At 34.8% G+C, this 288,358-nt stretch overlaps 3 long non-coding RNA genes across 11 annotated transcripts; 1 reads left to right on the top strand and 2 right to left on the bottom strand.

Moving 5' to 3' along the window:
* Positions 1-97,350: 97,350 nt before the first annotated feature.
* Positions 97,351-208,044, bottom strand: LOC111768599 (uncharacterized). 9 transcript variants are annotated; one of them, XR_011427992.1, is made up of 7 exons: positions 207,919-208,032; positions 203,905-204,005; positions 194,528-194,565; positions 116,935-117,001; positions 116,477-116,559; positions 111,835-111,959; positions 97,351-101,541 (listed from the first exon to the last, which is right to left on the bottom strand). It is a non-coding gene; the product is annotated as an uncharacterized lncRNA (long non-coding RNA). The 9 variants fall into 9 exon arrangements; XR_011427991.1 differs by lacking the exons at positions 111,835-111,959; positions 194,528-194,565; positions 203,905-204,005 and adding exons at positions 104,103-104,198; positions 112,006-112,096 and having other exon boundaries at positions 207,919-208,044; XR_011427988.1 differs by lacking the exons at positions 194,528-194,565; positions 203,905-204,005 and adding an exon at positions 104,103-104,198 and having other exon boundaries at positions 207,919-208,044.
* Positions 147,896-155,404, bottom strand: LOC138918528 (uncharacterized). The gene is made up of 2 exons (XR_011427995.1): positions 155,043-155,404; positions 147,896-150,178 (listed from the first exon to the last, which is right to left on the bottom strand). It is a non-coding gene; the product is annotated as an uncharacterized lncRNA (long non-coding RNA).
* Positions 208,045-235,315: 27,271 nt separating the features above from the next.
* On the top strand, positions 235,316-246,194 carry LOC138918527 (uncharacterized). Its single transcript, XR_011427986.1, has 3 exons — positions 235,316-235,448; positions 237,847-237,925; positions 238,777-246,194. It is a non-coding gene; the product is annotated as an uncharacterized lncRNA (long non-coding RNA).
* Positions 246,195-288,358: the final 42,164 nt, after the last annotated feature.

The raw sequence follows: 288,358 nt of genomic DNA, 5'->3' as shown, positions 1-288,358 counted from the left end.
CCCAGTGGCAGTGCCTACGTTCAGGTAACCCTTATTTTACTTAATAATGGCCATAAGCGCAAGAGTAGTGGTGCTGGCTAACTGGAAATGCCAAAGAGAAGCTGTAAAGTGCCTCCTTTAAGTGAAAAAGTGAAAGTTCTTGACTAAATGCAGAAAGAGAATAGGTCATATGCTGAGGTTGCTAAGATCTACAGTAACTCGTATGACAGTGTGTTATAATTGTTCTATTTTATTACTAATTATTATTGTTAATCTCTTACTGTGCGTAATTTATAAATTTAACTTTATCATAGGTACGTATGTATAGGAAAAACATAGCATATATGGGGTTTGGTACTGTCCTTTCAGGCTTTCAGGCATCCATTGGGAGTCATGGAACGTATCCCCCACAGATAAGGGGGGATGACTGTAGTAAATATTGAAGCCAGGCTACAAACTCAAGGATGTCTGATTCCAGAGTTCTGGTTTTTAGCTATCAGGCGATGCTATTTTAGTCTCTGAAATACAGAAATTAACTTGCTATCCAAACTTACACTGTTACATTGTGACTGTAACCTTAGGAAATGACTTTCTACTACAATTCTGAACTCCTAGTTTTACTAGATTTTAATGACAGATTTTTTCATTCTCTTTTTTTCAATTATTCTATTGATTATCTTTATGTGTAATCAGAGATGCCATCTGTCTAAATCAGCGGCCATTACTGATTTATTGGTTCAGACATCAGTGCACACTTTGAGCATCAGAAATTCACCTTTAATGAGTCATACCTTCTGAAAATAATCTATAGAGCAATAGGAACACCATAATTATATTTTTGTCTTCAAAGATTGATTTTGAGAGTATCTCCTATTTCACTTGTTCTTTGAAAAATGGCTTAAAATGCAGGGGGTACAGCAGTTTCTGTTATTTTAATTTTAATCATTTAAAAAAATCATACTTTCATTGTTAGATCAAGGTATATTAATCTACACACTAAAGGGTGCTTATCCCACCTGGGACTGAAGAAATTAAACCACAAAAAGTCTCTTAAAAATGCTATGATGATTTATAGATCCTATTTCTTTCATACCTAGTCAGTGTTGTGCATTATTCACTAAAGAGACCCCTGGAGATTTAAATATATTGCAAAAGAAGAGAATAGTTGAAAATAAATGGATGAGGATTGTATTATGTACAGCCAAAAAAAAAAGAAAAACAGGTTTGATATATTTAACTTATCTTAGAAGAACTCTGTTAAAGTCACATTTTTCCCTAATAACTCAATATCTCTATCACACATTTAAGAGAAAATATTTTCATGTGTTTCCATCAAACATTTTAAAAACTATTAGATACATTAATAAATCATCAAAAATCTACCTTTTATATAAAATATTAAAAAATTCTCACTCATTCATAAATAGGTTTCCTAGTCATAATCATTTAAAAGTATTTAAAAGGGAAATACCATGAGTAATCTCAAATGGAGCTAAAATGATGTACAGATTTTGAAACTAGGAATGTAAATCATATACATGTAATCGTATTGTCTCTCTAGGTATTGCTTTTATGTAAACAGAAACTGAAATCCATAATTTTTACCACTAGAGAATTCATGATACACATTTTGAGTAGATATTGTAGAGTAATCAGAATGATTTGAACTGGTGTCCACTTAAAAGAAATAACCTCTTCTTGTGACTCTAGTTTGTCCAAGTTTGCATATGAATGGGTCATTTCTACATAACTTTTTATTTTGTTTATTTTTCTGTCAATTTTTTCTTGTTGTTAGTAAATCTATTTAACAAGACACTTCTCAAAACTTTCTTTGTGGTGGTGGTGTTATTGTTTGTTGGTTTGTTCACTCGCGCGTTGTGTAAACGTATGGTATTGTGGTTGGAGGAACACAGCATGGAAAATTTTTTTATGCTGCCCTGGTTATTTTACTGTTGCTCAAGGGCTATATTATTTTATCAGCCATCGCTCATTAATCAAAGTTAAGGGAATGTTAAAACTTTTAATTGACACTTAATTAAAACTAAAGTTAAAAGAAATAAATGATGTTTTTCTTATTTTCATAGAGATAACACTCATTATAAAACATAAGAGGGTATTAGGAGAAATTCTCTTCAACCTAGTCTTGGCAAAAACTCATTCAAAAGATGAAGATAAGTATATCCATTAAAAATAGTGATTTCCATTGTAAAAAGGATTTTGTAAAAAAGGATTTTTACTCATTAAATAAACAGAAAAATTGATGTGTTTTGAGACATTTTCAGACCCTATAATATGCTAATTTGTCATATATCTACCCAAGAGGAAATAATTACTGTCCAGCTAATCCTAAGAATCTAACTGATAGGAGCTGGATACTATGTTGTGCACTGAAGAGACAGCCGTGAAGAACTCAACTTGGTCTGGATTCATTGAACATGTTTTGTATATGAAAAGAAATTGGGAACAACAGAAAAAGGTACAAATATCAATTAGAAAGCCACTCCTATGACAATATACACTTGTAATCTTTCGGGCAACAAATCAACACCACAAACACACACATTTTTTAAAGTCTTGCAGTATACGCAGGATATCATAACATTTTCACTTGGCCATTTTCCAAGTTAATAAATAGAGGTTTATACCAGAATTGGCAAACTACAACCTGTGAGCTAAAATGGCTTTTGCATTTTTAAAGGATTTTAAAGCCAACCAAACCAAACCAAATCAAACAAACCCCAGAGAATTGCAAAGTGTAAAATTTTATTGTTTGCCTTTAAAGGAAAAGTCTGCGTGTCCCATATCATCATTATTAACAACTAGTAAATATAAATATATATGTATATAATTTTATGTATATTTGTGTACATATACATTATATATAATGCTATATATAGTGTGTATATACATTAAACATATATGTATATTTGTGTGCATACTTTATATATTTATTTATATATGTTTATCTACTTTCCTCTCTTTGAACATTTAATACTTAACTTTACTTACAACATTAGGAAGATTCTTTTATTTTCCAGATTTATTGAGATATGATTGACAAAAATTTTATATGTTTAGGTTGTACATGATGCCTTTTTTGTTTTTTTTTAAAGGTGTACAATGTAATGATTTAATATGCATATACATTATGAAATGATACCACAATGACATTAATTAACACATCCGTCGCCTCACATGGTTATCTTTTCTGTATGTAGGGAGAGAACACTTAAGATCTGTTCTCTTAGCAAATTTTAAGCATCCAATACAATATTACTAGCTATCATCACCATGCTGTACATTAGATCCCCAGAACTTGTTCATCTTATAATTGAAAGTTATTAGTTACACCCACATTCTCAGCTAATCCAAACATAATCAATTCTTTAGCCCTTAAAATTTGTCCATCTTATAAAATCTTCTGTTGACTGTTTTCCTAAAGGTCAGCAATGAATTCCATGCAACAGATCCAATGGTCTCAGGTCTCACTCTCTTAGATCCCAACAACACTTGACACTGTTGACCTTCCTCTGTCTTCTTAAATCTTTTCCACTTTCAGCATCTAGGATTACACATTCTTGTTCTCCTTTTATATCTCTGGTTAAAATTTTTATGATTACTTTCCTCTCTTTACCATCAAAAGACATTAGCTGTTATTCTGTCCATTTTAGAAAAAAAAATCATTTTTCCACGTATTGACTAGAAAGTCTTAGTAAATATTGTGGTTTCAATGTTCTTAGCTGAAAAAATCTCCATCTTCATATAGGAACGTATTCCTGATATCCTAACTATACATTTCCAATTACCTTCTAGGCATTTAATTTGGAGTTTTCAACGCTATAGCAAGCTTAGTATGTCTAAAAGTAAACTCATAATATTTCTCCCCAAACTAATTCTTGTGTCTCTTTCGATCTATTAGAAACACTATCACTCAGGCTCAAAACCTTTAAGTCGACCTTGTGTTTCCCTTATCACCTTCCCCTCATGCCCAATCAATTCTTAAGCTTCCTCTCTTCTGCATTTGCAGTACTTCTCATTAACTTTTATGCATATTCTTCTCTACAGTCACTTTCTTAGTTCAGATGTTCACTTTCTTAAAAATTTAGACCAGAACTTTACATTTCTCCTATACACATCAAAATTTAGATTCAATGGTTTTCGCATATGAAAGACTTCCATGATCACCTTCATCTGTGACAAAAATGAAAATCCAAAACAGATCTGGAAAAGACAAATACTACAATAATTGATTATTGCCAAAAATGTTAATGGTAAGTGATAATCTGTTGCATCAATAAAATAGATTATTTAGATGCAATGAATAGCCTGCTACTATTATATTCAGCCCAATGTCACTGAGAAATCTATGTTATAATTTCAGAAATAGTGACAGTATAAAGACTAAAACAAATTTATTCAGGTTTGCAAAATGAAAGCAGATTATTTAAAAGTATTATTTTTTATTGCAGTAACATTTGTTTATAACATTATATAAATTTCAGGTATACATCGTTATAGATTTCGACTTCTGTGTAGATTACATCATGTTCACCACCCAAAGACTAGCTACAATCCATCAACAAACACATGTGCCTAATCACCCCTTTCACCCTCTGGTAACCACCAATCCAATCTCTGTTTCTATGTGTTTGTTTTTCATTGTTTTTATCTTCTACTTATGAGTGAGATCATACAGTATTTGACTTTCTCCCTCTGATAAAAGTATTATTAATTTATATTTTATTAATAAATATTTCAAATTCACTTTACAAGTGATAAACATACACACATGCCCACAATCACTCAATTTGGAACTGCAGGCTTAAAGTTACGATTACATTGCCTTTGACTTTTCTCTAATTTTCTCTCCTTAGTTCACTTTGCACCTTTGTGACTGTTGTTCCTACAACTCCATATTCCTATAGGGCAGAATGCAAGCTCTACATCTGAATATTCTGCATCCTTCATTGTGGTGTCCCAGTGAAACTTTCTAGGTCTTCCTTCTTTTACTAATACGTATTTCATGTAAATTAAATGGAATTAGTTTCCCCCCAAATACCCACAATTGTATATAGGTCTATTGGATCATGTTTCTTATTATAATATTATCAAGGCACCACTCACAGGTTATACCTCCCATACGAAATTATAAATTCCTTGAAAAGCTGGAGCTTCAGTTCAGAGCCCTGAGCAATAATGGTTTACAATTGTTCATAAGTAAACTAAGTTGACTTTTCAAATAATTTGTGACATAATTACACATCAATGACTCATATTTACAGATTATTTCAGTTCCACAGTCATTTATTGGGAGTGCTTTATATGCCAAACATTGTGTTACACACTGGGAATAATTACAACTAAATCCTAAGCCTGTCCTTAATGAGTTTAGAATCCTGCGAAAGGTGCCAAAAAGTATAATTTTAATTTGGCATGCTAAGTACAATAATAGAAGTATGCATAGGAAGCTATGGAAACGGAGTGGAATGGATGAGGAAATATTCTCAGCCTATGAAGATCAAAAGTTGATTTCCCAGAGCAGGCCTGGTGGTGCAGCAGTTAAGTTTGTGTGCTCTGCTTCTGTGGCCTGGGGTTGGCAGTTTTGGATCTGGGGCACAGACCTACACACTGCTTATCAAGCCACGCTGTGGTAGGCATCCCACACATAAAAAATAGAGGGAGATGGGCACAGATGTTAGCCTTGGGCCAATCTTCCTCAGCAAACAGAGGAGGCTTGGCAGTGGATGTTAGCTCAAGGATAATATTCCTCAAAACAAAAAAAAACAAACTTGATTTCCAGTCTGCGCTGACATCTGAATTGAGTTCTACAGAAGATAAAACCACATCTTAGAGCGATTAAGACATCTTTCTTAAGTATCACCACTGTTATACAGTAACGCTCATCAAAAAAAAAAGATATTTCGACCTAAGTCTCTATTTATCATGCCATTGTAATTGGTCTAACATAGCTTTCCACCTGTTGAATAATAAAAAATAACAATCCAAGGTAATGTTTTAATTGATAGAATAAAGGCTTTCAGATCTTCTCAGTTTCATGTATTATGACTGAATTTTATTTGTGGATTTGAAGAAAGTAATTTGATCTTAAAAGGGGATTCTAATGATAAGAATTTTATAATTGGAGAAGAAACATAATTTGGGATAGGCACTGAAACCACCATTTCTGGCTTCTCAATAATCAAGAAGCATTTTTCTTTTCTGGATTATATTTCCAGACATATTGGCTGTACTGGAAATGTTGAGTCTGCTCATCCTAATAATGCCCTCTTGGTCCTCTTTCCTACTTTTTAAGCCATGGCTTCCTAAATTTCTTAAGTGACAGCCTTTATCATTATTTTCAGGAGAAAAGTTTAAATATGGAAAAAATGAGAAAATAACGTAGAGCCAGATACTACCATCTTCCTTCTTCTCTATAAATTGAAAACACAGCTCAAACTTTTTCTGCATATGTAACCTTAGAAACCTATGCTACCAGGCTCAGTTAAATATGAGGATTTTATTAAATAAGATGGTATGTAAAACACTCATTAGTGTACTGTGTTTATTACACAATAGTTTATTAATAACCAGACAGTTGCTTTTTGTTGTTATAATTATATTTTTTGCCTCTGTCTATGTTTAAGTATTTGCATTCCAGAATTCTGAGCTAGCCTTGCTCTGTTCTCACTTTTCATGCTTTCTTTGGGCAAACTTGTTTATTTTCTGTTTTTTGTGAGCTCACAACTCTTTATTTCATTTTCCTAGCCCAGAATACACCCAATGTTTTGAAATTGTCTGTACAATTTATGTTGGAGATTTCCTTATGTATGCTACCCAAATCTTCAAATGCATCATCATCTGCCTATAAAACTAATTCTCTGTTCATATTTGCATTTTATTTAAGACATCAGTGACTACTTGTTGACACAAACCAAAGATTCTGGGTATCTACCTACTGTCCTCCATTTCTCCCATTTTTACTTTTATGAACTGCCAAGTTTAGCTAATCTTATGCCATAGTTTTTTTTTCTTGTATTCATTGTTGTTGCCCAAATAGCTAGCTGACCACCACAGATTCTTGCATCAATAGGGTGAAGTTCTTACTTAAAAGTGGCTGTTCAGCCAGGATCTACGTTTCACTGTCCCACTTTAAACCACTGTGAATTCCGAGTGTATATGATGCAATGGTTAGCAATACCTCAACCACAGCAATCTTTTAAAATTCATTTAGACTTTATACCACTACCTTGGTTCACGTCTCATCATTTCTTATCTGATTTTTGCACCAGTCTAGTAATCAATAACCCCTTTATGGCTTAGCTCTCATCAATTCCATCTTTCTCCAGCCACCAGAAATATATAAAACACAAAAACTAACTGTAGTCTGACCCCTGTCTAAACACATAGATGACTCTTAGATTTCATTTTTTCTGCTTTTTCTCCCTAAATCACCCCAGTACATAGTTATATATTTTACTTGTGGTTCCTTCTAGTTGTGAGATTTTTAAAGAATAATTATGTGCTCTTTGGCTTTATCTGTGAGGTATATCATAATAAATTTTTCTTTACTTCTCTAGAGTCAGTAATCATAATTTCATGGAGATATATAATTTTGTGACCTTGTCACTAAACTTCTCACAATTCTGTAATGACATCCCTAGAATATTGTTCAACGTTCTTCCTGCGTTTCCCACTATGTATCGGTCCTTGGTTACACTATGTTGAAGTTAAATGTAGTCTTCAAAAGGCTCTGCTATTTCATGGCTTCTGCCTTCATTTTTCAATTTTTATTAATCTGATCGTTCCTAAAAATTCTTGAAAGACACTGTTCAGACATTTCTTTTTGGGAAGACTCTGACTCCCTTTACCTCATGACCCCAAATGTCTCTTCTGTGAATGCATAGTTCCACGAAAAAGTGTCTGCTTAAATATTTACCATTCTGTATTTAAACGGACTGCTTGCTTGTCTCTCTCTTCTACATTAGGTAATAAACTGTTGAGATTAAGAGTTTTGTGTTAGTAATTATAAATTACCTGTGCCTAGTATTGGAATTCCTGCAAGTTCCATTTATTTATTTTTTCAGATGTACATCATAATACATTTTGAATATTGTATGGATTATCTTCACCACCCAAAGACTAGTTACAATCCGTCACCACATCATGTGAGCCTAATCACCCCTTTTGCCCTCCTCCTTCCCGCCTTCCCCTGTGGCAACCACCAGTCCAATCTCTGTTTCTGTGTTTGTTTCTCACTGTTTTTATCTTCTATTTATGAGTGAGATCATACAGTATTTGACTTTTTCCCGCTGACTTATTTCACTTAGCATAATACCCACAAGTTTCATCCATTTTGTTACAAATGGCCAGATTTCACCATTTCTTATAGCTGAGTAATGTTCCATTGTGAATACATACCACTCTTTCGGTATCCGTTCATCCCTTGGTGGGCACCTAGGTTGCTTCCAAATTTTGGCTATTGTGAATAATGCTGTGGTGAACATAGGGACTCAGGTATCTGCATGCATTTGTGTTTTCAAGTTCTTTTGATAAATACCCAACAGTGGAATAGCTGGATCATATGGTAGATCTATTCTTAATTTTCTGAGGAATCTCCATACTGTTTTGCCTAGTGGCTGTACCAGCTTGCACTCCCAGCAGCAGTATACGAGGGTCCCTTTTCTCCACATCCTCTCTAACACTTATTGTTTCCTCCCTTGTTATTTATAGCAATTCTGACAAGAGTGAGGTGATATCTCATTGTAGTTTTGATTTGCATTTCCATGATAGTTAATGATGTTGAACATCTTTCACAAGCCTGTTGGCCATCTGTTTATCTTCTTTGGAGAAATCTCTGTTCAGATCGTTTGCACATTTTTTAATTGAGTTGTTAGTTTTTTTGTTCTTGACATGAGCTCTTTGTATATTTTGGATATTAACCCCTTATCTGATAGTTTGCAAATATCTTCTTTCAAGTGTTAGGTTGTCCTTTCATTTTGTTGATGGGTTCCTTTATTGTGCAGAAGCTTTTTAGTTTGATGTAGTCCCACTTGTTTATTTTTTCTATGGTTTCCCTTGCCCAGTCAGACACGCTATTTGAAAAAATGTTGCTAAGATGGATGTCAAATAGCATACCTGCCTATGTTTTATTCTAGAGGCTTAGTGTTTTGAGGTCTTACATTCAAGTCTTTAATAATCCATTTTGAGTTGATTTTTGTGTATGGTGTAAGATAATGGTCTACTTTCATTCTTTTGCATGTGGCTGTGTTTTCTCAACACCATGTATTGAAGAGACTTTCCTTTCTCCATTGAGTGTTCTTGGATTCCTTGTCGAACATTAGTTGTCCATATATGTGTGGGTTTATTTCTGGGCTCTCGATTCTGTTCCATTGATTTGTGTGTCTCTTTTTGTGCCAGTACCATGCTGTTTTGGTTACTATAACTTGTAGTATATTTTGAAATCGGAAAGTGTGATACCTCCAGCTTTGTTCTTTTTTCTCTGGGTTCCTTGAGCTTTTCAGAGACTTTTGTTGTCCCATATAAATTTTAGGATTCTTTGTACTATTTCTGTGAAAAATGTTGTTGGAAACTTGATAGGGATTGTATTGAATCTATAGGTTGCTTTAGGCAGTATGGACATTTTGACGATGTTAATTCTTCCAATCCAAGAACATGGACTATGTTTCCATTTTTGTGTCTTCCTCAATTTCTTTCAATAATGTTTTATAACTTTCAGTGTACAGATCTTTCACCTCTTTGAGTAAGTTTATTCCTGGGTGTTTTACTCTTTTTGCTGCAATTTTAAATGGGATTGTATTCTTAATTTCTCTTTCTACTACTTCGTTGTTAGTGGATAGAAAAGCAACTGATTTTTGTATGTTGAGTTTGTATCCTGCAATTGACTATATTCATTTATTTAGTTCTAAAAGTTCTGTAGTGGATTCTTTAGAGTTTTCTATATATAAAATCATGTCATCTGCAAATAGTGACAGTTTCACTTCTTCCTTTCCAATTTGGAGTCCTTTTACTTATTTTTCTTGACCAATTTTCCTGGTTAGGACTTCCAATACTATGCTAAATAAGAATGGTGAAAGTGGGCATTCTTATCTGGTTTCTATTCTTAGAGGGACAGCTTTCAGTTTTTCCCCATTGAGAATATTAGCTGTGGGTTTGTCATATATGACCTTTATTATGTTGAGGTACTTTCCTTCTATACCCATTTTATTCATCATTTTTATCATAAATGGATGCTGCATCTTGTCAAATGCTTTCCCTGCATCTATTGAGATGATGATGTGATTTTTGTTCTTCATTATTTTAATGTGGTGTATCATGTTGATTGATTGGTGGATGTTGAACCATCCCTGCAACCCTGGAATAAATCCCACTTGATCATGGTGTATGATCTATTTTTATTGTATTGTTGCATGTGATTACCTAGTATTTTATTGAGGATTTTTGCATTGATGTTCATCAGTGATATTGGCTAAATGCTCCAATGAAAAGGTATAGGGTGGCCAATTGGATTAAAAGAACAAGATGCATATATATGCTGCACACAAGAGACACACTTCATACCTAAAGACACTCACCAACTGAAAGTGAAGTGATGGACAAAGATACTCCGTGCAAATGGCAAATAAGAGAAAGCTGGGTAGCATTACCTAGACAAAATAGACTTTAAAACAAAAACTGTAACAAGAGACAAAGAAGGGCACTACATAATGACATAGGGAACAATCCAACAGGAGGATATAACACTTGTAAATACCTATGCACCCAACATGGGAGCACCTAAATATATAAAGCAAATATTAACAGACATAAAAGGAGAAATAGATAGCAACATAATAATACAAGGGACTTTAACACTCCAATTATACCAAAGGATAGATGATCCAAACTGAAGATCAATAAGGAAATATTGGCCTTAAATGATACATTAGACCAGATGGATTTATTAGATATATATAGAAAATTCCATCCCCAAATCACAGAATATACATTCTTTTCAAATGTGCATGGAATATTCTCCAGCATTGATCACATATTAGACCACAAAACAGGCCTAAATAAATATAGGAAGACTGAAATAATACCAAGTATCTTTTCTGACCACAGAGTTATGAAACTAGACATCTACTACAGGAAGAAAATCAGAAAAGCCACAAAAATGTGGAGATTAAACAAAATGCTACTGAACAACCATTGGGTCAATTAAGAAATCAAAGGAGAAATAAAATATACCTGGATACAAATGAAAATGAAAATATGACATGTTATGGGATACAGCAAAAGCAGTTCTAAGAGGGAAGTTTATAGCAATTCAGGCCTACCACACAATAAGAAAAATCCCAAATAAACAATCTTAACATTGCACCTAAAGCAACTGTAAAAGAAGAACAAACAAAACCCCAAATCAACAGATTAAAGGAAATAATAAAAATCAGAGCAGAAACGAATTGGAGACCAAAAAAAAATAGAAAAAACTTAATGAAACCAAGAGCTCATTTTTAGAAAAGATAAACAAAATTGACAAACCCTTAGCTAGATTCACCAAGAAAAAAGGGAGATGGCTCAAATATGTAAAATCAGAAAGGAAAGAGTAGAAATTATAACAGACACTTCAGAAATACAAAAGATTATAAGAGAATACTAAGAAAAGTTATACACCAACAGATTTGATAATCTAAAAGAAATGGATAAATTCTTAGAATCTTACAACCTTCCAAAACTGAATCAATAAGAAATAGAGAATTTGAATAGACCAATCATCAGTAAGGAGATCGAAACTAATAAAAAACCTCTCAAAAAATAAAAGTCCAGGACCAGACAGCTTCCCTGGTAAATTCTACCAAACATTAAAAGAAGACTTAATACCTATCCTTCTCAAACTCTTCCAAATAATTGAAGAGCAGGGAAGCTTCCTAACTCATTCTATGAAGCCAACATTACCCTCATACCAAAAACAGACAAGGACAACACAAAGAAAATTCCATTCATTTATTGAGAGCTACAGTGTGTAAGGCACAGTTGTTTTCAAGTTGAGTGAGACAAAAATAAATAATACAAATAAAATAAGTACAATTAAAAGGTGTATGTGCTTTGAAATTAATGAAAAAGCAGAATAAGTTCAGGGGAACAGGAGTGTGGGTATCAATTTTAAATAGGATGGAAAGGGCAAGTGAGTGACATTTGAACAAGAACCTTATGAAGCTGAGGGAGGTAGCTACATGGTTGTGGAAGGAGAGCATTCTAGAGCAAGGAAATAAAGTGCAAAGGCCACAAGGATTGAGCAGGCCTAGGGTATTGAAGAACAACAAAATGTCTAATGTAGCAAAGCAGAGGTGTAAAAGAGTGACAAGAAAGAAGATAAGACATGCAGCTGAGAGTCATACTATATCGATTTTGCAGACTTTGTATGAACTTTGGCTTTACACTGGATGAACTGGGAACCAACGAAGGATTTTGAGAAGAAAAGTAATATGGTCTATATTTTAAAGGAATTCCTCCATTATCTATGTTGGAAAAAGATTATCAAATGGCAAATGTGCTGGCAGAGATGAATTAAGAATCTATTGCTCTAATCCAGGCAAGAGAAGATGGCAGCTTAAACTAAGATTCTGATGATAGAGGTGGACGGTGAGGGAGCACTCTGATTATGAATATTTTTTGCATATAATGTCAGCTGAATGTCTTGATGGACTGAACATGGGATGTGATAAAAAGAAAAAAGAATGGCTTCAATTTTTGGCTTGAGTCTTCTAAAAGATGGAGATGCTATAATCTGAGATGGGAAGGGTTGTGGTTAGAACACGTTGTGGGGTAGCGGGAGGCCAGTAATTCATTTTGTACAATTTGAGTTGAGAATTCTATCATTGATTCAAGCAGATGTCAAGAAGTAAGTTGTATATAACCCAAAGGCTACCTTTAGGAGGGGATTTGAATCTGGGTGTATAATGATGGCCGCATCTGGCATATAGATGGTATTCAAAGACCAGAGACTGGGTAATAGTGCAAGGAAACAAAAGTAAAGTGAAGAGGTCCACAACCTGAGTTGGGGCAATCTAAACTAAAGAGGAAGATCAAGCAAAAGGAAAACAGAGAGAGTTCTTAGAAATCATGTATCCTGCAAACCAAGTGGAAACAATACATAAAGTAAATATTCTTTGAAATAAACTGGCTTTTTGACATTCCCCAATATCACTCAGCAGTTGTTACATTTACTACATCTTGTAGGATGCAAGATCTTACAAAGCTAAGTCCTTTGTAATTCAATTTTATATACCATTCATTTGTTCTATGTTTTACGGGGAAAATCTATGTTTTCCACCCACTGAGATCCTATCAGTAATATTTCTATCTATAAATTTTTAAATGATTAAACTTCACAAGTAGGAGCTGATACTGAAACAGCATTATCCTCTGGATTATTTCTCCAAGCATGTTGACTTATTTTTGAAATAATAAACTTTTCTTAAATGCACACACACAGCAAAATGAGGACAACACTTGCAAGTGTGCTACCTTGATACTATAATGTCATAGACTAGAATAATCAAACCAGTACAAATAGGGTAGACTCTGATACCTATAAACATTAATTTTTATATATTGAAGATCAATCACATCATAAGTTTTTCTTCCTTTCTAAAATCAGAGAACGGTTGTTATTGATAGATTATATAGAACAGCTTTGAGTGAATTAAGAAACTACCGAAATTCCTGAAGTACACCACAGATGAAGAAAAAAGGTCTTATTTTTGCATTCATGTTTTTAAAAGCAGATTCTAAAATTTTTTGACATATATTTTTTTTCTCCTATGCTAAAGTAAGAGGAGTTTTATTGACTGAATCTACAGAGTTCTTTTTTAAGAAAAGGCAAATTGAGGGCATTGTGTGGAAAGAATCAGTAAGTTCATCTTTCATATATTAGAAATTCCCCACTTAGTGAAGTGAGAAGTAGCGGGTCTATTAACAATATTGATGGTAAGTTCAGATAGGGAATTGAGCATGCCTTATTATAATTAGATATAAACTAGTTCTGAGAAGATGAAGTTTAAGTTGTTATTAACTTGAAATTCCCCAAGGCATGATAATTCAAAGCAGGATGTCTAGAAGGGAGCTAGAACACCCTGCAATTTGTCTAATTTGCAGCAAGCTTATAAGGCTGATAGTGGCATCTTTATGAATAAATGGACAATTTATGAAATCAAAAAGACATCTATTCATATGTCTTGTGTTCATTCTTAAACCAATATGTTCTCTTCTGATTCTTCAAATAGTTAACTTATTAAGGAGAATTTTAAAAAGTAAAATCTGTCTTTTGTTAATTTGAATTCAACTGAATAAAAAGTCACCTTCATCTAAATGGTGTTAGGATTAAGCCAAGCTTGGAGAGAGCAAATATAAGTTAATATACTAAAAGGAATATTAAAGTGAGAGCCAAATATGAAACTACCATTATCCTCCAAAAGCTAACTTACATGAGACTTATATAATAAGATATTCTGATGTCTTATAACATTTAAAATAGAAATGGCTTCTAAGACATAGAGTATAAAAGATCTGAACATCAAATGGCAATTAGCCAAAAATGGTGAAAGCTGAAGCATAATCCATTTTACTTACAAGAAAAATGGGTCAGATTAAATTGAAGGCTATTTCATCAGAGAGTTTACTGAGAATAGTTCACCTTCTCTCAGGAAAAATGTTTAGGACTGTTGTGGAATGGAAATTCTTAATTTCAAATACTTCCTAATTAGTATTTTAACATCCTAGACTGGGATAAAGTGTAGTCAATGATCTGAATACTTATATCTTAAGCTAAGTGTCTTTGATTCTAATATTTCATGATTGCTCTAATGTAATGACCTATAGCTCAGGAAATACTTTATAGAAATTTAAATAAAAACCTTATTTGGTTTTTCTTATTTATTTAAGCAGGAGTTAGTAATCTATGGCACATAGCCAAATTAGACCCAATGCTTGATTCTGTATGTCCCATGAGCAGATTGCTTTTTTTACATTTTTTTAAAAAATCCAAGGAATAATATTTCATGGCACATGAAATTTCTATGAAATTCAAAATTCATAGTCCATAAATAAGGTTTTATGGGAACACAGCCTTGCTCAATCATTTATGTATTCTCTATCTGCTTTCACATTACAATGGCAGGGGTAGTCAGACTAGAGACCGTGGAGGCCACAAAGCCTACATTATTTCCTAACTAGACTTTTACAGAAAAAGGTTGATGACTCCTCATCTAAGGAATGCAGTGATTCTTTTAATGGCTATTCTATTTCAAATTTGATGGTTATTATTTGACACTGGTGAGAGAATCAAAATGGGGATAAAACTGGTGATTAGATAAAAACTGTACTTTGATAGATGATTTGGCTCTGGAACCATGTCTAGATGCTAGTTATGAACAAAAATCCAAAACTACAAAAAAAGCACAACTATTTAATTATATACTATTTTAAATATAATGGCCAGCACTTGAATCATAAACTAGATTATTTTAAACCTTTAAGCAGCACTAATTTTCTCCATGAGACATTTTAGGTACTTGAAGTCAGAGTATTTTAATTACATTACCAAAGTTTGTTGTTCTAATGAAAAAATGCATATGATTACAAACTGTTAAAGTTATATATTTTATGTTTCTTTTAATGTAAGCAATTTTTCTACTTTATATTCATTTAAATTGTTAGGCACTACTAAGCAAATTTAGCAAAAATGAAACTCACCTATGTTTCATTCATAAATTGTTATGCACTACTAAGCAAATTTAACGAGAATGAAACTCACCGCTGAGAAATGTATTTGTTAACAAAAAAATGCTTAATATAAGCAATTGAGTTGCTGCTTTGTTTTTCTTTTAAATGGGAAAAGTTGATCATTGGTTGTGTCTAATGAATGCATCATGTCACTATTCATGTCTAATGAAAGCCCCGTGGAAAACATTTGTGGGAAACTCTAAATTACAGCATTATAAATCTACTTTCAAATATTTTTAGACAATAGTTCTAATGCAATAAATAAAGAAATAAATGATCACAAAAAGTCAGATGAGTCTCAGAATAAAAAAGAAAAGACAAAAGAAAGAAAAGTAAAAATATCCAAAATCAAAAACAAAACAGAACCAATTAATAGTACAAGAATGAGAACACAGGGCAATTAGAAAAGAAAAAGAAGGAAAACAGATTGATATTTCCACGAAAAGAAATCCACTTATTCACATTATAAAACTATGCATTTTATTAATTATCAGACAGCACCCAAATGGAAGATGATAAGAAGAAAGCACCAGCCTGGGGGTTATGCTATATTTTTGTGTCTAGCTGCCCTTAAGAGTGATATAAGTAGGCAATTTGCCAAAATGATTAAGGGCATGAGTTTTGGACCCAAATACTTTGTTTTCATGATGTTGCTGATATTCACTATTTACAACACCTTGGGAAAGTTGGTTAATCTCTCTCTTCCTCAATTTGTTCATCTACAAAGTGGAATTAATAATATATTACTCAAGCTATTATTGTGATGGTTATGTAGGAAAATATATTAACAAGTACTCAGCATATTGCTCAGTGCAGAATGTTTATTAAGTGGTAGCTATTTAATAAACCCTGGCAAAAAAGGCTCATATGTTTAGATAACATCTGAGGTCATCAAGCATTTTTGGTGCTCCTTTAAACTCTTTGTACACATAAAAGCCAATGGACTGAAAATATGTCCAGGGATCTGAGAACTTAACCCAAATGAGGAATTTCTTATTGTATTTGATTTTAAACCCGTATGAATTTTACATTCTGTTACTGTTAAGTAATCTTATATCTCCCCCATGTTTCTCATGTCACTCTGAGATAATGCACTATATCTTTTAAAATAGCTTACTAAGTTATTTGACAGACTGATATTCTACCGAGATATTCATAAAATAGTTTGAGACTGTAATGGTTACACGGAATTTACTTAAAAGTATTTATTGAGTTTGTACTATGTGCCAGGCACCACTATGCATGCTGGAGAAATAATGAGGCAAATTCAAGGCAATGTTCCCAAACACTTTATATAAGTAAACTTTTGGCTTTGGAGATATAAGTAATCTTTTTGCTCTTTAGATATTCTTAGGGATTATTTTTGTCTAAAGTAAATGTTGAGGATAAATTTTGTCATTTTTTATTTATCAAATGTAACTATGAGTGGGAAGTTAAATCCTGTCAAGAGAGGCACCTTCTTCAACTTTTATAATATTAAAGGAATTCCTTTAATTCCTTTAATATTGACCAAAGGATGTGGCCAAAGGAATATTAAATGTCTTAATAATATTTGTCACCACATGACAGAAAAGGTTATAATTTTAGAAGCATACTTTAATGACAGTGACAAGCAGAAAAAAATCAATAATCATAAATAAAATAAAAAGATCAACACATTAAAAAAAGGCTATTAATGAAAATGTTTATAAAAGTGCTACATTTTCCAGCTAAGCGAGGTTTAAGAGGAACATGTTTCTTTTTTAATACTTGAATTTAAAAATATTTCAAGAACATATTAATTCTAGTGATCAATATGGTAAATGAAAAGTAATAAGCAGTTTATATTTGAGCATAAAATTAGATTGGTTCTTTCTTTAATGACTCTAAATCTAACAAATGAAAGAATAAGAATGAAAGATATATAACACGATAAATTTAGAGGATAAAAAGTTTGGCCTACGTTTGCTGCAATTAGAACATAAATAAAAGTTGATAGTTTTAGTTAATCTTGTAAAACACCATTTTTTTAATTTTCTTCATTTCCATATTATCAAACACAGGAAAACAAACAAGAAAACTTGCTTTTGGAGTTTTCTGTGTAAATGTGTTTAGATATTTTACCCTATGGAGATCCAAATTATCATGGTGTTGGTCAAATTTAGTGGAGAAAACTACTTCAAGTTTCCAAGGATTTTGAAATTAGTCTACTTAAGTTGTTTCGAGTGCCTGCTATTATTTTAAGGAGCAAACAAAGAAAAAGAATTTTAAGACATCTTGATAACTTTTTACCTCCTAACACTATTTCATCATACATACACATATAATGATGATCTACCTAACATTTACCATGCTCATTTTTAAAGTCATTCTGTACTTACATTTTCACTTTTTACTTGTTCTGTAAACAACTATTTATTTATACCCTATAAAATTTAGGTTGCTAAAGTCATTAAATATTTTAGTTATCTTTTGGTTTAGTTTAAAACATACGACATACCTTAATTTAAACATAACAAGTTGAATCATTTGCTGTGTGTGACTTTTATGAACATTTTAGATGTATACACATATCAAAGTTAGCTTGAACTTTGAAGGCAAAAGTTTGATATTCCTTCTAAATAATTCCTTTCAAACATTTTATCAGACTTTTAAATGGTCAGAAAGAAGAGATAGGAGGCATCTAGGTTGTTGTCGTCTTTTTTTAAAATTATGCTTGACTTTTTATAGAAATAAAATATAAATGTAAAATGTACAAATCAAACATGCGAAGGAAAAAGAAAAGGCAAATGAAAACATAGTATGCTTAATTTACCTTTCCTTACCTGAACTGAAGCAGAACGTTTTCTTATGGGATATTATTGTAAGAATGGTTTAATATGAAGAATTTTACCAATTCAAATGCTGGCACAACAGTGTCAGGATTAATATAGATAGCTAAAATACATTTTCACTGCAATTTAGTCAATACACATATGGTCATGCTTTCTAGAATTTAAATTTAATGGTCAATTCATTGTTACTTTTACTTCTTATTACGCTTATCTATTTATTTAATGAATTTCTATGAGTTCTTGGTCAAATGGAAGGTGTGTGTTTGAATGTGTGTTTTTAAGAGTGTGGTGGACAAGAATAGAAAGAGTACAGGTGGGGCTGAGGCTCAAGTTCAGATCTTTATATTAAGCTCATTAAAGATTATGCTAGACTAAATGAATTTCGTTTCCTCTCCTTCCACTTCACTTCCCCTTCAGTCGTCAATCCACTGTCTCATAACTTTCCCTCTAAGCTCGACCTTGTGATGGTTATGGTATGAAAGGAGGAAAAGTTTAAAAGAAAAAAAAGTTATTAAGAGGAGAATCAGATAAAAGAGATTCCCATATCCAAATGCTCAGATTTGAAATTTTAATATTGTAAAATTGTCATTAAATAAACCACTATCAATTTTAAGCATGGTTCTAAACTAAAAGTAAATTTCTTTTAAAAAAGTATTAGGTACATGATACATTTTCAACCACAATATTTGAAAGAGAAACAACAGTTACATATAAAGTAATTGAATAAAATTACACTGACCTATCATAACCAAAAAGGGGCAAATTTTGAATCTTCTCTGGATATTTTTCCCTACGCAAATAAATTTTCTTTTAATATATGAACATATTTTGAAGTTGTCTTCTTCATCTCTACCTTCTCCAATTTCTTGCTTTCCCTTCACACACCTACTCTCCCCTCCTTTGTATACCATTTGCTTGCTATATGGTACCACTAAGAGGGTAAAAAATGACAGATACTTAGAGAAAGAGTGAGAAGCAATGTATAGGATCACTATAAAGTTTACCATGAAAGAATGGTACTTCTGGGAATGTAAGAAGGTGCTAAACAGAAGGGATGCCAGACAGTAGTTTATAAAATGTAACTGGGATAGAGAACCAGCAGCTGGGACATAACGCCACTCGCCTGGACAATTTTGATGGTAAGAGCTAAATCAATCAACAAGCCTAGAGAAGAAGGACTGAGACAAGGAGGGTAGCCTCCCAGTTCTTTGGGAGCATGGGGATGCACAATAAACAACTCTCAGTGAGTAATAGGCGTTCATGTTATTAAAAAATGTTTCATGGCACTCGACTGCTAGGGATGTGGTGTACAAACGTGTGGCTCTCCTGCAGAGATTTACCAAATATTCTGTTTAAAAAAAGTAAATTTGAACTAAGATTTTTCTAACCAATTCAATAAGATACTTTATCAAATGCTTTTACATTAAAAAGATTGCTATACCTTATGTAGGTCTCAGTAACTGCAGCCTCCGAAATTTTATCTTACATATAGCTTATCAGAGAAAGTTGATAGGAAACATTTTTTCAGATTAAATATTTCCACAATTCTGTTCTAACTGCTTTTTGTCAATTTTAAAATAAAATATTATTTTATCACTAGCTAATAGAAACAAGAATGTATTCTGAACATTAATCTCAATTATGCAAGTACGTAATTTATTATGCAACATCAAAAAATGAACTAGTCATATTTGTTTAGAGGAGAAGCACTGATTTCTGAAACGAGGTACGACTATTTTAAGAAAAAATATGATGATTTTTAAAGATTTTTTAGAGCAACAAAGAATTTTTTAAGTAATTTTTTTAAAGTAAAGTATAAAAGGAAAAGAAAGACAAATGGATACCTTTCCTCCTGCCTCCGGGAAGTCTAAGAATTTGACCCTTGGCCAAATCCCCTTTTGAACCATTAATGTTCTAATTGTTGAGAGATTATTATCAACTCCAAATTGAGGCACGGAGCCAAGCACCTGTACTGACAGCTGAGATGGTTTAGATAGTAGTAACTGGGATTGATTGAATGCAGCTGAACCAAAGAATAGCCGCTAATCACATAGCCCTGAGGGGGTTATAAAAGTAGCCGGTAACACACACATCGGAAGGATGGCACAGACTAAGTAGAGATGTGAAGGAATCCCAGTGAGCTCATCTGACCATGCTCAGCCTTGTTTCTTGTTATCATGCATGTCTCAAACAAGTGGCTGGTACCTGGCTGTGGTGTTCTTCTTGGGGTGGTTTTTCCTCTCCTGTATCCCATCACACTGGTAGGCAAACTTTTTACTCCCATGTAAATATTACCACTAGGAAGTGGAATGTTATCAGAGCCGCAAAGTATCTTTGAGCTAAGAAATCCTCTCTAGGCTGTAACTGCCTCTTTTACCTAAAGGGAAACACGACAATTCTATCAAAATTGACTTGTCTGATTTTGTTCATTATATAAATGGATTTTAAGTAATTATTCTTTTCTGTTTGGCTTGTTTTGCTCAATGTGATGTTTGTGAGATTCATCCATGTTGTGGTAGGAGGAGTATTTTGTTAATTTATACTGCACACTATCCCTTCTACTGTTGAAGAAATAGTAGGTAGCATTTATCCATTCTACTCTTAATGGATAATTGGGGCTGTTGCAAATAGTCCTGCTTTGAACTTCCTTGTCAATGTTTCTTTGTTATTATTGTTGTTTTACATATAGAGAGATTGATGTTTGATATATACTCATGAATAGAAATGCTTCCTCATAAAGTCTGCATATGTTCAGCTTTTAGTAGACACTGCAAACAGTTTTTCCCTAGTAGAGTATTAGTTTTAGTTTTAGTAGAGTATTAGTATTAGTTTTCTGGCTACTTTACATCCTTGTCAACATTTGGCTTTTTCTGTCTTTTTAAGTTTAGTGGTTGTGGTAGGCACGTATTATCTTATTGTAGTATTTATTTTCGTAATCCTGGTGACTAATGATATATGTATTCTGAAACTTTCCCTTTCTGATTTGTCTTTAGAATCTCCTGATAACACTTCTGAAGAAGGGATTTACAAAGCCAGTCAATTTTGACAAACTCCGGGAAATAACTCAGGGAACAGATGAAAACCCTGCCCTTTTTCAGGGTAGATTAGCCGAAGCTGTTCGAAAATACACTAATCTAGACCCTACTTCTCCAGAGGGGATTACTATTCTAAACATGCACTTCATTAGTCAATCTGCCCCAGACATACGCCGAAAACTGACTAAACGGGCCTTAGGTCCTCAAACACCTGTACAGAGACTTTTGGAGGTTGCTACTCAGGTGTTTAATGATCGGGACTTGACTCTTAAACAGGATAAGGACAGAAGGGCAAAGTTACAGGGTAAGGTACGGGCTCACATTTTAGCAGCCGCCATTGCAGATATGCCACAGAAACAGGCTAACCAGGGGCCCAAGTCTCAGACTACCATTGCTGGAGGCTCAGGTAAGTCCCCTTGTTACCATTGTGGTCAATTTGGACACTGGAGCAGACAGTGCCCAAGAAAGGATCTTCCTCCTGGGCCTTGTCCTCTCTGCAAGCGAGAGGGACATTGGAAGCGTGATTGTCCTCGCCTCCAGAGTGAGGAGGGGCCAAGAACACACTTCCCTGCCCGGAGATGTGATCCTGAGGACTCCGCCTGAAGGGGCACAGAGGCCAGTCCGGCTCCCATCACCATCGAACAGACTAAGCCCCGGTTACTCTGGATGTGGAAGGTAAGCAGATCAATTTTCTTATTGATACGGGAGCCACTTACTCTGTACTTGTTTGCCACTCTGGCCCAATTCGTAAGTCCCATCAAAAAATTGTCGGAATAGAGGGTGACTCTGTTTTGTTACCAAACTTTTCCTTTAAGTTGCCAATATTGGACTCAGGTGTTTTCCCATACTTTCCTAGTCCTACCTACTTGTCCTACTCCACTGTTAGGGCGAGACTTAATGAAAAAATTAGGAAGCCAATTTATTCTAACACGTGAGGAGGATGGCTTGTTTGTTGCTCTGTCTCCAAGCTCTGTTGTTTCCCAGATACCCTCTAATATTCCACCCCATATATGGGAAGCAGTTGATCCCCAGGTTTGGGACTGCTCTCTTCCAGGAAGAGCTATAACAGCACAGCCAGTCTCTATTACTCTGCAAGACTCTTCTCTTGTGCCCCATAAGAGGCAATACCCTTTAAAGCCAGAGGCAATTGAAGGATTACAACCCCTTATATTACAATTCCTCAGTCATGGCCTCCTTAAACGATGTCAATCTCCATATAACACTCCTATCTTGCCTGTAAAGAGGCCAAATGGAGATTATCATTTGGTCCAGGACCTCCGCATAATTAATCAGGCCACTGTTCCCATCCACCCCATCGTGCCTAACCCATATACTATACTTTCCCAGATCCCAGAAAACTCAAATTGGTTTACAGTCCTGGACTTAAAGGATGCTTTCTTTTGTATTCCTCCGGATGAAACTTCCCAACCTTTATTCACCTTCGAATGGAAGTTTCCTAATGAAGCTCTTCCTATCCAGCTGACGTGGACAGTCCTCCCTCAAGGTTTTCGGGCTAGCCCCCATTTGTTTGGAAGTGCCCTAGGCAAGGATCTGCGGGATGTCCAACTCCCTGTTGGTGGTTTAATACAATATGTTGATGATATTCTTATTTGTAGTCCCACAAAGGAGAATTCTGACCACAATACTGTCCTTGTCCTTAATTTCTTAGCCCAACGGGGATATCGAGTGTCCCCACAAAAGGCACAAATTTCACAACAGCAAGTGACCTATCTGGGCTATGATTTAACCCCAGGACACCGGGCACTTTCTATAAATAGGAAAAAGGCTATCCTCGAACTTGGACCACCAAAGACAAAAAGACAACTTCGCACTTTCCTGGGTATGGCAGGATTCTGTCGTTTATGGCTTCCTCAGTTCGGGGTAATAGCAAAGCCTTTATATAAAGCAACCAGAGGACCTGATACAGAATCTCTGGAGTGGACACCAAAGGAAGACAAGGCCTTTCGGTTGATTCAACAGCAGCTGTCTTCCGCCCCAGCCCTGGCTCTGCCTAATGTCAACAAGCCTTATACTCTTTATGTTACTGAAAAGCAGGGCCAGGCCCTCGGTACCCTCACCCAAAGACTAGGCCCAGAGACCCAAATTGTCGGATATTTCTCAAAGACTCTAGACTCAGTGGCTTTGGGATGGCCAGCATGCTTAAGGGCTGTAGCAGCTACAGCTCTGTTAGTTGAGGAGGCATCTAAATTAACTATGGGACAGCCTTTAACAGTCATGACTCCTCATCAGGTACAAGCCGTGTTACAAACTAAGGGACATCAATGGATGACTGGAGGACGTCTAACTAAATATCAGGCCATCCTCCTAGACACACCTGATATCATCCTTCAGGTTTGTCAGACAATTAATCCAGCAGAATTTATGCCCGGTCCTGACTACCCGGTCCAGGATTTGGAGCATACATGCTCTGAAGTCATAGAACAAGCGTACTCTATAGGCCTGACCTGCTGGATTCCCCCATAGATAATGCAGAGGACACCTGGTTTATAGATGGCAGTAGCTTCATAGAGCAGGGCATACTCAAGGCAGGCTATGCCATAGTAAACGCCTTGCACGTCATTGAGGCACAAGCCCTTCCAGCCAATACGTCTGCCCAAAAGGCTGAACTCATCGCTCTTACCCGAGCCCTTCACCTGGCGAAGGATATGGTTATCAATATTTACACTGACTCAAAATATGCCTTCTTGGTCCTACATGCACATGGGATCATATGGAAGGAAAGGGGTTTACTCAATACAAAGAACTCCCCTATCAAATATGGAGCAGAGATTTTGGCTCTTTTAAACTCTGTGCTTCTTCCTAAGCAAGTGGCTGTGATCCACTGCCGGGGACATCAGAAGGATTTATCCCTTGAGAGCAAGGGTAATAACTTTGCTGACCGGGAAGCTAAACGGGCAGCTAAACAAAGTACCGTTTTAAGCTTACTTCCCACTCCCCCTGCTTTGGGCCTTATTAGTCCTACTTATACAACTCAAGAAATAACCCTGGCTCAAGAAAAGGGATATACCCAGGAAACAAAACAGTCTTGGCTAATTAATGACCAGGGAAAAATTTTCATACCTAAAAGCCTTCAATGGAAATTAGTTAATGGAATTCATCAGGCTACCCATTTTGGCAAACAATCATTGACTCAGCTACTTTTTAAATCCTTTGATGGCCTTACTTTCCATGCCACCATTAGACAGGTCTGCCGCTCTTGTGCCACTTGTGCTCGAATCAATCCAGAGGGGGCAGCTAGACCACCTCCTCTGTTACAGCCTATACAACGACGGGGCACCTATCCCAGGGAAGATTGGCAACTAGATTTTACCCAAATGCCTCCATGTCATGGCTATAAATATCTTTTGGTATTTGTCGATACCTTTACAGGCTGGATTGAGGCCTTCCCTTGTCGAAGTGAACCGCCAGTCGAAGTAACAAAGGCCCTTTTAAGGGAGATTATCCCACGCTTTGGTTTGCCCAAGACCTTACAGAGCGATAACGGTCCTTCTTTCATAGCTCAAATAACACGACAGATCTCTTCAGCTTTGCAAATCAAATATTACTTGCATTCGGCTTGGCATCCACAATCCTCAGGGAAAGTGGAGAAGGCAAACCATACTCTAAAACGACATCTCTCCAAGTTAAGTCTCGAGACTCAGGAAACTTGGATTACACTCTTACCTATTGGCCTCCTACGGATGAGAACGGCCCCTAAGAACAGTTTAGGGTTAAGCCCTTATGAAATCCAGTATGGAAGGCCCTTTTTATCCACTGATATAGTATTGGACTCTGATTACCACCAACTATGTCGATATTCCATTGAGGCTGGTCTGATGCGAAAGGAACTAAATGACTATGTTAATAATCATTTGCCTAAGCCGGAACCATTGTCTGCCGATATACCTTGCCGGGTAAATCCTGGAGATATGGTATATTTAAAAGATTGGAAAACACATTCCGACGGGTTAAGCCCAAAATGGAAAGGACCTTATCAAGTCATTCTAAGTACCCCCACAGCTGTAAAATTAAAAGATCATACTTCTTGGACTCATATTTCCCGAGTAAAACTTATGACTTCTTTTCAGGACAAAGCTGATCCAGATACTGCTGTTCAACCGGACTACTCTTGTGAACAAACCGGTTATTTAAAACTGCTTTTTAGAACAAAATGAACCCTATCTTGATTATTTTCTTCTTATCACCTTTTGTAATGACAGACTTTTTTTTAAAAAATGGGCTCAACATTATGCTGAGCTCCGTAACCAAACCATGTGTTGGGTTTGTGGACTCTTGCCTCTGTCTGGTACTTCTGGCCTCCCCTGGTAGGTCTCACCCCTCCAGGGTACTGATTGGCATGCAATGCTTCTCTTCACTACACAATACATTTCTAGCTCTTCTCTTCTACAAGATTCATCTATTACTAATCATAATGTCTCCTTGTGGCCATCTGTCTCTGATACCTGGGAGCTCCCAGGCCACAATCAAACCTTTTCCTTCAATACTACTGCCCAAACACTAACTAGATTTGCCTTGTCACAAGTGGATCATGAACAAGTTCCAAAGGTAAAGTCCCCAGCTTATCGATACACACAGGATGGACTATATCAAATTTGGGACGAATATATTTGGCTCACTCCTACTAGTGGTCAACTCAGTCAAAGGCCACTATATGTTGGGAACAAACCAATCACACCTGTGATACATGGCCTAATTTCACCCGACCTATGGGACAAATTCCCCGTCATATGTGTTCTCATATCATAAGCTTAAAAAATACTGATTGATTTGGGACTGACTGGGATAGACGGCCCAGCACACGTTGGTTAGCCCCTAATGGCACTCAGTGGCTATGTGGCTCCAACTTATGGCCTTGGCTGCCACCTGGATGGATTGGACGATGCACCCTAGATTTCGTCTGGATGCAGGGTAGAACTACATTTAGTATATCTCCCCCTGCTAACCTACCCAACCTGCAACAGCGCTGGACCTGCTCTGTCTTCCACTGGTATGACCATCTTTCCTCAATTTTCCTTCCCCAATTAGGAATTGGAAGTGTCATCTTGCACATGGAAGTCCTAAACAAATTTACTATGAAGGCATTAAATGATACACAACATAGCCTTTCGCTGCTCAATTTAGAAGTGTCCCAAATGCGTAAGGCAGTCCTCCAAAACCGAATGGCACTGGATGTCTTGACAGCAGCACAGGGGGGCACCTGTGCCATTATAAAAACTGAATGTTGTGTCTATATTCCTGACTACCATCAAAATATCTCCGGCTTCCTGTCTGATATGAGCCACCAAATTAAGTCCATATCTGACCCTCCCCTATCTCTAAATGACTGGTTGAACTCCTGGTCAGGACCAGGTTTCTGGACTGCTATCAAAACCTTATTCACTGGGTTAATCATACTGCTTGTATTTCTTATTATAATTTGTTGTCTGTTTCGTTGTTTGTCTTCCGCATGTCAACAAAGTTTCACCTCCTGGACCACCTCTCGTCAATTGATTCTCTCGTCCCCAGAGGCTCTGGATGCCTTGTCAGCCTTGGACTCCATGGGTGCAGTCTTCCGGTCTGCTGAACCTCCTACCTATACCTATGGCCCCATTTAGGGACAGCTCTACGACCTTGTACAGCCGGAAGCAGTTACAGAAGACTGACCGTCGTCCATATCCCCAAAAGATTTCGGGACCAAATGGGTTCAGGGGGGGTTTATGATGTGGATTAAGGCTGCCCCAGCCAGAGAAGCCCAAGGTGACCTGGCCTACATGCCAAACTATATGACCCAGTGGACTTTTTTTATGGTATGAATTAGGACTGCCCCAGGGAGAGAAGCCCGGGGCATCCTCACCTGCATGCCGATCTATATGGCCAGATTCGTAACTAAAGTTATATGACCGCACAATAACCAGACCCCATCTGTACTGAAATCATTTAATGACTTTTTGCATCATCTTTTCTTTTTTTTCCAGTAAAAATAAGTCACGTACCCATGCCTTATAAAATTAGCCCTAACCCTCAACTCAGGGCAGCAGAAGCTCTGACTGCCCATGGTATTCCACACTATTCTCTAAATAAAAGAGCACTACTGCCAGATCTTGAGAGTCTAAGAAATCTTTCTTTTGACTCCTCGTCTCACCGACCCCGCATCACTTCTTAAAAAAGGAATTCTTAAGATAAATATGGACCAACTTACTAATCATTCCTTTTAGAGTTCTTTTTTCCCTCTACTCTGTTTAAAAAAAAATTTGCCAATCCCAATCTATGAAGATATTCACTGTGTTATCCTTTAGAAAATTTATTAGTTCACATTAATATCTTTAATCACCTGGAATTAATTTTTATGTATTGTATAAATTTGGATAAAGATACTTTTCTGATTTTGTTTTATGGGTTTAACTGTTATTCTTGTTCAATACTATACCCTCTTAATTCTAGCTTTATAATAAGTCTTGATACATGGTCCTGTAAGTCCTAAAAATGTATTATTCTTCCAGATTATCTTGGCTTTTTGTTCTCTTGTACTTTAAGCTACAAAAATAGAAATTGCCTATTACTTAAACTCTACTGAGATAATGATTGAGATTGCATTGGGTCCATCCTCTTTTTCACGTTTTCTTTAGTTTCAATCAGTAATATGTGATATATTTTCTCTTAAATTTTGCATCTCTTGTTAGATTAAGTCAGGATTACTGCTATTTTTCAGAGCTCTTTCACTGTTGCTTAGTGTTTTGTTTTGTTTTTTCTTCTCAGACGCTTTAAATATTCATCTGTGCTAGTGAACAAAATTACTTCTTCCACAAATGCATTGAAAATACCAAAAGTTTGAGATAACATGGTAAAAAAAATCATCATCCATGAAGTCTATTTTTTTCAATATATCAGGTAATCACATTTCTTTACTCTTGTATACTTATTTTTTTTCTAGTATGCACTGAACAAAGTCTTCTGACTTATGATCTTTGTGAATTGTGTAAAACTTCTTAATTTTCTTGATGAACCCAAGAAGAATCCGGATATTCTCCTGATATTTTTGTTTTGCTTTATTGATCAAATTTTTATATTATTTGATTATATAATCAGTTTTGCTTTGTTGCTAGTGTTGGGAGTAATTCAATAATGACAAGATATATACAGATTAAACTATGGTCATTTTTTCATAACTAGGTTTTGTAATGATTTAGATCCAGATTATTACAGTAATACCAACAATTCTATATAACACAATTTATTCTGTTTCCCCACTTGGTGTCCCAAGCAAAATCAGGCAACTAAAAACTTTTGAATTAAGTGATAAAGATGTAAGCATAGGTTCTTGCTCTAAAGAAATGGTCTGATAGCCATATTTTCTCCTTAGTAGTTAATTTATTAGAATGTCCTTGCCTCTCTTTTAGTAGCTTGAAGTATGGTTCATTGTTCAATGTTTTGTGTCAGAGTGAGAGATTTCCTTGCTACCAGGTTCCCTCCGCAGACTAAGCTAATTAAATACAAAGCAAGAGAGATTTCCACCCTAATAAATCTGCCTGTGGGTTAAGACACTATGTCACTTTGGTAGTTCTTTCAATAAAGCCAGAAGGGATTAAACCTAGAGCTTTTTTTAATCATTGCCCATGACATTAGTAATAGTCTCCCAACCCTCCCCTATCACAATGAACGCTTTGACAGGAAAATTTCCCCATGCTGCTCTCAGCAATGTAAGTGAGATGGTCAGCACTTAGGACAACTGACAGATTCTATTATAAAAATTCATACACATTTTTCTTAGTAGCAGAAATAAAAGAAACTGATTTCCATCTCTATAAATCCTAATTGATCAAACATAGCCATACTTTGAACATAAAATAGCTTCCCGTTTTATGTCTTCTCATTTTGACAATAGCTATAAAGCTTTGTGACTGCTAAAATGAATGTTTATTTTGAATGTCCTGCTTTCTTTGAACATGTCCCTTTGTAAATAAAATGAGTGAAAATCCATGTGGTATTTTCTATTTAATTTCTCAAATATAGTAGATCACATAAAATTGATTTGAATTTGAATTTACTTTTCCTTAAAGAAAAGATGGAATTTGATATAAAGTTCACTTTCTTTTTTTGCATATTTGGCAGTCGCCAGCCATCATTTTAAAAATTCTACTTTCAGAGAGTATTGCTACAACTTATTTTGAGTACATAGCTCCAGGCCTAGGAAGCCCCTCTCCTTAATCTGGTAATAAAAACTCAGTGTCGTATAAGCTTCCTTTGGTTAAGATAGAAAGCTGAACCTTGTTGTCAGTGAGTTGATGACTTCATTATAAGGTCTACTTTACTGGTGGTTAAGTTTAATCGGATAATTCCTAGAGTTTCCTTCTTAGGTAGACCAAGACTTTTCTCCCTGGCTTCCGTGGTGATTTATCTTTCTCCTCTAACTCTCCTTTATAACATTGTTCAGATTATGTAGCACACATTAACTATTAATGGGCAATTCTTCCCCTTGTGCCACCGCTAGATTCTCATAACCACTCCCTTTCTTCCCACAACGTGGTCCATATTAAAACACTGGTGTGAAATAAAAAGTAGAGAAGATAACCATGTTGGTCCAAGAAAATTTCCTCAGTCAATGATTCAATGTTAAGCAATGAGTAGTATTGTCCTCAGTTGCCTCACAAATTGTGATTTGAGTTATTGAAAGAAAAACTCGTTATCCATTGAACTTGTATGAATGGATCTAGGAACTAGGGATATATCAGTGAAATAAAAATCTCCATCCTCAAGGAGCTTTCCTTCTAGTGATATTCCCTTTAAAAACACCCCCATCTTCTACCAATGCTCTATCCTGCCTGGATTGCCTACCTTATTGTTTTATAGAATTAAAGTTGTAATGATCTTAATCAAATGGAAATGTTTCTTAGAAAAATAGGCATTGACACGCAATACTATTTTGGTCTGAACATATTGTTACAATCTACAAGGCAGCCACTAAGTTGGTTCTCTATAGAAAGAGGACTTTTTCATTGGGAGGAGTGATGTTTTGGGCAAAAAGCACTTTGCTAGGTGGCTACCAGCTAATGAATAAATAGAATGAGTCGTGGGATTCTTGAGCAGGAAAAATGCAGAAATAGAAATAGAGATGTTTCTGAAGATATTCTTAGCAGATTTCATATTTTTTCATATCGCTAGCGAATAATCACTAGAATACGCTTAACTCAAAAACTTCAAATCTTCACAAGAGCCCTTGTAATGAAGATCATTAATTCTGTATTTTACTAGAAGTTCATCTTCATCTGTTAGGTTTCTCATTAATTTCAAAGATGCTAGAAGGATTGGCAGACATAGAGTTGTTAAAGATATACAAATCATTTTGCCAAACATGATTAAATGTGTTAGGTTGGGCGTGATCAACATTTATGATTACGTATTTGAATGGTGGCACACCAAGGGGGAGGGGAGTGTGTGTGTAATTGCTCAAGGCTGTTCCCAGGAGGCGTAGATAAAACTAGTGGGAAATTAAGCAGAGCACAAGTATGCTTATTATCATTATAGTAATTCCCAGCAGCAAGGTCTTTTAGACTGTGGTAAAGTCTTCCAAGTTTTCCATTTGAGTTATGTAAAACTAGATTAGACAAAGCGCTGGAGAATTTACTCAAAGATAAAAGCCTGCCCAGACAGAAAAATGGGGGAGATGACCAAACAGTCTTTTTCCACCTCTAATTGCTATGACTCCAGGAAACCAATGATGGATTTAAACACACAGCAGATGCCCTTAGAATTTTCTAAGATAAAACTATGTTATTAATCTTTATAACCAGGATAGTCATTAAAGGAAGCAGATCCATGTCATGGTGAATGACTAGATTTTTCAATAGATAATCTGAAGAAGTTTTTCACAGTATATTAGCTCTAATCCACTTGGCATGTAATAATCATGTATGTTCTGTAGAACCACAAGGGATTTTGTCAATCTCTTACCATAAATGTCATCCTATTTTTAACACCTTGAAATTGCTTTTATTTATTTAAATACCATGAAAATTACAAAAATTGGGGACCAAAGGAAAAAAACGCATAATTATACTGATACACATGGTTGTTAGCTTTAAAATATGGGAAATATTCCAAATATTCATCTCAAATGGATGCATTTGGCTGCTTTGAGGAGAGCTTTGAGTGAAACAGAATTTATTAACAGTTAAGCAGGATGGATATTTAATACTTATCAGTGGATAGAGTTAGAGTAATCACAAACTTTAAAAGAAAAACAGTTGAATCCACTGCCCAAAGGAATTAAGACCAAGAATAGAATTAGCTTCGATTACCAGAAACTCTATAATAAAACTAGTTTAGAATCTTAAACATTTTTATATTCCATTCAGATCTGTTTCTTTAAATATTCTTCAGTTTATAACATGAGGAATCTCTGAACATGAGTAGGGTATTTAACTCTCAAGATTTAGCAAATAAAGAATCTGAAGAAGAAGAGACATTTTATTTCACTTCTAGACAGAGGATAGAGGAGAGAACATAAATGAAGGAACTAAAGCGCAGTCTTGGGTGTGGGGAACTGAGTTGAGTTTGGAAAATTCCAAAGTGAAGAACTGCGTTCCCCTCCCCCAAAGAGTCACATGACGTTTTATATCCCAACTTGATATAGTTTTAAATGAAAATGGTGAGAATGGTGGTTTTATAGCTTTTTTACTCCTTTTCTACATGTTTATTTTTTAGGGAAAATTATACAATTATAGCAGGAGAGTTCTACGCCCTTTTTGTCACAGTTCAGGTACCGTAAATGTTTGGTTCAACCCCCAAAACACATGAATGGACTGTTCTTTGAATTTATTTCACAACAGAATTTATTTTGATCTTGCCTTGTCCTCTGGGCACCTTGGGAAAATGTCCTTTCAAGTGAATACTACCAGATTTTGCAAGTAAAAATATAGTATGTTCATTTAAATTTACATTTAAAATACAGTGGATTTTTCTAAGTATAAATATGTCCCATGCAATATTTGGGACATATATATATTGAAAAATCGTAGTTTATCTGAAATGCAAATTTAACTCGACTGCCTACATTTTATCTAATAGCCCTATTTCTAGCACGTTCTTCCCAGGTGGTATTAGAGGGGGAACTTACGGCGTGACTCCCGTGGGCTGCAGCTGCACTAGCACATATGCCATGAAGTCCTCACCCGAAACTGATTGCCCGTGAGCCTTCGATTCTCTGGCGCTATAAGCTGCAGTGAGCGGACCTTCCCTGGTCCCACTCAGCTAGTCTGTTTATCAGCAGCACCGCTCTTTGCTTGGGCCTCGGAAACATCTTGGGCCAAGCTTCACCAGCTCTTGGTAAAAGTAAATGCAGCCTTGCATCCCTCAACGCACACACAGACCCGCCTACTCTTCTCCAGCTAGTTGCCTCAGGCTTTTTGCTTCTAATCTTTCTACCAAAAGAACATATTGATCTCTTCTTTTCCTCATAATCTTATTCAATCCATCAGAATAACGTTGATTATTATATTTAGGGTAATATCATAAGCAGAATAACTGATGACTCTCATTGAGTTATTGAGGGTCAAGGCAGGGGAAATGATTACATTTCATTCTGAGGAAGTAGCCAACTTTATCTTCTCTAACTCACTTCCTTTCTTTCTCCAGTCCATCCACCCTTTAAAATGATTCCTTCTAAAGGAAGAAACAAAAGTGTAGTTTGATATGAAGAGTGGTTTAATGTTTAAATGATGGAGAATTGAAAAACTCTTTCTTTCCTCTTAGATTACCAAAAATTCCAAATAAGAGTTTTCAGCAGATAACTAAATGTTATAGAAATGTAAAAAGTAATGTTAAATTAATTAAATATACACATTTCTTTATTCATTTGTTCAATACTGGATACTTCTGGTTATCTCTAAGTTGCTAATTATTAGTTACCACTAGATATTTGTGGTAATAATGCATTATTCCAATAAGAACAAGGAACTTAAAAGTGAGAAGGATTTTTTTTCCTGCTTCCTGGCATCAAATAGTTATTCTAATATTTGTAGTTATCTCTTGTTAACTATTTACCTAGGTAACACTAACCACCAATAGCACTAAGTTCTCATTCCAGAGCCAAGTTCTTATTCCAAAGCCAAGTATTGCATTTCTGCTATGTTTAAGTAACAGCTGCTAAAAAGGAAAATCACTGAATCTCCATTTCTACATGTGAAAAATTAGAATACAACTTATCTTTCCTACTGCAAAATGTGATCAAAAATGTTCTGAAAGAATATGATCATATATAATATGGATTTTTTTAGTGGATAAATAGGTACATTTCATTAAAGTGGCTTACGGATTATTTTAGTTGGGGCAATGACTTGAAAAATATTGCATGTATGTGTACCCCCAGGTTCTATATCTTGAAATTATGATTGAGGGTGACTTGTTAGTGCTCACTATCCATGTCTTTTGTCTCCTACTTTAAAACTTCCCCTGCTTAGTATAAATGGCAGATATTTACATAACAGGAGAAAACTCTGTTAGAAGGTAATTTTCAAGACTTTGCACCAAAAAAAGATGTTTGAGGTATATAAACCTATGAAAAATATATTCCTTAGGGGCCGAATTCAGAACTGACTTTGAGATGTTGTATTGCCTGTTCTAGTATTACTCCCTTGCATAAATTGCTTCAATGACTCTCTGCATCCTTCCAGGAAAAAAAGAAATCTAAAGTCCTTTCATGGCCTATTTACCTATCCAGGCTCATCTCACACCATCAACCACCTGTCTTACCTCTTAGCATCAATATTATTAAATGGCATATGACTTTTCAAAGGAAGCATTCTCTTTCTAAACTTCTGGCTTTTGTCTGCACAACTCTTTCCTGGATCCTTCTTTTCTCCCCTGCTGTCCTTGTTAAACTTGGTCATCATTCAGTATTTGGCTTCTGTATCTCCCTTCTGGGAAAGCCTGAACACTGAACTTCCCCACCCATTCTATAAACTTCCATAGCACACTGTCACTCATCCGTTTTGTCATATTTGCTGCAATTCTGGCTTAAGGTCCTCTTTAATGGCAGAGACTGCTGTTTTCATCTGTGTCAAACCAGTTCCTTTCTCAGAGAATGGTTGGTTGGTTGAATGAATGATTCTGTCCTTAATGACCTGTATGGCCTTGAGTGAGATAATCTTTGGGTCATAGATTCCTCATTTACAGATAAAAATGATCAGGCTAGATAATCTTTGTGGTGTCTAAAACCTCTTAAATGCCATGATTTTATGGTTAAGTATACAATATGCCAAATAAATAAGTGAATAAGGCTGTATGAATACTGATTTTGGAATATTATTTTGAAATTCTAAAAGAACATAAATGAATTAATATATTATTCAGAAATTTAAATAGTATGTAAAGCAATTTTTTTGTCATTCCCAATGTTGCCTCATCCTAAAATATGTCTTTTACTTAAGAGAGATTCACAGCTGTACATCAAAAAAAGTTTGTTTGAGATAATGTAAAACTGTTCTGAAAATTTTTCAAGTCATCCACATATTGCTATATAGCTTAACATGACAAATCAAAAAGAAGCTGAAGAAGCTTTCAGAATAATGTCCTTGTCCTTTTTTAGCACTGAATTCTCTTTTTCCTTTAATTGGCTTAATTTTGACATTTGAATAAGTGATAGTTACATCCCAATTTATCTTGAACTTTCAGAAGGCTGATATAATGGCATAACAAATCATCATTGTGGTTGGAGAGAAACCGAACTTTCAAAAAGAATTGAACATTTGCAGTGAAGAAATATATATAAAAAAGTAAAATACTAGGAGTTAAGATGAAAATATTTCAATACTGCTAAAAAATGTGCTAAGCAGATACATAATTATACTTCAATTTATTAAGCATTTCAAGATAGTAGGAGAATTAAACTGTATTACTTTAGTCTAATTAATTTTCTGGATAAAGTAGATAATATTTTAATTTTGAGCTCATATTGGACCTCGTTGATGTTTTTTTTTTTGATGCCATTAATAAACAGAACAAAGAATGTCTACTCCACTCAATAAGGAAAAACAGGACCAGATTTTATTCCCAACTGAAACAGGAAAAAGGCAGAGAAGGAATAACTAATCTAAACATTGGAGTTCAAGATACTGGATATCAAGCAATGGAAGTCAGTGATCCTTGAGAGACAGTGAAAAAATGACGTGACTCAGCTGATTGCTCAAGCTGTTTGCCTTGACAGACTTTTCAGGCTCTGGATGTGAGAGGGGAAACCCAAATGGAGCTCAGCAGACTCTATGCTGAGAAGACAGAGCTGAGGGTCTAGGGAGACCAAAGCAGCAAAAGTTACAGGACAGACTATGGATAGGAAAGAGATACACACAGAGAGAACCCAGAGATCTGCAGATTGTCCTTCTCAAACATTCAATCAAGGTCTGATAAACACGTGTGTGTAAGGAAACTAACCCTAGCCAGGACAAGAACAGCCTGAAAGAACTAGAGAAAACAGTGTGTTCACAGAGGGTATGGAATTGTACCTCTTCCAAACAGCTAGACTGGAAAACCTTGTAATTTGTAGTGCACTGGAGAGAGTACTATTATCTCTACACTAAAATCTGCTCTGGTTTTAATTAACAAATATTGAAAGCAAAACCAAAAGGAATGCAAGTGTTTCTAAGTAACTAAACTGTGTCTGAGAAACTCAAGAATTTTTAAGCAATAGCAAATATCTAATCCCCCAAAAGATAAAATTAACGATGCCTTAATTGAATAAAAAATTACCAGATATAAAAATAGACAGGAAAGTGGGGCCAGCCTGGTGGTATAGTGGTTGAGTTCATGTGCTCTGATTCAGTGGCCCAGGGTTTGCAGATCCCAGACATGGAGCTATGCACTGCTCATCAAACCATGCTGTCACAGCATCCCACATAAAGTAGAGGAAGATTGGCACAGATGTTAGCCATGGCCAATCTTCCTCACACATACAAAAAAGGCAGGAAAGTAAGACCTATAATAAATGAGAAAAAAAAAACAATCAAGTGAAACTGACCCAAATGTTAAAATTAGCAGACAAGAGCATTTAAACTGCCATTATGTTTATATTCCATATGTTCAAAAAGTTGAGAGAAATGGAAAAATGCAAGAAAGCTCCAAATCGTATGTCTAGAGATGAAAACTACAATGTGTGAAATGAAATATACACTGAATGGGATTAATAGCATGAAATACATTGCTGAATAAAAGATCAGTGAACTTGAAGAAATACAGAATGTATACAAAATGAAACAAAGATAAAATGCACAGCATATCAGTCAGCTGTGGAACAACTTTAAGCAGCCTAATATGTGGGTAAGTGGAGAGCTGAAGGAGGGCCACGGAAATATGTGAGGAAATCATGGCCAGGTTTTCCCTAACTTAGCCAAATGAATTAACATACAGATGCAGCAAGCTCAATTGAGCCCTAAGCACAAGAAATATGAAGAAAACTATGCCAAGGCGTATCATAAAGAGAAAAAACCTTCAAAGCAGCCCAGATAGGGGTAGAGAATAACTATGACCAAGGGACAATAGTAAGAATGCCAGTCGATTTGTCTCTCTAAGCAAGCAGAGCAGTGTCTTTCAGTATTGGAAAAAATCTGACAACCTAGAAACCCGGTGAAAATATCTTTCAAAAGTAAGACTGGTTTTAGACCTATCTAAAAGATTCATCACCTGCAGACCTGCTCTATAATGTTAAAGGAGGACTTTCAGGCACAGGGAAAATGAATCAAGATGGAAATACGGATCTAAAGAAAAGGGATAAGAACAGGAAACGGTAACCACATGGATCAGTATCCAAAACTTTTCCTATGATTTAAAATCTTTAAGAAATAGACTATTTAAACAAAACTAACAATCTATCATGGCATTTGCAACATATGTATAAACAAATGTATGTGACAAACAGAAATGGCAAGCAATAGGATAAATTGGAGTATATGTGGAAGCCATTTGGTGTAAAGCTAATTCGGCCTGATTTGGCTTTTTCTAAAAGGGCCTGATGTGGCCGTTGAGCATGCATTGTACATCTGCTTTAAACATTTCCTATGGCAAGAACAAATGGCCTTAAGATAAAGGTGCAACTTCCCCCCACATTCACATTTCCTTAAGGACAAGAATCTTTCCTTAGGCTAGGAACTGATTGCTGCACTCACCTGTGACCACCCAGCTCGAGACAACAGACCTGCCACCCTGCTGTGTTCACCCAGACAGCAGATCTACCTGCTGTGTCCATCAATCGCTGTACCGACAGAGCAGTGTCATGACTATTGTAAAAGGGACATTTCAATCATATGTGAAACATCCTGTTTGGGGGTATATAACTGCTCTGTGCAACTCACTTCTTCAGTGCCCTTTCTTCCTTTGGGAAGAAAGGCCCTGGGCCATGGTCCTCACATTTTAGCTCAAGATAAACTCTCCGAAATTTTCATTTATAGATTGGTTATGGATTACTTTCATCGAAATATGACAACACTAGCATAAAGGTCAAGAGGAGAGAATTTGATACATGCTATTGTAAGGTTCTTAATGTGAAATATTATAGTATCACATAAGGTGGAAATTAATAAGTAAAAGATACTGGAAACTCTAGAGCAACTATGAAAATGTGAAAACAATGAGTTACATCTAATAAGTCAGCAAAGGTTCTAAAATTGAATTATAAACATGATCATACAATCAAAAAAAGGCAGAAAATGAGAAATAGAGAATGAAGAAGAGGTTGGACTAAGGGAAAACAAATTATATGGTGAGACTTAAACCTAACCATATAATTATCACATTAAATATAAACAGTCCAAATAACTCAGATTGGGTAAAGTCACTAGATCCTATATGTTGCTCATGAGAGACTCAGTTTAAATATAAAAAATCAATTAAAAATAAATGGTTAAAAAATAAATACCATGCTAACATTAATCAAAAGAAAGCTAGAAACATTATTTTAATATCAATGTAGATTTTGGAGCAGATAATACTAACAGGGATCAAGAAAGTCGTTTTACAGTTAAAGAGGCAATTTGTCAAAAAAGCCAATGATTCAAAATGTTTATACACCTAATATCAGAAGAGAGTGCAGAAATAGATCCACATATAAATGGGAAATGACTCTTTTTGGAAAATTTGCAAGGTAACTCAGTGGAAAAAGGATAGTCCTGGGGCTGGCCCCATGGCCAAGTGGTTAAGTTCGCGCTCTCCACTTTGTCAGCCCAGGGTTTCATCAGTTCAGATCCTAGGTGCAGATCTAGCACCATGCTGAGGCAGCATGCCATGTGGCAAAACTAGAAGGACCTACAACCAGAATATGTGACCATATAGTGGGGACTTTGGGGAGAAGAAGAAAAAAGATGGGCCCTGAGCTAACATCTGTTGCCAATCTTTAAAAAAAGAAAAAGAAAAAGGATAACCCTTTCAGTAAATGATCCTGGAATCATAACATATCATATGCACAAAATGAACTTGGGTACACATCACACAACTTAAACTAAAATTAATTCAAAATGAATCATAGACCAAAATGTGAAAATTGATACCATAAAACCTCTATGAGAAAACATAGGAGAAAACTTAATAACTTTAAGTTACATTAAGAGTTCTTAAGTATGGCACGAAAAGCTTGGTCCATCAAAAAATTGATAAATTGATAACTTGGACTTCACCAAAATTAAAACTACTACTCTTTGAAAGACAGTAATAGAATTAAAATACAAGCCACTGAATGGGAAAATTATTTGCAAAACAAATATTTGATGAGGTACTTATTTGCAAAATATTTTTTAAAAACTCAAAACTCAAAAATGTGAAAACAACTGAATTTAAAAAATATACAACATATTTAAGCAGGTAACATGTTTACCAAAGGAAGTATAGGGATAACAAATAAACACATGACAAGATGTTCAATATCATTAGCTATTATGAAAGTACAAATGAAAAGCACAATGAGATACTGTAATGCGTATATTAGAATGGTTAAAATTTAAAAGCCTGATCATACCAAATTTTGGTGAGGCTTTGGAAGAAAAGGAATTTGCAATATTGGTGGACATAGAAAGATTATAACTACTTTGGGAAAGTTTAGCAGTCTCTTAAAAGTTAAGTGCACATACCATGGATCCATCTTATGTGGTCACCGAAGACAAATAAAAGCATAAGCCCATACAAAGACTTGTACGCCAGTGAACATGTGGCATCTTTCTTCTTGTAATTGCTCTAAACTGGTAATAACTCAAATATCCAACAACTGAAGAATAGATAAATGATTGCAGAGTATCCATACAAGAAAACACAACTCAACAATAATTTTTAAAAATGATCTATTGATATACCCAACAAGAAAGATAAATCTCAAAATAATTATGCTGAGTAAAAGAAGTCAAACATAAAAAAGAGCACATACTGTATTATTCTATTTATATAAAACTCTAGAAAATGCACACTAATCTGTAGTGACAGTGTTTGCCTGGGAGAGGGGGCTAGGAAAGTTGGGTGGAAGACATTACAAAGGGACAAAAGGATACATCTGGGGTGATAAATCACTATCTTGATTGTGGTAGCAGTTTCATGGGTCAAAATGTCCCAAATTGTACATTTTATGTATGTGCACCTTGTTGTATGCCATGCACTCCTTAATAAAGCAACTAAAAAGACAAACTTCTGAAAATGGTAAAACAAAATTACTCCATCTTAGCCACGAATGCATTCAGTATTCAGCTCAATAACTGAGCAGAAAGCATGAGTGGAAAGCCAGGCAGTTTCTAACAATTTTCTTAGCAAAAAGCACGTTACTCAATACACACCATGATAGAATACGAGAACTGGAGGTCATCGTGGACAAGACCTTCATTGTACATATGACAAATTGAGGCCAAAATAGTTGTGTCTTGTCACTTCCATCTTTTTCTACTATGCTCAACTAACTAAACTATTGCATTTGACAAGGCTGTTCAGCATTTAGTGTCAGAGCAAAATCACAAACTCACAGTTTTAAATATTCAGTGTAATTTTTCTTTCCATGCCAGTTCTCTGAGTCCCATCTGTACCTTTTATGGTGGAACTTTCAAAAAATGTTGCAAAGTCCGGTTTGAAATTCATACTCATTTATTCTGTCTTTTGTCTTTTTCTTACTGTCTTCATTCAAAGATCAACATGGAACCAGAGAGTAGAATGGAAGTTGTGAAGAGCTAGGGGTGAGGGAATTGGGGAGATGCTCATGAAAGGGCGCAAACTTTGGTTACAAGATGAGTATGTTCTGGGATCTAATGTACAGCATCGTGACTATAGTTAATACTGTATTGTGTGCTTGAAATCTGCTAAAAGAGTAGATCTTAAGCGTTCTCCCCACGAAAACCCAAAGTATTAATTTAATTAATTATGTTAAGTCTATCTCCAGTTTAAATACCAGCACTAGAAGTTCACCTAATGTGATATTTCAACTTTACTTAAGACACCAGTTGTTGTACCTGTACACAAAGGGAATTGTTTCCAGCAGGATGTTTGTATACTTCAGGAAGCTATGGAGTACTGCGGCAGTTCTGCAGGTGTCACCACTCTGTTGCTGAGCCCAGAGTTCATTCCCCTCACTTTTATGTATTGACCTGGATTTACTGTGTCTTCGAGGAGAAAGGCTCTTGCCCATGGTACGCATATCCTCTGTGCTGTTTCTCTCTATTCTCCTTTCTCCATCAATTCAACCACTTTTAATGACCATTTCTCGGGAATCTTTCAAAATTGCTGAACTCCTAATGGCAGAAATTTATGATTTCTATTGCCATTAAAATTTTTTCTAATATTTTTATGCCGCTTAAAAAGATTTTTGTAAGAAAACTGGGTAAATACTGATATTAGTCATCTGGAAGGTCTGTATGCAAAACTTTAATATGTATTTAAAGAATTTTTAAATGTTTGCTTAACTATTTAAACACTAAGTAAACTTGTTCTTTGAAATATGTTATTTGAAAATAAAGCATGGTGCCGGCCCCATGGCTGAGTGGTTAAGTTCTCACAGTCTGCTTGGGTGGCCCAAGGTTCACCAGTTCTGATCCTGGGTGTGGAGCTATGCACGGCTCTTCAAGCCATACTGTGGTGGCATCCCACACAGAAGAAATAGAATGACTTATGACTAGTACATACAACTGTGTACTGGAACTTTGGGAGAGACAAAAAAAGAGGAAGTTTGGCAATAGGTATTAGCTCAGGACCACTCTTCCTCACCAAAAAAGAAAAAAAAAGCATAGAAAGAAAATAAAGCATTTACTCACTTTTCCTGGGTGATATGGGAGGACACTCAGAAAAGGGACTTCTTTCTGTGATAGGAATATTTTTTATCTGTCTTTTTCAAACTCTTAAGTGTTTCGTTTATGGAAAAATGCTGATGACATACTCCTAAAATAGAAAAGTAGTCACAGAGACCCGTCATAAACACCCTACTCAATTTTTGATCACTCATATCGAATATATAACTCCACCACTTAAGTATATCCTCATATTAGGACATAGTTTTTCCTTTTAATCAATATATAGTGTTCTTAAAAAAAATATGCTCACACTAAATGACTAAATGCTCTAGGAACTTGTGGAACCTGGTATATGAAGGCTACAGTATGTCCACATGCTCCATAGTACATTCTTCTGGTACCCGTACATACACATGCATCCCCCCCACCAATACATCCACTTACACAAACACGAAGCAAAGTGATTTTGAGTGTTGTTTTATCAACGCCCAACAGTACTGTAGATGCAGTCAAAAGACAATTCCAAAATTGTTTGACCAAGCTACTTTGTTGTTTATATTGTATTAGCGATATTTCCGTATACCTACTTCATCACATGAAAAAAATCAGTTTGGATTATTTCGTCGTTTTATTTCCCTATTCTCTTTTATATGCCTCTACTGGGCATTTTTAAACTAGTTTTTTCCTTTAAAAATGTTCTCCTTTTGTAGTGATTTATTTAGTAGTCTCATAAAATAAACTGCAAAGTGGAGCGACGCTTGTATATCAGTTTATAAGAAACAGTTTATATAAAGTGCTGCACCTCATAGAAATATAATTTGATAGCAGATCAATATGTGCCAACTATCAAAATACATCAATTTAATTTAGATGAAAAATTGGAAGCATAACTTACAGTAACTTCTTTTTTTGATACAAAGCCACCTGTCCTTACTAGAAATCATCATGGAGAATTATAGTTAGAATCTCATAGTTAAGGAACATGGAAGGCTCTGCGCTTGAATAGTTATGAAACAATTTGAATTTTGATTGTTCAGACAGTGTAGTCAGACTGATTAAAAGTGAGGAGGTAGAAACATGGCAGCGAGTAAGGAAAGATAAGGCTGTACAAAGCATGAAAACATCAATCTTGCTGGAATCTGGAAACCAATGAGACTCTGACAGACTTGGTCACAATGGGATTTTTCCATGCATTAGAACATTAATATGTTGAACAACTTTATGTAGTTTTTTATTCTTTTCTTTTTTTCCCTGCCTCAAGACACAAGAGCAAGTTTACAATGTCCTATTTCGAAAGATAAATCTTTGGACTTGGTTCAAATAGAACCAATACTTTGAATTGGTTAAAAGAAAATATTTTTATGTAATAAGCAAATTTATAAATTCATATTGCTATGATAGAAGGCATTAAAGAAGTACTGAGTTATAAATGTAGACAATATACTTATATGACTACATAGTACATATTAGACTGATTTCAAAGTCTGTCACTATAAGGAAAACATTTTTATACTCCATGGGTCATTGTTGGTTTATGTAGTTGGAACGAGCTTCATTCTGTGAATCACTAAAGAGGAATTATGTCATTGAAGCTAACATCTGCAGATCATACATTTTTGGAGGTTTAGACATTTTTCACTGGGTATTTATAACTGGACCTGTGGTAACTACTACTTTAATATTTAAACCCATAGTATGTTTTTTATATATCAAATAGAGAATTTCTCACAACTACAAGATAATTATTCGTCTTTAGGAATGTCTGGTTACCAGAATGTGAACTTCTCAATTTAGGATGAAAAATCTGATGTCTATTCATACCCAATACCCTAGCACAGTGTAGGCTCCTAATAAATGTCCTCTTGGTGAGTCCATCTTGCTTTTTTGGCAAGAACATGAGCATATTCATATATTGAAAAATATAGTTCAATTTAATCACAAATTTAACATTTTTATTCGGTAAATATGTTGTGGGTCTCTTAGATCTTTAGTTTTTCCTCTTCCTGCTATCTATTTTGGGTACATTTTACTCAATTTAAAACTTTAATTTTCAGGATTAAAAAACATTTAAGGAACGAAAGAAACAAACAATAAGAAATGTATAAATATACCTGTGATTACTCAAAAATACTGAATTTGAAATAATTTATAAAAATGAAAGGGATAAGTATGCTTTAGACAGCTTCGTCCTTTCTGAAAGGCCTGTTTCCTTCAGCTCCACACCATGCCTCACAGTCCCCAATATAAAAGCACGTGCCTATGTCAAGACCAGGATGATTGCAAAGCTTTCTTATTCAGGCCTAGTCCACTCTGGTAAAATGAATCTATCCTATCTTTTTGAAAATAAAACCTAGTGCCAGGTAAAATCAGCTTTTAATAGGAATAACACAAAAAAGATCACTAAGGAAGATTTAGGTTAATAGAAGCATTAAATTTTGGGTGACAATTATCCAAAAAGAAAAGACAATAGAGGTTTAGGTTTAAAAAAAATTCTCAAAGTATTGTAAAATTTATCAAGGAGAATTAATGCATTCTTATTTTTTTTCTCATTCATATTAGCTTAGGCAGGCAATATGAGTTGAATTGTGTCCTCTCGAAAAGATACACTGCAGTCTTAACCCCTAGTACCTCAGAAGGCGACTTTATTTGGAAATAGGGTCTTTACAGGGGTAATCAAGTTAAAATTAGGTCATTAGGGTGGGCTCTGACTCAATATGACTAGTGCCCTTAAAAAAGGGGGAAATTTGGACAGAGAGACAGACATGCCCAGAGGGAAGGCTAGATGAACATGCATATGGAGAAGATGGCCATGTGACTGGTTTGATGCATCTACAAGCTAAGGAATGCCACAGATTGCCAGCAAACCCTAGAAGCTAGAAAGGTAGAGAATGATTCTCCCTTAGACCTGTTAGAGAGAACATGGCCCTACTGATACCTTGATTTTAGACTTCTAGCCTCTAGAATTGTGAAACAATAAATTTATGTTAAGCGACCAGATTTTGGTACCTTGTTAGGGCAGCCCTAGGAAACAGCAGTGCAGCATTTCTTACTAAATTTTTATAATTTTTTAAAAAATATGGCATATAAAACTGTGAAATATCTGCATGTAATTAGATCAACTTGGAAAAAATTCAATGCTAACTGCCAAACTGCTATAAGAAGATAACCTTTGAAATGTTGGAAGTTAATTAAAATGTGGGTTTCACTAAAATAACATACACTGATTTTGAAATATTTATTACTTAATAAAGCTGGAACTTGACTGAAATCATGTTTTAAAATATAAGTATATGATTTAAATTCAGATTCAGCCAACAATCTGGCTTATCGATGTTTTAATGCATGCACACTTCATACCGGATAACTTAAGGAAACTTTAAGACGTGCACATAGTCCCATGAATCATAGGTAATGTTACTCATATATAAAAAAATTTTGAACATTAGTGTATATCATTGCTAAAAATCAGCAGTTTGAAAATGTAATGATTAATATCCAAGGAAGATTTCATATGGTATGTTTTCCTTACAGTATAATACAGAAATTTTCTTTTTCTTTGGTACTATCCCTGTTCCCCACAATGTCTGGCCAATGGCAGTGTGGAGTGAGCATTCTCCTCATTGGTCTTTGAATACATAATATCAAATTCTGCTTAAGAAATAATATTGTTTTGCTTGTTTTTTACATTTACAGTGTGAGAAGAAAACTTTATTAAAAATACAATGACTGAAAAATCAAGATTTTTTTTAAATTTGTGTCTTCCTCTTCCATGTGAAGCGAACAAGTCACAAAACTAAGTATTATTTTCTAAACCTCAGGCTCCAGAAGATTTGTCATGAGTGAAATATTGCATTAATTGGGGTCTATTCTGCACTCCTTCCCTAGGCAGAAGTCCCACTGAAATCAGGATTGGATATTAAATGATAGATATGAGAGCTACCGTAAGTTATTTACTAAATGATATTTGAGTTACACTAGGGGTAAAATTTCTGGAGAGAAAATGGGAAATCTATCTGTCTCATATTACTGTGAACAGGAATATAGAATTAAATTTTAACATTTCATGTTGAAAATGTACTCTAAGGCATATATAGTTATATTCACTTTTGAAAGCTGTTATGTACTGTGAATCGTAGAATCAAGAAGTATGACAACAGTGAAATATGTGCCTCTAAATTCAATCCTCTCATCCAAAAACTTTACAAGTTTTTTCAGAAGTCGAAGTCAAATGTTGTTCTTTACAAACCATTTTCTAGTTGCCGTTCATAACCTGTAATGACAAGATTTGCACTTCAGAAAACAGTTCCCAAATCCTTGATTAGTTAACTTGCTAGATGTATGTCCCTTAAGGCCAATGTGGCATTTAGCAAGAGACTGATGCTACAGGTTATTTACAAAAAAAAAAAAATGCCCCTTTACTCTCTGGTATAATGTACTGTAGGATTGAGAATTGAATTTTCACATAAGTATAGAATGTGTACCATTCTTGTACTTCTAAGTGATTTTCTCCAAACTTTCTTCTCCAAGTGCTTTAGGCTATTAATTCAATGTCTCTATACATGTCAAATCTTCAACAAGGGATGTCTGAAGTAAAATTTAGAAAATTAATCAAAATAATGTCCCAGGATATAAATGTAATGAAAATTAATTTAGAGCAAGAGAACAGTACAAAAAGCCTAACAACAACAAAGCAAAACAAAATGAAATAAATAACAACCCCAAACCCTCAAGCATAAAAGAATAGGAGAAAGATTTGTAAAGAAAACTTCCTATTGAAAGAAAATTGCCATTGCAAATCCAGAGGGACTTTGATCATCTTTTGTTTAAGTACACTGTTTTATCAAGAGATGATTTTATGGAAAAAAAGTTAAGATACAGACATTCTTTTTCTCAATAAGCATGATTTCTAAACAATGCCACAGAAATACAATTGCTGTTTTCGGTGTTACTGATAGTATTTACTAACCATCCTAAACCAGACGACTTTCTCTGTTTCAACGTTAGGACTTCAGTAAACCCGGAAAAGCTTGCACATCAGATGTGGTTGACCTACACATCCCAAACTTACTTTGAATAAACTACAGACTTAGTAGAACTATTCTACTTTGCCAAAAACAATCAGTAAGGATTTTCTTAGATGCTGAAAGTTAATTGATGCAAGCACATTCAGGAAAGAATGAAACCACCCAATTAAAGAATAGGAGGAGATAAACATTAAGATTTGCATTTTTAATATGCCTCAAAGCAAAAGCACTTATGCTGTTCTAGACTAAGTTGATTGTAAAAAGATGTAGGGGAGTATAAACAATGCATTCTGGATAAAGAAAGGAAATGTTTTATTAGCTAGTAATGGGATAGTAGGGAATTTGTGGCCTTGGCAGAATGGATTACCTGTCTTATATTTTTCTTGAAAAAACCACAGTCCGGGCAAATGAGTACTTAAGGCTCTTATTAACACTCCAAGTACAGTGTCCCAACACAGCTCTGTGTTCTGTGGTTGATTGATTAGACTGCTATTGGGTGTTCTCCCCTAAGATTTCAAGACTCTTTACAGAGCATTTTAAACATGGACAAGCTGATGCTATAAAATTGAAAGCAAGGAATTCATTTGAAAAATTGCAAAGAAAAATGAAGAGAGTAATGGAAATACAAAGTAGAGTAGAAAGAGCAGGTGTGGAAAAATCAGAACCCCCAAGTAATGATGACAAAAATTAATCATTCAAGGAGAATGTTTCAGTTTGTGAAAGAACAATTGTTTTCTTTACCAAGTACAACCACTACTCTAGTAAAAATATCTGTCTCCTACTGACACACATATTGCTGCTCCTCAGGGCAAACACACTTTGGATCTTGTCTCCCACTTGCGACAGAGTCCTTCACTATGCGCTATGCTTGAATATGTCAGTGTGGGTAAGAGAAGTGTTTCACATATTAGTGCTCCTTTCCCCACCCCCGCTGGCATTCATTCAGCCAGATTTATTAAAAATCTATTTGTAAGTACGTTGCTTTTCAAAACTGACTGTTACATTAGCATTAGAAAGGTGTCTAATTGCTGTTTGTTTTTCTCTATCAATGCCTCAGCTCTTCATGCAGATTCTATTTCAGCTAATCCCTGAGTGGGGCAGACAAGAGTCTTTTTTTAAAGCTCTTCAAATGATTCTAATTGTTGCCAAGGTTGAGAACTACTAACACTGTAGAGAGATTCAAAGTGGTGTCAAAGAGAATTACCTTCAGGCTCTGCAATTGCCAGGCTTATGGCCACTGACAAATCAAAACCATTTTGACCGTGGACTTGTTTTTATGTAAAATGGGAATTACAATACTAATTTCTATTCTGTAGCTTTGGTGTCAGGACAAATAAGATTAAATATAACTGTGGGATGTAAATTTTAAGATGTATATTAGTTATCTTACTACGGCAAACTCTAGCTCTTCTGTGTACGTAGAGGAGTATATTGGTGTGCAATCATTTTGTGTTCAGCATGTTTCAGTATACCTTAATAAATTACATTGCTATTTGTTTTCAATAGAAATTTCACAAGGATAGGTAGAGATTGACTGGGATGCTATCATTTTGCTAATCCTACTTAATTTATAAAAGGCAATTCAAATCGTGACTAAAAGCATTTTCAGCTATTGCAAATTGATGTTAAGGGCATAGAGTATGTGGTTTGCATTCCTGTTCTATATAGAACAATGAATCGTTGATAGATAAATGAGCTCTTGTGCTTCTTTTGGGAGAATGGCTTATGAACCAAACATTATTACCGAGGCATGCCACAGGGATATTACGTGACCTTAAAGCAATGCAGTGGACTGAGTTAAGAAAACAAAGATGAGGTTATTTAATTGTGATATATGATATTTAACAATACTCTTTTTAAACTGTAAACTCTTCTTGAAGAAAAGAATACTAAGTCATAAAGAGCAGTTCATAGTGCTTAAAATATAAAGAAATATAATATTAGGAAGTAATTTAAAGATAGCTGTTTGAGGCACTGAGCCCTTGAGTTTGGAATACAATTTAGGCATAAACGAGCTTACTAATGTATGTAAATTTAACTTAACACTTTTGTAATACTAAATGTATACATCCCTCAATAAATGGTAAATAAGTCCAAGAGAGAAGGATCATGTATAATAATAATGTTAATAATGCTTATAAAATCTTACTATGTGACAGAACTGCTCCAAATACTTTATATGTGTTTTAATTCATTTAATGCTCACAGCAACTCTCTGATCTAGGTATTAGTACTATTTCTACTTTAATGCTGGGGAAACATAGTTACCTGAGGTCACTCAGCTAATCAGGGCAGAGCTGATCTGAACACAACCTGCCTCTTAATCTGGGTTCTTAACCACTACATTAGCCTGCCTGTCACTGTAATACATATGCATAATTTGCATATTCCAAATACCTACTGTAATGCAAGGCTCTGCAAGAGTATTAAATAAAATTTGCTAAATTAAATTAGATTGAACTGAACTAAATATTACATTAAATGTTGCAGTGTTATAAAAGTTTAATAGCTCTTATAAACGCAATCATTTCTCATCTCATTGGGATTTTAAAAAATTGCCTCAGGAATTCAAGGATCACCTAGAACAGCTTCAATATTATTCCTCAATCTCCCTGAATCTTCCTAGTAACCTTTTGCCTTAGGACTGACTTATCTGAGCTAATGAGATCTGAGATGGGCACATCATTTGTAGTATGCCCTGTACTTACTACTTACTATTGTTAATAATCCTCAAACATTAACTCCCATGGTGGAAGTTTATAATTCAGCTTGCAGTAAACTATGTACTAAAGGTAAAACTTTAAAATTTCACAGCATTTTTGTTGCTAAAGTAAGACTATCATTTTGTTTCTAGGAAATCTGAACATTGTTAACTAATCACTGAAGTCATAAATGTCTTAACATAGGATTTAGTAGGATTAAGAAAATAACTCATCATCTATTAAAAATAAGAGCTACTTAGACATTACCTAGTCTCACCTTTGCGTTTTGCTAATAAGACTACAGCAAACCAACTTCGTTACAAGACTTTCCCAAAAGTTGGCAGTTAAATCTCTCTAGAGTCAGGATTAGGATTTAGAACTCTTATCTCCTATATTCCAAACTACAGCTCTTCCACTCATGATATAACCTGATAGGTAGTATTAACCTGAATCATTTCACTTTTTAAAGACCTAATCCATGATTTATTAGTCTTAAAGAGGGACAAAACATGTATCCTCCAATGTATTCTCCAAACTCTGTCAGTATTTTAAATAATAGTTAATATAGGAGAAATTCCCACCCCCTCCCCCAACACACACACCTGGAACCAAATAATCATTTTCCTATAAGTGGAATAATCGAGATAGATAAAAAGTCTACAAAAGTATCAATTCTATTGCTAATGTTTCCCTGTTTCCCGGTTCTCTCATAGAATTGTTCAGTTCTCACTGTACTCATGTCTGCTCCCTATGATTCTTATATTCATAACTTAAGAGTCTGTAGTTGTCACATTATTATACAAAGCTTCTCCAAAGTCTCATCAGACACTATAGCGTTCTTCCCAGTAATGTCGGAGGTAAAGTTTTAATGGAATTATACTAGAGGCAGTTGGGTCAAGTGTTATGCTCAACCAAAGGGTCCACAGACTGGAAAAGATTATGAATCACTTCTTTAGGGACCTAAATTATAGCAGACCCCAAGAAAAAATTAAAATTCCATTGGTCCAAATGCTAGGTAGAATAATAGGAAAACAGTGTTGATTGAATCTTAATTTGGGAATAAATTGACAAGCAAACAAGTGAAATATTTTTGTTTTGCCATGCTTTCTCAAATCTAGAGTTACTTAACCATGAGTCCACAACTTCAATCAAAATTTCTTCCTCTTTTCCTTTTTTTTTTGAAGAAGATTAGCCTTGAGCTAACATCTGCCACCAATCCTCCTCTTTTTGCTGAGGAAGATTGGCTCTGAGCTAACATCTGTGCGCATCTTCCTCAATTTTTTTTATATGTGGGATACCTGTCACAGCATGGCTGGATAAGTGGTGCTAGGTCTGTGCTTGAAATTCGAATTAGGGACCCCTAGTCTCCTGAAGCAGAGCACAGGAACTTAATCACTATGCAGCCAGGCTGGCCCCAATCAAAAATATTTTTTGAAAATTGAATGAAAAATTTTAAAAGACATCCTTTAGTCAGGCCATGTTTTTGAGTCATATTAAATGATTTTAACTTAATTGCTCAAATATCCAAATTGAAGAACAACCTTTATTTTCTTAAGGATTTCTTCTTGGAAGACGTAAGTAAAACACATTTTTTTCTTAGTTTTTTTGTCCTGAAAAGTATACAAGTACTAAGAGTATAAAAAGCATCATTTCATAACTATGTGGACTGTCTAACACTCTCATAAAAAGGACTCTTCACCTACCATCAAAATTTTGACCACTTTTTTTTTCTGGCAGAATTAGGTTTGTTCAGATCCATTTCGTGCTTTCTCTTGTGAACACTAATGGACCTTTGAAAAATAGGTTGATGTTTTGAGAGTGTGCTATATGATCAAGAAAAGGGAAAAGCTGGCTGACAACATAGGGACTAGATCCATGATCTTATTGTCATTAGCACTGTATTCCAACAAAGTGAGACAACCAGACACAGACGCTGATAACACAAATCATTCATAGGTATCTTCCTGAAATTGGGTAAAGCATACCACCTCCATTTTTAACAATTCTTAGAAAGAAAACATTTTTTTAAATTTAGAATTAAGTTTTGGAGTTAAATGTTTATCTCCTGAAAAAATTGGGATATACATAAATGATATTTCTTTAAAACAATTTTCCCATTAGTGAAAATGGAAAACTGGGAGTCCTTGCTATAATTCTGGATTGATTTAACACTGTGAGCTTTATAAATAGCTTGAATCTAATGTTACAAGTACTAAAAATATTTTATGGCTCAATATTGACTGAAATTATCTGATCTCATGGTAACTATGCAATTGCAGAAATGTTATCACTAACTTGTAATACTTAATTTCTTCCATTATATCTTACTACTAATCTGCTTGTGGTTCATTTTCATCATGCTCTTGGTTGGCTTTTCACCTTATACTTCTACAAAAGGGACTCATTAAAAGATCTTTTAGTAAGAGCTGTCGGGAAATGAGGCTCAGAACTGCAGGCAGGACCAGAAAGATTTTTTGTTGCCTGTTGTTTCCTTGGCAGGCTATTTGTTTCCCATTTTTACATTTAGAAGCTCCAGTTTATTTATGCCAGAACTCAGTGAAAATAAGTTGTTTTTTCAGTTGCTTCTTATTTGGTAAAAAATATAGTAATTTAATATTACTTTTCTCAAATATTGGATAAAGAATAGAGATCATTAAATATACTTTAAAAACTAATCAACTAATTAAAAAGTCTTTATTCCACAAAAACTTTTGAGTCATGTACTGTGTTAGGGGCTGAGAAGAGGAAACTTAAAAAGTATAAAGCAAATTCTCTGTCTTCAAGTATCATATAGCCAATTTGATAGAATTTCATAGTTTACATTTATTTAAAAAATAGTTTCTCTACCTGTTCAGTATATTTAAGGAAATTTGATAAATTATATAAATACCAAAATAAATCTCATGAGTCAGCTTACCATTGTAACACAAAAGGGAAACAAGGACAGTTTTTTCATAGGATTACACGTGTTTGTTAGATTTTCATCAAATGTAATAAATGTTATATGGAGAAAATCAAACATGTATATAAATGTGCATTCTTCCAAACATACTGTAATAAATTAAATCCAGCATTGAATCAATTAAACAGCACATTTTACACAAATAGAGTTTATCCAAGGAATGCAAGGTAGTTCAAGGTGAATGTGTAATCCACTACAATAATAGACAAAAGTAGTGGGGGAAATCACATTATCATCTAGATAAATGCTGGGAGTTTTTCATAATACTTAAATATCTGATTTTCATGAAATTTTAAATATAAATGCAAATAAAATATTTCCCAAATTACATAACAGATGTCTAAAAAAACTCTAATAAAAATCATTCTTAACTAAGAAATATTTGTCATTTCCATTGAAGTCATTGACACACTAGAAATGTCACCATTATGACATCTATTGTTATAATCAACATTTATGATATTAGTTCATGAAAAAGGACAAAAATAAAACGTGATTTGACAGTAAACGGAAGACCAGGAGAGACATAACATATTCCTGTATGAATAAATCCATATAAAATTGATAACTACCTATATATTAAGCTATAACTAAACTGAAGTCAAATAAAAATTACCACAGAGGTGAAAAAAATACTGAGATGTTGATTTTAAATTTCATATGAAGAATAAATTTAAAATCAAAACAAAGAAACATGCATTATACAGACTTATCTAATCGTAAATATTATTTTAGCTATCTGACACTTTCCCACATTTATGGAATTTATATTCCAGCCTACTTTGATTACATCATATGATTAATGGACTATCACATATATATCTAGGAGATTTAATTTTATCTGTAGGTCATTTTCTTTGTTTCTAAATTATATATCCTGTACATTTTGGGCTTGAAATTTTGTACAACCTCATCAATATCAATGAGCAAAACATTGTAAAAATACATCTATCTTTTTTTTTACTTATTTCAGAAAAGCAACTGTTACAATAATTTTATTTATCTGATCTCAGGACATTTCCTTGCATTTCATTTTGCATAGTTAAATATTATAGATTTATTTCCTAATTATTTTGTTATCAATAGCCATTAATTTCATGAGAAAAACATACCAGAGCTTTTAAAATTATTCTATTGTTACTATTTTATGATTATAATTCAGCAATACATTCTTTTAAAAATATCATGCCTTTATTTTTCTCAACTTCTAAATTTGCTGTTAAATAATTTAAAGTAAACATTAATCTCATTGTATAAGAAAATATGCATTCCTCATTTGCCAACGTATATTTAAATCATCTGTTTCCCCCCATTCTTTTCATCATTCTGTTTTGACTATGTATATTTTAAATTAATTAATGTTTTTCTCTTCTATATTTCTTTTTTCAATGTCAAATAATTAATAATATCCAATTTTCACAATGACTAAGATTACTCTTTCTTCTTGTTATGTTTATCACTATTCCTAAATTTGTCAACATCAAATCTCTATATCTGTTTTCTTCCTAAATTACACAATTCTCCCTACATTATACAATTCTGATTTTCTGCTGTAGTTTTCACTTCCCTACAGACTTAACTATTGAATTATACTTTCATTCAATTCTTACATTTCCTTTTGGAGAAGAAAATTATTTTATTTCCACTTTTGAAATCAAAGTCTGTGGAACTATATGATAACACATCTGATTATTTTTTTAATGTCTTCATTTATGGAGAAAGGAGTGTGCTTTAATTATAATATCCCTTGGGATATTTCAATCCTCTTACACCAGAGTGAATTCTAAGGCACTTGCTAGTACACCGATGTACTCACTAGAGTGGTCCAATGCACAGAATAGACTTCCTTGAAGTTTAGGACAAAGGTAGGATTGTGTGCCATTATTGCTCTAATTTAATTGAGTATACAGCTTGCCAGCTGTCTTCACAGTCTTCTTAGGTTAGGCTCACACAATATCAAAACAGTTTTCCCTCATAAGAAATAATTTTCTGTAGCAAATGAACTTTTGTGACTTAAATCAACATGTAATTTAAAATACCCTCCTCTTAGGTATTAGCTCTTTTTAAATCAGATTCTCCTACTTTTGTATAGATCTAAAAGTACTTTTAGCATTACATAATCCCTAAAGAAAATATTTCAGTTGAATCTAGAGTTTGGCACAGAATAACTCTTATTATGAATTTCTAAATACTTCTGTATTGACGGATCTAATAACCTTTTTTTCCATTTCCTAATCTTTATGGGCCCACTCTTGATTTTTTTTATTTATATATTTTAAAACTATTTATTAAGTAACTCCTGCATGCTTAAACACTGTGCTAGGATAATGAGAAAAAGATAATTTGTACATGATATCATGGCTTCCTCTGGGAAGTATGCGTTAATCCAGTAACCATACAACCGTTAATAAACAGGGAAGGAATGTATATTTTTCTATGAAATATAAAACAAAGGAATATGATTTAGTTTGGGACAGTTATTGAAGATAAAATATGGCTTGAGATCATTCTGAAGAAGTGAAACATGAGCCCTTCCACTGGCAACAGGATAAATACGTGTATATTCTATGTTATGGTTCATATCAATCCCATAGAAAAAGCCATCTTAAATAAGATTCCACTCAAGTGGGCTTCCAACTGAAGTGACCACAGGAGGAAGAGGTGCAGAAGTTATAGACTGGTCAGCTAGAGATTGTGACTGCACCAGTGAACTCTAGTTGGCGGTGCCCAGTAAGGAGATCTCCAAGGAATCCACGAGATATTTCCATGAATAGGGCAAAGAATTCACTCAGTTTTCATCAGACAAACCCAGTTTATGCTTTCTGTGTCAATAAATTAATGACTTTTAGAGCCCATTTTAACTCTAAAATTGTCCCAGTTGAGATGATAAATTAATGGTGACTCCATATATGAGACAAAAAGAAAAGCAGCATTTGGACACTTGCCACACAAGAGAGGGCATTAGTTTTAGATGATTTCTTGTTATGATATCCAAGAAGATCTTTTCTGGAACTTACTTCTTTCAAACCACCTCTGGAGGAACAAGGCAGGTAGTTAATGGAGGAGGAAAATAAATTCATTAGGAGGAACTTGCAAAAAAATTCCAACCACAATCTGCCAAAATGAGGTTAAATTGCTCAAGGCAGACTCAATGTAGAAAACAGAGACAAATGTTGAACTGGCTGAGAGACTGAAGTTTTATATAAGACAAAATATATTTAAGTCCATAAAATAAGACTAAATATCCAACAGAAAGCAGAAAATTCTATGTGATCTACTCAAGGTAATGATGGAGAAGGGAAATAGGAGTAAAAGGAGATTTGATAAATCTTTTATCAAAGATTTAATTATAAAAATAACTAGTTTTTGCTTGTAGCCTATGGAATCCAACTCAACTCCAAATTGATTACATAATAATAATAATTGCTGTTATTTTGGAGTTTATATTATGTGCTAAACACTCTGCTATTCACAGAGCATTCCATTTAATCACTCTATCAGTGTGTGAAAGTGGTATTGTTATGGCCATTTTAAGCATAAATTATCTGAGAATTATTAAATTGCCCAACTTCACAGAGCTAGTGAAGATAATTGTGAGAGTTTAAACACAATTCTGTCTTCAAAATAAACTCTTGTCACCACTCTGATGTGACTGTTTGTACCTCTCTTTTTGATACGTAATTATCATTTCTGGAAAATTTTCACAGTTTTATGCTTATTTATGTGGTGGATTGAGAAACATGGGCACTACATTTTGTAGCTTGTCCTTCATGATATAGAGTCTACTTCTCCAAGCTCGTGACTTTCTTTGAATAACAGAATGTGGTGGCATCAAGAGGATTTCTAGCTTCTACTCTTGTTCTCCTGGAATACCACTGCCGTCATGGAAATGGTTCCAATGAAAGACCACATGTAAAGAGAAGCCTACCCATTCCATGAAGGTTGAAGACATATTCGTGAAGCCCTCTGAAACTCCTAGTGCTAGTCAGGTTGCTAGATGAGTGCAGCTGCATGAGTCAGCCTAAACAGGACCGATAGAACAGAAGAGTCAACCCACAGAATTGTACAATGTTCCAAGTGGTGAGTATTTTTAATGCAGATGTAGATAACTGATGGACAACATAACTGCAATTATTCAGATAAAAATAATTTCTGAAAATGTATGCCATTTCTTAACCTTAGAAGTGTGTGTGTGTGTGTCTGTGTGTGATGAATGCACTTTGATACTTCTGACAATTTGGTTCCTATGCCTGTAAAAATCAGGCTCCACTGGAATAATACAAAATAATAACATAATAGGTCTGAAGTCAATTATGGCAGATTTAGATTCTGCTAGATTTAATCCTTCAACCACTCATCTATCTTAATCTTTTCTTCTCCTCACATATATATCATTTATATCGTGTCTATTTCATGTAAAGAAACTTCCAATAATCCAGCTTCTCATTTTTAGAATACTAAATGAAACCCCCTTGCTATTTCTTAAGTAATAATCATATCAATTCTTATTTTTATACTCAGACTTTCTTTAAAATAGATATCTGATATTTTCAGAATAGTGGCTCTATCTGGCATTCATGTTTCCTTGTTATCACTCTTTTCTGGTCTGTCAAAAGATACATGATTTGATTTCTGCAAGTTTCTAATTTTTCTGCTATTAGCATATGGTTTGACAACACAAAACTACAAAAACAAATTTATGACAGCTTTCAGCTTGTTTTCTCCTAGAACTAATTTATTTTCCATAGTTTTCTGATAGAGGCTCATAACTTACATTGGTCATCTTGAAGCTGCTAATTCATAATACAGTCAAACAGGTACTAAATCATGGTGTTGTGTTACACATTTCCACTTATGTGCTAAATTTTAGACTCAAGAGTTTTTGGAAATTTTTCAGATTTTCAAGTTTATAAAATATCTTAAATTGAAAATTATTCAAGAAAAACTGGATATTTACCAATTGCTTTACTAATATATCTTATGTTTGGTTATGACTATATGCAATAGATGACAAGCCCATCATTTAACTCAAAAAATGATTTTTAAATGCTATTATAATCATATAAAAGATACAAACAATTAAATAACACCTAGTAAAAATCATTGCTTATTAGAAGCACTTTCTTTTGGGTATCAGCATAAAGTATGCACAGATTAAAGCCATATGAAATAGATCACAGATCGTAATAAACACCTTTAAATACAGACATTGAGTGCTTTTCTTACTTAAGCTTTTAAGTTTTGGTTACATCAGTATAAACCATTTACTGAGCACATTACAACAATGTAGATCTAGCATAGATTTTCCTCTGAACTCTCTTCTTTTTTTCAGACATTGCAAAGAAAAGCTTATTAATTAAATCATGCCATGTGTTTTTTAAAACACAGTTGCTATGCCTTTTCAATTAAAGTTGTTTCAAAATATCCTTAGGTCTTACACATTCCCCCATAAACTTTGAGCTTTAAACCAAAAAATAAACTGTTTAACATTAAAATTAAGTGTATTATTAGGAATATTTTTCATTGTCATATGCCTTGAACTTTAAAAATTTATCTTACAGTAACAAAATCTAAAATGAATAAGTATTGGATAAAGGGTGATATTTTATAATTTTTTTGAAATCTAGGGCAATTAAAATAATTGCAAAGCTAATTCTGGAAAGTTGTCATTTATAATCAAAGCCAACTCAATTTTAATGGTGGCCCACTGGCAAGATCCCTATAATAGCAACAGCAATTGCGCAAATGTCTCCATGCTTCTATCACCAGTTGGAATGATTACTTGCCTTTCTGATTTGTATTTAAAACTCATAGAAACATGCTTTTCAAAGGCTTTCTAGTAAATGGCTTTCATTTTAAAATGTAAAGAGCTTTCTATTATTTGGAGAGACAGAGCAGTCTTCTCTTTTCATGTCAATAGCCAACTCCCTGACAGATATCAAGATAATGGTGTCAGTTCATATCCTTTTTCCAACCCTCCTGCTATAGAAATGGTGAATTTCAAAGGCACACTTTAAATAAAATTTTGCCAACTTTTCTACAATTTAGTACTGAGCAGTGCATTCAAGAAATCATTCTGCGATTACATACATAGTATATAAGTCACCTCTTTAACGACTCTAAATGAGAAGTCGGTATGAAAGAACCTTATCTTTTAAAATATTCAAACTTTGTATTCTGTCAGAAAAGTGTAAAGTGCTCAGATCATGTTTTATTTGGGAAAGATAGCTCATACCACTGGGAGAAAAAAAAAGGCAGGACTCAATATTAGAAAGATAGGACTTTGCTCTGAGAAGCAGTTTTGACCCAAGTGATAATGATTATTTTTTAATGAGTGTTTTTTAGTGACTAGAGTTTAGGGTAAAATTGGTAGGCAGTATGCACTATGTGGATAATAGTTAGCATCATTTAATCTTTAAGCTACCCAATGCATGGCTCTACATAGCTTTTTCACATTTCAGTTCCAACTAGCTATTTTTAAAAATAAAGTATTTCCAGATGCCTATAGGAAAATGGTATATAAACTTATATATATATATATATATATATATATATATATATATATGTGTGTGTGTGTAAAACCTATGGTGAGGGAATGAAGATCATTTCATGAAGGAGAAGATAATGAAATATTGTGAAAGATTAAGCCATAATAAATTACAGACCTCTCAGATGTTCCAAGTGATATGCATAAAGTTGAGACAGTTGAGGATTAAATTTAGATGATCAGAAGAAAAAATGTCACCAGCTGCATGGCCAGTCTCAACTCTTGAGACAAGAAAATACTATCACTGAGATTGAAGGACATTTAAAAATAATGCATTTTTGGAAAGATAAAGGAATATTTAAAGCTCTTAATATACAAATAAAATGGGTTGATATTAGTTTTATAATATAACCTATTAAATGTTCAAATGAAACAGTGCCTAGGAGGGTCTTTGGTTGCTTGGAAACTATGATTTGAATTACATCATAGTACTGAAATACACAAAAATGACACAGTTCAGAAAAGGAAGAAGGCCCCTTTAAATTCAAGGTTATTTAATGAAAGAACATTCATTAATGTTCTTTTCATATGTAATGCTAGTGTTTGGAAAATTTTACAGAAGAATATTAAATAATAACAGCAGTTGTCTTGAACAAACACAAAAGAGTATGATATCGCTTTCAAAAGACTTGTGAATACAAAGCGTATGAAAACATAGCTCATATATCTCACATGGATTAGAATTGCATATAACTAGTTATCAATAGGAGCTATGTAATTCCTGTTCAGCTAAATGATATATACACATAGGTGCATTAATACGATGTTTCACAATACATACAGTATGTGCTCCTTTGCCAACATGTTCGTTATCTGAATTATTTGGCTAAACAAACTCAGCTAATATAGCACTATACTTCTTGGTTGTGCAAAAGGAAAAAAAATCTGTGGCTATCTCCTAGTTTGCAAAAAGACTCCGTTGTGCACATATTTTCCTAAGTTCAGAATCACTACAGTTTTTGATCCCTGCATAAGAAAGGTTTTTACCAACCAATAAGCATAGAGTTGTGACCTAAGTGTCATGGTTTCAAGGATTGTGTAGTTTCTCTTATATTTCAGGAAACTTGAAGTTGTAAAACTTGAAAAAAAAGGACTCAAGTATTTATCCAACCTTTCCTTTATGAAGTTTTATGAATTTTATCTCAGTGTAACCAAATATTAATGTTTGATGCTCTTTTTATGGAACTATTCTAGCTAATAAATGAAGAAGGAGTGATAGAATTAGCATATCACTGTTTTGTAACCCCAATGGAATAACGCTTCCAATCAATAATCACCAATGGCTCCAAAAATAACATAAGAAGAGTCAATCAACTATTGTATGCCTCTTGATAGAAATACACAAGAATGTGAAGAAGTCTTGATAAAAAACTCAAACCTAAATCTGATGGGAACTTCTTTGTTCTCTTGAACAATTTACAGAAATATAAGAATCAATAGAGTATGTGAAATGATATCATAGTGTGGCATCAGCAATATCTATACCGGGAGAAAGTATAAATCAAGCAATATAGTCCCTCCGATGTAAACGAGAAGGAAGGGAAAGAGAGTGAGAGGGCACTATAGATTAGTGATGTATCAGTACTTATAAGACGTGGAATATTTTAAATCTGATTCAACAAATTAAACTGTAAAAATCCATTCATGTAATAATTTGGAAAATTCTAACACTGAACGGATACTTTGATATCTTTTAAAAGTTACTAATTTTTCAACTTGAAGCTATTAATATTATGATTGTTTTTTAAAATCAATCATCTTTTAGAGATAAATTCTGAAAGATCTATAAGTGAAATAACCTGATGTGGAAGATTTTTGTGGAGAAGTTCAGACTTGAGTAGGGGCTATAAATTGATAATATTTTGATCTGGGAAATAAAGGTTTGTTGTACTATACTGTCTATTTTTATATATGTTTAGAATTTTGTAAAAGAAATAATTAAAGATAAATCTCAGTGGAACAATAGCTTTAAAATTTGTGAATGTCATAACCTCACAAAGATCTAATTTTTTGGTCTTCATATTGGGGTAACTGTACTTACAGTATTGATGAGAGAATTAAATATAACTTATGTGACGTACTTAAGAGTTTCAAGAAAATAAAAATGAATAAATGTTATTATTTTAACCAAGTATTTATTAATTTGGCTTTATGTAATGCCTGAAAGATTGTAGATATGAACCTAGGCTTTTGGAAATGATATATAGGAGATGAGGAGCATGCCTATACTTTATTATATGATTATAATTGCTAGTCTTTCCCTCTTTCATCCACTTTGTTCTTTAAAAAATCCCATGGCTCCTGGGCCAGCCCTGTGGCCTACTGCTTCAGTTTGGGGCACTCTGCTTCAAGGTCCCTGGTTTGGTTCCCAGGCATGTACCTACACCGCTCATAAGTGGCCATGCTGTGGTGGCAGTTCACATACAGAAAAAGGAGGATTGGCAACAGGTGTTAGCTCAGGGCGAATCTTCCTAAGCAGAAAAAATCCCATGGATCCAGACTTAAGTTTCTTCTTTTTAAAAATAATTTGTAAATTTGTGTTTAATGATATATCTTTAAACAAGTTTGAGAGAATAGATAAAAAAGCAGGTGATTCTAATGAAAATATTTCAGTAGGAAAGGAGAGTTCATATTTTTTACAGTATTTTTGTATTCACTATCTCCACCACCCTAGTCCAGACTTGCTCTGCCTGCCTTGCCACTTTCCCATTCATTCTGCTCATGGACTTGTCAAAGAACTTTTAGAAACACAGATCTGATCATAAGACATCCCTATCTAAAATCCTTTCCTGTCTTCCCAGGATAAGTAGGAGACCATTCTTCCTTTCATACACTGCCTGATAGGGTCTTCCTGTGTCTCCAGCCTCAGGTCGTTGCACTCTCCCTTTCCTCATCACACTGGACATCAGGTATCATGCCAGGCTCTCATCACCCTCAAGGATTCTGTCTTCCTTCTCCATCTCTCATTTCATCCCCTCATATGGCACAGATAATCTCTGTTCATTCTTCAGCTTTCAATTTAAGTGCCTCAAGACCCCAAGAATGGGCTTATTCTTTTTGCTATAAACATCCAGAGTCATCTGTGACCTCTCCTTCATAATATTCATCACACTTATAGGAAGTTGTTTAATTTTTTAACTTCTTTTTGACTGCATGCTCCATGAATATAGGTTCCTCATTGTCTCTCTCCTCACTTTATCTGCATTGTACCAATAGGTGCTCCTTGACCAAATGTGGTGTTCTTTGTTTCGATAAAGTTTGTGAGCATTTTGGACAAATGCTTAATTTAGACACTGTATCAGTGAGAAAAGGAAAAAAGCAACCTTTTTTTTTTTCAAGTGTTGCCACTGTAGGGGAGGAAGGCATTTCCTCTTCCCAACTGTGGGTTCATCTGGCCGGAGAACAAATTAAATTCACATGAGACAGAATAGCAAGAGAAAATTAAACAAAGCTTTATGAGGAACCATGGCCCGGGGGCTTTCTTCCCGAAGGAAGAAAGGGCACCCAAGAAGAGGGGTGCATATAGTGGTTATATACCCCCAAACAGGGTGTTTGACATGTGATTGAAATGTCCCTCCCACAATAGTCACAAGATTGCCCTGTCGGCACAATGCTTGATGGACACAGCAGGTAGTGGTCTGCTATCTTGGAGAGCGTAGCCGGAGGCAAGTCTATTGTCTGGAGCTGGGCGGTCACAGGTGAGCGCAGCAGCAATCAGTTCCTAGCCTAAGGAAAGATGCTTAATCCTTAAAGAAATGCCAAAGTTGGGAGGGGGAGGGAAGTCAGTTATAGGAGGTTACCAGACAAGCACAATAAAATGCAGATTTAAGTCTTTGCCTTTGGCATTGATTAAGAGCTTCCAGAGAGAAGGCCATCTCCTTTCTTCTTCCTGGTACAGAGAGGGAGGCACCCCCTACAGATAGAGATTTACCCTACAAACGCAAAGGTGTCCCAACAAAGGGCAAATTCCATTCCTCAGAGCCTCCTTCCCTGTTCCAGTTTATCAAAAGCAATCAGCCTCAAATAATCCTGATGCCAAAGAGACATATCTTGGGGTGGCCAATTTCAGGTCCCCACACCAGAAAAAAGAAATTTGGCAATAAGACTTCCTTTAGGTCCTGAAGTAACATAAATTTATGTTGCTGGAGAGGAATCAGAATAAAATACAGTATCAACTTCCAAAAGAGTCCTTGACAAAAACTTCCATATAACTTTTAGATTGATACTTATCAACAATAATTTCATTTTCATTTAAAGGGGACAATTCTGAATAAATCAATGGAGAAGGCCAATTTATTTCCAAACTCAGTATAGATAGATGGATAGATATTTTAGGAAAATTATGTCCAATGGCACAATATCTTAAGTAATTTTAAATAATCAAGTCATTAGATTTTGTCTTTTTGGGGTATTCAACTAAATATTTAATTAGAGGATATGGATATGCAGTGGAATTTACAGAGCAGTGGTAATATCAATACATAATAAAGAGGAACGAAAATATAGCATTAATCAATACAGAAATATAGACTAAAAATGAGGAAATGTGATTAGGCCTATAAGGCAATTCGGAAGTTTGGATGGAAAGTAACATAGTGTAGTGTCAGTCACGCGGATGATTTACAGTTTAGGACTATTCAAGATGTGTTCTGTGGGTACCTGGAATTGGCCACCCCAAGATATGTCTCTTTGGCATCAGGATTATTTGAGGCTGATTGCTTTTGATAAACTGGGACAGGGAAGGAGGCTCTGAGGAGTGGAACTTGCCCTTTGTTAGGACACGTTTACATTTGTAAGGTAAATCTCTATCTGTAAAAGGTGCCTCCCTCTCTGTACCAGGAAGAAGAAAGGAGATGACCTTCTCTCTAAAACCTCTTAATCAATACCAAAGGCAAGGACTTAAAATCTGCATTTTATTGTGCTAGTCTGGTAACCTCCTGTAACTGACTTCCCTCCCCCTCCCAACGTTGGCATTCCTTAAGGATTAAGCATCTTTCCTTAGGCTAGGAACTGATTGCTGCGCTCACCTGTGACCGCCCAGCTCTGGACATAGACTTGCCTCCTGCTACGCCCACCGAGATAGCCGACCACTACCTGCTGTGTCCATCAAGCACTGTGCCGACAGGGCAATCTTGTGACTATTGTGGGAGGGACGTTTCAATCACATGTGAAACACCCCGTTTGGGGGCTATATAACCACTCTGTGCATCCCACTTCTTCGGTGCCCTTTCTTCCTTCGGGAAGAAAGGCCCCGGGCCATGGTTCCTCATAAAACTTTGTTTAATTTTCTCTTGCTATTCTGTCTCATGTGAATTTAATTTGTTCTCCAGCCAGACGAACCCCCATTTGGGGAGAGGAAATGTCCTCCTCCCCTACAGTTTCCAGCTCACAGCAAATGCTGTGACTGTAGTGTTATTTGGAATTCAGTTGTGCAGCACTGTAGGTAAAACACACACAGAGACAAATTAGCATTTTAACTCTTTGGTATATTACTTTGATTTGTTGCACGTTTGGTAGCATGAATTGTTCTTGAATTAAGTGACATGTATCTGATGCATATAAATGACCAAATTCCATTCTGTTTTTTCTAAGTAGGGTTCACTTAATTTTGACTCTCACTTTAAGTCCTAATATTTGTCTTTCAAAAATTTTCTAGGGGATTAAGTTTATGTAAATTAGGCAAATGTTGCCAACTGTATAACGTGCTACTGTTAATAGTCATTCTATGTAAATAACATCATTCTACAATTAGCAAATGAATAAGATGTTGATTTATGTTGGGGCAAAATAAAAGAGACTTACATTAATGTGAGAGGTCTCTGAAAAGTTATGTTAATTTGGATCTGATAGAATTGATAAAGAATAAGATTTTAAACTATTTCTTACCTTATTAATTTACAGATCTATATTGTCTTCCAGATAGAGAATTAATGCTTTATGAATACAAAATTAATATTTTTTATTGATGATAGCAGAATATAAACTACCTCCAAGTCATAATTTAAGAATATTTACCGTAGTGCACCAATAAAGAATAGTGAACTAAGCTTTTATGGATACCAGAAACTTTTATAGTGTTCAACAAACTGTATTCCGTGTGCAGTGACACACTTTCTTCTTGGAATCCCATTTGGCACTGATGCTTCCCATCAAGTGGTTCAAAACATCCTACTTAGCCAAACTGTAAAAGATCGATGCAACCAGATAGAAGACAACTACCAGATAGCATATAGGTACAGATTGGGTGTACATACAGGTACATAGAATATCAAAATTTTCAAAATGGCAAAATCCTCACTCTGGCAAATATAAAATAAACATGTGCTAAAGGTTTTAACACATAATTTAATGAGGAAACCTCAGAAGCAAGAAATATTTATTGAAAAACTAAATTGCTGATTAAGATTGCAAGCTGGATAATGTCCCACATGCCATTAAGAATTGGTATTGTTTGTTCAACTGCACAGAAATTATTTGCATTTCTATCAGACTAAAACCAACAGTTAACAAGTGATATAAACTGGGCAGTGGGGAAAATAGAGAAAGGTTCTAAAAGGGTACAAACTTTCAGCTATGAGATGAATAAGATCTGAGGATCTAATGTAAATCATGGTGACTATAGTTGATAACATTGCATCACATTATTGAAATTTGCTGTATCGTGTGTGTGTGTGTGTGTGTGTGTGTGTGTATGTGTGTGGTGATGGATGTGCTAATTAACTAGACAGGAAAAATCCTTTCAGAATATATACATAATCAAATCACCACAGTACACACTTAAATATCATACAATATTATATGTCAATTTTACCTCAATAAAGCTGAAATTACAAAAGGATTCCTAAACACCAAAAAACAAAGAGATGTCACTAAGTCATAGACCTTTATCAATAGTAAACAAAGAGATAAACTAAATACATTTCCCTGAACAATACATATGGGGGCTTTGCCTGCATATGATAATGAAAGGATGCATCTCCCATGTTTTTGTCTTATTTCCAAGCATCAAACAATTTTTTTCTGATAAGAGAACTGAAAATAGTGGAATTATGTTGTCTTTCCTGGAGGAAAAAATATATATAAAATATTCCCCCAAACAAAGCAATACACTATATTGTAGCTGGTGCGAGAGAAGACATAGACACTGCCAGCCATGATGAGTTAACTGAGGAGCTGAGCATGAAGCGATGTACATAAATCTCAGGAAATCATTTTGCCATTTGAAATTAAAGCCAACCTGCTTAGGATTTGAGCCGTCCTGTGAAGGGACAAGCTGTTCCTATCCAAGCAGTGAAGTCACTATTAATGGAGGCCGAAAAGATAGGCATTGTGGGAGTTTGACCAAAAGATTTCCTAATTTCTGGGTAAAATCTCATATTCTGTGATTCTCTTTATCTTCATTTTGTCTAATTCCAAAGAAAAAAAAAGAATGATTTTTTTCATTTCTTTGTTATATAATTTGCACTGTCTTAAATTCTTCTTTCTGTATTTGAATTAATGATTATAATTTTTTGGTTACTTTTCTTTCCTTGTTAAGATTCCATCCGTTTGCTCTGCACAGTGGTCCTTGTGTAAAGTTTTATGTTAAGTGAGTATGTGTGGTAATCATGATAATTTGGTGCCTGGATAATTGTCCCAAGACACATAGGGTTATGCTGTAAATGATATTACAGAAATGGTATGCAATCTAATTTGAATAAAAACTTCTATGGAAAATAAATCTTATGTAGAAAAATGTCCTTAGAAGAATACAATAGATATACGTATTCTGGGGCTTATAATTTTTAAAAAGCCGTATATCCTGGTGTTCATGGCTGTTTAGGTGAAAGGTAGGTGAGGATGATGTGGGAAGGCCTGAGATTTGTAGGATGGTCAACATTAAGCTGAAGAAATTACATTTGATTCAAAATGCAATAAAATACTAAATGACTAACACAGACTACAGAATATCCTGGTGGCTCAGGCTGCAGATAAGATTACAATTGCCTGATAAAGTCAACAATTATGCTAGTATAATACATTATATATAATGTATAATCCATTAACTGAGCATATAGTCCCTAAAAACAGGGTTTTTTGTATAAACCTCTTAACAATATGCTTTACCTGCTTTAATTTTTTATATATGTGACCCATAATGAGACTGTAAGGTCATTGTCATTTTTATCCCTTGAGTGTTTAAGACTTTGACTTGCATGTTGAAAATGTTTATAGGTTCTATTGAATAGCTCAGAAACTCTGAGGAGATGACCATTGCCGCATTATATTTCGAATTAATCAGACTGTAAAGACTTGTAAGGCTTTTGACCAAACATGGGTCGGCCACAGTGAATGTTAATGAAACTTGTGTGAAAAGGACTCCCCAGAGGCTGATAATCAGGAATCTTTACCCTTTCGCACGATTATACATCCTGTTTTTAATATCGTAATTTGGCTTCTGCTTGATTAGACATTTTCTCTATAAGCTGGTATTTTCGCTACATGGAATATTTTCCTGGAGGATTTTCTTTGTTTGTTTCTAATTTCATTTATTGATTCTTCCTTCTTCACTGAAACGAAATAATTTGGGAGACTTGTCACTCTGTGTAATCCCCTCGGTGATACAAAACCTTTTCTCCTTGTTGCTTTTAATTAACTAACATGTCAATCAGATTTGCACTGTTTGTGTTTTTAACCATTATCACTGTTTGTATAGACTTTTAGTTTAATCTGTATGTATATTACCTTTACCAAATTCTTTGATAAGCGTGGGTTTTTGTGTCTGTGTGGGGATAAAAGAGTGTTGAGAAAGCCTATGCTTTCCTCATGAAGGCTTTTTTAAAACTTTTTAAAATCTTAAGAAGAACAATACTGCCATCTTAAGGCAAATTAAATTGATTTTTAAGAAATACCACAAACTTTTGTTATACATTTTAGGTTTTTATTCTGTGTTTTCACATTCTGTTTATAATTTGAAAGAACCTACTTTGAAAGAAATAACCTGTCACGGGCTGGATGAAGTGTGGATAATACTCTCACAACATTTGCAAAAAATATAAAATCTTTCACAGTGTACATTAAGGAATCACGTATTTATTTTCTCTACAATACATACTTTGATTTCATAATTTCAGCTCTTCTCTCAAAATTGCAAATGATGCTTTGAAGGTAATGTAGGTAACGTTCAAGGGAATTTTAAGTCCTAGAGTTTCATTAATGATATTTGAAATGGTATATAGACATTCAAATGACATACAGTATTGAGCCTGATATTCTGAAGTCTAGAGTAGCAAATGGTAGAGATACCCAGAGAAGGACAACAAGGATAGCTTAGAGTAAGACATGATGGCTTAGAAAAATCGTTGGTGTTGTGGGGATCTGGAATTGGCCACCCCAAGATATGTCTCTTTGGCATCAGGATTATTTGAGGCTGATTGCTTTTGATAAACTGGGACAGGGAAGGAGGCTCTGAGGAGTGGAACTTGCCCTTTGTTAGGACACATTTACATTTATAAGGTAAATCTTTATCTGTAAATGTGCCTCCCTCTCTGTACCAGGAAGAAGAAAGGAGATGACCTTCTCTCTAAAAACTCTTAATCAATACCAAAGGCAAGGACTTAAATCTGCATTTTATTGTGCTTCTCTGGTAACCTCCTGTAACTGACTTCCCTCCACCTCCCAACATTGGCATTTCTTAAGGATTAAGCATCTTTCCTTAGGCTAGGAACTGATTGCCGAGCTCACCTGTGACCGCCCAGCTCCAGACCATAGACTTGCCTCCTGCTACGCCCACCGAGATAGCCGACCACTACCTGCTGTGTCCATCAAGCACTGTGCCGACAGGGCAATCTTGTGACTATTGTGGGAGGGACATTTCAACCACATGTGAAACACCCCGTTTGGGGTTATATAACCACTCTGTGCACACCACTTCTTTGGTGCCCTTTCTTCCTTCGGGAAGAAAGGCCCCGGGCCATGGTTCCTCATAAAGCTTTGTTTAATTTTCTCTTGCTATTCTGTCTCATGTGAATTTAATTCGTTCTCCAGCCAGACGAACCCCCATTTGGGGAGAGGAAATGTCCTCCTCCCCTACAGTGTAATAGGAGTTAGAATGTTAGAAGGAGGAGATATGGGGGTAGCATGCTATCTGCTTAAGAGAATAATGTAAGAAACATTTGATGTGTGATGCCTGAAAGATGAGTGTACATTGTGGTGCTCCAAAAGGCAGAATTAGGAGCATCCAGTGGCTATCATTGTCAGATAAGTTCAGTTGAAGTAGGAATATTTCTTTACAGTGCTTCCTGCTGACTACTATTTGCAGGGAACTTTTTACTCTTTATTTGAAAGTTGGCAGTTTGAGGATATCTGATGGGAATCACCCCAACTTCTGTCATTTCCTCAATATCTGTCTATATTTTCACTTCCTGTCTTCTAATTTCCAACAAGCTCAGCAGACAATATATACATGTATTCTCTTTTCTAAGTCTAACCTCTATATTCTGTGTTCTTAGGTTTACTCTTGTTTCCTATGATTTGTAGGAAATAAATACCTTCAAGTCCTAAACCTTTCACACTCAAACATATCCACAAACGTACGCTCACTTCTCTCACAATCAGTCTGTATTGCCCACACAATAACAATTAGCATACTGATTCACATGTCAAGTACTGACAGAAAAAGGTTGAAAGGCTTCATTACTAGATACCGCAATCTGAGCTCTCTATCATGTCACTAAGTAGCCTGATGAGTAAGCATGACTTAGTTTTACTGTGTGTATCTTATTAGTTTATAAATATTCTCTGCTTTCTTCTTAAGATACACTCACTTTCCCCTGAACATATCTTCATCTGTTTCCCTTTTCTCTCCTTCATTTGTAATAATGTTTCCTATATCCTGAATAACCTCTTCTCTCTTTGCTAGTCGGGATCCTGGTAATCATAATTCATCATAGGTACCATTTCCTCTATATAGTCTTCATCTATGCAGTCAAGCCAGTCAAAGTCAACCCCACTTGTTTTTTTCTATTTGCTCATTATACTTTGTCTCTGTTACATCATTTCATAATTGATACCACTTTGTTAGGAAAGGCAATGAGTCATACTCATCATTGTAATTTACATTTTTTAATATGAAGCTCTGCATACATTTTCATGGCCATAAGACTGAATTTGTAAAGAAAATATATGAATAGAAACTTGAAAAGTTGAATTTTACTTTTTTGTTATCCGTGTGACCCTGGAGAAAATGACTTAATTTCTCCAATTTTCTGTTTTCTCAAGTAAGGGACAAGGGCAATATTTTTCCCAATGACACCACAGGGTGGTTATGAGAAACACAATTGATAAATATTCTCTTTATAAATGTAATATGCTCTTATTATTAATGAACATTGACTACTTTTCTGTCTCACTCCTTAAGTATACATGCTCAGTATTCTTCATCTTCACAAACATCTTCAGAAAGCTGTTCACAGCATATATTCCCATTAAAATGAAATAAACTGCATTGCAATAGAATGCATTTAAACTTCATATTTTCAAGTAAAAGATGGAAAACTTAGAATACTAATAAATGTGAGTCCTGTGTTGGATGTGAATTTACTCTATTTATCTAAAATTAGGGACAAATAATACAAGTTGTTGTTTGCAAAAGAGTTTGAGCATTTTCCTTCACTCCCCACCTCCTCCATCTTCTCTCCTCTTTTTCCTCCTCCTCCTCTTGCCTCTTCTTCCTTTCTTACAGCTCCTTCTTACCTTTGCTTGTACTTATTTCTCTTCTTTTCCTGTGTGGTTAGCTGTTATACACCTAGTCCCGGGAAGTGTGCTGGGCATGTAGTAGATACTAATAAATATTTGTTGAATGAACTCTTCCCTGAGAGCTATGGGTTCTTGAATGTTCCCCAAAATACGAAACTCTGAGAGTGACATGATAAAATACATATTCTTAGAAAACTCTTTGGCAGTAAATTAGATATGGGCAAACCCAAAAGCAGAAAGACATGTTAGGTGTTATTTCATAATCGTGGTGAAAAGTAATGAGGACCTGAATAAAAAATGACTGGGCATGGGGATGACAATTATTATAGATAACAAGGAAGTAGAAATATGATTATCTGACTGATTACATGAGATTGGATGAGGGAAAAGATGAAGCTCAGGATATACCTGTCAGGTCTTTGGCTTAAGCAACCAAGTAGATGACAATGCTGATTCTTAAGATAAGCAAAGGAAGAGGAACCTGCTGGGTCAATAGGTGTAGAATTTAGTTTGGGATATATCTGGGTGTAAAACTTTCATGAAGACTCAGTGACACTTTCAAAGTAGACTTACATCGGTATGTGGAGTAGGTTCATAGGCCTACCAGGAAATTTTAGAATCTCTCCTCTGTTAAATAATGATGATAATTTACTAATTTGTAACTTAACAATCTTCTCACAGTGCAATTCTCTTCCAGAAACAGAGTAAATGAAATGAGCTTCATAATTTTTTTGATTTCGGAGTTGTCATGCTTATCTCTCAGTGAAGCTGAACGTTTTATTGTATGTAAAATGCTTTCTAAATGTTTGGATATAGTAGGTTGTATTTGTAGGGTTTTTGTGTGTGCACATTTTATACTCTCCCTTTGTGGTAGAATTCATGCCTTTGATTTCTTAGTACCCACAAAGTTGTCTTCTATGGAAAATATGTATTTTTTTTTAAGTCTAATACCAAAGCTAAGGAAAACATCATCTACAGAAAGACTGAAGCAGTGAAACTTCAAAAAGTTGTTTTTGCTTACCATATATTAAACAAAGGACAATTCTTTTTCTAATATCCTAGGAAATGAACTAAAGTAACTCATCAACAGATTCAGATGTATAAGCTTCAAAGATATTCACAGTTAGTAACTATGGCTCAAAAACAGGAAAAAAAATGTCTGATAGATCAGGGTCTACAACTTTCTAAAACCATCCTGGGAGAGAGAAAATATTTTTTAAGCACCTGTCTGAAGGTAATATTCAGTCTCAGTGAACCATGTGACCGCATTTTAAATAGGAATTTAAAAAAATCTCAATCATTGATAAATTTGTCAGAAAGGCAATTTTCAAGAATAAAAAAAGTCTTTGGGTCTGTAGATAGTATTTGTTAAATGTTGTAACCTAGAAAGTTCCCAGAGTGTTAATTTTATTTTGACCAAAATATTAAATTTTTAGTTATTTTAATTTTAGATGATAGAACTTCTATTTTTATGAAATCTCACTCTGAGACTTAAGAAATAGGATATAATTCTTCATTGTGGCCACTGGATAATATTCTCCCTTTACCAAGATTACTCCCAAATTTTAAAGATTGCAATTTGGCAGAATTAATTTTCTAATTGACTAAAACTTGGTGTTAAGTGGTATATTAGAGATAAGAAAGTCTTTAAATTCTCTAAGTGCTTAAGAGAATAATTCATCAAATTCTAATCAGTGAGAATTTATGATGTATAATTCAAAGTAAGTCAGCTTCGCTGTGATTCTCTAATGCGTTATGCTCAAGTATTGGAAACGAAAATTTTTACATCACTCGAATTCTCAATAGGACCAAAGCTGGGGATTATCTCAACTCTCTAATATTCTCTCAGTACCATTTCATTTCTTCTTCAGTGGAAAACACCTCAGTTCCCTTATGGCTTCAGATAAGGCATTTAGAGCAGAACTTTCCATAAAATATAGGTCTTATTTTCTCTGAATTCTTCAATCTAAAGTATATAAATAATCAAGCTCATATTGTATTTGTTTACTCTCCAAGTTATTATCTCCAGTTGGTGGATAAAAACATGCCAACACAAGTTTTTTGGGGACTGGGTTTCTGTTGATCACTGTGCCTCACTGCTGCTGCTGGTTGGTCGATGCTGTCCTAGTGCCTGGCTATTGTGAGAAGAGATCCCTTAGTTGTATTAAAGCCCCTGCTTTAAGGGGGGACTTGAAAGATAGTAAAAGGTCTCACAGTGATCTGCAGAGTCCACAAAATGAATGACTTTTAATATATTCCTAGGGATAAATACATACTTGAGGTTTAATATTGATAGTCAGGCTTGAGAAATAGCAGAAAGAATAAATTAAGCTCAGAATACAATTAATGGTACATCAGCAAAGACCTACGAGTAGATAATGATTTCTCTTTTCCTTTATTTTAAATGGATTTTGTGCCAGTTAAAGAAGTCCACTGTTACACCACAGCTATAAAAACATTGACCTTTGAACCACATATTTTAAATATGATAAGAAAAAATCACCCATGGGAACTTTTATTTAAAAAAAAAAGATTTTATTCTGGTAGAGGCTTCAGGAGATAAATTAGAGGCTAGTTTGGTCACTAAATTAAAGATAACATTCTCTGGACATTAAATTCTATCCACGGCCATAATCCATAAAACTCCTCTAGCAGTTTGAATATTACAAATGGAATTTATAATCACTCCAGCAGGCTCACCTGCAGGACAAAGATCCGTTCCAAATCGTTCAAAATGGTATTCTCATGTGTGAAGTGGGGAATGGAAGCATAGAAGCAACATTTTGCTCTCTATTTGGTTTCTCTGAAGTCAGAACTAACTACTGGAAAACATTCTTTAAAACTATCATATAGGACACAGCAGTGGAATGTTGGTAACTGTGTCAATTAATGAGAATTTATAGTCGAAATAACATTCCCATAATTCTCATTATCGTTTCCGCTCGAATCCATTGCTTGCCAATCTGTCTGAGTGCCATATCTAGATCTAGACAGGAGTATTTTTAGCGTATTCAGAGTTTCTGAATTCAGAAATGAATTCGGGCTGTCTAAAGATATTTCTACTACACATCCTATGCTGCTGCTCCTTCCTCTTTTTGTATGCGTTTGCCTACATTGAGTGCACCACTGTCGGAAACAATCGAGGGCAACTTTAGCTCATAGCTGACACTCAAATAAGCATTTAAAGTCTAAGGTAGAGAATGGTCATTAGCTCCAGAAATGCCAGCTGGTCTGAATCGCAGGCAGGATTATTAGCAAACATTTGAAAACCACGTCTTCTAGGCAGCTATTGAGATTCACTGTATCCAACGGATCTTTTGCAGGGCAGTCTAGGATCCTTCAGCTTTATTTTTAGAGTCACTGGGTCCACCTTTTGATCTGAAGTATCTTCCAGGTCACAACATAAATTTCCACATGTGAAATAGATATAATATTTCTGTTGAGAAGAGTCACTATCTACTGAATTATTTTTATTTGGGAGGGAAAACAATAAAGATTAGTCTATTTGTGTAAAGAACATTAAGAAATAATAGTGAAAATTAGTAGCCCATTTATCTCCTTTTGGGCAGACTTCCACCTCAGAGCAACCAGGTAGCTCTGCTTTGCCAGGATGAAATCTAAGTGGTTTTATTTCACAGTAAGAGTATGGACTAGAAGTTCTCAGGATACAATTAAGTGATTAAGTTTCCACTGTTTAATTTCAAAGAGGAACTGTTTTCATGTTTGTACTGCTAGAGAAGACATCCTAGGTCATCTGTTAGGTTACAATAAAAGAAGTCCAAGTTAACACTCTGCTGACAAAATTATGAAATGACTTTAATCTTAATTTTATTGTTTCCCTTAAAGTTGTAAAATAGATTATTCTTTTATGGCAAAGATATTTTTTAAAGTTTTTCTGTAATTATAATTTATTCTCAATAACATGGATAGAATTCTTTCATATGAACTAAATTTTTAATTCAATATTTTCATGATTATATTAAAATCCTTAGCTTGGCCAGCTAACATCAATTTCCAAATCCCGGATATTAGCAAACCATTAAAAATAGCTGGGGATTTGGACGAATTTTTTGCGAATCTGTATTCCTCCGTTCAATTGTTAGTTCTACCTCTGTAGTCCTTGTAACCAGACAAATAGCTTCTTAGGGGAAAATATATTAACTATATAAAAGCAGAAGTTTTCTCTTTTTGTCCTTCTCATCATCTTATTTTTAAAACATATTCCTTTCTTTTTAAATTTAATTTCCTCTTAAATTAAACATAAAAGACCTGTGGTTTGGAATTGGTCTCTTGCTCCTGTCATGAGATTAGACCAAATTTGTCACATGACCTTGCTGCAGCGTTGAAGAGCTATATATTATGGTCGTTTTAAAAATGACGTTTTGCTTTTCCTAAAAGTATTACTTTTACCAAATATAATTACTTGTTAACGACACAACTCAGCTACAAAATTCTATTCATTGATATTTCTGTACACCAGTAAGGACAACCTTGTTTTCTTTCTCTAATATCAATCAATAGTTCTCATGCTACTTGGGATTATTCTCTGTCTCGTACTACTGCTCAGAGGGATTGCATAGTTTTAGAATCATGTTCAGGGACTTTAAGCTGACATAACATAATGATACCGAATCCTGATGGATTGGTATCATGTAAAACCTTGCATTGCAAAAAGTCTGGGCAAAATTGCAATATAAATATCATGACATTGTGATGTATGAATTTATCCTCAGGGAAAACAGTTACCTGGCAAGAATTTTATTTCCATTCCATTCTAAACGATAGAGGATTGAATTTCATTATTATAATTTTATTATTCTATGTATTTACATTTAATCCACCACATTGATATCAAATATCTTACATGGGAAACTGGCTATTCTAAATTTATCATGGGCTAATGTATTGGTGTGACTTTATTTTGGTAGTATTGTTCTGTTCAAAATGTTAAAAAGTCCATTGATCATGAGTGAGTAGAGTTTTGAAAAATAGAAAACATTACTGGAAGTATAAACTCAAGTCTAACTTCAGTTTTAACCCTCAAATCAAAACCTTTCCCCTTAAAATTTGAATGACTGAGAGGAATGATCTTCTCTCTCTCTCCACATTTAGCTACTAATTTTCAGGTAGAAGTTACTCTTTTCTATTGCTATTTATTGAAATATGTACATTATATAGTTAATACATTATGAATGAAATGTGTTATTCATTTTAAAACATTTACAAAATTTAAAATTAGGGGGACAGTTATAAACTGGTTAATGAGAGTATGGAAAATAATGACAGTAAAATTCCCATTGTAATCTCTTCCTCAAGTAAGGAGTGCTAAATTCTGAATTGTCATAAATGTATATTATTCTTTAGTCAGCCTCTTGAAGGTTCTTTTCAGAGAATAAATGAATATCGTTCACTGTGTTGTACTTAGGCAGATATTTCTCTCAAATTAAATGTCAGGATATCACCATTGTGTGGTCCCAGAATTAGTTTCTGTAATTTATCAATATCATGTAAGGCAGCATTTTTTAAGCAAGCTCAGGTCTCTTTAAAAATCTGTGCTTTCTTAAAGAAGAGGTAGTTAACATCAATAACGAAATAGTCATTTGAACCTCTTTGTATTAATGAATTTTTGGTTTCTTATTAAGGCAAGCTGCCACTATAAAAAATTGAATAAGAAGGATGACAAAAAGAAGCATTGAAAATATATTTTTTTAAGTAGAGAGGATTTCTCATGCCTAAATATTTTTAAATATGGAGAGAACACAATTACAGTAATAGTTTACAGGTAAATCTAGGGACATACACACAGCTCAGAAGCATTTTTATATTTGTTTTTGTTTTTTTCTCTTTCTTTTGTTGACTATTTAAAAAATTGTGATGAAAAGTGAATTTTCAGCAGAGCTGGTTCATATATGCTGCCTAAATAAAAAGGTTTTTCCAAATTTATTTGTATTAAAAAATGTCATATCACCAAAGAGAGAGATGTTAATCAAAGAATACTCTCGATATATTCCAGGATATTTATGTCATCAGAATAATCTCAGTTTAGAAAATAAGGAGAAAGTGGTTAAGTAGTAATTTAGAAAATGTGTTTCAGGACTGGAATGAAAATTTCTGATCATATGAAAGTATGAAAGCCTACACAGTAATAAAGCAACTAGAATGACAGAAGTCCTACATGCCAGCAGTTCTCATTCTCTGTTTATTGATAGAATGTGCAATAATTTGAGAGGTTTGGCAGAAATTACAACTACCGGGTAAAATCATTATATTACTAAATGATTAGCTTTGCTTTCAAATTGATTAAAATAGTCTGGAGTTATTCTGAAAATAAATCCGTTACACACACTTGCTATCTAGTGACATAACCTAGTGGGAGAAGGATGGGATAAATTACATGTTTTCTGTAACATCCGTGACATGGCCTACAATCTGTAGAAGTTCATCAGGTTGTCACCCCAATGAACGTCATTCATCTTTTGTATCTCACTGGAAAGGGGTCTCTAATAGAGTCACCTATCATTGAACACTTTATAAGCACTGTGGTTTTGAGAGGCTATGTTAAATAAAAATATATACATTTCATCAACTGTCTCCTGGATACAGTGACCCTAATGATTTCATTATTATGTGTTCCTTAATGTTGCAAGTTGCATAATTTAAATTTTCCCTATTTTTCTACAGTGTCTATTTTAACTCCTTTTATAAATAACGTTTATAATCTATTGGGGAGCTTAATAAAATGTGAATAAATTAGAAAAATATAGTGAGTAAAAGTACTTAACTACAGAGGCATTAAAAAGAAATCAAGGCTGTTTTACAAGATTACTAAGTGAATTATGGTGCTAATTTTTAAATAAAACATGAAGAAAAACACTACTGAGTCTGCTTTTGTCTCCCAGCTTTATTGAGATATAATTGACATGTAATATTGTAAGGTTAAGGTGTACAACATGTTGATTTGATACAAGCATATATTGCAAAATCATGATCACAATGTGGTTAGTTAACACATTGTCGATGAAAATAATCCATAACCAATCTATAAATGAAAATTTGGGTGAGTTTATTCTGAGCTTAAATCTGAGGATTATAACCCAGGAGAGTCTTTCCACAAAGGAACAGAGCACTCCAAAGATGTGGGGGTATACAGGGTGGTTATATACCCTCAAAGAATATGTTTCACATATGATTGAAATGTCCCTTTTACAATAGTCACGAGGCTGCTCGGTCAGCACAGCGATTGATGGAAATGGCAGATAGGTCTGCTGTCTCAGTGAACGCCACGGGGTGCCAGGTGTGTTGCCTCGGGCTGGGGGATCACAGATGAGTGCTGCAGTCGGTTTCCAGCCTAAAGAAAGATGCTTAATCTTTAAGGAGATGCCACCGTTGGGAGGGGGAGAGAAGTTGCACCTTTATCTCAAGTGCCTTTGCTCTTGCCATAGGGAATCTCTAAAGCAGATATACAATGCATGCTCAACGGCCTCTGTCAGGCCCTTTTGGAAAGACAAGGTCAGGCCGAATTAGGTTTACACAAAATGGCTTCCTCGTATACTCCAATATATCCTATTACTTGACATTTTTATTTGTCAGTATCCATCACCTCATATAATTACAATTATTTGTATGTGGTGAGAACCTTTAAGATCAATTCTCTTAGCAGCTTTCAAGTGTATAATACACTATTGTTGACTATAGTCATCATGCTGTATATTAGATCCCTAGAACTTGTTCATCTTGTAACTGGAAGTTTGTCCCATTTGACCAACATCTTCCCATTTCCCCTACCCGCCCCCCCCCATCCCCTAGCAACCACCATTCTACTCTCTGTTTCTATGAGTTCGAGAGGCTTTTAAGAATGAATATTTGTGGTAAGGGGAAAGAGTTTTCAGAAAAAAACATTAAAGCACCCACAATACACGATAAAAGTGTACCTGAATATTATGCTGTTTGTATGTCAAAGTAAATGCTTGGATTGAAGGAATGATTAGAAGACATTATTAAACATTTCACTTATAACAAAATAGCACAGGTTGAAAACATTACAGTCTGAAGACAGAGTGTGTGTCCTTTAACTTATTTCTCAGCTTAGTGACTGCAGCAATTCTGTCATCGCTAAGCACATACCAATCGTATACACTAATTAGTAAGTAATAGCTGTTATAAACTGTGTTTGTGACACTACTTCACTTGAGGATCAGCTCCAAGATATTTTTCTCCTTAATAGCAACCAAACAGACAAAAGTCATTCTTCTTAAATAATTATTTCTTTACTGTCTGTCTTTATGAATTCATAGAGTGTTATCAGTCAGGGTAGTCTAGATTATGTGGCAGTAATGAAATGCTCCAGAATCTCATAGGTTTAGCAAAATAAATTCATTTCTTGCTCATATTACAAGTTGAGTAAGTGACAGCAGGGCAGTCGCCTTACTCACAGGCCCAGGCTGAAGAGAGCTTTATGTTAAAATGTGATCCCTAAATAACGAAGGTAGGCAAAGATAAAATATGGCAAACTGTGCTCTGCTTCTTAACACTTCTGCTCAGGAGTTGTGTGTTTTGCACCCACTCACATTGTGTTGGCCAAGGCAAATCACGAGAACAAAAATAACTTCCACAGGGGCCATGAAGTACAATTCCACCACACACCTCTAAGGAAGAGAGCTGGCAATATTTGATGAACAGCACTGGTGGATTTCATAATTGTAACAGAAAAATATGGGGAGTAAAACACTGAAAATGAATTGAGAATGTCTCCAACTACAGGATTAATGTGTTGAGTTTTGACGCTTCATGCCCTTCCAATGTCACTGCCACATGGCAAAGCATTTAAACCTGAAACTCTGGGGATAGGGCTTGGATGTTGCTAATTTTGTAATATTATCACAAGGTTCTAATGCACAACTCAGGATAGAAAACCACAGTTGTAAAAATATTTCTTTGTAACGCACCTTTGTCTTAGTCTAATGCATTCGTTTAAACAATTATTGTTGTATGCCTACTATGTGGCAGCATAATCCTACCATTAAATTGTTCATAAATTAAGGTTTTACAGGAGATGAATCCCTGATTTAGGTACAATGTTAAGTCTCAAATAGAGGTTATTTACTAAGCTGTATAATTATACTATAGCAACCATTTTATTAATTTTCAAAAGATGTAACATTATTAGGAAGAAGTAAGATCTTGTTTTGTATTGCTTAACACAATTATATGATTGTATGCTTATATGAGGTGTTGTTCAATAAGGTGAGATTTAAACAACATTAAGAATCAACATACTTTGGCAGCCAGTTCCTCACAGTAAGTGCAAATTTAACTGAAAGTCCTTTTCAACACAGCAATGCCACTCCAAATTATAGCATTTTTAATACAATGTTTATTTCCCCTTGTTTATCAATACAAAATAATCATAACAATTTTTTTTGGAAAATTTCTTATGATCTATGACTTACATGTTCGGACATTTCATGAGTTTGCAGGTCAATCTTCACATGATTAGACTTAAAAAACAAACAGAAAAACGCTGTCTACATTTTAGATCTGGCCTTAGAGGTTTTCAAGATAAATTTATCTTAATTAAATGAAAAAGTGCCTAATTACAAATTCTTGTTAAATGAGCCAATTTCAAGACACTGCTTCAGCCCCAAATTGTCATTATTTCATGTTGAAATGGTGCTATTTTTCACTACCAGAATCTGAGACACCTATAAAAAAATAATTGAATAAATAATGGTATAATACTTTCCAAGATCATATTTATAATTAATAATTTATAGATTCAAAAGAATATTAACCTAATTATTCTCTTAACTTTTCCAACTCTATCCCTACACTAATTTAAATAATCACTAATCACTTACTTGATACTCTTTCTCTTACAAAAATGCTTTCCTCAAAATATTAAAGTTTATTTTGCATCGTTTTATAAAAAGAAAAACTCATTTGAACACTTTAATTTTCTTATTTTTACTATCAATTATATTATTATTAATGTATGTTTCTTTAAAAAGTCACCTAAAAAAACAAGTTTTGGAATTAAAAGTTAGTAGATTAATTTCTCTATCAAGATTAAGTAGAAAGTTAAAATATTTAGACAAGAAAAATCACTGATGTAGATTCCAGCTGGCAAAAGAATTACAGAGATTCATTACTGATTTCAAATTATTTAAAATTTATATAAAATATTGTTTCCACTTGGAAAATAAATTGTGCATAAATTATATGTAATAACTCAAGAAATATAAAAAGTATTTCAAATGTTTTCAAAGCTTCAAGCAGTTATTCAAAACTAAATTTACTAGAACTAGGCTATTTATGTTGCAAGAATATTGTTTAAAAGAAATGAAAATTCATATAAAAATTAAAAAATGATTTTTAGGAACCAATTTCCTAACAAGAAACAAACGAATATTGGTCTCTCAAAATGTGTTCCTAAATTTATTATTTAGATGGATGTTTAGCACCTAACTTATATCCATGAATAGAGGGAACAATAATATGTTCCCATGTATAAAGTGTTCTTACTCAAAACCCCTTCCTTAGGAAATTAACAAAGAGTGATTAAGAACAAGCCATTTCCCTAAAAAGCACCAGGGCTGCAGAATTAGTTTGTCTGCTTACTTGGGAATGAAGTTTTTGGTAAAATATTAAGCCATTCCATCTCTCAACACTCTTAGCAGTGAACATTAGGTGAAAATCCAAACATTTGAGGGTTAGAAAATTAAATTAGACAATGTGTGAAAATCTGTTAGCACAGTGCCTATGAATGAGTAAATGATATATAGAAACTATTAGCATTATTATTATTTTTACCTTTTATCACATTCACCATTTTGTCATAGAAAATTCTCTCACCAAGTTTATTTTGTGATTATTAACTAAGGAAATAGGGATGTTTTATTTTTAAATAACATATATATATATAGTAAAGGAAATCAATTTTCAATAACGTTAAAAACTCATTTCCAGTTTTGACACACAAAAATAAAAACTAAAGAAATAATCTAATTAATATTTCTGGTTTTAATGACATTTGAAAAAACTGCTCTGGGCCAGCCTGGTGGCATAGTGGTTAAGTTCACGTGCTCCACTTCAGCAGCCCGGAGTTCGCCTGTTTGGATACCGGGTATGGAGCTGTCCACCACTTATCAAGCCACGCTGTCGCAGGTGTCCCACATATAAAGTAGAGGAAGATCGGCACAGATGTTAGCTCAGGGCCAATTTTCCTCGGTAAAAAGAGGAGGATTGGTGGCAGATATTAGCTCAGGGCTAATCTTGCTCAAAAAGAAAAAAAAGAAAGCTCTATTTTGGATAGTGAGAGATTTTTTTAAAAAACATTGAAAAAGTCAAAAAGTAGTTTAAGCTTGTTTTACGTTTATTAATTTTTATAGAACACAAATTACTTCTTCAAAACCATGATGATCCACGATGCATATGTTTTAAGCAGTGGCAAGAGTTTGGGCACCTTATATAGCCTTCTTAGACTTGTTTTCTTGTCTGCAAGTAGGGATAGTATTAGTTACCATGCCACAGGATTATTTTGACAATAAGATAAGCCATGTATAAACCAGTGGCACATTGTCTGGCTCACAAAGAAAAGTTAATAAATTACTATCCTTATAATTAAAGCTGTTCAATGAAAATACTTCTAACTTTTTAATTTCACACTTTTTCCTTCATAAAAGGAATGGTTTAAAATGCTTAACAGAATATTTCAACCTTTACTCATAACAATCAATCTCATGAATTCAGGAGGCTAAGTTCCATTTGCGCAAGCTTACTTCTATTGAGATTTGAAAAGTATATGTGACCTGTAAGTGTTATCAGAAGCGGTAACACCATTTGACAAATGACCTAATCACTCCACTCTAGATCAACACATTTTTCTTCTTATAATAAAATGTCTCTTCCAAGAGTGCATATGGATTTTAACTTCCCTGAATTTCTAGAAATTTTTAGCTACTTTATAATATGGCTTTGTCCTAAAAAACAGAAATGTTCCGCAAGGTAAATGCTTACCCTATTTTGCTGCATGCCACACAAAAGTGACTTTCAAGGTTCAGAGAATAACTATTCTTTGGCTCCTTTGTGACAATTGTCAGTTTTGAAAATACACAAACCTTCCTTCTCGTTGAAAGGAAACACTGAACATTCAATACCAGAGGTCACTCAACATTAGGAGTCTATTTAAAAACTCGGCCATATTTCCCCTGGAATCTGTCACTGTGCCAACTTAGGAGGAAAGCTATGCTGTACTATACCTTAAAATGCTCAAAACTTTTATTTCAGTAATCATATCATAGATTTTTACAAAGGTGTGACTAATTTTTTAACACAAGTTCATAAAAAATAAACTACAATTTTATTCTATTGTGATCACTCCTAATAAGGACATACCCTTGTATTCGCTCATGATTTTCTTTCATTAGTCTATTCCTCACTCTCTTTAAGCTTAAATTTTACCTCCTTTGGTAAGCCATTCTGGAGTGGTTAGCTTGAATTCCATTTCTTTCTTTATTTGTTATAAATCCAGGATTACCCTGAGTGAGCTAATAGCTGGTAGCATACAATTACATCACATGTAATTTTTAATTGTGCTTTTTTGAAACGCTCTAATGTAAAATATTAAGAAAATTTAGCCTTGTGCACAAAATTTGAAATAATGCATGTCTTCAAAATGTTTTAAAATATTATGCATATGTTCAAGCTGTGGACCAAATGCCTTATAAACTGCATTTAAACTATTGGCAAATGGCAGTCCCAGTTTAGCTAGTAAAGAAAACCAACAGCAATGTGTGAACCAAGCTGTTACTTAACATGCTGTTAATAGTTTAATGTGCATTACAATTATAATTTAAACTAATTTTATATGGAGTCACATTGACTTCCAATTTTTCAATAAGTGGGTGTGTTAGTGTAAGTACTTTAAAATCTAAACTTCAAGATAGAATGACATGTAATTAAATGCTATAAAAAAGCCTAAAAAATTCCATGCTGTGCTGCCAAGTTAGGAGCAAGGACTCTGAGATATTTTCGTGGAAAACTGGGAAATAAAAAGTCACATGAATGTGCTTACAAAATTAAGCTTTTAAATATCACGTGGATGGGCAAATAAAGAAAATGGCATTTGCCACATAGTTCTATGATTGAGGCTGCTATCAGGTGTCAGTAAGCCGAAGTGTTGTGTGTACTAAGGCGCATGTATACTTGATTTAAACAGAGGTGACGGTAAAATGAAATGTGCCTCATCAGATGTTTATTGTGCTTTAAAACTGTTTGGAAAGGCAAAATCATGCTATAACCACAATGAATGCATCCTCCCTACTTTACATTTATCCTTATGGGAATATTAGTCTTGAATTGTAATGCAAGATTTCCAGGACATCTCCTACACACTTGCTTATGGACTTGCCTACTCTTGCTAGAGAGAACTCTATGAATTCAGAGTTCATGTATTTCTCAGCTTTATTTCACCAGCACCAAGCAAAGCACCATCAAATAGTAAGCACTTAACAATGAATGAGTAACTGAATAAATCAAATATGTAAATTTCTGCCTTTTAAGTAGCAAGAGCTTAACAACAAACAAATTTGTTTACTTAATTTTACTTCTTGTACTGTAACAGAATAACTGAAAAATAAAACTTATACTAAATCATCAAAATATTATTAAATTGAACTACCTGTTTAAGGACAGAATATGGTTAAATCAATTATTGTTCCATATGATGAAATCTCATATTGATACTAAAAGTGGTAACTATGAGAAAATTGCAAATAATATGAAACTATGTGTATGCTTTGATATTAAATGAAAACAGCAAGAAATAAAATCTGTTTTGGAGCCTAATTAGGCAATATTATACTTTTTAAAAGTATACTATTACTAAAATATTTTTAGATACTGAATTTTTCCCGCTGGAAATTAAATGCTGAAACAGTATTTTACTTTATGTTGCAAATTTTCTTTGTATGTTAAATTTGGTTTGAAGAAACCAGTTAAATTATGATCTAAAGCTTCTAAGTTTTTGTGTTGGATTCACTGGAACGAAGAGATCAAAGTACAGTTACAGTGACCAAAATTAGTACATATTGCCTGGACATTAAACTGGCAATGATGATTTCAATAACAGATACTTTTTGAAATATTACAGGATAAAAAAATTGGTCTTAATGAACTCTACTTATTCTATATGAGACTAATAATAATTACAGTAGTGATTACAAAATCCTACCCTAATAGTTTATAATCAGTTTCTACTTAGGGGTTTTTATGTCTACAGTCACTGCTCTTAAAAATTTTTTAAATAATTAGCTAATTCTTTGAAGTCTTAAAGAACAGTGTACCACAATAAACTATTGAGTGCAGAAGTTTAACAAAATTTTTTTTTAAAATTCTAAAACCCAGACCCTATATCCATAGAAACAATAAACAGAGCACATCAATAAATTTTAATAATTTTCACCTCACAGATCAAGTTGCTGAGCTGTTATGAATCTAATGCCCTGGACTTGATCTGCTACATATATTATTCTCCACCGAATTGACATAGACTGAATGAACTATTCATATGGCCTTTTATTTATATAAAATCGTTATTTTTATTTCTACTGTGTGTAAAGCATTACCCTGGGTGCTGACGCAGATAAAGGGAGAGTCGGAGTTTTACACTGTTTAGGCTCCTCTCAGTACAGTAAAATAGGCAATTTGCTTTGACATGGGGAGGACATGAGTTTGAGTCCTAGTGCTGATACTCGCTTGCAATGCATCCTGAGGCAGTTAACCGTTTAACCTCCCCGAGCTCTAGTATCCTCCCCTAGGAACTGGGATAGTAACTCATCCCACAGAGGTGATTGTGAAAATTGTAATTGGAAAATGCTTCAATATTTAGCATAGTGTGTGGCATATAGCACCTTACCAAATACTAACTGCTATTATGGTTGCATTTTGTAATGGAAAAAAGAGACAAGTTTATATAAATATATGAAACTTGCCAAAACAGGAATATATTGGATGATAATGAAAGAGCCAGCTTCTTGGGTCAGGTTATACAATCTGTTGGCTTTACAATGTCTATGTAGCAGGGTTCCTAAACATAGAGGGGTGCCTTTGACAGGTAATATACTGAAAGTGTGAAATCGTACATTTTGGGCAACTCAATGAGATGAGGCCAAGGTCTGGATAGACAACTCTGACTAGACCAGTCAGGCTTACACTAACATTGTCATTTGCTGAGTGCATCATGATGTAAATGTTAGCAGGTCTGGCAGAAGTGACTTAGCAGCAGAAATTTGGTGTGAAGTGTTAAAAGATTTGTCTTGAAGCTGTACAATAACGGGGATGTTTTATGGAGAAGTGTTCATGAGGCTATGAAGAAACATCTTCAGTGATGACATCATAACTGGAATTTTTTGTATGATTTTATAGCTTATGGGAGAGCAGAAGATGATGATATGGAGATATTTATAAAGAATGGGACACTTTACATTCCATCCAAGCGACAGAATAGGCAGTAGAATATTCTTCTGGCCCCCAAGACTAAAGGGATTTGATTTTCCTGTTTGTTAGATTCTCTACTGATGTAATTTCTAAAAAAATTGTATATAAATACAGGGAGACTTTATAAATTTTTATATATGACAACATTTTTACCACAATTTGAAAATATTGAATTATTATTTAACACTATATGAATAACTTAGTAGTTATGAATGGAGATATAAACCCATAAACATTGCTTAGCTCCATTTCTTTATAAATTGAAATCTTTCTCAAGGTTATTCATTTCCTTAAAGTTTAAATTGATTCTCATAACTACTGCATTACCATTTGAATAAATGTAGCTGTAAAAAAAGACTATATAATGTGACTAACAGTGATATGCAGTACTTCATGGTATATTTTCTGAATCTTCTGTATATTAGATGTTTTTAAAGAATAATACAGAATCAATTAGCCTTAACTTGTGTTTTAGCCTCATCTTACAATTTACTACAGAATAATGAGGGGGAAGGTGACCCTAGAAAGCAAGTACCCAGTGCACATTTTCTCATCGTCCATTCCCACAGCATAAAGCAATGCTGGATATTCACTGTATAAACGTATTTTTTCTAGGTTAGAGTTTAAATTGATCTCCTTATAAAATCGTCATATTCGTCTTTGCACTGGGTCAGAGAGTCAGCTTCCCTCTTTTTCTTTCTTGCCTAGTTATCCCCATTACATTTATTTTTGTCCTTTTTCAACAATTTCTTAACTTGATCTTTCCAGCAATTTCTAGATCTTATTCTGAATTGGACTGTAAGACTCTTAGTACATTAATAATAAATTCTTCAAGGGATTCTGTTTTCATTCATTGACTGTATGTTTCTAAATCATTTGAGATGTAGCTTCTTAACAAATCTCAACACTCCCACAAAGTAGGCACTCTATTCTATTTCTGATTTGACCTTGTCTTGGCTGCTCCTTGTGTTAATACCCTTCCCTCGTATTAACATTTTCTTTCTTCCACTCTCAATCAATGTTTAAAATCAGATAGCATTAATATGTTTTTATAAGCCATTAATTATTTTTCACTTTAAAATAAATATTTTTAAAATGTCCAAATTTTCTTGGTAAATCCTGGGAAGTATGTATCTGGATGCCCACAAAGACCACACACTGTATATACTCGGAGATTATTATCAAGACGGAAATTTGAGTGCTGTGAATGCACTGTCTTTCCTGGTAAGTCCCTCAGCAAAAAATTTTTGGCAAGCAGTATCTCCCCATACTTCTTGATATAGACTGCTGTGGAGTTATTGTTAACAGATTTCTACCAAATCTTTTCAGATGCATATTTTGTTACAAACTATATGTGATTTGGGGACCCTGCCAAAGCCGAAATCCCTATACCAAAAGACATTTAAGGATCAACATTTTAAATTAATTTTCAAAAACTCTAATATCCAAATATATCTTGAGATGTTTGTACAAATTTAACTTAGTTTTTTCTTCATACTTTACTCCACATAAACAAATTATTTTACATGTTCTGAGGTTAACACATTAGGCTGCTGCACTCATGCTGTAACTAAAAATGAACGAAATCTTTTAACATACATTTTACTCTAGACCAGATGAGGAATTAAGTTCTCCTCATCCTTTATTTGGTCTTAAATTTTAGGGTGTAAAAATGGAGGAGTGCCCACTAAATTCTCAACCATGTTCAGTTTGACTAAATTTGAGCACCAGATGGACAATTGTGTACTAATAGTCTACTGTTGCAGAATACTGAACTTATGTCATATTTTACTTGTTAGGCATAGGGCATTTAAAGAAAAAAATATAAAATTAAGGTATTAAATATGGGTTTTATAAGATTTTCTCTTTATTCCTCACTAATAGCTCAGATTAACTGATACCCAATTGACATTGTTGAGAATTGGCACAAACCAATGAATCCAGTAACTGTTGTTAATTTCTATTGCCTAAGCTGGGAGCAACAAGTGTTTGTGTGCATGTGTGCACATGAACACCTGAGACAGAGAGAGACAGAATTTCAAGTACATATTACATCTGTCATTTTTGTTAATATCTTGACAGCAAACGTCTAAGTATGGAGTGATTCTAAAAAAGCACTTACCTCTTTAGGTTATTCTGGTGATTCAAAGAGATCTTCCACATAGTGTACTTAGAACAATATCTGACCTATAGTAAGTAGTCTGTAAGTTAGCTCTTTTTAAATTGTTCATATATGATTTATGGCATAAGACTGAATTGTTCATATGCTGCTTTCTTCTTTTTTTTTTTTTTTTTGATAAACCGTCTGTACAATACCTACCTAAACTCTTTCTGCACTTGGCCTAAAGTGAGCATTGCCATTTCCTACCAAGCCTTCCTCTCAGGGGGATGATTTCAATTTTCTTTCGGATATCTACACAGTTCTCACATGCTCAGGGGAAAGAACACTCCAATCCTCACTCTAGAGGAGGCTAACAGGTTGAAAATCACTCTCCTTGCCTTAGATTCAGGGAGATGGTATGTAAGAAAATAAGATTTTTACTTTCAACTCAGATTTGATGTGGCTTCACACCTTGTTCTGTCTTATATAAAACATGGACTAAAATTCTTTGTCTACTTACCAAAAGTAAATAAAGAAACCATCAGGAATAATAATGGAAATAGAAAAGTAGGTGAAAAACAGAACAAAACCAACAAAAAACAATGTTCTTATCCAGGTTCATCTTCTATTCTGGCTACAATTGTATATAGATTCATGTTAATCATTTTGGATTTTATAATACATAGAAATCTAGTTTAGAATTAGAAAAGAATGTTGCCCCAGATACTTATGTTTCACATAATGCAATGATCAAGCAAACGTATCAAAATTAATAATTTAAGTTAAATGCAGGAGATAAATATTTCATGACATCATAGAAGTATAAAATTTCTTAGAAGTGATCTTTCTTTTGCATTCTCAATGAAATAGAGTATGGAAAAGGGCTAATGTAATGAATTATTCTTACAGATGCCACGTTCAACCAAAACATTTGTTAGTATACATGGGAATCAAATCAAACCAAGGCATTGTAGACATTAGCAAATAATTACATGAATTTACTCTCCCACTTTAAAAGGGAAAGTAAATTCCTCTAATTTAGACATAAATTCAACAAATTATGAAATTAAATGAGAAAAAAGACCCAATTGAGCAAATCTTGGCTTTTTCTATTTTGAGAAAGATTATTTTAGATTATTGTCAATGAGAAGAAATAGCATACTTTAATAGCACGTGTGCATGAATGTGCCTAGTTGAATTGAGTTTTGCTATTTCTTGCATATTAATAGATTTATTATATATTCAAATGTAAATTAAAACTTTATAAAGATTCACATGCTAGAATCCTTGAAATTGAATTAATGATTAAAACATATACTTTTATGAATAGAAAAATAATTTATAGTCAGTGATACATTAACCATACATATTATTCTTTATATGTTCTGAAATCAGTTTAGATGTCCATACTTATACAAATAAAATGACATATAGCTCTATTGAAAGGTGGTAAACAATAATTTGCAATTTTATGTGACAAGATTCCTATGTTGAATTCAATTTCAATATTGTTTCCTTCTCTGCCTTTTTCAGTGATGTTCAATGATTTTATACGTATATACGTATTCTATTATATCCATGAATCATTTTCAGAAATATTAACATCATTGTCAACAAACAACTACAAAAATAAAATAATCATTTTTCTTCACTAACTGTTTAGTATGTAAGGCATTCTGTATTTTCTTTACATTTATTACGTTTTTTTATATTTCTGAAATCTATGAAATAGTTACTATTTTTTAATCTCCTTAATATACATAAGGGAAATGAGGTTTAGAAAGGTTGGTAGCTTGACTGAAGTCACTTAACTAATGAGTAACATAAAAAGGGATAAAGCCCTTTTCTTCAGCCCAAACTCTAGAGAACATTCTGGTATCTAAAATTGTACATTTATTTTTTTCCTTAAGTTTGTGTCTTATAAAAATAGGAAATCAAAGACAGAAATCTTCCTTGAGGTAAATATTTAAAAACACTTATTTCTTAAAAATCGAGCAGTTCTAAATTACGTTATATCCATGTTTAATTTTAGAGAGAATGCCTACTATTGCTATCTTCTGTAAGTATTCACTGACTATGAATCTGATGAACGAAAGGGGAAGATAAGTTAGAAATGCAAAACAAAGTTAATTACTTCAACAGTTCCAATTGCACATCAAATTTTAATAGTTTACTGGGCAGTTAAGACCTGACTGTCTTTCCATCTTAAGCCATTATTTTCAAGAGAATGTAAATAGACATTATAAATATTTACCTCATGATGAAATTTAACATGTTACAACTGTAAAATTAACTTATTTTGTCTTTCTGAATAAATTGACCTTTAGAGGATAGTCACGGGGAAAGTATAGGTATGTTACACTTACTAGGTCTTCTTTAATTCTATTTTTTTAAAAATAGAAACAGATGCACATTTCACAAGAAGAGGAGTAAATTTCAAGAAGTTTGTAACTTTGCATTAATAAATATTCCCATAGGTACCCAAACGAAAGGGAAAGAGGAGTACAGAACTAAAGGTACCAAATATTCACAGGTAAATCTAAAAACTGTGGTGACGTACTAAAAATGCATGAATCTACCTTCATCCTCTTATGCGTTCACTTATTTCACAAATATGCAGTGAATGCATACTAATTGCTCATTACTAACAGTTGAAGTGAAAGACTAGTTTAACATGTTTCTTGGCCTCAAATAACTTAGAGTTAAGTAGGAAATGCAAATAACAACAACAATACAAACAATTATTTGAAATTCACTGTGTTTAGCTAAGCTATAGGAACAGGACCAAAATAAACACATAAGAAAAAAGAAGGAACCATTAACTCCAAATGAGTGTGTTTGTGGATGTAGATTGTGTGTGAATTTTGGGGAAAGAAGAGAAACGTTGTCATAGACCTTTTTCCCAGAAGAGAGGCTCATCCTGGGTTTTGTAGTGATGATGGAAGGCTTTCCAACATGGCTTTCCAACACTGAATAAATAAGCTGAGTAATATGGTAGGCTTGAAACAAATATCATAAAGCAACTATAAATAACTACAACAGAGAAGAAGGGTTGATAACAATATAAAGAAAAAGGGGAGTACAACTAACGTTCATAAAGCTAGGGAGGGGGCAATGTGTATAAGACAGTTGATACACAGGAGGAATTTACAAGATTTATTCCTTATTCACTTACTATTTGCAAACTAAACCCCAATTTAACCACCTGCAAATGATGATTTCTTCCAGCAAATCTTTAGACCGGGCATGCAGCCACTTTGTATTACTTTTGCAATTTTCAGGAGTCTCTCCTTAGATCCATTATATAATATACAAAAGATAAAGCTGCAAAAGATTCTAGTCATAGAAAATATGATAGTATGATTTTTATTTAAGTAAAGTCTTTTGCTGGTGATGAACTCAGTTATCATATTGAAAAATGTCTCTGTAAAGTCTTTTCTAAAAATACAATTTAAAATAATATTTAAATAGAAACTGAAGTGATTACTTTTCTATTTGCTCAAAAAAATCATTAAAATTGTTTAAAAAAATAGCAAGTTAAAATGGAGTCTAACCTCTGTTAATTTTTTTTTTAAGGAAAAGAGGAGAACACATATTTTCTAACCCACTCTCCCACGCACATTTATTTTTATACTGACAGTTAAACTGAATATTTCATAAACTTCATCCAAACAAGTTTCCCTTTTCCCCCTCTTTCACACCTCCCACTGATAAATAAATAAAGCCTTCTACAATGGTTTAATAAGATAATTAGGCTCTGTTTCACTGGGCACCACAGCCATTTGAACACTTGTGTCACCAGAATGCACTATTAAAGATTCTGTCAGAATGGATTAAGCGCTGCATTGCTTTTCCAAAAGTACATTCCTACTTGCTTGGAGGAGTAAATGGAGGCTGAGTCATGAAATTAGAAAAAGGGTCTCTGCACACAGGCTGCTCTTTATGATATTTCAGATTTTTTGGTATTGATAATTCAAATGAAATGTGTTTCTATCTTCCCCTTTCCAAAGCATCTTATTGCTATCATTATAGAATCTTTCCAGTTGCTCTACATTGTTATTATTAGATTGTATCCACTTCAATGCATTTTATTTACAACCTTCTGATCATAGTAGAAGATGAGCACGGTGAAGCTTACATCAATGCTGAGAATAAAACATGAAACCTTTACAATAGACTGCCTTTGCAACATGTTTAACAAAATCCACAAAAACAAGTGAAGGAACATCACATGGTTTCTGATGAGTGAGAAAAGCTCTTAAACAAATAATTGTAACACACGTCAAATTCTGTTAATGTTTTTAAAATGAAAATCCTCATATAAAAATAATTTAAACTTCTTCCCAGGAAGTAATTTTCTTTCACAAATTACTGTTGCAAATACTGAAAAACTGTGCAGTGGACTTGAAAAGTTGCCTTCATCCTTTCTTGCAATTTTTTAATATCCTGCTCAAGAGCAAACTTTAATAGAAGGCGTTCAGTAAGAAGTTATCTACTGTCCTGTGAATTTCTTAAACATTAGGGTCTAAAACAATATATTTTATGCGCATAATGTATTGGATACAATAAGGTTTTAATTCTAGAAGTCATTTTTTGTCCTGCTAGTTAATATGTATCAAAAGGGTATATTTTTAAACTGTGTATATTGCTTTATACTGTGCCTACACTTTGTAGATTTTCAAACCATTAGGCGAAAAAAATCTTTCAAATTTTGTGTTTTCTAATGAAATGTTGGTCTTAAGAAAGTAATATGAACTAAAATAAATAGCTTCAAGATAAAGTGAAAAACATTAAACGGCATCAATTCAAAATTATGATAATGAATACACCATTTGCAAGAGTATAAAATTGTCACATAGCTAAGTGCATAAACTTTAGATCCTGCCGTGTTTTTCTGGTAATGGGCTTTTCCTGTCTCCAAAGAATCTATTCTCTATGGGGCTTTGAAGTAGTAACTCTTCTCTGTAGAAAAAGCAGCTCTGTCTTTTGTGTACGTTTCTAACTCAATATCACAATGGACTCCTTTTCTGGCATCTTAAAAGAGCAGCTGATTAAAAACCATCATGATTTATTCAACAATTATGTATTAAGTGTGGAGTACTGCGGAATGTTCTATGAACAAAACAGAGATGAGCTTCTGTCCTCCATGAGTTTATAATCTAATAGCGGTATACAAAAGTTACTAAACAAAGCATCAAATGCTAAGTGCTATGTCAGGATCTCCAATAATAAGCGACATACATTTTAGAGAAAAGAGCAAAGCAAACTGTGACACCTGGAAAGAATGTTCAGGATATTATCACATGGACCTGAAATATAAATGATAAATGGAATTTTTGTGGGTGGGAGTTACCAAAGGGAAACTACCTTCAATTCAGAGATAGTAACATAGTTGCTTTGACTTAAATAATTGATAACTTGTCAGGTTAGTGGCTAATCCTAAAAACAGAATCCTACAGCAGAAAAGTACTGGTGCCTTTAGAAAAGAAATTGAACTCTGAATGTCTCACATAAGCTTGTAAAGCTAGTTACTGCTTTGTAAGCTATTTAGTGAATTCTAGAGGTCCTAACTTACTTGGATAAGATCATTTCTAATAAATATATTGCCTCTAGGCTAAAAGATCCAACAGTGTGTTTTTAAGATTTAGCTTTAATACCTGTTGGTCAAATGACTTAGGTATTTGTCTCCTTTTCCAGTGCAGTCTCAAATGGATTCATTTTGTGGAAATCTCAATAGACAGCAGCAAATGCAAAGAGAGAAAAATAATTTATTAAAGAAATAGGTGCTGAGTACAGAGTACCATTATGGAGAGGGAGCTCTGGAGTCATGCTCCCTGGATGCAGATTTTGATGTGCCTTTTGTAACTGTTCAACCTTAAGCAAGTCTGTAAAATTATAGGGGATGAAAATAAAACCTGTCCACTAGGAGTCTTAGAGAACAAAATAATATACTGCATATTAAAAATAAATGCTTATTTTAGTGTCTAGCTCATAGTGAGGATTTAATATAAAGCAACAGTGTGATATCCACTAAAAGAAGTATCAAAATGATAGCTGACATTTTAATAATATTCCTACTACAGTTCCACATATTTAATACATATGTAGTAATTTTATGAAAATGATGTATAATTTTACAAATATTACTGTTTTAAAAGTCACTATGTAATAGAGTCTTACTTCCCATTTCAAACTAACTATTTTTTGAAAAAAATGGAGACGTAAGAAAGAAAATCAAATAACTCATAAGTGAACAGCCTAGAGTTAAATGTACTAATATTTTGACGTGTCATTCCAAGATATTTAAATAAATGTATGCATTTTTCCTTTTTAAACAATAACTTGGAATTTTGCTGAATGTTCTGACTTGTAGCTTGCCTTTTTGCATTAAAAAATTGATTGTTAACATTTTCCATATCCTGATACAGTAAAACATGATTTGTAAGGGCCACTTAGTATCCAAAATGTCAAATAGATTAAATTCTGTTTCTGTAGCAAATTGAATCCACATTCTTAAAAAAAGATATACAAGTATAAATCTTTAGCATTGAACTCAAGACGTTGTAATTACGTATTAAATGCTACATATGTTTATCTTTGTTGTGAATATTGCCTCTTCTTTTATTATCAATTTTATTATCACCATCACAAAAAGAGATTGTTAACTGATAATTGTTTAATATTACTATTTTAAATCAAGAAAGCATGTGAGATTTTATGAAATGTTTTTATGAATCTCTTGAGATTAACATGGCTTTTCTCTTAGACCTTGAATACAGTGAAAACCTTGATTTTCTACAAGTAAACACACATTCCATTCTTGAGATAAATCCCACATGGTCATGATGTATTACTATTTTTTGTATAATTGTTGGATTTGACTTACTAAAATTATAAAAGAATTTTTGCTTCTATCTTTATGATGGATCATGATCTGTAGCATTTCTTCTTATTTCTTAGTCCACTTTCTTTGGTTTGAATCAGAGTTATCAATATTCTTTTAGGATAAATTGTGAAGTATTACCTCCTCCTCAATTTTTGGACTAGTTTAGGTACAGGTGGAATTATTTCTTTCCTCATTGTTTGGTAGAATTCACCAATGGAGTCATCAGGGCCTAAAGCTTTCTCTTTGAGTGAGTTTTAAACTACAAATTCAATTTCTTTAGTGTATACGGAGTTACTCAAATTCTGTATTTCCTTTGAGTAAGCTTTGATAGATCCTGTCTTTCACGAGATTTGTCTATTTCATCTAAACTGCTAAATAGAGGAAAATGAAGTTGTTTGTAATATCCCCTTATTATTCACTCATAATATGTAGAATTCTGTAGTCACATCACTTCTTTCATTTCTGGTTCCAGCAATTTTTGTCTTCTCTCTTTTTTTCCTCATGACTCAGTTAGAAGTTGATCAACTTAGTTATTTTCTTAGAGAACCAGGTTTTGTGGTTTTGGCTCTGTGTAAGGTTCAGGAATTGTTCTCTCTGCCAATTTTGGGTAAGTCTTTCACTGGTAATGGATCATTTTCTTTAACCTGCATGCTCATTGATACTCAGCTGAAGACTCATTTTCATACAACTTTGAGGATATATTTGGGATAATCTGAATTAAAATTATGGTTATGTATGATACTCAAAATTCAAATTGATAATTAAGGAAGGGAACCTTAGAGAATGGTAGGTGTTCTCTGCAACAGCCTAAATTGCGTTGTGTTATGAAATCCGTACAATTGTTGATAGGCAGAGGCTTGACAATAGATTAATATGTCATAAAGAGAGAACATCTCAAGGGATTTTAAACTTAAGACCCAACATAATAAATTACAAGGTAAATTGCTACAAATTATAGATGTTGATCTACAATGAGTATGTATTATGAACCAGAATGAATGACATCTTTGATTATTTAACAATGGATAATTAATCTCTAATACAATGCTTTCGTGTCTTTCACAAAATATTTCAAAGTAAGTTTTTCTTTGAATTTCATTGTGGTCTAAAGAGTTGAATAACAATTATACAAAGCAAAAAAGACAAATATATATGTGAAGTGATAAAAGTGCAAAAATAAACATATTTCTAATATTTTTAAGTTTGCAAAAATAACTTTATGAATCAGAGAATTTTCCAAATGATTCTGTATACTTAAAATTATTAAATGATTTGCAGGGAATATGTTTGAGTGAATCTATCTTAGTTTATCAGGGTCCAGATCTATGGTTCCTTCAGAACAATCTGATATATAGTATATTTCTGCTGCATCCAATGTGCCAAATGCATACTAAAGCTTATTGAATTTTCTTGGTTATGAGGGTTTTATCAATTCTTTTCAGATAGTAAAGCTGGCTCATTCTTTAAACTAGAATCTCTTGTACAAATTCATTGCAATAAAAATTTAAAAAATGAATTACCCCAAATTCTTTACAGCGTTCCCAATAAAGTAAATGCCACCTTGAATCAGAAATGAAACAGAATTGTGAAGCAGCAGGAAGGGGTGCTGGGAATTGGCCTGGAAAGGATCTTTGGCCACTGGGAATTCAACTCCTCTGCAATAACAGGGGCTAAAAGTGCACCATGAAAAGCACAAGAAGAAAGCACGCTCCCCACTTGAATTCAGACTGGGGTGGGCATGCCACGACTGTAACTAAGGCAGAAAATCAAAACAAAACAAAACTTCTGCTTATTCCTCCCTGGACCTATAACCCAGAGAGAAGGCAGGACACAGGCAGTGCCACTCTCAAGAGCTGAACCAAGATTTCCACAGACTTAGTACACAAGACAGAAATCCTCCACTGCCACCAAGACTCCGTTTCTAAACTTATGGTCTGGGGAGGGAGACATAAGAGACAATCACTAAAAAGTCTGAGCACAAAGTCACTCACTCGCTCACTCAACTGACTCATGACAGAGAGAATGAGGAAAGAGAAAATGAAACAAAAGCTTCCCATTCAAATTGTGCTGCAAAATTTTAATTGTGGTAAATTACACATAACCGACAATTTGCCAGGTTAGCCATTTTTTTTTTTTTAAAGATTTAATTTTTTCTTTTTCTCCCCAAAGCCCCCCAGTACACAGTTGTGTATTTTTCGTTGTGGGTTCTTCTAGTTGTGGCACGTGGGACGCCGCCTCAGCGTGGTCTGATGAGCAGTGCCATGTCCGCGCCCAGGATTCGAACCAACGAAACACTCGGCCGCCTGCAGCGGAGTGCGTGAACTTAACCACTCGGCCACGGGGCCAGCCCTGCAGGTTAGCCATTTTTAAGTGTACAGTTCAGTGACATTAAGTACATTCACACTGTTGTGCAGCCATCACCACTATCCATCCACAGAACTCTTTTCATCTTGCAAAACTGAAATTCTGTACTCATTCAAAAGTCGCTCCCCATTTCTTTCACCTTTTGTCCCTGGCAACCAACATTCTTCCATCTCTATAATTTGACTACTCTAGGTTTAAGTAGAATCATACAATATTTGTGCTTTTGTGACTGGCTTATTTCACTTAACATAATGTCTCTAAGGATCATTGTAGCATGCATCAGAATTTCCTTCCTTTCTAAGGTTAAATAATATTAGATTGTATGTATATATCACAATTTGTTATCCACTCATCCATCAGTGGACATTTGGGTTGCTTTCACTTATTGGCTATTTCAAATAATGCTGCTGTGAACATGGGTGTACAAATATATTTTCAAGTTTCTGCTTTCAATTCTTTTGATATTATACCCAGAAGTGGAATTTCTGTATTGTAAAATAATGCTATTTGTAATTTTTTGGAGGGACTGCTATACTGTTTTTGACAGCAGCTGTACCATTTTACATTCCCATTAACAGGGTGCAAGGGTTCCAGTTTCTCACATCCTTATCAACACTTGCTGTTTTCTGCTTTTTTGATAGTAACCATCCTAATGGATATGAAGTGGTATATTATTGTGGTTTGGATCTGAATTTCTTAACATAAGTGATATTGAGCAACTTTTCATGTGCTTATTAGCCATTTATACATCTTCTGTGGCAAAATGTCTATTCAAGTCTTTGCCCATTTTTAAATCAGCTTGCTTTGCTGTTGTTGTTGAGTTTTAGGAGTCCTCTAAATGCTATTAAAGATGTTAACCCCTTAACAGATACAGAGTTTGCAAATATTTTATGACATTCTGTGGGTGGCCTTATCATTTTGTTTTGTTCCAGCTTTACTGAGATAGAATTGACATATGACATTGTGTAAGTTTAACATATGCAACGTGTTGATTTGATACACTCATATATTGCAAATTGATTTCCACCATAGCATTAGTTAACAACTCCATCACGTCATCATATAATTACATTTCTTTTTTGTGGTGAGAACATTTAAGATTTACTCTCTTAGCAACTTTCAAGTATATAATACAGTATTATTATCTACTATCCCCACACTGTACATTAGATCCCAGAACTTATTCATCTCATAACTGGAAGTTTGTACTCTTTGACCAACATCTCCTCATTTCCCCTGCCTCCCAGCCCCTAGGAACCACCATTCTAGTCTCTGTATCCATAAGTACAGCTTTTTTAGATTCCACATATAAGTAATATCATACTTGGTATTTGTATTTCTCTAACTTATTTCACTTAGCATAAAGCCTTCAAGGTCCATCCATGTTGCCTAAAATGGCTGGATTTCCTTCTTTCCCATTGCTGAATAATATTCCATTGTGCATATGTATATATATATATATATATATACACTACCCTTCTTTATCCATTCATCCATTGATGGACATTTAGCTTGTTTCCATATATTGGCTATTGTGAATACAGCTACGCTTGCCTGTAAGTGTGACCATGTGGCTGGTTCTCAGCAAGGGAATATAAGCGTAAATGACATCTTTCCTTCTAGGTCAGGGCTTTTAAGAAGTGGGGTAACCTTCTTTATATTCTCCTTATGCTTCTGCCAACTTGTTGCAGATAATGGTAAGGCCCAGGGGATATCAGGCAAGATAGAAGAAGCCTCTATTTCTTCTTGACTCAGTTTTAGTAGGTTATATGTTTCTTGGAATTTATCCATTTCTTCTATGTTGTCCAATTTGTTGGTGTATGATTGTGCATAATAGTTTCTTATGGTCTTTTTCATTTATGTCGCATTGATTACAAGGTGTCTTCTTTCATTTCTGACAATCTATTTGAGTCTTCTCTCTTTTGTTCTTAGGTAGTCTAGCTAAGGGTTTGTCAATTTTGCTCATCTTTGCAAAAAAAACGCCAACTTCTAGTTTCATCATTGTTTTCTATTGTTTTTCAATTCTCCAATTGATTTATTTCAGTCCTAATGCTTATTTTTTTCCTTCTCCTAACTTTGGACTTTGTTTTTTCTTTTTCTACTTTCTTGAGGTGTAAAGTTAGATTATTTGAGATCCTTCTTTTTTTTTAACTGAAGTATATTTTATATACAACGTTGTATAAGATTAAAGTATACAACATGTTGATTCAATATATTTACATATGGCGTTATGATTGCCATTGTCGTGTTAGTTAGCACTTTTATCATGTCACATACTTATCTTTCTTTGGTGGTAGGAACAATTAAGATCTAGTCTCTTAGCAAGTTTATTATAATATGATATTGTCTATATTCACTATATTGTGCATTAAGTCTCCAGGACTTATTTATCTACTACTTGTATGTTTGTGATCTTTTTTCTTTTTTAATGTAGCATTTATCGCTATAAATTTTTCTCTTAGTGCTGCTTTTGCTGCATCCCATAAGTTTTGGTATATTGCATTTTTATTTTCATTTGTGTTATTTTCTAATTTCCTTTTTGATTTCTTCTTTTATTCAGTGTTTCTTCAAGAGTGTGTCATTAAATTTTTATGCATTTGTGAGTTTCTTTATGTTCTTTATGTTATTGATTTCTACTTTGATTCCATTGTGGTTGAAAAAGATGCTTTGGATGATTTCACTTTTTACAAATGTATTGAGACTTTTTTGTGACCTAGCATGTGATCTCTCCTGTGGAGCATTCCATATATACTTGAGAAGAATGTATATTTTGCTCCTTTTGGATGGAATGTTTTGTATATGTCTGTTAGGTCCAATTGGTCCATAGTGTTTTCCAAGTCTGCTGTTTCTTTATTGATGTTTCTGTCTGGATGTTCTATCTATTATTGAAATTGGGATACTGAGCTCACCTATTATTACTGTATTGCTGTCTATTTCTCTGTCAATGTTTACTTTACATATTTAAGTGCTCTGATGTTGGGTGTATATGTATTTGTGGGGACTGGCCACCAGGGTCTACAGGTTGGTTGTTGAGATCCATGTGCCAGTTGCTATGAATACCCACCTCTTTGCTCTGTTCTTACCTGCCCCCAGAAGATCTAATTGTGCCGCTCCTTCAGTGTTATGGGTCAGGTGATGCAGAAGCAGGCCTCTGAAGCAGTGCCCCGAAAGCTGAGGTGGCAGATGTTCACATAGCTCTCTCCACTGTGGGAAAAATTGCAGCTGGAGGGGTCTCTCTTAGCGCTGAGCTGTGCTAGGGTAGTGAAGTAATATCACTGATAAAGTGAAACTATTCTTACTCTTGCAATGTGGCCGTTCTCACATTTTGTGCTCCACTGGGATACTGGAGCCTCCCAAATGGACTCTAGAGCTCGCATAAAGGTATATTTGTCCATGGATAGTCAAATCCGTGTTACTGTGGGGCTATGAAGCCTCATATCTCCTATTCTACTGTCTTGCTGACATCACTCCCAGGTCTTTATATTTTTAATGTCTTAGTATATCTTATGCTTCTGAGATTTTTAAGGTCTATAAATCCAAGTGATAAGAAGGGGAAAAACATGAAAAACAGCTAGAGACAGGGAATGGGAGATAAGGAAATGCAGCTGTCAGTTGGCTATAATTTGTACAATTACAATTGTTACTCATTCTAATGGCCTTCCAATTTGTTACATTTACTCCTGATTGTGTATGAATGAAGCAGAGGGAGTTCATTAACTAATTGTTTATCTTTGTATTCAATGTCTTTTCTCCTTCCAAAATGTATGTATCTAGTTAATTGTTGTTATGCTATTGGATGTTTGCAATTATGTGTCTCAAATATATATAGAACATATTTGCTAAAGCAGATTTCTCACATCCGGGAGGCTTCTTTTATCAATCTCTGTAGAAAACAAAAAATAAAATGAGAACAAACACTTCTTTCAGGAGCAATATCCACATTTTTTGCCAGTAAGGTACAATCATTTAAGTGACTTTATTCTTTGTCTTTTAATAGGCTTGCCTGTTGAGAGAATGTATTGAACAAAATATCCTTGTATATTATTCATTCCATTTAAGTGCATATCTTATGCATTTTCAGTTCTAACAGTTTTTTAAGCAATATGACTCTGTGCCAAGATAATTACCTTCAATTTTGGGGTAATATAGTACTAGTGATGAAGTTATCCCTGATAAAACAGATACTTAGGGTAACAAAATTAGACTTTTGTATAAGTGTTTATGTTGGCTCCCATTACTTCCCTCTGTGAGGTTCCATAAATACTTTAATTGATTTGGATGGTTCTGTTTTATTATTAACATGTCTCAATTCATAATTTCCTGGGTGGGTTTCTGGTTGCAATGGGCAAGAACACCTACCAGGCTTAGAGTCTGTATTCATAGATTATATAACAACCAGTGGTCTTCAATAATGATATGATTTAGGAGGGCAGCATGAAGTATACAAAATAAGAAGTGTGAAGTATGAAGAAGAGAGCAGGCTTGTTTTATTTAAGTGATTCCCTTAAGAGATTAAGTAGCAGCCTTGATTTATAGTTTCCCAAATATTCACAGTCTTCTAATCCCCAAAAATACATGATTATAATCAATAGCCATAATCTAGGGAAACATTCCAAGTAATACAAAACCAATGAAATTATTTGATGAGCTAATTGTGCTGTTCTAAATGGAGCAAAACTACTCATCCCAGATGATGGGAATAAACTAATTTTCCTTTCTAAACTATATGTTCCCAAATTCAAAAAAGGAACATACACACACACATATGTATGCATATAATGGCTAGCCTGGATTATGGCTATTTATTATAATCATGTATTCTTGGGAGTGAGTGGACTGTGACTATTTGTGAAACTATAAATCAAGGCTACTACCAGAAAATCACTTAAATAACAGAAGCCTGTTCTCTTCTTTATACTTCATATGTCTTTTTTTTGTTAAAGAGTTTGAGCTAACATCTTTTGCCAACCTTTGCTTTCTTCTCCTCCCCTCCCCGTCTCCTCCTCCTCCTCCGTCTCCTTCTTCTTCCTCTTCTTCCTATAGCTCCCCAGTACGTAGTTGTATATTCTAGTTGTAGGTCCCTCTGGTTGTGCTTACTTCATAGTTCTTATTTATATATATCACCTGGTTAGCCAGTCTTACTATGCAGGTGAAGTAAAGTCGTATGGCTAAATCTCATTGTTGCTATTTCTATATTTGGCCAGAAATTACTCACAATCAAAAGGGGAAAATTTGATGAGATCAGAGGTTTGGATGGGGATGTATGGAGGGCACTAAAGTAGGATATTGCATTTTGGCTGACCATTTTCTCGAAAAGTAAAACATGGAAGATAAAGATGAGAAGGGCAATGGAAAAGTAAAAATTGGGCTTGGCCATGTTTCCTGATAGTACAATTATTAAGAGCTTTTCAGTTGAGAAGATAGGAATTTGCTAAAAGCAAACTAGACATTGGGAATGGATTCATTTATTCATTCAACAAAATTGGTGCCTTCTTGGGTGACACAGGAACCATGATAGATGCACTGAGAGAGCAGTAAACTAAACAAAAATCTCTGCTTTCGTAGACCATTTTTATGGTAGTAGAGGGTGGTGAAATTATTAATAAGTATATATACAAAAAATAAAATAACTTCAGATATTGGTAAATACCTTTATGAAACAAAGCAGAATAAGTGAATTCAGAAGGTGCTTAAAGAGAAGGTAAATCAGCACTTTATATAGGATGATCCAGGAAGTCCTTTCTACTTAGAAAACCTGAAGCTCACAGATGAATAATAAGAAGGGTTTCCTAGGCAAAAGACATCCCAAGTACAAAAGCCACAAGACAGGAATGAATGTGGGACATTTAAAAATAGGTAACAGGCTGTTTTAATAAGACTACGTCTGCTGCCATTTTCATTGATCTCTAATACAATAAATATCAAAGGCAGCAGAAGACATGTCTGCATTTTCAGAGGAAATTTCCGAGGACTTATTTCACTAATCTTGAATCTCATCATCCACTTTAAGAGTTTCTATGAGTCAGAGAGGGTAGACAAGAATATTACCTTAGGGAGAAAAGACACTGGGGCAATGGGTCTCAGACTCTGCTTGGGAAGGAGTAGAAGAGTGTAACCTTCAAATGACCTTCTGAAAGGGCTGTAAGCAAACCATTAAGTGAAAGCGGGAGAAATTAGTCATGCTTTGGTTTCCCTGTGAGATTTGTGTGTTTATCATACTGATTACCAATAGAAAGAAGACAAATTAGTCAAGGACATAGAGAATTAGGCAGAGTGTGGAGACAGAAAATGAAGTCAGAGCAGGGATGCAGGCCAGGTTATGCAGAGCCTTGTAAAAGTGTGGATTACATTCTGAATTCTTAGAAAAAGCATACATAAGACTAAAAGTGCCTTCTGGCTGCTGTGTGGAAAATGGACACTCGGGGGCCAAGAGCAAAAGCTTACATTTTGTTAAGAGGTTGATGCACTGGTTCCCAGTGACCAATGATGCCAGTTGGGCAACAGAGAAAGGCCATTCCTCACAGCTTGCAACCCATCCTGCTGTGGTGAGAAAAAGGGAGATGAAGCCAACATCCATGCAGAAAAAAGATAGTTTCAAGGACAACCTCTGCACACTCTGTAAGAAAACAATGGATTGTATAACTCATCACCAAGGATGAATTAAAGAGACCAAAACTGCAGGATTTATTTTAAAAATGCAAAAGAGGGGAAAAAATCATTATGCAAACTAACCTCTGAATACATATTTATTATATGTATTACAAGACAACTGTTGAAAATATCAATTAACAAAAAAATATTACAAACCAAATTTTAAAACATTTTGCAAAACTGGAGAAATGTATTATTTTGATAGAGGTATGAAAAGCTCATTCACAATGTTCGGGAAAACAATGGCCTGCCAGCAAATGAGCTAAAGACAAGGTTTTTTTAAAAAGACAGAAATTACTAATTATCAGGAACAATGGTCTAACTTCATTGGTAATAAAGAATATGATTAAAAAACAGTGAAATTTTATTTTTATCTATTACACGTATCAAGCAACAAATATAAATTTTAAAATGATAGTGTTATATCAGCTCTTTTAAGGGCAGCGTTTTCCTTTATAGTAGGTAGGGTTCAAGTTGATACAATGTTAAGGGAGGGCAATGTGACAACATTTAGTAAGTTAGAAAAAGTTCATACTATCGGTTCCACTGATGCTACCTCTGTTAATACATCCTAAAGAAATCATTGATAGAAAGTACAGGTCTGCCAAGCAAATACTAAAATCTTATAGGGGTTTGGCTTAGGAAGGTGGGATTAACGATCACTTCTTTTTTCTTTTTTTTTTTGAGGAAGATTAGCCCTGAGCTAACATCTGCTGCCAATCCTCCTCTTTTTGCTGAGGAAGACTGGCCCTGAGCTAACATCCATGCCCAGCTTCGTCTACTTTATATGTGGAACGCCTACCACAGCAAGGCTTGCCAAGCGGTGCCATGTCCGTACCCTGGATCCGACCTGGCAAACCCCAGGCCGCCAAAGTGAAATGTGCACACTTAACTGCTGTGCCACTGGGCCAGCCCAAGGATCACATTTTTTATATGTATTAAAACATGTTTACAAATTTGTTAAAGAATCTACTAACAGCACTATCATAGGAGGATTGTAATAAATATTTTAAACAATGAGCCAGTCATAAAATATTGTGTGATTAAATAATTATGTATGGTTTAACAAATGTAGGTACACTATTCATATAATAATGTGAATCATAGCTGTCAGAAGATATTTAATGGCAAAAAAGAATGCCTATGATGCTTTAGAATACAAGCAAGCAATACAGTTTTATTCATATTATGATTCTGTTTTGAGGAAAAATATGTATACATGACAGGCACCAAAATATTAAAAGTGAATGCCTACCAGTAGTTGGAAAATAGATGATATATTTTCCTTTCATTTTCATCAAGTTGATTTCATACATCTTCTCTAATGTTCATATGTCAATATTCTATTAAGAAAATTAATAATATGTAGTTTTATAGGTCAAATGCTCATAATAATAACACCCAGCTTTAAGATTCCCTTTGAGGATTAAGTGAGATAAGGCATGTAAGTTTTTACTGAGTATACAGGTATTCCGTAAATATCATTACCATCACTTGGAACTTTGCTTCCTACAGCTCTAAAGTAACAGGAATAAACTGAATTACTCGCAAGGCTATGCAACCTCAAAATTCTATGATTTGTTTTCAAGACAGCACAAGTGCAGACTGAATCTGGAAATCTGAGCAGAGAGAAGTTCAATTGTCCTACACAAGGACTAATCTTCTTATTAAGCCATAAGTAACACAATTTAAGCAAGTCAGTGAACTGTCCACAAATATTAGCTCTCTATGTAGCTGAAACTGAATCTAATTTGTCATTTATGAGATGAACACATATCCAATATAATACCTTACCTCATATTCTAACTTGATTTTTTAAAAGAAAATACTAAAAAAAGAAAAAACCTTTTTGAGATTCTCAACATGTATGTTTGGTACACTGGTTATTTGCTTTTGATATGTGCTATACGCTTCTCTTAAGCAACTCAATGTTTTCAGTTATTTTATTACAATTATTTTATGTGCAAAGTGAAGGTTCAGTAATTATTGACTCACTGAGTTACAATAAAGGTAAACAGGATAATAAAATCAGGCAGGCATTTCATCTGCACCTTTTAGAGATTCACAAAGTTGCATGCAAAGATGCATATAGCGCATTTTTGCCTAAAGGTTCAAGTAATAGAGAACTCAGATCAAATGTCAATGTGCATGATATAATTCCTTCCTTCTCTAAACTATTTGTTTAAATCATAAGTTCGAAGACCGATAATTGTGGTGCTAAAAATAAAAACAATATATCCCAATATTTAAAAGTAGCATAAAAGAAGGAAAAGCTGATCTTAGGTCTATACTTGAGAAATTACTCAAAATTTCAGTAAATTTTCTTAATTGTCTTTATTTTGGGGGGAATTTTATTGTTTGTGAAATGTGAAAATGTATTAATTCTAAAAATTTCATAAATGAGATAATTACATTTACTTTAAAATGATACTTTTTAATATTTTTAGTTAACTGGTAGAGTTTACGTGGTTGCACTAGAGGAATTAGGAGCCATGCATAAGCAGTTGAGTAAAAATGCATATTTTTTTTTTTTTTTTTTTTTTTTTTTTTTTTTTAAGATTTTATTTTTTCCTTTTTCTCTCCAAAGCCCCCCGGTACATAGTTGTGTATTCTTCATTGTGGGTTCCTCTAGTTGTGGCATGTGGGACGCTGCCTCAGCGTGGTCTGACGAGCAGTGCCATGTCCGCGCCCAGGATTCGAACCGACGAAACACTGGGCCACCTGCAGCGGAGCGCGCAAACTTAACCACTCGGCCACGGGGCCAGCCCCAAAAATGCATATTTTGTAAAAAACATATATATTTTGCAAATGAAGAAAAATAAATGAGTATGCTAACACTTTTACTAATTAAGAGAATCTTTAAAATAATGTAGCCAGAAATCCTAATAATATTACGAGCACTGACATTTCAGCTAGTATCTACATATTAAGCTATTAAAAAGCAAGAAAAAAAAATTCTTCTGCTCATCCTAACCAAGCCTTATCCATCCTGATCATTCAGTCTACAAAATAAAATTTGGTCAGTTCAGTGAAGAGTGGAGAGAATATCCTAAAATTTGTCAAACAGTTTAGTTTAGCATATTGATTAACACTGAAAGTAAAGCAATTCTTTAGGTTAGCTGGTCTAGTCTTCACATATTTCAAAACAATATTCCTAATGTTGACATATAGTGGCATGCGCATAACGAATCTTGCGTGTGAAGTTTCACTACATTTGGGCTGGAGTAATGATTTACATAAAGCAAACTTTGTGAACGGAGTCAGTTTAAGGTAATTCTTTGGGGCTAAATCTTTGCTGTTGATTTATTCTCTTCTTCCTTTTTCTTGGATCCATAAATACTTTATAAATATAGCAAATTAAATTAGAAATTACATTTTATTTGTTACACAGCAATGCTTCTTTGCTTACAAAGATGAAAAATTAAAATCCAGAGCTAGCAATTAAAGTGGTGATGGTCCCTGGGGTCTCCCTAACCGTAATATCCCTTTGAACGAAACATGCTCGTCCAAACTCAAAACCAATTTATTTCAGACACCTTGACTGATTCATCAGAATCCGAAGACATTTAAGCAATATTAGCTATACATTCTACTTGCCCTATGTGCATGTATGTTGACATGATATATGCAAAGTTATCTATTTTAACTCTTTATCTATTTTAGCTTTTTCATTATTGTCTAAGCAAGAAGAAATACACTAATTGCTATTCCGTTAACCTGATAATATCTGGATATCACAGTATGATGAATCCCAATCAGATTGTAGAGCTTATTAAGTGCTATTTGTATCACACTTGCCCCCAACTCATAAATTTGGTTAATTCATGCTGTTAAATTATTTCTCTTGGTTGTTAATATCATAAAGCATCACATCACTTTCTGACATATATCAATCTGTATATTAAACATTATTACAGCTTAATTTATTTCTTATCTTGGATTATAATTGATATAAATAATTGAACAATTTATAATTGATATGATATGAATAAAAACTCTAACAATTTCTTCCTTCACCCCAGGGGACCACCATTCTCACTCCCTCGGGCTATAGCAGTCTCACTTGGGAAATATTATTGTAAGCAAAGAAATGCTATATTTTTTTATTTTTTGTCCAAATAGGTAAAACTTCTCTAAATTATGTTTTATAAACAGTTGGTAGTATCTTAAATAATGTATTGAAAGGGCAAGATCCTGAAAACAATTTGGAGGAATGTTGCAAGAGAAAAGTGAAAGATAATAAATGTCCACTATAGGAAATAACATTTAAGAAAAAATAACAGAAATTGGGTTACTTTTTCTTCAGGGCTTGGGTAATAAAATAGATGAATAGATAAAATAACATTTTCTTTTTCAAGGACAGAAAATACTAATCAAATACTCTGTGTAGTTTTTAAAGTTTTATATCAATGTAAAAAAAGTCCCCTTATCTTTCAGAATTCCTGGGCTTGGTCTCTTGTTCACTGTTTACTCACCCACTGAAAAATTAACTTTAAAGACTTTAGTTAGGTGTCTCTTGTCTTCCAGATTATGTGGTAAATGCAGGCAATGAGCAAAAACAGATGAGTGCCTGCTCTTACAAATCTTAGATTCTAGTACAGAAGACAGACATTAATTATATAATCACACCACTATATTCACAATTAAAATTGAACTAAGTGACGTTTTAAAAAAAAAGGAAAAGAGTTTATGTAAAAAACAAAACTAACCTAGCCTTGGAAGTAGGAGTACAGAAGATAATTTCATTCTGAGAAGGTGAACCATGAACTCTTACAAAGACAGAACATGAGCAAAGACTGTTTCCTGCAAATGGATGAGCAAGTTAAAATGGTCTCTTATTAGGAAGGAATGAGATATAAATAAGGGACGGAAAGAAAGCCAAGATAATGATAACTGCCTGTGGGAACCTGTGGCATGGGATGGGGATGCAGAAGTAAGTAGGACCAGGGCAGTCAATGGAGGATTTAGTAGGGCATGTTAAGTTGCTTTGGTTTCATCCGAAGAACAACAGGTACATATTAGGCTGATCATTTGACATGATTATATTTGCTATTTTTAAAGATTTTATTTTTCCTTTTTCTTTCCAAAGCGCCCCCAGTACATAGATGTGTATTTTTAGTTGTGGGTCCTTCTAGTTGTGGCATGTGGGACGCCGCCTCAGCCTGGCTTGACGAGCAGTGCCATGTCTGCGCCCAGGTTCCAAACATGCAAAACCCTGGGCCACCAAAGTGGAGCGAGTGAACTTAACCACTCGGCCACGGGGCTGGCCCCTGTATTTGCTATTTTTAAGAAGTAAATTCTGGCTATCAAACGCAGAATAGCCTGGAGAGAGGCAAATTGGTTAGGGGCCATTGCAATGATTCCAATGAGACCAGCTTAGACCAGAGTGGTGCACATACAGATGAAGTGTGAATTATTTGAGTGAGATATATGAAGTAAAATCAACAGGATGGTGTCACAGAGTAGACATGGAAGATATGGAAGAGGGAAGAGTCAAGAATATCTTCTAAGTGTCTAGCTTGAGAAGTTGGATGGTTAATAATATCGTTCTCTGAAACAATACCCTGAACATGGAATAGATTGTGGATGATATAATGAGTGCTTGTGTGTGCGTGTCTGGGGGTGTGTGTTTGTAGAAAATGACTTCAAGTTTTAGGCATGTTGAGTATGACATTATTTTGACATGTTAAAAAGGGGATGGAGAGTGGACAGAGAGATATATGAGTTTGGATCTCAGATCTGTGCTGGGGCTATAAATTTGGCAGTAATTATCATATAGATAGATGGTAATTATAAACTCTGGGTGTGGAGGAGACTGCTTTGGCCATTAGGAAGACCAAAAGTATGGGCTGGGTATCTGCAGACCCAGCACTGAGCTAACCAGGTAATCAGACCATAGAGAATGAGTGAGTCACAAAGTGGACATAGACAGCATTGGCAGATAGCTATGAGAAAATCTAGGAGAGAGTAGTCTCATGGACATTGTCAGAAGGCACTGTTTCAATAAGGAGAGTTTAGTAATCAGTATCAAATTCTGATAGGGATATAAATAAGGTGAGGACTGAAACATTTCCATTGGATTTGGTATCATACTAATTGGTGTTGAATATAGGAAAAGCTGTTCCAGTGGAATGCTATCATCATACACAACATCATCTGGCTTTAGTCAACAATGAAAGATAGAAAACAGTAGGGCAAGGTACTGCATTTTTAACAGAAAATAATTATTAAATGAGAGAACAAAAAAATACCAAATAAAAATACCAAATAAAATACCAAAATAAAAAAATACCAAATAAAACTTAAAAATATGAGATCAATGGAAAAAAACACAACATACAAAGACCCAGAAGAATTGCTTTTCAGGTAGCCTTTCAGAGAATACACTGTATCAACATGAGCAAAATATGTAATAGACGAAATTCTTTGATTGATCATAGTCTGGCAGACAGCAAGAGAATGAATGAGATTGATTGCTTATAAGCCTAGGAAGCAATCAGTCCAAATGAGAAGAGATAGCAAATGGGTTACCAGAGAAATGTCTTAAACTAATGAAATGGAGTCTGAGAAAAAGCTAACAAAATATTAAGATTACCCACCTTAAAAAAACAAGGAAAAATATTTGGATATTAGAGCAAAACGTATGTACAAAAGAAATACACAAGAGGAAAACAAAACAAAAACTGAAAAAGCTATGTTCAAAATATGAAGCAAACTATAAACGGTCCTGATCTGACAAATTCATAGAACGTAAGAAGGAGAACTTCACACCAGAAACGTTCTCATTTTCGTGGCGAAGCTGTCGTGACTTTGGAAGCAGGAAAAAGGAAATATAATCACAGACCAAACATGGTTCCCTTGGGTTTGGTGCAAAGGGTATTTGCGTAATAATGCAAATCTATTGATGTTTTCAACATTTAGGATCTACCTATAAACAGAGCATGGAGAAGTAAATACTACTAAATTACACAGAGAGAAAGGGAAAACAAAAGCAAAATAAGAGAAGAAAAGAGGAAGGAAGGTTTGAGGAGGAAACTGTAGAGGAGCTAAATACTCAAATAACCAAGGGGAGAGAGATTTAGAGAATGCTCCTGACATTTGTTGGAACAAAAAAAGAGAGATGTTAAGTATAATATCAAGTTTACAAAGTCAAGCAAAATGTAACTAAAACAGGGAGGGTTTTCTGCCTTACCACAATATATGTGGTACTGGAAAAAAAAAAAAAAAAAAAAACAGCAACAACATTTGTTCTGTAAGATTGCACCCTTTAAGAATAAGGTATGAAGGAAAGAAATAGCATAACGAGAAGTCAAAATCATGTAAGTTTCTAAACTGAACACAGACAAGAACAATTAGACCTTGGGAGATGACCCAGGCTGGACGCTTCCTCAGGGTATGCTAAAAATGGATAAAAACAATACGTTGGGAATACTTGTTCATGGTGAAGAGACGTGAAGATGGAAGAGGAGTTTTGGACACAACAAGAGCAACCTGCCAGGATTTGAGGAAGATGGGAGCAGTCTACCTCCAGGTGTTCAAAATTAATTTTCTTAAAACTGGAGCTGAAAGTGCTTCCTGCCGGTATAGCGGAGACTGGAGCGCTTTTTTCTCTTGTTATGGTTCTCCTCCTGCTTTTCTACCTCCCCCTTCCTATGGAGAAAAAATAAGTATGAACAATTTCCATATTAACACTAACCTTATTCCTCTAAGTACCAACATCGTATGAAACAATGGATATTGCAGAAATACGTTGCAGCAGCTTACGTTATAATATAGCTGTCAACATTCTAGGAGGAGGCAGAAAAGAGAATTAGGGTATTGTATGTTATATAAATTAGCATGCATTTTAGCAGGAAGCCAATAGAGGTTATTTAATGTAGTAAATAATAGGTAAAATTAATAAAAATGTTATTTAATTAAATCAAGGGAACTAAACCACAAAGATGAGTTAAGAGTAGCTGCCTCTGGGAATTGGGGCTGGGCTGTAGATGGCTGCATTTCATTTAGCTCTTCTGTTCTATTTTGTATTTTAATCGTTACGTTATTTTGATTAATAATGCAAATCTATTAATAATAGATTATTAATCTACATTAATAATAATAGATTATTATAATCAATAAAAACAAAAAGCATGAACATTACTTCATTGAACAACAAAGCTTTTAATCTCTAATGCAAAGAATCACTATTTGTCTCTGCTCTTTGCCTACTACTTGAACAAAATGGTTATTCTAACTAGTCTAATTAAACTTTACTATGAAGTGGAAGAGTGCATTGATTAGGAATCATCTGTGCCAAACTTTTCTCTAGCTTGCTTTCGTCTCCGTCCTCAGTGAGCCAGTGATGCAACAGAGCAGATTCCAGATTTTCGTCTACCTGAAGGAGAAAGCCTTGGTTTACCCAACTCTAACTTTTTTCAAGGGCTCTTGAGTAAGGACTTAACATGTTTTAGCTTTGCCTATAAAATGAGGTAATTACTTTGCAAGATTATTGGAAATATAAAATTATATATAAATTTAAAGCACCCAGTTATAGTAAAGTTAAATAAATGTTAATTATCTTCATTTAAATAATTTTAAAATGTTTTAATTACATTCAGAAACCCTAAGCAAATTTAAAATTGTTTTAGACCTCTTAGCGTAGCAAAATGCTCCTTAGTAAACATTCTAATGCACAATTGCCACAGGCATATAGAGGTTTTAAGATAACTTAGCTTTCTGGTTCCCTCAAAATTGTTCTTTCTGACTTTACATCATGCAGTCTAAGTACTTTGTGCACTTCATGCTCAGGGTCCTAAGAAATTACAGTGTATTCTTCCTTTCAGTATTATCCACTTTGAAATAAACAAGTCAGTTATGAGTGAAAGTGCCTCTTTAATAACAGTTTGTCAGCTATTCACTGTTCAGTCAATAAAGGGAGACTGAGTTTGGTAGTAAAACGTTTTTGCTAACAGTACTTCTGATTTTTAAGTGTTTCCTTTTCATAATATTGGCCTTAGCTGGAGAAAAGGGCATGTATTTTGGGAGCATCATATTTCTTCCTGTCCCACAGTTAATGAGGCACATGAAGCATTGACTGGGACTTGATCATGCATACAGAGCAGACAGCCAAGAGCAGGCACATTCTTCTCTCGCAAGGCAGCCATCTGCAGCCCATCCCAGCAGGTTTTCCTTCAGGGCTATGAGCAAAAGGCAAGAATACAGATTGTTTCTCATTCAACATCATTCTAGCACAGCAGAGGCAAGATTCAAGAGGGAAAACTTAAATAAACATGTACAGATGTCTTTTTCCAGGTTATTTTCCATTTTCACAAATCTTGATTTTAAGTCACATAATTAAGGGGAAAAAATTCTCCAATGAAACTAAGTGCATTTTCATACATTAGAGAAACAGGATCATATGTGGACAGGTGCACATCTGCCAGGTCTTGATTTTAATCATTTCCTTGATAGACGTTTCTGGACAAACAGACTCAGCCATGACCAGATGTAGCATGTCTCTGTTAATAATCTGAGCTAATTGAGTCTCCTTTTTGCCTTTTGTCAATTATCTATGGATCCAGATTGAAAGTTGTTCTTTTTTCTTTTTTTTCCCACCAGAGGGTTAGAGAAGCATAAACCAAGAGATCAAGAAGGATAAGGAATGTCATTATGATGTGACCACAACTGGGAGTAGAAGAGAAAACAATTCAATAAACTTCCCTTGGAAAGTTTCACACAGATTGTGGATGGCTTTTAAAAGTGTTTCTCCTCTTGATTAAGGGAAAGAGAGGGGAGGAAGGGGATGAAAATGGTAAATGGAACATAGTCACGGCTGGAGTATAGATTTTCATTGCTCTGAGTGAGTGCTTGTTAGAGATTTTCACCACATCTGATAATCATTTTCTCAGTAGGCTGTCAAAAATTAGGAGATTACATTTCTCATAATCAAGTCTCTATTTATCAAGCATACTACTTAAGAATTTCATTGTTATTGATAACTAGTACACGTTATTCCTTTATAAAACTTGCCAAAAACGATGCATTCTTGCTTAAGAAATGAATCATTCAAGAGCAAGTAACAGAGTTTCAGTTATCAGCTGATTAAAATCATTCAGCAGTGAAAGAAGCAAGTATTGGTGACATTATAGTCTTGAATTAAATGCAGTTGAAATTTTAATATGAACTCACAGACAAAAAGGAGCAGCATCTTTTCTTTATAGTGGGTTCATCAAACCCAAACTGAACAAATCTCTGAAGGTCAAGTCTATTAGCAGGGAGGTTAGTGATTCAAACTTGGGAGATGTCAATGTAGATGAGGATTACGTACCAGCATTATTGTTCAAAGAAAGTTAACAGTTTTGAAAAGACAATAGTACGTCTGAGTGTTACACATTATGAATTTATAAATTGTTGAACTATATTCATTCAACTGTGTAAAGAGCGAATTTTCTCCTTAGTCTAAAATGTTTTTCTTTTGGTGATCCTCTTGACGTGAATGCAGTGGTTCTATGTGTAGAGACACATGCTAATTTTAACTCGATAGAAACGATAAAAATAAGGATTTTCAATAGCAAAATGAAATTAACATGAAAATATTTAAAATACTGTAAAATGAGAAATGATGAAATGTGCACTGAATTTCTACTTATTTTTTTCCAAATCTGACTCCAGAATTGAAGTATGAGCTCCTCAGGAGCAGAAATAACTAAGTAGTTTTCATCTTTGAATTTCTAGTTCCAAGCACAGCACCTGACACATACTGGTTGCTAAAATAAAACAACAAAAAAACAGTTTTCTTGGGTAAATTGAATGTATCAGTAGCAAATGTGGACAATGACGGTCTTAGTTTTCTCCTTCCCACTTGGGGAATGAGTAACGCAAAGGTACAAAGAGCAGAAAATTAACTACCATCCTATTCTGAATTCTTTCCTTAGCCTGGATTTATATTTTCTTGAAGGAGATATTCAACTTTAATTTGTGCCACAAAGATAAAATGAAAGCAGAAGCTGTTGCCCATATGTTCTTTAAATGATAGAAAAAATAATACTTGGAGCAAGACAGAATCCCCACAGAGTATATCATTGGTAGTTACAAATTCAATATTCTTTTCTCTTTGGTTTAGACACAGGAACTCCTTGTTTTAAAGAATAATCATTTCTCTGCCATTTTCTTAGAATTTCTTCCCTCCCTTCCCACTTCGTTTCTCCAACCTACTTACTTGCCCTTCTTTTATTCTTTCGTCTCCTTCTTTGCACATTTACACATTTACATGGAGTTGGCAAGAATTTGTTTGAGAGACATCTTTTCAAATTCATTAAGCAAATACATATTTAGGATGTAAGAAGACTATACCATTCATGACAAAGTGGAAAATGATTTTATTCAGGCTATTGCATTAGGGAGAGCACCCCAGATGCTTGGATGCCCAGAAGATCAGAGTGTATCAGTGTGGTGGTTTTGCTTTAGACTCTTATAGGAACCAGTAGCAAGTTATAGGTGGAGTGATTTTACAATTAAGATTGTTTTTTTAAATGGGGAATCAGAGTCAGTCAGGAAATGTTTATCTCTATGTTAAGGAAATTGACAAAGACCACCCAAATAAGAAAAAGTAAAGGTTATTTATTCACAGCTTGCATTGCAAGTCAGTTAGCCACTATCACTTGCATTTGGCAGTGACTCAAAGGTCGATAGGGTAATGGTAAAGCTTTACCATGGAAGAAAGGGAAGGCTTGACGTATGTCCTGATCAGAGGCTATTGGCATGGGAATGCTGTAGGCAAGATAACTAGAAGTGGGGCATCCTATGTGACTCATTAAGGCTGCATATTTGGCTTTCTCTGGTCAGTCCTACAATGAAAGTGGAGCAACATTTAGGGAAAGTGTCATTTATTAACCAAGTTCTGGCTATGTGTGACTGATTGTTATAGGGGTTATTGTTTGGCTTCCTTGACTGATTGTTAGAGACAGTCTGACTTTCCACCAATCTGATTCATAGATAGTAAGTTGGCTTCCTGGGCTCATTGATGCAGAGTGCTGGTCAGAGATCTATTTTATATGTAGTCTGACCATTGTCTGTTTCAGATATTCAGTCACACAGTGTCTAGCTAGTTTCAGCAAGGGAGGACAAAGAGTTAAGCTAATCATTTATGAGACCAAAAATGAAAATGTGGAAGGTCTGCGTCTCACCTTATCATAGGTAAACAAAGGGGTCATCTGTGAGTTTCATCTAAGTCGTATAGGGAAAGATGATTCTTTCGCTAAGCCATTTCCTGGAAGAGAAAAGAATGAGAGATTTCACAAAACAAAAGTTGGTGGGACTAACCATCATTGTTTACTGCGGGCACAGGATTCAGGGAAAGGTTATCATTGTTAAAGGCAAAGTATTTTTAACCTAACAGGATAAAAGAAATTTAAGAACTGTCACAGAGCAAGATGAGTTTAATCACTCTTGATTGTATTTGACAAAAGGGACTTTATGAAAATGGGGAGAAATAATAACAACCATCAAAAATGTGTGTGTGGTTATGAAAATAGAGGACAATGTTTTTAGCAGCTCTCAGCTCTCTGCCTCTGTGCTCTTCCTACTATATCAAGTGCATAAAGGAAGATGAGAAAGTTTGACATCTGAATATAGAGTAACAAACCTCAGAAACATGATTTCCAGTGGGAGACTTGACTATGTCTGTGGACTGGACCAGTCATCGAAACAAGCTAGAAAGTTAAACCAGAGAAAGATGTTCTAAGCAAAGCTTCCAAAATAAAGGAATCACCAAAAACTAATTTACTCCAAAAATTTTTATCTCATCACATCTCACTGTAAATCTCTAGTCCAGCATTTCTTACAATGAACTTTCTCTTTTTATATATTAGATTCAGCATGCTTAGAAAATATGCTAAAATAATATTAGCCTCCCAAAAAGGGTTAATGTGAGGATTGAGCAGCAAACATATAAGAATCACTTCGAGTTGTTGCAGAAAGTAATGTTAAATAAATATTACTTTTATTATTTTTTCATGAGTTTCTCAGCAGTGTAGGAAAAAAATGAACTTCTGGGGAAAACTATGCATTTTTCAGAGCATACACCCCCAGGGGTTATCAATTCTGATCCGATGGGGACCTCGCTCTTTTGTTGCCTTTGAGATATTTTAGAACTCTGTAAATTGTAAATAACTGATAGCATTGCAGTATAATTATTGTCTCTAAACATGCAAATAAGTTCTATCAGTGAGGAGTTCAGCTGACTTCCCTCACCCACTGTGGAAGAAGCTGTATTTTTTAAAAATTTTAAAGTGTATTGAAATATTCCCGATCTATAAATATGTCTGTTTTTCAGATTCTCCTTTGATCTGGTTCTAACATCTTACTGATCAATAATAATGAGTTAAATAAAAATTTTAAGACATGTACATTTTATATCTGGGTGAGTGCAATGATTTTAATTTTTTTGAAATTATGCTTTAACAAAAGTTTATTTTTAAAAGCAATACACTCTCAGATATCAAATTAAATAAATACTGCTTTAATTTTGAAATAGGGAAACTTCCTCATATTAACTGATATGATTGACCTTACCTTTGCAATTCGCTTTATATTTCTTTTTTATTCCCATCTTTAAATTTTGTATGACTTTTTGAAAAGTAAACTGTATTTTCTTGGTGTTTTTTGTTTTGTGTGTGTATAAGTATAAACAGAGCCTCAAGGACCTGTAGAAATATAACAAAAAAATCGATCATTCATGTCATTGGAATCCCAAGAGAAGAGAGGATAGGGCTGAAAAAATACTCAAAGGCATAATGGCTAAAAGCTTTCTCAATTTGGTAAAACATATAGTCCTACATATTCAAGGACTTGTGCAAATCCCATACAGGATAAACCTAAAGAAATCTATGTCAAGACACATCATAGTCAAGCTAATGAAAACTAAAGACAGAGAAAATCTTGAATGCAAAAAAGAGAAATGACACCTTATCTACAGGAGAAAAACAATTTTAACGTACATGCAGTCACCTGGATGCATGTCCAGAGAATCATGCTAACTGAAAAATGTCAACCCCAAAAGCTTCCATACTGTATTATTTTATTTATATAACATTCTTGAGATGACAACATTATAGGAATGGAGAACAGATTAGTGGTTGCCAGGGGTTAAGGAAGAGCGTGAACAGTTGGCTAAATAAGAACAACATGAGGGACCCTTGGGTGGTGAACAATTTCTGTATGTTGTCTGTATCAATATTAATATCCTGCTTGTGATATTATACTACAGTTGTCCCTCAGTATCTGGGGAGGGAAGAGGGAGGATGGGTTGGCTCCAGGATCGCCCCAGATATCAAAATCTGCGAATGCTTAAGTTCCTTATTCAGCCCTCCATATCCAAAGGTTCCACATTAGTGGATCAACCAACGATAAATTGTAAATATAGTACACCATTCACAGTTGGCGAAATCCGCAGGTGAGCAACCTGCAGATACAGAGGAACAACTATATAGTTTTGCAGTATATTACCATGGGGGGAAACCAAGTAAAGGGTACTTGGGAACTCACCATACTACCTTACAACTGCATGTGAATCGAAAGTTATTTCAAAATAAAACGTTTAACAGAAAAGGAGAAATATAACGGAGACTTACTTGTATTTATCTTATTTCATGAAATGCCTTTTCCTTCTCAAAACATCCCCTTTGCCATAAGACCTAAAGTAGTCATTCTTAACCTTGGATACAGATTAGCAGCCCTAATTAAGTATTTTAAAAAAATGATATTGGGGTTCTATTTCAAAGCAATTAAATCATTATTTCTGATGCTGACGCTACATAATTTTTTTGTTTCTTGTTTGGTTGATTGATTTTTACTTTTTATCATGGGTAATTTCAAATATAAGGTAAAAAGAACAGTGTAACAACAAAAAAATCCCCATGCACTAACCACTCAGCTTCAAAAGCAGTTATTTTGTCCGTCTTGTTTTATTTATGTGCTCTACGATATAGTCTTCTTCTTTATTATTTTCCCTTCCTTTGTTACTTTTTCTGTTTTTTTAATCGGGGGTGAATTATGGTAAATTAAATAGTGGATATCTTTCCATTTCACGCAAATACTTCAGTACTCATTTATGATAAATGGATACTCTATTTTTAGCATCCATTATCTCATATAGATACAATAAAATAGAGCAAAAAAACAGAAAAATTTTTCCTTGTGATGAGAACGCCTAGGATTTACTCTCTTAACAACTTTTATGTATATCATAAAGCAGTGTGAACTATCATCATATCATCATGTTGTACATTACATCCCTAGCGCTAATTTATCTTATAACTGGAAGTTTGTACCTTTTGACCACATTTCCCCTAACTCCCTCCCCTAACTCTGGTAACCACAAATCTGATTCCTTTTTCTATAAGTTTTTATTTTTTTTTTAATTTCACACATAAGCGAGATTATACAATATTTGTCTTTCTCTGTTTGACTTATTTCACTTAGCAGAATGTCCTCAAGTTCCATCCATGTTGTTGAAAATGGCAGGATTCCCTCATTTTATTATGGCTGAATAATATTCCATTATATATATATATATATATATATATATATATATACCACAACTTCTTTATCCATTCATTCATTTATGGACACTTGCATTGTTCCCATGTCTTGGCTATTGTAAATAATGCAGCTAGGAACATGGAGGTGCAGATAGCTTTTCAAGTTAGTATTATCATTTCCTTTGGATATATTCCCAGAAGTGGCATTGCTAGATCATATGGAAATTCTATTTTTAATTTTTTGACAGTCTTTCATAGTGTTTTCCATGGTGGCTGTACCATTTTTCAATCCCACCAACAGCACACAAGGCTTCCATTTTCTCCACATCCTCGCCAGCACTTGTTGTCTCTTGTGTTTTTGTTGATAGCCATTCCCACAGGCATGAGGTAATATCTCATCCTGGTTTTGATTTCCATTTCACTAACAATTAATGATGTTGAGCACGTTTTCATGAACCTGTTGGTTTTCTGTATATCTTTTTTAGAGTAATACCTATTCAAATCCTTTGTCCATTTTATAATTGGATTACTGTTTTGTTTTGTTTTTTTTTGCTATTGAGCTGTATGAATTCTTTACATGTTTTGGATATTAATCCTTATCAGATATTGATTTGCAAATATTTTTTCCCCATTCCACTGGTTTGTTGATTGTTTCTTTTGCTGTGTGGAAGCTTTTTAGTTTGACATAGTCTCACTTGTTTATTTTTGATTTTTGTTGTTTGTGCTTAAGGTATCATATCCAAAAATTTATTACCAAGACTCATGTCAAGGAGCTTTTTTTCCTATGTTTTCTTCTAGGAGTTGCATGGTTTCAGGTCTTATATTTAAGTCTTTAATCCATTTTGAGTTAATTTTTCTGAGTAGTATAAGATAGAGATCTAGTTTCATTTCTTAACATGTGAATATCCAATTTTCCCAGCACCATATATTGAAGAGACTGTCTTTTCTCCATTGAGTATTCTTGGCTCCCTTGTCAAATATTAGTTGACTGTATCTGCTTGGTTCTATTTCTGGGCTAGGTACTCTTGGTTCACACACTGGCCCTGTGCACAGAGGGCAAGGGGAGGCCAAAGAAAGAGGCAGACCACTCCAGATTGGTAGGTGACAGGTTTAACAAGCAAGGGAAATAACTTATGAGCCTTGTTTTGAGTGGCTGAAAGATGAATAGATCTCTGTACCTGCCTGCCAGAGCCTTAAAAGTTTACATAGAGGCCTTACCTGGGTTCATCACATACACAGTCCAAATAGTCTCATCACGCCATTACTGTCTCAAGGCTGTATCCTTGGAGCAGCTTCTGGGAGTGCAGAAGGCAAGTGGAATGCATAGTGAAAGGACAGAGGAGGGGGTGAGAACCCTCCAACTACCGGGGTCCAGCTCATGGGTCAAACTGGTGGTCATGTCTTCTTGATGACCTCCCCCAACAGAAACTTTTTTTTTTCATGATGCTCATACTGTTATAATGCCTAATAAAATGAACAGTAATTCCATAATATTATAAAATACCCACTCAGTAATGTTCCCAATTGTCTCAGATGTGTTTCTTAAAAATATTTAATCAAATGAGAATTTCAATGAAATCTACATATTTCATTCTCTTTTTAATTACTTTAAGTCTCAGGGTCAATATCATGATGACCCTGTCTTTAAACTTTTTTAATCACTTTGTATATTTGAATTAGGAAACAAATTAAGTTCATACACTGTAATTGGCTAGTACTTTTTTTTAGGACTTTATAGGTCCCACAAAGTCTTTTATCCTTATAATTTTGTTTGTTTTCAAGAAACAAAGTTGAGTATTCTGTAAAGTTTCCCAGTCTGGATTTTGTTTATCACATCCCTGTGTTGTCATTTATCATGTATCTCTGTCCTTCATATTTCCTATCAATTTGAAGACTTAATTCAAATAAGATTTGGCTTTTTTTGGTGAAACTCCTTCAGTAATGCTGTTGTACATTTCCATAGGGAGTGATAAAAATCTTTTGCGTGGTGTTAGCAAAAAAAGTTTATCTGTGCCTATTTTCATTATTTTTAAAAAGGCTTGAAAATGGTAGTATTTTATTCCTTCTTCATTTATTAACTGGTAAATGGCTATAAAGAAAAATCTTCCTCTCATCAACTAGTTGGTACTGCTGAAGAAAACTAACTATAACTTTATTTGCCACTTCCCAGAATAATAGAGTTTGTTTCCAGATATCACTCAATGAGATTTTGTTTGCTGTTTTTGAATGCCTTTATAACGTCATCAGTTCAAGTATTTTATGTGTTTGAATCTGACATTTTTTTATCCCTATTGATGCTTAAATATACCAAACTTTTTTCCATGATAACCTATTCAATTTGGCTCCAGCATCCTTTTGACATGACCCTTGTAAAGTTCCCTAGTCTTCTTGCTTTTGATATGAGGTTATTCCTAAGTTATTTTATATACTTCCTGCCCACGCCTGAAATCCAAGAATCCCTGGGATTTTATGTGAGCAATGATATTTAGAGGCAGGAGGTGGGTTTTAGTGGGCTTATTCCTTTTGGGTTGGTCAGTGCTTCTAGGTGACTTCAATGAATAGAACTAGGAAATATACATTAAGTTTTAAAACACATGACAAGCTCAAATGTAAAATTTAAATTTAAATTTAAATTAAGAACGATATGTATAATCAGTATCTTTTTCTTTCCACATTTAATAGACACAACATAATTGCTCATTTGCTATCTCAGGAAAATAATTCCATGCTACTACTAGCAATGTGATACCAAAATCAGTTTTAACCCTCCTGCCCCCACCATTAGGGTAATCTCACCAGGAATCCAAGTCTAATTATTGTATTTTAAAGTCACTTGAAGTAATTGCTTTCTTTGTGGTTATTCCAGCAACTTAATATATTTGTTAAACTTTTCTTTTATAAAGAGATTACTTTTATATTCTTTAATTTTCTGTTGAAGCTTAGTTGTGTGATTTAAAGACAAATTTGTCAAATAAAGCACATTCAAAGAAGTCAGGTTTTTATATTAAAGACTTTATTTAGGTACACATGTATACATACACACACTATAGTTTCAAAATGAATTTCTACTCAGATGCCTGTGTGGATAATAAATATTAGGTAAAAAACAACAATAAGCCAGAACCATCTCACTAATGACTCTTTTAAAGAACATATAATGTTACTTAATGGATCTTATCAAATATGTGATGTGCAAATTGTCACTATCCCTTCAAAAGTTATAGTAACCCAATGAAGCAATTTTATGCTTTACCAGGGAATCTGATTATTAGCTACTGGCTAATTTCATTTCTCATCTTAGATTATATTAGGATTTAAATATTTCTTCTAAATACAACAGAATTTTCAGTTGATATATTAGAACTTTGGGTTAGCTATCTCTCTCTCATGAATACTAGAATATTTTAAGTAAAAATATACTTCTTTTTCCTATAAAAAAAAGTTTTCTATTTAAAAATAGGCTATTTCTTTTAGATCTCTTGGGGGATATGTGTCCTGGAAAAATAATGTGAATTTCTCCTGATACCCAAAATTTTATTTTAAATATGAAAAGTTGTGCAAGTTAGAATAATTAATTAATAGTCTGGATTTTCATTTTTTTATAATTTTTAACAGGATCACTGTTTTCTTAGCGGTTTCAATTCTTTTTTTTATATAATTAGAAACAGTTGAAGGTGAAACTAGTGATCTCTGAAATTTTAAAAAATGAATGTGCAGTACCAGAGGAGAGCTTCTCATTTCTGGAGTTGTACACCCTTGTACTGACACTACAATACTTACCATAACTATAAGTTAAAGTGTAAGCAGCCCTGAAGATGTAAAATATTTTAAGCTATAGATTATAGGTGAAGAGTATGAAATACTATCACTGCCTTCCCCATTTAGGCAACACTAGAAGAAGAAAATTAATGCAGTATCTCAATATAATTTACTTATTAGGTCTAATAGAAAGATCGCTTATGGAGGGACAGAAAATCTTGAAAATCCAAAAATCTGCAAAATTTCAAGGTTATCTAATCAACATGATTTAAAATTTATCCCTGAACTAAGCAATCTATTGGCAAACTGGAAATGTAGAATTATGTTAGATTGAGAATCAAAAAGTTAGGTAGTGACACTTGTAATGAGTTGCATTTATTAAAGAATATAAGAAGGCCATGAACAGATATATTACAATGATACTTTATAATATATTATTGTTTAATTTACCAGTATGTTTGCAAAAACGAATTCTGTCTGGTCTTGGTATATGAGTTCCCATCCAAGGACACAGTTTTCTAACCAAGTCAACAAAGCTGAATACTAGAGTCTCCTGGAAACTATATGTAAATAAATTTTACATAAATATTTGTATATGCATATAAATAAATAATTGGCAGAAATAAAACTCTAAGCTACATACTTTTAAATCCATAAAACATCCAAAGCTGATAGCTTGCAATGCCTAGAGATGGGTTTTTAATATAATTAAATATTCTATGCATTAGGTAAAGCACAGATAAGAAATACTATTTTACAGTAAAATACAGTCTCACACTAATAAAAAGAAAGGATTCTTTTGATATGTTTCTGATTTACAGAAACTCAAAAGAGATACAATTTTATCATAAAAGCTGCAATGTAAAATTATATAAGATAATGCTGCAAAACTACTATCTAAATTATAATTTTTTATGTATTTGATTTAGAAAATCTTCAAGTATTATTTTACCTATTTCTATGTAGATTTTTAGATAGATAGCTATCTTTTAGATTATAGAAAAATCCATGCCATGGACTAAGAACATGACCTTAATCAAGAAGTTTCACCACATGGTTCCCTGAAGAAGCTTGGATACTGAGAGAGAACACTCTCCAAGTTCAGCTTGTTCACCGTCTCAAAGGGATCGAAGTTAGCATTTAGCTGAATGTAGAGCAAGAATAGACAGACCGCTATGCTGCTCTTCTGTTCAACAGCCTCATCACAAAGGACAAGTTCAACTTAGTGCAGGGTTTTGTGCTTGTCAGAATAGAAATCTACAAAAACATAGACAAATGTCATCATGAAAGCAGATACAGAACCTGTAACCTTCATAGACAGGGCTTTGGAAAAAAGAAGTCATAGGTTACTGCCTTTTGACATCTCCCCACAAACTGGCCATGAAAGCTGTTTCCATGGTGATTTTACATTGAGCTATGACCTCTAAGTCTCTTAGCTATCCAGATTCATCTTCCATTTAATACAACCTTCAAGATACATGTTATTGTGCATAATGTGATATTTGGTTGACAGGGTTTTATTAAACTCATTTTGATTATCCAAGTTAAATAAATGGGGGCTAAAAATAGTTTGGTTGATTTCAGTGTTAAAAAAAAAACTGATAAGGAATCGACCAATAGTTTCTGGCTTAGCTCATGCAAAGTGACAGTGAGACCCTGAGAATGTCAAGTTGCCTATCTGGAATCAGGTTCCTGTTCCATTAACACACGTTTTTGTATGTCTGGAACCAGTCTTCCAGATCAAATATTACAAAATGTTATAACATTATGAATAATTTTTCACTAGTATTTGTTAAGTACATGTTTGTTGACTTAAACTTCCTTGAATAGCAGCAACTCACATGCTGAAATATTTGATAATAATAGTTATCAAACAGCAATTTTGTCACTTGAATTAGAACGAAGAAATAGGCCATAACATAGAAAGATACAGTGATTTAAACCCTATCATCATGTGTCTCTGAGAAAGTTGAAAGCTAATCAAATGCAATTTTAATATGAAAGGATGTGTCTGAGGCCAAAGCTAAAATAATAACAGAGAATAAAATAATCAAAATGGAAATAGAACAACAATTAGATAACTACAAAATAGCATGGTTTCTGACAATGTAGATGAGATGACCCAGTCAAATTGCTGTATTAAATCTAAGATAATAGAGGTCAGAAAGTCATTTTATAGGGTTTTGAAGAGTAGAGATTTTAACATTGTATTTGAAATTGAAGCGTAGAATTGAATTTTATGAGTTCATTTACTCGCTTGTACTTTCTGATAAAATGTTCCCTTACAAACCATTTAACACCATTAATTATACATTCTCTGCAATGACATCTAAGATCATTATAGAATTTTCACTAAAGGGGAAAATTCCAATATGAGAATTCCCTTGGATTTTGTTGGGTAAAGGGAGGACACTCGAATCTGAAAATGAACAAAACCAATAGTGTAACTTCCACGTTGCATTAGAAATTGTTTGAAAACATGTCTATAAACTGTTTTACCCAAGATTGTCACACTGGAGCACCCTACTATTGTCTTGTAAGGCAGGAGATGTAATAATGAGTTTCATTATTCACATACATCCATTGAATTATGCAAGAGAGTTTATTTCCCCAGGATGTAGTCATTTTGAAAATGCAGCTGGTGTTACCCCAAAATGTAGTAGGTGATCACATACATAATGCTTGGCTGAAGAGAAATCCCTTTGCCATTGCCCTTCCTTGGGCATGACCTTTAGTGGACTTTAGCAAATCCAAATGGGCTAAGGTTTTGTTTTGGTTTTCACTTCTTGTTTTCGGTTTGCAGAGAGGTATAGAGTGGTGGCGATACTCCAAACTTTAATGGGCATATGAACCACCTGTGGATCTTGTTAAGTGCAGATAATTCAGCATTTCTATCAAGTTCCGAAGTGGTGCCAAAGCTTCTGATCTGTGGACCACAGTTTGAATAGCAAAGATTTAGAAACAGGCAACCACTGTGAGCACTGCCCCCCTCCCGTACACCCAGGGGAGAACAGGGAAAAATAGAGGTAGTTGCTGAAAGAGTAAACATGCTGGGCAAAATGTATAGCTTTTGCAGACCCTAGGTGAAAAAAAGTTCACTAGAGATTGTCACTGGAAAAGAGTGATATTAGCTTTTGTAGCTTTCAGCAAAGTGAATATGAATTTCACTTTCATGAAATTAAAGCTAAACATCAACAAAAACAACAGCGATAACAATATGCGTGATGTGAATGGAGAGCAAAGACGATTAGTGCACCAGGAGGGTCGAATTCTGAGCGCCTGTATTCTGAGAGTGGATGTAGCGTTTTCTAGCTAGCAGTGTGAATTTCAGAAAAGCACACAAAGTAAGCCAACAAACAAACAAAAGAGGTAATAAATAAAACCCAACGGTGTTGTGGAAACTCTGTCTGCTTTTCTCTCTACTAATAATTGTTACTTCAGTTTGCAGTACAAAGGCAGGTTTTTCCTCAAAGTCAGTGCAGTGGGAGCTCATCTCAGACACCACAGGGAAAAAATAGAAAGAGAATGTGAAAAGTTTACCAGGTGTAACTGAATGCGAAAAATTTACCAGGTGTAACAACCTCTGGCTTGCTCTGTCAGAAATATACTGAGGAGAATTTCCTCGTATGCTTTATAACTTCCTCTTTGGCCACAACCTTGAGCCAGAATAATCACTAAAAAGACTGTATTAGGGCATAGTAATGCTGTCCACGGTAAATCTGCCTGGCCCTGCCCGTGTCCTCAGGTGTCTGTCTAACTTTCTTTCAAACTCATTCCACTTGGAAATGAAAAAATAAATATATGACAATGTTACTTCCCGCATTATATCTAGTGCAAAATAATGTTACTGAATTTATCTTTTTATAGTAAGAGATTGTTTCATACAGAGATTGTTTCATTCAAGTTTCATCCAGACCTCTCAAAAATTTTGAGTATTAATGTTAGGTGTTTTCAAATAAGCTGTTTTGTATGCATTTTATATTAAGTTTGAAGGGTTTATATGCTCCATATGGATTAGTTCTTATAATACATTTTTTCCTAAAAGTCTTTAGCATGTCTTTTTTGAACATTTAAAAGAATTACAGTAAAATCTTACCAATTTTTTTTGGTAATTATTAATATTAGTGTTCCTGTGGTAGTGATTTTTAAAATATAGACGAAAAAATTATAAGAACAATCACAAATGTGACAGTCATGTAGCTTTTAAGCTCATTCAACAAATAATTTTATTTGACTACAAAAAATTACAAACTATTTTTTGTATTTCTTTTTACACAGAAACAACAGAAAGCTCTGTACATGGGTATTCATATTATAACAAGCAAGCACACCGCACTGCATTCCGATTATGTGTAATCCAAGCCTGCCATCTACTGACGACCCAGCAAGAGAAAGCTCCCCAATGACAAGAAATGAACGCATCAGTTTGTAATTGCTATTTAAATTTTAAGTGGGATAAAGTAGTATTGTATACTTTGACCAGTTTTCAGTTCACAATGCTAAGAAAACCTTAGCTTAGTAGTCTAAGAGCAATTAATAGTCAAAGGTTAAAGGTGGTATGAGTAGCATGTCCAAATACTCTTGGAATCAGTTTTCTGATCATTAGCACTGCACTAAATCATTCCTGAGAAAATGTGATCCCTAATAAGAAGAAACAATTTAAAGTTTCTTAACTATATGATAATATGCAATGAAAAAACTTATAATAGAGATTATAAAATCTTAACTTTATATAAAGCCAATGCTTAATATGTTATGAAAAAACTGGACAATAAAATGATGCATATTGGGCAATCTATATATAATTAGCATATATGATAATCTTTCTGTTTAAAAAGAATGATGGTGAAATTTATTGGAGAATAAACTAAGACATGATGTGATTCTGTTTGTATAAAACATTTTTCAATATATCTTTAAAAATTAAAATAGACATAATATTCATATCTATGCCACTACCATCTACATATACTTAAACATGCACAGAAAATTATATCTTGAAAGACACATGCTAAATTACTGATGGCGGCCACCAGGAGGATGGGAGAAAGAGAGAAACATTTTTATATTAAGGCATTATTGAAGGTTAAAATACATTTCAAAATAAATGTCATATGGCCAACTATGTTGTACTTTATTTTCTTTTGTGTTGTTAAATTTATAATTAACATGTGTTGTTAAAATTATAATTTCTTACATGTTTTAAATATTTACTTTTTTCATTGAGCATCTTAATTATAGATGAATTATGAGTTACCAGTTATGAGACATAATTGTCTTTCAGGTTTTTAGTTTTTGTTTTACTTCAGTTTGATCTTTAAATGACAATCTTTGAGATGATAACACTTCTTTAGAAATGCATACAAATGTGAAGAGCAAGTGGCATAGAACAAATCTTTCCTTAAAAGTGTGAGGCAAATTCTAAAAGGATCAACAACCAAAGACAGAAAATCAACAAAATGTCGATCTCTAATAATTCCTTAGTCATTTGCTGTTATTACAATACTTTGATATGAAAAACATGCACAGGTTAAGAGTTTTCATTGTTATTGTCATTTTTATGTTGAACGTAAATGAGTGATGTGAAAATGGGCCACGATTTAAAATAGAAAATTTTAAGAATTAGAGGACTTATTAACTAGTTGTCAAGACCCTAATTTTATAAGAAATATAAATCCAGTCTGTATGTTAAAGAAAAGACAATTTCATCTTAAATTTATCCTATATATCACTTTGTATAGTCAGTTTCATGTAACGACAGATTTAATAATTAGTCTTTCAAGTAAGTAATAAATCCAATAAATAGCATTTCTAAATTATCCAACTACCTTCCAAAATAACAAAAAATACAACAAACACTATTTGTACAGGAAAGATCAGGAATATATTTTTTGTCCTTAAAATAACTTTTGCCACTCATTGACTTCACATAGAACGCAGGATCAGGCCTCAGGAGAACAAGAAGGACACAGAATAACATAGCAAAGAATATATTGCTGTAGCCTCCATGGCAGTTTGTAGCTTGTAAAACTTCTGTAGTAAACTTCATGGGAAAGAGAAACCCATCTGTACCCCGTGGAATTAATTAGCAATTGATTTACAGTAGCAATAAATGCATACTGGCTCTTATGATTCTGAAGAGTATTCTTTAGGGACTAAGTATGAAATATAAGTGAAAAGATCCCAATGAAAACAGCTAACTCAATTGTTTTTAGCTTTCAATTTGAAATTCTTAATGATAACGTTAATAACATAGGAAAACGCCTAAGTTAAATAAGACATAATGCTCTGAGTTCACTAAATGCCCGTAACATGGATTTATAGTGTAATTTTTCATAAGATACAGATAAGGAACAGAAGTGGGTAAACTGACAAGTTTAACCGATTGCACCAAGTAAAAATACAAAAAATATATTTGCTGCCGAAGCATGCAAGAGTTAAGAAGTATACGTTTTATTTTAAATCACATTATGACAAAAGACAACAGTGAACAAGGTTCAATGCCATAGCAGTTTGCTGAGTTCAAATTTCATGTCAAGTAAACTCAGGCTAGAGGTGAGGAATACTTTATCTTTGCGATCTATTTTTTCTATTATTTTGAAAAGACAATGCTTTCTAAAGTCAGTTGAATTGAACAAAGATAGAAATAATATATGCTTCGCATTTTTCAGAGCTACTTTGGAGAGTAAGAAATAGATGACTTCTTGGGATAAGGCAACTTTCATAGATATTTTAAGCATACAATTTTGGAACATACAAGAAAGTATTTTGTGGAAATTTAATATCAATTAGAGCAGAAGGCACAATTGGCTGTGGTACACAATTGCTAACATTTGCTAACATTTGCATAAGTTTCTAAAACTTTTTAGCTTTAGTTGCTCGTAAGATGATAATTCTCCAGCAACGGTTGGTTAGGTCACTAACATAGGTACTGCATGTAGCATGATGCTCAATGAATGTATTCCTGCTCAATAAAACAGCTCTTCTTTTGGCTTCAGAGTTGATATTTCTAGCAGTCAATTACATTTTTCTCATTCAACATAAAAGTATGCAGGCAACTCAGGCATCTCAGAGAAATATGGCTAACACAAAACATTATTATCAGTAGTCACATTAATATTTATTATAGATTCAAAGTGAAAGTAATGAATTTTAAACTGCAGGGCCCCACCCTAGGAGGAAATGGAATACCATGTTTGTAGAGGTCATATGTTTTTACAAAATGTGCTTCTAAGATAATTTTGCATTCTTTGGTTTAAAGTATATAAACAAAATTTGTATATTTTGTATATAATTATAAGCTTAAAGCTCACAAAACTAGAACCTGCTTTAGGATAAAATGTAGAGCAAAACCTTGTTGAACTACTGATTTTTTTCCTTTTCAGATAAAGTCATAGATTCAAGGGTTTCAAAGATGGCTAAAGAATCATTTATGTAAACCATACTTTAAGACTACATCTCTTTAAAAATAGCTCAATGAGTATAGTCACACTGCTCATAAACTTCTATCAGATGAAAATTGATAATAGGTAAGTTGTAGACACACTCTTTATTCTTTTAAATAGCAAACTGGATAACCAGCTACCAGTTGATTACTGAAGAATAAATAAAATTATGTGAAAAAATCATTCCAGTTATTTCTGCCATCTATTTTATTTTTGAGGAAGATTAGCCCTGAGCTAACATCTGCTGCCAATCCTCCTCTTTTTGCTAAGGAAGACTGGCCGTGAACTAACATCCATGCCCGTCTTCCTCTACTTTATATGTGGGACACCTGCCATAGCATGGCTTGCCAAGCAGCGCCACCTCCCCACCTGGGATCTGAACTGGTGAACCCCAGGCCACCGAAGCGAACGTGTGCACTTAACCGCTGCGCCACTGGGCTGGCCCATATTTCTGCCATCTTAATAACCAGATCTGACAAATACAGCACTTACATGTTTACAAGCAAATGTTGAAGAATTCCATTCAATGTATTTGGTGGCTTAATATCCTGCTTCAGCAAAAAGAGTACAATGTAGATATTAATGGTTAAAATGTGCTTATTACACGCATGCATTGTGAGTATTTTATTGTTTTTCATAGAACTAAAATATTGATCAATTAAGTTTATCCATTCACTGTATTCACTCATTAATAATTTATTGAGCATGTACTTTGTTCACAATTCTACACTAGAATCTGTGGGGAAAAAACAAAATTATCTGGTTCTAAGTGGCCTGCAATTTTGTTGCAAAAATAAAACATGAGTGATTCTACAATTAAACATAATAATTTTCTATTTTCTCAAGAAGCAGCAGAAATAGAACCTCCATGGAAATAAGTTGTATGCTAAATATTCAGACAGTATTAAAACCTCAAACCCTATTCTACTGCTCTTCTATGACTATGCGATAAATATTTAAAGCTGATGAAAATTAAAAACAGTCAGATACCTTATTATTCTATTTTAATATTTTTAAGAGAACTGTGTGCTTTGACTAGAATGATTCTTTCCTCTTATCTAGTGTTTTAGGAAGGGTAAGTAGGTAGAAAAGATAAGGAAGGGCATTGATAAACCTAGGTCTAAAAGTTATAACATAGACCCTGATAAAGAGTGGCTTAACTAAAGAAGACATTTATCTTTTAATTTAACTGCAAGTCTGGAGACAGGCATTTCTAGGTCTGGTGCACCCATTCAAGGGTATCCTCATGGTACATGACTCCATCTTTTCGACTTTTATCCTCATGTTTACATCCTCCAGGCTGCGGGATGGCTACTTCACCTCCAGCTTCATGTCCCCATTTTAGCCAGGAAGAAGAAAGAAGGGCCACATGCCTTTTCATTGCAAGCATTTGACTTTTTATCTAGAAGGAAAGACACTATCAGCAAATGAATGCTTACCATTTAATCGCCCAACTATCTCACAAGCTACATCTAGCTGGAAAGTGGCTAAAAGAAAAGGATTTAAGTTTGCACACTCTACAGCAGAGGAAAGCAAGGTAGAGGGTAATCTGGTTTCAGTGGTGAATGAGCTTAATTAGAGTGTATTTCACAACGAGTATACAAAGTCCAGTGAAAAAGAATACACGGGCCTCATGTTTTTTTTCGCCAAAAACATTGATAAAACTTGCCACTAGCTCATCTGAAAAGCCCTTCCACAGAAAGGTGGTGTGCTCGCAGAGGCAGCCTCTTTTCACACGCTCTACTTTATCATCATCATTACTTTTGTATATATTCTTTGATTCCTTTATCCTGCACATTTTCAGAGAAAAATCTCAATGCAAGCCATAATAGCTTTCAAATTGTTTGAGATAGTTTCTGTTACAAATATTTCTTTGTAATGGATTGCTGCCTTATGTGGTAGTTACGGAAAATGGATGTGCAAAATGGTTTTCGTAAGGCGAGGGCTCCAGAGTGAACCCAAATATTCTGAGCAGTTACAATGTAGCTTGTCTAACTAACAATGAAAACTCCAAAAGAACTTACTGAAAGATCAGATAGCAGTTTAAAATGTTGGTCAGTAACGACCTTGTAACCATTTAAGCCGTGTGCTAGCTCCAGGGAATCTGGTTTATCCTGGGTAGCTAATTTATTTAAAATATCTTAGGTTGAAATCAGATCTTAATATATTTAAAAAATTTTAGTCCATGAATGATCATTATTATTTTATAGTCTGCACCATCTTTGGTGCTAGTTTTCTTGATTACTAAACATTACAGCTAACATTTAAATCGTGCAAATGTTGTGCCAGGCATTATTCTATATGCATTACTTATATAAACTCATTCAATCCTCATAACATTCTGTGAAGTAGTAAACATTATTTTCCCTATTTTATAAATTAGGGAAATAAAGCACAGGGAAGTTAAGTAAATTTCCCAAAGTCACATAGCAAGTGGTAGGCTGGGACTGAAACTGAGGAAGTCTGCTCCAAAATTAAGCTCACAGCTCCTCTACAAGTCTGCTTATCTATAACGTGAAATACAATATTTTTTAGAAAACAGAAAATATTTTTGTTAATGCTTTATTAATTGCTTTTATCTGGACTGTATGGATGACACTTTTATTTAGATGTTTATCTTATGTATAGAAGGAAGACTTTGTAACAGTTTGTCTAAATGTCTGGAATTTAGGAAATGCTTAGATTGTCTCCTTAAATATTTACCGGCCACATGTATATCCCATATTTATGATATTCCTAATTTATAAATAAGTAAATGGTTTTTCTCAATGGGAAACAAGGGTAAGCAAGTTGGGCATCTTGCTATTCTTTTGCGAATCTCTTTGTGAAACTTTAATAAACTGCAGTAGAACCGCCGTATAGTAAATTTAATACAGTGGGAGAGAATAAAACAACATCTGTCACAAAAATATCCATCACTAGTTCCATATTCTCAATGGCTTCTGCAAGCTGGTAATAAGGAGATATAAATGATTTGACTCTGCCAATTTCTAGTTGTGCAGCCAGTGTAAAATATAGGGATTATAAAATGTTCCTCTGTCACATATTTTGGTGGCGATTGGAGTATCTAGTGAAATATGGGATTTTATTCTTAGCACTTTAAGTTAATAACAATAACTGTAAAACTAATATTGTTCTTTCCAGTAATTGCCATCATCCATCATACTGCCGAGTAATGCAGGCACAAATATGTGCCACTTTGTTTCAGTGGAGGCTCCTGGGCAAAACCATGATATTATTACTGAGTCTTTTCTACTTAACACATTATTCAAAGAAATTATATAGTAATGAAATCATATATTTAAAGGGAAGCACAAAACTAAGTGTGTAATAATGGTTTTACGTTTTATAGCAATCTTGCCACCTACTCTCTGACCTGGTATTCTGAGGGTATCAAGTTGTTATAAATATAGTAGAACTCCTTGCAAAATAGTAGGTAATGATAAAGCTTTATCCAAATTATAGTTTCTTAACACATACAATATTTTTCAAAAGAGAAAAAGAAAAATACAGACCGTGAAATAGACTGTTTTGCCCAGTGCCCAGCAGTCTTATTCCCAAAGCAAAGATATTTAAAACAACTAAGTGAAATTATTTTGAATCTAAAACTACATCATTTTTCTATTCTTTTTAAATGACCAGATAGAATTCTGAGTAAAACGAGAAATGAAATAAACAAAAGCATGCTTCTTTTTCCTGACTTAATATTTATGTTTATAGTAACTTTCTAAATGAAACTGGCTTTTTCTTTTTGCTCCAAGTGCTGCTTCTATCCCAGTAGGGGACCGCATTAGTAACAGGTGACTTATTATTAATGTGCACTTTAAAAATAGCTCACCAGTCATATCAAATGCCAACTCCAATATTCATTCTAATTTTTCAAAGTATCTTGGATGTTAAGTCTCATTCCACAATTACTTAAAGGTGAAAGGGCAGGTTGCTATGGAAAAGTCATTAAATTTTCTCACAAAAGACCAGTTGAGTAAGTTTAAGCACAAAGAGAAATTAATATAAGGAGTAGGGGTAATGAAACCGATGGTCACTCAGGATTGGCCTCAGGAAATAGCTGGATGGAAGATCAGAGGTTGTGGGCAACTCAGGGATTCTTTTCTCGCTGGCTCTCTTCTCTGCTTCCTTTAGTGCATCTGCTTTTCCTTATTTTAGTAAATTGGTTTGTACCACATAGGAGAAAATAGTCTCTGATGGTGCTCAAGTTCGTAGTTAATCCCCAAAGGGAACCAAGCCAATTCTAAATTCTTGGGGAAGGAAGTGGTAGGCCTACCTTGGGATGTGCTCCCCACTCCTGGCACATTAATGCTAGGCAGAGTGGCTAGCAGTACACTCAGAGTGTAGTGAGTACTCTAGTCTGTGTCTCTGAGATCCGTCCTTTGAGGCCCCAACTTTAGGCTCTGTGGATTTAGAAGTCCTGGATCTCAGAAGTGAAGTTTCCCATTCAACTGTGCAGGGTACGGTAGAATATGCCACCTCAAAACATGTCACATTGGCATAAAAATTTTTCTGAACTAAAGGCACATGTAAAACAGCAGATGGTAAGCAGGGCATTCTAATCTACATCAACCCTCTTCTTCCTGAAAACAGGAGATAAAAACTCCAAAGTGAAAGATGCCCTCCCTGTACAAAGAAAACAAAATTCCTAGATGTGGAGTGATAGCTGAGAGAATTCTGTACAAAATAATTGTGCAATATTTGTAACTACCCACCCAGGGGATGCACCTTGTTCCCCTCGCTCTGCGGGCCAGTGGGACTTGCATTCCAGGGTCCCATGAGACTAATAATCTGAGAGACAGTTCTTGGCCAGTTACTCCCTGCAGAGCATTGCACAGAAAACAAACTGAAACACACCTCACTCCTACTGTGAACAGGCCTATTTCCTTACACTGGAGCTCCAGCCTGAACTGCAGGCTTCTGGTTTCCTCCACATCTATGGGCTTACTGACCTGCTCTCGGGGAATGGAGGCTAGTGGACATCACTTTGGTGCTCTCCCTCTACCTCTCTCTTTTCACCAGTATCTTCCAGAAAGGAGCTTATACCTTCATCTGTCACTTGAATTTTTGTGGCTACTGCCAGGGGTAGCCTGGCACTGGCGGTTAGTGGGGCCTGCGTTCCTGGGTCCCACAGAACTGTAACAAATGGAGAGATAGTTCTTGGCTGGCCAATATCCCCAGGGCACAACAAGAGGCAACAGAGGTACCCAGTATTTCTCTGAAAGAGGCCTATTAACTTATCTTCATAGCTGCAGCCTGAGGACCAGGCTTCTATTTAAACACACATCTAAAGGCTACTGTCATCCTCTCTAGAGACCTCAGAGGTTAGAGCTGTGTTTTCTGTCTCCTTCTACTGCAATCCAGAGCACCACTGTCTCCAGGAGAGATGCTTGTACACATGTCTAGTGCCTTGGTTTTTACGTCTGGTGCCCTGATTTATGTGGCTGCTGCCAAGAGGATGCGCCTTATTTGCATAGCTCTGGTCGCCATTGGTGGCTATTCTGGAGTACCACTGGAGCTTCAGATCAAACAGAGAGACAAGTCTTGGCTGGCTACCACCTCCAATGCACAGTGAAGATGGCACACTAAAACATACCTCCAATCTTTCTGTGCAAAAGGTCTATTTGTTTGTCCTGGAGCTTTGGCCTGAGGTGCAGACTTCTAGTTTGGCACACAGTTAAAGACCCCTTGAGGTATTTTCCAAGGACGGAAACTGGTGGGCCCCATCTTTGTGCTCTCCCTCTGCCTCATTCCAGGTTGCCAGTATCTCCCAGAAAGAAGCTTGTACACTCATCTGGCACTCTAAGTACTGTGACTGCTTGCCAGGGGACAAGTCTACATCACTGGCTCTGGGGGCCAGGGAGACTTATACTCATGGTCAAAATAGTGGTCATAAAGATGCTGACCGATCTCCAGAGAAGAATGGAGGAACATAGTGAGAACTTCAACAGAGAAACAGAAAATATAAGAAATTACCAAATAGAAGTCACAGAACTGAAAACTAGAATAACTCCACTGAAAAGTATACTAGAGGGGTTCAACAGCAGACTAGATGAAGCAGAAGAAAGGGTCAGTGAACTTTGAAGTCAGGGAAGTGGAATTCACCCATTTACAGTAACAGAAAGAAAAAGAATTTTAAAAAAGGGAGATAGCTTAGGGGACTTATGGACAGCATCAAGCAGACCAACATTTCCATTTTGGGTGTCTCAGAAGGAGAAAAAAGAGAGAAAGAGGCAAAAAACTTACTTGAAGATTTAATGGCTGAAAACTTCCCTAACCAGAGGAAGGAAATAAACATTAAGATCCAGGAATCCCAGAGAGTTCCAAATAAGAGAAATCCAAGAGACCCACACAAAGAAATATAACCAAAATGTCAAAGGCAAAGAAAGAGTCTTAAAAGCAGCAAGAGAAAAGCCACTTGTTACATACAAAGGAATCATCATTGGACCATCAGCAGATTTTTCTGCAGAAACTTTGAGGCCAAAAGGGGGTGGCATGATAGAGACAAACAGCTAAAAGAAAAAACCTTACAACCAGTAATACTCGACCCAGGAAAGAGGTGGTTCAGAACTGAGGGAGAGATAAAGAGTTTTCCAGAAAGCAAAAGCTAAAGGAGTTCATCACCACTAGACTGAGCTTACAGGAAACGTTACAGGGACTTTCTAAAGCTGACATAAAGTGTGCTAATTAGTAACAAGAAAACATATGAAAGTATAAATCTCATTAGCAAAGGCAAATATACAGCAAAATTCTAGATCTAATTTTCTAAAGGTGATAGATTAATCACCTAGAAAGCTTGTATGAAGGCTAAAAGACAAAAGTAGTAAAAATAACTATAACTGCAATAATTTGTTAAGGGATACACAAAATAAAAAGATGTAAACTGTGAAATCTAAAATAAAAAATGAGGGAGGAAGAGTAAAAATGGAAAGCTTTAGAATGGGTTCAAACTTAAGTTATTATCAACTTAAAATAAATGTTGTAAGTTGCTACATGTAAGCTCCATGGTAACCACAAAGAAAAGCCTGTAGAAGGCACACAAAGGATACAGAGAAAGGAATCATACTACTAAAGAAAGTCATCAAACCACAAAGGAAGAGACCAAGAGAGGAAGAAAGGAACTACAATTAGCCAGAAAAAAATTAACAGAATGGCAATAAGTCCATAATTATCAACAATTACTTTAAATATTAATGAACTAAATTCTCCAGTCAAAAGAAATAACTGGCTGAATGAATAAAGAAACAAAACCCATCTATATGCCACCTACAAGAGACTCATTTCAGATGTAAAGACACACATAGACTGAACGTGAAGATATGTGAAAATGTATTCCAGGCAAATGGAACCCAACAGAAATCTAGAGTAGCTGTAATTATATCAGACAAAATAGACTTTAAAACAAAGATTGTAATAAGAGACAAAGAAGGTCATCACATAAGGATAACGGGGCCAATCCAACAGGAAGATATAACTTTTTAAAATATTTATGCACTCAACATAGGAGCACTAAATATATAAAGCAAATATTGACAGACCTAAAGGAAGAAATAGCCAGCAAGAAAATAATAGTAGAGGACTTTAATATCACATTTTCATCATTGGAGAGATCATCTAGACAGAGAATCAATTGGGAACATAGGCCTCAAAAAACACATTCGACTAGATGGAGTTAACAGATGATAGTCAGAACATTCCATCCAAAAGCAACAGAAGACACATTCTTCTCAAGAACACATGGAAGAGTCTCCAGAATGGATCATATGTTAGGCCACAAAATAAGTCTCAATAAATTTAAAAAGACTGAAGTAATGTCCAGCATCTTTTCAACCACAATGGTATGTAACTAGAAACCAATTACAAGAAGAAAACTGGAAAATTCACAAAAATGTGTAGATTAAACAACATGCTACTGAAGAACCAATGGGTCAAGAAGAAATCAAAAGAGAAATGAAAAATACCTTGGGACAAATGAAAATGGAAAATACAGCATACCAAATAAAATGGGATGCAGCAATAGCAGTTCTAAGAGGGAGGTTCACAGTGACAAATGCCTACATAAAGAAATAATAAAAATCTCAAATAAATAACCTAACTTTATGAGGAACTAGAAAAAGAACAAACAAAGCCAAAAGTTAGTTAGTAGAAGGAAGGAAACAACAAAGATCAGAGTGGAAATAAATAAAATGGAGACTAAAAGGACAACAGAAAATATCAATAAAACTAAAGATGATATTTTGAAAAGATAAGCAAAATTAACAAAACTTTAGCTAGACTCACCAAGAAAAAAAGACAGACTCAAATAAATCAGAAATGAAAAAAAGACATTAAACTGATACCATAGAAATACAAAGGATCATAAGAGACAACTATGAACAGCTATATGCTAACAAATTGGACAACCTAGAAGAAATGGATAAATTCCTAGAAATATACAACTTACCAAGATTCAATCATGAAGAAATAGAAAATCAGAACAGACAAATTACTATTAAGGAGAATGAATCAGTAATCCAAAAAATCCCAACAAACAAAAGTCCAAGACAAGATAGCTTCACTGGTGAATTCTGCCAAACATTTAAAGAAGAATTAATATCAATACTTCTTGAACTCTTCTCAAAGTAGAAAAGAATGGCAGACTTCCAAACTCATTTTATGAGGCCAGCATTACCCTGATACCAAAAACAGAAAAAATCCACAAGAAAAGAAAATGTAAAGTCAATATCCCTGATGAACACAGATGCAAAAATCCTCAACAAAATATTAGCAAACTGAATTCAACAATCCATTAAATGGATCATACATCATTTTCAAGTGGGACTTATTCCAGGGATGCAAGGATGGTTCAACATCCAAAAATTAGATATGACTTACCATATTAACAAAATGAAGGATAAAAATCATATGATCATCTCGATAAATGCAGAAAAAGCACTTGATAAAATTTAACATCCATTTATGATAAAAACTCTGACCAAAGTGGTATAGAGGGGATGTACCTCAATGTAATAATGGCCATATATAATAAGCCCACAGCTAAAATGATAGGTCAATGGTGAAAAGCTGAAATCTTTCCTCTAAGATCGGGAACAAGACAAGAATGCCCAATCTTGCCACTTTTACCTAACATAGCATTGGCAGTCCTAGACAGAGTAATTAGGCAAGAAAAAGAAATAAAAGGAATATAAATTGAAAAGAAGAAAAATAAAAGAAATAAAAAAGAAGAAAAGAGATGACAAACTCTGCAAAATCCAGCAAAAAATTATTAGAAATAATAAATGAATACAGTAAAGTTGCAGGGTACAAAATCAATATGCAAAATGTGTTGCATTTCTATACACTAATTGCAAACTATCAGAAAGACAAATTAAGAAAACAATCTCATTTACAATTGCATCAAAATAGTAAAATACTTCAGAATAAATTTAAACAATGAGGTAAAAGTCCTATACACTGAAAACTACAAGACGTTGATGAAAGAAATTGAATAACACACAAATAAATGGAAAAGTATTCTGTGTTCATGGACTGGAAGAATTAATACTGTTAAAATGTCCTTACTACCCAAATCAATGTACATATTCAATGCAATCGCCATCAAAATTCCAATGGTACTTTTCACAGAAATAGAACAAACAATCCTAAAATTTGTATGGAACCAGAACAGACCCTGAATAGCCTTGAGAAAGCTTATCATGGTTCCTGATATCAAACTATATTACGATGCTGTAGTAATCAAAACAGTATGTTATTGGTGTAAAAAACAGACACACAGATCACTGAAACAGAGTGAAGAGCCCAGACATAAACCCACACATATATGGTCAACTAATTTACAACAAAGAAGCCAAGAATATAAAATAGGGAAAGGACAGTCTCTTCAATAAATGATGTTGGGAAAACTGAACAGACATGCAAAAGAATGAAACTGGGCCACTATCTGATAGCATACATAAAAGTCAACTCAAAACGGATTATACATTTGAACATACAACCTGAAAAAATAAAAATCCTAGAAGGAAAACATATGGGGTAAGCTCCGTGACCTTGGTCTTAGTAATGATTTTTTTGGTTTTGACACCAAAAATAAAGGCAACAAAAGCAAAAATCAAGTGAGGCTATATCGAACTAAAAATCTTCTGCACAGCAGAGAAAACCATCAACAAAATGAAAAGGCAACCTACCAAATGGAAGAAAATCTTGCTAATTATGTATCTGATAAGGGGTTAATGTCCAAAATGTATAAAGAACTCATAAAACTCAGCAGAAAAGAACTAAAACAATGAAATTAAAAAATCGAGAGAAGATCTGATTAGACATTTTTCCAAAAAGTATACAGATGGCCAACAGGTACAAGAAAAGGTACTCAACATTACTCAGTATCAGGGCAATGCGAATCAAAACCATAGTGAGATAGCACCTCATGCCTGTTAGAATGGCTGTTATCAAAAAGACAAGAAATAAGTGTTGGAGAGGACGTGGAGAAAAGGAAACCCTTGTGTACTCTTGGTGGAAATGTAAATTGTTACAGCCACTATGGAAAACTGTATGCAGATTCCTCAAAATATTAAAAATAGAACTACCATATGATCCAGCAATTCAGCTTCTAGGTATTTATCTGAAGAAAACAAAAATACTAACTTGAAAAGATACGTGCACCCCCCCCCCAACCATGTTCATTGCAGCATTATTTACAATAGCCAAGATAGAGAAACAACCAAAGTATCCATCAATGGATGAATGAATAAAGAAAATGTAGTATATATACACACATACACAATGGAATATTATTCAGCCATAAAAAAGAAATCTTGGCATTTATGAAAAACAGGATGAACCTTGAGGGCATTATGCTAAGTGAAACAAGTCAGAGAAAGACAAATACCATGACCTCACTTATGTCTGTTATCTTAAAACATACAAAACACAAACCAAAAAATATGAGCTCATAGATAGAACAGATTGGTGACTACCCGAGGTGGGAAGTGGGGCATGGGTGAAGGGGATAAAAGCTACAAGATTTTTCAGTTAAGTTAAGTTAAGATAAGGAAATCATGGGGATGGTTAATAAAACCGCATAGCATATTTTAAAGTTGCTAAGAGAGTAACTAGTAAAAGTGCCCATCAAAAGAAAAAAGATTTTGTAACCATGTATAGTGATGGATGTTTACTTGACTTACTGTGGTGATCATTTCATAATATATACAAATATCGAATCATTATGTTGTATTTATTAAACTAATATAATGTTTGATATATATCAATCCTATCTCAATAAATTAAAAAACTAGGTTAGAATCAAAATTAAAAACATAATTTCAATATCTAAAATAAAATAGTGTCTAAAATGTGTATTTTCAAATCTCAATTGTGTTTCAAGATGCATGTGTGTAATTGGTCAAGTGATTTCATTTTTCTTTCCTTGTTTTTCTCATTTATAAAATAAAGAAAAAAAATAGGCCTCACTAAAGAAATGTGAGATAATTATAAAAATCACTTACATTAACTGCAAAGTGCAAGAAGTCAAGGAAAGTAATGACTTTATTATTATTTTAACTAAGAATATTGCTTTGGGAAAACTCACTTCTAAAACAATGTTAGATGAGGGAAGGAGCAGTTATCAAAATCGAATTAAAAAACCTCATAACGTCTACAAAACTCAATGAAATGTTTCTACATGTTATGTACATGCATTTATACAAAATTCATATTATATGAATATATATGTATACTTATAATCAAATTCTTGATTTTTCTTAAAGTAGCTTAATCACATTTCTAATATGTGAAAGTAAGGTAAATAATGCAGTGAGAAAATATATACTGTATATCATGATGTGTACATTCATTAAGAGATATGTGTGCATATCTTATACAGTTTGATGACATATTTGCCCCTTCATCTCTTTATGGCATGTATCTATGTTTAAGAAAGAGGAAGAAATCTAAGGATATATGCATCCATTTAAGGGTGTATTAGTCTGTTAGGGCTATAGAACAAAACAACAGAGTGGGTGGCTTAAACAATAGAAATTTGTTTTCTCATAGTTCTGGAGCCTTAAAGTCCAATATCAAAATGCCAGCAGGATTGATCTCTGGTAAGGCATCTCTGCCTGGCTTGCAAATGGCCACCTTCTTGCTATATCCTCACATAGGCTTTCCCTGTGAGCACTCAGAGAGAGCGAGAGAGAGAGAGGTCTCTGGTATCTCTTCTTGTTCTTGTAATAACACCAGTCCTCTAGAGTTAGGACCCCTCCCTTATGACCTCATTTAACCTTAAACACCTCCTTAAAAGCTCTATCTTGGGGCTGGCCTGGTGGAACAGGGACTAAGTTCACACATTCCGCTTCAGTGACCTGGGGTTTGCTGGTTCAGATCCTGGGTACAGACGTGGCACCGTTTGGCAAGCCATGCTGTGGTAGGAGTCCCACATATAAAGTAGAGGAAGATGGTCATGGATGTTAGCTCAGGGCCAGTCTTCCTCAGCAAAAAGAGGAGGATTGGCAGCAGATGTTAGCTCAGTGCTAATGTTCCTCAAAAAAAAAAAAGAGAAAAGCTCTATCTCAAAATATAGTCACGGTGTGAGTTAGGGCTTTAATATATGATTTTTGGGGGTATACAAACGGAAACCACCTTAGGCCTTAAATAAGCTTTAAAAGGAAATAGAGCAAGGCAGCTTTCCAAATTGTAGTATGAAGCATCGAGTTATTTATCAAATACATCATAAAAAATGAAGGTACACAGTTCTAAACCCCAATAGAATTAATCAGCCTATTTATTTGCTAATGATATGCATGAGCACGTAGTTTAGGGACCTTATAAAGAGTAGTATGACCCAGCCATCTTGCCCCATCTCGTGAAAGTGGGTTGTGTGCGTCTCTTTCCAAATCTGTTTTCAGCGACTTCATGTTGAAAGCCTGAAACCAGCACAGTAGCTTAAATAACACAGAAATTTGGAAAAAGCTACAAATCAGGGCTCCCCCAGCATAGCCCTAGTCAGAGAATATGGAGCTGAGGAATTTAAGAACACGTATTTGTAAAAAGAAAATGTACTAATCAAAAACATAAAGCGTTTATTCCATAAAAACAGAATGAAAGGTGAACTAATGGAAGTGGTTAGGGATTTTTTTTTTTGCTCTAGGGAGTTCTTCTTTATTATAGGACAAACTTTGCAAAAGAGGAAACTTTTTAAGAAGTCAATATTCCCCCAAAATTGCACCTTAGTAATAAAATTTTCCACTGCCAAGTGCAACCCATAGATAGTCAGCATGCCAAACTACCCTATCAGAATATATTTTTTTAAAATCAAATTTCATGTTTTTACTATTTTTTTTTTTAAATATTGGCACCTGAGCTAACAACTGTTGCCAATCTTCTTTTTTTTTCTGCTTTATCCCCCCAAACCTCCCCCGTACATAGTTGTATATCTTAGTTGCAGGTCCTTCTAGTTGTGGCATGTGAGATGCCGCCTCACCGTCATGGTCTGATGAGCGGTGCCATATCCACGCCAAGGATCTGAACCGGCTAAACCCTGGGCTGCTGCAGCGGAGCGCGTGAACTTAACCACTTGGCCACGGGGCCGGCCCCCTAGAATACATTTTAAGACCATTTGTTCATTTAGTCACAAAATACTGAATCAGGTAAGGTCATATGCTTTGCATACACTAGACATATAAACCTGGAAGAGTCTCTTTCCTTAAGGAGTTTAAAGTCTAGTGGTAAAACAGACATATAAACAAATCAGAATGAAACCACAAATGTAGAAAAGTGTTATTTAAGATCTTGAAAATGTGCTGTGGTAGAAAATGACAAGGGCAGATGGAATTGGAAAGAATGTTTGGAGAAGACCTCTTTGAGAAGATGATATTTAAACGGAGGTTTGGAGGATGAAAAGGAGCAGACTTTATGAAGAGCCACAGAAAATTCAGTCCTAGCAGACAGAACAGTGTGAAAGGGCACTAAACAGGACAGTTCTGGGCATTTTTTATGAACTGAAAGCAGGGTATTTTGGCTGCCGCAGAGGTTCTGACTCAAATGCCTTTTGGGGCCAGTTAGGTAAATGAGTTAAGTAGAAGAGTATCTTGAGTTATATTCTTTTTACCAAGATATACTTCATTTGCATATTAATGTAATCTTAATTGTATTCTTCCCGAAAGGATGCTCTCTGATTGCATATTAAACACATAGGAATATTTTTCACTAACACAAAGAAATATGCTCTGTCCTAATTTTGAGATACACTAGTCTTCTGGGTCCATCTTTTGTCTTCTCCCTCAACTTTGCAGTACTAAGGACAACAGGGCAAGTTCTATAATAAATGACAAATGACAGTGGATCTTAGTATCAATGTAACAATAAGGGGGGCTGTTTCTGGTGAATTGAGATCACACACCTCTCATAAAGATCACAGTCACAACCCAAGTGATTTTGCCATTAATTAGGAAGGGTCCAGATTAGATAGAGGTTATGATTTTTAAACAAGAGATTGGATCTCTATTTTTACATGCAATCTCCACATTTTGCAATATTGGGAATAACTTAAATTAGTAAAAAACAAACAGCATTGTAATTACTATGATCACTAAACAACAATTAAACAAGACCTGAGGAGGGCCTGGGATTTTTCCCCCCTTGTAATCTAACAGGTTAGCCTTTTACAGTTTCATCAATGCTGCAAGACATGAGACCCCTATGTCAGGGACAAAGGACAGTTTATTGCTCACATCAGAACATCAGTCAGATTATTAGCATCTGTGTTGGCTCCCCCAGTCTTACTTCCCACTGACTGATGCAAAGGGGCCAGCCAACACTAGCATATACAGTGGACTGCATTACAGGAAAGAAACCTTTATCTTAGAAAACCTAAATCTTTTATAAGGGGCAGAAATCAAGTCTGCCATTTTGCTCTGAGTGTAGATGTCATCTTTATTTTCCAAGGCTTTGAGTAAACACATCGCTCTAGAGGGAGGCTATGTCTCTCTATATTACAAGGCTGTTCACTATATGGACATGCTTGAAAAGATTGCCTAAAACAATGGACAGTCATCACCTCTGCTTGCAAGTTGTGTGAAAACACAGAATTGTCTCTCAGCATCTATAGGCCTCTAATTTTCAACCTCTGAGCTAAACAAAACAAGTGAAGGGGAGAGACATTTAAAATAATTTTTTCTAAAGATAGGCAAGAGGTAGATTGTATAGCAGCTTACAGGTCATCAAAAAGAGGGTCCTTTTGTATTAAGTTTAATAAGAATCTATTGTTGGATATTGAGAAGAAGAATGGTATGAGCCACTTTATATTTTCAAGAGAGCATTTTTGTAGTTAAATGGATAATCGACTTGACAGGAACCAAATTGACAGGGGTGGGCCATTTGGGAAAGACAGCTCTAGATGTCTAGACATGATTTGATGGTTAGAGTGGTCTAAGTGCAATTGGAGAAAAGTAGGCTGATTTTTGATATCATCTAGAGGTTGGATCTATAGACTTGATTGAGGAATGAGGAGGATAATGGAGATAAAATAATTAAAAGAGACTCACAGTATTGACTTTGAAAATCCAGGACAGTATTTAAACTTACTTATATTTATTTGAAAAGGAAAAATAGTGAAGTGATATGTTGTAGGGGATAAACGAGTTAAGTTTTGGATATGCCATCTTTCAGATGCCTACTAAACATTCATAGACAGAAACAAAGTGGGTACTTGAATATATAATTTGGATATTCAGAGAAGAGTTTTCTATAACACATATCATTTTGGGAGTGGTTGGCATATAGATGGCATTTAAATGATTAGTGTGAATGAAATCATATCCGGAGAGAATGGTGAGAAAAAAGAACATAAGGACTGATTTCTGAAAAAAACCCACCAGTAATGTGGAAAAAAGGGAACCCTTGTGCACTGTTGGTGGGAATGTAAATTGGTGCAGCCACTAAGGAAAACAGTAAGGAAATTCCTCAAAATATTGAAAATAGAACTACCATGTGATATAGCAATTCCACTTCTGTATATTTATCTGAAGAAAACAATAACACCAACTTGAAAAGATATATGCACTCACCTCTTCATCGCAGCATTATTTACAATAACCAAGATACGGAAACAACCAGTTTCCATTGGTGGATGAATGGATAAAGGACATGTGGTATATATGTATGCAATGGAATATTATTCAGCCATAAAAAAGAAGGAAATCTTGCCATTTGTGACAACATGGATGGACCTTGTGGGCATTATGCTACGTGAAATAAGTCAGAGAAAGACAAATAGCATATGATCTCACTTATATGTGTTACCTTAAAACAAACAAATAAAAATAACAACAAACAAAACCAGCTCATGGATACAGAGAACGGATTGGTGGTTGCCAGAGGCATGAGTGGGGTGGGCAAAATGGGTGAAGGGAGTCAAAAAGTACAAACTTCCATTTATAAAATAAGTACTGGGGGTGTAATATACAGCATGGTGACTATAGTTAATAATACTGTATCGCATATTTGAAAGTTGCTATGAGAGCAGATCTTAAAAGTTCTCATCACAAGAAAAAAATTTTTTAATTATGTGTGGTAATGGCTATTGACTAGACTAATTCCAGCAATCATATTCTTTATGTATATAGTGGTGAATTAATTACAATTTGAAGTTACTGTGCCACTTTCTGTACTTCCAGATTACACAGAATGAAAAAGTTCTATGCAAGTAAAAGTAAGTCCTGAATGTAATGCATATGATTATTAACCAAATTAGAACAACAAGATTAAAAAAGAAAATGGGAAGGCTAAATCTTACCATATCTGCTTATGATATTTCCAAAAAAAATTAAAAATAACTTTGAGACTTATTTAATTATTCAGTGTCTTTTTCTTTATTTTATGTTACTTTGATTTGAAAAGTCTATCGTGAGAGAGAGTCATTTGGTTGAATGAAATTCCATGCAAGTACATGTCAATTTTTGATCTTTTGTACCGAAAATATCTTAAAACTATGTGGACTTGTCAGAAGGAAAATAGCTACATTATTGAGAAATTCTAATACGTTTTATTCTGTTAAAGCTCTGAATTTCCATATGTTTACTCTTGACAAAACATTTTGTGAGAAAACAGTATAACTTATAAAAGACAATTATATGAATGGTATCCTACTATGCAGAATATTGATAACATAAATAAAATATGCCTATATTTTCAGCATATTTTAATTTGTGCAGCTTTAAAAGTTTTTTGCAAGTTGACAATACTATAGACATTTTTAGAGACATGATTGTCCAATTTTCATTTTAAACTCAACCTTATTATTCAATGTTACTGTGCTGTATTTTATGGAATATATGTGAAATGTCCCATGTAAGAAATTGCACTATTTGCAGAGAGAGCATATTTACTTCAAAACAATTAGGTCTGATTTGAAGTATCCAAACATGTAAATCCATATTTATGTAGAAATGACTTAAACTTCCTTTCTAAGAATTTTAATATTCTAAAAGCAAATGCCCAAACTCTAAGATGCTTAGTCTGTATGGTACATTTCCTTTTGGAAACAGTTAAGTTAAAAAAAATAGATATATTATCAACAAACAATTTCTAAACTATTTATTCAAAGTATACCGTGTTTCTATTAAGTCTTCCAGAATTTTCATGTTGGATGCATATCTATAATCTTCCTACTATGGACCCAAGATGCACTTACTAAAATACTAATAGCTTAGAAAATGCACAACTAGAATACAATACTACCATCAAGGAACAAGCAATCTCATACGATGGCTAAAACAGTGAAAGACTGCAAATGAAATGTAATAAAACATTTACAAGGCAGGTGGGATATCCCCAGAGGATTCACTATCCAGACTCTACTTCTGAAAGTTTGTAACAACTGAAATATCCCTAAGCCAGTCTTCTCTGCGATTTCTAGTTCAGGTACATTTTGTTGTGTTACATGATCCCGGATACCAGTCATTGCTTTTGTCTACGTGGACCTAGATTACAGGAACTCACCATTAGAAATCCTGTGTTATACTTACTGTAAAGTGAGGCTGGTGGGAGTTACTATTTTAATGACACATTATTCAATAACAATTTAGAATTTAAAGTCAGATGAAATAAAGAACATCCATTTATTTAATAAACATTAGTACCTTTTATCACTATAATATTTATTCATATAATAGTGAATAGTGCACATGTAAACCTTAGATGTCTACAGCATTGTCCATGGTACTTGTTTTTCATCATAACATAAAGAATATTTCCTAGAATTATGTAATGATAATGTTTAATGTTTTAAATTCATGGAAAACAGCTAGTGTGTAGGAGACAAATAGAGAAAAAGGAAAAAAAAATCAACTATTTTTTGACAATGAAATGATTGGAGAAAAGTAGAGAATGCAATTTTTCATTCATGGATAAATGGAAAGAAGCAGATCGTACTGAAGAAATGCGAGGGAACACTTTAAGTGCAATAATGGTCCGTGCTCAGTGTTCAGGGTGTAGGCCGCAGAGCGCTCATTAGAACTGATGAGGCCTGGCCTTTCCAAACATTCAACATCAGGATGAGAACTCTGCTCTTAGCTTTAAAAGATGATGAAGTTGTAGAATTTAATTGTTGGTGGTACACTTCCCCTTTAAAAATATGGAACAAAACATTTGCTCAGGACACATACAAAACTACTACCTAGACTATTTACAGACATTTAAACGTCTACCAGCGACATCTTCTTTTTGGCTCTTATATTTTTAACTTTTGTTTTTGTACTTTTAAATCCGGTGATTTATCTGCTTAATTCTTGACAGTACTTGACTTGACAAATGTCCAATGTCAGAAAAAAGAGATTCTTTTGTGTTATGTGCTTTTTTCTAGTTAAGTATAAATGACAATGTATAATCCTTCAGTTCTAGTGATTGACAGATTTGTTAAGGTGTGTGTCTCAGTGTGTGGAAGAGGGATTATCATTTGTTTCTACAAAGGTAAGCCTGTCATTTAACTAGGTCAGTAAACAGGCAGCTTGTATGTGAGTTACCCAAATTGTCCAACTTTAGTAGGTAAAAAAATTCCAGCCTCGAAACGACAGAGCCTGTGGATCCATCATGAAGACAGCTGAAAAGAATGAATTGGCCACGTTGTGCTTCTGTTTGGCAGCTGCATCTAGAAATACACGTAGTTACATTTGTTTCAGAGAGAAAAAGGTTCATTTAATTCTTGTAAAGAATGACAACTTTTGTTGTATATTTTCACTTTCCAACTTTCTTTTAGAACACTAAGTCCTTCAGATACAAAAATGAAAGGACTCTGAATCAAAAAAATTAATGAGCATGAAGAATTAAATCTATCAGTGAGATATTATGAACCGCTTTATGTGGGAAGAAAGGGAGTCATATGTGCTTTCAAATTCCTTCATAGTCAAAAATTGCCACTCCAGTCTCAATTCTGAGTTATTGGGGCAATAATGCATGTCTTTTCTACTTAATGAATACAGGACTGAAGATTATGTGTAACCAATTAAGTCATGAAGAAATTACATAGTAGAGGAAACAGAAATACCTTCTTTTTTTTAAGCCAGCAACTAACTAAAGATTTCTTTTTATTTTTTATCTTGTGCAAATATTTGTGAAGGTCAAGTTATCAATCAAACGTGGCATTCATTTTAAAACCTATAATAAAATCATAGTCTTTCTGTGAGGCACATAATTAGTTAGGGGCACTGTAAAACAGCACTGTTTCTTTTTAATGTTTTATATGGTACATAATATAATAAAAACTTGAATATATTCCATGAAAAAAAATTGTCTCTCTGTTTTTCACATGTATGAATCCATAAGCTAAAGGAAAATAAAGTTTGTTTTGTATTGATGTCCTTTCCTCTCTTCTTTTTGACACCATTGCATTCTGGTCAGCTCTAAGTACATTCTGTGGAGGGATTAATTTTATATCTCTGGGTCAATAGAAAACTTTCTGGTTCAAATGTTTATTTCACAGTTACTTTATTCAAGACAGGCAGTGTGTTCTGTGATGCCCATAGCAATGGAAATTGGAGAGAGTGTTAGAGAAAAAAACATTGCAAAGGTGAAAGTGGCTTGTCTCTAAACTCGTAATTATACAATTAATCATATGAAGGCATTGTCACTATCCTAGGGATTCATGGCACTGTCTTAGCTTAGAAGAGAGGTTAGGATGAGTATAATCATTGGCATTAAAATCAGTGCTGCCTAGTGAGAACCAGTAAATATACTAAAAAAATAATTCTTAACTTTGGGTTTGGTGTAATAATGTACATATTAAGAAGCATTGTATTTGACTTGTGAATCTCTAAAAGAATTGCCTTATTCACCACAGTTTCCCCCACTATTTATTACAGTTAAAACCATATAACATAGGCTTAATGTCTATTTGTTTAGTTAATTAATTGGAATATTAGACAATATTCAAATAGACAAAATTTTCAAAGATCTGCTACATTTAAAAATTATTATATAGTTCACAATATTAATGCCTGATAAAACAGGCAATATATAATGAGAAATAGAAGAGAATTGACTTTTTAATGATTTCTTTACAGAAATTATTCATTACAGGTCACCATGGGAACATTAAATAAAATGCTAAAAGGATGCTTAACTATTTATTGCACATGGGATAATCTATCCTTTGGATACGATTTCTTCTCATCATTCATAACTCTGTTTAATTCCAAAACGAGAGTAACACAAAATATGTACATTTGGCAAAAACAAGTCATTATCAAATCTAAGTACCATCCCTAGAATGCTTTAAAATGATAAAGAATACATCACCTCTAGCATTTTCCTTAACTACAGGTAATCACATTAATCCATGACTTTTTATCCTTCACTTGCTTATTTTTTAAATTTTATTATGTTAATTATAACTTTTAATAATTTTTGTTTAATTATTTTTGAGGTAACACTGGTTTATAACATTACATAAATTTCAGGTGTACATCATATTTCAACTTCTGTGTAGACTACATCGTGTTCACTACTCCATGTCTAATTGCCATCCATCACTATACCCATTTGCTTTTTTACCCTTTTTGTCCTTCCCCCTCCCTCCTTCTCCTCTGGTAACAACCAATCTATTTTTTGTGTCTATGTGTTTCTTGCTGCTTTTTTGTCTTCCACATGTGAGTGAAATCACATGGTAATTATTTTTCTCCATCTGACTTATTTCACTTAGCGTTAGGCCCTCAAGGTCCATCCATGTTGTCACAAATGGCAAGATTTCATCTTTTTTATGGCTGAGTAGTATTCTATTGTGCGTGTGTGTGTATATATATATATATATATATATATACACACACACACCCCATACCTTCTTTATCCATTCACCCACTGATGGACACTTAGGTTGTCTCCAAGTCGTGGCTATTGCCAATAATGCTACAGTGAACATCAGGGTGCATATATCTTTTTGAATTAGTGTTTTTTGGATAAATACCTAGAAATGGAATAGCTGGATCATATGGTAGTCCTGTCTTTAATTTTTTGAGAACTCTCTGTACTGTTTTCCATAGTGGCTGCACCAGTTTACATTCACACTAGCAGTGTATGAGGGTCCCCTTTTCTACATATCCTCTCCAACACTCATTATTCCTTGTCTTTTTAATAACAGCCATTCTGATGGATTTGAGGTGATATCTCATTGCGGTTTTTTGATTTGCATTTCCTTGATAATTAGTGATGTTGAATAGCTTTTCATGTACCTGTTGACTATCTATCTAACTTCTTGGGAAAACATCTATTCAGATCCTCTGCCCATTTTTCAATTGGCTTGTTATTTTGTTCTTGAGATGTATGAGTTTTTTGTATATTTTGGATATTAACCCCTTATCAGATATATGATTTGCAAATATTTTCTCCCAGTTGGTGGGTAGTATTTTCATTTTGTTAATGGTTTCCTTTGCCTTGCAGAAGCTTTTTAGTTTGACGTAGTCCCATTTGTTTATTTTTTCTTTTGTTTCCCTTGCCCGAGGAAACATGATATTCAAAAACACACTGCTAAGACCAATGTCAAAGAGCATATTGCCTATGTTTTCTTCTAGGAGTTTTATAGTTTCCAGTCTTAGACACTCAGACATTCAAGTCTTTAATCCATTTTGAGTTAAGTTTTGTGTATGGTGTAAGATAATGGTCTACTGTCATTCTTTTGCACATGGCTGTCCAGTTTTCCCAATGCCATTTATTTAAGAGACTTTCTCTTTTCCTTTCTTCCTTTATCCATTGTATGTTCTCAGCTCCCTTCTTGAAAATTAGCTCTCCATAGACGTATGGGTTTATTTCTGGGCTGTCAGTTGTGTTCCCTTGATCTGTGTGTCTGTTTTTGTGCCAGTATCATGCTGTTCTGATTGTTTCATTATTATTTTACACACGTCTTGACAAAACTCATGTGCACTGTAAACTTTTACATACATGAATATGGCAGCATTTTTCATTATTTGTTTTGATCCCTGTTAAGAATCATTAATGTTTTAGGTATCTAACAATCACGGATGAAATGTTTTCTAAGTTAAATAGAGCCATACCCTTTCTCACACACAAAATTATTTGCTTTCTTTTAATCCTTCTAAAACTTTGTAATTATAGTATTAGATTTTTTCCACCAATTTAATTCATGAATTTCCTTTTCATCTTTATCTCTAAGATTTACTTAGGGAGACTGATATATAGTGCAATAGATAGTAGGACAAATTTTATAAAAGATACTAGATTAAAGTGACTCTATGTAATCAATGTTAAAGTCTACTCGGCGACGGGATGGCAACTAGACTTTTGGTGGTGAACACAACGCAGTCTACACAGAAGTCGAAATATAATGACGTACACTTGAAATTTATATAATGTAATAAACCAATGTTACCTCAATAAAAAAAAATTTGAAAAGTCTAGACAGACTGTGTGTAATTTAAAAAACAATTTTGAATATACTCAAGAACATTTGACACTTTGTACGTGAGAAAATAAAATTATTTCCTACATGTAAACAGAAATTCAAACTTGAGTAGTTTCCAAGTGCTGGGATCAGCTATATCTGAACAATCTGGGAAATTTTTAAAAATCTAATTCCTGGATTGTGCCTCTGATTTAGTAGGCTGAGGTAGATCAGGGCTTCTACAAGTTTTAACAGCCCTTAAGTGTTCTCATTCCCAATCAGCTTTCCTAAATATTGTGCTATTTATTCTAATAATTTCCTTCAAATTAAAATTCTATATAACTTTAAAATGTTTTGTTAAATTTCATCAAATTTGTTTTTGTATACTTTTCTTGTTGTTTTATTGGTAATCTTATCTTGAACAAAGAGAGGCATGTGATTGTAACAGATTTTTTTAAAAAGTTGCTACTGATTTGATCAAATATTCCTGCAAAGTGTGAAGTGTAGGCTCTCAAGTAGGTGGGAAGAATAATGCCTCTCTCTTAGAACAGTATACACTGAATGACTCATGTGAGATTCTACTCATCACCTGTGAAAATGTTTCAAAGCCAATAATCACTTTGTTTACTAAATTGTAAAGAAATAAAAGATATTACTTCTTCATACACTTATTTTTACATATACACAACTAGGTCTAGTTGGGTTCTCCCTAGAAGTGTTTTCCATCTGAAAAAAAAGAAAAATAATTGCAAAGGAGTGGGGTGTCTGCTATACTCAATTAAATAGATCAATATATTCTGTCTTGATGTCATCTTCACTGACTTTAAAAGAAAATTAATTCATAGATTAATAAATTCTTGATTAATAAAACAATCTGAGGTAAGTGTGTATATAGGGATTAGAGGGAAATAAGAATCACTGTCATATTTGTTTTGACTGCACAGCGTAATAGGGAATACTCCATTTTTAAAATCAATGATGGAAGTTAGAACCAAGTAATCTGCTTTTGTGAACTTGGGAAAGCGATCTAATCTTTTGTAGCCTAGTTTTCTAGAACTATATAATGTGGATCTTAATAATATCCTTAAGGGAAACTAAGTGAAGCTTACATGAGAAAACATACAGATATTATCCAGAATGGGTCCTGGTGTTTCACCATTATCATCATCAATCTCTTGTGTCATCTGTATCTAAGACAAAACCCTCCAATGTAACCAGAGGAAAGGCATTTTGTAGCTCCATAGGAATGTCTCCTGTGTTATGTGTTTGTTTGCTACACGTCATCAATGTCAATCTTTCGGTTAGAATATGCTTTAACATTCTGTGACTATTGTTATGTCATCAGGGAGCAGAATTTACAATTATGTTTCCATATCTTTATCAAATATTGCCAAGCAGTAATATTTGCTTAATGAATATTTAATTATCTAAAACTTGTGGCAATAATTTGACATTGCACATATCATCATGCACAAAGATGTCTTTAAATAAAGATCTTGAATTATAATGTATTCGATATAGATGTATTTAGAGTTTATGATTTTTCCTTCATAGGAAAAGCCAGATTGCTGTATATTTTGCCATTAGATTGCCATATATTTATTTTATAACTTAAAGTGTATTCATTAAGTAAATCTAATTGAAATTAAATTTTTCATGTTATTTCCAAGAAATAGTGATTTATAAACTTATGATTAATATCAGAACTGATTTCATCACAATATTCCATAATTAGAAGTAAGTAGATTACGTGATAGTGAATTATATTTCAGCTTTGAATCAAATATGAGATTTGACTCATTCTCTATCCTAACAGTACTCTATTTCTTGTTCTCTGTATCTCAGTGGCTAAAAGTGAGATATTCAACTTTGTATGTTATCAAAGAAACTGCAAATTAATTCTTTAGGCCATTGCCATTGAAAAAATATTAAAATGTGAAATAAAGGTTATTACTGTGACAAAGACGAGCTCTGAACATTGATAGCCATTTGGGTTTAATATTGTTAAATGAGGCCACATTACTGCTATAACAGTTTACTGTCTAATAAGCTGGAATATCTCATCAGGAATATTATAACAAGATGTGCTTTAAAGAGTCTGTTGGAAAACAATAGCTTGATATAGTTCATTTAACGTTCAGTATGATCACTCTCATTTGCCTTTTCTAGATTGTCTATTTCTGCAAGGGTAGCAATGAAAGCGAAACATCATGTCCTTATCAGTCTCGGGCACGCTGACTTAGTCAGGGTTTTGATTAGTCCCCAAAGAAAGTATGTTTTACTGAAAGATATCATGATTACCAAGAAAAGGAAGCAGGACAGCAAATGAAGTTGGGAGAAATTGCTCAACTACAGAATCGAAATAGAAATCCTATTAATTCAGTGACCTTTCAGCGTCTGTTAAGCATTGGTCATCAAAGTACTTGATATGTTGTAATTATAGTTTCAGTGGCCATTCTCAAGGCTTATGTAAATCGAAATCTATCATTTGGATATATCATTATTTTCAAAATTACAGAGGATCTTTTAATATAAAATGTACCATTTGATTTTATATATTCTTATATATAATTACATATTTTTTACCTACCATTTCATTTAGAACAAATAATAGCAAATAACTTTAAATGTTTTCCCTTTAAATTTGGATATCAGGTTTTTTCAGAACAAAAATATATTCACTGTAAAAAGTATGCTTTTTATGTAAAATTCTGTGTGTAGGAATACAACTCTGAGTCAATTTTAGAATGTTTCAGAATATTACAGATTTCTGTGCAATACTAATTAGGAAAAAAATTAAAATCTCAATGTCACTTAATTATGACAGTGCCATAGATTTCATAAAAGGAATCTTTTCATTGAAGAGTGATATGCAATTTCACTGACTCATGGTATACCTATTTAAGATTTATATTCCATTACCCCTTCCAGGTTACTTTACATAAAATCCTGCATATTATAGTAGTGTGCAAATTAAAGTTTCCGGAAATCTAATACATAGTGTATTTCTATTTTCAAGGATGAACAAAACCTATGCATTAAAAATACATGTTCTTCCACTGAAATTTTAAGAGGTTTTTCTTTTTTGATGTGTTTTATCATTCCCCAATGTGCAGTGAAGATGTTTGGCTTGAGACTAATAATATCCCTTGCATTTTCAAGGCTGCTTTAAAACTTCTTAGTGTGAAATCTTCATATTTTGTTGATACATCCCTGGAAGAATGCCAGATCTGCATAAATGAACCAAATTAATCATTCCTCACTCATTGAATCTGACTTAAAACTACTCATTCAGTAATATTTGTTGAGTGCCTACTACGTGCCAGTCATGCTTAACACTGGAGAGTCAGGATGAGAAGAAACAGAGTCTTTTGCTCTTATGCATCTTAGAGCCATCAGTAAGGAGACAGTGATAAAAACAGCACAGTCACGAATCAGTGATGCAGACTGAGAAAAGAAAAGCAAAAATATAATTCGATGAGATAGTATTACAAAATTTTTAAACAAGTTTCTGAGGAAGTGATGCTTGAGCTGATATCTAAAGGATGAACAGCATTTAACTAGGTGAAGTGTCAATGGGCAATGTGCCATGGGAATCATTACAGAAGGAAAAATTAGGACAAAATCCTGTGGTGTGAGGGAGCATGGTACACGTGGGCTGTTGAAAGAAGTCTGTGTGTCCTGGGAGGAAAAGAAGTGGAGGGAGAACTTCGATGCAAATCTTTTGACAAGCGCAGTTATCAAGGTGAAATGAGGAATGAGGTGACTCCAGAGCAGAATTTGTAGCTGTGCATTTGAAGGTCTAGTATTACTTTTATTTTTCTCATGCAATTGAAGAGACATGAGCGTATTTGAATGTCAATGGGACAGAGAATGTAGAGAGACTGATGGAATGCATTAAAAAAGATAAATATGATTGCTAAGATAAATTTTCCAGGAAGACGGTAAAGAACAGAATCCAAAGGGCAGATGGAGGGCATGAAAGGATCGATTCCTCTTTCAGAGCAGCAGGATGGGAGCATGGGGGATTCATTTCTACAGTTCTTCCATGACATTGGGCACCACACCTAATGACTTGAGGTCCTGGCTCAGTCGTCCTGGGGTGACATCAGTGTAGCCTGTGAAATCCCTGCTCACCTGAACTGGGGGTTGGTAAAAAAAGAGATTGCTTTGTTTATTGCTTCGTTTTACAACTTGTTTAGATATTTTCTATAGAGATAAATGTTTTCATTCCCAAGAATACTAACTCACTAACTTGTAATTGTGTCTAGCATTTCATGGAAGGACATTTCCAAGGAATTAAGACCTAATAAGATGCTACAATAAGATACTCAGTATTTCAAAAAGAAAGCGTCTATTTGTAAAAATGGTCATTCCCCCCTGAACTAAAAATTTTAGTCACATCTCCTCTTTCTTCCTGAAATTATTAAATATCTGAGGTAATGACCAGTTCTGCTTCTTTGGCAGTTTTGATTTATGCTAAGGTACTAAAAATTATGTTCTTTCGGGCAATGTCACTGAAACATAATGCTGCTTGAAATGTATATGTAAAATCAGATTTAATTATATTTATATATTTTGTTGTTGTTGTCCAAAGTTCAGGGTATAATTAAAAATTAGAATTAAGCATGACACAAATATTAGGAAATATTTAAATTACAGGATAGCAACTGTCTTAATAATATTTTCAAAGTTATACTTTCTAGTAATTGCAGATAGTTATGATACTGATCATTTTATAGTTTATCCTCTAATAATAGTGATATAAAATTCATAATAAAATTCAAAGTATATTTGTTTCTCAGTAAAGTGAAAAAGCTTTCATTCTAAATTAGTATTATATCAGAAAATTTTATTTTCTCTTTTAAACTTTGTCATTATAACATAGGAGTTATTTCATTTCTCCATTATACAAACATCATTATACAACCAGCCAGCTTTCACAGGAGCCAGCAATACAATTTTTATGCATTTTTACAGTAAACTTTTAAAACTTTATCAGAGAATATCAAATTTTGAGCAACTCTAACCAAAGACTCTCTTACCCAGATTTGTAATTGAGACATAGAATTAAGACCAGTTAAAATATTGATTTTCAACTGACATTTTAAAATACTGTATTTACATTGTTTTAATATTTCCTCCTGGATTAACTGATCCCCTGCAGGCTGGCCTCTCAGAAGACTGGCCTCTTCTACTACTCTGTTGAAAGAGGTTCTTGCCCAAGACTAGATAATTGATCCTAATGAAATGCAAGACTTGGATACCAGGGCCTTGATCATATCATGGAGGGGTTTTTGCTTCCCTAGCAACAACTGCTGCACTGGCTTACTACATCCTATAGCTGTCCCAAAGTGTTTGTATTTCAGACCCTCCATAATGCCAAAGGAAGGCTGAGTGCTACCCCCAACCACAAAAACTAAGCTGGCAGTGAGTTACAGTATGGCATACCAACTCATGATCATACCAAGGTAGGGGAAAGGACTTCCCTAGACATGTAGCTTCAAACCTCCTCAGCTCCTGTAGTCTGATAACAAGGCTTTTCAGCTTGCCGTGAGCCACCCCAAAGTGGAATAGCTAATGGTGCGGGGATCATATACCTGCTACTCATCCTGTTTCCTCAGTGAGTGATGCCCCAGCAGATCTTCTGTATGTGCTGCCTCTCCATGTGTCTCATATGATCCATAGTCTCCATAAGTCATCTTTCAACTCAACCAAGATATTTAAATATGCTCCATCAAGCAAAATCTGGGCAAGAATATAAAGAGGGTTAAAATAGTGTATTTGTGCTGAAAGGTGAAAAACACCTTCTACTGAAAAATTAAGAAAGTTTGCTGAGTGGCAGAAAGCCACCTTCACACCGATAAGGTCAAGCATGACTTTAGTGGAGACCTACAATTCTTGCCACAGATTTACGTATGACTTCAGAAAGGGGAAATGAGACATGAGTTTCTTTGAAAACAGCATGCAATAGGCAATGTCAAGAAATACTCAAAGGGTGTTCGCGTCCTCATCCTTGCTTACACAAACCAGATAATTCCCCTTTTCTGGAAGTGAGGTGTTAAACAGGACATATGATTTGCCATCATTCAACCGTACGGGGATGGATGAAACATCACCAGTTTGCTTCCCTCTGTCTCTTGCCTGCCTTTTCTACCCAGGTTTAGAAAAGCAAATGCTTCCTTTCCTTACCTCCTTTGCAGCTAAATCTTGCCTGAGAAACAATTAGGATCAATAAGATACTTCAGGACATCTGAGTACCTCTGGAAGATTTCATTTTCTCAGGTAAAGGATCAGATGCCTTGGCTCCATTCTTACCACTTTATTCCGATCCTTAGGATGCATGTGTTGTCTGCAGCTTGACATGATCATGTTATCATAAAGGAAAGGCAAAGGAATTCATTGATTCTGATTTTGCATAACTGGAGAACTAGTTCAAGAATTCTGCTTCTTTTCAATTTCTTGTGGGAGCGAGGATAGCACTCCTATATTTTGAATTCACTGTTGTTTGTGTTTTCCATCTCTTGCTGTTAACTTGTGTTCCAAATGATACACTTCTAAGTGTTAAATTTTGTACTTTTTTTATTATCTTTCAACTTGATGAAAGGCTTTATAGGTGTTCTTGACAATTTACATTTTATCCCTTTGTCAGTTTCTTTTGCGGCACATATTTTACTGTTGAATTATAAGGATGTCCACTAAAATCTTTCAAGTTAATCTTTAAAATTAATGTTTATGATGTATGCATATACATAGTTTCACATATATATACACATATATATAAAATGAAATATATATAATGTTTTATTCTGAAACTTAGCTAAAACCAAATGTCAAAGATAGATTTTAGACACTTTGACCACAAGTAAGGTTACAAAATCATTTATATCTTAAGAGGTCAAGAATCTAATGGAAATTGCCTTACAACTGCTACTTAGAGCTTTTATAACCATATCCCAAATTACATGGAGTAGTTATATAAGCCGGTTTTTCTATGGTGACCTTACAGACATCAACTCATCAAAATTGAATCCACTGGACTATCTGAGGCAATTGTCATTTTTCCAAGAAGTCCATTTTCCTCACTCTGTGTATGAATTCATAAGGAATTGATATGTCAACATTTTTATACTTTTATTGGCTTTAAAGTTTGGCTCTGCTCACCAGCAATTCAGATAGTGCTAAATTGGGCTGTTGTCAATATGAATGGTAGGGCATTTGATATTTCTACAAGAAATGTGTCTTGAAAAATGTAAGTATTAAGTCATGCTTTCTTTCCTATTTGTGTAGAAGCAAACAGAAACCTTACTAATAAACTTATTCAGAATATGATTCTGAACTGGTAGATTTATCATCAGGACTAAAAGCACAGTAGCTGCCAAAGACAAATTTCTGTGTGAGAAAATATAACTATAACCCAAACTCATTCCTAATTCAACAAAAATTTACTGAGCTCCAAACCTGTATCAAATACTATGACTCCCTTCAAAACCTCTATTGTCTGTTGGAGGATAGGGAAAAGGAAATAAGCCATTGTACATTCTCTAGCAGGATAGATGATGCTTTGGGAACACATAAGAGGGACACTGAATCCAGTTTTGGAAATGGAGACTAGAAGATGTAGGAGGTAGATAGATGAAAGGAGTGAAAGGGATGAATAGATACCAGGGTGAGGAAACAAAAAGGTGTAACGCATTCTGACAACTGCACACTATTTAGTTGAAAATATTCCCTTCACTAGGCGAAAGGAAGACGATGATAGATGAAGAACGGGTCAGGAAAAATTCATAAAAGGCTTTGTATATTATGCTAAGAGACTGGACAGTATTTGTAGGGCGATGGAGGACTATTAAAATGTTTTAAGAAGGAGAATGACAGGATCAGGTTTATATTTTGAAATGTCTGGTCACAGTACAAAGCTTGAATTTTAGGTGGGGTGAAATTGGAGAGAATTGACTAGAGGCAGGGGCACCAGTTAAGAGGCTGTTACATCAATTCTGGTAATAGGTAGTGGTCTCCTAAATTAAGCGAGTATCAAAATAAAGATTTGTGAATGGATTTGAAAGCTAAAGAGAAAGCAAAATACCTGAACACTTGCATTTTCTCTGTGATATAGATCACAAGTTAAAGATGATGGGAGAGAATAGACTAGACAGACTGAAAAATAGATGTGTAGGAGAATGGAGTGATAATTGGGTAGCCTGGAGTTCTAATTCCTGTCATAAAATGTGACTTTTCAGATGGGACTTTCCAGGACCTTTGCCCCTAAATACTAACTGATATTAAAATGTCATTGTTTTGGTATTTGTTTTCAAAAGTGTCAGTTTGGAAACCTACCTGGGTCAGGCATTCAGCCTTTCATGTACATTTTCCCATTTAGACCTCTTAGAAAGTCAGTGTTTTAGGGGTTATTTTTCCATAAAGCAGAGTCATTCCAAAATCTGGTATATTTAGCATGTGCCAGAGGAGGAACTTACATACCATTTTCTGATTCTAAATCCTTTGTGTTTGTAAAAACTTTCTAGTTACTAAAATAAGTTTCCTCTGATCTTGGAGGACTCTAATTTTCATACTTATCAATATCTTTCACTGGATAACATGTCAAGGAATTTTTCATTAAGTGAGAAATCTGTGTGGGAACCTCTAAAATCCATAAATAAAACACAAATCTGGAAATCTCTGTGGTAAGTTTGACAGTAGCATATGGTTCATAATAATTTTTAAATGAATTATAGCAAGGCAACAGTGCTATAACACCATTCAGGTATTGGTTGGGTGCTATACATTTAATTTTCAAAATGTTACTAAAATACTCAATTTTTCTTTGAAACAACAAGAAAGGAGATTACGAGACTACTGTTTCTTTTCTACTTCTGTAAAATGATCAAAATTTTACTTAACATTCATTCTTTAATTCACCATACTCTGAATGTGGTAGACAAGGTTTCTATACAAGTGAAGACTTCTGATTTTCTTTCCAGTGTAGACAGACACATTGGCAATTTCACACATGGTAAAAGTACCTCTTGGTGGTGGTGGTGCTGGTGGCGGTAATGGTGGTGGTGGTGGTGCTGGTGGGAAAGGGGTTGGGGGCTTTCAATACCAATGTTCAGGGACTGCATAGTTAAAAACCAAACAAAACCTGGGCAAAAGATGCCTTCCTTATTAGTATCATTTTTATTATCCAGGTTCATTATGCTAATGACTAAGTCCATTAGCAGTAATTTACCATCTAACTAACCCAGCAGGTGAGTTCAATTTTGACTCATGTCCTGTTAGTGTTGTAGAATGTTGAAAGGAGATAGGTGGGAGAAACAGTCATAGGAGGTGAAGCACTGTCTTGACAGCATCATGGTTTTATAATCCTAAATCCAGGCAACTGCTCTAAGATGGCACTTGAAACCTTCTCTTTCCATGTACTTGGTACCATTTGTAGTTAAGATAATTAAAGATGTTAGTGCAATTTCAGCATAGTATCTTGTCCACTGGCCAATTCCTTCTACCCTCTCAAACTGAATAGTTATCCTAGAAAATAAAGTTCTTGAGATTTAAAACTTTGGGTTCTAGATTGGATATGTAGCCATTAGATCTGGTAAGGGCTGATGTTAAACAAACACAAAGTAAATATGCTGATTCTAACATGGCAGGATTTTAGGCCATGGGACCAAAAACTTGCCATACTGGCTTCCAAGAGCACCTGGTATATCTGGTCCTAATTTTTTAAAGAATCTATGTGTCTTGCAACCAAATCATAATTTTGAACCATCCTAAAATTAGAGGGAACTTAATATTCATAAAATAAACCTCATTCCCACATAGATGGCCCATTCACAAAATTCCTAAAATATATTCAACTATTGTCTGAGCAACGTTGGCCAAGGGAACTATTACAAAATGATTATCTTAATTAAGAAATATTGCTAACAATTAGAAATATGATCCTCCTACAAAGCAAACATTTCTGTCTCTGGGTTTCCCAAAATTTATCTTGAGTTTTTTAAATTAAATCTATCTAAAATTCTAGCATATGCAGACGTGAAATTTTTCCTCTTTCCTCATGGAAATAAGGGAAATAAAATTAAATCAGTTTGAATTGAATTGGAGATTACACTTGAAGATAATATACTAATTATATCCATGAGTCCAAATTTTGCTCATATAAGATTTTCAGTTTCTGACGCAATATAATATAGTGTATAAGAATTTGGGCTTGGGACTCAACCTTATTTTCATATATTAATTTTGTCCTTTACTACCTGTGACCTTGGAAATTACTTAAATTCTTGCTTCTACAGCCTCTTTATCTTAAAAGAACATTAATACCTACCTCAGAAGTCAATTTATGCATTAATGTATATAACGTGTCTGTAATTTTATTCAAATTAAAACTAAAATATCTTAAAATATGAATAAAACATGATACATATGCATTAATGACAAATGCATATTTACATTTTCCACCTAGTTCATTTGAGGACGGGTTCCAGTGCCAAAATTATTCCATATTCATGAAACCATTGTAAACTATGATCTTGTTGGCTACCAGTCAAAAGTGATTATCCCCCAAAATTGAGAAACATCCAGATTAAACATAAAAAACTAAGAAACATGTATCATGAAGAACTAGAAGGTGAAAAACATTTTTATACATTTGTATAATAAATGTGTAATAAAATGGAATAAAAATTATAAAATTCAACAAGACCTTCTAAGGTAAAATGTGTGTTACTTTATTTTTGTTATAAATGATGTTTGGAACTTGGCCAACTATTGTAGTGAATAAACTGGGATGTAGTTATAAAATTTCTTGTATATTGAAACCTGTTTTCTTTTTTTCTTTCTTTTTTTTTATTTTATAAGAAAGGTGTCTTTATTACTTGATCTTTTCTTTTATTTTAAATTTTTTTTCGGATGTACATCATATTTCTAATCCTGTGTACATTACATCATGTTCACCACTCAAACACTAATTATAGCGCATCCCCTCACATGTGAGCCTAATCACCCCTTTTGCCCTCCCCCTCCCCCCTTTCCCAATGGTAACCAGCAGTCCAATCTCCAATGCTTTTTTTTTTTTTTTTTTGTCGTTTTTATCTTCTACTTATGAGTGAGATCGTATGGTATTTGACTTTCTCCCTCTGACTTATTTCAGTCAGCATAATACCCTCAAGGTCTATCCATGTTGTCACAAATGGCCAGATTTCGTCATTTCTTATGGCTGAGTAGTAGTCCATCGTGTATAAAAACCTGTTTTCACAATGACATTGCATCTAAACTGCACGTTCTCTATATAGGAACTCATCTCTTAGTTTTACTTTCATTCATATAAAGGAACACTTGAAAATACAGTTGTTCTGTTCAAGTTAAAAAGAAATTAGAGACTGTAGGAAAGATTAGGTGCGCATATATAATCAATAAGATGTAAACCTTCCAACTTTTAAACTATTGCCTGCAAATTACCAGTACAATGTTTGAAAATCATTTTTCTATAGTTTTAAAATGCTGCAATGTCATCAATTGATAAGAGGGTAACTGATAAAATATGTTGAATTAACTATAAGGTTTGGGGCTAATATTTGATTCTAGCTCAAACTCACACACACAGAACTTCAGTCCAAAGAGAATAGGATAGTTTTGGGTTTTGTACTTGTGTTTTTGTTTTTCTCCCTCATTCTTTGGATTGTTGGCATAGCCTCCCTATCTAGGTCAATATACTTTAAAACCACAGCATTGATCTCCTGATTTCAATGTTGTCTTATCTTTTCAACACACAAGATTACTTGATTTTTTAGGTCTTTCACTCTATGTCTTTTTTCTCCTCTTTCTTGTTCTGTTTAGTTTTATTTATGAAGCTATTTTTCTCTTGCTTAACTGATGAATGATGAACTATCTGCTGAATTTGATTCTTTTCACACCAATACATGAATAGAAGGATGTGTGTATTCCCACATATGCATAAGAATATCATATGCCTGCTGACATTTGGAGAAATATGGGATAGCTTCCTTGAAGGAAATATTTATATATAAGATTTATTTATGAATTTAGAATAATATATCTTCAAAAAAAGATGTTACTTGTTTTTGAATTCTGCAAGATGGTATTTTAAGAAAGATACTATGAGATTTCTCTTGTTGAAATACTAATGAAGATGGGAGTAGATCAATGTAATTAGATGACCCAGAATGGAATAAAAATTATTAAAAAAAGGAATCTTGGAACATCAGGAAGGAAAAAGGGACAATGAAAAGAGCAGAAATGTGAGTACATAAAATGTACTATTTTCTTCCATATGAGTTTATAAATCATATGTGATAATTGAAACAAAAATTATAGCTCCATCTGATACACAAGACAATAAAGTTTAACAGTGAAGGAAACAGGGGCTGACATCAGCAACATGGCGTAGTGAGCAGTTTTCTTTGTCTCTCCCCCTTCAAACTACAACTAATTGGACATTCATCGGTCAACTAAGGATATCCACACAGCATCTCAGGACACCTGAGAGACCCGTAATGCTATGCATTGGAAGGTGGATGGACTTCCCCCCAGGAGGAGGTGGAGATAGGTGAAAACTCTCCAACCTCCGGACAGCCTAGTACCTGCAAGCAACTTTCTACTGGCTGACACACTCATAGCATCACCACAGCACCAAGGGCGGGCATCCATGCTCATTGGCAGCTTGATGGTGGAAACAGGTGACTACACCCCTACCTGAGCCCCCTGCAATTGCTCCATACCCCAGTGGGAAAATCCACAGTCCCACAGCAGCCACAGGGAAAGCCTCTACTCAGTATTAGCAGAGAGGCCCTGCCCAGCATTCAGAATGCTGGGAGGACCCAGGAACAAAAGGAGCTTGGCCCAAGCAGCAACCCACCAGCTGGCCACCTCTAACACTCAAAGTCCTGCTGTGGCCTGAGGGGGCAAAAGAGACCCAGAGAGACCATGTGAGTGGGTGGTGGCAGGTTGGAGTCCCAGCGAGGCTGCTCTGCAGTCCAGGGGGAAAATCCACAATCCCACAGCAACCACAGGGAAAGCCTCTGCACAGAGTTAGTGGAGAGGCCCTGCCTGGCAATCACAAGGCTGGAAAGGCCTGGGGCAGAAGTAGCACAGCTGGGTGAGCTAACCACAGGCTGAAGTAGATACCCATAGCTCTGCTGTGGGCCATAGTGGACAAGTGAGGTCTTGCGGGCCCTGACAGTGGCAAAGTTATGAGTACATGAACCTGCTTCTGGACACTGAAAGCCCATAACACCACTGTAGACCCTAAGGAGAGAGCATGTCTAGGCTGTCTGTGACAGTAGGCACCAGCAACCTGAGGCCCCCTTGTGATTGCCCCCACAGCTGATGAGAGACCAGGGCCACTGTGATCACGAAGTGAGGCCCAAGTCTGGTTAGTAACAGCTGACAGGGATCCTGGTCAGTGCAGATTACACAGCTGCTGCCCCCCTCCCAGAAGAAGCAAGTGGAAGCAGTAACTAAACTCTATCTATATGTGGAGGCATAAATCCATGCCATCAAGCAGTATGAAAAAATATATTAAATCTCCAGAGCAGATGGAAAATGACAAGTACCCAGAAAACAACCCCAAAGACACTGAAATCTATAACCTAAATGACAATGAATTCAAAATAGCAATCATTAAAAAACTCAAGAGATAAAAGAGAATACAGATAGACAACTCAACGAGTTCAGGAGCTATGTCACAAAAGAGCTTGATACTATAAAGAAGAACCAATCAGAAATGTTGGAGATGAAGAACACAATGGGGGAGATTAAGAAAAATCTGGACTCTCTGGACAGTAGGGTTGATAATACGGAAGACAGAATTAGCAATTTGGAAGATAGGAATATAGAAATGCTGCAGATAGAGGAAGAGAAAGAACTAAGACTAAAAAGAAATGAAGAAACTCTCCGAGAAATATCCGACTCAATTAGGAAATGCAACATAACGATTATAGGTATCGCAGAGGGGGAAGAGAAGGAAAAGGGGGCAGAAAGTCTCTTCAAAGAAATAACAGCTGAGAACTTCCCAAACCTGGGGAGAGAGATGGAATTCCAGGTGACAGAAGCTAATAGATCTCCAAACTTTATCAATGTAAGAAGACCAACTCCAAGGCATATAGTAGTGAAGCTTGAAAAAGTCAATGACAAAGAGAAAATACTAAGGGCAGCAAGGCAGCATTTCTCAGCATATACCCTACAGGCTAGAAGAGAGTGGAATGATATATTCAAAATTCTGAAGGACAAAAACTTGCAGCCAAGAATACTCTATCCAGTGAAAATATCCTTCAAATATGATGGAGAAATAAAAACTTTCCTAGATAAACAAAAGTTAAGGGAGTTCATCGCCACAAGACCTTCCCTACAAGAAATGCTCAGGAATACCCTCATATCTGAAAAAACAAAAAAAGGAAAAGGGTTACAAAACCCAGAGAAAAGGAGATAAGTAGAAAGACAAAATCAGAAAGTTGCAGCTCTCCATCAGAACAGGTTAGCAAAGGCTAAGTATAACATTAAAGATAAAAGGAAGGCAAACACCAAGAATAAATATAATCTCGTCATTTTACCCACAAACTCACAACACAAGAAGGAAAAAAAAATCTGACAAAACAACCTAGAAGGGTAAGAGGAAAGGGATGGAATGGCTTAATCTAAGGAAATAAGAGGCTATCAGAAAATGGACTATATCATCTATGAGACTTTTTATACAAACCACATGGTAACCACTAAACAAATATCAACAATAAAGGCACAAATTACAAATAAGAAGAAAGCCAATATAGAAAACTACCTACCTGAATTGGTAATTCAAATGTCATGGGACGAGAAACAAAGGAAATGCAAGAGAACTGGAAAACAAGTGATAGAATGGCAGCATTAGGGCCCCACACTTCAGTAATCACTCTAAATGTAAACGGATTGAACTCTCTGATCAAAAGACACAGAGTAGCAGGATGGATTAAAGAACAAAACTCAACAATATGCTGCCTCCAAGAAACACACCTCAGCCCCAAAGACAAACACAGACTCAGGGTGAAGGGATGGAAGACAATACTCCAAGCTAATAATGAACATAAGAAAGCAGGTGTTACCACACTTATATCAGACAAAGCAGACTTCAAAGCAAAATAGATAAAGAGACACAAAGAGGGGCAGTTTATAATGAAAAAAGGAACACTCCACCAAGAACACATAACACTTATACACGCACCCAACACAGGAGCACCAAAATATGTAAAGCAACTATTAGCAAAACTAAAAGGAGACATTAACAACAATTCAATAATAGTAGGGGACCTCAACACCCCACTAACACCAATGGACAGATCGTCCAGACAGAAAGTCAACAAGGAAATTATAGAATTGAATAAAAAACTAGACCAGATGGACTTAATGTATATATATAGAACACTCCATCCAAGAACAGCAGGTTACACATTCTTCTCAAGTGCACATGGAACATTCTCAAGGATAGACCATATCTTGGGAAACAAAGGAAGCCTCGACAAATTCAAGTGGGTTGAAATAATATCAAGCATCTTTTCTGACCATAATGCTATGAAACTAGAAATCAACTACAAGAATAAAGCTGGGAAAGGGGCAAACATGTGGAGACTAAACAGCATGCTACTGAACAAACAGTGGATCATTGAAGAAATTAAAGAAGAAATCAAATATTATTTGGAGACAAATGAAAATGAAAACACACCATACCAACTCATTTGGGACCCAGCAAAAGCAGTCCTAAGAGGGAAATTCATTGCAATACAGGCTCACCTCAATAAACAAGAAAAATCTCAGATAAGCAATCTCAAATGACACCTAACAGAATTAGAAAAAGAAGAACAAACAAAGCCCAAATTCAGTAGAAAGAAGGAAATAATAAAAATTAGAGCAGAAATAAATGAAATTGAAACAAAAGAGACAGTAGAAAGGATCAATGAAACAAAGAGTTGGTTCGTTGAAAAAATAAACAAAATTGACAAACCCTTAGCAAGGCTCACTAAGAAAAAAAGAGAGAAGACTCAAATAAATAAAATTAGAAATGAGAGAGGAGAAATCACAACAGATATCACAGAAATACAAAAGATCATAAGAGAATACTATGAAAAACTACATGCCAACAAATTGGACAACCTACAAGAACTGGATAAATTCTTAGACTCTTACAACCTCCCAAAACTGGGGCAGGAAGAAATAGAGAATCTGAATAGACCAATCACATGTAAAGAAATTGAAACTGTAATCAAAAACCTCCCCAAAAATAAAAGTCCAGGACCAGACGGCTTCTCTGGAGAATTCTAGCAAACATTTAAAGAAGAATTAGTACCTATCCTTCTCAAACTATTCCAGAAAATTGAGGAAAATGGAGCACTCCCTAACACATTCTATGAAGCCAACATCACCCTGATCCCAAAACAAGACAAGGACAACACAAAGAAGGAAAACTACAGGCCAATATCATTGATGAACATAGATGCAAAAGTCCTCAACAAAATTTTGGCAAACTGAATATAACAATACATTAAAAAGATTATACACCATGACCAAGTGGGATTTATACCGGGGACACAGGTATGGTTCAACATCTGCAAGTCAATCAATGTGATACGCTACATTAACAAAATGAGAAATAAAAACTGCATGATCATCTCACTAAATGCAGAGAAATCATTCGACAGGATCCAACATGTACTTATGATAAAAACTCTCAATAAAATGGGTATAGAAGGAAAGCAGATCAACATAATAAAGGCCATATGTGACAAATTCACAGCCAACATCATACTCAATGGGCAAAAACTGAAAGCCATCCCTCTGAGAACAGGAACAAGACAAGAGTGTCACTCTCACCACTCTTATTCAACATAGTACCGGAGGTTTTGGCCAGAGCAATTCAGCAGGAAAAAGAAATAAAAGGAATCCAAATAGGCAATGAAGAAGTGAAACTCTCACTGTTTGCAGATGACATGATCTTATATATATAGAAAACCCCAAAGAATCCACTGGAAAACTATTAGAAATAATCAACAACTACAGCAAAGTTGCAGGGTATAAAATCAACATACATAAATCAGTAGCATTTCTGTACTCTAACAATGAACTAACAGAAAAAGAACTCAAGAACTCAATCCCATTCACAATCACAACAAAAAGAATAAAATACCTTGGGGTAAATTTAACCAAGGAAGTGAAAGACCTCTATAACGAAAACTACAAGACTTTCCTGAAAGAAATTGATGACAACATAAAGAGATGGAAAGACCTTCCATGCACATGGATTGGAAGAATAAACATAGTTAAAATGTCCATACTAGCTAACGCAATCTACAGATTCAATGCTATCCCATCAGAATGCCAATGACATTCTTTATGGAAGTAGAACAGAGAATCCTAAAATTCATATGGGGGCAAAAAAAGACCCAGAATTGCTAAAACAATCCTGAGAAAAAAGAACAAAGCTGCAGGCATCACAATCCCTGACTTCAAAACATACTACAAAGCTACGGTAATCAAAACAGCACGGTACTGGTACAAAAATAGGTGCACAGATCAATGGAACAGAAATGAAAGCCCAGAAATAAACCCACACATCCACGGACAGCTAATCTTTGACAAATGAGCTGAGGGCCTACAATGGAGAAAAGAAAGTCTCTTCAACAAACGGTGCTGGGAAAACTGGACAGCCACATGTAAAAGAAGGAAAATTGACCATTCTTTTTCACCATTCACAAAAATAAACTCAAAATGGATCAAAGACCTAAAGATTAGACCTGAAACCATAGGCTTCTAGGAGAAAAGATAGGCAGTACACTCTTTGACATCAGTATCAAAAGGATCTTTTTGGACACCATGTCTTCTCAGACAAGGGAAACAACAGAAAGAATAAAGAAATGGGACTTCATCAGACTAAAGAGCTTCTTCAAGGCAAGGGAAAACAGGATTGAAACAAGAAAACAGCCCACTAATTGGGAAAAAATATTTACAAGTTATATATCCAACAAAGGGTTAATCTCCATAATATATAAAGAACTCACACAACTCAATAACAAAAAATCAAACAACCAGATCAAAAAATGAGTAGGGGACATGAATAGACATTTCTCGAAAGAAGATATATGGATGGCCAACAGACACATGAAAAGATGCTCATCATCACTAATCATCAGGGAAAGGCAAATCAAAACTACACTAAGATATCACCTTATGCCTGTTAGAATGGCAAAAATAAACAAAACAAAAAGTGGCAAAAGTTGGCGAGGTTGTGAAGAAAAAGGAACCCTCATACACTGTTGGTGGGAATGCAAACTGGTGCAACCACTATGGAAAGAAGTATGGAGATTTCTCAAAAAGTTAAAAATAGAAATACCATATGACCCAGCCATCCCACTACTGGCTATCTATCCAAAGAATTTGAAATCAGCAATTCCAAAAGTCCCTTGCACCCCTATGTTCATTGCAGCATTATTTACAATAGCCAAGATGTGGAAGCAACCTAAGTATCCATCAACTGATGACTGGATAAAGAAGATATGGTGTATATATATACAATGGAATACTACTCAGCCATAAAAAAGGATAAAATTGTCCCATTCACAACAACATGGATGGACCTTGAGGGTATTATGTTAAGTGAAATAAGCCAGATAGAGAAAGATGAACTCTGTATGACTCCACTCATAGGTGAAAGTTTAACATGTAGACAAAGAGAACTGATTGGTGGTTAAGAGGGGAAAGGGGGTTGGGGGGTGGGCACAAAGGGTGAAGTGGTGCACCTACAACATGACTAACAATAACGTACAACTGAAATTTCACAAGGTTGTAAACTATCATAACTGTAATAAAAAGTAAAAAGAAAAAAATGAAGGAAACAAATCTAAATGGAACTAACTTTTCCACAAATTACTCAAAGTGGCAAAATAAATATGTATATCGTAATATCCAGAGCAATCGTTATGAAAGCTATACAGAAATATATTCAAAACCACAATAAATAAATGAATATAGAATCCTGAAAAAAAAAGTTCAAGTAACCTTCATGAAAACAAGACAGGAGAAACACAGTTATGAGAACCAGAGGAAACAAATTTTTAAAAAGGTAGACTTAAACATTAGCATAGCAAAAGTTATTTTAAAATTACATGGTCTAAATATACCAATCAGGAGACAGAGATTAGGAGAGTGGATTAAAAAAAAAAACACCAGGGGCTGGCCCCGTGGCCTAGTGGTTAAGTTCGCTCACTCCGCTGCAGGCGGCCCAGTGTTTTGTTGGTTCAAATCCTGAGCGCGGACATGGCACTGCTCATCAAACCATGCTGAGGCAGCGTCCCACATGCTACAACTAGAAGGACCCACAACGAAGAATATACAACTATGTACCGGGGGGTTTTGGGGAGAAAAAGGAAAAAATAAAAAAAATCTTTAAAAAAAAAAACAGTAACAAAAACAAAAAAACACCACCTAAGTATAAGATGCTTACAAGAATCGCACTTCAAATTGAATGGTAGATATAGCTTAAAAGATGGAAAAACATATAACTTCCAAATATTAATCATACAAAGCATGAATGACTATATTAATATCTAATAAAATAGACCATAGCACAAAGAAGATTATTATAGATGAAGAGGGACATAACATAATGATAAAAAGATCAGTCCACCAGAAAGTCAAAGGAATCCTAAACGTGTACATATAGTAAAACAGATCCCCAAAACACATGAAGCAAATGTTGACAGAACTGAAAGGAGAAACAGACAAATCCACAATTAACACTGGGGACATCAACAACCCTCTGGCAGCAACTGATAAAACTACTAGACAGAAAATCAGTGAGCAAATAGAAGAGTTAAATAACATAATCAACCAACAGGATCTAATTGTCATATATAGGACACACTGCTCAATAACAATAGAATGTACATTTTTCTCATGTGCTGATGTGTTATGGATTGAATTGTGTCCCTCTAAAAAAGGTTTGTTGAAGTCTTAACTCCCAGTACCTCAGAATGTGATCTTATTGGGTAACAGGGTGATTGCAGATTCAATTAGTTAAGACAAGGTCAGACTGGGGTAGGATGGGTCCCTAATTCAGCATGACTGATGTCCTTATAAAAGGACATGAAACACAGATAGAAACACAGTCAGAATGCTATGTGAAGATGGACGATTGGAGTGATACATCTACAAGCCAAGGAAGGCCAAAGATTGCCAAGAAACCACTAGAAGCTGGGAAGAGGCAAGGAAGGATTCCCCGAGAGGTTTCAGGAGGAGTATAGCCCTGCCAAATAGGATTTTGGAATTCCAGCGTCTAGAGCTGTGAGACAATAATACATTTCTGCTGCTTTAAGCCGATCAGTTTGTGGTAGTTTGTTACAGCAGCTCTAGGAAGCAAATTCACCACGAAGCATTCAAAGAGATAAACCACATCGTGAGCTCTAAAGCAAACCTCATTAAACACATTTAAAAGTATTTAAATCATACAGCGTGTGTTCTCTGACCATAATGAAATCGCACCAGCAATGAATAGAAAGACAACGGAAAATTTTTAAACACTGGAATTAAAGAACAGACTTTTCAATAACCCATCGGCAAAAGGTGGTGTTAAAGGAAGTTAAAAACAAATCTGAACGAAAATGAAAACATGAAATTCATTAAAGCAGTGCTGAGAGGAATCTATGTCGTTAAAGGCTTACACTAGAAATGAGAAGAGATCTCAATTCAATAACTTGAGTTTATCTTTAAAAAATTAAAAAAGAGTATAATAAACCCAAAGTAAGCAGAAGAAAGAAAAAAATAAAGAGCAGAATTCAAGGAAATTGAAAATAAGAAAGCAGTAGAGAAAAATCAAGTAAACAAAAATGTGAATCTTCAAAATAAAATTTAAAAGTTGATAAACTTCGAGCAAGAATGACAAACTTACACAGTGAAAAGACACAAATCACCAATATAAGGAATGAAACAAGCATATCACTATAGATTCTGTAGCTATTAGGAGGAAGATAAGAGGACACGATGAATGGCTTTGCACTCATAAATTTGAAAATTTGAAGAAATGGACCACTTCCTCTAAGACCATAAAACAACAAAACTCAACCAAAATAAAAACAGAAGATGTAGGGCCAGCCCCATGGCCAAGTCTTAAGTCGCATACTCCGCTTTGGGAGCCCAGGGTTTCACCAGTTCGGATCCCGGGTGCGGACATGGCACTGCTCATCAGGCCATGCTGAGGTGGCATCCCACATAGCACGACCAGAAGGACCCACAACTAGAATATACCACTATGTACTACAGATGTTAGCTTAGGTGTCAATCTTAAAAAAAAAAAAAAGATAATGTGACTAGTCTTACAACCATTTAAAGAATGAATTTGCAATTTAAAAGCTCTCTGAAAAAGAAATCTCCAGGCTGAGATGGTTTCACTAGAGAATTCTACCAGGTATTTAGCAAAAAATTAACAACAATTTTGTGCATCCTATTCAAGAAGATATAATAGGAAGGACCACTTCACAATTCTTTTTATGAGGCCAATATTACACTCATGCCAAAACTAGACAAAGAGTGAAAAATACAAAATTGAGGACTAATATCTCTCACAAACTTAGACACAAAAATCCTCAACAAAATATTAGTGGACTAAATCCAACAATGTATAAAAAGCACCATACACCAGGGGCTGGCCCCGTGGCCGAGTGGTTGAGTTCGCGCGCTCCGCTGCAGGTGGCCCAGTGTTTCGTTGGTTCGAGTCCTGGGCGCGGACATGGCACTGCTCATCGGACCACGCTGAGGCAGCGTCCCACATGCCACAGCTGGAAAGACCCACAACGAAATATACGACTATGTACCGGGGGGCTTTGGGGAGAAAAAGGAGAAAAATAAAAAATCTTTAAAAAAAAAAAAAAAAAAGCACCATACACCAATGACAAATTGTGATTTATCCCAGGTATGCAGGGTTGGTTTAACATAAGAAAATTAATCAATGTAATTTATCATATTGACACCCTAAAAAGAAAAATTAAATGATCATATTAATTGATGCAGGAAATCATTTGACAAAATACAACACCCACTCATGAAAAAGCTCTCAGAAAAGTAGGAATAAAGGGGGATTACCTATGCTTCATAAAGGGCATCCATCAAAACCTTCAGGTAAAATAATACTTAATGGTGAAAGACAACATTTTCTCTCCAAGACTGAGAACAAGGCAAGGATATCAACTCTCACCACCACTCTTTGTCAACTAAGTTCTGGACATTCTAATCACTTCAATAAAGCAAAGGGGAAAAATGCATGCAGATATAAAATGGAGAAAAAAAACTATGTTTATTTGCAAATGATATGGTTGTATACATAGATAATCACAGGAAGTGTACAAAAATAAACTCAGAGACTGAATAAGTGACCTCAGGAAGGTCACAGGATATAAGAGTACACACAAAAGTCAACCACATTAGGGACCAGCCCGGTGACGTAGTGGTTAAGTTCGCAAGCTCCGCTACTGTGGCCTGGAGTTCAGGGTTCAGATCCCGGGCATGCATCTACACACTATTTCTCAGGCCATGCTGTGCTGGCATCCCACTTACAAATAGAGGAAATTGGCATGGATGTTAGCTCAGGGCCTCACCAAAAAAAAAAAAAAATCAATCACATTACTGTATTACTATATATAAATGTATATGTATATATATCATATGTTACATAAACCATATATAATTATATATTGCAATATTATATATCATAATGAGCATGCCAAAACTGAAAATAACTACATGACACCATTTACACTTACTCTAAAGAAAATTAAATACTTAGGTATACACTTAAGAAGTGTACAGTTTTGGTATGCTGAAAGTTACAAAATATTGTTGAAAGAAATCAAAGAATACCTCAATAAAGGTAAAGATATATTGTGCTCATGGATTGGAAGACTTAACATAGGAAAGATGTTCATTTTCCACAAATTAATCTGTATTTTTTTAATAAAATTTTTTTATAAAAGCCCCAGCAAAGATTTTTGTAGTCATTGCCACGCTTATGCCAAAATCTATATAGAAAGGCATTAAGTCCTAGAATAGCTCAAAGGCCCCTGACAGAGAAGAATAGAGTGGGAAGAATCACTCTGTCTGATACTGGACTAATCGAGACAGCGTGGCATTAGTGGAGGGACAGACATATGGATTGACAGAATAGATTACCTAGAAATAGATCCACACGAACATGTTCCACTGACGTTTTTTGACAAATTTGCAGAAGAAATTCAAAGGTGAAGGCATCATTTTTTCAACAAACGTTTTGTTGGACTAATTGGATACCATGGTGGGCATGGAACTTGACATAAAATTCATATCTTCTACAAAAAATTAATTCAGGGGGCTGGCCCCGTGGCCGAGTGGTTAAGTTCGCGCGCTCCGCTGCAGGCGGCCCAGTGTTTCGTTGGTTCGAGTCCTGGGCGCGGACATGGCACTGCTCATCAGACCACGCTGAGGCAGCGTCCCACATGCCACAACTAGAAGGACCCACAGCGAAGAATGTACAACTATGTACCGGGGGGCTTTGGGGAGAAAAAGGAAAAAAAAAAAAAATCTTTAAAAAAAAAAAATTAATTCAGAATGGGCTACAGACTCAAATGTAAAATGCAAAATTAAATGAATTTTAGAAATAAAAATTTTGGTAATACCTTCCGGATCTAGGGCTAGGCAAGTGGTCTTAGACTTGACATCAAAATATGATCCATAAAAGGAAAAGTAATTTGATAAAGTAGAACTCATAAAAACTAAAACTTTTTTTCTATGAAGCCCTACGTGAAGTGAATGAAAAGACAAGATACAGAGTTAGAGAATATGTTTGTAAATCACATATCTGAAAAGGATTAGCTCTAGAATATATAAAAACATTTCAAAACTCAACAGTAAAACAACAAAAGAGAACTGACTAAAAAATATTCAAATGACAAAAGTGACATTTCATTTAAGATGATATACAAATGGTGAATTAAGCACATGAAAAAATGTTCAGACGTACTAGCTATCAAGAAATGCATATCAAAAACAAAATGAGATATCATCACAAGCCTATTAGGATGGCTAAAGTAACAACAACAGCAAAAAGTGACACCACCAAATGCTTGTGAGAATGAGGAGAATCTGGATCATTGGTACGGTGTTAGTGGAAATGTAAAATCATACTGCCTCTCTGGAAGACAGTTTGTCAGATTCACGTAAAGCTAAAGATGTAATTACCATGTAACCCAGCAATTGCACTCCTTGAAATTCACCCCAAAGAAATAAAAACTTATGTTTACAAAAAATCCTGTACAAAATGTTCATAGTAGCTTTATTTGTAATAGCCTAAAATTGGGGGGAAAAAGATGTTCTTCAACAGGTGAATGGTTAAACAAACTAGTACATCCATACCATAGAACACTGCTCAGCAATAAAAAGGAACAAACCGTTGACAGACACAACTTTGATGAATCTCCAGGGAATTACCTTGACTGAAAAAGTCAATCTCTAAAGGTTACAAAATGCATGTTTCCATTTATGTAACATTCTTGAATTGACAAAATCATAAAACTGGAGAAGAGAGTAATAATTACCAGTGGTTAGGGAAAGAGGGTAGCAGAGAAGGGAGTGAGGTGATACCAGTGTGTTTATACAAGCATGACAGGAGGAATCCTGGCGGTGTTGGAACTATGCAGTATCTTGACTGTTGTGCTAGATACAAAAATTTACACAGATGACAAATGTGTATGGAATTTATACACACACACGTGTATGCAAAAACACATAAGAATACGTAGAATTAGAAAGATGTGAATAAGATGAGTGGATTGCATCAACGGTAATATCCTTCTTGTAATATTATAACTACAGTTTTGCAAAATGTTACCATTAGAAAAAGTATATGAGGGATCTCTCTGTATTATTTCTTGCAACTGTATGTGAATCTACAATTATTGCAATAGTTTTTGAAGTTTTTTAGATTATGAGCCTCAGGTAGGCAAACAAATTAGCAAGGGGAAAAATAAATTTAAAAGGTCCTGCAGAATTAGATGGGATATAATATACTTCAGGCAAATTCTGATAGCTCAAATAAAGCAGAGAATAAATAGAATTTATTTAAGAAAATTACATAAATGCAGGCCTTTGTATGATTCGTTTAAACCAAATTCATATTTCTATTTAACTATAGGTATTTTTTCTTACATATAATTTGCCTTAATAGCTTGCACATACAATAAATACAGTCATTCCTATCACCTGCAAATGGAGCAATATAGCTTATATATTCAATAAATCTTGAATACACTGTAATTAAATATATGGCAAATTGTATTTGTAATAGGAGATATTAATGTGACTAACATCTTCAACCAAAAGAATAGGTTTTTCTACTCTATTTTGTTTGTTACATTTTTAGTTTACTATATAATCCTGAATATTTTTTATCTGAGAACAAAAATAGGTCAGGAAAACACAAACTCTCTTAAAAATATATGAATGATGAATACTACATAATTCTGGTAAAGGATATTCTACAACATCATACCATGAATTTAACTAAAAATATGTATGGTAAAATATAATAGATTTTTAAATTTTATGATTAAATGTGTTGTTGAAATAGAAGTGTTATTATGTAAACCTTTGTTAAGAAAGAAGAAGAAATAAGAAAATATAAAGCTACCACCTCATCTTTACAGTAAGAAACACAGGAATTATAAACCAGAAAACAATGAAATTATTTACTAACAAGGGATGGGGTAGCAGAGTGGAGGGGACATAAGAAAGAATGACACTTCTCTGAGTCTAGCTTTTTTTGTTGCATCATTTTATGCCAGATATTAAGGAATTTTCTTAAAAAAAAATGTCTGGCAAATATCTAAAGGACACAGGGAACAGTTAGAAGAGTCTTTCACTAGCCAAATCTGGGAAACATCAGAACACCATAGTAATTTTGGACAGTAATAAAGTAGAAACCACTCAAAGTAAGAATTCATGACTCCAAATTAATGATAGACACATAGACAGACAGATCAGTAAATAAAGAAGGAAGAGTGTGAGCTTATAGAGTGATGATTGATGACTTCTAAATGTAGTGAGAATGCTGCAATTGGAAAATCATCTTTTTGTAAATATCACAGTATACACCAGTAGAGGCGAGAATCATCAGTGGTTGCTAAATCCAGAGGGAAGGATGAGCGGCAGGATATTTGTATGATCTGAAAGTGTCTCTGCACAGAGAGCATATTAGTTGTAGGAAAAATGCTATCCAATGCATACTAGACTACCTGGTCAAAATAAATTTCACCAATGAGGGTCAAAATATATATTGTATACCTTCCTTCAATGCTCTTGTTTCCTTCAATTCTTCAAACTTCAGTAAGCATGATTATTAAAAATATTATTTGACAATATCACATTCCTTTGGTGGTCTTTGGTGCACTTGGGATTATGTTCAAATTCCTTACTATGGTTTACAAGATATTTCAGGACCTGGAATATTTCTCGACTGCTTCAGATTGATTTTCTACACTGGCATATCTCGCAATCACTAATGAACTTCTTTTAAGTTTCTAGAATGTATAATGTTCACTCTACATTTTCTCCTTTAGCATTCCCTCTGCCAACAAAAATTGTCTCCATACTCTGTTGGCGCTAGAGAGACCATGAGCCTAGAATTCCTTTTTATTCCATTTCCCTGTTTATAGCTTCTCCATAATTAGACATATATGTTTTCCCTGGTATATGTTTTCATTGCCTCCTCTAGACCTTATAGGTGAGAGAGGGATTCCCACCCTAGGACACGTGGATGTCTGAACACAGAACATCCAAGACTGGACAGATGAGGTTGACAGAAGTTTATTAGTCACACGTACGCACAGCTCAGGGCAGAGATGACTGCACTCCATGTAGAACCACACAGGGGCTGTCCTCGAGAACAGAGTAAACAACCAGGAGCTGCGTGAGGCAGGCTTTGTAGTATCAAGAGGTGGAGATGCCCTTTGATTTCCATGGAAGAATGTGATTGGGTTGTTTGAATAATTCTGCAGGCTGGCAGGAACCTGAAATCTGCTACTCAGGAATAAGTGGGAACTGCCTGCACCTGGTTCATGTGATGAATGCTGTTTGACCAGGGAAACTTATCCATGGGAGCAGACAGGGAGGGGAACTTGTGGTTAGGCATTCAAGTCCTCCCCATTTTACCAGATGTAAAGGCAGAACAGCATGTTACTTACTCAACTAAAAGTTTGTAAATTTTAATTTTCCTTTCTCCCCAGACCATGCTATTCCTTTGAAAATGCCACCCCTAATCAACTCAGCCATCCTCTGGGCTCCTAAAACACCTGTGGCCCAACCTATGCATTATGAAAACAGTACTTTGTACTTTGTGTTTTCGAAACACAAAAGCAAAATTTATATTGAATTTATTTGTACTTTCAAATCAACTTGTAATTTATTTACCACAATGTTTTCCAATACATATTTATGAGTTATTATTTAGCACAGGCTGCCTATAATATTTGATATATATGTAAGATGCAGTAGTATTATAACCACCCAGGGTTTCATTTGCTAAAGCTTCCTGATGATACTAACTTGTCTAGAGAGTAAAGAAAGGGGGAAATTCAAGATGTCTAAATCTCTCAGAATATTAAGCTTGAATCAATGATTGGAGAGCATCCAACCATCCACTCATCTACCAAAAAAAGAGCAGTTTGTTCACACTTGGAAAAGAACAGAATCCATTTAAGGGATTGACAGGTACAGACTCAGAATTCTGTTTTAGTATAGGCATTAAAAAACCATATACAAAAAAATCCTGATGAAAAAATAATAGCAAAATACAATACACTTTGATTTGAATACAAGTAGTCCCATATTAAAAAATAAGGCAATAGTGGGGTACTGACTATAGGAACAGATTGTTATTGAGAAACCCATATTCTGTCGAGCACTTAAAAGGAGATAAAATATTTGTTTCAATGTTATAAGCAACATTTTTGCTTTCCTTTGTTTATAAATGATTTAATTACATTTTCATCTTTTTACAATAGTAGTTTCATAATACTTATTAAATTGTATAATATGTCACAGTATGTTTATCATTGCAACAGGTATGTACTTCATATGTCAAAAATTTATTGCAGTCCTTTCTATTATACTTAGCAGACTACTGCTTTTTTTTCAAGAAAGAGTCAAATGGATTTTGATTTACCGTCATTTGAAATATTCAATCAACTATACAACTGCATAGAAATTTTGAGTTTGAGTTAAAACTAGTAGCTGTGTATTATTTATGATTTTGAAACTTCTGAAGTGAAATGTACAGTTTCTTACATTATGATCACTTTTTAATAAAGACTTGAAACACTTTTGATTTGTGCTTTGAGGAAAAACAATTTAAATATATTTTTTGATGAGTGTACTGACATTTCAAAGATGACATCTTAGGAAAGACTTTTCTTTCAAGTAATTTTTTAAATGACATATTTATATCTTCCACTTGAATGTGTCTCTGAAATGATCTCAAAATGTATTGAAATTAGGCCAAGACTATGATCATAACCTGACCAATCGTCTCCTGAAAAAATATCCAGAGCTCTCTCGCTCATTCACTAATATTTCATAATAATTATTTAAAGTGCTTATGACCTGAACATCGTATTCTGTTAAATGTTGAGGATAGAGTGGCAAATAAGGCAGGTATGACTAATTTTCTAACAAATTAAAATCACTTGAAATATTAAAGAAAACTTTCTTAGGAAGATCTCAATCTGCTTTGAAAAATTTATTTTACATGGAGAAGCCACAATATTAAAAGAAAGAAAGGAAAATAGCTATAGGAATCCAATGCCAGTCAGTAGGAGATGAGTTGCATAGATTCAAATATTCAGAGAATTATGGGACATAGATCCCACATAAATACGCAACTTTATTCTTCCCACTATTAGTATTAATTTATATTCTTTAAAGTAAATAACGTAAAATAATTTAATTTAGGGTAGGTTATTTTATGTTATTAGCACCTTGTGATATCTTACTAGAAACACTTTAAAAATGAGAAGAATCCACCAAATTTTGAATAATAAGCTTTATTTACTCATACTGCCATTATGATGGAGATTATGCCATCAAATTCTGCATAATATTTCAAATATTAAGCTAAGATTATAGTTGCTCTGATACTCAGCAAAATACAGGAAATTTCAAGGAATGTGCAGTATTTTAAATTTCCCAAGTGAGGCCAGTCAGCAGAAAACACACTAAACCAACAAAAGCAACAAAAAATAAATAATAGCCAATAAAACCAAAAACACACCAGCAGATGTCTTTAAAAGAGAACACGTTAGAAAATAAGCAGCCAGTATTCAAAAATACCATCTATTTCTGCTTAGATGGGGCTTTTAACAGTCGTGGAAATTCCTCTGGAAATGGTACAAGTAATCCTACAGGGATAACACTGGAAATGGTGTAGTTGGTGGGTCACAGAGAAACGATCCAATCATCTGGCCAACTTCAGGGACTATTTTTGTTTTGTTTTTTAAAGATTGGCACCTGAGCTAACAACTGTTGCCAATCTTCTTCTTTTTTTTCTTTTCTTTCTGCTTTTTCTCCCCCAATCCCCCCCAGTACATAGTTGTATATTTTAGTTGTGGGTCCTTCTAGTTGTGGTACATTGGATGCCACCTCAACATTGCCTGATGAGTGGTGCCATGTCCTCGCCCAGGATCCGAACCAGAGAAACCCTGGGCTGCGGTAGCGGAGCGGGCAAACTAAACCAGTGGGCCATGGGGCTGGCCCCTCAGGGACTATTAAAAGTAATTATCGGAATGTGGTTAGAGCATTATTTTTTACACAATTACATAGGGATACTTTAGTTTAGCTTGAAGTTACTTTTTTGTTCTTTCAGTGTGGCCTAATTCACTAAAACGGATGAATTCAGAAGACAAAGAAAGTAATTGAAAAGTGCAAATGTAATTCACCAGGTTGCGATAATATTTTGGCAGGCTAAATTTCACTCCCACAGTGATTTGAATGAAGAGCTCTAAGAGAAATTGTCTGGGTGCGAAACAACCCCAAACAAATTTTGTGAATGTATTAGTCAAGCAACATACTTGCAAAATGAAATTGACAAATTCAACGCACACCTATTCCCCAAGTATATTGGAAAGTAGAGTCTGTGAGTCATCTTTAAATGACTTATGAGATAGGGATTCCATCTATGTTTCCTATATTTTCCATTCTATGAAATATTTTAAGGCAATTCCACAAATGCAACAGATCTATACTGTATTTTTCTCAATATGTGAATCTTACGGTTGTTTTAACTACTCTTAAATATAATTGCTCTGGAGAAGCTCACAACAGCTCTTTTACAGAATAATATTTAAACAGGTCCTAAAAGAAGGATATTGTGAGGTGGTTTCACCATTAAGATATTTTCACAATGTGTAAAATATAGGTGAAAGTGTGGTTAGCAAAATCACCCGCTCTTTTACATAGCAAACGTGGCTCTTCATTCGCACCCCCATTCTGGATATGGATCACTAGGAATTAACAAACCCACTCCCCGTATCTGCAACATACACATTCCTCTATCCCTCCAACAACTCACTGATGTAATGCAATACGGTTAGGCAGCTACCCCCACCTGAGCAACACAAACAATGAGACTGGGGGACTTTTCTGTACTGTGCAGAATCCAACCAAGATCTTCCTTCTCAGGGGTTGTCAGAAACAAACGGAAAAACCAAGGTTCTGTCCCCAAATAATAAAGAAACACTGACATCAAAGAAGTGACAGCTCCTGGAATAGGCCCCTTCCCAACACATGCTGTGACCGAAAACACATCTGAACTCGAAGGGTGTGACCCAGAAAAGTGTAGCTCAAATGGCCTGTCATTCCTATCACCCTAAATAGGCGCCCCCCTGGGCTGATATTTATTCAGTCAGCACTGTTCATTTTGAAAATTCCAGCAATGATGAAATTTGGGTAAGAAGAGATGTGGCGACTACCAACAGACACAGAGCAATTCTAAAGCACAAGCTGGCCAATAGGCCACTGGGCAACAGTCTGGACTCAATTAGGAACTCTCTGGGTAAATGAAAGGTAGATCTCTATATTACTTATAGCTGTAAGACAGGAAGCCACCAGGCAGGGCCAAACAGGGTCTTGCACCATGGGGCAGAGTAACAGCAAGCCGGAACTGTAGGGAGCAGCTTATAAATAGGAAGTAGGGTGAGGTTAGCTAGGTTTTGCTAGCTCCCTGTAGTTTGTCTAATTTGAATAATTATACTTGCTCAGGGGCCTATGGTGCTATCCCTTGTTGCCTGGCACCTGGCCCGGGGGTAATCAAGGTGGGCACATAGTGACCCTGGGGTTTGAGAGTCCTATCAGAGAAGTGGTTGAGTGTGAGCTTCCCAGTTGTTGGAGAAGGGGAAATGACCAGCTTTCAGCCAGGGTCTCAAAACATTTTTTTAATTCCAGAGAAAACCCAATCTCTTGGAATCTCGGGAAATTTACAGGGGCAAGCATGGACTTCCTGGGATGAGAAACACCTGGGTACCCAAGGTACCACAGGCTTCTCGTCTTAGACTCGTTCTTAAGGAATCTGACTCACACCACCTATCAAGCAAACCCCAATACTGGTAAACAATTCTCTTCCCTCCCCTCAGAGTCACAGTGCTGCACGGCCTTGCCCCAGAGACCCTGCCAAGTGCAGGGGAATGGGCTCTGCACCAAAGGCTGTGCCAGGGAGGGGCTGTCCAAGGCTGGAACTGGGGAGTGAACTGCCCATGTGCAGGCCACAAATCTATATCCTTCCAGGAGCCAGAATGGACATATACTTGCAGTGATTTTATAGTCTCTCCTCAAGGAAAGACTTGGTGTTCCTTTATAATCAATGAGTTCTGTGTTTACAAACTGGCTGGGATCTGTAAACTGAGGAGGGATTGGGCACAGCAAACTTCTATAGGCTTGGAGAAAGCCCTGGGGCACACTATGGAATGACACACACAGGTTTTTCACTTGGGTGAAAATTTACAAGCTGTAAGGTGAATCTAACCTTTTATAGAATCATCTCCGACAGGTGTAGCTACAATCAAGTTGAGTTGAAGGCATGTGGTGAGGGCACTATAAGACTTTTGCTACAAGGACTTGCTTAGACCCATTGTAATGTAGGACAAAAGTAACAAAGAAATGAGTTGACAGGTGAATTTCTTTGTCCTTTATGAGATATTTGTATCCTTACACAGACATGGTTTTTATGACATAATTTTCACTGATGAATGTCTTTTCAGATCCCCTCCCCTCTGCATAAGTGATAATATGATGGGTGGTTTCTCTGGTAGCCTTGTTTGAATCTCTAATTGTCCTGGAACTTTCTCAGCACTGCTAATGCATCTCCTTCATTTATTCACAGTTAGTAGTTGTTTTTATTAATGTTATTGAGGAAGTGGTTTGGGAGGCCAGGTTTCCATCTGTTGTTACAGGTATTGGTGGGGAAGGAACCAGAAGGATTGAGGTATTGTTACAAAGTATGTATAAACTTTCCTCAGACCTCAGGAAGATAACAAGCTACGTTCATTTATGAAACATATGCCAAAATAGTAAACTATGAGATTTTTAATGTCAGTTTAATGGCCTTAAATTTTATAGTAACCCTAGGTTTTCTCACAATACCTGAGATGAGAGATGCTCGAGAAGTGCATACTGGATAAATGAACGAATAATATCCAGCTTTCTTTACACCCTTAGCTAACCTTGTCTTTCAACATTGCATTCTCCCAAACCCTTGCAAACTGCACTACCAAGTCTCCTGAGAACATCAGTGCTCCAAACTCCATTTCTCCAAGTTCATTGTCCTTTACCATTTTCAAATGCTTCCTGTTGAAAATTTCTTTGTTTTTGAAGGCTTTGATTAATTTTTTTCACAGAGTCTTCAGAGTCTTCTTTCCCTACCATAAACCTCCACCACATACTATACATCTTTCATGGAACTGATGGAGATGTTGTACCTTTAAATTATAGCTCTTTTTATATGTATTTGACATTGCCTATGTTTTTCTCTTGTTTTGCTTTTTGGTGGGACTCTTTTGGAGAATCTGTAGAGTATAAAAAGGATGATGGTAGTAAGTTTGGGAAATATTTTATAAATATAAAAATGTTATTTCTTTGACTATGGTGAGCAGGCTGTTATGCAACAAATCATTTGCTAAACACTGGGGATGCAACAGTAAGTCATACACAACCATTGTTCCCATGAAGCATACTCTAATGAGATAGACATATATGAAATGTACACTTACTCAAGCACTGGAGAGACAGTACTAAGTTTTATAAGTGAAAAGTATGAGGCATCATAAAAATTTATAAATGGAGACAAAGAAAGACTTCCTGATGAAGAGTCATTTAAATTAATGCTGGAAAACTGAGTAAAAATTGTTGTCTCAATCAATTCAGGCTGCTATAACAGAATAACACAACTGGTGCCTTATAAACATCAAAAATTGACTTCTCACAGTTCTGGAATGTGGGACATCTAAGATCAAGGATCTGGCAGATTCAGTGTCTAGTGAGGACTGGCTTCTTTATAAACAGCCATCTTCTTATTGTAACCTCACAGATGAAGAGGCAAGGGAGCTGTCTAAGGTACAATTGCTATCATGAGGGCTCTTCCTCATGACCTAACCACCTGCCAAGGGCCCCACCTCCTAACACAATTACATTAGGCATTAGGTTTCAACATATGAATTTTAGGGAGACACAAACCTTCAGACCATAGCAATTGCCAAGCAAAGGATTTTGTTGTTGAAGTTATTTTGTTTTGTATGGGACAATGATGGCTGAGTATGTTAATATAACATTTGGGAAGATGGAACTTAGCTCCTTGGAAGAAAAGATAGAAGAAATTCTGGCTGGGGCATCGTGAGCTTAGGAGCGTTGGGGGGAAGCTAATCCATGGCTCCGTTGTGTAAAGGATTTTGGACGATGCTACAGATATTTCACATTCTAAGGTAATTATTTGTAAATTTTATCTAGAAATATGTCTATCACGACATTAGTACCATTGCAAAAATTAGGAAAAAAATTTCTAAAATTGAAAAATTAATGATTCAATGTATGTTACGTAATATGATAAAATATTACATTGCTGCTAATGTTGTTTATAAAATATTGAATGACATAAGCACTAAAGTTTAGTTGAAAAAACACTAAGAGACAAGCGTGTACACTATATAAACTTAACTACATAGCAATCATATATGTATAGGGAAGCACACATAGAAAAAAGGAAGTAGGTGGAACAATAAACACTGAATATTTTGAACTCATTTCATTTTTTATTTTCTTCTGTAGACTTTTTGTTTTCTAAGGTGAGTAATAAAAGTAATATTCTTATACTTTGTATTTTAGAGAGAACTTCCTGCATGTTTGTTAATATCACAATCAAGTATTTTTGGAATACACTATTTAACATATTTCCTAAGTAACTAAGACATCATGATGATCATATAGAGCCCTGGCCCTCAAGAAGATTCACTTCATCAGAGTACATGATTAATTCACATATAATTCATACGACAGGTACAAATGCATAAAGTAATTTCAAGAGGGCACTGAGAGGGAAGAGAAATATCGAAGTTTAGCAAAAGCACACTCAATAAATATAGAGAATATTAAACAAGTAAAGAAGTCAGAAGTAGGCTGAACACTCCCATGTTTTAAACAAGGAAACTAAGTCCTGGGATGGTTAAATTATTTGTACAAATCATAGCGGAGTGAGGAATAAAGTCACACTAGAAATAGTAGGGTCTTTGTTTTATTTAAGGACCCTAGGGTATTTGGCTAATACACCAGAACTGGAATTAAATTGCACATGTGGAATTTGCTCTGACCAATCATCTTATTTTCTGTTTCAGGTGATGCCAGGTCTAGAAATATTAGTAAATAGATGTCTTATTTCCCCATATGTGTCTTCTTTAACTCTACTACACTACACCAACAAAATCGTATTATTGCACAAAATAAACTTACAAAAGGCATATGCTGCCTTCCACACTAATTCCCATCATTTTAGGAGTTAAGAACACAAGTTATGTCTACATGTCAACTAGATTGCAGCAAAAGCATCAATTCTTTTGGCTATCTTCATTATGTTTTTTTTCTTTTTTCAAGATTGGCACCTGAGCTAACATCTGTCGTCAATCTTTTTCTTCTTCTTCTTCTTCTCCCCAAAGTCCCCCAGTACATAGTTGTATATTCTAGTTGTGCTGTGTGGGACGCCACCTCAGCATGGCTTGATGAGCTGTGCTAGGTCCGTGCCCAGGGTCCCAACCAGCAAAGCCCCGGATCGCAGAAGCAGAAAGCACAAGTTAACCACTGGGCCACGGGGCTGGCCCCTGGCTATCTTCATTATTGATAGCTGCTGTTGGGACTGAATCAATATTAATACAATCTACATCAACCATTAAAACAGCTTAAATGAGGAGATCGGTCATGCTGTGGAACAAACTTAATTTGCACATGTGACCATAGCATTAGACTAAATCTGTTAACTTTTAAAAACTAATAAATATTATATTTTCAATGTACATGTTTCTTTCTAGAGCTGCATAATCTTTTCATTGTTCTTTTTGTCCTGCCTCAAGGTTTTCCTCCTTTTAGGTACAGGAAGATCAAAGACTGAGATAATATATTTAAAGTAAAATTTCCTTTTTTTTAACCCTTTCAAAGAATATTTAATTTCTTTGTTAGTGTTCAGCAAATTTTCTTACATGATCGCTGCAACGTCAAATGAAAAATTAATTTTACAAAGCCTATATAAGCATTTAATTATAAATTTTATATAATTAAATTAAATGATTATATGAATTAAAATATATTAAATAATTCTCATTTGAATAAATGTTTCTACTGACACACTGTGAGCAGAATTTTTAAGTGCTATTGTTGAAATTAGGAACTGTATTGCTAGTGCTCATTGCATAAAACTTTTCTTTTTCAAAAGTTTATGTACGGCCAGTAAAGTTCAGATCTACTTCCTAACAGAGCATGTTTAGGTCCTCTCTACCTTATATAATTCCTTACTTGCACCTGTGTCTCCCCATTATTAAACCCCTCACTTATCCTTGCCTTTGGGAAACAGATTATTTTCTCTGGATAGACTGCCTAATAGTTTTTAAGAGCCCGATGATATCTTTGTCATAACCAATCACAAGATGTTGAGTTTAGAGTCAAATAAACTGACAATATAATGCAATGTGAAAAGTGACTTGACAGAAGTAAAGCTTCAGGGCCAAGGAAGAATAAGAAATACTCCCTAACGCGAAGAGTAGGGGATTAGTAACAGCTTTCTGAAGGAAAGGTCCTTCAATACAAGTCTTAAAGGCTAAGTAGAAGCTAAATAGGCAGCAGCTATTCAGGCAGGAAGAGCAAGCAGCAAGTTCAAGGGTGGAATTATGAGGCAGCATCTCTATATTTGTGACTAATAGAACTTCCTTCCATTTATTGAACTAAAATTGCTCTCCTCTTAGTCTCTGCTAATTGTTTTGAGTCTACTTCTTTAGGGCCTTAAAGACTTCAATTGATTTATTTTGTCAACTTCCTTGCTGAAATCCAGTTAAATCTGTCTCCTCGCCTTTCCTTAATATAAGAGTATATAAATTCTGCTGGTGATGAAAATGAGTCTAGTATAATTCGAACCAGGGCTAATTTATTAGGGTATGCTAATGATAAAAGAATAGGTAAACAGAATTTGTTTAATAAATATGAGAAGTAAATATATAATAAAATAAATGAGAGAAGAAGATTATAGTGCATAAAGGGGCAATAAAATGTATAGTGTAAGATTCCGACATGAAGCCCAATGGCATATTTACATTTTTGTCAAGTTCAAGAATGCTTACAATTCTAAAGGATATGGTTTACTGAAAGAAATGGGAAAAGTTGAAAATATTTAGGTGATGCAGCCACTGAAGCCACAGATAATTAAGGGGTGATCTAGGAACACATACAATCTCATAAGGCTAGAGGGTAGCGCTTCTGGCCTGAAGTCAGCACCCAAAGAATTTACTTAGAGAGGTGAGAACGAGAGAAGCAGAAAGCCTGATGGATGCGAGGCTGCTGAGTGACGCCAGGAGCACATGTGCCCCAGTGTGCCGGTTACAGCACTGCAGTAAAAAGTAGATCAGCAAAAATGTAGAAGCCATGGAATCAGAAATCTGAAGGAAGTCTCCTGACTCAGAAAGCAGAATTTGGAGGCAGAGAAGTAGAGCAAAGCATAGAAAAATGGAGGGAGTTAGGGGACACGTGATTGTATAGCGCATGAACCCTTTGAGTGTTATGGACATCGTACTGCAGCACGACAAGACAAGCTTCTTCTCAAAAAGGCTTAATTCCATAATATATATATGTATATATATATCAATGATGGGTCATGAGGGTAACATGCTAATGTACTACATTTAGATCAATGTATACCTTTGAACAGAGAAGCTGAGATGCAGTGTAATGAAACCATATGTTAGGGAAAAAAGTTATTTTGAGTTAAAATACACTACCCCTGAAAAGAACATTTCCTCCTGTGGCTCCTTGGTAGAATTGGTTTTGAGAGAATGTTGTCTCTTTCCATTGAGAAATAAAGGAGAGAATTATATCTTAAAATATACAGAATCTTAAAAGAATTGAAGTAGGGAAATATGTCTGGAAAAAAATAATTGGTAGTTAAAAAGGTATTGATAACATGACTGTCTTCTCTTTGTAGCTGTTATAGCAGGCCTCAGCAGCCCGAGACAATCATTTATATTTCCTTATTCTTTTCAACTAATAGCTGGAGTCTGCATTTACCAAACTTGTCAAGAAGTCCACATTGTCCTTCATGAGGCTTACTTATCCCCAAATCGTTCTAGAAATTCAGGGTTATTCAATCCAAAGGGTAAGTCCTTTCAAAGCCAGGAAGATTGGAACTGATAGGATCAACATTAATAGCACTGTTATTATTGCCACATAGCATTGACATTAAAAATTGGAGGCCTGGCCTGGGGGCACAGCAGTTAAGTGTGCACGTTCCGCTTTGGCGGCCCGGGGGTCACTGGTTCGGATCCTGGGTGCAGATATGGCACCGCTTGGCAAGCCATGCTGTGGTAGGTGTCCCATGTATAAAGTAGAGGAAGATGGGCATGGATATTAGCTCAGGGCCAGTCTTCCTCAGCAAAAAGAGGGGGATTAGCAGCAGTTAGCTCAGTGCTAATCTTACTCAAAAAAAAAAAAAATTGGTCACACAGTTCATTGGAAACTTATCTGATGCTCTGTTGAGCCTTCTCTGTTCTAGGCTTTAAGGCTCCAAAATGGTATTTCCTAGTATGATTTCAAGACTATAGCAATTTTAGTTTACATATGCTCACCTATCGTTCTCAAGATACAAACATGGACTGTTGGAACTTTCAACTTCAGGCACTGTCCCCCACCCCACCCCACCCCTGCACCCAAACTAAGATAAACAAAACAGGATTTTTGATAAGCTTGGGTTACCATTCCAGAATCCTGCTGCCATTATGTTGAATTACCCTGTGCATCCCTTTATGACAATGATTCTCAGTGGCTACTCTTCTAATTCACAGAATAATATTAACCTCCAAAAGCGAAGTTGTATTGGTTTATTTTCTGGAGGAGAATTCTTGAGACCTCTTTTTAATTTTTATCATCTGCTCATTAGAAACCAATGCAAGTATTTTGGCGAAGAGATTTTTTTTCAGACCACATCTGTTCCTGTGCTCTTTTCCCCTTGCTTATTATAAATGAGTAAAATGGAACATTGAACATCAGGACCGATCGGGCATAATCATATAATCAATTTAATTTTTGGTCACAGAGTGGTTTTTTTTTTAACTCATAAAGGAAAAATGAAAATAATTCTTCCCCTTTCTCGATAGGAAACTGGAGCAGGTCCCATAATTTTTTGGTCTCGTTCAGTTAGCCAAAATTCCTATGGTCACTGCAAATTACAGAGCACATAGTCAATTGAATAATTAAAACTCTGGTCCAAGATCTTTAATCAGCACTTCAGTCTTCAATCAATAAGAAGTTTTCTTCTCTCCCCTAGTCAGGCTTATTGCATGTGGGAGCCAGACTTCACAGAATGTATGGGGTTGCTTCTCATTTTTCACTCACTTCTTCTCCACCTGCTAACTGTTGTCTCTGACTCTTCTGGGTGTGATAGAGAGTAGAGAAAGAGCAGAAGTAAGAGGAGAGGGGAAATTTGTGCCTGGCTCGCTCTGTGAGCTAGGTAGATGCTTAATACGGACTTTTTCTCTTGGGCGATTTTGTGGGTCCTCTGAGACATCCACCCTGTGTTCCTGTGGTTGCACATCCCTTGTTGAAGGCTCTGCCTCTGCTTTGGATGCTTTGGTCCCCCTCATCCTCTGGTTTTCCAGTGTTTACTTACATATAGACTTTTCTGCTGTGGTGCATTATGCCAGAGCAACTCTATCCTGATACTTGCAGAGGCTTCTATGTTAAAAATCACATAACATTAACGCATTCTTACACACATATGCATCACTAATAAAAAGCATGATTAATAAAAAGGTTGATTCTTCTCATAATGTAGAATCTGTTCTGAGATTACAGGACATCAGTTCTTCAGGTCACAGAAACAGTGCCATATTTGTGAAGTTCTGCCTGACTTGGCTCTTTGTTGCATAGACTGGATTCTCTAAGTCCTGCCCCATACATTTAACTTGCTCAGTCTGTGTTTGATTCCTAGTTGGATCCTCAAATCTTATAAGGGCCACAAGCCCCAATTTTTTTCCAGTTGCTTTGTCACTCCACTCCCTCCTCTCTTTACGCTCTTCCCCCAGTCCAGCAGTTCTTAATTCTCACTACACACTGGGATTGCCTGGGGAGATTTTTAAAACTACTGCAGCTCATGTTCCCTCCACTCCATGGATGTACTTAATAGTGCTGGGGAGGACCCTGACATAAATATATTTCTAGATGCTCTTGTGATCCCATGTGCATCCAAGGTATTAACTACTGCTCTGCTCAGTCCCCATGGTTCCTGGTTTTATTCCGACTCAGCATTTGCTTTCCTGCTTCATAGTGAGCACCACCTGCTTTTCGCAAACAAATTAACCCCAAGCCGTATTTCTCAAAAATTTCAGATTAGTAGAAATCAGGCTATCTATCAATCTATGTCTCTATTGAGAGAGAATTGCGTGATTACAATAATAACAATTTTGAAAAATAACCAGATTCAAATCATTGCTCTATATTCCCCTCATTCCGCCTTATTTAAGTATTTATTAAACTAATTCTTTCCATATGTTATGAGCCGAATTGTGGCCCCCTAGCCCCCCAAATTCATATGTCGACCTGCTAATTTCCATTTCCTCAGAATGTGACTGAATTTGGAGGTAAGGTCTTTAAAGAGGTAATTAAGGTTAAATGAGGTCACTGAGTGGGCCCTAATTCAATATGACTGGTGTCCTGATGAAAAGAAGTGATTAAGACATAGACACACACAGGGGAAAACCATGTGAAGACGCTAAAGGAAGATGGCCATTTGCAAGTCAAGGAGAGAGGCCGTAGAGTGCAACTTACCCTGCAAACACTGGATCTTGGACTTTGAGACTCCAGAACTGTGAGAAAATAAATTTCTGTTGTTTAAGCCATTCAGTCTGTAGTGTTTTGTGATGGCTGTCCTAACAAATTAATACACCATACATCTCAAATACCACTGATCTAATTCAGGCCTTAATAATTTCCGACCAAGACTATTGCATTCACCTCCCAATTATAATAGTAGCATGCATGCTTCCAATCCATTCTCTAAATGCAGTCAGAGCAATCTGTCTAAAATAGAACTAAGACTATGCCATCCCTATTAAACTTTTCAAATGACCTATCTCCCTGTTCATATATTGCTATCTTGACTTTTAAATTTATTTTCTAATACCCAAATGTTTCTATTTCCATATACCTAGATCTTTTTTCTTTTCTCCACTCAATGTATCTTAAGCCTTCTACAAATAATAATCCCTTCAATATTTTAAAATTTAAACTTATTTAAGATTCATCTCAGGAAAACTTCATAGAACATCTCTAATCACTCTATATAATGATCCTAGTTGAGTCAATATATTTGCTGTGGTACTAAAATATCCTGTGCATAAATCAACTGTTACATGTATTTCATTATATTAAAGTGATACGTTTATATGTCTATCTTTACTTAAAGAGTATAAAATTCTTAAGAGATCAACTATTTCTTATTCTTCTTTATAGTTCCAAGTTCTAATGCAGTATTTAAAGTGAAATCACTTAATATTTGTTGAAGAAACACTGCACATGCTTGTATGGGTCTATGTTCACTAAATAATAGCACAGATTACCAACATCCTTGACCTCTGAAAGATAATGCAACCTCAAGGTGACTGCTTAAAAATTCTAATTAAAGTTTATTTTGACAGCATATGTCCTTTATTGACAATTTCTTTAAAGGACAGTTTATGCTTTTTAATAGATCTTGAGTTCATCAAAAGAAATAAGATCATGGATGTATCTTGCATGGTGTGTGAACCCTGTGAAATTGTCTGAAAAGTTTAGCGTGTCCTGCTTTCGGTTAAGTGCTCTTAGTGAACAGGTGTACAGTTTTCTTCCAGTTGTCAGGTTTTTTGACTCAAAAATTTTACAAACTGTACATTATGTATACAGTTCTTATATTTACATCAAGCCAACAGTAACTAGTGATATAAACCACACTATCTTGAATCTTCCTTTGATTTTTCAGTTCTCCTCTTTCACTGAGGAGTACTGCCTTCAAACAAAAAAAAACATAACAAAACTACATCAGCACAATCCTTTTGAAAGCATTTTTTGCGAGGGAGTTTTAGTGAGAATGCTGCTTATTACAACAGGCTCCCATGATGCTTCCCATATGAAAAATGTCTTGTATGAACCCCACTATTCAGCAAATATTTGTTTCCTAGAGACTAGGCACTTTGCTTTATATCAAAAATATGTTGGTAAATAAGACAGAGTTTCTGCTCTTTTGAAACCAAAATTCTAGAGAAAAGGAGACATGCAAACAAGTAACAACATCTAAGAGGATAATACACAAACATTTGAAGTAAGAAGAGATAGTGACTGAACAATACCCTCTATTGGGTAGCAAAGAGAGTACCTCGAAGCAGATGACATTTAAGCTGAGACCTGAATAGCAAGAAGGAGATAGACATATAAATGTTAGAGAAAGATCACTATATGGAGCCGCTAGTAAAAACTCACTAACATGGAAAGGAATTGACACATCCCGGAACCAGATAAAAGACTAGAATGTCTGGAGCTTGGTGGGAAGAGAAAAGAGTAGCAGATAATGTAATCTTGGAGGTTGACGGAGACAGGGTCAGACTGGACATTGTAGACCTTGGTAAAGAGTTTAGACGTCATTGTAAATGAAATGGAAAACCAAGAGAGGATTTTCAATAAGAGGCAATGACAAGATCTGATTTCTACTTTTAATAGAACTCATTGGTTTTTCTGTGAATAATAGGTTTTATACAAGCAATAGTAGAAGGAAAGAGAACATTGAGGAAGCAATTGAAGCATATCTAGTTAGAGGTGACAGTGATTTGAAATTGAATGGCAGATGTGGAAAATAAGTGGTTTGATTCAAGACATATTTTATAAGTGGCACTGATTGAACTTGCTGATGAATAGGGCATGTGATATAAGGTGAAGAAAGGAATCAAGAAACACTCCTAGATTTTGCATGGGCATCTGGGTGATTTCTGATGCCATTTAACAAGATGTGAAAGACTGGGCCAGGAGTAGGTCGACTTGAAGTGTAGACATCCAAGTGAAAATGTAAAGCAGCCATTTGCACATATGGGCCTTGAACTTAGCGGAGATATACAGATGGCATACAAACCAAAAAGCCTGGTCCTTTAGAAAAACATGTTCATAGAGAAGAAAAGGAATGGGTGACAGAGTTATGAATTATTCCAAAGTTTAAAGGTCAAGAAAAAGGGAAGGAACTAGCCAAGGACAGTGGGATGGAGCAAAGAGTGAGGTTGGGGAGTGTGGTGTCACTAAAAAACAGAGAAAACTATGTTTAAATAATGAGAAATTGATCACCTGTGTAAGGCCAATAAAAAGAAGGCAACATGGGATTTAGAAACATCGAGGTCACGTGTCTCCTTCTCTTTAAGAAAAATATTTTTAAAAAGGGCTGTTTTTCTCAGATCTGATTAAAAAATTAGAAAAAATATTCTCGTACTGAGAGGAAGCAATTCCCTTGTAGCTAAAACTGCTCAAGCATACAGATGGTATGTTGTAAAATACTTTACTTAGAGCTCATAAAAAAAGTCATAAAGTTAGTCCTAGTGAAGGAAAGAAGCAACTTGATAAGGGGTTTAATCAGAAGAAAAAGACTTGTTCTCTATCCTAAAGGGCACATTTTCTCTGTTTGGCCATCCTTCAAGTCATTGTAAAAGATAGCTTTCATGTTTTTCATTGAGACTGTCTTTAAGCATTGAATATTTTTAACTTCTAAGATTATATTTCTTTTTTAAATTAATAAATGTTATTTTTTAGAGCAGTTTTAGGTTCACAACAAAATTGAGTGGGAAGTACAGAGAGTTCACATATATCCCTTGTCCCCACACACGCACGACCTCCCCCACTATCAATATCCCACACTATAGTAGTACTTGTTACAGTCGGTGAACCTACACTGACACATCATTATCAACCATAGTCCACAGTTTACATAAGTAACCACGGTTGGTGTTGTAGATTCCATGAGTATTCACAAATATATGAAGACATGCATCCATCATTGTAGTATCATACAGAATGGTTTCACTGCCCTAACACTCTGCTGGGCTCTATCTTTTCATCTCTCTCTCACCCCTAACCCCTGGCAACTGCTGATCTTTTTACTGTCTCCATATTTCACCTCTTCCAGGACGTCACATAATTGGAAACATACAATATGTAGCCTTTTCAGATTGGCTTCTTTCACTTAGTATTATGCATTTAAATTTATTCCATGTCTTTTCATGGCTTGATAGCTCATTTCTTTTTAGTGCTGGATCATATTCCATTGCCTGGAGGTACTAAAGTATATTTATTAATTCAACTATTAAAAGACATCTTGGTTATTTCCAAGTTTTGACAATTGTAAATATAGCTGATATAAACATTTCATGTAGGTTTTTGTGTGGACAAAAGTTTTCAATCCATTTGGGTAAATACCAAGGAATGCAATTGTTTATATTTATTTTTTAAAAAATAATTGTTATTTGTGAAAATTCTATAAGATCAATTGTGTTTGTTCCTACCACCCAGCATTATGTTGTGGTCACAAAAGACGTAATTTTTCATTTAAGTTTTTAATGACATTACCAAATAGGTAATTTTATTTTCTCTTTCTTTTTTCTCAGAAGAGCAATGCAATGTGAAACTGGTTTTATTTTATCCCATGGTTGTTACAATTAACTATACCCACTTTGCAGAAATTGAAAATGACATTAAATCAAAATAAGGATTCTTTGACATTGTCAAAATCCTTTTAACCCAAAGGGGCCTTACAGCTTTACCTGCTACTCCAGCAAAAGTTCTCTTGGCAAAATGGCGAGTATGGAATCCCAATTGGAGAGGGAGAAAGTTATCTGAGAAAGTATTGTCCTTAGATAACTTAAGCAAATTTTCTCTGAAAGGGGAAAGAAAGAGTGTAGAAGATAACTTTTTTCTTCTAAAGAGAAGAGATACCAGAAAACAGTATTTGTTTTTATAGCTCCATGTTAGGAAAAACTTTTTTTCATGCGAGCTTAGACAAACTTCATTAACAATGAGCAGTATGTAAAAATATGTTTTTTCTTTACTAATACGTAAAAGTATGTTTTTCTTTTCCATTTTGACTACCAGAAGAATTTAAAGCCCAATTTGAGCCTCATGTGTGCCAACTGTATGCAACATTATTTCCCCCATAATTGTGATAAAATTTCTAAGAAATTATTCTTTAATTCATGTTCTTTTCTGACTATCATTCATTTTCACTTATATTTTATCATTTTGTATTATGTGCTTCTGTTATATGCCATTCCACCCATGTGAGAAAAGATAGAGTATAAATAAATAAAGACACCTTGAAATGTGATCCTTTCTAACAGGTAATGAGATAGTAATACAGGAGGCATCCAGAGGTCATTTCAGGGGCTGCTCATCTAGAAGTTGCTCCCTATTGTAATTCACTGAAAAGGATGGTCTCACACCAGCCCCTTCTCAACTGTATCTTCTGAAATATAACTGGGGGCTGAAAGGGTTCCCATTTCTTTCCCTCATGCTTTTGTCCTGCCAGTCATCCCCAGTCTAAACACATAGCAGATTAGATGAAGGCTTAAAAGTTTCTTTTATTGAGGGTCCATCTGTATCTCAACACAGAATAGAATATATGGAGACCAGAGATAATTTTTTCAAGCTCTGTAGTTTTCTTTTATTAAAAATGTGGTACAGATCTACCTCTTAAAAATAAGGGGAATCCACGTGGGTACTTCTTTTGTTCAATCCCCCTCTCTCTCCCTTTTCTCTTCCTGCAAGGGCAAATAAGTTGATATAACTTCCCAGGGCTGGCTTGGTGGCGTATTGGCAAGTTTGCACACTACACTTCAGCAGCTCAGGGTTGGCAGGTTCAGATCTAGGTCACAGACCTACACACTGCCAATCAAGCCATGCTGTGGTGACATCCCATATACAAAATAGAGGAAGACTGGCACAGATGTTAGCTCAGTGACAATCTTCCTCACCAAAAATAAAACGATACAACTGTCTTAGTTTAGCTTTGACTGTGACCCCTCAGAAACAATAGATCTAGAATTACTGTGCTAAGCAATCTTTGACTCTTTCTTGGCCTTTCATATATCTAAGATGTACAGTGTTAAGTATTAATGGTACTATTTTGACCATCCATCATGGTGAATAAATATATAGATGAGTAAATATACATCTCCGTATATATCTCAAATGATTTATATTTGTCATTATTCAAGCCAGTAGGTGGGTAGCTAGACCAACTATGCTTTATTATTTGAGGATTCCCATACAAGTGTCTCTATCTAGCCCTCCAGAATAAGTAACTCAACATGGCATTCTTCTGCTTAAAATATTTCTGCTGTATACATTGCTTTTGGGAGAAAGACAAACTCTTTCACTTGTTTAACAAGGATACCCTTAAGCATCTTTATCCTGCTTATTCTTCCTACCTTTGCTCTTACTACTAGATTTGTTACAAATTACAGGATATACCTATATTCAATTAACTTCTGGTCCTTTAATGGGCTATGCTCTATCTCAACTCAGACTTTGAATATGCACTTAACTTGGACTACTAATTGCTTGTCCTTGACATCTCAGCCACATCATCTTTTTACATAGGAAGCCTTTTCTTAACATATCTCTCCATCACTACTCACCCCTAATCTGATTAGCTACCCAAACTTCATGCATATCCGTGTCACAGCACTTAACACCCTTTTAAATCTAACACCTTTTTAAATCTACCTTTTACTTGAACATATTTTCACTTCCATCACATTTTGAGGGGTAAATCTTGTTTAGTTTATGGCTGTATCTCCACAACATCCAACAACCAGAAAATAAACATTAAATGGCTTCACAAAAATGTATCGAACTCAACATTTATTGAGATAAATATATGTGCAGAACAGAGGTGAGTAAATTTAGTGGTCCATTCCAGACATATTGCTAAAGAAAATAGATGTATGATTTGGGGAAAAAGCTCTTTCTAACCAACGTCCTCTCTCTCTCGGAGGCTGAAATGATTTCTTTTTTTCTGTTGCCTACATTTCTACCAATCTAAAAAATCTATTACTAATTCATTTAGATAAGAGTAGCACACTCCTTCAACATCTGAATCCCTACAGAATGATTAGGTTGAGTACTCCTTCAATGTCTGTTTTCAATTGCTTTCCTCCTGTTGTTTTTCTTATTATAAAGAGATTAGCAAGCTTAATGCTGCTCAATATTATGATATAAACTGAAATCTATAGTAATTTCAAGATGAAATTCTAGAAAACTATTTGTTGCTGGGATTCAATATGTTTAGAGATATTAAATATTTAGTGTAAAAAAATCTCATTGGCATATTTTTCTACTTAATAAAATATGTACAGATATAGATTTTTTCCTTGGGACAAAATAAAGTCAATTTTATCACAAAATAACCTTTGTAAAAAATTGACCAAACTTGAAATATATTTATTTATCCTAAATTAACACTCATGAAAAAATAATTGCTACCAAGTTTCTAACCATTCATTGAAGGCAGCCACAGGGCAACGTGCCCGATGTTTATCCCCACCACTCCACTAAAATGGCTCCATCAAGGATACATTTAACTTTCACATTGCAAGAGCCATTGATCATATCTTAATCTTTATTTCACTGAAGTAGTCACTCACATTTGAACCAGAATTCTAGAGTGAACACGGGCAGGAGGAAAGTGATGAAAGCACATTTTGAGGCACATAATACTGCAGCAAGAGTTTGACTTTGCGATCTTTCCAATTGGAAACTTTGAGAGGCTAGAAGAGTGCAACATGTTGTCAGGCCTGAGTCCCTACCTCATGTATTTCAAAAGGTTGTATAAGTCAGCCAGCCTGGTAATCCTCAATCCCTACTATATAAAAACCACAGAAAAGTAGAGCATGGATTTACCAAATTCATAGACCCCAGTATAAATAACTTCTATTTTTGGACCTTAGCTCAAACAATTTCAATAATGTTGAATCATCTGCTCCAGCTTAAGTAGCACTTAACTGTATCCGGTGTGTCCATTTACACAATGGACTAATTAGTAGAAATCTAATTCTATTTACGTCAAAGAAAATAAAGAACAGAAATCAACTTTTCCTTTCTTAATATTTTAATTCAAAAAAGTTTTTTTCTAATTCCTGTCTTGTGAACTATTCCTGGCTAGCAAGAGTTTTACAGAGAAAAGTCCTGTGATGAATGTGGTCTTTTGACCTCCAATCAGGCAGCTTTATTTTCAGATAAGTCTTCTTAAAATACCAGAATTGCTCTGAACAAGCATTTTGATTGAATATTTTATAATGTATCACCAGTTTCTATATTAGGATATAATTCTAACTCCTTTTTGAACTTGTTTAGTTTTCCCATATGTGGACAGGACCTCTAGATTTTCAAATCTAAATGTCCGATGATGAAAAAGACAATGGGCAAAATTTCTTTGTGATGGTATGTTATTAAAAATTTACAGATTTGCTTCAGGGCATCATTGGGAACTGCAAGACTCCTTCTAAATGCTACAAATAAAGGAGTTGTCAAAACACAGTGTTTGCAGTTGCTCTCCTTCCATTTTTACTGAATAAACCTGAACCAGACTTCCATTCCCACCACTCTTGTAAAAAGGCTCTGTCTTTCACATTGCAATAGCCATTGGTCATATCTTAATCCTCATCTTATTTGACAGGACACTCACATTTGAACCAGAATTCTAGGCTCAAATGTCCAAATGCTTACTCTTGTTGACAATTTCCATTGGAAATCTGATAGGAATTGTAAACTTAACCTATCTAAAACTTAAATTTTGAACTTTTCCCCCAAACCTCTTTATTCTGCATAGATTCTTCCAAAGCAGATAATGGCAACCCTATTCCTCTAATTCCTCTCAGGAAAAATTCTTGGGGTCAGTTTTAGTTGACATCTTTCTTCCCCTTGCCCCAGCTATTCATCAGAAAATTCCATTGGCACTATTTTCAAAATATCTAGAATTTTATCACTTCTCAACCCCTCTAAGGCTATCTCTGGTCCAAACCACCAATGTGCCTCACCTAGATTACTGAGAGCCTTAAAAAGGTCTCTTACTTCTATCACTGCCAAATTACTGCATGACTTCTTATCTCACTTTCTTCATTTCCTTACTCAAAATTTATCCTCATGGTCATGCCTATCCTGGTAACTTTATATAAAATTTCATCCAGATACTCCATATCAGACACACACACACACACACACATACACACATACACACACACACAAATACACATATATCACTTTCTATCACTTTTATCTACATTAATTGTTCCCTGTAGCACTAATTACTATCAACAGGCAGAGGATGAGATATCAGTTACACACCTGCCAGCAAATAAGGAGGGGTAAGGCTCCAAATTCTATATTAATTATAATAATAAATGTTGTCTGCTTGTAAATTTGGTGTTTCAGATACCCATAAAATTTCACTTTAGTTTATAGGTCACTGCACACACCGAACGACCCAACAGAGCCTCATCTGCATCTAACTACATTTCAATGACAAGAACCTGGACTTTAAGACTGAACTTCATATGGTAATGGGAAAGGACTCTTAGAGTTTGGGGAGGGATTTAATGTATTTTACATGTGTGAGGAAAATAAATAATTTGTAACCTGAGAGTGGACTGTGTTCAATTAAAGATGAATAGAAATTCTTTGCCCTCTTCCCATTGAAATGTGAAGTCCAGTTTTTCTCCCTGTGAATCTGACATTACCCAGTAATTTATTTTGGCTAATAAAATAAGAAGTAACAATGTTTAAATTAGGAGACTGAGCCTTAAGAATTCTGTAGATTCTGTCTTTGTCATTTGAAATGTGCCTTTTTGGAATCCAAACACCGATGCTTTGAGGAAGTGTAAGCACCCGTAAGCAAAGGCCCATGTGGAGGAGAACTGAAGCTCCCGGCCTACAGGCCCACCAGAGGTCTAGCTGGAAGCCATAGAATAAGGGCATTTTGAAGTATTCAGCCTCTCAATCCTTCAACTAAAACCACAAAAAGTGAAAGGACTGCCAAGTCAGCCCACAGAAATATGAGATATGCTGTTTTAAGCCACTTTGTGGTGAACATTTTATTACCTAGCAATATATGACCCAAAAAATGGTATTTCAGGGATCCATACCTCCTTCCATTTTGTTGCTCTGCTATCTTCTAGAAACATGGTATCCTTTCGTGGATTCTCTATATCCAGGTAGGAGATGAGAAAATAGAGAAATGGGAATCCTAAGGGAGACATTTTAGGAACCATACTTGAATGCAGCACATCTCTTTTGCCCATATTCCACTGGCCAGAAAGTGATCAATAAGGCCACACGCAACTAAGAAACTCAGTAATGTACTCCAGCAGTGCACCTGAAGAAGTGAAAAATCACTGGCACTTTCCATAAGATAGAAATACAACCACTATACTACGTTCTCTCCATAATATAGGAAGTGAGAGTATTTGCAAAGTATGATGGTGTAGATATTAAAGTAGGACGCTTGGGGAAAAGATCATTAATTTGAAACAAATCTTTGTTAGAATGAATGGGAATTAACTGTGGAGGCTTCTCTGGAGTTCAGTTGTGACTGTAGATCCTAATTTTGTAATGGCACTGATAGAAACAGTTCTCCTAATGAATACTCTGCTTAAATCAAGGGCAATTTAAGAAAAAAATAAGATTGTGCCATTGAACTGGAGTTGAGTTTTTAGAAAAAGATGTGGGATATTCAAGGAATATGAGAGAATTACATTGGCTAGAGAATTGGCAGGTCATATCTATGGTGGGGTGATCTGTCATAGAAAAAATAATGAAGACAAGAGGTACAGAGATTAGTAACGTGGAGTTACAAAGTTATGAAACTCTCAGTGAGGTAAAACATCACATCCAATGGGATTAATAAAGTAAAAAATAAAGGAAGAGATAAGCATTTGAGGCTACAAAATTACTTGCTTTAGAAGTAATAAAATCATGGCTGATGGCAAGTATCCATTTCAATAGGTAAGTGAATTGGGCTGAAGTGGAGTGCAGAGCAAGATTATATATTTGAAAAAGTTATAAGACTGTATAGGTCATACCTACACATATTGAAATAACTCAAGACCATGCCAAGACTTGGGTGGGATTGTTGTTACATAGAGTCTCAAATTTTGTTAGAAGTAGGCAAGGGCAAGGATAAAAGCATGTATTTTTGACAAGGTGAAATAGTGATAAAGAAAGAGATACTTGATATGAACCTCAAAAGAAGAAACTGTTTATCTTTAGGTGGTTGAGTGATTATCTAAAAATTATGGTGGAAAATCAGAGAATGGTGACCTGATAAAGCATTTCCACTTCCAAAGCCTGAAAATAAGTCAATTGTAGAATTGTGAATTGTGTGTGTGTATATGTGTAATCCTGCATTGTTAGGGCTGTCTGAATAATATTTACTGAATCTTGGTACCAGAACTAAAAGAATAGGCCTTGGAATGCAATTCTTGGCTGATTAAACATAGAGATTTCCCTCTCAGAGATGTATTTTACATTTCAAGGGAGTGGGGGCTGACACCCAGGACTTACCTTTCCCCTGGAGAAATTTAGTTACATTTTCAATTAGAGTAAGAACTCTTTCTTTGGAGCAAAGGGTTTTCTTCATTCTTGTAGGAGGGGAGGGGGAAAGTATGTATATAAGCAGATAACATTCATATTTCTGTGTTCCTCATCAACAGTACAGACCTGATAGGTGTAAGATAACATGCATTTCTCAGCATGTTGGCCCAGGATCAGGAACTGAGGCAAAGGGGAGATGACACAATTATTATGTGAGTATTAATAATTCATCTGTCCAATACAGGAACCTCCTGTGTGCCTTTAGGATAATATTAATTACCCTCAGAGCAGTATAACAGGGGATGCCAGGTTTTACTCATGACCTGCAGGAGGAGGGAGAACAATATGAAGTCAAAGGTATGCAAGAATTTAACTATGGGATAGGGATTCTGAACGTCAGCATGAGATGTTTTAGAGAAGGTAGAGGAAACCCAAAAGAGTATGGGACTGAGAATCTAAGGTGGAATAGATGACCTTGGGAGGTCTTTAAATGTAGATGGTTACTGAAAGCGCCCCAGATACAAGATGTCATGAAATGAGCTTTATTCAAATTTTCAACAGGAACTGATACACAAAGTTTCTGTGAAGTGGTCAATCACAGCAAACTGAATATTAGTGAGAAATTGTTGTGCCCCTAAATATGTCTCAGACAGTTGCACAGATAAAGAACTTAGACTCTCTCTGAATCCTGGCCTCATAGTGAAATAAGCACCAATTTTTAGGGTGGAACGAGTCACAATTAGTCGAGCCCACAGTTGGCTGTACTTCAAAGGAAATTCTAGCCAGATCCGATTGTACACTGAGAAAATGAGGTTCAGCTTCAAGACTGGCTGATCAGGTTTTTTCCTTCGTGAGGAAGGGGGCGGTCAGTATCCCAGACCAGGAGCATGATGGAGAAAGGCATGTGCTGCCATACAACGCACATAACTTTAGAGGACAAAATTTCCATTGCGTACACAGGAAAGAATTTCAGGGCCACAACCCATGAGTTATTTTCAGAAAATTTTCGTTGCAAAGAGTGAGATTTCTTCATTTGTATTTCACTTAACCAGAATACTAAATCCCTCTATTCTGCCAATAAAGTGTGTATGTACTAATCTGAAATCAGGGAAAACTAAAGGAAATGGTTTCTCAATTTTGATTCCCTCTGCGTGGTGGTCAATCAGCAACACGGGGGTTTCTTTAAAAATGAAAAAAGAACTATATTTTATTAAAAAAGAATTCCTAATTAATTCTAGAACACTGTCCTGAGGATTAATGATCTAATTTATTGAGGTGCTTATAACCCTATCTGATCCAATGTCAGCATTATATAAGTGTTTGTTGAATGAATACAATGTGAAAAGCCTTATATCTTTCATCTGAAACCTCAAAGAGACAGCTATTTAGTTCACATCCTGTGGTTCAGGAAGGAATTATTCCTGAAGTTTCAGTTTGGAATTCTTAGTTGCCTTTGAGAGCAAGTCTGTGTGTGTGTCTGTTTTGTTTCTTTCCTTAGATTTGACTTTTCTAAATGAATTATTCTAGATTTTTAGTTAATAACAAAATCTTGTCTCATTATTCAAAACAATATATCAGAGAATACATTTATATTGCTGGGATTCCTACCTGAATTCAATTGTCACAAACAATTAGCATTTATGATAAAATTTTATATATTATCATTTAAATTACCTGGAATTCTATACCAATACCTAGCTACACATATGTGAGAGGTTTATATTTAGATTTTCTTTCTTTTTTTTTTCTTTTTGCTGAAGAAGATCCACCCTGAGCTAGCATCTGTTGCCAATCATCTTCCTTTTTTTGTTTTTTTTTGGTGTGAGGAAGATGTGCCCTGCTCTAGCATCTATGCCAATCTTCCTCTATTTTATTTTATTTATTTAATTTATTTATTTTTGGTGAGGAAGATTGGCCATGAGCTAACACCTGTGGCAATATTCCTCTATTTTGTATGCGGGATGCTGCCACAGCATGGCTTGATGAGCAGTGTATAGGTCCACACCCGAGACCCAAACTGGCGAACCCCAGGCTGCAGAAGTGGAACATGCAGACTTTACTACACCACGGGGCTGGCCCCAGAAGTCTCTTAAAATTAAAATTGGTCATATACACACTACTAATTCTGAAGAAACAAAGGGAATCTATTTAGAATGTTTTGCATATTTTGGGTTAATTAAATGCAGGCATCAAAATTTAAACTAGCTTTTCTCTGGTGAAGAGATGTGAACACTAATTTTAATAACTAAATTGAATAAAGGTTAGTTTGAGTTCCAAATATGAGTTTCAAATAAAGATAACCAATGTTTCTTAGGTAGGAAAAAAGAGAAACCTGTAACAAAGTTTATATGTCCCTCAACAAAAAGCATAAAGTCAGTAAGAACCCGAAAGACTCTATTTTCAGTGTAGTGCACCGAGGTTTAGCTCCATAACGCTCATTCTGGCTAATTGGCATCAAGCAGTTAAACTTGCTATACTACACTAGAAACGCAACAAGTACAACATCAAGCTGTGCATATACGTCAAATATGTTTAATATCCTATTGCTCTACTTAAGCTTTACTCACCAGGACAAGCTTCACTGAGGTTGCTGTCTTCTAAACAGAAAGAGGAAGATCACATTGAACTTTTTACTTTGAACAGCAAGTGCCAGTGAGGAAAACAGTCAGGCTGTGTGGACAAATGACTTACTGTTCTCACAAACTAGCCTCCTACACATAAATGCTGTATTATTTTTCTATTGCTGTGTAACAAATTACCACAAACTTAACTGTTTAGCAACACACTATGAAATTCTGAATAAATTAAAAAGAGTTTGATTCTTTTTTCTTATCTTTTTAATCCATGTTAAAATTCTCACAAAGTTAATTCAAGTACAAAAGTTATTATTGTGCACACTGATGATGTTGTGAAAGATAAATAAGATGCCACATGTGACCTCAAGGAATTCGAGGACCTTGGAATATCATCAGAGATATTGATATGTAAACAATTTTCTTATTTGCCGTGTTGTACCAGAATATCACAAGAAGTTATATTGTTTACACATCATTATCACAAGATATTTCAGAATGTCATAGCATGTTTGTGCATACATCTGGATTTCAATGTGTTCCTAGTCAATCGTAAGCAATGGGTAGATTTAACCTCTCCTCATCTATAAATCATGATAATACATACATTGCAGAGTTGGTTTGAGAATTCGTAATAATCAATTTAAAGTGCAAGAAACTCAATAGTTACCTTATAGTTAAAAACTATTATCATGCTTTACACTCTTTTTCACACTTTAAGAAGCTAAAAAACAAAGTTTATGTTATAGTGAAGGGAACCATGATTTGGAATCAGGTAATGTAGACCAAAATTAGACTTGTGGATTTGGACCAGCGCTACTTTTTCTACTGAATTACGAAACGTTTGGATTTTTCTCAGCTTACTCCTTCGCCCATTCTCTCAGCTGTCTACATACTCTCACTGGGAAATCTTGGCTAATTCCAGGGATTTAAATGCTAGCTACAGTCTGATGACATCACATTTCTATCTTTACTCTCTTTAGTTTATAAATCCAATAGCCTATTGACATCTCTACCTGGATGTCTCATAGACACTTCATGCCTAAAGCTGAGTTTTTCTTTATCTACCTGCAATCCTCAAATTCTTAAATATTTTTCTTCCGCTCTTACCATCTGTTCTATTATACATATACCTTCTGTTGTTAGAAACACATGTATTTTCTTTTGCATCTTTCTCTCCTTCATCATGTAGACCAAATTCCTCATTAAACTGTGTTTAACCTCCAAAATATATCTCAAACCTGTCTACTCTGTCTTCATTTCTATGAACCTTTTCCAATCTATCACCATCTCTTGGCATGATTATTGAAAGAGGTTCCTAACTTCTTACACTTCTACCACTCTAATTTACTTTCAGTTCAATCTCAGAATATCTAAATTTAACATTTATAAAAACACCATTAGATTATTTCCTCCCTCTGCTTAAAATTCCTAACATCAACAATGGTATTGGGAAAACTGGATATCCACATATAAAAGAATGAAGCTGGAACCATACCTTATACCACATACAAAAATTAACTCTAAGTGGACTAAAGACTCAAATGTAAGAGCTAAAACTATTAACCAGTTATGTGCACTAGTTATGAACAGAATTTTGATAGACAATGCATTTTTTGTTAACTTTCTTGTTCTCTCTTGCTGCTATGTGAATCGACATGCTTCACGTAGGTAACAATCCTTCAGGAAAGATTTTTTAAAGAGATGTGGAACAGAGCCAAGTAGAGCTTAGGGGAGCTAAGCAGAGGACAACACAGTGGTAGCTGACATATGAGCAAAAAAATAAATTTTGTTGTTACCAACCTCTATAATTTTAAGTTGTTCGTTACTATCACAAAATTGACTACCACAAACCTACAGGAAAAAAAGCCATACTATAACATGAGTCAAATCTTTGTACCAGACGCCAAAAGTTAATTACCTCTAAAGCTAACCTTTTGAAGCCATCTTCTCTAAGTATCTACTTAGTGCTTATTCTCACTTTAGTAAACTCCCAGCAAGTAAAGCCTACGCCAAAAAGACAGAGCTTAATTTTACACATTTCATATGATATCGACTCCTTTTCCTGATTCCATAGACCAAGGCAAGGGATGCTTCTTGCCTCCAGAAGGTGGAAAAGGCAGGGAAAGGGATTCTCCCATGATATCTCCAGAAGGAACTTAGCTCTGCCAATGCCTTGATTTTAGATGACTGACCTCAAGAACTGTAAGATAATAACTTTGAGCTTTTCTAAGCTACATAGTTTGTGGTAATTTGTTTCAGCAGCAATAGAAAACGAATATAGATTTTGGTATCTGGAAGTGGGGTGCCTCTGTAACAAATACATAAAAATACAGAAATAGCTCTAAAATTGAGTAGTGGGTAGAGGCTGGAAGAACTTTTTGAGGAACATGATCAAAAGAGCCTAGACTGCTTCGAGCAGACTGTTGGCAGAAATATAGTTGCTAAAGACTCTGCCAGTAAGGGCTCAGAAGAAGTGGGAATCAGGGTGGAGAAAACCTGTATCATCTTAGATAATATCTAAATCATCATCAAAAGACAGTATGTAGAAATATGGATGTTAAAGACTGGATGTTAAAGCCCTACGGGTGACGGCTCAGAAGGAAATGAGAAACATGTTACTGGAAAGGGGATTGTTGTTTATAGTGGCAGAAAGATTAGCAGAATTGTACCTACAGTTATGTGGAAAGTAGACCTTCTAAGCGATGACGACTTGGATATTTAAATGAAAAGATTTTCAAGTAAATTGTTGAAGATACAGTCTGGTTTCTTCATGCTGCTAATAGTCAAATGCAAGAGGAAAGGGAAATATAGATAGATTAAGCAAAATAGAACCAGGACTTAACAATTTGAGAACTTCTCAGCTAACCAGATTGCCAAAGTTGTTAAAATTAGGAGATTCACTGTCAGAAAAGTGTTCTCTAGAGAGAAAACAAACAGCGTGACTGGACAACTTTTTGCTAGTGCCTTAGAAGGATCAAAAGTCCAAGTATTCATTTACACACACATTTCACTGAGAAGTGGATGTGATACAGAGGCAGAGAAAGAAAGAAAGAAACATGCAGAGAGAGAGACAGACAGAGAAACAGAGACTGGAAGAGAGGGACTGGAAGAAGTTATTATGTTGCTGGATTTGAAGAAGGAGAAAGGTACCATGAGCCAAGGAAACGTAGACAGCCTCCATGAACTAGCAAAAGCAAGGAAATGGATTCTCCTAGTGCCTCCAGAAGGAACCAGACCTCCTATCATGAAGACTTCAGCCCTGTCAGATGAATTTGGACTGCCAACCCCCAGAAATATAACAATAAATTTGCATTGTTTTAAACCACTAAATTCATGATAATTTGTTACAGCAATAATAGGAAACTAACATAGGCGCTTAACATGCATATATTTAAAATATATTTCAGTTATTAACATAAAATTATCTTGCTAGTCCTGTTGATATTTTTCTAGGGAGAAAAGCTGGTTCTGAGTTACTTGCTCCATAAAACATTGAAAGATCAGCACAAAACTTTCTTAATTGATCACTCAAGTAGTTATTTTTTCTCTTATAATTCTAAATATCTTAGAAAGTTAATTTTTGCCACATGTATACTTAAATGCATACACTAGGCTATTATGTTATATATTTATTAGTATGAATATATAAAAAATTAATTCAGTTATTCTTTTTCAAGTAAATTGAACACATTATTTGCAGGTTTTTAAGATGAACACAAATAACAAGATGGTAAATAAGAAGATTTCTTAACCCTCTGATAAGTATGGGAACATATAAGGGGATTGAATTTATTGCAAAATTTATCTCCATTTTGCTGGCATAGCAATTCAGGAGGGTGTCTTGGGAGAGGAGCCAGGTCATCCTTGACTTCTTATCTTCTGTAGTACATTGAGTGTGCTTATTGATATGCTTGAAGGCCCTGGGGTTCTCACTGTGTCAGATCACAAAGGGTTTCAATTTGTAGCCTGCAACATTACCCCCAAGCAAGACTGTTATCCTGTTCTTAAAAGCCTTGAAACCTCGCATTAACTTGGCCTCCTTATGGATGAAAGTCCTTTCAGGCATACATTTCCAGAATAGGAAGTTTTCATTCATATTTAATATTTACTCTGGCAAGTAATTTTCCTCCTTATTTTCCAGCTTATCTAGAATTTCCAAAAATTCTTCTGCTGCCTTCATATCAGCACTCTCAGACTCACTACTCTCTCTGACATTATCTAATAAATAACAATTCTTGAATTGTTTAAACTACCCAGAGCTGGCAGTAAATTCAACATCTTAGGGTCCAGCCTTTTCTTTCAAAATTGCAAACAAACTTTTTGCTTTGGCCATGATCCTCATGGTGCTGAGAGGGATACCCTTCTGTGTCAGGTCTTCAACCCAGGTTACTAGAGGTTTTTCCATGTCTGATATAAGCCCTTCTTGAATTATTGTTAGTCTTGTTGCCTTCAATGAAGCAGATCCTTTAATAACTTATATCATTTTGTTCCTATTCTTCAAGATCATAGCTATGGTGGAATGGGACATGCAAGACTGGCGAGCAACAGCCAGCACTGATTTTCCACCTTTGTAGTCCTTAATCACTTTTAATTTTGTTTCCAGGTCAATCACTCGACATGGCCTCTTACTAGCAACATTAGCAGTGGATTTTGTACACTTAGGGGCCATCATGGAACAATGTGAGATTAAATCAAGCACAAGAGAAATGAGGCAATCAAGAGACAAAGTAAACACAAGATGTATGAGGTTGCTGGCAGCTTAAGATGACATACTGTTTTACAGTACAATTTTTTAATAAGTAGAAAGACTATACTCTAAAATAATGATAAAAAGTATAGTATAGTAAACACTTAAACCAATAAAATAGTCATTTATTATCATTATCAAGTATTATATACTGTACATAATTGTATGTGCTATACTTTTATATGACTGGCAGCGCAGCAGGTGTGTTTACACCAGCATCACCACAAACATGTGGGTAATGCGTTGTGCAATGACATTATGATGACTACAATACCACTAGGCAATGGGAATTCTTCAGCTCCATTATATCCTTATGTGAGCACCATTGTCTATGTGGTCCATTCTTGACCAAAACATCATTATGCAGTGCATGACTTATTGTTGGAATTGTCAATCACAGCTTATTTAGTTGAGTGCTTATCGAAATAGTTACCAATTGACATAATTTGTTATGAAGATTCTCAACCTGACTGAATTTATGATAGATTTATTTGTATTTAAGGAAGGTAACAGATCACTTTATAAATTAATATATCTAGTTATTGCTATACATAGTGCATTTTTACTTAAAAGTTATTTAACACAATCTAATATAAAGACACGCATATATATCAATGTTGTTTCTTTTGCTGAGGAAGATTGGCCCTGAGCTAACATCCCTGCTCATCTTCCTCTACTTTATATGTGAGATGCCTGCCACAGCATGGCTTGCCAAGTTGTGCCATGTCCGTACCTGGGATCCAAACTGGCGAACACCAGGCAGCCAAAGTGGAACATCTGAACTTAACCACTGCGCCACCAGGCCAGCCCCCAGTGTTGATTTTTAAGGCCTTATTTTCATGACCAAGCTATATAAAAAGCAATATTATAGTAATTAAATGTTCTGCATTCTATCACTTTTAAAACTTTCAATATTTTTTCTCTAAATAATTGAATCCCATAATATGATGGATAAGTTAGTTTTGAAAAAGATTTCAGCATTTAATATCTGTGCTCAGTTTGGCAATTGCAAATAATGATAGATTAACATGATATTAAAGTTGGTAATATATGATCTTTATGTTTAGATGATATTAGATAATAAATATATTTAAGTAAATTAATTCAAAGAGCAATTTGTCTCAATGATAATTTCATTGTTAGTTTATTTAATTTTTCATTCACAACAGATACACTATTGTTTCTGCCAGTTATGGTAGACTTTGGAATATAGCACATGATTTAGCCCCAGAAATTTCAATTACTTCAAAACAATTTCTCAAAGATAAGATTTGCTAATGGCCAGAAATGAATTTCTTGAAATATAGGAAACAAAGATTTTTGGAAAAAGAAAATTGTTCTTTTATTAAATCAAGAGAGTAAATGACTGATAAAAAGAGAGAACACAAGTTAATAATATATATTTAAATGATCAATTATGGCTACCACAAGATACAATGCAATCTAAAATTTTATGTGCAAATATTTCCCAGAACATGATAACTTAAGTGTCCAATGTGCCTTCGTATGTTTTAGCGTAATACAATAAATACACTACCTTGATTATTTCTAGAGAGAACAATTATACATAGCCCTGAAGCTCCTATAAAAGTAAATATTAAAAAGGAAAATATATACACAGATTACCATGATTAAATAACTCTAGGCATTCTAAGCAATTATAGTAAACAGAATGACTAGAAAACTGCGTATTTCAAGAGTCATACACTTGTTCTTTCAAGCATGTCTTTGGCTTTAAACTTCCAGACTAGTTGGGGTTTATCATATGCAAGAGGGATCAAGAATTTAATCTTCACTGTAGACTTTCAAACATTTTCTAGGGAAAACATGAACTTTAAAAATTTATCGCACTGCATGAACTGCCCAAGAGTGGTTTTCTTATGTTATATGAACACCCACACATTGGAAGTAAATATAAAAAATCTCTATTCTCACATACTCCTGGCTTTAAATAGTTTTTGAGTATTATATAACCTTTGCATGAACAGGCCATTAAACTCCACCAAAATTATTATAAAAAATGGATTAGCTTGAGGAATTTTAAGCAATGCCTCAAGAACACAGACACACACACACACACACACACACACACACTACAACTAGGGGATATTGAAACCATTTTCTAACCAATATTTTAGCTTTATATTTAATCTAAATATATTTAAGTAAGCAATATATTTAGCTTTAGAGTACTAAAATATATTATTTTTCAAATAGCATGGCAATTAATTCAGAAAATAAAATGAAAAGTCCATCAAATATATAATTTGACCAAATATTCTATAATGCCTTTGCTTAAATATAGAGATAAAAAGTACAAGTTTTCCTTAAATTATGCCTTTTCATTCTTTCAATCACATTCCACATCCTCATATCTTTGCATTTTAAAACTTCTGTTGAAATAAGAAGAGATTTATTTATGTATCTGTTGGCTTGTTTCTTTCCTGACTACATGTCAAATCAGGGGTTGTGGGTGGAAAACGTCCTATGGTGTTGGATGTCTGATGTGACTTTGTCCACGATTCCACAATGAATTTAAGTGGCTTTTTAGGTGTTCAGTGTATATATGCCTGTTTAATGTACATTCACTCTATTTCTGAATATGATTTGATGCAATAAATTGGAAATTTACTAACTCCATAGTTACGTAACCAATATACATCTAGTACCAAAAATAGTAGATAATTTTAAAGTGGATAATATGAATAAAGTGAATAAAATAATACATGCAAAAAATCAGATTTCTAAACAAAAATATGTACAAATGAGTGAATTATAACAAGCAGAACTTCTTATTTCAGTGTTGTTAGATCACTAAAGATAAGTGAAAGAATGGGACTTCATTTTTCTGAAAGAAACAGAGAGAGCATGATCAACCTGATTAGGTGACTGGCACCTGATCTCTACTGGCAGGAAAAATTCACTATATCAGCTTCTTTCAGTTTTCGCACTTGTAAATTAAGGTACGAGACTAATACAGCTTTTCCAGATTTGTAATAGATGTTACCTTCAAAATAAGTTTTGTGGTAAAATATATTTTGTGAATAGTTGGATTAAGCCAAGTTAAACACGTTTCCTTACAACGTTTTCTTAAATGCTAATTGCTCGTGAATAGGGTTGCCTGATTCAGCAAATAAAATACAAAATACTCAGTTAAATTTGAATTTCAAAAAACAATGCATATTTATGTGTCCGATAGTACGTATGTCCTATATAATTGTGGAGACATTATTATTCTAAAAAATTATTCATCATTTATCTGAAATTCAAGTTTGGTTGGACATCTTTTATCTAGAAACCCAATTGTGAATATACAGATTTAACTGGGCATATTTTATCTGGCAACCTTATTTATGAGTATCCACAGAAGGGCTGTAGCTTTCCCCAATCAGAAGCCTGTTTTTGCAGAATAGTTGATGAGGATGCCTTCAAGAGCGCACCTAGTTTGGAAACACTTCTAATCATCATTAACTCTATTTAGCTGAAAAAAATCCGAATGGAAGTTTATTCAAGAAAAGGGGAAATAATATTAACAGCTAATATTTATTGGGTACTTAGGAGAGGAACCATACATGAATTTCTTCATTGACTCCATGCAACAATTGTTATAATTCTTATTTTTCCAATGAGAACTTTGCAGCCCCAGAATGCCGACCAAATCTATCAAACCTACCCAGTTTGTGGGGGTGGGGCTGAGATTTGAACGCCGGCTGTTGTGACCTCTGCTACTACCGGAACTTCACCCCACCACACGCTTCCTCTTTACTGTAGATTTCAATAGTTATAATAAATATTTTCAAATCTAATTGTGTATACTTTATTTTATAGAGAGAGAATTATTTGTTTTGATTTTATTTTTTAGGTTTTTGTGTTATTTTTTCAGTAATGGATTTATAAGAATCTAGTTACCATATAATTGTTTGTTAGCAAATCTCAGCAGCAATAGTCCTGTGAATGCGTGGTGGTGAGCCTTAGGTAAAATAGCCAATTCATCTTTTCACTAACTTAATGGGAAAAAACAAACTTCCAAGTCAACCTAAAATGGATTTTTTTTTAGAAAATTAGGCAGTCTTCTGCATTTAATGTGGTTTATGTGGATATTTATTTAAAGCTGTAAAATACAGAGGCAATAGAATGGGTTATGTAAAAACTGTTCACGCATGCACTCTGTGTCGTAAAATTGATGTTGAACTGCAAAACTAGAATATACAAATTTGGGGTTGGGAGGGCCTTACTTCTAATTTTTTGATTTTTCTTATACCGTAACAGGGATATATGGCATTATTATTATACACATTTTTTCCTTGCAAAAAGAAATTGCAAATATACCTTCTAAATTCGTTGTCAATTAGTCACTTCAAACTGCTTTACAGAAAGGAGAGGACAAGAGTTGACTTCCCATATCCCTGAATTCTGGATGACTAGGTCTGTGCCATCACTTACCAGATGCAACTGGGGTCTTAGAGGCATTGCTACAGATATTTCATAGGTATGAGGATATAATGGGAGATGTGACAGGCGTAATAAGAAAGTCTTCAGGCTACTTCTTAAATTACAAGAAATGAGAACCCAGAAATCGTTAGCATTACTGAAATAGGACTTTTTATAGCTGGATTGTCCTTTAGCCTGCACACAGTATGCATCCGCGGTTGAATTAACACTGCTATCTAGTCATTGCAGAGAATTTTTGAATATAAATTCAAAAATGGTGGAAAAACTTACCAGACTAATTTTCTTCCTTAATGATATTCAGGAACTAAAGGGAAAAATAGACTATAATAATGCTAGTATTTTTTTGTCACACATTTCCTGTTGTTACAGAACTTCTAGTAGAACAAGGTTGGTATTTTATTCAAGAAAGTGAAAGTATAAAAACTAAATAATGTAAGTTTTTTATATGGTATAACTTACATGGAATTATTATAAAATGTCAGGAATAGACGGAAGTAAAATGCTCTGTTTAATAGAAAAACAAAAGATAGATATACGATGGTTGTAGATATTTTAAATCCTTTTAAACTACAGAGCTCAAGTATGTTTTAAAATAAGCAAAAAATCACACAGATCAACAGTATATCAATAATCCCAATGAATATATATATATTCACAAGTAACTTGGTAATATCATAGTAAAATGACTTGAACTTATTATTACATGAATACTGTATAAATAATAGATCATGTCCACCTAAACAAGCAGGTATATCAAGTATATGTAGCAACTATCAAGTCCTAAATAAGTCAACTGTAATCCTTCCTGTCAGACTAGAACCTGTTGCTAAAAATAGCTCTATTACTTGAATTATTTTCCTACAGCTTTTCCTCAATAACATTAATAATCATAATAATATATAAATAACTATATCTTGATGATGTTTTATTTGTTTGTATTTTTCTCCCATGGAGTGTTTACAGGGTAGTTTGAGAAGATTGTGAGGGGTTGAAAGAAGATACTAGCACAGTAAAAACAGTAGAATAATTTCACCTAGAAAATTGACCAGGCTAGACAGTTCACATATTACACAAGGAACTCTGAAAAGAATCATATCATTGGGATGGGCTTGTGCCAAATTATAAAAGAAGAAAACATGCAGGAAAAAAAGCGTCTCAATTTTTTTCAACATACTGTAGAATTGAAGACGTAAATAATAGTTCAATTGGAGAAAGGCTCTACTGTCTATAAAGAATGGACTCTATATAATTTTAGCTGCATTCCTACAATTAACAGAAAACCCTTTCCAATAGCATATGTAAGTTATGAGTTTATTTATCTAAACCTTAGATAAGCTTTAGGTGCTAAAGCAGTAGGAAGCTTGGGGATATGTGCCCAGAGTTCAAGGGAAAAGCACAGAAGCAACTCTTTTCATCTTTCTTGTTAACTCGTGGCTTTCAAATTATAGACAGAAGAAGGCCATTTTAACCCCAGTTTTAGGTCTGAAAAAAAAAAGGGAAAAGAAAGGAAATGGAAAGGCGATGTCTCCTAATAAAAACATATCTTTTACTAGGCATTTTTTAATTTTTTAAGGATACCCTGCCCAAGCACTTTTACCTTTTCTTCATTGACTGGATCTCTTTTACATGATCACCATAGGAGCAGGAAATGTGGGAAGGCAGATATACTATTTTTACAGCCCTAATGGTAAGAAAACGGAAAAGGAGGGAGAAAGATTGTGCACGGCTTTAAAGTAACAAATTCATACTATCTTCCAAAGGGGTACTCTCAGAAATATATTAAACTTGCCCTTTTCTGTCATTATTGTCATTTAATACCATTTAAAAGTAAGTATTGACTACAGATTTGCTATTTCTCATTTTAAACAGAATAACAGAATAGAAAAGTAAAAAGGATTTCTTTTAGTTTGTTTGTTCCCACATTTTCAGAACCCTCATTGTTACATGCTCCCTAGATGAGAAGAGAGAATGGTTCTTAGCTAAAATGATGAAAATGATGGCAACTTAAGGAAATTGTGGTATGTGTGCATGTGTGTATTTACAGAATTTTAAATTATTTTTTCCTGGAAAAAATGTCCAGTCAATAAACACTCTTCTGAGATAAAATTTGCTACTGACTGCTCATACATTTTGTACATCTTATTATTAGCTTCCAATTAAAAGCAGTTTCACAGAGAATCCTGGATTTGTATTAAAAACATTAAAATTTCATCATTCAAGTCTGCATTGAGTTTTTATTTTTTTACAATTTCATTACATAAGAAATCAAATACTCCTTTTCAAGTAGTTTGAATTTCTTGAACTTGGCTTTATAATTTATAGATGAAAGAGAATTCTTTGCCTATTCCTCTATTTGATATTTAGGGGGAAAATATGTTTGCTTAAAGACTCTGGGCTATATTGAATCCTTAATGAAATTAATAGTCTTGTGCAGAGATCAAGGATGGGTGACAGTCCTACCTACATATTTAAGTTGTGAACATTTTTTTTTTCCGTACAGAGCTGTGATCACTGTAGCCACCTGGTATGAAAAAGATTTCCATGCAAGTTCTCAAATATGATTCTTTTTCATCCTGTTGAGACATTTCCTGAATATTAGCAGAAATAACTCATTCACTCACTTGTAATAGAAATGTCAAGGTAAGTATTGTCAAGAAAAAAGAGTGCTGTTAGTGCTGAAGTGTTCCAACTGCTCTGAAACTGCCTCTCAGAATACCTGCAAATTTAAAAAAAAAGAGAACGTGGGGACCTGGAATTGGCCACCCCAAGATATGTCTCTTTGGCATCAGGATTATTTGAAGCTGATTGCTTTTGATAAACTGGGACAGGGAAGGAGGCTCTGAGGAATGGAACTTGCCCTTCGTTAGGACACATTTACATTTGTAAGGTAAATCTCTATCTGTAAAAGGTGCCTCCCTCTCTGTACCAGGAAGAAGAAAGGAGATGACCTTCTCTCCAAAACTCTTAATCAATACCAAAGGCAAGGACTTAAATCTGCATTTTATTGTGCCTGTCTGGTAACCTCCTGTAACTGACTTCCCTCCCCCTCCCAACTTTGGCATTTCTTTAAGGATTAAGCATCTTTCCTTAGGCTAGGAACTGATTGCTGCACTCACCTGTGACCGCCCAGCTCCAGACGATAGACTTGCCTCCTGCTACGCCCACCGAGACAGCAGACCACTACCTGCTGTGTCCATCAAGCACTGTGCCGACAGGGCAATCTTGTGACTATTGTGGGAGGGACATTTCAATCACATGTGAAACACCCTGTTTGGGGGTATATAACCACTCTGTGCACCCCACTTCTTCGGTGCCCTTTCTTCCTTCGGGTAGAAAGGCCCCGGGCCATGGTTCCTCATAAAGCTTTGTTTAATTTTCTCTTGCTATTCTGTCTCATGTGAATTTAATTCATTCTCCGGCCAGACGAACCCACATTTGGGAAGAGGAAATGTCTTCCTCCCCTACACGAAAATCTTCATTATCCTATACAGACTTAGAATTAATGCCTAACTCAACTCTGAACTCAATTAGAAATATGTGGCATTCATCTTTTCATATTTATTTAAAGATTCAAAGCACGTGTGATTAGCTATGCCTATTTGATAGGTTACAGTAGGGTATGTCTTTAGTTACCCAGATGGGGTGTTTAAGAACAGAGAGAGTGCAGTGGATACTTAACTGAGCAGCGAGGTATTTGGATATGGGTTCAACTTAAAAGAAATAAGAACTGTCCTGCAGTTTCTTTTTGACAGTAGTTTCCTGGATTTGATTCCAGAGGTTGTATCTAAATCTCTTTCAGGCAAAAAACTTTATACATGTTCAACTAGAGAGTAAATAAAGTTTTTCTTCTAGATTAAAAATAGCAAGTTATTGCTCATTTATACCCGGAAAATCAATCACTAAAGATTTTGTGTTGGGGGGAGGGCTAGTGAACCTTTGATTATATTTGAGATTTATTTTCAAAAACTAAAGCCCTTCCAGTTTTATTTCTCAGCAGGCAGAGAGTGCTCTAGAGATAAAGAAAAACAATAGTTGATATTTTCAGGAAAAGACTATAAGGAAACTTGAAGATCTTTGTTAAAAGAGAAGTTAGACTTCTGAATGCCACTAGTTATGCATCCCTCACAATGATTTGAAGTCTAATTTCATTTTAGATTATGATTCAAAGGTGGCACTTCATTGCTTTAGAAATTGAGCAAATAGACTAGCTCCTTCTCTTAAACTCGTGCTAGTATGCTTATTGCAATCCACCAACGCCTCTTCTTTTTTTTTTTTTTTTTTTTTTGGAAGAAGATTAGCCCTCAGCTAACTACTGCCAGTCCTCCTCTTTTTGCTGAGGAAGCCTGGCTCTGAGCTAACATCCGTGCCCATCTTCCTCTAGTTTATACGTGGGACGCCTACCACAGCATGGCTGCCAAGCAGTGCCATGTCCGCACCCAGGATCCGAACCAGCGAACCCCGGGCCGCCGAGAAGCGGAACGTGCGAACTTAACCGCTGCGCCACCGGGCCGGCCCCCACCAAAGCCTCTTCTTAAGTGTAATATCTCAATCTAACTGCTCCCTTTTCATACTGAACACCTACATATCTTTTAAATAAAATGACCAGGACTTAACTGAAACTGGCTGTCCCTTGAGAACACTGGTTCCTTCTGTTGCTAGAAGTCATGTGGCTGGACACGCATGGGTCAGGTTGAGAGGCAGGGCCTCAGGGCTTAGATTCTCTTGGATGAACTCTAGTGCATTTGTTTGAGCTGGAAAGGAGAAACGGAGGAAGGGAAGGAGGGAAGGAAGGAAGGAGAGAGGAAGGAAGGATTCTACTTTGAGCTCATGCCATCTGTCTCATGCAGGTTTCTGGGTTATTTCCTTGCATTTATTCACAACTTTACATATCAAGTGTGAACTAAATTGTCTTCAGTCACAGTCACTTACAAATGCATCAGCATCACACTCATTCTTCTTTCTATTCTTAGTGAGATGCAGATCCATTCAACCCAAGCCAATTCCTATAACTTTCTCTGGATCTCTCCTATTCATCACCCCAGGAAATGGTTGACCAATTCCTTGCTTGAGCTTCAAGGCAACTTAGATGTCACCTCTCCTGTGAAGCTGATTCTTACTAAACCAAGCTTAAATTGGTATCTTTTTTTTTTTTTTTTGCTGAAGAAGATTCACCCTGCGCTAACATCTGTTGCCAATCTTGCTCTTTTTGCTTGAGGAAGATTCACCCTGAGCTAATGTCTGTGCCAATCTTCCTCTACTTTTTGAATGTGGTTTGCTGCCACAGCACAGTTGGTGACAAGTGGTGTAGGTCCATGCCCAGGAAGCGAACCTGGGCCACCAAAGCAGAGCACACCAAACTTAAAGACTAGGCCATGGAACTGGCCCAAATTGGTGTCATTTTTATTGTTTTACTTCTTTGTAGTCTCATCTCTCCGTGTGTTCGCCTCTATTATAGTATTTGTCACTTTACGTTGTACTATTATTTTTTTCCTAGCATTTTTAATACACTTTGAACTAACTAAGAGCAAGGAACGAGTCTTATTCAACCATTTTCACTCAGATGCAGCAAAGAATCTGTTCAATAAATTCTTGTAGAATGTTAGTGAAAAATAAGCAAATGGATGTTCCAAATGGTTAATTACTTTCCTTCTCTCTTTTATTGGTAAACTGATAAGATTTAAACTCTGTGGAGTAAAATGCAACACACGGAATATGCACATCTAAAAAAACATTGAAATTATTTGCTTAACAAAAATTTACAAAACCATAATTATTAAAAATTAACTACTTTGGTTAGACCACTTCATCCATACAGAAAAATCTCTAATAGGGTTATTGACTGAAATTTTACTGGAAAGTCTTGGTAAATTTCCCTAACACTATCCTCCAAATCCAAATATACTAAAATATACCTAGTCTTCTTTAGAAACAAATGATGAATTAACAAATAAAGAATACAAATTGTATTTATCTACTGATGTTTCAGCCTTAACTGTTAATAGAGTTAGCATTCATTGCCTAAACTTTCAATTACTGCAAAAATAAGCAGATTGTTTCTTGTCATTAATTTTCTACATGCATTATGAAGTTAACAGACATCTAAAGAAAATCTTCCTATGGTTTTAAAGGTTTAAAATCTATACATGTTTGAGTCATCAATAAGGATAAAGAAGTAAATTAGAAAAAACCTTGCAAATTGACACAAATACTAAATTATCAACTTAACAGTGTATGTGAGAGGGACTAGCTATTAGTTTCGGTATAAAATACACAATTTTATAATGATTTAGTGTGTAGGACATCAGCATTTATTATCTGCCAGTGAATTGCGTTACATGGCACCACAAAAGGCCACAAAACAGGAAGAGATTACACGATTTGGAGATTTAAATCAAGTATAAATTATGAAAGATTGTTAATTATAAAAGACAAAAATGTATTAAAATATTAGTTAGAATGATACAAAATCCGCTCTTCCTGGAAGATGTGGGAGACATCGTGTATCAGCTCTTCTTTTCTTTCTTAAATAGTAGAAGGAAACAACTCTTTCGCCAGTGTAAAATTGGGGATATGATGGTTTACCTAAAAAGAGTGAGGATACTTTATCGGTTCATGTAACTAAACTGCAGGAAAGACAATACAGCAGCTGAGACCGGAAACATCTCAGTCTAGGACCTTAATTACCGACATTTTTTTCCATTTTTGACTATTCAGATTCTGTTTGTTTGTTTTTGTTCTCTCAAACCATCTTGCACCACATGAGTATAACATCGGATAGCACAGCTCAGCCATATTACATTGCGTAACTTCACCCCGAAAAGGTACTGGATCTTTCTTTTCCTTCCTGATTCAAAATTCGTAAATATTGGCTCAGCTTACAAACACTGGGGTCTCTATACTGGGTTGAAAGGGTTCTCTGGGCTTCTGATACACCTTTTCACCTCTTAGTGTCTGTAAGGAGAAGCACTTGATTTTATATGAATAGTGAGAACATATAATTAGCAATCAACCCATTCAGTCAGTCATTCATCAGTTTCCTCATATACGACATGAGTGCAATAAAAATGTAAACTTTCTAGCACTAAATGCCATAATAGAAGGGAAGTGCTTATCAGAATGCCTGTGATATAGAACTGAAAATATAAGTACCACCGTTGTTATCATTAATATTATATCATGAAAAGGCAGAAGGAAAAGCAACAAAGTCGAGAAGAGGCTTCATATAGGTAATAATGCTTGAACAGTTTTTTAAAGGGCAGGAGGGCATGGCAGCAGCTCAAAGCTAAAGCTGGATTTACATTAGAAGTAGCATCAAACTGGAGAGCATAACTATTTTATGCTCTCTGAATCTTAGTTTCCTCACTAGTAAATGTGGATAATAAGAGCTGCCTCAATGGGTTTTTGAGTATTAAAAACATCATATGAAAAGTACCTGATACAATATTAGCAAAGTGTACCTGTTGTAAGAATTAGATATTTTATTAATAGGCGTTTACTCCATGTACAAAAAAAAGAAAAAGAAAACAGGAGTAGTTTGCCTGTCATGCCTAAATGCCCTGGTTATTGCAACGCTGATGTGAGATGGTGCTTATGAAAGACCTTCATGAAATACAAACTACTATAAATAGCAGGTATAATGTATAGTTATAAAATGTTTATGCAAACTTGGTGGTAGTTTAACTCAATTTTTGCAAGCTTTTCTCTTTTCTCTGCGTATTTTAATATTTATCTTGCAATAAATGTTTTGTATATTTGTATGGCAAAGGCAGACTTGGCTACTTTTTATAAGGTTTTGAAACATTTTGTTTTCCATGATAGAACTAATATTTACCCAAAGGACCAAATTAATCGTGACTTATTGCTGACTTTGGAAACAAAAAAAGTTAGAGCCTGTGTTAAAATGAATCAAGTCAATTCTGTTCTGAAACTGCAGGTTCTTCCAAGTTAACAATTCTGTTTCATAAAACACATCTGTTAAAATATTAATGTTGAACTTCTAAGTTCTTTCGTGTTGACAAATAGCAAAGCACAATTCCATTTCACATAGGAATTTCAGTTAATTAAACACCAGTTGATTCATTCTATGCTTCAGTGATGTTTCATGGTCATAAAAATGTGAGAAACATTGGATGTTGGACATTCCATGTTAGAAAAATGTCAAAACTTTTTGTTCTGCTTTAGAAAATTAGGTGCGTATTAAAAACTTTTGAACTGATAATTTAACCAATGATTTCCATTTAAACAGTCATATAGGAACAAAACATGCTAACTGTCACAAAAGCATATTTATAATAAGACAACATAAGGATTCCTACAAAAGCATTCTCTTTGGGACCCTTACGGCTTAGTGGAACTATCAGAGGACGAGAAAGCTGTAGATATTTTTCTATATCAGATTTACTATGTGTAAAATGTGAGACTCTGGCAGGTGACTTCCTTTCCTATGCCTCAAATTTTTCTTCTGTAAAAAAGATATAATTGAAGTAGATGATGTTTATGATTTCTTGCTCGAAAAATGTATGTTTATGAAATATATGACATTCAGTTTTGTTACATTGAAACACTGTTTATTATCACCCTCATTATGATTTAAAAAACTATCCCTACATTTTTACTATCTAATATAAATGGATTAATAAAATAATAGAAAGGGATGATATTTTATATACCTCTGAATAAAAAGCAATCACAAAACAACACAAACATCTGTGATTTTTAAAAAACAATATATGGCAAAGTAATGAATATATACCAAATCTGGAATAATATATGTACAAAATCTGAAAACAAATTTATTGAAGTTTTTCAATTTTTATTAATTTCCTTTCAGTAGTGAAAAATATCACTAAACATTTATATTCTATTGTACTTTTTGAAACTAAAGGAACAATAACATGAGTATAAAGTGAATTTTCATTGTTTCTTATCCATTAACGGGATGAATAGAAGCAATATGTCCACGTTTCATTAGGATAAGAGATACCTATTTCACCATGTAGCAGAATAAAGATCTTAGATAAAAGATTTTAATTTGTCGAGAAAAACTCTTCTGAGTGATTCATACATGTATCAGTATATAGACGGGGACCTTTCCCATCCCCAAATTTCACTACAGCCTCAAAGCTGAGCAAAAGGCGCAATAACTATGACCAGGTTCTAAAGAACGATGCTAGACACAACTTGTTTGAGCTAATCAAGAGATGCCCCAAATTGTCATTCCTCTATTAACTGCCATCACACATCTATGTTTATATAAGGGGAAGATCAGATATTTGAGGAGATTCTTCAAGGAAATCTGAATTGAAGAGAATGATCGAGTGGTTTTCTCTCTTTTCATCCAAGAAGGGACTGTGTACTTCCCCTCATCTTTTTCCTCAACCTAAAGTAGGTGGTCCTAGGAAGTCACTCATAGACATCGGGGTTGCCATATGAGAGAAGACTTCATCGCACATCCTCCCTAGAGATATGTGCAGAACCATAACGATCTACATACTCATTCGCCAGGTGTGGAGACATGAAATTGGTACTTATTTCGCACCTGGGAAAGCTTGAAGTCAGGGGGCTGCCCATGAACAATATGGGTGAGCAGTTAGCCAATGCTGTATCTTCACTATCCTGTAAATGAACAGGTGCATTCTATTTATATAGAGAAAAAAATGGACAAAGAGGAAGATGGCCATACCAAAGTCATTATTAAGGAGTCTATTCAAGATGGCAGCCAGCTGCGGTGAGGGAATCCCTACTGAAAGGGGCTGTGATTGAAACTCTACTGGCAGGAATTGAGAGGTGGATTTTAAGAGGTCATCTAGAGATTATGTTACCTATCACATCCATTAAGGAAAAAGTAATTGCACTCTTACTTGTCTTGCTTCTCCCTTCCCTAACCTGAAGCAACAAATGTGCACTCTGGGAGAGAGATGGAACAAGGAAATTGAAAGAACAGACCACATTCCTGCAACTGCCTACTCCCACCTCCACAACTGCTGGTTTCCATGCCACCGGTCAGGCCTCAGATGAGCAAATGGCAGAACCTTCTAAGTGGACATGAGTTTAAAGTTTTGATTTAATCTGTTCATAGATAAGCCTTTGTTTATGGTTGCAAGTTACTAAGAAGCTATAAGACTTGTTTGAGATGTTATTAAGAATCAAAGATTATTAATACAACAAAGTATGTTTAACGCAGTGGTGGGAGAAAACTCTGTTTCTTGATTATAATTTACCAAATGCAGCCCCTAAAAACATACATTTAATCATCAAAAGAAACCTATGTTAGAGGTATCCCTGTCCCAAATTTCAGTTAATAAAGCTCATAGCTACTAACTGTTGGAGCTTAATCAAGACTTAAAATCCATGTTTGTTGATCTTCAAATCCCTTGCTATATTTCACCACTCATTTATTAGTTCCTACCACAATTTTATAACTCATCATTTTTATTTTATTTATTTTTGACCATATGAGATGGACACTCAGAGAACTAACTTTCCAGATCCTCCATCAATTTCCAATCATGTTAATCCAAATGCATTTGAAAGTAATTTCTCACATTCATCCTTGCTTTACAGTAAGATCAGCCTTCTGACTGTCTCATACATACTCCTGTCTCTGACTTTGCTTGGCTGTTTCCTTTTGTGATGGCAATCTGAACCTTCCTGTCTCCCTAGTCTAAAGGTATATGATTTTAAGATCCAAATCAAGTCAAGTTTCCCAAGCCAGCTTAGCTCAGCTTGACCTGTTTTTGTCCATGCTCTGGTTATGACATTAAGAAGCTAGCCTTTGAAAGAAATGTAAAAGAAATATTTAAACCATTTTTAAAACATAATCACACAATCACATATACCCATTTACATCAACTCATTTACTAGTCAAACATACTTTGTTATTGTCATGTTGTTTTGTAGTGCAAACTTGTGGTGTCTAAAAACAGCAAGAAAGACAGAAAGCTGATCTTGGAAAGATATCAAAATGACGAGGTGTTTCATGATTTGAAAATTTAAAGCATTAAAAATACTAGACTATACTTTGGGTGGTGAACATGATGTAAACTACACAGAAATAGAAATATAATGATGTACACCTGAAATTTATATGATGTTATGAACCAATGTTACCACAATAAAAAAAAAAACAGACAAAAAGGAAAAAGAAATATTAGACTATGTACGAAAAAATATTTACAATTCTAGAGTGGAAGTAGGGAATATAAATATAATATCAGTTTTAGTTAGAAAAAATAAAAATCTGTATCTAATTATCAGATGGCCACCATCAATTACAGAACAATGTTTTACATACATTTTATTTTCCTTATAAAATAAGAGTACTTTATTTATTTATTTATTTTTAAATTTCTTTTAAAGATTGGCACCTGGGCTAACAACTGTTGCCAATCTTTTTTTTTTTTTTTTCTGCTTTCTCTCCCCAAACCCCCCCTGTACATAGTTGTATATCTTAGTTGCAGGTCCTTCTAGTTGTGGGATGTGGGACGCCACCTCAACGTGGCCTGACGAGCGGTGCCATGTCCACGCCTAGGATCCAAACCCTGGGCCTCCGCAGTGAAGTGCGCGAACTTAACCACTCGGCCATGAAGCCAGCCCCAAGAGTACTTTAGATTACATACATATGCATATATAAGTGTGTGTATACATGTATATATACATATTACTATCATTCAGGTATACTGATTAATGATTACTGACTACTGATTACTGATTAATAACTGAAATGTGCAGTCCATATGAAAGGCACAGAGAGTATATAGCAAAATAACATCATGAGAAAAAACAATCCAAATGTTAATGCTGACAACACTTTACATATTGGATTTCTTTTATCCTTAAATATGCTAAAATAAAAAATTTCTAATTAGTTGTTCCATATATACGTATATACACACATATATATCTCAGACTTTTAAAAATTGGACAAAGTGATTGATTGACTATAATATAATAACAATGGATACCTTTATCTCAATTTGATCACACGATGTTATTAGTAAAAGAATGTTTAAAGTAGTAATTATATTATCTTGCTTGTGGATTCAATCTCCGAAAAAATTTATGTTTCTCAAATTTACTCACCAACAGCACACAACCCCTGCCCTGAATGTACCACAGTATGTTGCTTGCTTGGTTTTCTTTCTGCTTTTGGAAATATGCAGAAACTCCTGCTAAGACACTAATAAAAGTGGAAAGAGAAAAAAGAGAGAGAGACAGAAAGAGTGAGATCCCAAAAGAAATTAACAGCCCTCTTATTGCTAATTAAAAGCTCTTTGCTTTCTCTCCACATGGCCAGTACAGCTGTTTCACATCCTATCACTGCAAAAGAAACACATAAATTCAAAGACAATGTTGAGAACAGCACCTGGTTCTGGGTGCACCTGCCGTGATGAGAGTATATTTCATATTGTCAGTAAATTAACATTTTCAGGGGCCCCAAAAGATGATTTTTTTTCTCATTCAACTTCTTCCACTGTCCCCAGTGGTAAAGAATCAGTAGTTTTGCTTCCATTTTCGATACTAAATATATCATATTGTTGTTTGCTTCACTGGGGCAGACACCTGCCTCCTGCTGTAAATGCTGTGTTCCAGCTCTGAAAGATTTCCCCAGGGCTTCCCATTCAAGTATTGGCTTGTAACTATGGCTTAATATCATGTCAAAATCTCTTAAGGAAGATACAGCCTGTCAAGTCATTTCAAGATTGAACCTTCATCTACTGAGATGCTGAAAATGTCCTTTGAGTGTTTGAAGCATGAGCAGACAAACAAAAGGCTAACAAGTCATTTGTAAAGATAATAGCTAACAGCATGCATTCTCCTTTCCCTCCCCCTCTTTCCATTAAATGTTGATAAAGAAAAAGAGAGCAGACTGCAGGGCCCCAGTCTTCGTTATTTGTAAACAGGTCAAAGGAAGCTTAAAACTCTAGTGTTTTAGACTTGGAAGGGAAAAAAAATCTCCAACACTCTGTGAGGGTTCAAGCACCAGTGAAACATGGATAAGATGTCAGTTTTCTGAAGGAAATACTTCTATGGGTTTGGGATAGAGATGCTTCTGCTAAAATGTATTTATGAATTTTTAAAAAATATTCATTTTATTAGAAAAAATAAACTATATCCACTTGTAATCCCACGATTGCTGTAGGGAGATTGAGGAGCAGTAGGAAATGCTTTATGAGTTTGGATGATCAGGAAATCCTATAGATCTTGGCAGGTGGGAGGGTCAGTTCTAAATATTTGAATTGATTCCATCTAAATAAATCACATAGGTGGCAGGTGAGTAATTTTAATCTTTGTATTTTGAATAAAAAATGTAGTTAGAGGAGGTGGCTGGGTGGCATGGTGATTGACTTTCTTGCTTCATTTTGGCAGCCCAGGGTTCATGGGTTCGGATCCTTGGCACAGACCTACACACTGCTCATCAAGCCATGCTGTGGTAGCATCCCATATACAAAATAGAAGATTGGCACAGATGTTAGCTCAGGGCCAATCTTCCTCACACACACACACACACACACAAATGTATATATATAGTCAGAGAATAAACATTTTCAGTATAGAGAATAAAAATTTAGTACCTATTCATTCCACTAATGTGGCCCAGGGTTTGCTGGTTTGGATCCCGCGTGCGGACCTACATACCACTTATCAAGCCATGCTGTGGCAGGCATCCCACATACAAAGTGGAGGAAGATGGGCATGGATGTTAGCTCAGGGCCACTCTTCCTCAGCAAAAAGAGGAGGATTGGTCGCAGATGTTAGCTCATGGCTAATCTTCCTCAAAAAAAAGAAAATGTAGTGCCTATTAATTCAATCATCTCTATCATTACATGGAACCAAAATGTTGTATCCCTCATGTGTAGGACATTTTAAAAATATTTTTTATGCATATGTATAAAGGCATTTTAAAAGGGGATCTTGCTATTTAAAGATTACTTAATTTTCTCCCTTTCATAAGAGTTACAACTGCATAGGTTGGGTACACTGAGTTTGAAATCCCCTTCTATTTTGTGTAGTTGATTACCTATAATCAAGAGTGACTGATACTGATAATTAGGCACCACAGTAAAGTATATGTAACTTTTCATCAAAATGTCCTTCCTGAAAGTACAGGAGAGAACAAAAGTTTCTTTACAAAACAGAATAACTTGCCCATGCAAAAACACATTGACTCAGTTTGGGATTATAAGGGGTTTACCAACCTTCATAAGTAGAACTACCTTTAAAACGGTGGGAAGCAGGAGGCCCAGGAGCAACAATTGTGTATTAGACAATGACATCAGTTTCTCCTTCCTTTTTCTGTGGTCATTTACTTCTTTCATTTAATCCAAAGTTATTTTATACCAAAAAAATACAGTAATTGTGTTTCTCTATATTACTGTGTTATGTTATTTATCATCTAGCAAGAAAGGCAAGACCAGCTTCGGGGTTCTAGAGGTAATTTAACATTCTATCCTTAAAGATCAATGATCTCTCTGATACTGGAATTTATGAAAGGCTCAAAACGATATTGTTTAATATAATCATTTATATTACTCAGTGGTTATTCTGTAAAGGCATCCAAAACCTCAATATCGTGTGACTCTTTGAAAATTCATGTGAATTCTCATTAGAAATTAAGTGCAATTGAATTAACTATAAAGATATTCTATAACTTTGAACAGTGTATTCATTTGGAATAGAAAAATAAATCATACTGTTTTCTATCAGTAATAAAAAAGATCTCCAAAATTCTCTTTTTCCAGACTTATAATCAGTCCAAAATCTTGTCATTATTTTCTCTAAGGGTGTACAGTTTCAGTAAAGTCTATTGTCAGAAACTCTATTGGTTTAACAGCATAATGAGTCACTGCTAATCCTAGACTAACCCAATAGTGTCATTACCCTGATCGAAAATCATTTTTCAAAACCCAAGCTCATAGATACAAAGAACAGACTGGTGGTTGCCAGAGGTGGGGGATAGGGGGTGGGCAAAACAGATGAAGGGAGTCGAAAGGTACAAACTTCCAGTCGTAAAATAAATAAGTCATGGGGATCTAATGTACAGCACGGCAACTAGAGTTAACAACACTGTACTGCATCTTGGAAAGTTGCTGAGAGACTAAATCTTAAAAGGTCTTATCACAAGAAAAAAAATTCTGTAATTTTGTATGCTAATTAGATTGTGGTCATCATTCCACAATATATACAAATATCAAATCATTATGTTGTATACCTGAAACTAATATAATGTGTATCAATTATACCTCAATAAAAAAAAGACTGATGCAATAAAAAAATCATTTTTCGAATGTTTTCCTTTTATGTTGCAATCATTTCAACAAAGGAAATCCCCGCTGAGTACACTATTGATAAAGACATATCAGTTGCATGCTATTGTTTGTTAAGTTACATGTGGCATATTAAAAGTGGCCTCAAATCCTTTCACAATACCCACTAAGAGATGGGTTCTCTGTGCCCTCCCCTTAAGTTTAAGTGGGCTCCATGACCTTTTTGACCAAGAGAAGAGATATTTACACAGCCGATCTTTCAGAATACTTAAATTTGGAAACTTGGGCTGTTATACAAGAAGTTCAAGAGCACTGTAGTGAAGATATCACGCTATGGGGAAGCCCAAGCTGGCCATGGAGAAAGGTCATTTGGGGTGTTGAAAAGAGAGAGAGAGAGAGGGTCAGGCCAGGTTTATACTTCTAAAATCTACCTTCATTCTCCCAAGCACTTTTGTGCAGAAGTGATTTGGCTTAAGAGATTGAAATCCAGCCTTCCTGAAAATCAGAATGTGATATTCCTAAAGAAATCAACTGTTTCCAATGGGACATGGAAAGACCAACAGAAAACAATGTCTCTAACATGACTTAACAAAAGCCACGCTCAAGCCGCAAAATAACCAAGAAAATATTCTCAAGGGAGAGTGTTGATGTCCTACAAATAGTATCCACACCCTACTTCCTTCCACATCTTGAGCTAAGATTACTGAGATACTCAATTGCTGAACTGGCCCCCTTTCATGACAACATTCAGTCCAAAGTGGGCCCTGCTTCCTTGGTCATTCATTAGAATCAGTCAACACAAGCCCAAACCTTATAAGAGCACCCTCTCTACTACCATTTTTGAAATGCAACGTGGTTCCTCTTGTGTGCATTCTTCCTTGGCACAGCAAGCTAAGAAACCTAACTATGAATGCAAGTATGTTCTTGGTAGATCTAGCCAGTTGGCCTTTATTAGTGGAGCTTTCACTGCAATTTGGCTGAGACCCTTGCTGACATAGACTAGGATTCTCTATTCAATTTCAGAGGGAGATCCCTTGAGTATCTCACCTGCTTAAGGCCACCTTGCTTTTACTGAGACAACTTCTGCACTGAATCTTAACTCTGAATATTTTCTTGAGAGCTTTGGTCTTAGGCTTATTTTATTTGTCACAGCAATAAAATCTCGAAGGATGTTTTGATTATCTTATCAGATTTGTGCTTATTTTCTGACAAACCATGGATTTGCCCCAAACCATCCTGTCTGCCTACTTACTATCTGAACTGCTGTTTGTATACAAGAATTAAGTTCATGGAAAGTAGGACATAGATGGGGGTTTTATAAACCTGTATTACAAGCCAACACCAAATAATAATGAGTTCAGAAGTTCTTGTCAAATTAGCATCCTATGATTTTCATTTCAAAACTTATTAGGAATTTCTTCAGTCTGGATCTGTGAAATTTGTTTTGAGAGCAGTCTCTTCTCCACTCATTTGCCTGTCAGGAGATAGCTATCTGACCCAAAATAAGCACACTGGATAATTTTCCTTTTGACTGACCAGCAGCAATTTCTCCTGGGTTTGTCCACTAATAAACTTGTGCTACCTCCTGGAAGAACTCTGCCTCCTATGCTTCTATATTATTTCTATTGTTGTGTTCATCTTTTTAAATGACCTAACTTTGGAGAATTTCCAATTGCAGTAGCAATTGGAAAATTTTTGACACCAATAAGATTGTTCGTTTGAGAAGTACCTTAGAACAAAAAAGAAGCACTCATATGGAAATTCTATGTCTTATCTATGTGAAAGTGAGAGACTTTGTTTAACACAGGAGACACCCTCCTTCATTTCCATTTTCAGGCAATAATAAGAACTAGTACTTTAACAGTACACTCTTGAAGGTATCATCAAAGGCCAGGGTCTTGATTAAACAATCTCCGTCTGTTAAAATTGCTGAAGACATAAAAGCTTTCTCTCCTCATTGCAAGGAAAGATAATCAGCTTTTTACAGCGGTAATTACGTGTATATTTATATTTGTGTGTCTGGCTTCCTCTAATTCACCCCCACCCCCTTTTTCTTTCCTCTTTCTCTCACTCTTCTCTGGGAAACTTTAATAATTAATTAATAAGATAAAATTCCTCTTAATATGCTATTTCAAAGTTTTATATTTTAAAGTACTTAGGCTATCTGAATATTGACTCATCTTAAAATTTGTTCAAGCTTGTTCAAGGAATACAACTATATAAAATTAATCCACACTATAGTCTCTGAATATCATACCTCTGATTATTGAGTTTGCACATATTAACTTGTATGGTTTGTGTAATTCCCTTTTGCAGTCATTACAAAATTGACAGCAAAGAGAAAGAACCACTGGAGCAACTTACCTTGACTACAGACTCATATGCATTATCTTTAGCAGAATCCTGAAACAGTTTTAAAATATCCAAGTCTAAGAATGCCCTTTGGGTAGCCTTCAAAATGAGAATTAGATTCATGACGGAAAAGCCTATCAGTTACAACTCACAAACAGAGCAGGATTTTCTCATGTTGGAAAAGTGATATCTGCCATCAACATAGTAACTGATAACTCTCAGGGTACATTTAGATCAATCAATTTCCCTTCTCAGGAAAGGAGATTTTTACATAACTCAACCCAAAAGGGAAAAACCTGAACCTCAATTTGAGGCTCCCTCTTTATAAAGGAAGCATAACACATAAAAATCAATTAAATTCCCCAAGATTAAAAGCCCTGCTATCTAGTAGGTACTCAACAAATAAACGCTAATGTTCCATAAATATCCTCAGTGAAAGTTCTAAAATATAAACCTACATTTTCTAAGCTCCAGTCTATTCTTGTCCCACTACACTTTGTTCCCATTTTGGTTCTTATTTTTGAAACTTGCCTGAATGTTTCTTGGTTGAATGGTCACTGAGCAAGAGGAGGTCAAATCCAGTTTCAGACATTAAATCTGGTGTGATCTCTTATATGCAACATAATGTATAAACCCTTCTTCTCTGCTCCCTGATTCTATAACTGAGATTCTACTGGCATGATATTTTTGCCTGAATGAGTAAGGTAAGGTGGTGTTTTCTGGAATATATATGTATATGTGTGTGTATATACGTATTTATCTACTCTTTATTTACAGTTGCTTTCCTTCTAGAATCAAACATACATATATATATATATATATATATATATACATACACATTTACATGAAATGTAGACCCTTAAACCACATATATTTGAGTTCAATTCAATAAAAAAATGATATAAGGCATGCATTTTAAAATACACCAAACAATAGCAGATTATAATACAAACAATAAAGCCTTGATTTAATATGGTAATATATCTTCTCAAGGAATGAAAGAACTTTGGAAATTGGTAAGGCTCCATCTAGTTTTCAATAGCTTGGATGTTATTTCTCATTGAAGTCAACATTTGCCATTTTCAGATTTGCTCCAAGAGAGGCAGAGAAGGCATCCTGAGAAAAATTCTGAAAATTAAGAGTAACAGGCAAGGAGGAAATACAGAAAAAAGGAGTTGAGAATAAAATAAATCATGTTTCTAAGAGGCACTCCTAACTTTATTGATTCTAAGATTCTATTCTAGATTGAGAAATATTTTCTTTCCTGTATATTATATTTATTTAATAAGAGTTTGTTCTTTTTTCCTTCCAATCTTTGCTCTCGAGATCATATTGAAATTCATTATTTTAAAATTATCTGTCTCTTCTCTTCCTTCCTCTCCCTCCAAACAGTGCCCCACATTCCTGTAGAGTTCCCATAGTTTCCGTGAAAGATAACATAAATAATTATTTTTATCATTCACCAGCTTCTCTATTTTCTGGTCAATAATAGGGAACTCATAATCCACTTCAAATTATTCATTGCAGTACTACACATATACATGTATATCATATACATATATATATACTTATATATACACACACATATATGTATATACTCACACAACTAGTACAATGGTATTACTGAAGTGAGTATTGAGATAGGGTTTAGTTTTTCAATTTGTAATTTATTTTACTGACAATAAGGATTTAATTTTACTTATGACCTACCAATTAATACAAATATAAATAAATGTTATTTTAATCCATTCTATTCCCCTGATGAAAAAAAAAATCCCCACTTTTAGTTCTACTGGCATAAGAAAGTCTTGATTATTATTGACTTTTAGTTTCATTGTCATTGCTGAAACATTTATCCTTAAAATAATTTATTACTTTTCATTCAGGTGATTCTAGTGATATTTCTAAAGGGAGATAAGGAACATCAGCTGACTGCTGACTTCTCTGGATTTTATTTCTGGAATTAAATAACCTCTTTTAGTTACACTGTAGAAGCGAAATACCATTTATCAAAATACTGCTTGCAGGGATGTAAATGATAGTCAACAAAGAATTTATAAAGACTATATTTAAAGGGATTTGCAGTTTACTGTATTCATACCATATACACTCATAACTCACTCTCCCAATCCACCACTAGATAATTCCACTGGTTTCTGGAGGTGGATAATATGGATCCACGACTCTGCACTACCGAAAAGCAGCTTTCCCTTTAGGTTACCGGTGGTGACTTATTCTCTGATAACCTACAGCAATAACCCCTAAGATTTTCTGATAACTTAAAATTTTAAACACTGACACATACATACACACACTTCTCTCTTCACAAAGGGCTTCCTATGAGTTCATAGCAGTCAATTTTACCGAGAACATACAATTAAGATTGCTAACAGCTACCTAAAATGTTATTAATCATAAATTCCTGCCGTAGTTTCTTTATATTTAGGGAGGCAGAATTAGAAGCACACTGTAAAATTTAATCCCAGGTTTTGTAGCTCACCTAAATACTGTTTTTGCTATCAATCTCTCTGAGTATTCATAAGTTAAACCAGCAGCCATAATAAGTGAATATTTAAAACATTGTAGAATAAGTTTCTAAGAATACAAAGAGATGTGCCTACATGTGTTGCATTGTTATCAAAGAAAAATAAGCACATGTTAACTACCTAGAACAATTTTTGATAGTTTACATTATGTAGAAAATCCTTTATTTTATTAATACTTTTCTGTAAATAGCCTGGTTTCTATTCCAGCTTCTGTCTGCTTGGTAAGGTCAGCATGACAGAGTTTCTGTGTCTCTGTAACTTTTGTTGTAAAACTAGGTGGTTGGCCTAGCTAATGACTATGTGACCTTCAACTCTGACATTCTATTATTTGTGATAAGGTTATATGTTTTATAGGTTTACATTTTTATGTCTTTGACAACTTCATTAATGTCATGTTGTATTGTTTATGTTCTATTTGTTCTTCAGGAGTATATGTGTTTTGTATTCAAAAGTGAATAATAAATTTGAATGCAAAGTGCTGATTAAATATTAGATGTAGTTGTTAAGTTATACATAATGTCCATTTGTCTATTTATCTATCTATCTTCTAACATAGGCAAATATAAATATTTTATCTTCATGCTTATTGCTGGATATAAGGACAAAAACAGTTCTTCAATTGGAAAATGTATTATGTAAGTTCTTGGTTCATTTTTGTTTTCTTTTCACTTTATTCTTAGTCATTTTATTACCATTTTTTCTTCATAAACATTATTGTTTTATATATCTTTTCTGAGCATGTGTGTGGGATAGCTTCTTCCTGATTGCTAAGCAAACTAATTCTGCCTTTCTCAAAAACAGCCACTAAAAATGAAACTTTCTAAGTACTTGCCTAATGGTGATTGTGTTGGTAAAGTTTAAAATGTGATGATAACCTTAAAAGAAAAATCAGGAAGCTTATAGAACAGCCATTTAGCCATCCTTTTAGCAGGTATATTTTATGGTTGAACTATTTGATTGCAAATGTCTACTATAAATCCCTAGAGTAAAGGCCAAATTGCCTTCACTTGTCTTCAAATGTCTCTGAGCTAAAAACACAACAGAATCCCTCAATAGACAAATATAAAAGTGATGATACCTCACAGAGGCATAGATAAATTATTGTTACATTTTTTTAGACTTTCTCATTATCCACTCATGTGATTAAAATATAGCACATTTATAGATAAGCAAATGCTTATTACCCTACATATTCTTTTAAATAGGCTTACTTGTCATATTTAACATGAAATAACTCGATTCTACAGGCCATGAGAAGTAAAGTTTGTAAACTATTCAAATAGATTGTTTTTTGCCAATTTAAAGAAAAATGTAAAACATATTCCTGTTATCTACAATATTAAATATAAATGCCCCCATCTAATTTTCCAGAAATCCTATCATCAGTTTATTTTCTGTCTTTATACCATACTCTGCCTCAATATTGCAACTCAGATCAATCTTGTGCTTGATATGCTTATTTTTGCCTTTTATTCTTGGTGAATAGGTATAGACAAGCTTCCTGCTATCATGGAATTTATAATCTAATAGGGATGTCCAGTCAAAACACCAACACACAGGCAAGACAATTTTAGAGAATGACAACTTCCATGAAGAAAACTAAGTTGGTGATGTGGTAAGAAATTAGATGTGGAGGAGGAATGGCGATGGATATTGTTGATTGTGGCCTGCAATACCCTTTCAGAAAAGATGGTGAAGTTTGAATGATTATAAGAAGTCACCCATGTGAAGATCTGAAAGAAAAGCTTACAAGAGCAAAGGAAGAGCTTAAGTCCTACATCAAGTGCAAATTTTACTTCCTATGCAATAAACGGAAATCTACTCTGGTTAGGCATAAGAGGTCAGGTGGAATCCTAGAACGCAGTCAGAATGGAATGAAGTCAGAAATGCATGTGGAGGCTGGCTTATGTAGAGCCTTATAGTGCATGGTAAGTCTAGTTTTACTCCAAGAATAAAGAAAAGGCTTGTAGAGTTTTAAGAAGGAGAGTGACCCAATCTGACTTAAATTTTTATATAGATTACTCTAGCAGCAAAAAAAGAAAAAGAGAGAGAGAGGATTTTAGCAAGTCATGAATGTAAGTAGAAAAAGCAGTTAAAATCAATTGAAGTTTTCCACATGAGAAATAATCATGGCTTGAGTTAGGATGACAGTAGGGGAGAGGGTGAGGGAGTGAACAGATCATAGGTATGGTTTGGAAGTAGAGTCAAAAGAAATTGCTCTTGACCTGCAAGTGATGGAAGAGTAAAAGGAAGGAAGCTGAGATTTTAGGCTTGAAATAATGGATCAATGGTTGTGCAATTCACTCACATTTACGAACATCACTAAGGGTGTTAAAGGTCGAGGATGGGGTTTAACCAGACCCTGGAGATCACTCCAGATGGTCATTTTGGAAAATGATATTTGAAAAAACCACAATGGCATTCATAGCCATAGCACTTTACTAGTTCACTTAGGAAAGGATTGCAGTTAAAGATCAGAGACCCAAAAATCAAAACGTGGAGGCCCTTGGACATTACATGATTTTGATGGAAAGGAAGGGCCAGCAGTAGGCAGTGAGTTAGGAAGGAAACCAAAATAAAACACATGAACTATTAAAAAAAAAGTTTTAAGAAGAATGAAATAGTGAACTGTATCAAATACTGCTGTGAGAGCCAGAAAGGTGAAGACTGGAAAGGAATTACTGATTTCTCTGCTTTCTTTCTTGGAAAGACTCCTGTCTCTATTTTTTATCAATTCACATGGTTCATCCTTGAAGACATTGTTCAATGCACACTGTATTCATTTACCACTTCAGCTTTATGCAAGGAAAAATTATTGGAGCTCGCTCAAGAATATCTCACATCCTTTACTTCATGAATTTGTTGAAGAAACACACTTTTCCTTAGGTTAGAAATGAATCAGCAAATTTTATTTTCTTACATGAGCATGTAGAGAAAAAGCCAAGAGAAGCTACTGATAAACTTTCTTGAATGTATCTGCTTAAAATACGAGTTTGGGCCATTTATATTAGATTTGGTTAGCCAAAGAACAATTAATGAAGGCTTAAGTAGTAAGTTAATTACCATTATACTAGTTTGTTTATTGCAAATTTTTAAATTAATTGAATTGCCTACAACAAACATTCTAACAAATTGAACTTGTATTAACAATCATATTTTGAGTAAATTCAATTACCAATAACAATTATGTAAAGAAAGCTTTTAAGTAGTTAGAGCCTCAAGGCTAAGATTACGTGTCATAGAGGACAAAAACAAAACTTTAACAGTTTAAAGGAGAAGAAAACTTTTATTTTTAGCAATATTGTGTACATATTCTGTTGAAAAATCTTTCAATAATCACACCAAAAACAATTGCATAAAATAAATACACATTTTTAATGCACTGTTAAGATTAAAATAATAATTTTTTTAAATTCCAAAGGCTAGGGAGAGAGGGAGAAAGAGAAGGAGGGGGAGTCAGAGAGAGAGGGAGAGAGAGAATAAGAATGTTTAGATGATGCTAACAGTATGGCCCTTCTGTAAGCGTCTGCTGATTTCAATAGCCAAGAGTCTGGAGTTTTATAGACAAAATGAAACAAGAGTTCAGGCGTTGGGGGAATGGCAGAGTATCAGAAGCTCCTATCTAAAGCAAGGAACTGGACCTCTGAAAAACTGCACTTCACAAAATTATGTGGAAGAAAATATATCATTAAATGGCAAAGAGAGACAAAAATAAAGCTTTTCTGCTTTTCCTAGGGCTTTGTTTAAAGAAAAATAAACCTTTCCATGAATATATACATATAGATAGAGATATACACACACACACACACACACGCACACATAGATACACGGGTCTGAAACTGACACAGGTTTGTAATTTAAAGCTAGTAACCTGCATAGTCTGAGGTATCCCAAATTGAGAACTAAATATGAAATGTTTCTGGAATAGTAGACACCAAGATACTAAGTTGAAATACCAATATTCTCTTGATGGGCAACAACTGAGATTAAAACCCCAAGAATTCCTATAGGAAAAAACTCAGAAAACACTAACTCAAAATCCAAAATTACCGCACACATGAGAAAAAAAAGTCATCACAATGGACAATTTACCAAAACAACCAGAGAAAAATCAGATACTCATGTTCTAGATAAAATTAACTTGTTAAAATAGAATGAAATAATCAGAGTTAAGAGTTCTAAGGTATATGTATTAATTGGAAAAGGAGCAGAAATTTTAATTAACTTTAAAGATTAATAAGCAGGCATACTAGCATTTTAAAGGAAACAATCATAATAATGGCTGTTGAATATATAGATCTAGATATTCCATACAGTAAGATATGAAACTAAATTATAAAAATAAAATTGAACAGACTCAAAGCAAGACAGTAAAGATGCAAATATTGTAAAAATAAGGTAGTTAGAATGTGAAAATTAAGTTACTAGGAAATAAAAATCTAAACATATCAGTATCACAGTGTAGGATAATGATGTCAGCATGCTACAAAGAAATGCTAAACATGCTAAAAGAAAACATGAGCTAGAACCTATACTTTGGCCATATGTCAGACTATAAACCCTTTAAAAATATAACTAGATTCTGTTTTTGTTTCCCCAAAACTAAGGGAAATCTCTGAGAGTGGTTCAGAGAAAGATTCCATGACATAAAACCAGAACACAAAACAATAAACAGTACACAATGCAAAAGGAGGGTGGCCAAAAAGGCGAAGGATAATATAAGTATTACATCTCAGGCCTAAAGTTCAATTTGCTACAAAGTGGAGGGATATGGACCTCAGCACTCAACTTAAATCTTAGATGTTTGAGTGGGAATAAGATGGTCTCAGGTCAGCAGTAGCCCTTGGTAACTGGCAGAATCAAGTGGAAATTCACCCAGGAGGAAAGTTTCTCCAGTTGAAGCCTTCCAAATACTGAAAGATTAAGTCTCATTAAAATAAGATATTTCAATAAAATATTATAAAACACACAAGGAAATAAGCCACATGAGTAAGAATCAACAAAATCAACAACAACAAAAAACATATTTAGATTCCCAAATAATTCTGATGATAGAAGTAAGAGATCTAGAAAACAACTGCTGAAAATTTGAAAGAAATAAAATGCAGAAAAAAATGAGCAAGGAAAAGAGATTTACCAAAATCGCCAAGCTGATTTGGGAAAAGATTTAAATAGAATTTTATAAATGGAGAATAAATTGTTAAAATTATACTCAATAGACAGTCTAAAGAGCAGACTAGGGACTGCTGAAAGCATATTAGTAAGGTGAAAAGTAGATTTGAGGAAATTATCCTACAGGAAAATTTGGTATAAAGGTCAAAAACAAAGGTGAGAATAAGAATATATTACATAGTTCTAATAAGTCTCCCAAACCTAGAACTAAAGAAAATGTAGAAAAGGCAATACTTGCAGACAATTTTCCATAATTGATGAAAAATATAAATTAATAAATATAGAAAAGCACAGTATATCAAACATGAAACATAAATAAAGTTGAAAATAGACAATTATACTAAAGCTTAAATGCATTATAGACAAAAAGAAGATCTTACCAGAAGTCAAAGATTAAACAAAAAACATCTACAATTTAATCTGTAAACAAAATTCTCAGAAGTACAATGGAAGCTAGAAGAGAGAATGATAGTACCATCACATTGCTGAATGGAAACAACAGTCAATCCATAGTCCAGAATTTTCTATTTACCTAAAAAAGGTAACATGTGTGTGAAATAAAGAGATTTATATACAAAGAGAGAAAAATAAATGATCATTAAGAGGCACTTACTAACTAAATTTCTAAAAGATGTGCTTCATTGAAGAAAATAAACAAACATAGAAATATTTTTGATATAAAAGAAAAACTATAAGCAAAGTAATAATCATGACAGCAACTCTAAATGGTCTGTCTCCCTAAAATGAATATGATATTATCAATTTATTAAATTAAAAGAGAAATGATGTATAAACTGGACAGAGAAAATGTAGATTAACATGTAAATTGAAGGGCATGCATTTTCCTAACAGTGCATTTTAAGTCAATTTTATATCTTCTAAAAAATATTTTACTAGCATATATTTCCTCAGTCCTTCTACTTTCAGCAAGTTGGAAAGTAGACACGTAAATCTGGACATAGTTATTACCGTTCTCCATTCTTGTATTTTCAGGAAAGAAGTAAGATACTAATCGATTTCAGGCTTTGTTAAACCCACAAGGTAAAATAGAAAAGCAAATCACTAAAAAGCAAAAGACTAATTGGAAAGAAAAAACAATACAGGAATAAAAAATAATAGAAATAACAATATAAACAGAAAGCACAAAGAGCATAGAAATGAGTGCAAATTTCTTAATTATATTATGCGTAAAGCGAACAAAATAGCTCTGTAAAGACAAAGACAAAGAACAACAAAAACTCAAGTTCTTTGCAGTTTAAATGAGACGTAATTAAAGCAAAAGGACTCTGCCAGATTTATGGAAAGTAGGAGTGAGGAAATATGTGCCAGTAAAATAAGAAAAAAGAAAAACAGTGGCTTCAAAATAATTCACATTGTTAGGAAAATCATGCCCTTCAAAACATCAAAAATTTCAATATAACAAAAGTAATATGGTAATTTGGAATTTGCATGTACCTGATATAATAATCTCACAATATATAAAACCAAATCTGCTGGAACTGCAAGAAGAAATTGTTAAATTCACCATTAATGTGGGAGATTTCAAAACACCACTCAAAATTCTCAGTAGGTAAAATATAAAAAATAGTACCTTGCACTAGAAAATGTACATTCTTTCCTTTTTACAAGAGTAAAGTGTATTACAAGACAGTGTATTAAAACGTAGGGGAAATTTTAGATTTCAATGAACTGATCTCATGCAAACCACATCTCTGAACTGCAATGAAATTAAATTGGAAATCTCTACAACATATGAGAAAAAATTTTTGAAAATTAAGAATAACTTGTCTGAATAGTTTGTAGGTCTTAGGACAAAATATACTATCAGCTCCTCCTTAGCTTGGCCATTTTGGTGACTTCCCAGAAGGCCCAGAAAGAAATCAGTCAGAAAGAATGACTGAGCCCTGAGTCAGGGCATACAGCTTTGATTAGGCCAGAAAACATGGGAAGACCTCCAGGAGTGGTGAGCTAACCATCTGGCTGTGGCTATCTGGGTGCATGTGGGTGTACAGCTGCAGAGTGGGAAGGGCACAGCAATGCAAGCTCTCATCACGTGCTGCACTCATATTCCCCATTCCTAAATCTGCTCCTCCTACAGTCACCCCCATTTCATAACTGATACCAGCATCATCCAGCCACACAGGCCTCAAAACCTGAAATCATTGGGACTCCTCTTTTTCTCTCACCCCCACATCCAAACCATCAGTCAACCTTGTTGACTCTATATGGTCCCAATGTAGGCAGAAGCTGACATGTTTCAGCACCACCACCTCAGTCCAAACCACTGTGATTTCTTGCCTGGACCATTGTGGCAACATCCTAAGTAGTCTCCCTAAGTGTGTGTATGTGGTGTATATTCCCCAGAATGTTACATATTTCAGAAACTGGCTTGTGGAGGTCATCCAGATGGGGAGAGACACAGATAAATATAAATATGGTAGCAATAATTAATATTTTTTAAGGCTAGAATACTAATCATAAACAAACATAAAAAAGTATAGTCTTTAATTTTCTGTAGTGACTATATCATAGGAGGAATTATATGAAAATTATCCAGGTGTCTTTTATTTTATTACTAAAGTCTCTGCATAAGATAATTATGTCATAGTTTTTATAAAAATTTCCATTGTCAAGCAGTAAAACAGAAATGGCTGATGTATTTTTTGGGTTTGGGATTTTCTTGTCTGATGATCGCTGTTCAAATAGGGGGTATTTTCTGAGACATCTAGCTATTTTTTCTAAGGTTTATTACTTTAAGGAAAAGGTGGGTTTAATTTTTTGATAGCAGTTAATCAGAACAAGAGCATAATCCTTGGATATTGGCATCAATACAAATATTCAACTATTTTCCCCTTAAATTAAAAAAAAAGATTTTTTTAACATCTGTTTGCTGAGATATAAAATATCCTGCACCTTCCCCAAAAATGTCTAAAAATTACCTGTAAAACATTTAGTTTTATCTAAATTTCTAGAGTTATGAGATTTAAACTAGTATAAACTGAACTCAAGCTCTATTTGTGTGTTGTGTTTTATTAAGTTACTTGAAAATCATTCCAAACACATTTTCTGGGAACAAGTTTTCATATCATAATTTTGGACATATTTCCCCACCCATTCATAAAATGAATTGAATTGTAGCTCCTCTAAGGACCACTAAATAAATGAAGCCAGTTTATAAATTTTTCAGAAATCCCTCAGAGGCCCAAATATGTTTTGTCATTTGTTTTGTCTAAGCTTTTTAATTCTCCTAGAATTAAATAGAAACAGCAGAGACTGCTATGCCAAATAGCTCTCACTATTTGAAACTGTTCTCTTGTGAACTAGAATGGTTGTTAACGAGAGTGTGTATTTAGAGATAATTAATTAATACTACAATATTTTGATGAATAAAGATGGCAATAATTAACAATAAAATACAGTGTGCCAAAGCACTGCACAGTAGGGCACCATAAGTAGGATCATGTAATAGATTCAAATAATGGGACCCTCTGAGTACTACGCTCTTGAAATTTACAACAGATCCAGAGCAGGAGATAGAGGGTTTTTTTTTTGCCAACTTTATTTAGGCATAGTTGACAATTAAAAATTGTATGTATTTGGGGCTGGCCCTGTGGTGTAGTGGTGGCATTTGCATGCTTCACTTCAGCAGACTGGGGTTCGCAGCTGCGGACCTAGTACTGTTCGTCAAGCCACACTGTGGCAGCATCCCACATAAGATAGAGGAGGATCAGCACAGACGTTAGCTCAGTGACAATCTTCCTCAAGCAAAAAGAGGAAGACTGGCAATGGATGTTAGCTCAGGCCCAATCTTCCTCACAAAATTTTTTTTAATAAATTGTATGTATTTAAGGTGTTAAATTTGATGTTTTTAAAAATTATCTTTAGTACTTTTTTTATTAAGGTCACAATGCTTTATAACATTGTGCAAATTTCAGGTGTATGTCATTATATTTTGGATTCTGTAGAGACTGAATCATGCGCATCACCAGAAGTCTAGTTTCCATCTATCACCATACATACATGCCCCTATACCCCTTTCACTTTTGATATACCTGTACATTGTGAAATTGTCTCCATAATCAAGCTAATTAGCATATCCATCACCCCATGTAGTTACTATTTTTTCTGCATGTGTAGTGAGAATACTTAAGATCTAATTTCTTAACAAATTTCAAATATACAATACAGTATTATCAGCTATAGCCATATCATTGTACATTAGATCTCCAGAACGTTTTTATCTTGCATAACTGAAATTTTGTACCCCTTTCACCAACATCTCCCCATTTCCCACATCCCTCAGCCCCTAGCCACCACCATTCTACTCTCTGTTTCTGAGAGTGACATTTCTTGATTCTGCATACAAGTGAGATCATGCACTATTCACCTTTCTGAATCTGGCTCATTTCACTTAGCATAATGTTCTCCAGGTTCATCCATGTTGTTGCAAATGGCAGGATTTCATTATTTTTTTAAGATTGAATAATGGCCCATTATTCCACATACATATATATCACATTTTCTTTATCTATTCATTTGTTGACATTTACTCTGTTTCCACGTCTTAGCTATTGTTAATAATGGTGAAATGAATACGGAAGTGCAGATATCTCTTCCAGACACTGATTTCATTTCCTTTGCATATATACCTAGAAGTAGGATTGCTGGATCATATGGAAGTTCTATTTTCAATTTTTTAAGTAATCTCCATGCTGTTTTCCATAATGATTGTACCAATTTACATTCCCATCAGCAGTAAACTAAGCTTCCCTTTTCTCCACATCTTTGCCAACACTTGTTATTTCTCATTTTGATAATAGCCATTCTTACAGGTGTGAGGTGATATCTCACTGTGGTTTTGATTTGTATTTCCCTGATAATTAGTGATGCTGGGCACCTTTTAATATATCAAGGTTTATTTTTCTACTAAGTTAGTTCATGGTTGATTCTAATGATGCTGATGGAGAAAATCATCTTTCTCACCTTAAACCTTAAATTGACCTTCAAGTCAGTTTTAGGATGCCAACACTGAAAATGAAGAGTGGAGAAGAAATTCAAAACTACTACATTAATCCCATATACGGTCTGTGGGTTCGTTGTTTTTTATTTTTTTACTGTAAGTCATATTAACCACATTTCAAGAAGTAAAATATGATAAGTAAAGTACTATCACCTTTTTTAAGTGTGAATACAATACTATAATAAAAACACTTGATAGAATGTGATATCCTGTGGCATAAACGCAAAATTGGAAGCTTGGACTGTCATTAAGATACAGTAGATAATGAGTGATACAAAGAAAATTGTCATACAAAATTTTACAAACTAATTTCCCAAATCTAAAATCTCCTCACCTTATCAAAGATTTAAAATGGTTGAAAGATTGAATATTGAGAGAGAACATGAACAAGGATTCCTAGGAAAGCACTCTTCTGTGAGTACCTCCATTTTCAGTAGGAGTACCTGACCCAATTTTCTAACTAGTAAAAGAACTTTCAACAGGATGGGTAAGAGAACTTGACACATGTCCAGGAGTTAGGGAATTGTCCAATTTCAACATGGGAAAGGTAAAAAACGTGGTTGACTTTACTTTCTGTTTTGGTTATACAGCAAAGGATTGTTGCTGCTGTGTTAAATCAGCTTGCACCAGAGAGTTTTGGGGCAAAGTGATTATTTGCCTTTAGGCAGATACCTTCAAAAGAGCTGAGTCGAAGTCATTACAATCATCTGATAGGGCAGTGAGGAGGGCAATGGGACCACTAGAGAGCGCCTATACGGGGTAGGTCACTGGGAAACAAAGGGCCAAGGAGAAAGCTGCATGTCCAACGAAAATGAATCTCCTGTGTCAGGAAATGTGTAACTGAGAGATTCCACATGCACAAAAAAAGAATCATCTTTAAAAATCTCCCAGACTTAAAGAGCATAAGACCATGTTCACAGTCCTGCTTGATCAAGAACTTTCCTGCCAGATTTCCCATTCTCTCTGCCTCTCTGACAGTCTGACCCTGAGTGGGCAAGATGAGGGAGACTGGGTGGAAACAGAAGGCAAGACAGAAGAAAAAGCTGACCACACCTCTATCCCAGCAGCAGACCCCAGCAAGGAGAGAAATGCATAACTGCCCTTAAATAAAGCAGGAAATGTTGGTTGCTACATGGTTCTAGATGTCCTTAATGACTTAATTGAGGCTGTATTTATGCTTCAAAACAACTGAATACTTATTTATTGTGAATGAGCAGAAAAGTATGAAATTCTCTTAATCTAAAGGTAGAAGTAGTTAGTACTTCTTCATAAACACATTTCAAAGGTGATTATAGAAAAATAATGGACAAAAATGCTTCTGAATATAGCCTAAGTCCTGCTCATTTACTTTATCAGATACGTATGCACGTTTATTTATACATTTGTGTATATATTTCTATACAATATGAAAAGTGTTAATGCATTGCTGCATTAAAAGCGTTAACATGAACTGATGGCTTTAAAGATCTCATGTTTACTCTGTCACTACTACACAGCCAGGGTTTTTTGATCATTATACTTAATGTGCATAGCCAGCTACCAGATTTTGTGCACCTCTTATACCAAGATTTCATTCTTTTACACCAAAGGAATCTTGTCACTCTGAAGAGTCGTTGACCTCAGATCCAGAAGCTGGAAAAATATAAAATGTGCACAAAATATTTGTTTATATATAATGAAATATTTGTTTTTATGTTTATTTGTTTATATGTAATGTTTAAAGTGCTAACTTTTGGGGTAGTATTGGAAATAACAATACTACTTAAAAATAACAATATTATCAGAAAGTGTCGTTCTGGAGAGAACTTCCACCACCAAAGAAATGAGAATTTGAGCATAAAAAAATTTTCGCTCTCTCTTTCTCTTATAATTTCAAACCTATCAAAGAAGCCATTAGTTCATGCTGACATCATAATAAATTAAAATTTACTCCAAAGAATTTTCCATATATTCTCAAACACCTTACCTCAACCAACACAAACTATTTAAACTTTCTCCTCATATTTCCCACATCTTCTGACAAATAGTAGAAAAATAGAACTAGAAATAGGAAGAAATATATGAATTAAATTTTACATAATTTGTTTATTTACTATTATTAAATATCAGGTTTAAGTTTATTTACTATTTTTAAATACTTATATCAGGACATAAGTATTAGGGTATGTTCACTATCTAAAATTGGAGCCACCAAATGTGGACCTATTATCAAGATTCCAGCCGTTTTACAGTTTCTTGAACATGCAGAGCCTGTTATAAATTCATGGGATTTGCACTAGCTGTTTTCTAGGCCTGGAATGTATTCCCACTAATATTTCTCAGTTGCTCTTTTTCAGGTCTCTGCCCAAATGTTCCTTTCTTATGAAAATCTTCCCTAAACAGGCTATTTAAAAATCGCTAATAACTAACTCCTTGCTATTCTTTATACTATTACTCCATCTTGAAATTGCATTACATATGTATTAATCTTTAATTTCTTTTTTCCCTATTAGACTATAAGCCTTATGAGAGAAGGGATTCTGTTTGTCTTATTCATGCTTGAGTCCTAATTGCCTCAAATTGGTGCACAGGTTCTCAATAACCACTTGCTGAGCGACTGAGTAAATGAGCTCCCTCAAAAAGTCATGTTTTATCCTAATCAATTTTGTCAGGCTACTCAAAATTGTGTACTTACGTTTGCAGCTGTTTAGACTACATAATTCTACAAAATGGGTTCCTGTTTTACTAAAAAGATAACTAAAAAGCAATCATATTCAATTCTAGGAGGTGGAAATTTGAGGATGCATTTGATGGCCAGCCTTTGTCTTCGGTAGATAGATAAAACCCATATAATTTTTCCACTGATTAGATACAGGAAAAAGAAACACTAAAAAGTAGATATAGTCATAAACAGATCTCAACGATTCTTTCTCAGGCCTCTCTCTCAATTTGGAAAACAAATCAGAGAAACATATCACGTAGAAAAGAAGCTCAGGAAGACGTATAAAATACACACTATGCTTTCTGCATTTGAATTGGCAACCTTAGAATTCTGGTGACATTCTTAATGGCATCCATTTGTATCAACCTCTGTGATGTTTAAGACAAGTAGTAACTTTGTTGTGACCATGGATGTAGGAACTTGGGGGTCACCCTTGGCTCTGTCACAGGGTGTCTCCAGAATCAGCAGTGAAACAGGGCCACAGATTAAGGAAAGCAACTCCCCGTCTGCATTTTATCGTTTGAAATATTAATTTCAGTGTTTCTTTTTTTACAGCCATTACAATCTTTGTAATTAATCTTAGCTTACAAAGTCCTAAAAAAGTAGAATAACTTCCCTGTTATGAAAGTACATTTGCTTTGTCAAAAGATTATTCATTAGTTTGGTTCTTATCCTTCCAAAGCCTTGAAAAAGAACACAAAAACTCCCAAATATCTGCAAAAGTGGTTTTGTATCAAAAATTCAATGTAACATACTCTGAGTGTTCTGAACTCAACTGATTATAGAAAATTGCCTTCTTCTGATGAAGTAATCTACATCTAGATTTTGTCACCACGGTAAAAACAGCTTCCTGTAAATTTGTTTTACAAGGAAGTTGGTACTTTAGAAATGATGTTCACTTCTCTTTAGAGAAGAATACATCTTTTGAAAAATGATTTTTTTTCTGTCAGGAGCCTGCTGCTCAAAATTTCTTAAACTACAGTCAATTATTTTTTTTTAATTTCCTTTTCCAATTGTTGGTGTGAAAAAGATATTTTAGTGTATTAAGTAATCTATAAGAAAATGGAAACAACAGATTGTGATCCAAATCAGTAATAAGTGAATCATATTAAAATATCAGTTTTATACATTTGAAAGTAAAATGTTTCTGAAAAATGTTTTTGATTAAATTGAATAATAAAATATAAAATGTATACACTATAAAATATAAATCTTCCTCATAACAAATATTCACTTCTTAGCAAGTTTTGCCATTTTCTTAGCTTGAAATCATCTGGCAATTTAAGCACTCAAAGCTTAAGCTTTTGATCTGGTCAAGGATGCATGACCACCTAGGGACAGGATCTGGCCTCCTGAGAAAATCTTGCCTGCTGTTCCCCTGCTCCTTCCATTACAATGAGCACTGTGAGTCATCATGAGAGTTAAAACTGAATGAACAATGACTCTGCACGTAATTTTTAGAACTTATTTTTTCCTGCATTTTGCAGCTCAAACATAAGGCAGCGTGGTATCGTAAAGAGTTTAGCTTTGAAGTCAGGCAGACTTAGATTTGAATATTGGCTCTGCCTCTCATGGACTTGGAGATTTTAGGATTTAATTAACTTTTGAGTCTTTGTTTTCTCATAATAGACATTCAGTGAAAGGTAGTTATCATTACCCCTGACTCAGTAAACGCATAGATCACTTGGAAGACTGGCATGTGGTTGCCTACATATAAATGAAAAAGAAACACAGGTAAAATGTAAAACATAGTGAATTGTGAGATAAAAGTAATACAAATATGAAAAGTTAGACAAGACAACCACAGAATTCTTAAAGTAGCATGTGACATTTCAAAGAGAATCATAGAGATCTTTCTCGTCTTCTGGATTAACTGACACTTGAACTGAATCTTCAACAAACTTTATATTGGATAACAGTATATGAGTATAAGTATAAGAGTATAAGAGTACTGACTATGTGGTGTGCACTGAGCATGGTGTTCAAAGTTAAACCAAATATAATCCTTGTTCTCTATGGGAGTTAGGACAAGTAACCCAGCAACTATACTGTACTGAAATAAATCACAAATATAAGATATGCTAAGTGAGTAGAGAGGAAGACGCTGGCTAACACTGTGCTCATGCATTTGTGTGTGTGTGTTGGTGGCGGTGGGGGGCAGTGCATATGTGTTAATATAGCAAGAGGTAAGGACTAGGGAAAGATGAGTTAACAGGGGAGGAGATGCTTGAGAGGGGAAATAAACTTTGCCTTTAGCTCCTATAATTTTCTTTTGTAACACTTTTCTTCATTTCTAATTTTATAAGTGTGCAATTGTGTAATTAATGCCTATACTTCCCACTAAAATGCAAGCTCCTAATTAGCTCATGTAAACTTCTAATTAGCTCATGTCTGTTTTGCCCTCTATTATTTATGCTAGCTGAAAACCACTGCAAAGTTTTAAGCCCAACCTTAACTCACCAAACTATCACCAATTTGTCCACTATCACATAAAAAGGCACAGAAAAAGAGTTTGCCATTCATGTAGGATGTGTCCGCAGTAATGCCTCTGCAGTAAGGAGCCTTCAGAGAGCCAGCAGAGAGACACTGATGGGTTCACATCCTGGTCTCATTCTGGGTTCTCTAATCTACATTTTCTCCAAATTTTATCATCACAAATCTTTCAACCTTGATCTTTTTAAGCAGTTTACAAGCTGATAATATTGTTAGCTACTTTCCACATATCAAAGTAGAGCTTAACCTCATGTTGTCTCTTTTTTAATGCAAAGTGACCACAAGATATACTGATTGATATTCTGTCCACTGGGAGAATTTGTCTTTTCAACAGGCCTTCAGGAAGACTTCTAAGTCTGGCTCAGTAATGGCAGAGCAATCCATTTCTGACTTGTGTTAGCATAGTATGCAGAGCCATTTGCTACAAAATTTTCCCCTTGGTCATCTGACGCAAAGAACTCCACATTGCTGTATGTTGAAGGAGGATGGGAGTGTAGCAGATGTAGGCCAACAGAATTTTGAATCATTTGCTTACAGAACTTGCTTACATCTTCAGAACATTGGAAACCTTATTTGTAATATACGACTTCTAATAGATAGTATAATGTTGCTGATTGTGCCCAACCTCATGGAATGGTGGTTCAGTTTGTATTTATTTCCTTTTTTTTTTAAAAGATTGGCCCTGAGGTAACATCTGTTGCCAATCTTTTTTTTCCCTTCTTTTTCCCCAAAGCCCCACAGTACATAGCTGTATATTCTAGTTGTAGATCCTTCTAGTTCTGCTACGTGGGACACCACTTCAGCATGGCTTGATGAGTGGTGCTAGGTCCACACCCAGGATCCAAACAGGTGAAACCCCAGGCCACCAAAGTGGAGTGTGCAAACTTAAACACTCGGCCACGGGGCCAGCCCCCTGTACTCTTTTCATGATAGGAAGCTAGGCTCACAAAGCCATTTGGTATACCCTGTGAATCAAGTCAGGACAGATTTGGAGATTTTTGTTATACAGATAAAAAGGAACTTAGAAAACTAGCCATATGTTTTGGTCCTAATCCCTCATGATCTGTTAGCCCCCACCAAAGAATCCTGTTAGTCAAAATGTTTTCATTACCATGCCAGCCTCTGCTGTATATCAAGGAGCCTTATCCTCCTTACTTTGGGGCATAAAGTGCTGATGCTGGTCCTGTCTCACCCCAGAATCCCAAAGTCCTTCTTGAAATCAGGAAGCCCATTTCAATAGCAGCATCATCCACATTATCATCACTGTAGAATTTATCAAATAAACTAATGCTTTCCTCACTAATGATGCATTTATTGTCATTTCATGGGGCAAGCTTAGAGAGTTACAGAAGAGATATCCACTCCAACATTTCTAGCTACCTTATAACTTGGATTCCAGATTCTGATTCAATACTGTTCAAGTTTAAGTTGCTTGGAGTATTTCTTTTTAAAACTTTTTATTAAGATTATTATAGTTTACAACCTTGTGAAATTTCATTTGTACGTTATTGTTAGTCACGTTGTAGGTGCACCACTTTACCTTTTGTGCCCTCCCCCCACCCCCGCTTTCCCCTGATAACCACCAATCAGTTCTCTTTGTCTCTATGTTCAACTTCCCCCTATGAGTGGAGTCATTCAGAGTTCGTCTTTCTCTATCTGGCTTATTTCACTTAACATAACACTCTCAAGGTCCATCCATGTTGTTGTGAATGGGAAGAGTTTATCCTTTTTTATGGCTGAGTGGTATTCCATTGCTTGGAGCATTTTTAATTGCTTCTTGATCTCATAGTTTATGATTTTATGGCTAAACCCTGAAATTAAAAGTTGACCACACTAAATGAAGACAGTATGTCAGAATGTCTTTGTCGTATTTACATTATTGGATCAGGATCTGTAAAACATACCAGTATTGACAACTTTTTATGAATTAAATTCATTTTCTCCCTCATACCATTTCTCCTTCAGTCTCCCTCACCTTAATAAATGGAAATATAATTCACTAGTTTCTCAGACTAAAAACATTGGTGTCCCTCTTTATTTTTATCTTACATTTCATTTCATCAGTAAGTCCTATTGACTCCACCTCCAAAACTTATCCTGAATCTAATCATCTCTCTTCCATTTTTGCTTTTTGAAAATGGTATGCTGTGAACAGCAGTAGGAAATATCATTTGAAACTGTAAATCGGATGCTATTCTTTTACTGTTCACACAGTTTTACTGTTCCAGTGATTTCCCATAGCTATTGAATAAAATACAAATTTTTACCATGACCTACAAGGCCTTACATCACCTGGCCCCTGCCTACCTCTTGAGCCTCATTTCCAATGTTTTCTCCCTCATGCAGTCCACTTCAGTGACACTGTCTGTTTTACTATTTTTCAAACTTGCCAAGATTTCCTGCTTCATTTTTCCTAATGGTTGAGAGACTATCCATTCACACACGTCCCCATCCCTCTGCTCTTTCACATCACTCAGGTGTCCGCTTAAGTTCCATTTCCAAAGCGAAGTCTTCTCTGATTACCCATCTGAAATATCACAGTGCTTCTTCCCCACCAACCATGTTCTTACATAGTACTCTACTTTATTTTTCCTTAATATTTATAACACAAAAGTATATATATTTACTTACTAGTTACACTTTGTTTTGTTCCTCCCATAGAATGTAACCCCAGGAGGGCAGGTACCTTCAGGTCTATCTACTACTATGTCCTCAGCAGCTGGACCAGTGACTGGCATAGGAGCTCAATCACCATTTGTTGAATGACTGAAAGAATGAATAAATAAATAAATGGTTAATTAACTAATATATTATAGTCAAAGGAAAATATAAAAAGTTTCTGAACTAAGGCAGTGAGAATTAGAATGGAAGAGAGGGAACACAAAATATTGCAGAGAAAGAATTGATGACTGTAAATCATAAGATATAAAGACAGAAAGAGAGAATAGTGAACAATATCTTATGTTTTCGACCTATATTTCCAGGAGGATAATGGTGGCTTTATCCTAGGAATGACAGCGTAGATTATGAATAGATTACCAGTTTTCATGTGTGAGATGAAATGGTAGCTTTGAAGTTGAAGAAAGATCAAATAGTCAATTGGAGAAGAATGAGATTGCTCTCAGTAATTTAAAGTTCAAGTAAACCTCTGAAAATTAATCATTAAAAAAAGCAGGGAATACTTATGGTGTCCTGCTTATGTAAATAACTCAATATATGCAGGATGTTCTGTGATTATAACATATCTAGTAAATGAAATTGTCAATAAAGGAGTAAGAAAATAGATTTCAGAGAAGCAAAATTCAGCAGTATTGATTCACCACTGTTCAGAAATAAAAAATAATTTGGGGTAATACAAGAAATTTGGCCCCTTGATAGTGTTTTCTCCCGTGTGAGGGAGGAATAATTTACCAGGCTTCTTCACGAAGTACATGAAATATCTCTTGAGGGTATCTACTTCTCTATTCTCTCATTCCATGGTCATCAGGCAACCCTTTGATGAATAATTAATTTTCTTATATAGTTCAAATACCAGAAAGTGAGCTGTCCTTGCTAGAAATGTGATCACTGGAGTAAATTAATATATTGGAAATCTGATTTATTTATCAATCTCTTGTGAGTTTAGTTAGCATTAACCCAACTTGAGCTTGAGAGCTTAAAAAATCCAAACAGTTGAAAAATCCAGTTTCTGGACTTTCAAGATGAATACTTTATCTTGGCTGTTTATTGAATTATCAGGCTAGCTGTTTAAGGTACCCATACCTAACTGTACATTTTCTTTCCTATTTCAACAAATTCTCAGTCTTCTCACATATTTCAACCATGTAGTAATTGAGGATATTAATTTTCCCTAGAATAATGAATGATTTGTGGAACAATAATAGGAGCTAAGATAATGGAGCTTTGATAACAGTTTAAAAGGAGAGGGCATACGATCCAGGAACTACTCATCCAAGCAAATCTAACTTAGTGATATTTAATGAACCATACTTCTCTTTATTTTCCTTTTTTCCTTAGTTTTTCTCTGGAAAATAAGTGAAACGGTAAATTGTTGAATAAATTAGTATATACCTAAATTTTCATTATTAACCTTTTGCTCATAGACTTTCATTATGAACAATGGTTTATGAATTTGGTCAAAAAATCTTTTTGAATTGTGTCTAAAGTGTTACAATTTAAATGCTCTTTATACAAATTTATACTTAAAATCTCTAGCATATCTTAAGTTCCTTACAATTTATCCTCTATTTGTTTTTGAATACTACACAGAAATCACAAAAATGTCTTGCACATAACATGTAAAATACTGATTGAATGTTGATGGCCTGAAGGCTCTGTGTGTCAAGATTTCTTTGGTTGCGTTCAACAGGACTTAACCTTGGCTAATGTAGGCAAAATTGGAAGGGTGGAGGTAACTCACTGATTCAAAGGAAAAAGCCATAGAGTAAGAATTTAGAAATAAGTAGAATTAGGGCAACCCTACAAAGCTCAATATACTTGAGAGCATATTATAAAATATCTTATGATAAATATTGTTAGCTTACTTTTTATAACCAGTGGTAACACCTTCGAATATTTCATTTTCAATCATTTAACCCTATTTTTAATTTTTCTTCCTCTGTTAATATCTATATTTTAAATCCATTTATGTTTTGAATAAAATGCTCATAACAATATGTGAAATACGCACACTATACGTTCCCCTGTTACAGGCTGTCTATGATTCTCAGTTTTTGTGTGTTATGAAATGAAATAAATGAGGAACGAATTACTATGCAATAGAAAACACTGAGGCAGCTGTGATAAATGTAGGTTGCAGACAGTTGCAATCAGTAGTTTAAAGGAGCCGTTTATTAGTGTGTAGCAGAAGAAAAGTACGAGATTAGGAAAATAAAAACAATAACTTGTCATTTCCAAAATGGGCTGTAATAAGATAAAATATCAAAACTAAAACCTCAATCATTACTATTGTTTCCTAAATGTACAGTTAACAAAGGCACATCCATCAAATAACAATAACTAAAAATTATATGCATAAGGGATTATTAGAAAACTAAAATTTTAATAGCAAATAAACATATAAGAATTTCCAAAACACATGACAATAAATACCATTTTTAAATGGTGGATTGTTAATAGAGATTTAACATCTGAAACTTGATTACTGAAAAAGACCTTTTAAACAGTTGACATGTTGCTACGGCAATAACTTCTGTAAAAAATGCAACAGCATCATGGATATGGTTTAGCATATACATAGTACAGCGATATTCAGCACAGTTTATATGGGTGCCATTTCTGGTCTCTTTTGATTTATTTTATCCTCATTTTGGTTCATATTTTCATCCTTCTTTGCTCATCTGATAATTTTTGACTGAATGCCAGATACATCAAATTTCCCTTGCTGAGCACTGGATATTTTCACATCCCTGAAAATATTCTTGAGGTTTGTTTTCAACCCAAGCAGGTTGCTTGGAAGCAGCCTGAACCTTCCACAGGGCCAGAGGAAGTCTTTAGTCTTGGGCTAATTTTATTTCACTTACTGAGGCAATAGCTTCTGAGTATTCTACTCAACACCCCGTGCTTTACATTTTCGCACCTTGGCTGGTACAACACAAACTACTCATTGCTCTGTTTGAGCCCTGGAGATTGTTTTCTCTAAACATGTTTCAGGTGGTTTTTTCCCTAACCTCAGGTATTTTCCTCAAACACATGTGTTGATCAGTACTCAGCTAGATACTTGAGAGGGATTCTCTGCCCGTCTCTGAAGTTCTCTTTCTGCACAGCTCACTTCTTACCGGGACTCTGCTGCCTTGGACTCCACAGACGCTCCATTTCATCTTCTCAACTCAGGGTGACAGGCCGGCTCTGCCTGGATTCCACCTCTCTGCACTATTGCCAGGAACGTCTCTTTAGGCAGTTAATGGGGACACTTTTAGGATTCACCTTATTTTTTCTTTCTCAGGATTCGCCGTTTTGCACTCTTGTTTGTGTATCATTTTTTTATTTAGAATAATAGAACAATTTAAATCATAATAGCTTTATACTTAGATTGTGTTTGTATTTAAAACACGGCAAGTGATATAATAAATAATTCAAATCAACACTGTGGCCTATGCTACTTTATTATTATTTTTACAGCTATTAAAGGTGTTATAAAATTACTCATGTTTGGCAAATCTGATCCAGTTGGAAACTAATTGATATCAGGAGCAAAGCTGAAGTTCTAAAATCTTAGACTTTATATCGGAAGGCTCAGAACGTAGGCTATCTAGAGAGTACAGAGTGGAGCACAGGTTTTTCAAATATTCGTGTTCATATGTATCACCAGAGCCAATTCCCAGGCTCCAGAGTTTCTGATTTAACAAGTCTAGGGTGAGATTCAAGGACACACATGTTTTAAATTACTTCCCATGTGATGCTGATAGGGTGGTCTATAAATTACGTGGTGAGGCCTTCTGGTCTAAAAATCAAGATGAACAAGTCAATGGCGATTTGGACTAGGACTGATTCTAGTTATTCAGAAGCAAATAGAAAGAGCACCTAACCCAAATTCAGGGATAAGGGAAGGTGCCATAAGGAGCTAACATAAAGAAAGCATAAGAGATGGCCAGGCAAAAAGATCAGGGACCTTATAGGAAATACCATAGTGAGGGAGAGGCCTGGAGGTAAGAGCAAACCTGACCTACTTAGGAAACAACACATTATTAAATAGAACTGGAGATTCATAAGCATTTGCTGATTAAACACAAAGCAAAGAGATGACTAACAAAGACAGCAACATATTACACACGAAGCTATGTATTCTTAACACAATACTCACCAGTATTAATGAGCGTGAATAGCTTATATGTCTTTTTAGTTGTGACCTTATCCCTTAATAGATATTTGAATATACTTTCATGAGAGTATTCTCTTTTTGCTGTAATCCACGATTATGTGAAACTTGTTATACGTGCAGTCAGGTGCCACATAGTGATGATTTGGTCAATGATAGATTGCCTATAGGTCAGTGGTCCAGTGAGATTAGTACTACACAGCCGAGGTGTGTAGTAGGCTATGCCATCCAGTCTGTGTAAGTGCACTCGATGACGTTCACGCAATGATGAAATTGACTAACAATGCATTTCTCAGAACTCATCTCCATCATTAAGGGACGCGTGACTGTATAGACAGAGTGATTAATTACATTTGTAAACTTCTAAGACCAAATTGACTTATTTTTCTGGCCAGTCATTTTCCTCAGGTATTATAACATTTAAGGTTTCCAGAGTAGTCTCCTAAAATATTGTCCAATCCTTGAGATCATAATCTACATAATTTGATTTTCATTTAATCAATTAGAATTTACCGGTCCTGGTTATACACTACAGCCATGGCAGAGAAAGTTTAAAAGCTTAATACCCATGCATAATACAGTATTGTTTCCTATTCCTTATCCACAGAAATAACATATCTAATGCTTGCAGTTGTGCCTAGAAGTCATTGTTCATTAAATTCTGGATTCTCTCCAGTTCTAGAGATAACCATGTATCAGATACCATAACAAAGGCTCTTCGCAACTCAGGCTTCCATTAAGAAACACTCCTCACTTGGCCCCATAGGGGGGATATAGTGTTAGTTCTTTCTTCCTGGCATGAATGAAAGTAAATCATGGGACGTGTAGGTTCGTTTTATACATGGTGCCTGAGTTAATAGGAAACAATTAAAAAACCTCGCTCCTGAGTAATTGTCTGCTGTAATTTCAGCATAGTATTCCTATTTTTATAAATTAAAAATCCACTATCCAGACCTCTAGCATTTCTGGACTCTGATCTTTGAAATATTAGATTTCATAGAGGTTAAAATCATCATTAGTTCTTGTTGGTGGGGGTCCAGCCCTCTCCCAGCACTGTTGATATGTGTGGTGTCCTATCAACCTGATAACATGTTCAATCCATCATAAATTGTTTCACTTTTTTCAATACTGACCACCAGTCAAGATTAGTCTTGGAAGAGAGCTCCTACTCGTGCACATATTAAGTTTAGCAAATCTTGATCAACATGATGACAAGCCTCCAGTGTTTTAATTTTGGTGTGATTCAGAATTCCAAATTTTGTTCCTAAAGCTCCTGCTTGACCTGTTGGAGCTACTGCTGATTAAACTGTCATATATTTTTGTCATTGGGAGTTAAGGGGATGTGTGCTATTTGAAAGCACAAATTGCTCCCAGAATTAGGGCTTGCCCTATGAAATTGTCTACTGGGCAATAAGTTCCAACATAATCCATTTGTCACTGTGCATAGAAATTCTTTGTAAGCCATCTTCAGGGAACACTTCTTAGGCCATCTTCATCTTGATACTGAGTACAATCCTTTAATACAATAATGGTTCATGGGAAGAAAGGACTATTTCATCATTTGGCCTATCTTTGGATTGCTTGAACACCATGTGTCACCTTATTTCATTAACCCAGGTGTCTGGTACTAAGGATCTGCCCAAGGCATCTGCCTTAGAATCCAAGCCCTTTCTGGGTCTTGGGACCTTGTGGATAGGGTCCAGCATTATCCTTTAGTAAGAGGTGATGTGATTCACCAGAATCCAAATTGTTCCATTAGTTTCTGTACTTCTTATTTTGTTGTGGGGTCAATAAAAAATAGTAGTCTGTTTCTCATATTTGGAGAGAAGCTCCAGCCCATCATAATTGTCCCACATTTCACAGACTCTACTGGATCTTGAAATTTGTCTGGTTAAATCGGCCAGTCTTTATTTGTCACATGGGTGACTGCCGTCCTTCTATCTTCCTGTCTCTCTGAGGAAGCAATTATTATATTTTGAACTTAATACATCAATGGATTCTAATGATTTTAAAATCTAAGTGCTGTTGTACTACTTCATGACAGTATGCCAGTGAATTAAAATATTCCTCTGGGAGGACTGTGAAAGTGTACTGAAATCCACTCCTCATAAATGCAAATAGTGTTTGGCTATATTATAAAAAAGAAATGGGTAAGAAGGGGCTACTCAAATCTACTATGATATATTAATAATTCTTGTCTTGTTGCACTTTTCGTTATATAGGCTTTGCCATATCTGTTCCAGACAAGCCTCTCAGGGAAATTGCCTTCTTTGATCCCCAATAGCCTCACAGTCAATATCCTTAAACCAGCTGTCTTGTATCTACCAGATGGAGTTGTTGAAAAGGTAGTTAGTGGAAATCAATACTCTCACTTCAATCTCTTTCTTAATGAGAGGAATAATCTCTTGTTGCCTTCCTAGAATTCTATATTGGTTAATATTTATTAGAGAGGAGGGCCAGGGAAATTTCAAAGGTCCAATGTTAATCAAGTCAAGTGCAAATTCAGCTCACCTCCGATTAAAAATGGTAGGTTCAGATCTCTCCATTTGCACAGAATATCATCTCAATTATACTTTAATGGAATGTGACATAGTACAAAATGTACTTTCCTGTAATATTTTTCAATTTTCCACTAGAGCATATCTGTATCTCCCACATTTTGTCTTTGGGCCTTTCACAGTGTTCTCTCTATCCTCCATGGGTGTTGCACATTTACTGCCTATTTCCAGTCATTTCCAAAAGTTTCACGTATTCCTTGTAAACATTTCTCTTATACCATTGCCTAGGATATTAGCTCCTCTTGGCAGGGCTTTTTCTAGAAGATCCCTGTCTTTCAGTTCATCATTTTCAGATTCTTTCCTGTTTAAACAAGGGGTGGGGGTGGAATTTAGCCCCGAATTAACTATTTTGTATCTATTTGTTGTTCTCATAATTGGATTTTAATTCATCCAAGGTAGAATATATGGAGCACATGTTTTGGCTAGAATTGAAGCTGGATCCAACCACTCAACAATGATATGATGATATGGTGATATGGTACCAGTTATCTAGTAGCAACTCTATCAGTTTTCTTTCTTTTATTTTTAATTCCATTTTTTCAATAGCCATCTAAACAATTTCATTTGTTTTAGTCTTTTTCTTCATTTTCACTTCAATGTTACCTTTTTTAGGAGGAAGTTGCTGAAGGGGGTGTGGTACCAATCTTTACTGATCATTTCATACATATATGATAACTACACTCTGTGCATTTTCTTGCCACCGCCAAATCCAGGTTACATAAAGTACCAAAGACTGGGATGATTATATCAATAGTACCAAATCAGGGGTGCTCTCTCATTATCACATTGCTGATCTAGATTTGCCTGTGTTCTTAACATCCCTATTGTTTTGGAAAAAGTGTGCTATTTGTTAGTTGGAGAGGGAGTAGAGGATTTTGGCTTTCTCAGTCTAAATTTGCTAAATCTCCACCTTCACCCACTGGAACTAGTTAGTTATAATACAATCTGGGAGTGTCTCCTCACAAAAATTTATAGCCACATTGGGAGTAGAATAAACTCATTCATTTAGGAACTAACTAAGATAAGTGATATAATCTTCTGATCATATATTCTGCAAATCTATGCCAGTAAGGATGCATTGATCTTCTGCCAGTATTTCTCTTTAAATTGTCTCAGCTCTTTAACAACACAATCTGTATTTTGTTTTTATCTGGTTATGGTCCCTATCTACTTGTAGAAGTCTTTGGATTATTAATAGTTGTAAATTACCTTATGAGTAAATATTACTTTTGCCCAAATAGCAATAGCAACAAAAGCATTAGATGGTTTCCAGCAACTGCAAGAACCAGTACTATTTACTTTTTTTTTGTTTTAGTTTCTTTATTCTACCTTTACCATCCTAGTTTTTGTTTTTATTTATCAATGCTGTCACAATAGCTAGGAACTAGTGTAGTTATTTTTCCCTTTATTTGGTGCTCCTTGTTTCACACTTTAACCAATTCCTAGGTCTGTGTCATCCAAATTTTATTAAGACTTGTCCCAAATAATCTACTGTGAGGATTTGCTCACATCTAAGCTATGTAGGAAAGCATAGACAGATATTCTAGTATCAAAGTGTCACGTCATTTTTCCTATCCCTTTTATTTTTTGACAAAAAGTTTGTTAATTTTGATTCATGGGTTTGAAAAAAAATTCCACTGCTGTAACCACTCTTCAACACCACAAATTGTTAAATTGTAAAAATAAATAAATGAATAAATGAAAGAAAAAGTGAGAGAGGAAGGAAGGAAAAGATGGAAAAAATCCCGGGTTTTACCCAACATGGAGCTTTTGCATTGGTTATCAGAGGATACAACTCCATCAGTTCTGCTAGGTGATAATCAGCTGCAGCTCCCTAAGGTCCCTATTTGCTGTACTGGAATGCATTTTGAGTTCAGAGTCTGAGACTCAAACTTGTGAGGAAGGAAAGTCGTTTAGGAAAGAATTCTTTCATTTTTTTTTTGTACCTCACTAGTTAATAATCACATTTATTTACTATTTATTCCCCATCCTAATGCTCTTTCATTTTCCTTTTATATTCAGCTGTTCTAATGCATTTGATGAAGATCCTTTTATTTGTATGTGTTCTTTAGACATTGTTTATGTGTATTTTTAGTTTACTTGCACTGTACAATAAATCTCATAATTTTTATTTATTTTTATACTCAAACAAAATTTTTAAAGACCTATCCATATTGCTTATAAATATGAACATTGTTCAACCATGTGTTTCTTAAATTGTCCCTATCCATTGCCCTAGGGATAGTCAACTAGATTTTCTCTCATGCCTCACTACCACAATCTATAATATTATATGTACTCTTATTAACATGTGTAAGAATTTCTTTGGGTATGTACCAAAAAATGAGATTCTTGGATCATAGCATTGTGCTTAATTTGACCAAATACTGGCAGATTCCTTTCCTGAATGGTTGCTGCAGCCTTTCTCATTGCCAGCAGCACACAAAGCTTCCGTATTCCATATCCCTCACAACACATGGCATTGCCCAACTTTATAATTTTTGAATTTCTGACAAATGCAAAGTACACAGCAACAGTGTTTTAAAATAGCATTAATTAATGAATTTGTTTCAGCACATATTTTTGTTTTACTTTTTGGCTTTATTCTTTTATGAATTACATATTTTTACATATTATTCTCTTTTAGTTCCTCCTTTTCCTTATTGGTTTTTAGGAGTTTTTATATAATGTAGATATTAGACCTTGTTGGTTTTAGATATTACAAATATACTCTCTAAATGTCATTTGTCATTTAACTCTATCTTTCTGTCATTGAATAGAAATCCTTAATTTATTTTAACTATATAGCAATTTTATTCTTCAGGCTTTGTGCTCTTGGGGTATTGTTTAAGAAAACGCATTTCAGAATAGTTTAACTTGGATGATTGAGAACTGCTTATTGCATAAATATTAGAATAAAGTCATGAAGATCTTTATTTCCAGCTGGAATTTGAATTGAGATTGCATTGAATTTATAAATTCATCTTGGAAAAATTAATATCTATATTATTAAGTCATCCTAACCAATAGCATGGGAAATGTTTTCAAGTATTCTCTATTACTTTCTATATAACTCTTATAGTTATAATGCTAACTTCTCTTTTTACTTTTATTTATTTTTTTTCAGGAAGTTTGGCCCTGAGCCAAGATCTGTTGCCAATCTTCCTCTTTTTGCTTGAGGAAGATTGTCACTGAGCTAACATCTCTGCCAGTATTCCTTGTTTTTTATGTGGGATGCCACCACAGCATGGCTTCATGAGCAGTGCTAGGTCCATACCTGGGGTCCAAACCTGCAAACCCCAAGCCACTGAAGTGAGCATGAGAACTTCATCACACTGCCGCCAGGCCGGCTCCTAATTTCTCTTCTTAGATATTATGTATTTCTTTTTAAGGTAATTCCTAGATAATTTAGTTTTTGTTGCCAGTGTCTTATTTATATTTTCTAGTTGGATATTATTGGTTTTGAAAAACATAATTGCCTTTTGTAAATTTGCTTCTGTCCATCTTTTTTAACGGCCTTATTTGTTTGCTGATCTTGTCGTTTTTCTTTGTCAAAGATGAGTGGCAATGAACCCCAGGGCTAAGAACACCAGCCACTACAAAACTATGTCAACCACCTCTGTTTGCTAACTCTCAACTGGCAATATCTCTGGACAAAGTCTCAAACCTAAATCATTTAGGAAAAATGATTAGACTGTAATTCAGCAGATCTAAGGTAGAAGTTGGTCTTTTCCATAGGGGTCCTTTATTCAGCCCTGACATTTTCATGCCAACACTAATCTTGGGTAAGATGTAAGAACAGAACTTGAGAATTATCCCCCAAACTATATCCCTACAGCTGATCTGGGACCATTCTGTTCCCAGCTGCCCCGACTCCACACAGGTCCGAGACAGTCTTTGATCTACCTTGCAGTTTTTCAGAGTTTATATTTATTATTCAGATCCATGCTTCTCTCTCACTCCTCTAGTTTACATACGGCTGCTATTGAAGGAAGCAGCCAACAGTTCATGCTAATTCACCATTTTCTGAGAAACAGGAAGACATTATGTTTGAACTCTCAACTTATTCTTCATATTTGAATGAAGATTTAAAAATTGCTAAAGTTAAAATGCATTACTAATATAATCACAAAATGGCTTTAATTTCTTTAATGATCAATTAAAAGTGTGTAAACAAATTTATTGTTAGATATTACACGTTTAAGTATCAGAAGAACAGTAACGTGTGACAATTTGCTTCTCCTTTAAAGAATCATCCCAGAGTTTCAGTTCTGGATTAAGCTGCTCCAGCAGAATGTAATATTTAGCCTAATTATATGTTTATCGCCTTGAATTTGAATTGCATATTTTTAAATTTTTCAATGTCAATAATCCCTCAGGGCAGTGATTTGATTGTATGTATCTCTGAACACCAAGGCCTGCGAACAAAGCTTGGCATGTAGAACTAGACTACGTATGTGCATGTATGTACACGTGCATATATGTACATAATATATGAATAACATAAGCCATGACAACATATTTGCTGATTAATAAGCACAGAACAAGAAATTTTCACATTTGGGATACTTCAGGATTTATTACAATGCATTGTTATAATGATAAAGAGTGATAAATCTTACTCTTTGCATCAGATCCTGGCTCTGCTAGTTACTTAGAAACTACATGATTTGGGTCAATAGAATTAATATCCCTTTCAGTTTCTTCATTCATAAAAAGGGAATAAGGATAACACCTACTTGCTATATTGTGTATGTGCTAACATTATAAAAACAACTCAGTATAGATGGACTTCTGTAAAACAACAGGCCTGCACTCTTCACAATGTCAATGCCACATAACAGTAGTAGCTGAAGCATTTTTCTAGATTTAAGGAGACTAAAGACCCATGAAAACTAAACACAATTCATTTTTGCTTATTGGATCCCAGGTTTTAAAAATAGTTATAAAGGACACTTTGGGGACAACTGAGGAAATTTTAATAGCCATTTTCTATTAGCAAATAATTAACGTTTAATGATTAATATTGTATAAGCCAAGATGGTTTTAACATTTCCCTAAATTTTATACAGGCTTCTTCCTGCCTCTAGGCCCCTAAGACTTCCCTCTTACTCCAGGCGCTCAGGAGGTCCAGGTGGCCTAAACAGAGGTCCCTCTCCTCCCTTTCTTTAGAGGATTTATTTTAGAAAGCTTGTAATTACAAATTCTTTCTCTTATTCTTTGAGATGTGAATCTTTTAAAAGCCTCCTGCCAGTTTTACAAACCAGGACTATCTTTCTCAAGGACCTAGGAGCCACCCCTTTGAAATGTAAGCGTCAAGGAAGATCAAGCCCCTCTCTCCCAGTCTTTGTGGGAAAGTAGGAAGCTAAATTTGGTGGGTGACTTGCTTCAAGCTGTAAAACTATGTCTTGCCAAGAAGATAAGAGAAAGTTTACTTTTCCTTTTAGTAAAGCCAATTAACAGAGAGGGCCTACTTCAGCTCTTGAAAAACTCTGTTTTTTAATTTCAGTGGAATTGAATTCCGACTGTGTTCTGGTCTCTCCACTGATGCAACAGCCTTAAATGAAGCTTTTCTTACTCTGTTTACTTTGGACTGATGCAGCTTTTGCTTTGGTAGTATTAATGTTAAATTTTCTGAGTTTGGTAATTAGATTATGATTATGTAGGGCAATGTCTTATTGTTATATTAATTATACTTAGGTGGTTAGGGCAAAACATCAAATAATATGCAACTATCTAATGATTTAGCAAAATGACAATGCATGTGTGTGTCTGTGTCTGTGCATATGTAAGAGACCAAGAGCAAGAGATAGAGAGAGAGAGGGAGAGAGAGACAGGCTAGTTAATGATCAGAAGGTGAAGTAGAGTGGATATGGGCTGTATGAGACAGTATATACAACCTATTACTACATCTCCTACAGTGATTCTTGAGGCATCGTCCCCTTCATCCTTTATTAGTTATAAGAAAAGCTTTGCTTCTATCTAGAAGTTGGCTTTTTTTTTCTGGTAGAAAAAAATAAACTCATCAAAAATACTTCTGTCCAAGCATTATACTATATAATTGTGTTATTTTATAACACAATATATCTTATAACACCTATACCTTGAGGTGATTAACATTTGAAATAAACTAGTAGACTAAACATAACAGATTTGTTTCTGGGGCACATCAAATATCATCATTGAAAATTGTACCAGTGAGTATGCCAATTAACCTGAGAGATACTAGAAATAAATTTTCATTGGTGAAATGAATCGTGTTCAAGAAAAGTGTTTGGGATTCACTGTTCTTGTTTTTATGGGTCTCACAGTTTTATGGTACTCACTCTTGTTATGCGAATGAGCTATAAGAAACTAGAAAGCCAAGCATTCTAATACTTTCTGGGCAGGGCTCACACTATAAATCCAGTGAGTACTGTCTTTTCCCCTACTTCAGAGAGGATACTGTCTTCTGACCTGATTTGTGTGTCTGGATAAAGTATAGGCCTCTCACTAAACCTATTAAAAACAGGTCTAATGCCTGCTGGCTGAATCTGGTCTCAAACTTACTTTCATTATCACATACTACATGTTAGTGAAGTTGGCAAATACCTCTGTATAGCCTATCACTGTAAGGGACTAATATTTACCAAAGGAATTTGACAATGTGAACTACCACTAGATTGACTCTGGTTAGTTTGCACTAATAGTTCACAGGGCTGTGAGGATTAAAAGATAATAAATACATGTTGCTCATAATATTACCTATGACATATTAAAAATTCAATAAATTTCAGATATGATTGTTTTATACTAATATTAAATATATTTGCTTAATAGAGATATTTACTTCGTACAAAAAACCTTGATATTTATGAAAAAATTGATAACAGTGCTGTCATCAAAACAGACGTTTTAGTAATGCACTTTATCAGACAGTATTACTGCAGGAAACAGAATTCCCCTGGATGGTCCAAATGAAGGGAGCACTTAGAGATTTATGGACAGTGTTAGGGGAAGACTAAAGAGATGATGAAGTATCCAGAGAAAAGGAACCAGGGGATGCTATTCTAACACCCAAATTTTGTATGTTTAGGGGGAGAAAACAGCGTTACAAGAACGTACTGAGAAGTGGTCTTGGGAGAGCTATAGCCCTGGTGGGAATTAACTACAGCCTGAGATGTGCAAAAACAGGGAGAGAACGGGGAAGAAATGGCTGACCTCCTTCTCTCTCTGCTCTCTGATCTCCTATCAGTAACTTTCATCGCCTAAACATAACAGGAAGCCAGAGAGCAATGGTGCCCAGAAGATGTAGCCCACAGAGTTTGTTCTCTAGAACCTTCCAGCAAGGTAAAGGGAGATAGATAATTTATGTCTAAGACAATTGAAGGACAAGCAGCCCACATACTTTCATTATCACATGCAAATTATATGAAGCAGTGTTAAAAAATTCTAAACAGATGGCAAACTATACAAACTCTTCTCCAATATTTTTGTTTGTTTAACACTAACACAGATAATATAAAACCAGCATGACTGACAACTAATGTTTTGTGACACATAGGTTAGTTCAAGACTCAATCCAAACCGTTGTGCACCTCACATATCTGTAAATAATGTTTTAATACACCAAGGCTCTAAATTTCTGACTATACAAACATCTTCACTGGCGTGGACTTTTTTTTCCTGCTTTTGTGTTTCATTTTGCAATGTCTGGTATTTCTCTGTCTAAAACTAATGAGTTCTCATTTGACAAGTGATAAAAAGAAATGCTTCATTTGTCACTACATTAGAATAAGTTGACAAAAGATTTTTATTGTTATTTTCTGTCACTGTTTCTGCATCAGGCCTTTTTTTCTTTCACCCAAGTGTGATAGCAGTCAATATTCCCTGGGAATGTAGTATGTTTTATGGTTCTATTTTCCTAAAATTTAACCTATGGGTGTTAATATTTTACAGAGATTTGTATTGGTCACAGGAAAATAAGAGGTACTGCATCCAGGAAAGGTACATTAGCCACAGATAAATAGAGCATTCCACCAAATGACGTAACTATTCTGTACTGAATCTTGGTAACTGTATTTTTAGATTTTTAGATGTGTTTTAAACATTTTAGTGTAATACACCAGTTTGAGTATGATTGATGTTAGAAAAGGCAAGGAGAAAAAATATTTCAACACTAAAACACAGTAAATATAGTTTTTCACTGTGAAGAAGAAAATAAAATGTAGACATTTTAGAAATCAGATTTCTATCCCTGAAAATGATCATCATGGTTATTTAGAAACTTGATAAAGAAGAATATTCTAAGCATCCACATGATAAAAACAGAAATGTTTTTATTGTTCAGAATTCTTATTAGTATTGCTAGTCCTCCAACTTTATTCTTCTTTTCAAATATGGTTTGGCTAGTCTAGGACTTTGGTGTTTACATATGAATTTTTGAATCAGCTTTTCAATTTCTTCAAAAAAATTCTACCAGGATTTTGATGGGGATATGTTGAATATAAAGACAAACTTTGGAAGCATTACCATGTTAATAATATCAAGTCTTCTGAGCTAACAACTACCTGTATATGGCTATGCAGAGATACATACATATAGATAGATAGATAGACAGATAGATGGATGGATGGATGGATAGATAGATAGATAGATAGATAGATATCCCCAGTTATTTAGGTCTTTATTTTCTTTTGGCAGTGTTCAAACAATTTACAATGTGATTACGGATGTGATTAGCTAAGTTTATCAAATTGCTATTGTTTAGTATTTGTCCCTGTTGTTTGTTCTCCCTTTTCCTCTTTCTCTTCCTTTTTTGGATTGATTAGTGCTTAAAATTGCCTTTTATCTTCCTGAAATCTCATTACATATAACTCTTTGTTTTGTTATTTTCATGGTTGCCTTAGTGTTTATGTCTTACCATAATTTTCCTTTGAAGTGTGATATTATACCACAGCCCTATGGTATAAGAATAGTTCAACATTTTACTTCAATTATTCCCCTCCTGGCCCTGGTGTTACTCTTATCATACAATTTATATTTAATTGTGTTATCTTTAATCTACACCTTGGGACATTTAATTACATTTGAAATAGAGTAAATAGACTCAACATGACAGATATGCTTCCATGGGTATCAAATAACATTATATTAATAACACTATATTGTTATTGTTTTTGTTTAAAGTCAATTGCCCTTTAAAGGAATTTAGATAATAAGAAAAAGTCTGCTATATTTAATTATGTAGTTGCCATTTTCGATTTTCTACCCTCCTTTAAGTAGGTCTGAATTTCTATCTGGATCATATTCCTTTTGTGGCAGCCAGTCTCCAAGTTCGCCCCACAATCTCCAATTTCTAGTATCCATATCTTCGTGTGTTCCTTTACCATCTTGTACCTCAACTACGTTAGGGATCCTGAGCCGCTGCTATGCAGATAATCTACTCATAGATTCCTCACCTTAGGAAACTTTATGAATTAATTAATATTTCTGTTGTAAACTGTTAGATTTTGGCACAAATTTTTACACCCCAATAGATAACTAATTAAGATTTTGGTGACTGGCAGTGGAGTGCTATGATATTGAAGTGGCTTTGGAACTGAGCAGTATGTGTCAGTGAATGCCTGAAGTACCTTGAAGAGAGTGAAGTAAATGCTATTTAAAACCGTAGGAATTCTTGTGATGTAGTGGCAGAAAGTTAAGCAACACTGTCACCTGCAGTTGTGTGGAAGTTAGAAAACTGACTGATAAACTGGGTATATAAGCTAAGGAGATTTCTAGAGTATTAAAACAGCCACCTAATTTCTACTTGCTTATTATGGAAAAATGTGAGAGGAGAGAATAAACTGAAGGAAGAACTGTTGACAAAAAAAATAAGCAAAGTTTTGATGGTTTTGAAAATCCTCAGCCTGTCTGGGTGCCAAATGGTACAAAATTAATAAACAGCTTCCGAGGAGAGATCAAACCCAGGGGACTGACATATGAAAATGATGATTCCTAAGGTGTGACTGTAAAATACTTTGTTCACATTTCAGAAACATTGACATTGGTGTCTCCAACTGCTATAGTTAAAAAAAAAATTCTCCAAAAATATTAAGAGTGTGTGTCTGATATCTTCTCAATCAAATATTAGGGCTCCTAGGAAGACTAAGGGTATTCTGTCTCCCAGAGGCCCATCCAAGATTTAGCATAACTTACCTTGCAGAGATTTGTTGGCGTAGCTTTTGTTGAATCAAGTGGACTCCAGTAAGAGTCATAGAAGACTCACAAAGATTTTAAAAGAATTATATATGAAGAAACATTGCCAGTTTGAACTGAAGGGACAGAGAAGAAACACAATGAAAAGAGGACCTTGCACTCCACGCCCCCCCCCCCGACTGCAGCCCCCTCCATTCTACTGTTGGGAAGAGGCTGAGAAAACTACTCAGCCACAAAAATGTGCAACGTTTCATGTAAAAGGAAGAATGACTGAGAAGGTGGAAACAAGAGCCCAGATGGCAGAGCTGAGAGCCACGGAGAATCTTTCCCAGGCCTTGAAAACTAATCAAGGAACTTCCAACATTTGCCTAGCTGGATTTCAGACTTGTTGTGGATGAGGTTCTACTTTGTGTCTCCCATTTTACCCTCTTTTAGACATGTATGTCTATAGTGGATTTCCTATGCATATCCCACCATTGTATATTGGGTGGATGAAGGTCAAATAACATTTCAAAGGTTAAGAGAAATCATAGTTGAGGAGCTGTGCTAAAGAGACTAAATCCAAGGAGCTTAATCCATACTTAGACCTAATTTAGATGATGAGATTCTGGAGATTGAGGTGATGTTTTAATGAGATGAGGTTTGTGAGCCTTGGAAAGGTGTGCATATATTTTGCAGGTGGTAGGTACATTAATTCTTGGGACCAGGGGGCAGACTATGATAACTAGACTGGAAATAGATCCCAATAATTCGTATATCCTGGTAATCATACCCTTGTGTAGTCTCCTACCATATTGCATTAGGTACAATAACATACAGCAGAAGTGATGGATGCCACTTCCAAGCTTATGTCATAAAGGATTGTAGATTCCATAATGAGATCTCTCTCTCTCTCTCTCTCTGTGTTTCTGATCACTTGTTCTGTGGGAAGCCAGGTGCCATGTAATGAGGACACTCAGGCATTCTACGGAGAAACCCACATGGCAGAGAATGGAAGCCTATGGCCAATAACCAACAGGAATTGAGACCTGCTAGCAACTAACCACATGATCCTGGTAGCAGATTCTCAAGCCCCAAGTGAGTATTGAAATAATCAAAGTGCTAGCTGACAACGTGACTGAACTTTTGTGAGTCTGTATTCTAGAACCACTCAGCTACGTCATTCCTGTGCTCCTGAATCTCAGAAAATTTGTGAGATAATAAATGCTTATGGTTGTAAGCTGCTAAATTGTGGGGTAATGTGTTATTCATGAATAGATATCTAATACATCTTCAACATGAAGAATTTCCTTTAATATTTCTGTAATGCAGGTGTGCTGGTGATGAATACTTTCAGCTTTTACATTTGTGAAAACCTTTATTTCATATTCATTTTAAAATATATTTTGCTAAGTATAGAATTCTAGGTAAACAGTATTTTTTATTTCAATATTTAAAAAATTTTGATTTCTTCTTTTTGGCATTGTTTTTAATAAAAAATTCACCATCTTTATCTTTGTTCTTCTGTACATTATGTGCTTCTATTTTCCCCTCTGCCTGCTTTAATTTTTTACTCTTAAATACTGAATTTGAGTAGTTTTATTATTGTAGTAATCACCCTCTAATATGAGCCCCAAGAATCTTCATGTGTTGGTATTTAAATGCTTGTGTAATCCCTTTCCTTAAAAGTGGCAGTGGAAGCTGTGACTTGCTTCTAACAATAGAACAGGACAAAGGTGATGGGATATCCCCTCCATGATGAAGAAAGTTGCTCTGTTGGAGAACATGCCTGTTCATGTTTGTTTGAATGAGAGAAGTTAAAATATTTAACTTATTGGGTGATGGATATCTTTGAATTTCTATACGTATATTAAACTTTGTACTGAGATGTCATTAAACTATTCCAAAGGAGTTTGATTCTTTCCAGTCTTGTTTTTAAAATTTGCTAGGAGTCACGATAGTAATGTTAGTAATAGTACTGCTGACCCTCGTTACAGACTGGGAGTGCCCACACCAGATAGGCTCTCTGTCCAGGGGTCATCACATTCCTAAGGAACTCAAAAGAACAAAGTTATCGTCTTATCACAGCTGGAAGGTACATACACAAACAGGGGTCATAAAATCTACAGAACAATTAGATCTCCTGGAGGGTGCAAATCCAGGTGGGTTAGTTAGTCAGAGGTCATTCAAAGTTACAACATGGTTTCCCTTCTGTCAAGATTGTGTTGAGCAGGTATCAATAATTTGGACAACGTAACAGGATCCAATCTAATTTGTGGGACAATGCCAAAACTTGCTCCAAAAGGGTGTTTTAGATTATGCATGGTTTTCTGTTGAAATGCGAAATTTCTTTCTGTAGTCACTACCCCACAATTTTATAAAAAATAATTTCAAATAAATTGTATTCTTCATGATAAAATGAGACTGGTCATTTCAGATTTGCCCTGATTATTTATATAGGTATAGCAAGAATGGTAGCTTGCCATATTGGCCTTCTTCAGTTTTCTGTGCTGGAAGTTCTGAGCTGTGTGAATTCCTCTCTTCTTGAGGGCCTCAAAATATATTAAGATTCCTGGGGCTATCAGGAAGCAACCTTCCTTACTCACTTGTAACACTGAGAATACAAAAATACATAAACACTGTAAGTCAGGTACCAGGTCAGTTTTCCCAAAAGAGCTTTGTAAGCATCAACTCTATGAAGTCAAGCTTAGTTCCTTAAAAATGTCTAGTTGCATCGATTAAATGAGCATCATTCTCAAATATGACATTCCAGACAAGGCCTTGGTTGCATAGCTAATGTTTTTACTCAAGTCCTAGTAACAAGGAGGACAGATTCATACTGAATCTATGCAGACAAGCATACTGCTGTGTAAGAAAACTTAATAAGAGTTCCCAAATTCTGGAGAGATCAGGCAGGGAGAAAAACATATGATTAGCAAGTGTTTAATTTCTATTGATGATAACACAGTCTACTAATTGTTATAATTTATAGATAGCTTAAGGGAAAATAGAAAAGTTTCCTTATATATTCAGAAAATACATTAAAAGACCAAAAGTATTTCAAATAAAATCTAAAATCAGTTCATTTAGTCCTATGTGATTAATTCTAATTTTTCTCCATCTTGGTTTAGCATCTCATTTGCTGCTAGGTAAGTGTTCTGGAAAACCTAACTCAGTCCACCAGTATGGCTTCAAAGTTGTAGATGATACATAGAAAGCTGTACCCAAAAGTACGTGGCATAGTACTTTTTCATAAGACAAAACATTCAAGCCTATAGTTGATTGCAAGAGCTTTCAGGAAAGCATGAATAAAACAGAGGTAAACATTAAGTATTTACTGCTAACACATCTGGAATGGTTGTCAAGTGGCTTTGTTGTTCTCAGCTGGACCCCTGACAAGTCAGGATATGGGTCACTGGCTAGCAGCTTTTCTAGGGTTGCCTAGGCTATGGCATGCCTAAGTACCCGATGAGAGATAATAGACATGGAGTAGAGTCAAGTCACTTCATCATCCTCTTGATCACAGGAGCTGCAAAGTCATGTGAGTGATAAGGTTCAGCATGCAGGGATGGAGGGAGAATTAGAGCCATCAATGCAATCAATCTATCACAAAGAGAATTAAGTGGTTCAATATATGTAAAGAAATTATCAAATATCCTTATCATTTAATACATATTTAATAAATGAGTGAAATTTATTCTTTCTTCAGTTGTATAGGAGACATGAAATGCCTCATACTCTTCCCTGTACTTATTTACCAACTATTTATAGGTTACCTAAAGCTGTTCAGTGTACACTGGGGACTGAAAAATGAATAATATCTATCCTTAAGAAGCGTACAATCTTTATGGGTTGCAAATAACTATAATGCATGGTAACCTGTTGTACGAGTGGCATAAGAATACTATGTGAGTTTAGAGAAGGGAGCAATCCCTGCTGACTACTGGGGGATGGAGATTGCAAAATGCTTCTTTGCAGGTGACATGTTAGCTGAAGCTTGACAGATAAATAGGATTTCAATAGGTAGAAATGACAGGGTCTAGCTATTGCAGAAAAAAATGCTGTGAATAAATGAAGGCAATAAACTACAGGACAAGTTTTGGAGAAAATCGATGACTATATGGAACTCTAGATGTAGGTGCAGGAGTTAAATTAGATCTGCAGTGACTTTATATAAACCCTGGAATTTTCTTTGTGAAGTTTCTATGGTTTTTGCATGCCCTCTGTATTTTTCTCATAAAATTTGAGGACAAATGAAAACATAATATAGTTATCTCAAAGTTGTAACTGCTTAAATCCCTGGAAAATTTGGGGTTTATAATGCTTCTTGCCCACCCCCAGCTTTACATTTTATTTCAAATGCCAAACATATCATATCGCATCAGCATGAATATTTAAAAATTTTACATGACCCTAAATTTGCAATTTCAAGAATAAATTATTAACATTCAAATGATTTCCTTTAAAATTATAAGCACTGAAAAGTCAACAAATAGATAACAAAATCTAGCTTAGATTTCATTTCAAAGGAGTTATCATCATTGGGTTAGTATTCAAGAAGTGACCAGCCTCGTAAACCTCCTGAGGCACTCTCAAGAAGTAGGAGACAGATGCCAACTGAAAGTAGGAAGATTTTGCAAGCAAAGTATGTTCTCGATCTTGTGAGACAAAGACACAAAGCCCTACCCTACAGAAACATCCTTTAAAGACCCTTAATAACAGTCAGGTTGTAATTATTCTTACCCCAATAGCTTGACATACAACTCTCTTAAAATTGTAGCACTCTGAGGGCCAGCCCTTTGACCAAGTGGTTAAGTTCTTGCTCTCTGCTTCCACGGCTCCAGGTTTTGCCCGTTCGGATCCTGGGCGCAGACCAAGCACTGCTCATCAAGCCATGCTGAGGCAGCGTTCCACATAGCACAAGCAGAGGCACTCACAGCTGGAATATACAACTATGTACTGGGGGCCTTTGGGGAGAAGAAGAAGAAGAAAAAGAAGAAGATTGGCAACAGAAGTTAGCTCAGGTGCCAATCTTTAAACAGAAAAATTATAGTGCTCTTTCAGGCTCTCAGTCTTATTCTTGTGGCCTGTTTTTATTTTTATTGTTGTTATTTTATTTGAGTTTATTTAAACATTTTCAAAATCAAAGCAAATCTCTTCACCAAGTCCTGGCAGATATCAGAAATGTTGCAGAAACTCAGAATTGGCATTTAAAAATTTATAGTTAGGGCTTTGTATTGCATATATAAGAGAAAATTTTGTTAGTTGTATTTTATTCTAAGAACAAATGGAGTGAATGTCTATTGAAATATTATATTAAACAGGTACATTTCATCATTCTTTCCTGAGAAGGGGAGAGTGCTTATGGTAAAATTAGCATTGTATATGGTGGTCATATATTAATTATATGAATCTATTTTATTGAGTAAAACAAAGCAGCCGACCACTACTCTTATATGAAACTCCAATTTCACAGCAGAAAAGAGGCTCTGTTCAGAATTCAACAGTAAGGAAGTAACAAAAGGCATGAGTAACTCACCTAAGTTTTTTTCTTCACCAGAAGTTATTTTGACTTGATTACAATCCTTTTTTTTAAGTAGGAGAAATCTTTAATGTTACTTCACTCTCGGTCACATAGAATACAGGCAGAGCTAAATAAGAGAATGCAGTATTGCTTTTATTTCCCCCCATTACTAAAAGTGCCCTTTGCTAGCAATCTTCTGGTTATGGAGCTCTGAATCAGACTTGACGATAATTATTTTTCTTGCAAATTTATACACATGAAAGCAATATTGGAACAATAATAGAAAACTAATTTTCTATGAAAATAGAAATTATTTATCTGCTCTGAAGTGGAGTCAAATACATTTTCAAAATCACAGGGCTAAAATTAAATCCAAACTCTAACATGACTATGTATGTATCTATTTGAATATATTCTGATTCTTAAGAAGTATTTAAGTGAATTAAAGATTTAATAAAATAAAATGTTGGCATCCTACATAGTTTAATCATATTACAAAAATTGCAGATAGCACACATTGATGGAATTTTCCTTTAGGTTGTCAGACAACTTGAAATATTCTAAGCAGAACTGGATTAGCCCTAACCAAAATCTTGGAAAATTCCTAAGATGGCAACTCCCTGGGAGATGTCCCAGGACAGCCTATTGCTATCTCTTTCCTCATTCAGCAAAACTGAAAAGAAAAGGGAAATGTACTTCATATGTAACTAGTAATCGACTTTCCTTAATTAGCACAGTCTTAATTCTAAAGTATGTTAACTTCATTATAGCTTCAAATAAAAATTATAATTAAATTATCAAGCACACTTTTACCAGTGAAGCCTGCAAAGGAAACAAAAGTTTTAAAAGATAACTATAAGAACAAATAAAAATGATAACTATAGAGTACAAAAATAAAGCATCGCTATAATATTTTCAATGTATATGTAATTTTATTTACTACTTTTTCTTTCAGATTTTATATTGTCCTAAACATTAAGAGGAAGACCACTAGAATTAGAAAGATGTAGGCCTTTCTTGAATATGTAAATAAAGTTATGTATTGGTTTTATCACTAAGCAGATCCCAGGACACAAGGTGCAACCATATATTAAAATGAAAATTAAGTAGAAGATACTGTAAGTATCATATTTGTTTGTTTGTTTTTTTAAGTTCTGAGGGTAGTAGTATACATTTGACTCTGATCTGTGTAGATGACACAAGTTGCTTTGCAAAAGTGCTCATCCAGGGCAATAGTTCTCAACATGTGGTGCCAGGACCATTAGCTTGCCTGGAATTTTGTCAGAAATGCAGATTTTCCATTCTCATCCGGGGTCTACTGAATCAGAAATGCTAAAAGTGGAGCCCAGAAATCTGTGTTGTAAAAGGCCCTTGAGTGGTTACATGCTAAAGTTTGAGAACCATATGTTTAAGGGAAATGAATATTTCTTTGAATGCCTCACTCTGTACTGAATACCATAAATTTATTACTGGAGGTGCCAGTACCACTTTCAGAATAGATATTATTACTCTAATTTTAGAAGTGAAGAAAATGGCATTCGTTGATGCTAGGTAATTTACATGTTGTTACTCCTACAGCATACCAAGTAGGCTCTACTTATCATGGAAGATAGCTTCCTCTCTATACATCTAACTCCCCCAAAGCCTGGTTGCTAGGATCAACCTCCACATAAAGATGTATTCCCTTGTTTTAGTCACTTTATCAGAGCCAGCTGCCAACGTGGAGCATTATGTAAGAGCTACAAGGATAGAGGTCTCTTCTTTCTGTTCACTGACTGACCCATATGTTCTCACCAATACCAAGCACATATTCGGTGCTCAATATACATTAGAAGAGTGAGAGAGGAAAAGAAATGAGGAAAGAATGAGATAGTATATTAGTAATCTTATATGTACTATCTGAAATATTTCCTTACAACACATCTGCAGGATCGCTATACGCCTGTTTTGAAGGATGAAGTGAATAATATTAAAGTGGACAAGTGATTTTTCCCTAAACACACCACACACACACACACACAGAGTAATCTGAAATCCAGTGGGTAGAGGTCAGGGATGTGGCTAAACATTTTATAATGTACAGGACAGTCCCCACAACAAATTATTCAGCCCAAAATGTCACTGATGAGGAAACTTGATCTGGAGTTAAACTTTCTGTCAACACAATGTACAAAAGCTGAAATACTCAAATTCAACTAAATAATATAATTATGTTCAGGTAAGTAGACCTTGACAGTAACTAGGGTAGTGGTATTGGCATATAGTAAGAAATAGTGCATCAACATAATCAGATGCTTTTGAGCCTTGGAATCAAAGAAAGAGGTGTCATAGGGGAAAAATTAAAAGTGGTCTTACAAAACTTCCCAATAAAGTTTTAACCAATGAAATTGTAATAATGCCTCATTGATAAGAAATGCCTACTGTAGAGAAGAAAGCATTATTTTAGCTTGATGCCATGAAACATTAGAATTTTACGTATGTCTCTCCTTATCCTTATTATAATTCATCAAGCATAATTTAACTTATTTAGTTCTTATTTTCTAAATGATATAACATGGAGCTGGCCCTGCCAATGAGAAAATTCCTACCAACTTGAGGTTATATTTATTTTTATTCAGTCTTTCCTTTTACAACATGTGCATGTAACACAATATATATGGTTCATAAATGGGAAAAGATGTCAGCAGAATATGTAATTGTGTTAGATCATATGTAATTCTTTTCCTAGGCAAGGGAAGCCAGGATATCAAAAGTAGTAGGGGGAAAACAAAGCAAAAGAAAACACAGACCTAAGCTTGGCTGCTGGCACTGGCAGTGGGAGTTCTTTCAACAGTTTTTAAGAAAATTAAGGCCAAGCATCAGTACTTGAGAGAGCACCTTCACCCTTGTCAGTGTCTCACACCGGCCTACAACCCTTTCCCTCCTAAGGGCAATCCCACAGGCCAAGAATTTCCCTTCCATCCTCACAGTCTCAATGTCTACCAGCAATGATCCAAGCTTCATCGCCTGCTCAACCCGCTCAAGTTAACTCCAACGGTACAAACTATTGTTTTTGTTAATGCTTTGTAGATTTTTTAAGGATGCATAAATTGGATTATAGCTGAAATGACTATATTGCCAAAAAGCAATTCTGATTTTATGAATCAGTTTTGTGAGTGCAATTAAATTAAGATGACTCTGGAGAGATGGATGCATTCCATGTATCCTAATGAAATTATGTTTTAAGCCTGTTAGTCTTAGATGTACTTTCTTGACTGCGGCAAAATCATCAAGGAAATGATACCCTGTTGACCTTCTGGAAGCCAGCCAATACGCCTTCATCTGGTGACACTTACTTTCTTTATTCCATAAATCTTAACATCCACTTACAAAAAAAAATGTGAACTCATGGTGATGGTATGCTTCTCTATGGAAATAATAAACATCATGTCATAAATAGGTCATTTTGTTTTATGTTGACCAATATATTTTATTATGTTTCTGATTAGGAAATATTTTTTTTATTTTTTACAAATTTCGCTACTATGAAATCACAGTTCTATTTGACATTGGCATAAATACTATCTTCATTTTAAGTGAGAAACAACTATAGCTCAAGTGTCGCCATTAATGTAGCTGCATGCATGAAAACATACATGACAGTGAGAAAAAAGAAAAACATGTAGGTAAAATATTGCTGAAATAACTCACTTTTTATTCCACCTTAAATTAAAGATATCTTTAGCCCTTGTCATTCCAGAGCTTATGTGCATTCCTAGCCATTTCCATGTTGACTAATATACCTTAATAGGTAAGAAGATCAATGGAAATGATTCTCTCAGCCATACTTTATCAAACAAACCTGTTGCAACATTAGGACTCCATTGCACTATGTGATACTGTTATTGTTGATATTTCTGTTGGAAAGCATACAGCATGACAGCATTTCAATGCCACTTTGAAGAAGTGCTCGTTGGCTAAAATCTTAGCTTTTACCTCTTTCAATTGTGGCAGAACGTTAAGGATTTAGCGAACAGAATTTAATCATTGCAGTTTACTTTTTTTCAAGATCTTACTGCTTTTGAGCCAGTTATTAAGAAAAATAAACCACTATATAAGTGGTTTATTAGCCATTGTTATACCTTGAAAAGCATCCTTAGAGGAGGTATAGATTTTAATTAATAATCATACTTCGTTGATGTAGCAACAAAAGAAATTTGATCTTCTTAAAACAAAAATATGGTATACAGGCCTAAAATTTAGTTTTGTAACCAAAAAACCTATTAAACTTTATATTAGTTAATGATGGTTTTTAGAAACGGATCACATATTCCATTGTTTGTTAGGTATGTAAAATCCTTCCACTGATTGATATCTAATATTTTCCCATGGATAGTTCCACAAATTTGAGTTGAATCTGGGAAAGTTGCTCCGTATGCATCCAATAATTTAATCACACAGTCAATCCTTCCTTGTCCAGGGGACTACTGAGAATTACGAACGTTGCTTCTCAGAAACAACTTTCTTAAATTGCTTATTTCAGAGGACCCATGGAATTCTTCAATGGGAAAAAAATGCTTTATGTGCTGACTGAATCATATTTGTTTTATCTTGAGAGTCATAATTACTACTGTTGTTGAAATTTAGAATGGTAGAATCTCTAACAATCTCAGGTTTTGTAAGTTTAAAAACACAGCATGAAAACACAGAAACAATAGCATTTTTAGTGAATACAGAACTGGGAAAATGACTTTTTAAGCAATGAAAAAGTGAGTTGATAGTTTTCAAAAAGTCAATATTGTGTTTGATACATAAGTAAAAATGAGTTAAATTGTAGCATGTTAATATGCAATTAGAATAGATGTACTAGCATATTAGATGTTTTACTTCTAATGTAGAAAATAATTCAGCAATGAAAAATATGTGCGTGTATGTGTGTACCTACTAAAAATATTATTTCCCAGGCCAGCCTGGTGGCATAGTAGTGAAAGCTCACATGCTCTTCTTCAGAGGCCTGAGGTTCACAGATTTGGATCCTGGGTGTGGACCTACACACCACTTGTCAAGCCAAGCTGCGGCAGTGTCCCACATACCAAATAGAGGAAGATTGGCACAGATGTTAGCTCAGGGCCAATCTTCCTCACCAAAAAAAAAAAAATATATATATATATATATATATATTGTTTCCAGGTACACACCAGTATGACCCTATTGTTTGTTCATGGTTGATATCGTTCTGATTATTCAGTGTCCTTGCTGTTCTGGTGGTGGTTATACATTTTAAATATCACCTTATGCTATGTGAAACAAGCCAGATAGAGAAAGATGAATACTACAGAGTATAACTTATATGTGGAATCTAAAAAAAAGTCAAATTCATAGAAACAGAGAGTGGAAAAGTGGTTGCCAGGGCCTGGGGGCTGGGAGAAATGGGAGGGGTTGGAAAAAGGGTACAAATTTTCAGTTATGAGATGAACAAGGTTTGAGGATCTAATGTATAACACAGAAGCTATAGTTGATAACACTGTACTGTACAGTTGAAATTTACTAAGAGATTAGAACTTAAATATTCTCACCAAAAAAAAAAGGTAAATGCATGAAGTGATGGATATGTTCATTAACTCGATGTGGGGGAATCTTTTTACAACATATATGTATGTTAAACCATCATGTTGTACACTTTAAATATCTTACAATTTTATTTGTCAATTATACCTCAACGAGGCTGGGAAAAAATAATAAATATCACTTCTGTCTAGAAATAGCTGCATTCTGTGTTTTATAGATTACTATGAGCATGGATTTACTTTTTAAGTCAGAGTAAGCCATACCAAAAATTTAAATTTAAAGGCTTGCAAAAAGATCCTGGAATAAATGTAAATCACCTTGTTCCAAAATATGGATGTTAGCTAAAAAACAAGACAGAAGGAAAATCTTTCTGATTATTTTGCCTTAGATCATGATCTAGTAAAAGGAGCAGATTTACCTTCCTCCTTTAAACAACTAGAAAACCAACTAAAATGTACGAAACATAAGTTTTCGTACACTGAAAACAGACAGCAAAGGACTGAGATCATGGAGAGAAAGAAAACAAATGAGGTGAGCTCTAAAATTGCATCAGCTTGCTGCCTGCAGGCAGTTTTCCAGGTCACTACACAGAGAAAAAAGACCAAAGGGAGCCTGCATTAAGGAGACAGAGATCAGAGTTCAGGGAGGTGAAGGCAGTTAGAATTTGTGGGGCAAAGTACTGGAAAGGAGGTAGCTGTACAAAAAAATAGCTCCCAAAGTCTTCTGAGGGTCCCCTTGCGCCTTTGGCTGTGTTCTAATCTGTGCATGCATGAGAGGAAACTTACCTAAGGCCAGGAAATAACCATCAAAAAGCAGTAGTCTGAACAATTTCCAGAGTTCAAACAAAGCAGAGCTCATGTTTCCCTCAGTGGGAATGGAAAGGTCTGTTAATAGTCAGGACACTGGGGAGAATCTTTAGAAAAGTATTGCCTCAGTGGTTTGGCTAAACTAGACCTAGAGGAAAGCCTGCTCTGGAGCTGGCCTAACAAAGTTTATGTGAGTCTTTAACGGCTCAAGTTGATTCCCAGAAACTCAAATTGTGTACCTAAACAAAGCTCAGCACTTCTTTCAAAAATGTAAGAAAGGGGCCAGCCCAGTGGTGTAGTGGTTTAAGTTTGCATACTCCAATTCCACGGCACAGGGTTTGCAGGTTTGGATCCCAGGCATGGACCTACGCACTGCTCATCAAACCATACTGTGGTGGGGTCCCACATAAAACAGAGGAATATTGGCACAGATGTTAGCTTAGGGGCAATCTTTCGCATCAAAAAAAAGCAACAAAATTGAGCATCCTATAGTTAAATTACTAATAGCTGATATCCAGTAAAAAATTGTCTGACACTCAAGAAATCAGGAAAATAAGATACACGGATGGAAGGAAAATCAATATACAGCCCTAGCAATTACAGGAAAATGGAATTCAAGACAATATGGGGAGATAATTATCTTTTCCATTGTTCCCTTACATTTCTGCATGTCTTGTGAGTAAAGTACACTGATTTTTTTTGTTCCTGACTGTTTTCAATGATGTTTGTAAAGAGAACAGACTTTGAGATAAAGACAGTTTCTCCCTTCAGAGCAAAAGGTAGGTTTTCTTATAGTCTTTTATTTTTCTTCTTCTTCTTCTCCCCAAAGCCCCCCAGTACATAGTTGCATATTCTAGTTTGAGTGCCTCTGGTTGTGTTATGTGGGATGCTGCCTCAGCATGGCCTAACCCGTAGTGCCATGTCCATGACCGTGCCCAGGATCTAAATTGGTGAAACCCTGGACTGTGGAAGTGGAGCACGCGAACTTAACAGCCATGGGGCTGGCCCCTTCTTATAGTTTGGAAACACATATGGTATCTCCCTCCAGAGCAAAGCACAGGCATCTCAATGTCCAGAATAATAAAGACAATGTCTTCAATGGAGCAAAAGAAAGGGATGCATATTATGCATTAAAAAAGATTCAGGTTTCCTAACTCAGGGTTCCTCTTCTGTAACACAACACATTGTGTGTGCAGGGGTCTTCCAACTCTCTTTGCATTGCCTTGGGGGCACTCAGGCTTTAAGAACCAGGGTGAAAATGCTGATACTCTGGTTGCTGATATTTTTGTGAGTACTAAACAGTCCATTGTTTATGCCCCACAAGTATCATGTCTTCTGGAATCATCTGTAAAACTGTGGCAGGCCAACTTGTTATCTTGCAAGTGGGGTAAAATCTCATTCCCATCACAGTTTTGACCATAAACATATTAAAATATCAATTATAAAACTGCTCTATATGCCCAAGAAAGTAGAGGAAAACAGAAACAATATGAGGAAAAAATAGAAGATACAGAAAAAAGCACACACACAAGTAACACAAGTAGAGTTAAAAAAAAAACCAGTATCTGAAATGAAAACGACTTTGAATGAGATTAACAGCAGATTAGACACTAGTAATGAAAATTTCGATAAACATAAAGACACAACAAACAGCAACTACCCAAAATGAAGCACAGAGAGAAATAAAAAGAACTGGTGAAAAATGAACAAGGCATGAGCGATCCATGGGAAAAATATCAAGTTGTCTAATATATGTGACATTGGAGTTTCAGAAGGAAAGGCCTGAGGAGGAAAAAGAAGAAGCAAATTTAATAAATGATGGCCAACTATTATCTAAAGTTAAGAAAAACTATAATTTTTCAGGCCCAAGAAGATTGTTGAAGAATAAAATTGAAATAAACCACAATGCACACCATAATCAAATTGCTAAACACAAGTGACAAAGATAAAGAAAAGGATTGTGGAGAGTGGGAGGGATAAAAACATTACATGCCAAGAAATAAAAATATGAATAAAGGAATAAAAACTTTTCTCAACAGAAAATATGCAGATTAAAAGGCAATGGAATGGCATATTTAAAGCACTGAAAAAGAAAGTCAATTTAAAATTTTATACTCAGCAAAATAGCTTTCAAAAACCAAAACTGAGAGTTTATCACAAAGAGATTTGCACTAGCTAGAAGCAATAAAATGTTAAAGGCATGATTTAGGTAAAAGAGAGATGATATGAGATGGAAATATGAATCTATGAAAAGAATGGAGAAGGTCTGGAAGGGTAGACATGGTTATTGATAATACATATTTTTCTCATATTTTAATTTCTTTAAAATATAATGAATTATTTAAAGAAAAATAGAAATACTAAAATATTGTGAGATTTATGATTTAAGTAAAAGTAGTATATGTGATAATCATGACAAAATAGGTAGGGAAATGGAAGATTATGGTTATAAGATTCTAAAAATATATATGAAGCGGTCTAGTATTGTTTGAAAGTAGACTGTGACATGCTGAAAATGTGTATGACAAATCCTAAAGAAGGAACTAAAAAATAAAATAGAGCACTGTGCCTAAAATCCAATGATGAAAGTAAAATAATATACTAAAAAAATTCTAATAAAAAAATAATAATAGAATACTGGGAAAAATAATAAAGGAAAAAAGAACACCGGAGGCAAATAAAACAATACAAAGATGGGAGACTTAAACTGACCTTAAAGATGTTGGTAATTGAATTAGATGTAAATGATCTAAAGATTTCAATAAATACATAAATCATCAAATTGGGTTAAAAACTATAAAAAGGTATATGCAGTTACATGAGAATCATTTTAAATATAAATACAAAGGTCAGATAATAGTAAAAGGATGGGAAAATACCATTAACATATGCATAAAAAAGCTAGAGTAGCTAGTCTAATGTCAGATAAAATAGACTTCAGAATGAGGAATGTTGCCAGGGATAAGGAGGTAGATCTCATAATAATAAAGGCATCAAAATGTTAGGAAGACTTAATAATCCTAGAGGTGTATTTGCACCCAATAGCAGAGCTTTAGAATAACTGAAAAACACCACAAGAAATGAAAGGAGAAATATGCAAATCCACAGTTACCGTTGGAGATTTCAAGGCTCTTCTCTTAATAATTGATGAACAAGTAGAAAAAAAATAAGTAAGGCTCTGAAAAACTAGAACAACACTAATAAAAAACTGGTCTTTGTAGATACTTACTGAACCCTCCACTTAACAATACCAAAGTATATATATTTTCTCAAATATACATAGGATATTCACCAAAGTAGAATATATTGCGGGTGTGTGATAAAACACATCGCAACAAATACAAGGTTACTGGACTTGTATATATTATGCTCTATGACCAAAAAGGAATTAAACTAAAACTCAAAAACAGAAACATATGTATAAAATATTCAAATATTGGGAATTAAATAATATACTTTTAAATAACTCATGATTCAGGTAAGCAATCAATCTGAAGGAGTGGAAATTAATCACAGCGTAAAATTTATGGGATGTAGCTAAAGTACTACTTAGAAAGAAAAAGAAGAAATGTCTCAAATCCATTATCTAAGATGCTTTCCAGCTTTTAATACTAGTTATTTGAACAGATTTTTTAAAAAGTAATAAACCTCTAGCCAGACTGATCAGTGAAAAAAGGCAAGAAGACACACACTAACCATGTCAGGAATGTGGGAAGTGACTAACAGCAACTCCTACAAGTTTTAAAAGGATAAAATGGAATATTACAAATAACTTCATTCCAATAAATTTGGTAAACTAGATCGAAGGAATAAATCTCTTAAAAAGTAAAAACAACCAAAATTCACTCAAGAAACTATAGTTCACCCCAAACACTCTCTATATATTTAATAAATTGAATTTGTCATTAAAAATACTGTTACTGAGGGGCTGGCCCCGTGGTCGAGTGGTTAAGTTCGCGCGCTCTGCTGCAGGCGGCCCAGTGTTTCGTTGGTTCGAATCCTGGGCGCGGACATGGCACTGCTCATCAGACCACGCTGAGGCAGCATCCCACATGCCACAACTAGAAGAACCCACAACGAAGAATACACAACTATGTACCGGGGGGCTTTGGGGAGAAAAAGGAAAAAAAAAAAAAAATCCTGTTACTGAAAAAAGAAAGACTCTGGAAAAGACAGTGTCAGTGGTGAATTTTACCAAATTGATAAGAAGAGAAATCATAGGAATTCTATAAAAACTCTTTCAAAATATAG

The sequence above is a fragment of the Equus caballus genome, chromosome 17, assembly GCF_041296265.1.
Source record: "Equus caballus isolate H_3958 breed thoroughbred chromosome 17, TB-T2T, whole genome shotgun sequence".
Lineage (NCBI taxonomy): Eukaryota > Metazoa > Chordata > Mammalia > Perissodactyla > Equidae > Equus > Equus caballus.
Note: the sequence above shows the minus strand (reverse complement) of the source record. Positions and strands in the feature narration are given on the sequence as shown.